Raw genomic sequence first — 272,659 nt, 5'->3', positions numbered from 1 at the left:
GGCCAATCCCCAACAGGAGGCTTGGCAAAGGGCTAGGGTAACCCTTAAAACTAAGTGAGCCTGCTCAGTTACAGGAGAGTTCTGGTGGAAGACAGAGAGGAAGATGTAAGACTGAAGGCAGGAGCCCAGGAGGGGGCCCAGATGGAGAAAGGGGCTCATCTACAGGCAGTAGAGCTGGAAAGGAAGAAAGCTAAGAGATTCACTGGCCCCCCAGAGTAAAGACCACCTGTACAGCAGGGAATGAGCATCCCAGCTAAAAGGCCTGGTAGCAGCCACCAACCCATCAGTAGTACAGGAGAGGATCTGAGTGAGTACCCTTGCACCCCCTGGGTGGATAGGGGAAGGAGCACTCTGGTGGGAAACCAGATTTTCCACCTACCTGGGACTGTCCATTTCTTAAAGCGACAGGAACCAAATCCCCTGTTCAGGGATACCTTCAGATTACTGGATGAAGGAAGAGGAGTTAATCTAGGGTCTGGGGTCGTACATTAGGGGATGCTGGCTAGCTCACCAACAGAGACTGTGTTGCAGTGAAGGCTTGTTCCAGGAATTGTTCATCAGTTCCCTTGGGCATCCTATACATCCCTAATCCTATCCCAGTTCAAATCCCCTAAAAAAAACAAAACAAAACCAAAGCTCAAGGACTGATCTCTGACTCTGGATGCAAGTCAATGTAGGAATGCTTGTTGCCTGGCTGTGTAGGACTATAGGAGGAACCAAAATCTCTCTGCAACTCCTAAGGGGGTAGTGCTACACAAGCAAATATTATGGTAACTAAAACAGTTCCTATCAACACATTTTGTTATATTTAGCTTTTCGGCCAAACCTGCCTTTGAGTGGAAGGAGCAAAAAGGAGCACATGTGCTGCACATTCTGTATACAAACTAACCTCTTCGAAACTCCTTGCACAGCAATCTGTCTTACTCTTCACGCTTTTCCTTGTGTCCTTTTGTGCTACTTTAAATCTCATGCTTAGGTCCATTGCTAATGGTCACATAAAGGTCACTTAAATGATGAAGAGCTTTTTAAATACAATTCATTTGCTTGCAAAATGAATACTCAATCAATCAGTCCAACCAGAGAGCAGCAGCCAGTTTAACCCAGCTGGCAACAGACAGAAGAAGGAGAAAGGTTATTTTAGCAATAGAAAGCGAAAGGTGATTATATGTATGTGGTAGAGGCCCCTATAGGCTCAACATATTAGCACGTCTGAGCAAGCACTGAAAGAGTGCATTACTGAAGTCAATTAGGCATCACTATGTCACAAATGTTTTACTTACACAAAAGCCAACCATGTTCGGTTGTAAACGCATCTCTGGAGGACCATTCTCTGTTCTTCTGTTAATGATTCATAAATCGCCGTTATCTCCTGCAGAGCTGAGTTAGATAGGAACAGTAGTAGATATAAAGGACATTATTATAATTACATCATTTAAACATTTCCACAAGCAGAGACATAGTGGGAATGAATACATTGCTCAAAACGGTAAAATGAGAGGATATTGAAAGTGGTCTTGTCATATCTAAAATAGCCATGTTTGTTGTAAACTCAAATGCGAAAGGCCTTCTTTCTCATTTAATTTATTTAACTTCTATTGTGATCCTTTTTCATTTGTATACTCAACAGAAACGATAAATCACTACCATGTTCGCACTATATAAATATTCAATACTGATAAAAAATATATTAGTTTTGTTAATATTAATATTATTGTTAATATTATTATTATTGTTTCATAGGTTATAAGGCTGAGAAAAGACCCAGGTCCATCCTGGTAAACCAATGTGTGTATGTGTTTGTGATTTTTATTCTATAACAATTCCGTAACCCTGTATATATCCTGCTTCCAAAAAAGACATCGAACAGGTTTTTGAAGCTGTCAACCTTTTCAACTAGTACCACTTCCTGGGGAAGGAAGATATACATTATTACTGCTCTAACAGTAAAGAATCATTTCTGCAATCCAAGGTTAAAGATAAAGCAAATATTGTTTAACCACTTGCCCTCCAGATTTACTCCCCTTCCTTAACAGGCCATTTTTTGCGATATGGTGCTGCAGTACTGTAACTGACAATTGCATGGTCATGCAAAGCTGTACATAAATTAAATTTATGTAATTTCTTTCCCACAAATAGAAATTTTTTTTGGTGGTATTTAATCACCTCTGCGGTTTTTATTTTTTTGCACTATAAACAAAAAAATACTGACAATTCTGAAAAAAAACAAAAATTTTTGACTTTTTGCTATAAAACATATCCAGTAAAAACATTTTAAAAATCAAATTCATCATAAATTTAGGCTAAATTTTATTCTGCTACATGTCTTTGCTAAAAAAAATTCCAATAATTGTATATCAATTGGTTTACATAAAAATTATAGCGTCTACAAATGGCGGTATATTTACTGGAAGTTTTATTTTTATTTGTACTGGCAGCGGTCAGGGACTGCAGCAGGCATTTTGACACTGGGTGAGAACTGGCTAACTGCCACTGACATCCCCAGTGACACTAATTCAGTGATCAGTGCTAATAAATAGCACTGACACTATAGTAATGAGACTGGGCAGGAAGGGGTTAACACCTGGGGTGATCAAAGGGTTAACTGTGTGCTGTGTGTGTTTTACATTGTGTGCTGTGTGTTGTTTTACATAGTTACATAGTTAGTCTGGCTGAAAAAAGACAAAAGTCCATCCAGTTCAACCATAAAAAAAAAAAAAAAAAGTTATAATCCTACACCCACAGTTGATCCAGAGGAAAAAATCCAGCAAAGCATGCTCCAATTTGCTCCTGCAGGGGAAAAAAATTCCTTCCTGATCCCCCGAGAGGCAATTGGTTATTCCCTGGATCAACTTTACTTACCTATAAATGTTAGTATCCAGTCATATTCTGTGTATCTAAGAAACAATCCACTGAGCTGGCCAGAACCAACTCTTGAGGGAGTCTATTCTACATTTTCACAGCTCTTACTGTAAAGAAACCTTTCCGTGTTTGGAGATTAAATTTCTTTTCCTCCAGATGTAAGGAGTGCCCCCTTGTCCTCTGTGATGACCTCAGGGTGAATAGCTCTACACCGAGTTCACTATATGAACCACTGATGTATTTATACATGTTGATCATATCCCCCCTTAATCTCCTCTTCTCAAGAGAGAATACATTCAGTTCCTCTAATCTTTCCTCATAGCTGATCTCCTCCATGCCTCTTATCAGTTTGGTTGCCATTCTCTGTGCTTTCTCCAGTTCCCCAATGTTCTTTGTGTGAATTGGTGCCCAAAACTGAACTGCATATTCCAGATGAGGTGTTACTAATGATTTGTACAGGGGTAATATGATCTCTCTCTCTCTGGAGTCTATACCTCTTTTAATACAAGAGAGGATTTTGCTCGCTTTAGAAACCGCAGCTTGGCATTGCATGCCATTATTAAGCTTGTGATCTACCAGAACTCCCAGATCCTTCTCCACCATTGATTCCCCCAGTTCAGGGGTAGGCAACCTGCGGCTCTCCAGCCGTTGCAGGACTACAAGTTCCATCATGCCTCTGCAAGTCATAGCTGTAACTGTCAGTTTTATAATGTTGGAATGCCTCATGGGAAATGTAGTTCCATAACAGCTAGAGAGCCGCAGGTTGCCAGTTGTACCCCCCTAGTATGTAAAATGCATGCATATTCTTAGCCCTCTAGTGCATAACCTTACATTTATCAACATTAAACCTCATTTACCACATAGTTGCGCAATTACAGTGCATTGAGTTTTACTTTGGAGACATGCTGTTTTGTATCTCTGCTGTGCAGAGAGATACAAAGCAGCATGTCCATGCTGACAGGAGGGAGACCTATTAGCTTTGCCAATGATCGCCAAATGTTGGTCAGGAATTGCCAGCTGGGACTCGGTTATTGACTTCCCCAGCCACCAATATCGGCGCGAGTAGGGTGGCGTGTGTGCATGTGCCCCCTACCTGAAAAATGCAAATCAGGTATATATACATGATTTTGCGTAGCCGTGCCGCCCTGTAGCAGTACTTCTACTATAGGTTGGAGGGCAACAAGAGACATTCTTTCTTAATCTTGTAACCTTGATGTACTGTGTGTATTTCTGTGTAGTAATCCAGCATGAAACTTTGTCTCTGTGAAGGAACTACCTGTTATAAAGACCAGTCACTGTGCTCTCTCTATTTCTGCAGGGTGACTGGTCTTGTCTCCGCCCCCTGCTGTAGTTTTCTGCAGACAGCCTGTAGTGGGTGGGGCCTGCTGGGTCCCTACCACTGCTCTGCTCTCTCTATGTACAGCACAATGATGATATCGCAACTACTTTTTCAGGGGTTTTATCTGGGTTTTTAAAAGCATTTGGGTGCACACAAAGTGGATTTATATCCTTTGTGACTGGATTCAGCCTTACTGATACATAATAATGTAGCACTACCTCCTAAGGAGCCGCTGGATTTTGGGTCTCCCTATTTCCTGCACGGCCAGGCAACATGCATTTTTGGCAAACATATAAGTCAAGAATCCAGTCAATGGACTTCTTTTTGATGTATTGTTTAGGGGGAAAACAACTTGGATAGGGTTTAGCGGTTATGGGATGCCCAACATGATTGGAAGAACAGAGAACAAACCTCCTGCATTTATGTACAAAAAAATGGATCCTGGATATTACTCCAGCTGGAGTGGTATCAGTCACTTTAAGGATCAATAGTAATATGACTTCAATAGCAATATGACTTTAAGGAACCCTAGGTCTCCTTGGTGAATTCTCACAAAGTCCCAATAGTTGGTGAAGAAATGCCATCCTAACTGGCTGCTTTGCAAGTGTCCCAGAGCAAGGGATTATGTTAGCTGTGATACGGTCCCCATGAAAGCATGCTGGACATGGCATCTGGCAACCTTCTCCCTTATAGGCCCTGGGGGTATAGATGTACTCACTCTGTCCCTTGTATCCTGCAGATTGGCATAAGACTGCTTGTCTAGGCCTTTTAGCTGTGCTAGTTTTCCATGCTGAACTGGGTATCCTCTGAATAGGACTTATAGTGCAGTTCCCTCTAAACTTCCTCTCCTTTGGTCAGAATATGCAGGTCTCCACCAGGGGTGGACTGACAACTCATGGGGCCCCCAGGCTATAGGGGATCATGGGGCCCTTGTGTCTTCACCCACACTCAAACCGTACCCAAAAAAGCCTATGAAAGGTACCATGGATATCTCATGGGGCCCCCTACTGACCCCGGACCCTCGGGCAGTGCCCAAGTTCCCCAATGGTCAGTCCGCCCCTGGTCTCCACCCCTCCGCCCACTAGCTTCTAGAATCTTCTGGAAGATTCCAGAACCAGGGGTAGGTGCCAGAGACCTGACCTGTAGAGCCCTCCAGCTTAACTAAAGTAACCCAAAGAGACATACTCACTTTACTACTGGGGTTCTACAAGAATAATAATAATAATGCATAAAATAAAGCAGAGTAATAATAATTAGAGTACTCTTTAAAATCCTCTGCTGTCCTTCAGTGAAATGAACAGGTTGAGTGGAATTGCACTGAAAAAATAAAACAGACACGCAAGCATTTTACCTAGAACATCTCATTAAAACATATAAAATGAACAATGGTGTTAAAAGAGAGATGAGGACTCTTGTCTGACGCTCCATTGACGCCTAGGTCACTGTCTCTACTCCACACTAGGTACAGAAGGATGAGGCTAGTATGTTGGCTGGGGATGTTGAAAATATTGTCAAGCTTCCCCTTCATTCACTTTTGGGAAGCTCTTTTTCTGACTTTCCAGGGGTTCACTTTTCATTACATGAAAGACTGTTTAATCACCATGTGAACTCTTACATTTAAGTGCTTGTTCACACTTTTGACGACACTTGCGTTTTTTCTATGCACATTGTTAAAGTGGTATTAAACTCCACTATACATGTTTTAATGCCCCCCCCCCCCCCCCCCCGGGAGGTTTAGGCATAATGTGCTAGTATGCACTAGAATTTCACAGTTGAAATTGAAGAACAAATGAGAGCAGTATCTCAGGATTGCTTAACTGGACAATGAAGAGGGTAAATGGTAAGACATGCTGTGGGTATATTAAAAACCTTTATTGCAAGTAAGGCAGTAATTTAGCTTAGCCAGGAAAGGTCAGCTATTTAGGACACAGTGGGTCTATGCACCCTTAGGATTTGTTCTATTATACATGTTGCATATTCTTCAGTATTTAACTGTGCCTTTCAACTTACACATTAGGAAAGTAAATAGCCACACAGAGCTTACATTAAGTTTCTGAATAGCACAATTTTACATGTTTGTTATAATCCCCCACCCCCAGATACTAATAGAAATGTTTATCCCTCTAGCCAATTTTGTTTTTTTATTGGATGGGGGAATCCATTCTTTTTTTCTCGATCAGCCAGCTGGCTCATTGAAAAAAACTGACCCATGCGTGCCCAGATTTAGAAGTTGATGCAACATCAGGGAGCAAGAAAGCAGAATTATATGAAGAGGGGATGCTAGAGACAATGAGGGATGGGAGGATGGGTATTGAATTAGCCTGCTCTGCTCAATATCCCTGATAGGGATGAGTATGTTTATTGTTTTGATTGGTCCTAGTAGTCCCACGTTATTCACAGGGCTGCTGAATGTGACTATTCACTTTAGTAGTCTGTCTTTCTAGCTCTCGAAGGCATGAGATTTTGAGAGACGTTGTCTAAATTTATATATATATATATATATATATATATATTTTATACAGTGCCTTGAAAAAGTATTCATACCCCTTTGAAATTTCAAAGGGGTCTCTCCATTCAATCTGACAGGGCTAGAGCTATTTTACAAAGAAGAATGGGCAAAAATTTCGCAAAAATGTTGCTCTCTAGATGTGCAAAGCTGGTAGAGACATAAGCAAAAAAACAGCTGTAATTGCAGTGAAAGGTGGATATACAAAGTATTGACTCGGGGGGGGGGGGCTGAATACAAATCCACACCACTCTTTTCAGATATTCATTTGTTAAAAATTTTGAAAACTTTTTATCATTTTCCTTCCACTTCACAATTATGTGCCACTTTATGTTGGCCTATCACATAAAATCCCAATAAAATACATTTACGTTTTGCTTGTAACATAACACAATCTGGAAAATTTCAAGGGGTATGATTACTTTTTCAAGGCATGATATATATATATTCCCACATCTGTGGCTTTTTTAATTGCAATTAGTTGCTGTATAGAAATAGTCATTGAGTTTGTTAGCTCTCACGTGGATGTACTGAACAGGCTAGTCTTGGGAAGCAGAAAAGAACTGTCAAAAGACCTGCGTAACAAGGAAATAGAACTTTATAAAGATAGAAATGTATATAAGATATTCAAAGCCTTAAATATGGCAATCACTACTGTAGAATAACTGATTAAGAAGGGTAAAATTCAGGGATCTCTTTACCAAGCCAAGGTCAGGTAGACCAAGAAAGATTGCAGCCACAACTGCCAGAATAATTGTTTGGGATACAAACAAAAACAAACAAGTAACTTCAGGAGGAATACAGGCTGCTCTGGAAAAAGACAGCATGGTTGTTTCATGGAGCAGAATATGACGATACTTGAACAAAAATGAGCTGCATGGTCAAGTTGCCAGAAAGAAGCCTTTACTGCATCAATGTCACAAAAAAGTACAGTTACAATCTGCCTGAAACACCTTGACATGCCTCATATCCTCTGTCACATTGTAATCTGGAGTTATGAGACCAAAATAGAGCTTTATGGTCACAACTATAAGCACTGTTTGGAGAGGGGTCAACAAGATCTATAGCAACAAGAATACCATCCCCACTGTGAGGCATGGTGGCGGCTCACTTATATTTTGGTTGGTGTGAGCTCTAAAAGCACAGGGAATCTTGTGAAAATTGATGGCAAGATGAAAGCAGCATGTTATCAGAAAATACTGCCAGACAATTTGCATTCTTATGCACAAACGCTGCGAATGGGATGCTCTTGGACTTTCCAGCATGATAATGCCCCTAAGCACAAGGCCAAGTTCACCCTCCAGTGGCTACAGCAGAAAAAGGTGAAGATTCTGGAGTGACCATTACAGTCTCCTGACCTTAAAGCGGAGCTCCACCCAAAAGGGGAAGTTCTGCTTTAATGCTTTGTCCCCCCACTCCCCATTAACATACAAAGCCATCCACAACACTGCCTCTAGCTACATCGCCAACCTCATCCACAGATACCGCCAAAATCGCCCACTCCGCTCCTCCCATGATATCCTCCTCTCTAGCTCCCTCATCACCTCCTCCCACGCTCGCCTTCAGGACTTCTCCAGAGCCTCTCCCATTCTCTGGAACTCCCTACCACAGCATGTCCGGTCAGCCCCCACCCTGTCTGCCTTTAGGCGATCTTTGAAAACTCACTTCTTCAGGGAAGCCTACCCCACCTCCACCTAAGAACTGTACTTGAATCACCTCCACCAGATCATCCCCCGCAGCTATCACCTTTTGTATCACCTCCCCCTTCCTTTAGATTGTAAACTCCACGAGCCGGGCCCTCATTCCTTCTGTACTGAAATGTATTGTAATTGTACTGTCTCCCTTATATTGTAAAGCGCTGCGCAAACTGTTGGCGCGATATAAATCCTGTATATCAAATAATAATTAAGAATTGGCACCTTTGGGGAGCGGGGGGGACCCAAAATTGACAGGTACCCGCTCCCACTGCGATCGCCTAGGCGATCAGAAGAGGAAGTTGTCCTCCCCCCCCTCCCTCCCCGTAGTCTTCTGGGACACATGACAGGTCCCAGAAGACTACAGGGCCATTCACAAAGCGCAGCGCTTCTTGCGTATGTGCAGTGGACACCCAGCTGTGAAGCCACAAGCTGTCACAGCTGGGTGTCCACACTAAAGATGCCAGCACCAGGAAGAAAAGACAGCCGGTGAAACCAGCAGTGGTGAGGACACCGCTTTACCGAGGAACAAGTAAGTGGATGTATTTACAGTTTTTGTATCTGCTGACTTTTATATTTTTTTTCCAGCTGGAACTCTGCTTTAATATCATCAAGCTGCTCTGGGGAGATCTCAAACGTGAGGTTCATGCAAGACAACCAAGACTTTGCATGACCTGGAGGCATTTTGTCAAGAAGAATGGGCAACTATACCACCCAAGAATTCAGGGCCTCATAGACAACTATTACAAAAGACTGCACGCTGTCATCAATGTTAAAGGTGGAAATACACAGTATTAAGAACTATGGGTATGCAGACTGTTGAACAGGGGTCAGTTCATTTGTTTACTTGTTGCCAGGTTTTTTATGATTGTGCCATTCTGTTATGACCTACAGTTGAATATGAATCCTATAAGAAATAAAAAAAATGTGCTTTGCCTGCTCACTCATGGTTTTCTTACTTTGTAAGCAGCTTTAGAAAAATGTAAACATTTCCTGATTTGCTTCTATAACTGCACTTAGAGCCAATAAATGTATCTTCTAATGGTATAATTTGAAAAATGACAGCACTTATTTAGAGCTTAGTTACTTCAATGTTAAAGAAATACATACTCCCAATGTGTGCTTAATGTATAATTATTGGAAAATAAAATAACAACACATGGTTTACAGTATAATAAAATCTGATAAAAGAAAAATTTGGAAAGAACAAAACATCCTCAGCTGTCACATTATATTCCCTTGTCTAACTCTGAACTCACCATCATATGGACATGAACTAATAGAGAAAGCTTCAGAAGCTCCTATGTGTCCTTCGTATTTTAATTACAGTTTCTTTGGCATATTTTAGTGTCTTTGTACAAAGAAGTGAATACTTTTTATTGTCAATGGCACATTTTATGTTGTAAAATTCATAACTGCCAATGAGCAGCCTCCATTGTTCGTGGGTATATACTGTATGCATAAATTATTTTGTTTGAGCATTATACAATACAAATATGCATGAAAAGAGGTCATGGATTTGAAAGCTCACTCCAGAGAAATTTCAATAATCAGCAATGAATATTCTAAGTGAATAGGTATTCACCTGTGCTTGAATTTTTTTTTTCTGTGGAATATACTGTTTGGCAGGAAAAATAGATCTTCTATCTTAGTTTTTGACCTGTACCTGTTCCAAAAGCCTTTTAGTGTCATCCATTATCATCAAGTATGCAAAATTACCCCAAGAGTACCAGAAATGGATGTGCTACTATACACATTGTGCCACTTTCAGCTGTCATGTTAAGAGTTGACCAGATCTCTCTCACCTGCCACATATTCTTCCATAGTGAAAAGGTGCGCTAAGGAGCAGGCTAGCATTCTCATCTGTACTTTAATAAACATGAGGCCTGATTTACAAAAACAAGTTCACACTGCTGTAGTAGTTAGTGTATCCACAAGAAAATGGATGGATACTTGCTCTCTGCACATTTATTTGAGTTATTATGACTGTACTGGAATGTAACAGACTATTTAACAAAATATTAAATCAATGCTGAACTCCGTGCAGGCATTAAATTAATGCAGCTCTGCAATCATTCATAAATCAACAATATGCTTTAAATGCAAGTAGTCTAAAAACCTGATAGTGGCCTAGTATCTTTATTCATAGAAGCTATAGTACAACTCCAATGAATGGAGGAGATGGGTGAAAAGAGCGGGCATAGTTGGGCACTCTTGATGAATGCCTGCTACAGCTCTGTTGGCTCCATTAATCACCACTGCATTGGAAGATTACAGCATTGAAGATTTCTACAAAAGGAGGAGACAACAGCACAAGGGACACAAAATCTATTGTAAGTAAAGGCTCTTGTGCTGATTTTATTTTTTGGGTTTTTTTTAGTAAATTTGGGCTCAAAGGGGTATATTCTCTGTAAGGCGTTCATGGTTGTCTGTGTTTCATGGCAGTCTATGTTCTTGCTGGTAGGGATTTTTCTCACTTCCTGTCCCAGTGATAATGGTCACTAGGAGTAACGACTGTCCATTAGGAAACATACAGCAATAAAAACTCTTTTTTTTAGTAGAGTGAGGAAGAGTTAGAATGCTATCTGAATTCTCGTTGGCAAGATATCCTTCATCTTATGTTCCAATGACATGGAGCACTGTAGTGGTAATTATTATTATTATTATTATACAGTATTTATATAGCGCCAGAAAGTAACAAAACAGTATACGAGGAGTTCGAGCTTACAATCTAGGAGGGAGGGGATAGTGGCACAGGAGGAAGTGGCTGTGGGGGATGGAGTGGTAGGAGGAGTGGAGGAGATCAGCTGTTAGGTGAGGGTGGGGTAGGCTTCCCTGAAGAGATGGGTTTTCAGGGTGTGCCTAAAGGTGAGAAGGGTAGGTGACAGTCTGATGGATTGGGGTAGTGAGTTCCAGAGGATGGGGGAAGTCCTGGAGAAGTCCTGCAGTCGGGTGTGGAAGGAGGAGACCAGGGAGCTAGCAAGTAGGAGGTCTTGAAAGGAGCGAAGAGTGCGGGTTGGGTGGTATTTGGGTATCAGGTCGGTGAGGTAATTCGGAGCAGTGTTATGAAAGGCTTTGTACGTCAGTGTTAGTAGTTTGAATTTAATGCGTTGGCCAATCGGAAGCCAGTGGAGGGAATGACAGAGGGGGGTGGCAGATGCGGAGCAGTTGGTAAGGTGGATGAGTCTGGCCACTGAGTTCAGGATAGACTGAAGCGGGCATAGCCTGTGTTAGGGTAGGCCAGTGAGGAGGGAGTTGCAATAGTCGAGTCGTGAGATAATAAAGGAGTGTATGAGTTTTTTTGTTAGTGTCTGGGGTTAGGAACGAGCGTATTTTGGAGATGTTGCGGAGGTGGAGCCTGCATGAATTTGCCAGCGATTGGACATGGGGTTGGAAGGACAGGTTTGAGTCTAGAGTGACACCTAGGACTTTGGCTTGTGGGGTGGGACTGATGGTGGCGTTCTTGGTCGTGATGGAGAGGGTGGGGGTGGGGACGTGGGCTGGGGGGAAAATTAGAAGCTCGGTTTTGGAAAGGTTTAATTTGAGGAAGTGGAGCGACATCCAGTCTGAAATGTCGTTCAGTAGGTGGGTGATACGGGCGGAGACTGAGGGGGTGAGGCGAGGGGTGGAGAGGTAGATTTGTGTGTCATTGGCGTAGAGGTGGTAGTTGAAGCCGTGGGAGTGTATGAGTTGGCCAAGGGAGGAGGTGTAGATGGAGAAGAGAAGGGGCCCGAGGACAGAGCCTTGGGAAACCCAACAGAGAGGAGGAGAGAGGGGGAGGTGGTAGCGTTATAGGTAACGCTGAAGGAACGTTGAGATAGATAGGAAGAGAGCCAGGAGAGAGCGGAGTCTCTGATGACAAGGGAGTATAGTTTATTAAGGAGGAGGGGGTGGTCAACTGTGTCGAAGGCCGCTGAGAGGTTGAGGAGTAAGGGGACTGAGTAGTGGCCATTAGCTTTGGCGGTTAGCAGGTCATTAGTGATTTTGAGTAGGGCGGTTTCGGTGGAGTGTAGGGAACGGAAGCCAGACTGTAGTGGATCGAGGAGGTTGTTGTCATTGAGGTGGGAGCTTAGGCGATTGTAGACCAAGCACTCAAGGAGCTTGGATGTAAATGGCAGCAGGGAGATGGGTCTAAGGTTGCTCAGGTCGGATGGGTCCAGGGAGGGTTTTTTGAGTATGGGGGTAATGTGCGCGTGCTTTAGGGGGGAGGGGCATGCGCCAGTAGAGAGGGAGAGATTACAGATGTGGGTGAGGGAGCGTAGGATGGAGGAGGAGGGTGACCGGAGGAGTTGTGTGGGGACAGGGTCAAGGGGGCAAGTGGTGAGGCGGGCTTCTGTGAAGACCTTAGTGACCTCTTCGGTGGTAGCAGGGCTGAAGGAGTGGAGTGTTGGGGAGGCTTTAGTGTGCGGGATGTTAGGTGTGGTGGGGGTCAGGGCGATTGCAAGGTCAGAGGAGGGGAGAGTTGCGGGGGTTATATTGGGAGGGAGGCTAGGTGGGGAGGTAGATTGAGCATTGGCGATGTCCTTTACGAATTGCGTCGATCTTGTTTTGGAAATGGTTGGCAATCTCGTGGGCGGTGAGTGAGGTACAGGGTGGAAGTGGGGGGGAGAAATTAGGGAGTTGAAGGTGGAGAAGAGCCAGGGAGGACAGGTGGAGAGGGAATTGATGAGGGTTAAGAAGTAGGCTTGTTTGGCGGCGTGGAGGGAGAAGGTGTAGGTGAGGAAGGCGCATTTGTAAAGGGTGTACGCTTGAGGGGATCTGGTTTTACGCCATATTCGCTCCAGCGCGCGACTGTGTTGTTTAAGATTTTTGGTGCAGTCGTTCTGCCAGGGTTGAAGCGGTTGGGGTCTGATGCTGCGTGTGGTTAGGGGTGCTAGGGAGTCTAAGGTAGCTGACAGCGAGTCGTTGTACGCAGTAGAGGCCAGATCGGGGCAGGACAGTGGAAGGATACTGTCGTACAGACGGTCAGCTCCGGAGTGGAGAGGGACCGGGTGGAAAATCTCCACAAAAGTGGTGTAGGAAACAATACAAACCTGACAGACAATGAAACCCTTCCCCTTTTGTAAAAAAAAAAATATTGTCCAGGGCTACACCTAAAAATTTTTGCTTGTTGGCTTTCTGCACTATCAATTTCAATGAAATAGCCCTTCCAAACTGCTTGTGTGTGCTTTCCCGTTTGATGTGGTTATTGTACACCATATTTTTGAGACTCATCAAAATGTGAATGTCATCGGATTGAAAAAAAAATTCATGTCAGCACTGACCAATGAGCGAGTGTTGGGAGGGAACATGTTATACAGAGAAGAATGAGCAGAACTATACCATGGATTGTATGACATTAAAGTCTATCTAAACCCAAACATCTAATGTATTGCAGATCAATCCTTAACAGTGGTGGCTACTTTAGCTTTATTTCTAGGCTTGCTTTCCTTTATTTTAACCTGGTAATCCAGCCAGTAAGTCTGTTATTTTTTTGCCTTCCTTTAACAGACCAAGCTGTCCTGCAAAGGTGACCCTTAGAGGGTTGAGACAAACCATTTACCACTGACGGGTGCTTACAATCATCAGCTTTTATTAATTTATGTAAAACCTTTATTCCAAACGTTAACTGCTGCATCTGCTTAATAGGTTTCCCAGAGTTCAGCTTTGAATTGTTAGTTGGGTCCATCTAAAAATACTTGTCAAGCATTGCCCTCTCTCCAGATTGACAGTCATGCTGTCCAAAAGTGTCTGTTTCTCTTTCAATGAAGTGAAGACACCTCAAGACAGGAAATGTGTTACTGCCTGGATCATCAGGTGAAAATAAAGAAAAAAGCCTTAAAAAAAAAAACACACCAAAAATGCCCTGAGGGCACATTGTTTGGTGCATTTTTTTAGGTTAAAGGAGCCCTTTACAACCAGTGAATAACTCCCTAGCCAGTGTCTGGCACTGATTTTCCTGACCCTCTCTTCTACCATCACATTCACAGAGCCACCTGAGCTGAGAGAGTTCCCAGTTGTCCTGTCTGGTCTTCCTGGTTCCTCCACCCTCTGCAGTGTCCAGTGTGATGTCCGATGGGTGAACGGTGGCAGGTTCCACTCTGTGTATGCTCTGCCTGGGCACTCTGCACTGCTGGATTGATTCCTCCACATGAAGAGAGTGAACAGAGAGGAGCTGGGGGTGACCACTATGGAGGTATGAGGGGGCATTGCATGTGTAGTTATCCACTGGTTTTTGAAGACAACAGTGCATGCCAGCTTGTAACAACCAGTCACTAGCAGCAAAACTGCATGCCGATACGCATGTAAACTGCATATGCATTGCATTACATTAAAATGCTTGGTGTCAGGGATCCGTGCATTACCAGAGATGTGTGGACTGACACCAGGAAACGCAGGCTTCAGGAGTGATGTATAAGAATATAATTTATTAGGAACTACACAAGTATACAGCACACAGTACAACAAAACCAAACCTCCAACTAATGTCAGTATGTTCAGGAACACAGACAGGCGTAGTCAGGCTGGAGTGGTAGAGTGGTCAAGCAGGCCGGGTCAGGAACAATCGGCAGACAAGGTACAAAAGGAGCAGACAGGAGAAAGGTCAGGAATAGCTGAGGTCAGTGCAGGCAGAGTACGGTCAGAGTCAAGCAGGGGAAGCAGGCAGACAGGCAGATGACAGGGGCTCATGGGAAACAAACACCAAGGCACTGACTGCAGGCCTGGCCATTGATTAATACACCTCCTGCAATCAGCCTCAGGTGATGGCTTGATTACAGGAGTGAGATTTTGGCTGCTGAGAGCACCCACTGGCCAGCACTGGTACTGCAGCCCACAAGGCAGGTGAGCCCCAGCACCACCTGTGCTGAGCCCATTCCTGACACTTGGCTACCCTTCTGGTGCTTTATAGTCAGCGTGGGTATGAGAAAAGGGAATACTGGCTGGTGTTCTGAAGAGCTTGTCCAAGCATTGCTACTGTGAGGGACTTTGCTCAATCCTACACTACTTGTTACTAAAACTTAAAGAGAAGTCTTCTATATGCCTTCAGCAAGGACTTTAACAATACGTAACTCAGAGATCAGTTAGATGTCCTCGTTGTAAATAGTTGTAGTTTTGGAGTATCGTACCAAAATCCCCAATCCCTATCATTAAAATAAAACTCCAAAAACAACATCCCCTAGACTGGTCATTGGAAACAATGAGAGGAAGTGTGTGTGCACCTAGCTGTGGAAAATGATTTGTGCCTGGCTGCGGGGCAAAACAAAGAAGAGACCTAGGCAAAAAAATACAAGCGGCTCCTCTGGGGGTAGAGCTATATATAAAATACAATAAGTTTATGTATATGAAAGGCATCAACCAACTTGACAAAATCCAGTTAAAAGTATGTATTTCTGATTAGGTACACCAATGCTACATAAGGGTAAAGCAGATGTAAAACCCTAAATGGATGACTTTAAATGATCTCTCTAGCCTTTTTAGCCACTTCCTGTCCACATGCACTCGCACCAGCAGCTACACATCTTTTCTCTGGACTGGCTTCTTGATAATGACAAGAGTGGTCAATGCCTGCTAAAGGTGTGTTGGCATGGCCACCTATAATCTCCATCAGTAGCATATGTGATGGGAAGACAATGCAGGAGCCCAACTAAGAGACAGAGAAAGAGCATTGTCACCCTATAGCAAAAAGTGTCTGCATAAGGACCTTCAAAGTAGGATCACCAGGTATTACTTTACTGAAAACTGAAGTTTCGAAAAGATTGAAAATAATTTTTCAAAACAAATTAACCCCCTGTGACCACTGTTATTGGTTGTCACAGTGGTTACATGATTGGGAGCTTGTCCCGCCAGCTACCAATCATTAGTGGGGATCAAGAGCTGTCTTTGACAGCTTGGTCCCTGTGCTGGGTGCACACAGTCAGCATGCTCTCAACACAGAAGCACTGGCTGCCCAGTGACACATACAGTATGTGCGCTGTGTGGGCATTAAAGTCCACCCTTTTGTCACTGCACATATGAGATACATGGGCGGCAACAGGTTAACTTTTATATATTTTTTTGGTGATTTGCTTTTATATTATTATTTAGAATTTATATAATGCCAACATTTTGGGCAGCACTTTACAAAATAAAGGGTGACAGTTACAGAACAGTTTAAGACAAGAGGGTTAGGAGGGCCCTACTCATGAGCTCATTGCTCAGTCTGTTTTAACTGATCCTGATCTGCCTGAACCTTAAGAATATATACAATAGATCCCCTTGACATTTACCATTACATCAAGAGTATACAGATATAAATCCTTTAAAAAAAGAATAGTAGCCTTCTTTTTACTGGTTAGAATGAGATATAAAGACCCTCATCAACCTAACCTTCACAGCCCATTAAATGCATTTCCTGAAATCATAAAACACTAGCTACAATCTCTGGCATGACTTCAACTGTATTTTCAAAGAAGAATGTATTCTTTCTGCAGTCCAAGAAAGTAATTTACAGGACATACCAAAAAATAAAACAAGCTGGAGATATCACCCAGAACCACGTTTTTTACACTTTATCAATATTTTTTTAATTGCTTGTGATTTTCTTCAGTGCTTAAGAAACTATTTAGCTATGAAACATGAAAAATTGTGGACCTTGATCAGTTATCGAGCTATACCTTCTAGATTACCACATAAATATATACAGTATGTAGGTATATGTAAATGTAATACAATGTATACATTTACCACAAAATGGAATATCTCAAAAGATTATTTAAATATAAAGGACAACTTTTGATATAAAAGGTCTTAACATTTCCATTTAGCCTTAGCCTTAAAAATTCAGCTTAAGTAGATGGTGGACCAATAAATATCTCTAACTTGGGGTTTCCTTTAAAGTAGAAATCCATGCTAAACTAATATTAAAATTTCTCCCTCCCCTTCCTTACACCTATGCTGATTAACCTGTGTAAGAAAAGATCTGTATATGTACCTCTTCTCTGGCATTTCTGGTCCAGTCACTTGATCTCCCCTATGTCAGCGCAGACTATGGTGAAGAGGAGATTGTGCTTAAGAATGACTGGCAATGCCTGGGAGTGATCACATCACCCATAGGCATACTAGGGCCCATTTGTGGTCAGAGCTCCCTCCTCTCCCTGGAGCTGCTGCTTTAATCTTGAAATAATTGTAATGGTCAGGTACTTTCTGGTCTCCACTTAATGAATTAATTTAATGATGAATTACATTTTATGAACCACCTGTTTAATAATAGGGCCAGCCAGCTTCTCAATAACTTTTTAAGTTTTAATTAAAGAAAATATTATATATATAAATATATGTAAAATTAAAGTGGAACTAGCGTGGAATAATTTTAATGCTCAATGCATAAATGCTAAGTAATGTGTTAGCGTAACACTTCCAAACATGTATTACCCTTTACAGAGATGAAAATGCTGTCCCAAACAATGCCTTCTAATTTTCTCTCCAGAAAGACATCACCATCTTTGTTCAGGCATCACCTATGTTTCAGAGATAAATCGCTGTGTCTGTGCAATTCATGTCTGTGCTGACAAATGTCTCACACAGATCAGCCCCTGCTGCATCCTCTCACCTTGTGACTTGCTAAAACGCTACAAGTTTGTCAGTCTGATAAGTGATGAATGTTTCCTCCTATCTGCTGAAGAATGATGACACTGAATACACTTCAGCCTAGGCAAAATCGAAGGACTTGAGCTTAGGGATTCCTTTTTAAAGGTGGAGTTTTTTTTCTGAAAGATGATATGATTGCTGTGTATGGTGATATATCACAAATTTATTCACATAGAACTGTAGTTACTGAAAGATCTTATTCAAAGAGAAAATATAATTCCTAAAAAGTGAATATGCTTAAAAGTGCTGTTAGATCCAAATATTCAAGTAATTCAAAATTAAATTATGATCAATCCAAGAAAGTCCAAAAATCTTTGAATGAGTAGATCAATTAACATGGTAAAAACCCAGCTCCTGTGCAGTTTCTTTGACCAGCACACTAATGTGGCCTTTTGCTGCCATAGCATCCAACTACCAATAATGCACTTCATGACCTTTGAACTGTGGTCAGGTGGCTTGGAAAGTACTATAATGGGGGGTTACTTATGTATCAGGCCCCTCCCTATAAAAGGTAATGTTCCCAGCAGCCTTTAGTCAGCGTAAGTTGGAGTAGATAGGGAGAGCTAACAGTCTTTGCAGGGAGAGATATTTCTGCTATACAGTACTCTGTGCAATGCTATGCGCAGTACTGTATTGTGCTATATTACTGTGAATTGCAATCCCTTGTATTCAGGATGTCAGACAGCCCTGAATGGAGAGCCAGAGGTTCTGCACATGGTGGTAGTAGTGGCAAGTAGGTCCTGCAGGAAAAAGGAGTGGTTGGGCTGTACCATCAAGGGGTAGGGCATACCTGCTTTTTCTTTCAGAGTGGTGAGATCATGTGGAGGAGGTAGTTGTGTGATTCTCCATCTTCCTCCTCCCAGGCACAAAGCATTCAGTTTTCCACAACAGCTGTAAATGCATAATTTTTCTTATCCACCTCTACTACTTCTCTCGCTGTACAACCCCACAAAATGGCATGGAGGAGTCAGCTGAATTATTTTAGCACACCATCAGTAACTTGCTGAGGGGCGTTATGCCTGGAAACATCTGGACAATTAATTTAGTCAGCTAAAGGTACCTCCAAATATACCAATAATTTATAAAAAATTATTTAACTTACTTAATTAATAATTCTGAGTTAACTTTTAGTCAAACAAAATCCTTTAAGAACATAAACAAGATCTATGTGAAGATGGGCTAGATTATGAAATAAATTAATATTTATTTACCTAAGTCACTTACAACACATAATGTAATAGACGACTGTGATGCACACAGACACCAAAATAGTTTGCATAAACATTACAAAATTTGTCCATAGCAATAGATTCTGTATATATATATATATATATATATATATATATATATAAAAAAATATATATATATATATATATATATAATGAATACATTCAATAATTCATTTCTTCCCATAGACAAAATAACCAATAATAACTAATATCAGACAATAGTTCCCCTGCAGAAAGAATAAGCATCAAACTACGCAAAACAGTATGCCAATATGGCCCTATAATAAAAAAATAATAATAATAATATTAACGCTAAAAGTAAAATATAAAAATTTGGGTGGTTATGTTATTGTGAGAGAACAATTAGATTACAAGAAGAAAAATGACAATAAGCTTATTGATCTAGTCAAGCAGAATCACCACAATATAGATTATCAGTATCAGGTAACTCCATAGATGGCTACCGATTGATGGGTGGAGTTAAGCTTCCACAAAATGGCATCTAGACAGGCTGGAATTGTGTGTCCTGAGTATAATCAGATGTGCAGTCTCTTGGATGGGCAGATGGTTTTTTGTGTGAGTGCAATGTGCCTGATGATTAGAAGGTTGGCTGTGATCTGATCAGATGGATAGCTACGATTGGATCTATCCTTTCTACCTGACTTTCTATTTATCTATTGGCACACAATACATTAAAAAAATAACTGGCCCAGAAGGTAGTACCTTCTTTTTGGTGAATTTGTCTAATTCATCCAATGTTTGTTTTTGTATTACCACCCTTTTGCCACTGAGTGTCACTCTCAGATAAGTCCTGACTATTTTGAGTTTCCTGAAGTAACTAATTTGTTATAGGGGAAGGTCAATATTTCACTATAACAAATTGGAGCTTGTGATTACTATTCTTAATTTCTAGTATACATTTATATGTATATTTTAAATGTAAAAACCTTTATTTTTACACGATAGATAGATAGATAGATAGATAGATAGATAGATAGATAGAAATATACAGTAAAGGGGCATTCTTAATTACCTTTCTGAATGTTCATAAAACAGGAGGTGGGGAGCTGAAATTACACTCTCTAGAGTTCAGTGAGGAGAGCCATGGTAGCTGAACAGAGGGAAGGGACACACACCCCCTTCACGCAGCTCACAGGAACATAGCTGAGGTTGTCAATCACAAGCTGTGTGCTGACGCTGTCACCATTTTTCTCTTAAAGCAATTCATGCTGATAGCAGAGAAATGAAGCAGCAGACAGAATTGCACTTTCTGCTCTTACTTGAGAAGTACATGCTTTGTTCATATTCCATGTCTGACGTTTACAACCACTTTAAAACTGTCCACTTACTTTTTGATTATGCTACTATGTCATGAGATCATTTTTCCCAGGGGTTCCTGGAGACCCTAAAAAGTTTTTCAAAAGTTCTCCTGAATAAAAGGTTGATTTAGACAGCAATAGCATTTATCAAATTATATTAGATTACAATCATTCTACCATTTTTACAGACCTACAAAAAGAGATGCAGTTGCTTCGAAGGGCAAAAACATACTGTAGTTTTATTAATATTTCAAAATGACAAAATGTCTCTAAAACTTTATGATGAAGACGGGGTAATGAGGGGGTCTAAAGTTATTTCTCTAAGTAAGCCCAATGTGTAGCTATGCCCATCTCAACAGTCACATTTTTCCTTCTTTTCCAATGCTAAAGCACAGAGAAAGAAGAAAGGTTGAAAGACAATATAGGGAGCTACCCTACCCTATACCTGTACAGCAAAAGCCTTCACCTTTGTAACTATATGCAGTGGCCAGCAATCTATGTATATCAGTATGACAGCTGCAATTTAGACTTGTTTAACGGCTCTCAAAAAAAGGATGATGTTGTTATTCTGTCGTTAGCAGGAATTAATCTTTTAAACTGCAGATCTCTCCGTAACCTAGAAAAAGGACAACGCTGGCAAAAAAACAGAAAATTGTTTGATGTAGAAGGGATGTAGCAGGATGAAGAAGATGCCAATAGGGGCCTGCATGGTCATTATGGGATGAAGAAGGGAAACTTCTGCTTTGAGCTGACCACCCTGGAGAGTAAACAGATATTGGAAACCCTTGTTAGAAAGATGTTTGTAGCTGTAGCTACAGGTGCTGTGTTGGTTGCGGCACACCGAGCGAGAAGCGCTTGGCTCTGTGACCCTAAGTATCTGCAGCCAGCAGTTCACATAGAACAGCTGGAGAGCAAAGCTGATTACAGGCTAACAGACAGGAGCTTTTATTGGAATGGATCCCTTCACCAGCCTCCGTGCTAGAGCTGTTCACAGCACAAGCTGCTTGTCATGTGGAGAGTCTAAGTATATTCTATCTGCCAGGTGCTGGGAGAGCATTCAAAACAGCAAAGTCTGTGCTTCTCTAACTGTAACAGGCATTCTGAGGTCTGTAGTTCCATAAGTATGCAGTTGCTAACTATATTAACCCACATGGAAGAAAAATATATTTGAAATATATTTTGAAAATATTCTTCCCAAATATATTGGCATACATTTGAAATGCTACAATTTTGGCCATATTCAATAGTTAAATAAATAAATAAATTATATATATATATATATATATATATATATATATATATATATATAATTTTTTTTTTTTTTTAACTATTGAATATGGCCAAAATTGTAGCATTTCAAATGTATGCCAATATATTTGGGAAGAATATGTTGAATGCATTTTCATTACAAAATATATTAAAAATATTTTTAAAAATACATTTCTAATATACTGTATGTCTTTAAAAATACAAATCTACATTTTTGGAATGCATTTACAAATATATGTAAAAATATATGTTACAATTACTTTTTTATATGTTAAAAAAATCTGAAGAATATATTTAAAAAATATATATTTTTAAAAATATATTTTTTAAAATATAGTCTTCAGATTTTTTTAATATATAAAAAAGTAATTTTAACATATATTTTTACATATATTTGTAAATGCATTCCAAAAATGTAAATTTGTATTTTTAAAGACATACAGTATATTTGAAATGCATTTCAAAAAATATTTTTCATATATTTTGTAATAAAAACGCATTTCAACATGCAGTATATATATATATATATATATATATTGAAATATATTTTGAAATATATTGAATAATATGGCCAAATTTGTAGCATTTCAAATATATGTCAATATATTTGTAAAGAATATTTTTGACATATATTTTAAACATATTTTTCTTCCGTATGGGAAGCCAGCGCAATGTTCATCCAAAAGTCCATGTGCAATAAAAGATCTCCTTATGCTCTCACCAGGTTCATCAAGAAATAAAGCCTTGTATACAAATATTATTATTATTTTTATTACACAGTATTTATATAGCGCCAACAGTTTGCTCAGCGCTGCACATTACAATGGGAGACAGTACACGAGACAGTACAGTAACAACACAATTCAATACACGAGGGGTTTGAGGGCCCTGCTCCTTGGAGCATACAGTCTAGGAGGGAGGGGACAGTGGTACAGGAGGAAATAGCTGTGGGGGATGGAGTGGTAGGAAGAGTGGAGGAGATCGGCAATTAGCTGAGGGCGGGGTAGGCTTCCCTGAAGTTATGGGTTTTCAGGGTGCGCCTAAAGGTGAGGAGAGTAGGTGATAGTCTGATGGATTGGGGTAGGGAGTTCCAGAGGATGGGGGAGGCCCTGGAGAAGTCCTGGAGATGGGCATGGGAGGAGGAGATCAGGGGACTAGAGAGTAGGAGGTCTTGTGAGGAGCGGAGAGTACGTTTTGGGTGGTATTTGGATATCAGATCGGTGATGTAGTTTGGGGCAGTGTTATGAACAGCTTTGTACGTCAATGTTAGCATTTTGAATTTTATCCGTTGGGCAATCGGAAGCCAGTGGAGGGATTGGCAGAGGGGGGTGGCGGATACGGAGCGGTTAGTAAAGTGGATGAGTCTAGCCGCAGTACTCAGGATAGACTGAAGCGGAGATAGCCTGTGGTGAGGTAAGCCGGTGAGGAGGGAGTTAACAGTAGTCAAGTCGTGATATAATAAGAGAGTGAATGAGTTGGTTAGTAGTTTCCGGGGTTAGGAACGGACGTATTTTGGAGATGTTGCGGAGGTGGAGTCTACATGAGTTTGTCAGCGATTGGACCTGGGGCTGGAAAGAAAGATTGGAGTCTAGGATGACACCTAGTACTCTGGCTTACGGGGTGGGACTGATGGTGGCGTTGTTGGTCGTGATGCAGAAGTCGGGGGGGGGGGGGGCGCGGGCTGGGGGGAAAACTAGGAGCTCGGTTTTGGAAAGGTTTAATTTGAGGAAGTGGAGTGACATCCAATCCTAGATGTCGTTCAGTAGGCTCGTGATTCGGGCGGAGAATGAAGGGGTGAGGCGAGGGGTAGAAAGATAGATTTGCGTGTCATCGGCATAGAGATGGTAGTTGAAGCCATGACAGTGTATCAGTTGGCCAAGGGAGGAGGTGTAGATGGAGAAGAGAAGGGGCCCGAGGACAGTTGCGGAGGTGGAGTCTACATGAGTTTGTCAGCGATTGGACCTGGGGCTGGAAAGAAAGAGGGTGGAGGTGGGGGCAGAGAGAATAGATAGTTAAAAGTAGAGAAGAGCCGCCGAGGACTGGAGGAGCGGGTATTGATAAGGATCACAAAGTAGGCTTGCTTGGCAGCGTGGAGGGAGGAAGTGTAGGTGAGGAAGGCAGATTTATATTGGGTGTACGCTTGTTGGGATCTGGTTTTGCGCCACAGTCGCTCCTGCGCACGACTGCGTCGTTTGAGATTTAAATAAATCCTCCTTTCCATCCACTCCACTGCATATACTCCAAAAAAATTAAAAAAAAAACAAAAATAGTGTAGTGTGTTCTAATTAATTAATACAATACATAATGTGCTCACTTTTCAAATGACATAGTGTTCTCCAAAAATTTTACTAATCACCGTTCGATCATTACCAATCACCGTTCTCAGTATTTACTCTTACCCTCCAACAAAAATACCATGCATTTAGTCTATATATGTATCTTCTCTACAAATCCTCCTCAGAATCCTCTCAGTGTATCAAGTGCACCATCCACCTCAAATGTTCACACCACCACTAGCGTTCCTCACTTCCCCTCCAGGTCCTGCACCTTACCCTAAATTGAAGATATGCCTCTTTAAAACTCCCTGTTAGATCTCCATATTCTCCATATTCCATGTCACATCCTCCCGACCTTTCCCCAGCTGCAGCTTTTTAAAACATTTTTTGGGAGTAAGTGCAGCAGAGTGGATGGAAGAGAAGAGGGGAAAAGACATGTTACACCACAGAGCAGAAAACAACTAGGTCCATAGTGAAGCAAAGCCTTGCTACTCATCAATCCAGGCAGCTGATGCATAGACAGGTGGAGGTGACAAAGTGTATTAAAAGACCAGATGGCCCAAGACGCACTTCAGATGTAGCAGCAGCAGAAAAATGTTTCCTCAAGGCTAATTGGCAGGATAAGGAATGCAGAGTGCACACAACACTTCAGTGCTCAGTTCTCTCAACCATAACCATTATCACTGTAGAATGGCAGTGTCAGAAACCTTTTTAAAAGGGGTCCTATGGTACCAACTGTGAAGTAGCTACCAGCGCCTGGCTGGCTTTATCCAACATTTGAGTCCTCAAAGACTGGGTCAAACCAGAGGCTGTGCCATGGTTCTGGACCTGAGAACCACCCTAGCTATCCAACCTAGCGCACACAGATCTAGAAAGCACCACATTATGGTGGTCACTAGAGATGAGCGAAGAAATGAAAAATTCGATTCGACTGATTCGGCGAATTCGTGGACAATATTCGATTCGAGTCGAATAAATTCGCTGTGAATTTAACTTAAAAAAGGGTGTTTCTAGGCTTCAGAGAGACTTAATATTAGTGCAGAACACTGTACCTTTAATTTAAATGCCCTTGGAGTCTGCTGGGGAAGAGAAATAATACTGTCAGTCAGTATGACATGCAGATGAGTGCCGTCGATCTTAGAATCACCGCACACTTCACTCATTTGGGCAGTCACGGGGCCAAAACCAGAGTGTGGAGCCACAGTGTGGCGGTGGAGGCAGCAGCAATGGGAGGCCATACAGCACCCTATGACAAAAATGGAAACCACCAGCAGTGTGAGGAGACCTGAAAGTGGCACATGGCAGAGTGTGGCGATAGAGACAGCAGCAATGGGAGGCCGTACAGGGACCCATGACACACTCTGGACCTGGCAGCAGCATGAGGAGGCGGTACAGGGGCCCATGACAGATTACGGGCCTGGCAGCAGCATGAGGAGTCGGTACAGGGGCCCATGGCAGATTACGGGCCTGGCAGCAGCAATGGGAGGCCGTACAGGGACCCATGACACACTCTGGACCTGGCAGCAGCATGGGGAGGCGGTACAGGGGCCCATGACAGATTACGGGCCTGGCAGCAGCATGAGGAGTCGGTACGGGGGCCCATGACACACTCTGGACCTGGCAGCAGCATGAGGAGGCGGTACAGGGGCGCATGACAGATTACGAGCCTGGCAGCAGCAACTTGGACAGGAGGACGTTCAGCTTCTGCACCGTCGGGTGCGTGCTCGCAAACTGTTGTCTCTTGGAAACGGATTCCAAGAAAGACTGCTGACGGAATCCGTGAAGAGGAGTAGCAGGAGAAGGAGCATCTGAACGAGCGGAATATGCCAACAAGCGACAACAGGGGCCCATGACAGATTACGGGCCTGGCAGCAGCATGAGGAGTCGGTACGGGGGCCCATGGCAGATTACGGGCCTGGCAGCAGCTATGGGAGGCCCGTAATCTGCCAGCACCCTATGACAAAAAATGGAACCCACCAGCAGTGTGAGGAGACCTGAAAGTGGCACATGGCAGAGTGTGGCGATGGAGACAGCAGCAATGGGAGGCCGTACAGGGACCCATGAGAGACTCTGGACCTGGCAGCAGCATGAGGAGGCGGTATAGGGGCCCATGGCAGATTAGGGGCCTGGCAGCAGCTATGGGAGGCCCGTAATCTGCCAGCACCCTATGACAAAAAATGGAACACACCAGCAGTGTGAGGAGACCTGAAAGTGGCACATGGCAGAGTGTGGCGATGGAGGCAGCAGCAATGGGAGGCCGTACAGGGACCCATGAGAGACTCTGGACTTGGCAGCAGCATGAGGAGGCGGTATAGGGGCCCATGGCAGATTAGGGGCCTGGCAGCAGCTATGGGAGGCCCGTAATCTGCCAGCACCCTATGACAAAAAATGGAACACACCAGCAGTGTGAGGAGACCTGAAAGTGGCACATGTTTGGGGCATGATTCATGGCGGATTTAGTCAGTTGTGTCAGGAACTGGTGGTTTGAAATCCAGACTAATCCACGCCTGATTCATTTTCACAAACGTGAGTCTCTCCACACTTTGGGTGGACAGTCGTGTCCTCCGCGGAGTTGCAATACCTCCTGCCGCACTAAACACGCGCTCCGATGCCACGCTACTGGCCGGGCATGACAGCCTTTCAAGGGCAAATTCAGCTAGTTGGGGCCAAAGGTCAAGTTTCGTTGCCCAGTAGTCAAGGGGATTGTCTACCTCGGTTGGCAGGGTGCTGTCCAAGTAGGCCTAAGCCTGTTGTTTGAGGTCCTGCTCCAGGTCCACCTGATGCTGCTGCTGCTGCTGCGGCTGGTTAGTAGTTTCCTCACTGCGCTGGTGAAGAAAGCTACTCATCATCGACTGCAGACTGAGGCAGCCGCTGCTGGTGGAGCTGCCACTGCTCCTACCACCCCACCCCTCCCCTGCTGCCATGGCAGCGGAACACGAGCGCACAGGGCCCACAGTGTCTGAGGATGGACGTTGGCGCAGACAGGCAGAGACCAGCTGACTACATAGGTGTTTTTTATAGTACGTTATTTTGGCCTCCCTCTCAGCAGGTGTGAAAAAGGCCACCATTTTTGAACGGTAGCGAGGGTCCAACAAGGTGGACAGCCAAAAGTCATCCCTCTGTCTGATGGTTATTATTCGGCTGTCGCTACGCAAGCAACCGAGCATGCTATGGGCCATTTGTGCCAAGGAATGCGAGGGACTCCCTGCCTCCATCTCCACAGCATACTGCCACGGTGCGTCTAGGTCCTCTGTCTCCTCTTCCTCCTCCTCTACCAGATGCTCCTGCTCCTCCACTCCTGTCCGCTGAGTGGAAAAACCACCCATTTCACTCAATAATTCCTGAGCACCAATGTCCTCCTCTACCTCCTCCTCTTCTTCCAGTCCTGCCCCCACAGGGGCCATGTGGCGTTGAGATCTGTGCGCCACGTCTACCGCACCCTGACCAGCCATTGTTAACAGCATTTGTTCCAGGACGTGCAACAGAGGAATGACGTCGTTCATCCCATAGTCCTGCCGACTCACGAATAGCGTGGCCTCCTCAAAGGGCCTGAGCAAGCGCAGGTGTCACGCATGAGCTGCCAATGGCTGACATCTAAGTTACACAGGGAGTACCTTTATCTGCTTTTAACATCAGGAAATCTGTGATGGCCTTTTGCTGTTCGTAAAGGCGGTCTAACATATGTAGGGTTGAATTCCACCTTGTTGCAACGTCACAGCATGAGGAGTCGGTATAGGGGCCCATGGCAGATTAGGGGCCTGGCAGCAGTTATGGGAGGCCCATAATCTGCCAGCACCCTATGACAAAAAATGGAACACACCAGCAGTGTGAGGAGACCTGAAAGTGGCACATGGCAGAGTGTGGCGATGGAGACAGCAGCAATGGGAGGCCGTACAGGGACCCATGAGAGACTCTGGACCTGGCAGCAGCATGAGGAGGCGGTATATAGGGGCCTACGGCAGATTAGGGGCCTGGCAGCAGCTATAGGAGGCCCGTAATCTGCCAGCACCCTATGTCAAAAAATTCAACACACCAGCAGTGTGTGAGGAGACCTGAAAGTGGCACATGGCAGAGTGTGGCGATGGAGACAGCAGCAATGGGAGGCCGTACAGGGACCCATGACAGACTCTGGACTTGGCAGCAGCATGAGGAGGCGGTATATAGGGGCTTATGGCAGATTAGGGGCCTGGCAGCAGCTATAGGAGGCCCGTAATCTGCCAGCACCCTATGTCAAAAAATTCAACACACCAGCAGTGTGAGGAGACCTGAAAGTGGCACATGGCAGAGTGTGGCGATGGAGACAGCAGCAATGGGAGGCCGTACAGGGACCCATGACAGACTCTGAACTTGGCAGCAGCATGAGGAGGCGGTATATAGGGGCCCATGGCAGATTAGGGGCCTGGCAGCAGCTATAGGAGGCCCGTAATCTGCCAGCACCCTATGTCAAAAAATTCAACACACCAGCAGTGTGTGAGGAGAAATGAAAGTGGCACATGGCAGAGTGTGGCGATGGAGACAGCAGCAATGGGAGGCCGTACAGGGACCCATGACAGACTCTGGACTTGGCAGCAGCATGAGGAGGCGGTATATAGGGGCCCATGGCAGATTAGGGGCCTGGCAGCAGCTATAGGAGGCCCGTAATCTGCCAGCACCCTATGTCAAAAAATTCAACACACCAGCAGTGTGAGGAGACCTGAAAGTGGCACATGGCAGAGTGTGGCGATGGAGACAGCAGCAATGGGAGGCCGTACAGGGACCCATGACAGACTCTGGACTTGGCAGCAGCATGAGGAGGCGGTATATAGGGGCCCATGGCAGATTAGGGGCCTGGCAGCAGCTATGGGAGGCCCGTAATCTGCCAGCACCCTATGTCAAAAAATTCTACACACCAGCAGTGTGTGAGGAGACCTGAAAGTGGCACATGGCAGAGTGTGGCGATGGAGACAGCAGCAATGGGAGGCCGTACAGGGACCCATGACAGACTCTGGACTTGGCAGCAGCATGAGGAGGCGGTATATAGGGGCCCATGGCAGATTAGGGGCCTGGCAGCAGCTATGGGAGGCCCGTAATCTGCCAGCACCCTATGTCAAAAAATTCAACACACCAGCAGTGTGTGAGGAGACCTGAAAGTGGCACATGGCAGAGTGTGGCGATGGAGAAAGCAGCAATGGGAGGCCGTACAGGGACCCATGAGAGACTCTGGACCTGGCAGCAGCATGAGGAGGCGGTATATAGGGGCCTATGGCAGATTAGGGGCCTGGCAGCAGCTATAGGAGGCCCGTAATCTGCCAGCACCCTATGTCAAAAAATTGAACACACCAGCAGTGTGTGAGGAGACCTGAAAGTGGCACATGGCAGAGTGTGGCGAAGGAGACAGCAGCAATGGGAGGCCGTACAGGGACCCATGAGAGACTCTGGACCTGGCAGCAGCATGAGGAGGCGGTATATAGGGGCCTATGGCAGATTAGGGGCCTGGCAGCAGCTATGGGAGGCCCGTAATCTGCCAGCACCCTATGTCAAAAAATTCAACACACCAGCAGTGTGTGAGGAGACCTGAAAGTGGCACATGGCAGAGTGTGGCGATGGAGACAGCAGCAATGGGAGGCCGTACAGGGACCCATGAGAGACTCTGGACCTGGCAGCAGCATGAGGAGGCGGTATATAGGGGCCTATGGCAGATTAGGGGCCTGGCAGCAGCTATAGGAGGCCCGTAATCTGCCAGCACCCTATGTCAAAAAATTCAACACACCAGCAGTGTGTGAGGAGAAATGAAAGTGGCACATGGCAGAGTGTGGCGATGGAGACAGCAGCAATGGGAGGCCGTACAGGGACCCATGACAGACTCTGGACTTGGCAGCAGCATGAGGAGGCGGTATATAGGGGCCCATGGCAGATTAGGGGCCTGGCAGCAGCTATAGGAGGCCCGTAATCTGCCAGCACCCTATGTCAAAAAATTCAACACACCAGCAGTGTGAGGAGACCTGAAAGTGGCACATGGCAGAGTGTGGCGATGGAGACAGCAGCAATGGGAGGCCGTACAGGGACCCATGACAGACTCTGGACTTGGCAGCAGCATGAGGAGGCGGTATATAGGGGCCCATGGCAGATTAGGGGCCTGGCAGCAGCTATGGGAGGCCCGTAATCTGCCAGCACCCTATGTCAAAAAATTCTACACACCAGCAGTGTGTGAGGAGACCTGAAAGTGGCACATGGCAGAGTGTGGCGATGGAGACAGCAGCAATGGGAGGCCGTACAGGGACCCATGACAGACTCTGGACTTGGCAGCAGCATGAGGAGGCGGTATATAGGGGCCCATGGCAGATTAGGGGCCTGGCAGCAGCTATGGGAGGCCCGTAATCTGCCAGCACCCTATGTCAAAAAATTCAACACACCAGCAGTGTGTGAGGAGACCTGAAAGTGGCACATGGCAGAGTGTGGCGATGGAGAAAGCAGCAATGGGAGGCCGTACAGGGACCCATGAGAGACTCTGGACCTGGCAGCAGCATGAGGAGGCGGTATATAGGGGCCTATGGCAGATTAGGGGCCTGGCAGCAGCTATAGGAGGCCCGTAATCTGCCAGCACCCTATGTCAAAAAATTGAACACACCAGCAGTGTGTGAGGAGACCTGAAAGTGGCACATGGCAGAGTGTGGCGAAGGAGACAGCAGCAATGGGAGGCCGTACAGGGACCCATGAGAGACTCTGGACCTGGCAGCAGCATGAGGAGGCGGTATATAGGGGCCTATGGCAGATTAGGGGCCTGGCAGCAGCTATGGGAGGCCCGTAATCTGCCAGCACCCTATGTCAAAAAATTCAACACACCAGCAGTGTGTGAGGAGACCTGAAAGTGGCACATGGCAGAGTGTGGCGATGGAGACAGCAGCTATGGGAGGCCGTACAGGGACCCATGAGAGACTCTGGACCTGGCAGCAGCATGAGGAGGCGGTATATAGGGGCCTATGGCAGATTAGGGGCCTGGCAGCAGCTATAGGAGGCCCGTAATCTGCCAGCACCCTATGTCAAAAAATTCAACACACCAGCAGTGTGAGGAGACCTGAAAGTGGCACATGGCAGAGTGTGGCGATGGAGACAGCAGCAATGGGAGGCCGTACAGGCACCCATGAGAGACTCTGGACCTGGCAGCAGCATGAGGAGGCGGTATATAGGGGCCTATGGCAGATTAGGGGCCTGGCAGCAGCTATGTGAGGCCCGTAATCTGCCTGCACCCTATGTCAAAAAATTTAACACACCAGCAGTGTGAAGAGACCTGAAAGTGGCACATGGCAGCAGAGTGTGGCGATGGAGACAGCAGCAATGGGAGGCCGTACAGGGACCATGACAGACTCTGGACTTGGCAGCAGCATGAGGAGGCGGTATATAGGGGCCCATGGCAGATTAGGGGCCTGGCAGCAGCTATGTGAGGCCCGTAATCTGCCTGCACCCTATGTCAAAAAATTTAACACACCAGCAGTGTGAAGAGACCTGAAAGTGGCACATGGCAGCAGAGTGTGGCGATGGAGACAGCAGCAATGGGAGGCCGTACAGGGACCATGACAGACTCTGGACTTGGCAGCAGCATGAGGAGGCGGTATATAGGGGCCCATGGCAGATTAGGGGCCTGCCAGCAGCTATGTGAGGCCCGTAATCTGCCTGCACCCTATGTCAAAAAATTTAACACACCAGCAGTGTGAAGAGACCTGAAAGTGGCACATGGCAGAGTGTGGCGATGGAGACAGCAGCAATGGGAGGCCGTACAGGGACCCATGAGAGACTCTAGACTTGGCAGCAGCATGAGGAGGCGGTATATAGGGGCCCATGGCAGATTAGGGGCCTGGCAGCAGCTATGTGAGGCCCGTAATCTGCCTGCACCCTATGTCAAAAAATTAAACACACCAGCAGTGTGAAGAGACCTGAAAGTGGCACATGGCAGAGTGTGGCGATGGAGACAGCAGCAATGGGAGGCCGTACAGGGACCATGACAGACTCTGGACTTGGCAGCAGCATGAGGAGGCGGTATATAGGGGCCCATGGCAGATTAGGGGCCTGGCAGCAGCTATGTGAGGCCCGTAATCTGCCTGCACCCTATGTCAAAAAATTTAACACACCAGCAGTGTGAAGAGACCTGAAAGTGGCACATGGCAGCAGAGTGTGGCGATGGAGACAGCAGCAATGGGAGGCCGTACAGGGACCCATGACAGACTCTGGACTTGGCAGCAGCATGAGGAGGCGGTATATAGGGGCCCATGGCAGATTAGGGGCCTGGCAGCAGCTATAGGAGGCCCGTAATCTGCCTGCACCCTATGTCAAAAAATTTAACACACCAGCAGTGTGAGGAGACCTGAAAGTGGCACATGTTTGAGGCATGATTCATGGCGGATTTAGTCAGTTGTGTCAGGAACTGGTGGTTTGAAATCCAGACTAATCCACGCCTGATTCATTTTCACAAACGTGAGTCTCTCCACACTTTGGGTGGACAGTCGTGTCCTCCGCGGAGTTACAATACCTCCTGCCGCACTAAACACGCGCTCCGATGCCACGCTACTGGCCGGGCATGACAGCCTTTCAAGGGCAAATTCAGCTAGTTGGGGCCAAAGGTCAAGTTTCGTTGCCCAGTAGTCAAGGGGATTGTCTACCTCGGTTGGCAGGGTGCTGTCCAAGTAGGCCCAAGCCTGTTGTTTGAGCTCCTGCTCCAGGTCCACCTGATGCTGCTGCTGCTGCTGCGGCTGGTTAGTAGTTTCCTCACTGCGCTGGTGAAGAAAGCTACTCATCATCGACTGCAGACTGAGGCAGCCGCTGCTGGTGGAGCTGCCACTGCTCCTACCACCCCACCCCTCCCCTGCTGCCATGCCAGCGGAACGCGAGCGCACAGGGCCCACAGTGTCTGAGGATGGACGTTGGCGCACAAAGGCAGAGACCAACTGACTACATAGGTGGTTTTTATAGTACGTAATTTTGGCCTCCCTCTCAGCAGGTGTGAAAAAGGCCACCATTTTGGACCGGTAGCGAGGGTCCAACAAGGTGGACAGCCAAAAGTCATCCCTCTGTCTGATGGTTATTATTCGGCTGTCGCTACGCAAGCAACCGAGCATGCTATGGGCCATTTGTGCCAAGGAATGCGAGGGACTCCCTGCCTCCATCTCCACAGCATACTGCCACGGTGCGTCTAGGTCCTCTGTCTCCTCTTCCTCCTCCTCTACCAGATGCTCCTGCTCCTCCACTCCTGTCCGCTGAGTGGAAAAACCACCCATTTCACTCAATAATTCCTGAGCACCAATGTCCTCCTCTACCTCCTCCTCTTCTTCCAGTCCTGCCCCCACAGGGGCCATGTGGCGTTGAGATCTGTGCGCCACGTCTACCGCACCCTGACCAGCCATTGTTAACAGCATTTGTTCCAGGACGTGCAACAGAGGAATGACGTCGTTCATCCCATAGTCCTGCCGACTCACGAATAGCGTGGCCTCCTCAAAGGGCCTGAGCAAGCGCAGGTGTCACGCATGAGCTGCCAATGGCTGACATCTAAGTTACACAGGGAGTACCTTTATCTGCTTTTAACATCAGGAAATCTGTGATGGCCTTTTGCTGTTCGTAAAGGCGGTCTAACATATGTAGGGTTGAATTCCACCTTGTTGCAACGTCACAGCATGAGGAGTCGGTATAGGGGCCCATGGCAGATTAGGGGCCTGGCAGCAGTTATGGGAGGCCCATAATCTGCCAGCACCCTATGACAAAAAATGGAACACACCAGCAGTGTGAGGAGACCTGAAAGTGGCACATGGCAGAGTGTGGCGATGGAGACAGCAGCAATGGGAGGCCGTACAGGGACCCATGAGAGACTCTGGACCTGGCAGCAGCATGAGGAGGCGGTATATAGGGGCCTACGGCAGATTAGGGGCCTGGCAGCAGCTATAGGAGGCCCGTAATCTGCCAGCACCCTATGTCAAAAAATTCAACACACCAGCAGTGTGTGAGGAGACCTGAAAGTGGCACATGGCAGAGTGTGGCGATGGAGACAGCAGCAATGGGAGGCCGTACAGGGACCCATGACAGACTCTGGACTTGGCAGCAGCATGAGGAGGCGGTATATAGGGGCTTATGGCAGATTAGGGGCCTGGCAGCAGCTATAGGAGGCCCGTAATCTGCCAGCACCCTATGTCAAAAAATTCAACACACCAGCAGTGTGAGGAGACCTGAAAGTGGCACATGGCAGAGTGTGGCGATGGAGACAGCAGCAATGGGAGGCCGTACAGGGACCCATGACAGACTCTGAACTTGGCAGCAGCATGAGGAGGCGGTATATAGGGGCCCATGGCAGATTAGGGGCCTGGCAGCAGCTATAGGAGGCCCGTAATCTGCCAGCACCCTATGTCAAAAAATTCAACACACCAGCAGTGTGTGAGGAGAAATGAAAGTGGCACATGGCAGAGTGTGGCGATGGAGACAGCAGCAATGGGAGGCCGTACAGGGACCCATGACAGACTCTGGACTTGGCAGCAGCATGAGGAGGCGGTATATAGGGGCCCATGGCAGATTAGGGGCCTGGCAGCAGCTATAGGAGGCCCGTAATCTGCCAGCACCCTATGTCAAAAAATTCAACACACCAGCAGTGTGAGGAGACCTGAAAGTGGCACATGGCAGAGTGTGGCGATGGAGACAGCAGCAATGGGAGGCCGTACAGGGACCCATGACAGACTCTGGACTTGGCAGCAGCATGAGGAGGCGGTATATAGGGGCCCATGGCAGATTAGGGGCCTGGCAGCAGCTATGGGAGGCCCGTAATCTGCCAGCACCCTATGTCAAAAAATTCTACACACCAGCAGTGTGTGAGGAGACCTGAAAGTGGCACATGGCAGAGTGTGGCGATGGAGACAGCAGCAATGGGAGGCCGTACAGGGACCCATGACAGACTCTGGACTTGGCAGCAGCATGAGGAGGCGGTATATAGGGGCCCATGGCAGATTAGGGGCCTGGCAGCAGCTATGGGAGGCCCGTAATCTGCCAGCACCCTATGTCAAAAAATTCAACACACCAGCAGTGTGTGAGGAGACCTGAAAGTGGCACATGGCAGAGTGTGGCGATGGAGAAAGCAGCAATGGGAGGCCGTACAGGGACCCATGAGAGACTCTGGACCTGGCAGCAGCATGAGGAGGCGGTATATAGGGGCCTATGGCAGATTAGGGGCCTGGCAGCAGCTATAGGAGGCCCGTAATCTGCCAGCACCCTATGTCAAAAAATTGAACACACCAGCAGTGTGTGAGGAGACCTGAAAGTGGCACATGGCAGAGTGTGGCGAAGGAGACAGCAGCAATGGGAGGCCGTACAGGGACCCATGAGAGACTCTGGACCTGGCAGCAGCATGAGGAGGCGGTATATAGGGGCCTATGGCAGATTAGGGGCCTGGCAGCAGCTATGGGAGGCCCGTAATCTGCCAGCACCCTATGTCAAAAAATTCAACACACCAGCAGTGTGTGAGGAGACCTGAAAGTGGCACATGGCAGAGTGTGGCGATGGAGACAGCAGCAATGGGAGGCCGTACAGGGACCCATGAGAGACTCTGGACCTGGCAGCAGCATGAGGAGGCGGTATATAGGGGCCTATGGCAGATTAGGGGCCTGGCAGCAGCTATAGGAGGCCCGTAATCTGCCAGCACCCTATGTCAAAAAATTCAACACACCAGCAGTGTGTGAGGAGAAATGAAAGTGGCACATGGCAGAGTGTGGCGATGGAGACAGCAGCAATGGGAGGCCGTACAGGGACCCATGACAGACTCTGGACTTGGCAGCAGCATGAGGAGGCGGTATATAGGGGCCCATGGCAGATTAGGGGCCTGGCAGCAGCTATAGGAGGCCCGTAATCTGCCAGCACCCTATGTCAAAAAATTCAACACACCAGCAGTGTGAGGAGACCTGAAAGTGGCACATGGCAGAGTGTGGCGATGGAGACAGCAGCAATGGGAGGCCGTACAGGGACCCATGACAGACTCTGGACTTGGCAGCAGCATGAGGAGGCGGTATATAGGGGCCCATGGCAGATTAGGGGCCTGGCAGCAGCTATGGGAGGCCCGTAATCTGCCAGCACCCTATGTCAAAAAATTCTACACACCAGCAGTGTGTGAGGAGACCTGAAAGTGGCACATGGCAGAGTGTGGCGATGGAGACAGCAGCAATGGGAGGCCGTACAGGGACCCATGACAGACTCTGGACTTGGCAGCAGCATGAGGAGGCGGTATATAGGGGCCCATGGCAGATTAGGGGCCTGGCAGCAGCTATGGGAGGCCCGTAATCTGCCAGCACCCTATGTCAAAAAATTCAACACACCAGCAGTGTGTGAGGAGACCTGAAAGTGGCACATGGCAGAGTGTGGCGATGGAGAAAGCAGCAATGGGAGGCCGTACAGGGACCCATGAGAGACTCTGGACCTGGCAGCAGCATGAGGAGGCGGTATATAGGGGCCTATGGCAGATTAGGGGCCTGGCAGCAGCTATAGGAGGCCCGTAATCTGCCAGCACCCTATGTCAAAAAATTGAACACACCAGCAGTGTGTGAGGAGACCTGAAAGTGGCACATGGCAGAGTGTGGCGAAGGAGACAGCAGCAATGGGAGGCCGTACAGGGACCCATGAGAGACTCTGGACCTGGCAGCAGCATGAGGAGGCGGTATATAGGGGCCTATGGCAGATTAGGGGCCTGGCAGCAGCTATGGGAGGCCCGTAATCTGCCAGCACCCTATGTCAAAAAATTCAACACACCAGCAGTGTGTGAGGAGACCTGAAAGTGGCACATGGCAGAGTGTGGCGATGGAGACAGCAGCAATGGGAGGCCGTACAGGGACCCATGAGAGACTCTGGACCTGGCAGCAGCATGAGGAGGCGGTATATAGGGGCCTATGGCAGATTAGGGGCCTGGCAGCAGCTATAGGAGGCCCGTAATCTGCCAGCACCCTATGTCAAAAAATTCAACACACCAGCAGTGTGAGGAGACCTGAAAGTGGCACATGGCAGAGTGTGGCGATGGAGACAGCAGCAATGGGAGGCCGTACAGGCACCCATGAGAGACTCTGGACCTGGCAGCAGCATGAGGAGGCGGTATATAGGGGCCTATGGCAGATTAGGGGCCTGGCAGCAGCTATGTGAGGCCCGTAATCTGCCTGCACCCTATGTCAAAAAATTTAACACACCAGCAGTGTGAAGAGACCTGAAAGTGGCACATGGCAGCAGAGTGTGGCGATGGAGACAGCAGCAATGGGAGGCCGTACAGGGACCATGACAGACTCTGGACTTGGCAGCAGCATGAGGAGGCGGTATATAGGGGCCCATGGCAGATTAGGGGCCTGGCAGCAGCTATGTGAGGCCCGTAATCTGCCTGCACCCTATGTCAAAAAATTTAACACACCAGCAGTGTGAAGAGACCTGAAAGTGGCACATGGCAGCAGAGTGTGGCGATGGAGACAGCAGCAATGGGAGGCCGTACAGGGACCATGACAGACTCTGGACTTGGCAGCAGCATGAGGAGGCGGTATATAGGGGCCCATGGCAGATTAGGGGCCTGCCAGCAGCTATGTGAGGCCCGTAATCTGCCTGCACCCTATGTCAAAAAATTTAACACACCAGCAGTGTGAAGAGACCTGAAAGTGGCACATGGCAGAGTGTGGCGATGGAGACAGCAGCAATGGGAGGCCGTACAGGGACCCATGAGAGACTCTAGACTTGGCAGCAGCATGAGGAGGCGGTATATAGGGGCCCATGGCAGATTAGGGGCCTGGCAGCAGCTATGTGAGGCCCGTAATCTGCCTGCACCCTATGTCAAAAAATTAAACACACCAGCAGTGTGAAGAGACCTGAAAGTGGCACATGGCAGAGTGTGGCGATGGAGACAGCAGCAATGGGAGGCCGTACAGGGACCATGACAGACTCTGGACTTGGCAGCAGCATGAGGAGGCGGTATATAGGGGCCCATGGCAGATTAGGGGCCTGGCAGCAGCTATGTGAGGCCCGTAATCTGCCTGCACCCTATGTCAAAAAATTTAACACACCAGCAGTGTGAAGAGACCTGAAAGTGGCACATGGCAGCAGAGTGTGGCGATGGAGACAGCAGCAATGGGAGGCCGTACAGGGACCCATGACAGACTCTGGACTTGGCAGCAGCATGAGGAGGCGGTATATAGGGGCCCATGGCAGATTAGGGGCCTGGCAGCAGCTATAGGAGGCCCGTAATCTGCCTGCACCCTATGTCAAAAAATTTAACACACCAGCAGTGTGAGGAGACCTGAAAGTGGCACATGTTTGAGGCATGATTCATGGCGGATTTAGTCAGTTGTGTCAGGAACTGGTGGTTTGAAATCCAGACTAATCCACGCCTGATTCATTTTCACAAACGTGAGTCTCTCCACACTTTGGGTGGACAGTCGTGTCCTCCGCGGAGTTACAATACCTCCTGCCGCACTAAACACGCGCTCCGATGCCACGCTACTGGCCGGGCATGACAGCCTTTCAAGGGCAAATTCAGCTAGTTGGGGCCAAAGGTCAAGTTTCGTTGCCCAGTAGTCAAGGGGATTGTCTACCTCGGTTGGCAGGGTGCTGTCCAAGTAGGCCCAAGCCTGTTGTTTGAGCTCCTGCTCCAGGTCCACCTGATGCTGCTGCTGCTGCTGCGGCTGGTTAGTAGTTTCCTCACTGCGCTGGTGAAGAAAGCTACTCATCATCGACTGCAGACTGAGGCAGCCGCTGCTGGTGGAGCTGCCACTGCTCCTACCACCCCACCCCTCCCCTGCTGCCATGCCAGCGGAACGCGAGCGCACAGGGCCCACAGTGTCTGAGGATGGACGTTGGCGCACAAAGGCAGAGACCAACTGACTACATAGGTGGTTTTTATAGTACGTAATTTTGGCCTCCCTCTCAGCAGGTGTGAAAAAGGCCACCATTTTGGACCGGTAGCGAGGGTCCAACAAGGTGGACAGCCAAAAGTCATCCCTCTGTCTGATGGTTATTATTCGGCTGTCGCTACGCAAGCAACCGAGCATGCTATGGGCCATTTGTGCCAAGGAATGCGAGGGACTCCCTGCCTCCATCTCCACAGCATACTGCCACGGTGCGTCTGGGTCCTCTGTCTCCTCCTCCTCCTCCTCTACCAGATGCTCCTGCTCCTCCACTCCTGTCCGCTGAGTGGAAAAACCACCCATTTCACTCAATAATTCCTGAGCACAAATGTCCTCCTCTACCTCCTCCTCTTCTTCCTGTCCTGCCCCCACAGGGGTCATGTGGCGTTGAGATCTGTGCGCCACGTCTACCGCACCCTGACCAGCCATTGTTAACAGCATTTGTTCCAGGACGTGCAACAGAGGAATGACGTCGTTCATCCCATAGTCCTGCCGACTCACGAATAGCGTGGCCTCCTCAAAGGGCCTGAGCAAGCGGCAGGTGTCACGCATGAGCTGCCAATGGCTGACATCTAAGTTACACAGGGGAGTACCTTTATCCGCTTGTAACATCAGGAAATCGGTGATGGCCTTTCGCTGCTCGTAAAGGCGGTCTAACATGTGTAGGGTTGAATTCCACCTTGTTGCAACGTCGCAGATCAGGCGATGCTGTGGAATTCCGTTCTGCCGCTGCAGCTCAATGAGGGTGTTCTTTGCGGTGTAGGAATGGCTGAAATGCATGCACAGTTTACGTGACATTTTAAGGATGTCTTGCAGTGGGATGGTGGATTTTAGGAACCGCTTGACAACCAGATTGAACACGTGAGCCATGCATGGCGCATGGCACAACCTTCCTTGACGCAGAGCAGACACCATGTTCTTTCCGTTGTCAGTCAACATGGTTCCGATTTTTAGTTTGCGCGGAGACAGCCATCTGTCGATTTCTCTGTTCATTACACTCAGCAGTTCCTCCCCTGTGTGACTACGTTCGCCAAGGCATACCAGGTGCAGCACAGCGTGACACCGTTGCGCCCTGCACATGTGATATGCCGGTCGGGTAATGGGACTTGGCACGGGGGTGGCGGCTGAGGACACGGCGGAAAAAGAGGTGGTAGAGGCGGACATGCTTGCTGGACCAAGGACGTGCAAACGTGGAGGCAAAAGCGTCGTGACCTGTCCAAGTTGCTGGTGCGGCTGTGCCGGCACCACGTTCACCCAGTGGGCCGTAAATGACATGTACTGTCCCTGACCGTAGTTACAGCTCCACACGTCGGCGCTGCCGTGCACTTTGGCAGAGACCGACATGCTCAAAGACTGGCCCACCATCTCTTCTACATGTGAATGCAGGGCTGGCACTGCCTTTTGGGCAAAGAAATGACGGCTTGGCACTCTCCACCGCGGCGCGGCACAAGCCATCATTTCTCGGAAAGGTGCTGAGTCCACCAGTTGGAAAGGGAGGGACTGCAGCACCAGCAACTTGGACAGGAGGACGTTCAGCTTTTGCACCGTCGGGTGCGTGCTCGCAAACTGTTGTCTCTTGGATACGGATTCCAAGAAAGACTGTTGACGGAATCCGAGAAGAGGAGTAGCAGGAGAAGGAGCATCTGAACGAGCGGAAGATGCCAATGAGCGACAACTCCCCTCAGCAGAGGTGTTGGAGCCTTGACTGGCTGATAGAGGGCGATTGACGACGTCGGGTGACGGAGCAAGTAACGGAGCGGGTGATGGAGCGGGGGCTGGGGCAGGCAGAACCGCCGTATGTTTATCACGGTTTTCCCAGGCCACCGAATGGTGACGCTGCATATGCTGACGCAACGCTGTAGTCCCAACATGGGCCCCCTGGCCACGCTTGCATTTCTGGCCACATAGTCGACATACGGCTACGTTTACTTCCTCGGGCGGCTTGAGGAAAAATTGCCACACCACCGAGTAGGAAACTTTGCCCCCGCTACTCTTCACTGGCTGACTGCTACTTCCTCCGTGCGCACCGGCACCACTACTGGCCGTGGTGGTAGGCTGCAGTGGAGCTGGTGCTCTACTCCGTGGACGTTTGGCTCCACTGACACTGATGCGACCCTGCTGCTGTCTCCTGGGCAACCCACCGACTGTTTTGCTCGCTGCCAAGCTGCCACCCTCTTCTCCTGATGATGCGGAAGAAATTGCCTGATGACGACGAGGCTGCCAAGTGCGATCAACCTCCTCATCATCAAGTAGGGTCTCCGCCTCACTACTAGCCCCCTCGGCTGCGTCTGGGTCAGGAGACAGACCTGTCTCTAGACCGGCTACCGAGCCACTCTCCTCGCCAGTACTTGTTCGCTTGGCTGCTGAAAAGGCCGATGTCTCCCCCCGTTCCTGACCGCCCTCTGTTAGCTCTTCCTCACTGTACAGTGGGGCTGAGCCCACAGCATGCGATACTTCGCTTGGTGAGGGAACAGCAAAGGACAGGGGCAGGTAGAGGACACGTGATTTCAGTGGGCTTGGTCCCGGGCCATGCCAACTAACGGTTGTGTCTGACGTACCCACCGACCGTTGGCTGTAGGTGTCAGAGGTGACCTGGGAAGAGGAAGACGACCGAGCCAACCAATCAATGACGGCAGGGTTGTCGGTGGAGACACGACCGCTGGATGACACCGGGAGCACTGGCCTCTGGCTGCGAATACTGCTGCCTCGACCCCTTCCTCTGCTGCCACGTCTGCTCGCTCCTAAAACATTGCCTCCTCTGCCACTCCTCTGCATGTTGTCTGACATACTATTTAATTCAACGATTAGGTGTCCCTGAGTAACAATTCTCTGGCACTCAGTAACAATTCTGTCTGTCCCTGAGTATGAATTCTGTGGCCCTGAGTAACAATTCTGTGTCTGTGCGAGTAACAATTCTGTGTCTGTGCGAGTAACAATTCTGTGTCTGTGCAAGTAACAATTTTGTGTCTGTGCGAGTAACAATTCTCTGGCACTCAGTAACAATTCTGTCTGTCCCTGAGTAACAATTCTCTGGCACTCAGTAACAATTCTGTCTGTCCCTGAGTAACAATTCTCTGGCACTCAGTAACAATTCTGTCTGTCCCTGAGTATGAATTCTGTGGCCCTGAGTAACAATTCTGTGTCTGTGCGAGTAACAATTCTGTGTCTGTGCAAGTAACAATTTTGTGTCTGTGCGAGTAACAATTCTCTGGCACTCAGTAACAATTCTGTCTGTCCCTGAGTAACAATTCTCTGGCACTCAGTAACAATTCTGTCTGTCCCTGAGTAACAATTCTCTGGCACTCAGTAACAATTCTGTCTATCCCTGAGTATGAATTCTGTGGCCCTGAGTAACAATTCTGTGTCTGTGCGAGTAACAATTCTGTGTCTGTGCAAGTAACAATTTTGTGTCTGTGCGAGTAACAATTCTCTGGCACTCAGTAACAATTCTGTCTGTCCCTGAGTAACAATTCTCTGGCACTCAGTAACAATTCTGTCTGTCCCTGAGTAACAATTCTCTGGCACTCAGTAACAATTCTGTCTGTCCCTGAGTATGAATTCTGTGGCCCTGAGTAACAATTCTGTGTCTGTGCGAGTAACAATTCTGTGTCTGTGCAAGTAACAATTTTGTGTCTGTGCGAGTAACAATTCTCTGGCACTCAGTAACAATTCTGTCTGTCCCTGAGTAACAATTCTCTGGCACTCAGTAACAATTCTGTCTGTCCCTGAGTAACAATTCTCTGGCACTCAGTAACAATTCTGTCTGTCCCTGAGTAACAATTCTCTGGCACTCAGTAACAATTCTGTCTGTCCCTGAGTAACAATTCTCTGGCACTCAGTAACAATTCTGTCTGTCCCTGAGTATGAATTCTGTGGCCCTGAGTAACAATTCTGTGTCTGTGCGAGTAACAATTCTGTGTCTGTGCAAGTAACAATTTTGTGTCTGTGCGAGTAACAATTCTCTGGCACTCAGTAACAATTCTGTCTGTCCCTGAGTAACAATTCTCTGGCACTCAGTAACAATTCTGTCTGTCCCTGAGTAACAATTCTCTGGCACTCAGTAACAATTCTGTCTGTCCCTGAGTATGAATTCTGTGGCCCTGAGTAACAATTCTGTGTCTGTGCGAGTAACAATTCTGTGTCTGTGCAAGTAACAATTTTGTGTCTGTGCGAGTAACAATTCTCTGGCACTCAGTAACAATTCTGTCTGTCCCTGAGTAACAATTCTCTGGCACTCAGTAACAATTCTGTCTGTCCCTGAGTAACAATTCTCTGGCACTCAGTAACAATTCTGTCTGTCCCTGAGTAACAATTCTCTGGCACTCAGTAACAATTCTGTCTGTCCCTGAGTAACAATTCTCTGGCACTCAGTAACAATTCTGTCTGTCCCTGAGTAACAATTCTCTGGCACTCAGTAACAATTCTGTCTGTCCCTGAGTATGATTTCTGTGGCCCTGAGTAACAATTCTGTGTCTGCGCGAGTAACAATTCTGTGTCTGTGCAAGTAACAATTTTGTGTCTGTGCGAGTAACAATTCTCTGGCACTCAGTAACAATTCTGTCTGTCCCTGAGTAACAATTCTCTGGCACTCAGTAACAATTCTGTCTGTCCCTGAGTAACAATTCTCTGGCACTCAGTAACAATTCTGTCTGTCCCTGAGTATGAATTCTGTGGCCCTGAGTAACAATTCTGTGTCTGTGCGAGTAACAATTCTGTGTCTGTGCAAGTAACAATTTTGTGTCTGTGCGAGTAACAATTCTCTGGCACTCAGTAACAATTCTGTCTGTCCCTGAGTAACAATTCTCTGGCACTCAGTAACAATTCTGTCTGTCCCTGAGTATGAATTCTGTGGCCCTGAGTAACAATTCTGTGTCTGTGCGAGTAACAATTCTGTGTCTGTGCAAGTAACAATTTTGTGTCTGTGCGAGTAACAATTCTCTGGCACTCAGTAACAATTCTGTCTGTCCCTGAGTAACAATTCTCTGGCACTCAGTAACAATTCTGTCTGTCCCTGAGTAACAATTCTCTGGCACTCAGTAACAATTCTGTCTGTCCCTGAGTATGAATTCTGTGGCCCTGAGTAACAATTCTGTGTCTGTGCGAGTAACAATTCTGTGTCTGTGCAAGTAACAATTTTGTGTCTGTGCGAGTAACAATTCTCTGGCACTCAGTAACAATTCTGTCTGTCCCTGAGTAACAATTCTCTGGCACTCAGTAACAATTCTGTCTGTCCCTGAGTAACAATTCTCTGGCACTCAGTAACAATTCTGTCTGTCCCTGAGTAACAATTCTCTGGCACTCAGTAACAATTCTGTCTGTCCCTGAGTAACAATTCTCTGGCACTCAGTAACAATTCTGTCTGTCCCTGAGTAACAATTCTCTGGCACTCAGTAACAATTCTGTCTGTCCCTGAGTATGAATTCTGTGGCCCTGAGTAACAATTCTGTGTCTGCGCGAGTAACAATTCTGTGTCTGTGCAAGTAACAATTTTGTGTCTGTGCGAGTAACAATTCTCTGGCACTCAGTAACAATTCTGTCTGTCCCTGAGTAACAATTCTCTGGCACTCAGTAACAATTCTGTCTGTCCCTGAGTAACAATTCTCTGGCACTCAGTAACAATTCTGTCTGTCCCTGAGTATGAATTCTGTGGCCCTGAGTAACAATTCTGTGTCTGTGCGAGTAACAATTCTGTGTCTGTGCAAGTAACAATTTTGTGTCTGTGCGAGTAACAATTCTCTGGCACTCAGTAACAATTCTGTCTGTCCCTGAGTAACAATTCTCTGGCACTCAGTAACAATTCTGTCTGTCCCTGAGTAACAATTCTCTGGCACTCAGTAACAATTCTGTCTGTCCCTGAGTATGAATTCTGTGGCCCTGAGTAACAATTCTGTGTCTGTGCGAGTAACAATTCTGTGTCTGTGCAAGTAACAATTTTGTGTCTGTGCGAGTAACAATTCTCTGGCACTCAGTAACAATTCTGTCTGTCCCTGAGTAACAATTCTCTGGCACTCAGTAACAATTCTGTCTGTCCCTGAGTAACAATTCTCTGGCACTCAGTAACAATTCTGTCTGTCCCTGAGTATGAATTCTGTGGCCCTGAGTAACAATTCTGTGTCTGTGCGAGTAACAATTCTGTGTCTGTGCAAGTAACAATTTTGTGTCTGTGCGAGTAACAATTCTCTGGCACTCAGTAACAATTCTGTCTGTCCCTGAGTAACAATTCTCTGGCACTCAGTAACAATTCTGTCTGTCCCTGAGTAACAATTCTCTGGCACTCAGTAACAATTCTGTCTGTCCCTGAGTAACAATTCTCTGGCACTCAGTAACAATTCTGTCTGTCCCTGAGTAACAATTCTCTGGCGCTCAGTAACAATTCTGTCTGTCCCTGAGTATGAATTCTGTGGCCCTGAGTAACAATTCTGTGTCTGTGCGAGTAACAATTCTGTGTCTGTGCAAGTAACAATTTTGTGTCTGTGCGAGTAACAATTCTCTGGCACTCAGTAACAATTCTGTCTGTCCCTGAGTAACAATTCTCTGGCACTCAGTAACAATTCTGTCTGTCCCTGAGTAACAATTCTCTGGCACTCAGTAACAATTCTGTCTGTCCCTGAGTATGAATTCTGTGGCCCTGAGTAACAATTCTGTGTCTGCGCGAGTAACAATTCTGTGTCTGTGCAAGTAACAATTTTGTGTCTGTGCGAGTAACAATTCTCTGGCACTCAGTAACAATTCTGTCTGTCCCTGAGTAACAATTCTCTGGCACTCAGTAACAATTCTGTCTGTCCCTGAGTAACAATTCTCTGGCACTCAGTAACAATTCTGTCTGTCCCTGAGTAACAATTCTCTGGCACTCAGTAACAATTCTGTCTGTCCCTGAGTAACAATTCTCTGGCACTCAGTAACAATTCTGTCTGTCCCTGAGTAACAATTCTCTGGCACTCAGTAACAATTCTGTCTGTCCCTGAGTAACAATTCTCTGGCACTCAGTAACAATTCTGTCTGTCCCTGAGTAACAATTCTCTGGCACTCAGTAACAATTCTGTCTGTCCCTGAGTAACAATTCTGTCTGTCCCTGAGAATGAATTCTGTGGCCCTGAGTAAGAATTCTCTGGCACTCAGTAACAATTCTGTCTGTCCCTGAGTAACAATTCTCTGGCACTCAGTAACAATTCTGTCTGTCCCTGAGTAAAAATTCTGTGGCCCTAATAACGTTTCTGTGGCCCTAAGTAACAATTCTCTGGCACTGAGTAACAATTCTGTCTGTCCCTGAGTATGAATTCTGTGGCCCTAACTAGCGTTTCTTTGTCCCTAAATAACGATTCTGTGGCCCTCATTAACAAGTCTGTGTCCCTGAGTAATGGTTCTCTGTCCCTAAGTAACTTCTCTCTGTCCCCAATTCTCGTTTCTGTGGCCCTAACTCTGTCCCTGTCCCTAGTACAGAGCGGTCTGCCTCTGTTCAATGACTGCAGGCAAATGAAGATTTCCAAAATGGCCGCTATATATACCTCGACCATTACACAGTGCTGGCTGGCTGGCTGCTGATTGGCTGATGCGATCACATGTCGTTGAGGAATGCATTATGGGGCAGCGCGCCTTGTCTGCGCGCCTTCCCCGACATCCCCGCTCCGTCGCCGCACATGTCAGCCGCCATTTTCGGAAAAATTTCGATTCGCGCGTCCGAATTAGGCTGTTTTTCGGATTCGGCACGAATCGAAATTTTTCCGATATTCGACTCGAATTCCACTTCGGATACTTCGATTCGCTCATCTCTAGTGGTCACATTACAGGCTAGCACCAACATTTTTGGTCCATCAGGGTCCGGGTATGGTCTCCAAATTTGTTGCTGGGGAAACACTGATCTGGATACCTGCTGTGTAGAGACTAGCTCAAGCAGCGTTTCTTGAAGATTTTCACCAAATAAAACATTTATGGCAAGTTTAAAACTAAGGAATAAAGAGAAGGAATAATAGAAAATACTAATTAAAATTACAGGTACAGTTTTTATGCATCAAACCTCTTAGGAAACTAGCAAAACACTGAAACATGATGGTTGGAGGTGGGGTTATATGGCTGATGGCTTTATTTTTTTTTTGTTTTGTGGTTTCCAAATCATGTGAAGGTGGCCACATAATCCACATATCTAAGAGTTCTTAGTTCTTCTACCTTCCTATGTCCCACCATGAACATTAAAAAAACACTTTTGTTTTCAATACAGGGTCACTTAAAGTGGAACCTTACGTAAATAATAAAAGTGGGCAAACAGGTGATATTTTTAAAGCAGAAGAAACATTAAATGTACCTACCTGCCTGTCTGCCTGTACAGTGAGCTGCACACCTCTCATAAGAGAAACAATGAGGCAGCCATTGCTAACCCCTCATTCTGAAAATGCTGGTTGCTGACATGGAAACCATCTTGCTTTGAGTCACTGACTTGGCACTAGTATGCATATAAGGACTTCTAAGTTTTCTAGGACTCTTCTGATCTGCATATGTATTTTAGTTTAGTGATTAGGACCATTCTGAAGCTAGAGATACATCAACTACGCAAAATAGGAGTCAAACAAGTACAAAATAGCAGTTGAAATAATAAAAGTGGAAAGGGAGATTAGCTTTTAGTACACTGTGCTTTGTGATTTGAAATGATTCCAATCAAATCTGGTATACATCAATATTCATAGATAATAGAACATTCATAGGTAATCAGTGACATTACTGACATACCTTTACAATACAAAAATTCAGACATGCTCTTTTCTATTCAAAATGATTATAGATTTTAGTGGAGAAATGTGCCATTATTTCCTGACTAATGTTAAAGGCTGAGTAGAAGAGATGGCTGCAAATTACTGTCAGCCTTTTATTTGTATATTTTGATCTATGTATATTTTAATGGCGAAGTAGACAACCTTGACGTGCTAAATTCTGTTGCTTTTATATGCATATAGTTGCAATGCTATGAAAGCCCTCCCGACTTTATTAAACATAACAAAGAATTATACTTGGATTGAAATTTCAAACTCACAATGTACCAAATGACCCAACTTCTGCTTGAAATCTGTGAAGCAGTAAGTCACTATTTAATACATTTTAGTATAGACAACTAGAACCATACCTTTCTACATTTTAATAAACATGACAAAGAATTGTACACAGACTGAAACACATACTGCACTGCACCCAAGAAGTGTTACAATTTACTGAATACCCAAAATAGGGTTTTATATGCATAAAGGAACTATATCAACACAAAAATGTTCATTTTCCAACCACATTTATCACATCTCGCAAAACAGAATATCATTATTCTCTGTTGTTTGAGTTAAAGTTGAACTCCAAGATCACGGTTTTCATTTTTTTATTCTATAGTGTTTACGCCTACAGTCAGAAATCCAATGTTTAAAAAGAAATGATAAACAAAGTACTATATTGCAGCTCACCAATTCTTAGATGTGATAGCTGCATTCATTTCCTTTTTTAGACTTTTTTCTTTTATTTTCACCTGGTGATCCTGCCAGTAAGTCTGTTATTTCCCTGCTTTAACAGACCAAGTGGCAGTTAGAGGGTTGAAACAAAACATTTACCACTGACAGGGGAGCTTACCTACTAATGAACAGCTTTTATTGATTTATGTAACACCTTAATCACAAAAGGAAAATTTGTTAGTTAACCCCCTGGTCACATCAAGCCTGACTTTGAAATCATGCGACTTACAGTGAAGTCAGGTGAGATGCCGATTTCAGGTGTGATTTACAAGACATCTGACACAGATTTCTATGCAAATTGCACCAAAAAGTAGTACATGTACTACTTTAGAAATCGGTGCATCTCCAACCAAATTTAACCGCTTTATTTGCGGACAGTAGGGTGCAACTTGGCATATGATTTGCAAGTCGCATAGCATGCAAATCGCATGCCAAGTCACACCCGATGTGACCAGGGTGTGTGTCCTTAAATCTGCTACTCTAATATTAACCTCCCCAAGCTTGATAATGCTGTTGTCCATAGGTGTCTACTTTACTATTTCATCCATAATGTAGACACCCCAGCAGAGTGCTAGGCTGGATTTCCAGATGAAATAAAAGGAACAAAATGACAGAAAACTAAGGACTCACAAATTAGTAAGCTGATATATAATTCATTTTTGGTTTTGGGTTTAAATACCACTTTAACTTTTAATAAAAAGGTATTGAAACAGAATTTTAAAGTTCCACTGTGTAATTTCAAGTAGAAGTAAAGCTTTTGACTAAAATATTATACACAAGTCATTGAAAGTTTTAAATCTACAAGTTTCATAAAAATTATACCTGTGTATTCCTGTTATATGGTCAAAATATTCTGTATCTGGCTCTCAATCACCTTCTGCGTTACTACCCTGTCACATGCACTTAAAGTAAAGAATGTAAACAATTGCGCTGACACCTGTTGGCGCACACGCAGTACAAAATTATATTTTCTAACAGAAAAAAATTCCATGATGCATGGGGCTTTAACAAATTAAATGTCATCCATACTTTCCATTTATAGCCATAAAATGTACATTGTTTACAAAAAGTAAGACAAGCCAACAATTGTATCCAATCATTGTACAATTTATCACACATTTAGATTTAACAAAGGATATGTTAAATGGATATAAGTTATTCAGAGATAAAAGCCAATAAAAGAAAAACGTTTGTTTCCTAATGCTGCGGTCTCCAAACTGCGGCCCTGGGGCCGGATGTGGCCTTTTGCTTGCCTTTATCTGGCCACTGGGGCACTATTCCTTACACTGATAAGACACACTATTCTGCCAACTGAAACCAACAAAATAGATCACCATTTCTCCCACTGACACCAATAATGGGGCAGTATTCCTCCCAATGGTAGGGCACTAAATCTACCCCTTAATTTTTATTTATTTCAGGTACTTATATAGCGCCATCAATTTATGCAGCACTTTACATATATATTGTACATTCACATCAGTCCCTAACCCTCAAGGGGTGTACAGTCAAAGGTCCCTAACTTACATTCATACATACACATACTAGGGCCAATTTAGACAGGAGCCAATTAACCTACCTGCATGTCTTTGACATGTGAGAGGAAACTGGAGTACCCGGAGAAAACCCATGCAGGCACAGGAAGAACATACAAACTCCAAGCAGGGGGTGCCATGGTTGGGATTTGAACCAACAACCGTAGTACTGCCAGGTGGATGTGCTAACCATTTAGCCACTGTGCTGCCCATACTGAATGTGGCAATGTTTATTCCCTCTGATGCCAGTAAAATATCCACTCCTGGTGGCCACAGTCCGGCACCCTTAAAGTCTGAAGGACAATAAAGTGGTCCTTTGTTTAGAAAGTTTGGAGACCCTTGTCCTAATGTATTGTAGAAGTTTGAATGCAGTACAAAATCGTCATCATCTATCAACAAAATTGATAGAATGAGCGAGAAGGGGAAACTCTCTTAACTTCAAATATGGCAGTTGGCGATGTGGTGTTCACCCCATGCCCAACCCTTCAGGTACCATTTTTGTCTGTACGTCATCACCAAAGAAGATCCCAAATTAGCTGGCCTATTGATATCTTTATTATTTATTACAGGTACTTATATAGCGCCATCAATTTACGCAACGCTTTACACATAATTACATAGTTACATAGTCTGGCTGAAAAAAGATCCAGAGGAAGGCAAAAAAAACCTTTCTGATCCCCCCCAGAGGCAGTTGGATTTTCCCTGGATCAACTTTACCTATAAAGGTTAGTATCCAGTTATATTCTGTGTATCCAAGAAAGAATCCAGGCCTTTTTAAAGCAATCCACTGAGCTGGCCAGAACCAACTCTTGAGGGAGTTTATTCCACATTTTCACAGCCCTCACTGTGAAGAAACCTTTCCGTGTTTGGAGCTTACATTTCTTTTCCTCCAGACATAAAGAGTGCCCCCTTGTCCTCTGTGATGACCTCAGGGTGAATAGATCTACACCGAGTTCACTATATGAATCACTGATGTATTTATACATGGTAATCTCCTCTCAAGAGAGAATAAATTCAGTTCCTCTAATATTTCCTCATAGCTGAGCTTATATATTATTACCAATGGTATAGCTCTTGGCTCATTTGATGACTGAGTAAGAATAGCCTTTTGGCTTGGTAGAGGAATATTTGACTCTGCGGATGGTTTTCTCCCTGGTTTTCTACCAATAGCTCCATGTCTACCCAGCACCTTATCAATTTCATATTTGAATAATCAAACTGATAGTTATCCTATTGCCAGTATAATTCTGAGGGTCATCTGACCGCACGGTAGGCATGCTTTTTTGTGTCTGGATCCTCTTTATCTTCAATTTAACATTTTAGTTAAAAATCATCATGAAAAAAAAATGGTGCAGGCAAAATAATACAAGGTAGGGTGGCAGATAATGAGACAGATACATAAAGTAGAACTATAGGCAAAACTTTTTGTTTTCATTTTGGATTATAATTCCTGTAAGATTTTTTTTTTTTGCCATCTTTGTCCCATTGCAGAGATTTCTCTTCATTCCCTGTCCTATAACCAAACAGCCAGTGAGAAGACATCCCTGTAAATTAAGGGAATTCTGTGGGGACCCCCAGGTTTCCAGAACCAGTGTCCCCATTGGAAGATCTCCCCTCTATTACTTTTCTGGGGACAACCCAAAATTTGGGATTTTCTTTTACTTCAATTTAACATTTTAGTTAAAAATCATCATGAAAAAAAATGGTGCAGGCAAAATAATACTCGGTAGGGTGGCAGATAATGAGACAGATACATAAAGTAGAACTATAGGCAAAACTTTTTGTTTTAATTTTGGATTATAATTCCTGTAAGATTTTTTCTTTTTGCCATCTGTGTCCCATTGCAGAGATTTCTCTTCATTCCCTGTCCTATAACCAGACAGCCAGTGAGAAGACATCCCTGTAAATTAAGGGAATTCTGTGTGGACCCCCAGGTTTCCAGAACTAGTGTCCCCATTGGAAGATCTCCCCTCTATTACTTTTCTGGGGACAACCCAAAATTTGGGATTTTCTTCTACTTTCACTTTCAATGATAATGGTAAACAGGACATATAGAGAGGGTGAGTCTCCCTAACAGGGACATAGACAGCAATAAAAACTGACAAGTGTTCCAATCCCTCTACTCTCTATACAAAAAAAAAAAAGTTTTGCCATTAGTTATACTTTAACCCAAACTCAATCAAATCTTTCACAGTCAGCAAAATAAGCATGCTGTTTAGCGACATGGAAAAAGTAAAACATTTGCCATACATTTACTGTTATTTGTAACATTCTGGGCCCATACACCCCATCTTACTGCGAAAATGCATGTTAATGCTTGTGCTACTGCAATACTGGTAATACGCTTTGTCGCATTGCATTGCCATTCATTCTAAATGTTGCCCCATTGCACCTTCTCAACAAACTTTTGTCACCATACAGCATATTTCACATAATGCAACACAATCATTTTATTGTTCAGCACAAGCATGGACACTCCACCGGGGATCCTCTCTCTAATGCGTTTTTAATCTTCTACTTCAGTGCATATACAGTAACAATTGTGTGTTGCTGTGTGCTGCCATTAGGCTAGGTTCACATATGTGCAGGTGGTGCCGCAGTGGATCCACACATAAATCCATGTAGCAACACCACCGGCACAGAAGAATGTGGACCCGCGGGCGGGTGCCATTAGTTCTAATGGCACACCGGCCGCACTGGAAAACGCAACCATACTGGGAACCGAGGTTCCCGTGCAGGCTGCGTTTTCAGAAGAGGTGCAGGGACTTCTTTCCTGCATGTCACGGGAGTCCATTCCAATGAATGGGCTGTCATGCCCGCGCAAAACGTGGCTGCACGGCCACATATATGTGAACCAGGGGCTAATGTTGTATGCACCTATTTTGGTGAGTTTTGGCGTTTTAGGCAGCCCATTCAAATGAATGGGCTGCCTCAACACAACGGCATAATGTACATTAACATACATGAGCTAAAGGGCCCTTAGAGATATCCCAGTCATGTCCTGTATAGTCCTGGAGAGGACACAAGAGTAAATCTTCCCAATGAAAGAAAAGCAGGAATAAAATCACTTTTAGTGTGGAGTGTGTTTCTCGTTGTCTTTCCTTGTCAGGAAGCGAGGGGGATTCTTGCCACTGTTGACATATACAGTAATAAAACTTTTTGTAGGTAAGGAAAAGTTTAAACCTCTGTCATGTTTTTATTACCTACTTTTTCTCTCCGCTTCCTGCGTGGTCATCAAGAGAAGAGATGAGCAGACATCTCCTCTATGCATATATGGCACTAAAAACAGTGACTCTAACTCTTAGCAACCCTACAGAGAAGCATGACTAAAACAAAAGCATAACCTAATATATAAGTTCTTCTGTGGCCTATAATGATGATTTGCATTTGCAATATTTCCAGTTATTGATACTACTTTAAAGAACATGCACACAGATTCCACCTCCAAACCTATATTTCTGTACAATTCCAGCAACACCGAAACTGTACTTTGTGCTAATTAGTTCATTTTCAGGAGTGTGCTTCCATTTTTTAATTAAAACTTGCAGAAGTAGAACACCTTGTTTTATCGCCTACATACTGTACACTGCACGCTAAGAAAAGTGTGTCCAATTCTGAGCAAAGGGTTTTGGATAAATGGAAAAATAGTTACACACATCTATCATAGATACAACTTTATGCATTTTTTAGCATTAAAAATAAATTGAAAATTGTAATTTACTACACTTCAGAGGCATGTACACTGACAGCTGAATATCACTCTGCCGCCTACTGTCAGGGATGCTGTGGACAGGACTATAAAGGCAGTATTGGAAAATTCCTGCCTGCTTACTCCACGGCCAGTGACCCCAGTCCTTACAGGAGTTAGTTACAAATCTTCAAGTCCCACTTTCAGATCTGTCAGGACTTTGTTTATGGTGATTCATGCAGGAACTCCATTTCGGCACCTCTGCTCTACAGCCATTCAATTTATATATAGAGATAGTACTGCAGTATACTTAGGAGCCTTGACGAGGCACTGCGGCTTCCACATAGATTTACAAATGCGTGAAACTAAACCCTCTGTTTTTAACGTGAATTATTAAACAGGGTAATTTTTTTCCTTTGCAGGCTAGCTGGTAGGTTTGCTGAGAATGTTTTGTTTGTTTGTTTGTGATGTGCAAAGTCCTTTCAGTGCACCTTACTGCAAAGGCTAGTTATAAATTGGGGTAGCTGCCATCTTTTGTATAGTTTATGGCACTGGTCTCGCCAACAATAAAAAAAAAAAAATGCTCTAAAAATGGCTATTCAGTTTAATCATATGAAGAAATGGAAATATGTTGATGGTATGTTAAGTTTTTTATACCATCAGCGCATGTTCATATTCACAGAAATGTTTAAAAAAAGTTTTAAAACTCCGTAGACTTGCTTGTAAAAGACAATTCAGGTTTCAACTTTTCTCCAAGCCTAAATCCCAAAGCAAGACAGAGGCGCTTCTTATAAAAATAAACTGCAAAGAGGAAAGGGAACTAATGAAGTTGTAGTCCCTAGTGACTGGTTTCTTTCTTTATTCTATGGGAAAATGAAATTGGTTGTTATAGCCATTGACTGTGTTTTTGTTTCTGTTCACTTTTCTTGAATTTTTAATAAACAGCCCCATAAAGTAAACTTTTTAGACACTGGAATAAGATGAGAACTTAAATCCAATTCTAAAAACTAGCAATTACAGAGTAGCATTAAAGACAAAGCAAATCAGTAGAAATGGAACATGCAGCTTTTGAACTGTGTATACAATTCCCTGGGAAATAAAGTCTAGATACTTTGTAAAACTGTTTGATCTCCGTGCACAGCTCAACAGTCTCTCTGTAAGAGCTTCCATGCACATGAGTTACTTGACCATATTCATGAATGCACAGGAATATCTATACAGTATCAGCAACAAAAACAATTGTGACATTAATGTAAATTGGTGTTCACTGGTGCAGCATATGTAAATTATTAAGGCCATTATGGTGCCCCCTAGGTGACATGGGCTTGCCCAAGGCATGGAGTCTAAGTACCAGCTGGTCTTCACCAGAACTCATAATGGTGATGGGCTGGAAACTCTAGTGGCTCTTGCTTTTCTTTGCTGCAAATTGGTACCAGCTTGCGGCCCCCAGGATTGCCCCACTGACGAGTGATGGAACAAAAGGGCTAATGTGCAGAGACTGTTCATGAGGAGGTAGATTAAGTGTATAGTTGTGGCAGGCCGTAACAAGAGAATAGTCAGGTACAGGCAAAGTTCTTGGTGGGTAACAAACAAGAGATTAGTCAGGTCTATCCAGCTGAACAACAAACACAACAAGCAGACAAGTATTATAGTGCTCTTGCTGTTAGATAGCTGGCGATAAAGCACAGCACCAGCCACTTCAAAGGCTGCTGATTAAATGCCCTTCTGGTCAGAGTAGAGACCCAGCATCATTACCAGTGTCCCTGAAAGTCCTGGAGGTAGTAGAGGTCCTAAGAAATCTGGAAATCTTAGCAAGGGTCCTCTAAGGAATACTGGGAGACCCAGAAGGGATCCTGTAAGGAACTCTGGAAGACTCAGCAGGAATCCTGTGAATACTGAAATAGGGCAAAATGCAACCTAATGTACCCAATAAACATGGCCTAATTTCCTGTGGAAAATTTTCTATAATCCCTACTATAAAAGAGAACTCATATACATGGCTAAAAAAAATTAAAGGAACACTTTGAAAACACATCAGATCTCAATTGAGAAAAATATCATGCTGGATATCTATACTGATATGGACTGGGCAATGTGTCAGGAACATAAGGATGCCCCATTGTTTGATGGAAATGAAAATGATCAACCTACAGAGTACTGAATTCAAAGACATCCCGAAAATCAAAGTGAAAAAATGAGGCAGCAGGCTAGTCCATTTTGATGAAATTTCATTGCAGCAACTCACAATAGTTGGTATGGCACCCACGTGCTTATATGCATGCCTGACAACATCGGGGCATGCTCCTAATGAGACTACGGATGGTGTTCTGGGGTATTTCCTCCCAAATCTGGACCAGGGCTTCACCGCGCTTCTGGACAGTCTGAGGTGCAACCTGGAGCCGTCAGATGGTCTGAAATATGATATCCCAGAGGTGTTCTATTGGGTTTAGGTCTGGTGAGCAAGGGGGCCATTCAATGGTATCAATTCCTACATCTTCCAGGAACTGCTTGCATACTCTCACCACATGAGGCCAGGCATTGTCGTGCACCAGGAGAAACCCAGGACCCACTGCACCAGCGTAGGGTTTGACAATTGGTCCAAGGACTTCATCCCAATACCTAATTGCAGCCAGGCTGCCATTATCTAGCCTGTAGAGGTCTGTGTGTCCCTCCATGGATATGCCACCCCATACCATCACTGATCCACCACCAGAACGGCCATGCTGAATGATGTTTCAGGAAACATAACATTCTCCATGGCTTCTCCAGACCCTTTCACATCTGTCACATGTGCTCAGGGTGAACCCTCTCTCATCTGTGAAAAGCACAGGGCGCCAGTAGCAGACCTGCCAATTCTGTTGTTCAATGGCAAATGCCAATTGAGCTGTATGGTGTTAGGCAGTGAGCTAGAGGACGTTGGGCCCTCAGGCCACCCTCATGAAGTCTGTTTATGTTTGTTTGGTCAGAGACATTTTCACCAGTGGCCTGCTGGAGGTCATTTTGTAGGGCTCTGGCAGTGCTCATCTTGTTCCTCCTTGCACAAAGGAGCAGATATTGGTCCTGCTGATGATGGGTTAAGGACCTTCTATGGCCCTGTCCAGCTCTTCTTGAGTAACTGCCTGTCTCCTGGAATCTCCTCCATGCTGTTGAGACTGTGCTATGAGACACGGAAAACCACAGGAGTTGGACTGCCTGTGCAACCTCTGTAGAGTCCAGGTATCGCCTCATGCTACTAGTAGTGATACTGACCCTAGCCAAATGCAAAACTAGTGAAAAACACTCAGAAAAGATGAGTAGGGAAAAAAATGTCAGTGGTCTCCACTTGTAAAACCATTCCTGTTTTGGTCGTAGTCAGGCTGTTTTTTAGATCCAAGATACATTACAGAATAGCTGGCAACTCATATCCTTATCATATATGCTTTACTGGCACACAGTAGAAGACATAGAGTTCATAAACTGATGCTTTTCGGCCACAGCCTTTGCCAAAGCTTACCAAAGGCGGTGGCAAAAACACGTCAGCCAGCTATTCTGTAACGTATTCCCGTTTTGGGGTTTTGGCCGAAACGTGTCTGCCGGCTATTCGGTAAAGTATTCCTGTTTTGGGGTTCGTCTCGTTGCTGTGCACTAGCTAGTGCACCTGTTGTTAATTTTGTTAACACTAAAGCAGCTGAAACTGATTAACAACCCCCTCTGCTACTTAACTGATCATATCAATATCCCAGGAGTTTAATTGACTTGATGCTATATTATCTGATTAAAAAGTGTTCCTTTACTTTTTTTGAGCAGTGTATTTTAAAATTCATGCCTGGCTTGTACCCATGAACCATCCAATAAGAGGACATGACATCCTAACAATGTTACAGTTGCAACCAGCTAAAGAGGTTATTGTCAGGCATTGTGGCTCCCAGACATATAGGGCATAGCTCTGGTGTCCACCAGTGGGCGTCTCTCAGCAGCCAGCAGCTCGCACTAATTAGTCATCACCTGATGCTGATTGCTGGGAGGGTATTTAGCTCTGCCTGCAATACTCCCCCTTGCCTTGGTGTTTTGCCCATTTGCCTCTGATCTTTGTACCATGCATCCTGCTCCTTATCCTGATTCCTCACCGACTCGCAGTGTTCACGTGTTTTAGGTAACATTCAGAAAAAAAGGAATGGTATCCCCATGCACATCAGGAGTAGAAGCATTTATTTAGAGTTGTTTTTTGATGGTCATGATAATTGCAGTATATATACAGTTAAAGTTAAAACAATTATATATTTTTACTTTTTGGGGCCAGTTTTCCTTTAAAACTTGGTTCATGTATTAAAACCATAGTGCACTGTAAGAGTAAGTTTCATGTTACACTCATTTAGGGGATAACATGAGACAAGGTCGCCTTGCCCAACCACCCACTCTCAAACCACCTTGATCCCTTTATTGCAGGGTGCTTCTTTCTGAAGAATTGGGTTCTCTTTTGAATTCACACAGCAGTGTCACACATGGAAAGACTACAAGTTCTATCTGTCACCGCAGCAAAGGGACTTACATAGCTCAAGACGGCACATCAGGAGTAGGAGAATTTATTTAGATTTTTTTATCGTTGATGGTCATAATAAAGGCAATAAATATAGAGCTAAAGTTAAAAAATATATATTTTTGATTATTTTGGGCACAAAAGTGACATCACCACACTTGTAGTCCATCGTTTATTGATTCCATAACAGAACCATGTCCATACCTCTAAGTCTACAGGATTCTGATCGCAATTGCAATGCTCGTTTATACCTAGGTACCTTGGGTAACATAAACTTTTACTGTTGCCTTGTTTCTGCAAGCTCCTTCCATGCTGTAAGATCAGCTGCCACAGCTCTTTTCCAAGGTGCTTGGGAGGTGAGTGCCAGCTGCCAGGGAGCGAGGATTAGGTAAAATAAATCCTTGTTACTGCTACTCTAGGATGAAACAAGCATTTAACCCTTACAGTGTGGGGAGAGCTTTACTGCAAATTCATTTTTTGTTCTCTTTGGAGATCAGCTTTAATAAATGCAAATTTTTATTTTATTATTATGGATACATTAATTACATTTTTACAAACAGTTGACTATGTCTTTAATATACCTTTGCTATTAAGGGAATAATATCAAAACAGGTTTGGGGTGGTCTGGAGAATTGCTTGTCCTCCCTATGCTGTCTGATTATTGGCAGATGGTAATTCACATTAACCCAATGTTTCAGATAGTCATTCTGCTCAGAAAAACTGATATTGTAATTTCATATATTTTATATTTATTCTTTCTCTCCTAAAATTAAATTAGCATGCAGCTGGCAAATATTTCTTATGATATAATAATCCCCCTGTGCTAATAGGAATATAAATATACCTATAAAGTAAGCAGCTGACACCCTATCCAATACCTATATGTGGACAAATGCAAATAAATAAAAGAATGGTGTAGTGCTATATGACTAAATGTGCAAATATCACAAAATATAAATAATACTAATAATAAAACATAAATAATCAATATTACATATATAAGTGATAGATCCTCAAAAGGGTCGAAAAATAAGTGTCTTTCAGTAGTGATAATATAATGGTATAAAGTGCATATGATTCACAGGTCCCAAACAAGGGCCTTCATAAAGTGAAAAAAAACAATCCCAATTGGGAAATAATACCCCAAACAATGAGTGACAAGAACTGTGAGTCCCAAATGTGGGATATATTCAATAAAGTGACATGTGTAAAATGCAAACCCATAAATAATCATAAATATCACAGAAAAAACATCAAACAAATAAATATAAATAAGTGTCCAATCAAAGTGAAAATAATGCAGAAAGGTGCTTCAATCTTCACACGGGTGCTTCAGTGCCAGTGCAAATGATAAATAGATATCTTTAGATGGCAGGCTTGTCCCCTCACCTCTTGAATGGTCTTGAACACACCTTATGGATCACCCCGGATTCTATGCAGAAAATCTCTCCAGACCACACAGGCTCCTCTGGTTCCACAGACCCTCACTGGTAGCTTGCTTACAGCATGGATCGCTCTTCCACAAACTTTTGATAAGTGCCTGTTACAGGTGTAGTTGCTGTTTTTTAAAGTATATATATATATATATATATATATATAAAGCCCTTAAAGTATAAAGTGTGTAAACCCTCACCTTGCAAACCATTCAGTTTAACCCCTGCACGCCTAAGGGTAAAACAAATCTTAACGCCTAAGCACAATTTTGCACCTTGTATGTGTTGTTGTGTTACATATCATCACAACTACTTTGTACATCCAGGTGAAATATACCATGTGTTTTTCAGGACAAATTGGCCTTTCATTTGGGGATAATTGGTAATGGATATCTCCCAATTTTCTTTTATTATCAAAGGAAAACTGGCCCAAAATAGTAAAAAAAAGTTTTTTTTTTAATTTAGCTGTGTGTTTACCATAACATACCATCAAAGAACAACTCAAAATAAATTTTCCAGCTCTTCATAATCACAGCGATACCATATATGTGTATATTATTTGTTGTTTGTACCCACAGTACAGCCCAGAAACAATAGTGCAAATTTAGTTTTTTTTTTTTTTTTTTACCTAAAACACACTGACACTAACTGACACCAACTGACACCAATTCTTTTTTTTTTTTTTAATCCTGACCTTTGACTCTGAACTTGACCTTTGGCCTTGACCCAAACACTAACCCTGAACTAGATCAAACCTTGACCTAGGTATTTTTTATTTTTATATTTTATTTTTAAATATTTATTTATCTTTTTAATTTTTTTTTTTTTTTTTCAAACAGTTGTTTTTTTTTCTATATGCAAGGAGAGAGAGAGATACAATGTGACTGATCACTGTGATAGCCAATCAGACAGCGATCATGTGACCCGGAATTGGGAGTCCTGGGCCCCGATCGTTAGTCTCATTGACACCTCGGTCTTTGTGCTGGGAGTGCTGTGATGTCAGCATGACGGGGATAGAATATAAATAAAGAAAAAACATTTGTCTACAGATATTAAAAAAGACATAAATACCATCCCCCCCCCCCCTTTTTTTTTTTTTTTTTTTTTTTTTAGAAATGATCACATACCCTCTGCTCTCAGCAGCATAGAGAGGCGGGGGAGGCGACCTGAGAAGAAGAGGGTCAGGGCAGCTCTGTAAAAAATCATTACATAGAGCAAGTAAGTATATGTTTATATACAAATGACAACAAATCAAGACGTAATCAAATTATTAAGAATAAAGTACATATCAGTTACGGGGTTTTTTAAATGAAAATTACTGCTGTAGCGGTATCGTTGGCCACAGGATTGATGATTTCTACTATAAACAGCAGCCACCAGTGCACAAGTCACACTTCATTGTGGACTGACTGACCAATCGGGCATTCGACCATTGCCCGAGGGCCTGTGGTCAGTAGAGGGCCCGATGAGATGCTCACTGGGCACAATTCACTAAGCGGTAGCTTACCGCATCCGAGTATACGAGCATCCGGCATAGCATTTTTAAAAAAAAAATGTTATAATGCACAAAAAACACTACTAAAATACCGCATGAGTTATCTTATCAAGTCATGCGATATTTTAGTAGTGAAAACCATGCATTAATGTTTCAGCTGTCAGAGGGGTTCCCGGCTGACAGCTGAATGAAAAAGAGAGAATTGCCAGTCATTAAAAAAATAATTTAAAAAATGGTATGGGGTCTCCCCTCCATTCATACCATACTTCGGATCTGGTATGGATATTGAGGGGAACCCCCTTGCCATTAAAAAAATGGTGTGGGGGTTCCCCTCAAAACCCATACTAGACCTGAAGGGCTTGGTATGAATGGAGGGAGGACCCCACAATGTTGTTTTAATTATTTTTAAAATTATTTTTAATGCCTTTTCTATGCAGCTGAGCGGCAATATGTAAGTGGGGTGTTTTTTAGGTTTGGCTTTGGCTTGAGTGTAGGCAGAGACACAGGGGGCTCCAATATCTCTTATTGCCAAGGGGCCCCATGAGTTGTCTGTCCACCCCTGGTTGGAACTGTCCTGTTATACCTGCCAGAGATCACCGCACCTGGGGGACCGCAGAGTGTGCACATAGGAATGTTTCCTGAAGGAGAGGGACCCAGTGAGCTGCAGGAGAGGACATCTACACTCAGAATATCTGGAGCTTCACCCAGAAATGCTGAAACCGCATTTAGAACTGCCACTTCCTCTGAAGCAGGCAGCTTGATCATGCGCCCAGTGTTCTGGACACCCAAGAGAGGGAGAAGACTTCATGGCCATTGGCTACCATCTTTGTTATTCTTCATTTAGAGAGACTGTACCAACTCAATTTGGGACCTCCAAGTATTTGATTTGAGGATTACTCTCTGTTCCATTTATATTGCAGAAATTCTGTTTAAGAGCATTTTAACACAGTTTGGGCCTCAACACCAGCCACCAACAGGTTTACCACTGCCCAGAGGGAGTAAATGAGGAAGGCCTGAGAAATTTAGCCCTTGAGTGTATACAGTCATGGCCAAAAATATTGGAACTTTGTCCAGATATTTGATGAAGTTACAAATGTTTAGGCATTCTCATGTTTATTTTGTTTGTATTGGTATGACACAAAAAAACATGGGAGAAACAAGAAGCCAAATCTGAAACATTCCACACAAAACCCCACAAATGGACTGGACAAAATTATTGGCACCTTCTCATAATTGTAAGAAATAATTGCATTCCAAGTTTGTGATGCTCCTGTAATTTGTAATTAAACTCACCTGTATCAATTAACAAATCTTAATGTTTCTGTGTCTACTGTGCGCAACATTGTCAAGAAGTTTACAGCGCATGGAACTGTAGCTAATCTCCATGGACATGGACAAAAGAGAAAAATTGATCAAAGATTGCAACAAAGGATTGTTCGAATGGTGTAAAAAGAACTTCAATCAACTTCCAGACAAATTCAAGCTGACCGTCAGGCACAGGGTACAACTGTGTCAGCTTGCACTATACGTTGCCATCTGAATGAAAAGGGACGCTATGGTACGAGACCCAGGAGGACCCCATTGCTGAGACAGAAAAATAAAAAAGCCAGATTGGAGTTTGCCAAAACTTACCGGAGGAAGCCAAAATCCTTTAGGGAGAATGTGCTGTGGACAGAGGAAACAAAATTACAGCTTTTTGGTAAAGCCCATCATTCTACTGTTTTCAGAAAAAGAAATGAGGCCTTTAAAGAAAAGAGTACAATCCCTACAGTCAAACATGGTGGAGGTTCACTGATGTTTTGGGGTTGCTTTGCTGCTTCAGGCAGTCGATGTCTTGACTATGTACATGGCATTATGAAATCTGAAGACTACCAAAGAATTCTGAGGTGCAGTGTAGGGCCCAGTGTCAGAAAGTTCGATCTCCATAAGAGGTCATGGGTCTTACAGCAGGACAATGACCTAAAACACACATCAAAAAGCACCCAAAGTGCTGGAGAATACTGAACTGACCAGTAAGGAGTCAAGACCTCAATCCCATAGAGCACCTCTATGGAGTGGAGAGATCTCAAAACAGCAGTTGGGAAAAGGAACCCCACAATTTTCTGGGCGAAGTTGTGCATTGTCTGACAGGAATGCAGGGATGGCCACAACTGTATGTCCTGTAGTTAGGGTTCCCCCATAAGTCAGGTCCTGGAAGGTGCAGATTTTAACCCCCTTGAGCCAGGTTTCAGGTACCCTTTGAAATGAGGTTTGATTGCCATTTGTAAATTGTTACTGTTGCAGCTGCTCTTTGCCATTGTTTGCATTTAATGTCACAGTTATTTGCTCTGCTGGGCATTCTGCCCAAGTAAACATCTTTTCCTCTAGCCTTGGTGTATCAGAGGGTTCATTACTGGCAGAGGGTTGCTATCGCTAGGAGCCAGGGAGCCCCAAAACTGAGTATGCAGTAAAGAGTGAAAACTTTAATTGTATATTTCAGCAAGAAAAATAAAGAGTGATAAAATAAGAACAGATACATTAATGTTTACTCCTATAACGCTGGGCTTTGTATATTGGCCCATAAAGTGATTGATTGTAGAGGCAGTTTTTTTTTTTTTAAATAACAAACATGGCACACCTACCTGCTCTGTGCAATGTTTTTGCATAGAGCAGCCTCGATCCTTCTCTTCTCGGGCCCCCCGCTGGAGCTTCTGGCTCCTCCCTCCTGCCAAGTGCCCCCACAGCAAGCTGCTTGCTATTGGGCCACCTGAGCAAGCTCACCCCTGAACCACTGCTCTGTGTTCATTCACATACAGACCCAGCTTGGACCCACCTTCCCCAACACTCTCTCTTCATTGGCCCACTGGATCCCACTGCTGACTCAGCCAATGAGGAGGGAGAGACCCGGGTTAGCCAAGGCTCTCGTGCACATCGTTGGATCGAGATGAGGCTCAGGTAGGTATTGGGGGGCTGCTGTTTTTTTTCCTTCATGCATAGAACTATTTAAAGTGGTATTAAACACAAAAGCAAACATTTATTATTATTATTGCAGCTTACTATTTCTTTGATGTACTGGCTGCATTCATTTTCTGTAAGTCTGTTGTTTTTCAAAAGAAAGCTGTTCTGCAGAATGTATTAGTTACAGAGATGAAACAAACCATTTAACACTGCCAGAGGTGCTTACAATAATCAGCTTTTATTTTATGTAACACACCTCCCCCCAGACTAACAAAGCTGCTGCCCAAAGGTGCCCCCTGTGCTCATTCACCCAGAGTGGGGCACTCTAATACAGGAGATGTGTTACTGGATGGATCATCAGGTGAAAAGAGAGGGGAAAAAAGCCTAAACAAAACTAATGCAGCCAACTCATCTGATTGGTAAGCTGCAATATATGACATATTTAATTTTAGATTATAATACCGCTTTAAGTGCTTTTGACCTCCTTAAACTAGCTACCTACCTTCCTCCTATGTAATGTTAATGTAGCAATAAACCCTCAGCCTGTTTAGTTTAACACATTGAACACAATAAAAATAAACATTCTCTGGTAAAGATTGTTAGTATTAAAATTCTTACCCCAGCAAATGCATTTTACAACATTAAATGCTGCTGGGTCCTGCTCTCTCAGTGCTGCTTCCCTGAACGTCTGGCCTTCACAGGAAATAGTTAACAGTGGACAGTGCAGTCTTGAGCACGTCTGTTAGCTTGTAGAAGGAAGGGAGAAGGAGGATGGATGAGCAGGGAAGTGCCTTGCCATCGTAGGCTATGTGGCTGTGTGTTTCTATTGAGGCACACAGTGTAGGGAGACACAACTCCAGTCCTTACATGAATAGTGACTCTACAGGATGCTGCAAGAGAAAGGAGGCGCTCTGAAATGGGAAACCTGAGGCAGGGATTACACTGGAACATACTGTAGACAAGAATTAAAAGATAAAGAAGCTGCATACTGCATATTAAAGTGTTGCTAAACCCAGGACCACTATATGCATTGACTATATCTGGTCTCCCACAGTGCACACAACATGGAAATACAATTATTTTAATAAATATAAACTGCTAAATACCTTTTTTCATCAGCAGTATATAGCAGTCTTGTGACCTCTATCAGTGTCCAGCAGAGCACTGGTTAAAGCTTGTAGAAGGAGTTTTCATTCTGCCCTGACTGTCCTATGAGGCTGCATAACCCTGACCCTCTGTCTGGACAGTGCTGATTGGTCCTGTGCTGAACACATGCACTCTCCCAAGAAACAAAACTCTTACATTACTCACTAAACTGCATAAGCATGTGCAGAGGGACTCCCAGAGCTCTGTACTATCAGCAGATGGATTGCAGACAGTAGGAGGGGAGGCAGAGAAGACAGGATCAAACAGCCTTTTTACACAATGCAGAGTATTAAAACCCTTTAGGTTCCACAGTGAGTATAACAAGCATGTTTTACTGCATATACAGACTGATTTTACTGTTGTGGGTTTAGTAATACTTTAAGTGATTAAATCAGCTGCTGAAAGTGCATAAAAACTGAATGTTTAATATCAATTTAAGGAAGAGGCTGTGAAGTAAATGTTTACCATAATTAATCCTGTCTGTACTGTGCTAGCAGATCTCATTATTAGTTGCAAACTACACTCCAACACTGTCCTAACAAAGGGTTAAAACTGGGTATACACTAGTAGAATTTTGAACAAAATAAATATGTGCAAAAATTCTCAGAATATACAAATATTGTTTCAAAGTAGTTCAAAATTTCATTTGCTTTTAAAATTTGATTTTGGAATGAAAGGTAAACTACATATACCGTTAGATATTTGTACAATCAAGAACAATTTTCCATCCTGCACCTTCGACTTTTCTCACCGCTGCAGTTGAAAATGAATGTCGATTTGTTCCCACTAGCGATTAGAAAAACAAATGAACATTCCTACAGTGTTTTTACACAAAAAATGTTGAATGAAATTCAACTAGTGTGTTCCCAGCTCAAAGAGTATTTAAACCCAACATTTCAGATTCCTGATATGTGCCCGCTGTACCATGTACTTGTATGAAAAAGTATCCTGTTCTTTTTGTATTGCTATCTTTGCACAAAACCCTGTCCCTGCCAGTCCCTCTGCTTTCCTAAAAACTGACCACGCTAGACAGGGGAGCACAGCGTGGTCAGTTTTCTGGCTGGGAATCCAATGATAACACTTGTCCTGACACCCCCCCCCCCCAATCCTGTGCAGCCATTCACTGGGAAGATTAGTGTACTGCTGTTTTTACTCCTCCAGCTCCGTATACAGCTGAGAATAGAGAGTATGTGATCAATTCTAAAAAAAGGAAAAAAGGTATTTATAATGTTTTTTTATATCTGTACACAAATATTGTCTTTTATTTATATTTTAAACTGAATAGGTTGTTTTACAAGGTGAGGCTTTCCATATACTTTAATTCTGCATTGTATGGTAATGAAGGGAGACCGACTCTGCCCCCACTTTGTCTGAAATTGCTCAGGATAGCTTTCAGACCTGTGTGTAAGCCTGCTCTGAAGAAATAAGTAGAAAGGTAAGAAATAGATTTTTAACTATATAATTTTTTAAAAATAGAAATGCCTTATTTTTAGGTATGCTGTGTGAATGGGAAGATATAATAAACATATAGTGGGGATTTCTCAAATTTGACTGCAAAAGTGGACATACGCTTTAAGATAAGGCAGCTCCATCCCCGCTGTGTGTGTAATCATGGGGAATAAGTGACAGTGCAAACCTGCTTCAATTCCTCTTTGCTGGAGAATCCTCATGTGCAAAGACCTAATTTGCTGTATGGAAAAGGATTAATGGTGAGGATGCTCGCTATATCCGAGTGACACAGCTAAGACTCCCTCCCCCCCCCAGTCGTCACTACGCGCGTAAGCCAGCCCTGTTCCTGAGTGTCACCCCCCACCACCACCCCAGAAAGGTGCACGCCGCACCCCCCTTTAAATCCAGCACACATAAAAAGGCAGGCTGCCGGCTGACAAATGGCCACACGATGGAGCCTCGCAGGCACTGCTTCTTCGCACACTGCTGCCATTAACCCTTTCCACTTCGCACGTGCTACCGAGCCATCACAGACAGCAAACAAAAAAAAAAGAAAAAAGTGCATGAGAAGCAGCTGCTTGCATTATTCTGCAGGCTCCCATCATGGCTTTCCCAAGTTTCAGTCCCAGCTGTAGTGACAGCAGCAGCGTCACCTGCAGAAGCAGCAGCCACCAGTATGGGACGGAGCCAGGAAACTTATCACCGACAGGCCACCTGCTGGTAGCTGTGTTTCTGGGAATCATTGGAAGTTTGGGCTTCTTCAACAACTTGCTGGTACTTGTCCTTTACTGCCAGTACAAGGTGCTGCGTTCCCCCATTAACATGTTGCTGATGAACATCTCTCTGAGTGACCTGATGGTGTGTATCCTAGGCACCCCATTCAGCTTTGCCGCCAGCACCCAGGGACGCTGGCTCATCGGAGAAGCCGGATGCGTCTGGTACGGATTCATCAACACGCTTTTTGGTGAGTCTCCCAGGTATTCCTTCCACCGCTGTGCTGTGATCATCATTCATTGTCGAGCCATTTACTCATCCCGAACGAACAATCTTCTGTCTCATGTCACCTCTAATTAGGCTGGACTGGTGGGAGTGACGATGTGCGATGCAATGTGCTCAATTTCCGAAAGAAGTAGAGCATGTTCACTTTGCCAGGGAATTTCCACTTAAAGTGACACTAAACTCTGGTTTAAAAGAAAATATATATACATTCTTAAGTCAAAAAAGTAGCTTCAGCCTCCACCAAATCTCCAATTTCCTTTTTTTCTGCGATCTGATTTTCTGTTAGTGGGTGGCTACATTCGTTCTCCATGGTCCCACTGCATGTAGGAACCCTCTCTTGCTTGCCCCCGAGATGGACTATGGGATTTGTAGTGTGTATAGAGCAGCACACATAACCACGGCTGAAATGGACTTCTCATCTCAACAAAGAGAAGTGACGGGGGGAGGAGAGGTTAGGGATAAGAAAGCACAAAAACACAATAGAAACAATTCCATTCAAAAAAGATTAAAAGACTATTAAGTAATGGGTGCATATGCAGAATAAGAACTAAAGGCATCTTTTTGAGTTTTGGATCGAGTGGAGCTAAAGTAGAACATTTGTCAGGTTTTTATTGCTGTCTGTGCCCCTCTTAGAGAGATTTACCTTTTCTGTGTGTCCTGTTCACCATGATCATCAAAAGTGAAAATGAAAGAAAATCCCAAATGTTGGGTTGTTATTAGAACGGGGACAGTGACAACCAGGGATTCCCTTACTTTGGAGGGATTTCCTCTCACTTCCAAAATGACTAAAAATGTTTTGCCTTTAGCTCTACTTTGACAATGAACGTGGTAAGAATTCACTTGCAATGGATACTCAATCACATTCAAGAAAAAAAAAAAAAGTGGGGGGTCCTTTTTTTTTTTTTGGATGACGGAAGTCAGCATAGGTTCACTTCTGTAAGCTAAGTGAAAGTTCCTTTGCACAGTGAAAATTCACTTTGCTTCGTAAACAGCTTAAGCCTCTTAAGTGAATTAACCCTATTGTGTGGAGGAGATCAGGAAAATTGAAGTGTTGCTGCACTCACCAAGTGCTTACTCTCCCTTTTTTTACCTTTTCATGCCTGCTTTGTAAACATTTAGAAGTTAATGTTTTTGTAAAAGTATAATTAAAGGTACACCTTTTTTTTTGTTTTGAATAGGATGGTTAGAACCACAGTTAGGTTCTTGTTATCTGTGTCCCCATTTGAGAGCTTGAGCCTGGGTGAACACCCATGCGATCCAATTCTGGTGCAGACAAAAAATGGTCTTGCACTTTTTTGGTGCGGATGTGGTGCGATTTGAGCCATACGAAATGCATGGCTTAAATTACACAGTATAGAAATCGCATGTGATTTGCACAGGAATGCGGTGCGGTTCTTGTGTGAATCACATGCGATGTGCCGCACAGCATCAGTGTGAACCTGGGCTCAGTCTTTGTAATTGTGTTGATCATCAGGTTCACTGGAAATGAAAGTGAGGATCAATCCAAAAGTTTGAGTTGTCACCAGAACAGGAATAGAGGGGAAATCTTCCAATGGGGACACTTGTTTCATGACAACTGTCTAAGAAGGAATTACCCTCACAGTGGGAAGATACCCTCTATCTTCTTGTGGAGTACTTCGGATAGGAAGTGAAGGGAATTCTCCTTAATAAAACTCATATGACAAAGAAAAAACAGCGACTGTACCCTCCCCGCCTGCTACCACCGCCCCCCTCCCAAAAAAAAGTGTCAAAGTGGGGGAGAAAGTGAAAAATAGTAATATAAACTCAAGAACACAAACAGAATATATTGCAGCCTACCAGTCTGCAGACATGGTGGATGCAATATTATTACTTTATGTTCACCTGGTGATCTAGCTGGTAACACACATCCCATTGTAGGGTTACACCTCTCACACATTCATTGTACTGGGGAAGCAGTGTTGTCACCTGTGGACCCAGGAACTACAGAACACCTTCACCTCATAGAATGGAGATGGTTCTGTGGTTCTGATCGATAGCTGGAAAAATGTAACTGATAAAAGTCAGTACAAGGAGAGAGCAAAGGAATGCATCATCTTACAAGGTTTCTGGCAGGATCAACAGATATGTATTGTCCTTATCAAGAAGATATAAGAAAACATCATATATTTAACTGACCAATGGGAGCAGACAAGAGAAGTTCATTGTTAGGCTTTATTGACACTATAACTGCTTGCTGTGACATGCACCTTTTCATCTCCCCTTTTTATAGCAAAGAATACAGGAAGACATCTAAAACGTTCATTATTTTTTAGATAAAGTAGTTGCTGTTTGTTTCTGATCTGCAGATTTCCCTTCACTTAATGTCCTAAGCTGGCCATACAATATACAATCCCATTGTACAATCTCCTTTATCAGAACAACTCATTCAGTTAGTGTCAAATGGGATAGGAACTTGTATTACATTGTTGATGTTAGAGATTGTACAATCAGATTGTAGAGTGTATGGTCAGCCCTGGACATACAGCAAGAAGTAAGAGAAGAGAGAATAGTAATTGAAAACCCATTCGGTTGTTATGACACACATATTGGGAAGAGGATTTTGATCAGTATTTAAAGCAGAGCTCCAGTCAAACCTAGAAAAAGTAGGAAAAGAAAAGGAGGATTACAATTTTAGCCCCCCTCTTCCTATGGGACTGTGGCAGGAGCAAGTTTCAAGTCTCCCCTCTCTCTCTCTCTCTCTCTCTCTCTCTCTCTCTCTCTCTCTCTCGAAAGACTTCTAGAAGGTCAGCAGGTTTTAGGTCCCCCCTTTTGCCTAAGACTAAAGTGGAAACTTCTAGAAGTTCGTTAATGGCTGGTCCACATTAATGGGGTTCAGGGCACCACATGTAATTTGCACAGAAATCACACTGCATTCCTGTACGGATTACATGCAGTGTCTGTGCAGTGCAATTTGCAGAGCCATATATTTTGTACAGCTCAAATCACATCACATCTGCACCAAAAAGATGCAGGAACCTTTTTTGTATCCGCACCTGAATCGCATCACATGGGTGAGGACACAGATTTTTCTGCCAATCACATCGCGTTTTGTGATCTTGTTTCGGGGTGTCATTGATTTATCATTGACAACCGCACCAGATCGCATGAACGTCATGTGATTGCAATGGGGTGTGGGAAATGTACGGGATTCGCAGTGTTTCCTGCACCACATTAGTGTGAACCCGGACTAAACGTTTCACGCCCCCCCCACTAGCCCTTGATAAATGGGGAAGCTTCAAGAAATTAGGCATTCTAAGCCCCCCGCTGCATCTAGGGCTTGTGGGGTAACACCTGAAAGGCAACTGACCAATCAGAGGGAGACCAGGAGAGTTTAGGAGGACTGAAAAAGGGGGTTCCAATCCTCTAGGATCAGCCGCCTGGAAGGCATCTCTGTGGTGCTCCCCTCCCACCTGCCCCTTTTTTGTCACAGCCATATATTATTGGTGATTGCAACTTTAATTGAAGGGGGATGAGTAAGTAAGTCCATCAGATGGAGTAAGATTGTCAAAGTATATAAGGATGGTTAATACGTTATACAGTTTGAGTCGTAATGACTAAGCTGTGGTATGTAGTAATAAGTTAAGTAAAATGTTTAATATATTCATACTGATTTACTGTATACAAATAAATATTTATTGAAAGCTAAGTATACCAATAACAAACGTCCGCGGCCAGGTTATCATCCAAAATAAAAGTTGTTATGTCTTTTATTAGTAAAATAAGCATACTGCCTATAGTCCCAAAAACTGTAGCTGCAGACTTTTAAAAAACATCCACTCACCTGTCCCACAATCCAGCAATGTCCTCATTGCAGCCCCTTTCACTGGCTGTCCTCGTTCCCCGGCATCTTCACTGTGGGCACCTGGCTGTGACAGCTTGCGGCTTCACAGCCTGGTGCCCACTGCGCATGCGTGAGTAGCGCTGCGCCTTGTGAATGGTCCTGTAGTCTTATGGGATCTGTCACGTGTCCCAGAAATCTACAGGAAGGGAGGGTGGAAGGACATCGCCTAGGCAATGCAGCGGAAGTGGGAGCGGGTACCTGTCAATAAAAGTATCCACTCGCCCCCTACTCCCCAAAGGTGCCATTTACTCACGGGGAGCGGGGGACCAGTACTTACATAGTTACACAGTTAGTCTGGCTGAAAAAAGACAAAAGTCCATCCAGTTCAACCATTAAAAAATAAAAAGTTATAATCCTATACCCACAGTTGATCCAGAGAAAAGCATGATCCAATTTGCTTCTGCAGGGGAAAAAATTCCTTCCTGATTCCCTGAGAGGCAATCGGATATTCCCTGGATCAACTTTACCTATAAATGTTAGTATCCAGTTATATTCTGTGTATCCAAGAAATAATCCAGGCCTTTTTTGAAGCAATCCACTGAGCTGGCCAGAACCAACTCTTGAGGGAGTCTATTCCACATTTTCACAGCTCTCACTGTGAAGAAACCTTTCCGTGTTTGGAAATTAAATTTCTTATCCTCCAGACATAAAGAGTGCCCCCTTGTCCTCTGTGATGACCTCAGGGTGAATAGCTCTACACCGAGTTCACTATATAAACCACTGATGTATTCATACATGTTGATCATATCCCCCCTTAATTCAGTTCCTCTAATCTTTCCTCATAGCTGAGCTCCTCCATGCCTCTTATCAGTTTGGTTGCCCTTCTCTGTACTTTCTCCAGTTCCCCAATTTAAAGTGGAACTTTCCCTTTTGGGTGGAGCTCTGTTTTAAGATACAACTGTAAATTATGATTGTAAGGTGTTGATAGAATCTCTGTTTCCACCATGTAATCTCATAATCTGATTGATTGAAATACGATAGTATTTAGGATCAAAGGTATATGTAGACCGATGCAAAGCAATTGATCATTTTTTGCCCTGGACGATCAACTCAGCTGGATTGAATCCAATCTAAATTGAGTCTAAATTAATCGGAAAGGAAGTTATGGCTATTTGATTGTTTGTGGATTCAATTGTTTTCATGAAATCGCACATCAATGTGAGTTAAGCCCCCGGGTCACACTGGGTGCGATTTGGCATGCGATTTGCATGCCAGGCAACTTGCAAATCGTATGCCAAGTCGCACTTTATTGTCCACAATTACAGCGATCAAATGGTCATGGTCGGAGCCTCACCGATTTCTAAAGTAGTGCATGCACTACTTTTCATGCAATTTGCATAGACATCTGTGTCACTTGAAATCGGCATGTCCCTCGACTTTGAAATCGTGCGACTTCACTGCAAGTCGCACAATTTCAAAGTTGGGCTTGATGTGAACGGGGGCTAAAAAACGAAGCATGGCCACCATTAGACCAGAAGACAATGTGACTGGATGAATAGAGAGGGTGTTTCTCCCCCGTGGGGACACAGACAGCAATAAATACTTAACAGAGGTTCCAACCCTTCTCCAAAGTGTCTAAAACAAAAGTTCCCAGTTAGTTTAGAAGTTTCTCTGGAAGCTGAATTCCGAGGAAAGTAAAAATCCTCCTTTGCAGTGCAGCCACCCTTGCACTGCAAGGGTCAAATGCTTGTTTAGCTCTAGGGGACTGGGAAGAGCACGTTTAGTGCTAAGTTTAGACGTGGCTGGGGGGTGGTAAAAATGTGCCTTTGAGCAGCATATTTACCACCTTCCAACCGCTCCCCTTTAAGCTACAATGGACAGCAGACTGGGTGCTTATATGCACATGCACTGCAAGGGTTAATTGATCTTTTGACTAGGGGAGAGAAGAAACAGGTTCACTTACCTGATCCTCAGCTCTCGCTGGCACACAGAGCTCTCCCACAATCTGTGTCCCTCATTGCCCTCGCATCCAATGCAGAGCTTTGAGTGCTGCTCTGGTCTTGATGACATCAGGACCATAGACTGGCAAAGCGTGGGGGTACAGATGCTGTGGGGACCAGTCCAGCTGCAGGTAAGTAAATCTTTTTTTTTTTTTTCCGCTAGCCTAGACAAAACCAATCAATTAACCCTTGAAATGCAGACATGGCCCAACTGCTATTGATTTTTTTATTTGCCCGGAGTTGGCCATTACCAGTGGTGAGAGGACAGTGTTTTACCCTTGGAATAGGCACCTCAGTGTGCCAGCTACATGTCTGTATTAGTTTACATTCAGGTTTATTTGGAGAGAACCATGGAAGCTCCCTCTGCTGATTTTTTTCTGCAAAATACTAGTTGCCTGGCTGCCATATTAACCTTTTTGCATCAATCCTTTTTATTATTTACCTGGAACAAGTATGCAAATACAGGCTCCTGACCTCACTCTGACTGTGCTGCCATGCATACTTCTTTCAGATCAGTGCCTCAAACATGATTGAACCCATTTGGGGAAAATGACTAAAACTGGAGCAATCAGAACTGGTACAGCTGTGCCTGGTAGCAAACCAGCTTCTAACTTCAGCTTGTTCAGTTAAGCTTTGACAATAAATCCTGGAAGCTGATTGGTTTCTATGCAGCGCAGCATCAGATTTTGCACTCTCCAGTTTTAGTGAATCAACCTAGTGATTCAAAGTAGCAGCCAGGGAATCAGCGATCTGTGGTGGATTAAATGGCTGATAAGAGATAGGTTGCCTTCTTACTCCTTGTTTGATCCACCATGGATCGCTTTTCAGAGAGGAATCAAGGGATGCTGCTAATGGAAACGATCCCATTGTGATTTAAGCCCCCCGGTCACATCAAGCCCGATTTTGCAATTGTGCGACTTACAGTGAAGTCGCACGATTTCAAAGTTGGGTGACTTGCCGATTTCATGTGTGATTTGCAAGACATCTGACACAGGTGTCTTTGCCAATCACTCCAAAAGTAGTGCATGCACTACTGTAGAAATATATGACCGCTCTAATAGTGGACAATAGGGTGCGACTTGGTATACGATTGGCAAGTCGCACCCGATGTGACCTGGCTGTTAAGGAAATTGCATTGCTTGCAGGTGCAAGGCGGTCACAGCGTGGTCCAGGGGCGGACTGACCATTTGAAAACTCGGGCACTGCCCGAAGGCCCCGGGGTCAGTAGGGGGCCCCATGAGATGCCCCTGGTACCTTTTTCATAGGTTTTTTTGAGTTTGGGCAAGGGCACAGGGGCCCCATGATCCCCTATTGCCCGGGGCCCCATGAGTTGTCAGTCTGCCCCTGGCATGGTCCCATTCACTGGAGTGAGTCGCATTTGGCAATAGCACTGCTTGCCACATGCAATAGGGGGTATTATTTTATTGCTGCAGGTGCAAAGCAAAGAATCACGTCCACAACATGTGTACAATCCCCTCTGGCTACTGTTAGGTTATTGGGGGCAGTTGGAAGGTGTTAACTGCAGCTCAACCTTCCCCAAGTCCCATATGTGGGAACGAGAGTTAAGATGCCATTTGCACGAGTGTTTCACCACACTGTGAATCCCAGCCTGTCATTGCACTATACAGGCTCGGTGACCAATGTTATCTGCATGCAGCTGTCAATGCCAGCAGCAAGAATCAGTAGATCCCTGCCGCTGAGATCTGCAGTATGGCAAATGCCTGTGTGAATGGTGCCTTATAAACACTAGACCATCACAACACAAAAGCACCTAAAATTATGATAGTTATAGTATGCCTGCAATTAGAGTTGGCTTAGGGCACTGATAAGAGGCGGTGCACCCTTACCATAGGCTATACACCAGTAGTCTCCAAACTGCAGCCAGATGTGGCCCTTTGCTTGCTTTTATCTGGCTCTTGGAGCACTATTTCATCCACTGATACCAATAATGGAGCATAATTAGCCCCCCACTGATACCAATGATGAGGCACGATTCCTCCCACTGACAGCAATGATGGGGCACTATTCCTCCCACTGACATCAACAATAAGGCACTATTTCCCCACTGACACCAACAATGGGGCACTATTCCTTCCACTGCCACCAATGACAGGGCACTATTCATCCCACTGACACCAACGGTGGGGCACTATTCTTCCTACTGACATCAATATTGCAGCACTATTCCTCCCACAGACACCAGTGATGGGGCACTATGCCTCCCACTGATGCCAATGATGAGGCACTATTCCTCCCACTGAAACCAACGATGGGGAACTATTGCTCCCACTGACAGCAACAATGGGGCATTGTTTTTTCCCACTGACTTTAGGACCTTTTTTACTCCCAATGGATACTGTCTGGCCCCCCAAAAGTCCATAGGACAGTAAACTGGCCCTTTGTTTAGAACGTTTGGAGACCCCTGCTATATACTATATAGTAATATGCTATATGCAGAGCTATATGTGTAGCCTATTTCCTGGCTCCCCTGATGTCGATAATGCCAGCATGCAACTCAGGTTTCCAGAAATACTATTGCACAACTTCATACAATTACAGTAGAGACTTTTCAGAAAATCAGTGTGTAGGAATGCTCTTTCATCCCACAATGCATTGTGACATACCTCTTTGAATAGAAATGGTGAAAGGTTCTGCTCTGACTTAATATATATTAATAAAAATGCATTTGTGTAAATAAACTGAATGTATTTTAAGTGTAAACAACATCCATTTTAACCAACAGGAATTCATAGGGCAAACTAGAGTCCACCTTCAATGAGTTTAAATGTTATACAACTTTTTATGCAGCATTCATGTATTTTCTTGCTTGCTGTTTTATATTTCATTAGTGAATTCAATTTACATACCGGTAGTTGTATGTATACCAGAGAGTGAGGTCAGCAATCTAAATAGCTGCTGGAATAAACATGAAGCCTGTTTTTTTCCAGTCAGTCTGAGCAGACATACTTGCACTGAGAGAGGAACAGTAAAGTAAAATCACTTGTCAGTATTATCAGAGAGCCTACCTATGTGTACACACTGCTCAAAAAAATTAAAGAAACACTTTTTTATCATAGTATAGCATCATGTCAATATAAACTCCTGGCATATTGATCTGGCCTGTTAAGTAGCAGAGGGGGTTGCTAATCAGTTTCAGCTGCTTTGGTGTTAATGAAATTAACAAGAGGCGCTCTAGATGGGCAACAATGAGACGACCCCCAAAACAGGAATGGTTTTACAGGTGGAGGCCACTGACATTTTTCCCTACTCATCTTTTCTGACTATTTTTCACTAGCTTGGCATCTGGCTAGGGTCAGTGTCACTACTGGTAGCATGAGGAGATACCGGGACCCTTTAGAGGTTGCACAGACAGTCCAACTCCTCCAATAAGGCACATCAATACGTGTCATTGCCAGAAGGTTTGCTGTGTATCCCAGCACAATCTCAAGAGCATGGAGGAGATTCCAGCAGACGGGTAGTTACTTTAGGAGAGCTGAACAGGGCCGTAGAAGGTCCTTGACCCATTAGCAGGACCAGTATCTGCTCCTATGTGCAAGGAAGAACAGGATGAGCACTGCCAGAGCACTACAAAATGACCTCCACAAGGCCACTGGTGTGAATATCTCTGATCAAACAATCAGAAACAGACTGCATGAGGGTGGCCTTAGGGCCCAACATCCTCTTGTGGGCCCTGTGCTCACAGCCCAGCACCATAGAGCTCTATTGGCATTTGCCATTAAACACCAGAATAGTCAGGTCTGCCACTGGCACCCTGTGCTTTTCACAGATGAGAGCAGGTTCACCCTGAGCACATGTGACAGATGTGAAAGGGTCTGGAGAAGCTGTGGAGAATGTTATCCTGCCTGTAACATCGTTCTGCATGACTGTTTTGGTGGTGGGTCAGGGGAGGTATAGCCATGATGCACAGACCTCTACAGGCTAGATAATTAGCTATCACGTTGAAATCCTTGGACCTATTGTCTGTCCCTACGCTGGTGCAGTGGGTCCTGGGTACCTCCTGGTGCGCGACAATGCACGGCTATGCAGGCAATTTCTGGAGGATGAAGGAATTGGTACCATTGAATGGCCCCCACACTTGCCAGACCTAAATCCAATAGAACACCTCTGGAATATCATGTTTCAGTCCATCTGACGCCACCAGGTTGCACCTCAGACTGTCCAGGAGCTCAGTGATACCCTGGCCCAGATCTGGGAGGAAATACCCCAGGACACCATCCTTCGTCTCATTAGGAGCATGCCCCGACGTTGTCAGTCATGCATACAAGCACATGTGGGCCATACAAACTACTGAGTACCATTTTGAGTTGCTGCAATGAAATTTCAGCAAAATGGATTAGCCTGCTGCATCAATTGTTCACTTTTCGGGGTGTCTTTGAAATCAGTCCTCTGTAGGTTGATAATTTTTGATTACATCAAACAATGGGATATCCTTATGTTCCTAACATATCACCCAGTCCATATCAGTATAGATATCCAGCATGAGATTTTTCCCCATTGAGATCTGATGTGTTTTCAAAGTGTTCCTTTAATTATTTTGAGCAGTGTATTATGAAAGGCTATAAGCGCTCATGCACATGGCTGATTAGGGTTGATCCTTGTATTTCTGCGGCAGGTAAGGCAAGGCATATCAGATTGGCCGCAGACATGAAGCCTGTATAAATCATTGATGGGCTAACACTGGCTGAATGTAATCGCACATGGAATGTTTACCTGCATTTAGGGACAGATGTACACCCCAGGATGGTCCAGGGGGGCACATCCATAATAGTTCCCTGTGTGATTACATGCAGACATCCATGGACCATATCAATTATTATTAATTTCTGCAGGCTTCCTCTCCATGGCTGATCAGAAACCCCTGCTGCAGAAATTCGCCGATCTGGATGATGTACTTCCCTAATCCTCCGCATCCATGAGTCCTAAACATACGTTTTTTTATACAGCAAGCTAATCGCATTCACTCACATATCTCAAAATATGGAAAACCTTTTCATTGACTTTAACAATTCAGACAGGATTGCATTGGCTGGATGTTTGTCATGCACCAAGTAGCAGGATGCTGGGTGATAGTGAGAAAGTGTCACTTGCAATCAGGAATGAGGGTGTGAACTGACAGTGCCAGGAGATGAGATATTCAATTACTTATCTTTATTATCCTGCACAACTGCTGATTCCTGCTGTAAGAGATTGGTGACAGGTGACAGGTGATCTGATCATACCACAAACTTTTCTCCAAGTTTTATAAACTTTTCTGGTTCATATCTCTTTATTAGAAAAAAATAAAGAATATGTTGTATAGGAGACACACAGACAGCTAGGAGCCCCCATTGTCTTTCTCTTAATTATGTTTTCTATTCTCTTGAGATTACCTTTTATTTTGTTCCCTGGATCCCTAATCAGGTAGACTATAATTCTTATTAAAATAACATGCTGAGCACATTGTTGTCATTTGCATTGTTCAGCCTTATAATTCCTTCTGCCTTTAAGAATGAGGATGGGTGGACACAGAGCACCTGTCAATAAACTGAAAGACTGTTAAAGAATTCAAATGGCAATTCAGTGGTCACCATACTTGCTGACAATGGTACAATTAGTTGCCTTCAGAGCTAGTCCTTTTTAAAGGAAGTGTGCATGTTTTTACAAAATATACCCTGGTTCCTGATTCCAGGTTCTGCTCCCATGATTCCAGGTTTAAAGGATAAGTTAACCTTTTGACCAAAAATAATAAATGCACGTCTTTTTGCAGGTAAAAAAAATGTGAATTTATTATTTTTGGTTGCAGGAGCCAGTAAACCATTGCACTAGCAATCAGCAGATCGCTGGTGCCATGCAGGTCTCCAGATCTGGCAGTATATCTGCTTGCCCATGCAGGATGTACAGGCAAGCAGATATTCAGACAGGAAGAATCAATGAACTACCACAGCGCTTCACAGTGCCATGGTAGTTCATTGAGAACTACAAGCTGACAGACGCTAAGGCTGCCAGGACTTGTAGTTCATTCACAGAACTCTTGGAATGAATGACGTGGCCGTGTTTCTGTGCTTATAGCATGCTTACTGTATACTCCCAGCGTAGACTCCCGAGCTGTCAAGGACAGCTCTTGGTCCTGTTAATGATCATTAGCCAGCAGGACCAGTTCCCAGTTATGTGACCCTTGTGACAGCCAATCACAGCGGTCCCGTGATCTGCTTATCTTTACTGTCCCTGGTGTTTATAACTTTTTAATGGGCTGTCAAGGCTGGCAGGAAATTGTTAAATGATTGTAAAGCTTTACATTTTTTGTTAAAATAATAAACATGTTTTACTTACAATAGCTTTGCACAGAGCAGCCCTGATCCTCCCCTTCTGGGTTACCCCGCTGAGTGCCCCATAGGAAGCCTAGCATAGCCTGTTAAGACACATAGCCCAGTGCGGTCTCTCCCCCAGCTCTCTGCTCACAGGTTGTGACTGACAGCAGCAGGAGCCAATGGCTCCCGCTACTCTCAGCAAAGCCTGTAAGACAGTGGAGAGGGGAGAGCAGCTGCTACAGAAGTGCACAGTGCTGGATCAAGATCAGGCTCAGGTGAGTATTCGGGGGCTGCACGGGAGCGACTATTAAAACATTTTTTTTTACCTTAACGCAGAGAATGCATCGGTGAAAAACTGTTAACTTTACCACTTAATGAAGAATTCCAGGTATAGATATTTTAAACGCTGTTGCATTGGTCCTGTTTAGACCATTGTGACAATGTACACTGCTCATGTGTAAGGAACGTAAGGATGCCCCATCGTTTGATGGAAATGAAAATGATCAACCTACAGAGGACTGAATTCAAAGACACCTCAAATATCAAAGTGAAAAAATGATGCAGCAGGCTAGTCCATTTTGCTGAAATTTCATTGCAGCAACTCAGAATGGTACTCGGTAGTTTGTATGACTCCCACGTGCTTGTATGCATTCTGACAACTCTGAGGCATGCTCCTAATGATAAGACAGATGGTGTCCTGGGGCACTTCCTCCCAGTTCTGGACCAGGGCATCACAGAGGTCCTGGACAGTCTGAGGTGCAACCTGGTGGCGTCAGATGGACCGAAACATGATATCCCAGAGGTGTTCTATTGGATTTAGGTCTGGCGAGTGTGGGGGCCATTCAGTGGTATCAATTCCTTCATTCCCCAGGAACTGCCTGCATACTCTCATCACATGAGGCCAGGCATTGTCAAAAACAAAATCGAAAACAAATTAGTAAACAAAATTGAAAACAAAATTTGAATTCTAAAACAACCTCAAACAAACAAAAACAAATTTAAAGCAGAGCTCCACCCAAAAGGGAATTTTCGCTTTAAGGACTGGTCCCCGATACCACCTCTGGGGAGTGTGTGTGGGGGGGGGGTACCTGAATTTGATAGGTACCCGTTCCCACTTCCTCTGCGATCACCTAGGTGATCGGAAGCGGAAGCTGTCCTCCCTCCCTCCCTTTTTGTTGCATGGCAGGATCTAGGGGGGTGCTGAGGTGGGCTGTGCCCCCCAAGATTTCTGCTGTGTCCCCCCTAGTCGGCTGAGCTTCTTCCCCATTCCAACACTGGAATTTGCAGTGAACTGTGATTAGTAAAGCTCAACAGCGGCAGCAGTAGACAGGAGAAAGGCTGTGCTGTGTCCTCCCCCTCCTGTCAGTGCAGTGCTCCTCCACACACACAGGATTGCTAGTTCGGATGGCACACAGTTTAGTTACCCACCCAATACATTTCCTCCTGCCGGGACATGGCCAGTCCTTGGAGGAGGTAGAGTGCTGGAAATTACACTGTGTGCAGCCCAAACTAACGATCCTGTGTGTGGAGGGGGAAGACACAGCACAGCCTCTCTCCTGTCTACTGTGGGGGTGGGGGGACTTACAGGTGGGGAACATAATGTGAGAGGTTGGGGGTGTAACTTGTGCTCCTAATTTGTGCTTGGAATGAGAGGTAAAGGGATTGGCAACTACTTGTACTAGGAAAGGTAGTTGGGGATGGGGGAGATATTTGCTAAAAGGGGGGATTGGGGTGGAAGGATATGTGCTATTAGGAGGAATGAGGGGGATATGTGATAAGTAGGGGGATTGTGGGGGGGGGATATGCTATAACTAGGAGGGGGGATTGGGGGAGATGTGTTTGGAGGCGGGGATTGGGAGAGATATGTGTTAGGAGGGGCAAGAATGTATTAGGAGGGGGGATTGGGGGATATGTGCTAGGTGGGGGGATTTGGGAGAGGGAATATCCTAGAACTAGGAGGCGGCATTGGGGGAGATATGTGTTTGGAGAGGGGATTGGGGGACATATGTGTTTGGAGAGGGGATTGGGGGACATATGTGTTTGGAGGGGGGATTGGGGGACATATGTGTTAGGAGGGGGGATTGGTGGGGTATGTGCTAGGTGGAGGGATTGGGGGGGGGGGAATATGTTAGGACTAAGAGGGTGGATTGGGGTCAGATATGTGTTTGGAGGGGAAATTGGGGGAGATATGTGTAAGGAAAGGGGGAATGTATTAGGAGGGGGGATTGGGGGGAATATGTGCTAGGTGGGGGGATTGGGGAGGGGGAATATGTTAAGAGTAGGAGGGGTGATTGGGGGAGATATGTATTTGCATGTTGATAAGTGGGCAGGGGGGGGGGGGGGCGCAGTTTGTCACCTTTACCTTGAGTGCTAGATGAGCTTGTTCCGGCATTGCCCGCACTGCACACAAGGCACTCAACAGTTCCTAACCTGTTTTTTTTCCTTCTTGGACTGAATGAGGTGAGAAATAGAGTCCAAAGAGTTATTACACTATTTAGTAAATCAAATCTGAGTAAAATTTGTACTTAAGCTGGCCATTCACTGAAATGTGGCCAGTTTAGCAGGGACCAGCCAAATTTTGATCCATTTGTGGCCATCCCTGCTGAATAAAAGTTGGTCAAAAAGTACTATACAGTACCTGAATATGGAGATCTAATTGTGCCGGTGTGTAGTTTGCAATCTAGAATCCGTGCATTATATCTAATCCAGGGCATACAGTGTGCAGTGTAGCAACAGTGGCTGAGAGAATGGCAGATGGAATCTATTTGGGTCAATTTTTTCTTCTTCAAAATCAACCCTAAACCTGCGGTATATCGGTGCGGTATATCGCATGTGATTCGCATAGGAACTGCAGCGCATTCCTGTGCAAATCACATGCGATTTGTCTGTGGTGCGATTGAAATCATACATCTTGTATGGCTGTGATCACACCACACCCACACCAAAAATGGGCAGAACCCTTTTTTTGGTCAGCACTAGAATCGGATCTCATGGGTATTCACACCTATGCAATCCAATTCTGCACATCGCATCACATTTTGCGGACCACTTTAGGGGTGTTGTTAACTTAACATACACACCCGCAGCGGTTCGCGTGTGGACTTTCAACCCAAAGTACCATCAAGGTTCCATGTCAATCAGCAACTGTGGGAGCATCTGACTTTAAGCCAATCAAACACAGCATAGTATCCATTATTAAGGACTCATAATTTGACTAAGTCTCATTCCTCTGAGTCCAGGTATCCATCATATTGTCTTACCAATACTTTACAAGCAACAGAAAGTCAAGTGACACAGTTTTTCAGACCTGCCCTGTAACTGAGACCACTAAGAAAATCTAGCAATTCTAAATGGAATCTTACAGTTGTTCTTTGCTGCTTAGCAGAACCACCATTCAAGCCTTTGAAATCCTTCAACATCGAAAATCCTGCACTGATGGCAGCATTTCTATTTGAAATTACCTTTGCAAGCTGGGTTGTAGTGATTAGCTTTGGGGAAAGGTGAGTCCTTTTTCAAGTTTCCACCCAACAGAGTGAATTGCTTTCCAAGGCTGGACTTTCAACCCAAAGTACCATCCAGGTTCCATGTCAATCAGCAATTAGTCTTATGGACCTTTACCACAACATAAGGCAGTGAGGTGCACCCGCATGAAGTAGGCAGAATTGCAAACGTTTATTTCCTAGAAACTGAGTTAAGAAAATCAGATCAACTAACTGTTCATGGTTTTATAAAAGAGAAACATAGGCAGAAAGGCTTCGCTGAGGACACTGTGCCACTGGCGGGATCATAGATGGTGTTCATCGAGATGATCTGCAAGGTAGCAACACTGTCATTGCCAAAAATGACCCGTCTCACTAGTGTTTCGATTTTGACGCCCTCACTATTGTTGAATTTGGGCAAAAAGTATTGTCTGCTGTTTCTAAGAAAGATTACAAATTATTGTATCCCACCAAGTCTGTGGTAACTATTTCCCATGTGTCAAGAAAATGGAAAATTGATTACCAATACTATTCATAATTGTCCTTAATTTACCTTTCACATTGGCATCATTTGAGCTCATACGAAGTTGGAGTATCTAGTTATGGAATGCTGTTGATAGTACAAGACTCAAATGTTTTGAAAAAATGTCTACACGGGTTGAGCAGGGCATGGAGTCAACCCATGGGTGATACTACGGGGACAGAAAGTGAAAGTTTTGGTAAGTATTGGTAATCAGTTTTCCTTTTTATTGTCTGTGGCCGCATTGGAGAAGTTTCCCATAATGTACTGTCCTGACAGGAAGTGTGGGAACTATCTTTGCAGTAGGGAAAAAGACCACAATAAAAACCTGACAGAAGGTCTAACCTTCCCTTCTCTATCAAAATAAAAAATAAAAACTGGTTGTTGTTTGACTTCTAAATGCCTGACAGGTTTCCTTATCCTTTAATCAGAATCATGAAAAATACTGTATTTATAGAGCTTCACTTGAGAGTATACTAACAGATTATATTTTCAATTTGCAGTGCATGCTTTTTTGTTCCCCCATTATTTATAGGATTTCTTTGAATTTATAGTACAGGAGGGTTTCAGCAGTTCGGATATAGTTTTATGAATCTTGCCACCACATCTATATCTTCCTCAATATCACAAAATAATATACACCCACTTAGCTTTTAGTTGTCTTTTTAATCTGCCATAACTCCTATAGCTATAATATGTGAGACGTGTTTTCATTCACTTCTTTATTGATCATGGCAATATAGAAGTATATAAAAACTTCTGTAGGTATTGTTCTTCTGGGTCTTGAAAAATCTATCCTTATCTTTGACATTTTCATTGTCAAATAGCAGCCCTTACATTTGCAATTCTTTTTTGTGCATATGATGCCTTCAGTGACTTATCCGTACTGCTGTGAGTGACTGTTCCTTTAGTGATGGCACCTTTCATTTTGTTTTACCTCCCCAAATGCTTTATATGAATGTCTGAGTATTATTATCGCTATACTATGTTCTTGCTCAAAAAATATGTTTTATAAAATGTCTTGATATACATATAAAATGCAATCTTATGGCTGTTACTATGAATTATGGCATCTGTGTTTAAAACAGATAAGCTGTTTTTCTGTAATTTTTCTGTGATTACATAAAGATTTATTAATATTAATTTTTTAATTTTCAAGTTTTAAATAGTAAATTCTTTGTTTAAGTTGTATTGCCTGACCTGCTGAAATCTCTACAGCTTTTAATTTAATTCTGTTGCCTGGTTAGGCTTAGACATTTACTGAGACAAGTAAGGCTTGCCATACATTATACAATTCTCTTGTACAATTTTCCTTTAGATTTACCAAAACCATAAGATATGAGGTCAAACTTAAAAACATTCAATTTGTAGGCAGTCAGGCAGGCTTTTGCACTACATACGAAAAGAGAGGGGTGTAGCAAGCACTTGGAGACTAGACAGCTGCTAGCATTGTAAGGTGACCAACCCAATACTAAATAAATAACTAACACACTGTGCTGCACTACAAACCACTGAAATAAAAATAACAATTTATATACAATTTATGTTCCAAAAATATATGTAAATAATCCAGTGAAATGAACATACTCATAGACAACATTATAAAGCCATCAGGCATTAGGTGCTTAATATCTTGCATGTATAACATGCATATATAAATGAACACCAAATCAAGTGAAAAGTGCTAAGTGCCAAATAAACAAGTGAACAGTTCATGTAAAAGAAAAAAGTCCAATATCTTTTATTGACGTATGAACCATTGACATAAATCTGATTGTGACAACTCTTCCGTAAAATTCTTCATGCAGGCTGCTGTACGCTACGTGCTGAATGGCTGACTAGCTTGGGAGAAAGGAGGGATTTCCAGTTGACAGTGTCCTGCTCTTCCTGGGGGTTCTGTCCCCTGCGCTACCGCTGAGACACAGCTATTCTTATTTAGGTGTGTCCTGGTTGCCTCTGATCAGATCCATCAAGAGGAATGAGTGAAGGGAGCTGTCACAGATTGGAGTAATACTGCAGGCTTGTTTTTACCAAGTGAGTGCATAGAGGTGAAGGATTTCACGGAAGAGGTGTCACAATTGGATTTATGTCACTGGTTCATATGTCAATAAAAGATATTGGACTTTTTTCTTTTACACAAACTGTTTACTTGTTTATTCGGCACTTAGCACTTTTCACTTGATTTGGTGTTCATTTATATATGCATGTTATATATGCAAGATATCAAGCACCTAATGCCTGATGGCTTTAAATTGTTGTATATGAGTATGTTAATTTCACTGGATTATTTACATGAATTTTTGAAACATAATTTTATAGAAATTGTTATTTTTATTTCAGTGGTTTATAGCCTTGCACTACATAGTTGAAGGTAAATTGAAAAGGAAATTGAATAAGACAATTGTATAATGTATGGCCATCCATAGTCTTGTGCCTTGATTGTATTATTCCCTGTAGTATTATTTATCATACACAGTAAAGTGGAGGTTTTCAAAATATTAACCAATATTGTCAATGTATCACTTCCCCTATACATAAAAAATATGTTTAACCCCTTCCCATCGAGCATTCCCAAATATGCCGCCCCACTGAACTAGGCTTATTTCCATGGGGCTGCATATATGCGTATTTGTCTTTGTGCTGACAAAGTCTTTTTCCTAACACAGAGCCCAGGGCCTTTTACTAATGATCAGGACTTGGAACTTCAAATTCCTCTGATTGGCTATCACAATGATCAGTCACTGTGAAGCCCACCCTCCATGTTTTCTCTCTCTGAAAGGAGGAGAGGGATACATTGTATCTCTTTCACTCTCCTTTCAGAGAGAAAAAACAAGTGTGTAAAAAAAAAAAAAAATAATAATAATTAAAAAAAATAAATACACTTTAAAATTTTAAAAAATAACTAGATCAAGGTTTGATCTAGGTCAGTGCCAGGGTTAGTGTTTGAGTCAAGGAGCACACTGGTTAATAGTTTTAGAAAAGCACACACAATATACAGTGTGTATGTGTGTATATATATATATATATATATATATATATACAGTTGCAAGAAAAAGTATGTGAACCCCTTGGGATTACGTGGAGTTTTGCATGAATTGGGCATAAAATGTGCTCTGAACGTCATCTAAGTCACAACAATAGAAGAACACAGTCTGCTGAACATAATACTACACAAACATTAGATGTTGCCATGGTTTAATTGCACATAACATGTAAACATTCACAGTGCAGGGAGGAAAACGTATGTGAACCTTTGGACTTAATAACTGGTTGACCCTCCTTTGGCAGCAATAACCTCAACCAAACGTTTCCTGTAGTTGCAGATCAGACCTGCACAACAATCTGGAGTCATTTTGGACCACTCCTCTTCACAAAACTGTTTCAGTGTAGCAATATTCTTGGGATGTGTGGTGTGAATCGCTCTCTTAAGGTCATGCCACAGCATTTCAATAGGGTTGAGGTCAGGACTCTGACTGGGCCTCTCCAGAAGGCGTATTCTGTGCTGTTGCAGCCATTGTTTTGTTGAATTACTTGTATGCTTTGGGTCATTGTCCTGTTGCATCACCCATCCTCTGCGGAGCTTCAGTTGGCGGACAGATGGTCATACGTTTTCCTGCAAAATGTCTTGATAAACTCTGGAATTCATTTTCCCATCAATGACAACAATCCATCCAGGCCCTGAGGCAGCAAAGCAGCCCCAAACCATGATGTTCCCTCCGCCATGTTTCACAGTGGGGATGAGGTTTTGATGTTGGTGTGCTGTGCCTTTTTTTCTCCACACATAGTGTTGTGTGTTCTTCCCAAACAACTCAATCTTGGTTTCATCTGTCCACAGTATATTTTGCCAGTAGTGCTGTGGAACATCCAGGTGCTCTTTTGCAAACTTCAAACGTGCTGCAATATTCTTTTTGGACAGCAATGGCTTCCTCCGTGGTGTCCTCCCATGTACTCCATTCTTGTTTAATGTTTTCCTTATTGTAGATGTGTCAACAAAAATGTTAGCATATGCCAGAGATTTCTGTAGGTCTTTAGCTGACACTCTGGGATTCTTCTTTACCTCATGCAGCATTCTGCGCTGTGCTCTTGCAGTCATTTTTACAGGACGACCACGCCTAGGGAGAGTAGCAACAGTGCTAAACTTTCTCCATTTGTAGACAGTCTGTCTTACCATGGACACATGAACATCAAGGCTTTTGGAGATACTTTTGTAACCCTTTCCAGCTTCATGCAAGTCAACAATTCTTGATCGTAGGTCTTCTGAGAGCTCTTTTCTGCGAGGCATGGTTCACATCAGACAGGGCTTCTTGAAACCAGTAAACCCAAAACAGGTGTGTGTTTTTTAAGGGCAGGACAGCTGTCAGCAACACATCCAATATCATCACACTGATTGGAGTCAAGGTTGGCTCACTCCTGGCTCCAATTAGCTCTGGGAGAAGTCATTAAGCTAGGGCCTCACATACTTTTTCCTCCCTGCACTGTGAATGTTTACATGTTATGTGCAATTAAACCATGGCAACATCTAATGTTTGTGTAGTATTATGTTCAGCAGACTGTGTTCTTCTATTGTTGTGACTTAGATGACGTTCAGAGCACATTTTATGCCCAATTCATGCAAAACTCCACGTAATCCCAAGGGGTTCACATACTTTTTCTTGCAACTGTATATATATATATATATATATATATATATATATATATATATATATATATATATATATTTGTGATACTTTTTCAATTTGCACCAAAATCCACATTTTCAGGACAAGCTTTCGGGTGTACCTCCTTCTTCAAGGTCCAAGCAGTGCTTTTTATTTGTTAATACAGCTACAATAACCTCAAGCTTATATATATATATATATATATATATATATATATATATATAAATATGAAATAAAAAACAAAAAGTGATGCATACCTTTAATATGATGGTTTACCCCACTTTTATTTTATAGGTACAGTATCTCTGGTTTCTCTGGCTGTATTGTCTTATGAGCGTTACTGCACCATGCTCAGGAGCACAGAAGCAGACGTGACAAACTATAGGAACGCTTGGTTGGGAATTTTAGTTTCTTGGGTATACTCCCTTTTTTGGACTCTACCGCCACTTTTCGGGTGGAGCAACTATGGCCCAGAAGGACCGGGTACCACATGCTCAGTGAACTGGCACTCCCGTGATGCCACAAACACATCTTATATTGTGTGTTTATTCATATTCTGCTTGGCGTTGCCTTTCATCATCATTGTATACTGCTATGGAAGACTGTTGCTTGCCATCAAACAGGTAAGGAAAACTTTGTATTGTCAGTGTTGTGGAAAAAAGCAGTGTCATATTTGAACCAAGATCCAGTCCAAGGACATAAAATTTAGGACCTTATTTATTTATATTATCCCTCTACACAACACTAAGTTAGTAGGTCTTCCAACATGTTAGTAAGTCTTCCCTTCCTAAACTGGTGTCCCCATTGGAAGATTTCCCCTACTACTTGCTTTGGGGACAGTGCTAAGATTTTGGATTTCCACTCCCTTTTTTTCTTAGTGACAATGACAGCACCAACAGAGTGGTGAATTGCCCCAATGGAGACACAGTGGGTCTAACTCTTCCTCACTCTATCCGAAAAATGTTTTTTCTAGAAAAAGACTTTATGCAAAAATTTGTCTAAATTTGACAGCGGGTCTAACTCTTCCTCACTCTATCCCCAAAATTTTTTTTCTAGAAAAACAGTGTATGCAAAAAATAAAAAAAATTGTATTTTTAGGTATGCAAGTTTAATATCAGATCACCTTTACTGTCATACACCTAGCTACTGGCATGATCACTACATGGTAAAGCCAATCATCTTTCTAGGTGGATGGATAAAGTTTAAGATATTGCAGATCCCAGTAGAGGAATGTCAGGCCGCTCGTACACTATACCCATTCTTTAAGAGTTTTCTTATGTTATACACCCACAGACCCAGGAAACAAGTGCAAAGGTTCCCAGTGCTTGAAAGAAACAGAAGCACTGTGGGTGCAATGTATTCATATCTTGGAATTGATGATTATGTTGTCCTCACACTGGAGTTGCAGAAAGATCATGAAATGATATGAATCCTTTTACTTTCAGTTCTTTATTGCTATTCTTATAAAAGATTTCTAAAATGCATCATAAAAAGTCAATTTGCAACCATATCCGCGTGCTTTTTCCATGAGGAAACTGTAGTGCTATTGATGTGCATTCCATATCATTTTTAACTCTCATGCTACTTCATACTGAATCTTATACAGTCCTGTTATACCTAAAATATACCATTATTGGTTGACCATGAGTTTTGTAGGAACAAGCAGCTTATAACTCTCATATTGATATGTGTGATCAAATAAAGGCATGTCATTCACTGTCAGGTTGGCCAGTAAATCTTACCAGCAAATGTTTTTTTCAACAGTCTACTACTGTTTTCTTTCTGCATGATAGAGCTCAGACCCCTGAGGCAGCCTAGTACAATAAATCAGTTCCATGATGGTGAATATGTATCTGTACCATTTTGTTTTCTTTCAGAAATATGTTGTTGAGCTTTAATCTCATTTAGGCCTGTGGAAATTTAGGCTTCCTCTGTCTCACTCTATTGCGCAAGATCAAAAGATAAGAACACATTGTATATTGTTCACAAAATAAGTCAGTGCATTTTATAAATATTCTTGGCTTTGCTGTTAGTGAATATGTAATTCACTTCATGGTCTTCTTTCCCTTTGCTCATACTAGAACTAAATTGCTTCTTTTTATGCAATCTGTTGACCACACGCTTTAAGTATTACTAAACGAAGGACCCTGCATTCACTATATCTGGTCTCCCACAGTACCCAGAACATGGAAATGCAACTATTTTAGTAAATATAAACTGCTAAATACCTTTTCTCATCAGCCGTTAGAGCAGTCTTGTGACTTCTATCAGTGTCCAGCAAGACCACTGGTTAAAGTTTGTAGGAGGAGTTTTCATTTTGCTCTAGGAGGATGCAGAACCCCTGACCTCTGTCTGGACAGTGCTGATTGGCCCTGTGCTGATCACATGCACTCTCCCAAGAAAAAAAAAACTCTCTAGTAATACACACCAAACTAAGCATGTGCAGAGTGACTCCACACAATACGTCTTATTAGGAGATAAGAGGAGGACACTGGAAGAAGGGGAGGATCAGAGAAGTCAGGAGCAAACAGCGTTTTTATACAATGTGGAGGATTAACCCCTTAGGTTCCATAGTGAGTATACCAAGCATGCTTTACTACATATATAGACTGATTTTACTGTTGTGGGTTCAGTAACACTTTCATCTTCAAGGTTGCTCAGTGGCTACATTGTTACATTGTTCTTCAATTGCTGTTTTTGAGTGTAAACAGCTTTATTTTAGATAGAATTTGTAACTTACTGTATTTTGAATGTGGGCCTTGTACTTAATCTAATGACTCACTTACGCAATATCCAATGGTCCAACGGTCCAATGGTTTTGCACAGAGCAGCACCAATCCTCTTTCTCTCGGGTCCCCCTCCAGCACTCCTGCCTCCTCCTCTTCTTGGTGTGCCACCAGAGAATGCCACTTCCTATTCATTAATTTGTTATTTGAACTTTCAGAATATAAGACCACCCATACTTAGAAATGTGGCAGATTCAACCATCCAATCGCTTCTTACAATTTTCTGGACTCCCTCTGGATATCCTAGTTCTACCCCCATCCAGAATTAGCTGAATGACACCCACAATCTCAGTGTAGTCTGTGCTTTGTATAAATGTTAGATAGAGCACTGGTGCCCATTGAAGGGTGCCAAGTGGTTATGTTGGACATATTTCAAGAGCTGCTGTGCAGATGCTTAAATAATAAGAGTTTGTAGGATACAATTGGGACATACTGACAATCACTGTCAATTTGTTAAAAACTAAAAATGAATGTATGTGTATATATATATATATATATATATATATATATATATATATAAATTGGTATATATGATTTTACTAACTAAATGTTACCGAAGCTTTTTTCAGAACATAACCTGCCGCAAAGAACCAATAATGTTTTTCTTTGTCAAAGAAATGTAATAACTGCCCTTGATGCTGCTAAGTTTTTTTCATAGAATACATAAAATGACCAGTTAATTTTTAATATCATACTATCCTCTGTCTCACCGCATTAAAGGTATATTCCAGTTAAAAACGATGAAACTTTTATATGGGACTGTAGGCAGTATTCTTTATTCTATAACAATAACAAACCACAACTCTTTTTGTTTGGTGCTAACTTGGCCACGGCCGTTTTATTATTGGTGTAAATATCATTCTATATAATAACTCTTTATTTTTACATATTAGCTTACTAATAATGGTAAAACATTTTTATTTAAATTAATATTACTCAAAAACCCCAACTCAGTCACTACGACTCAAGCTGTACTTATTAACACGACACTTATCAACCGTATTTATTAACCATACAGCTTTTTGCAAATAACATACTTACGTAATCTACCATAATTTAATATGATACTTACCAATAATAATTGGCAGCAACGAAAAAAGGGGCGGGTGGGAGGGGAGCACCACAGAGATGCCTCCCAGGTTTCATTTTTTTCCGTTAACGGACCCCCCTTTTATAGCCCTCTCCTCTCTCCAATTATTCTCCCTATTGGTCACTTTTTCTTCCAGGAATGTCCATGTGTAGTGGAGGGCTAAACTCCCATTTTCTAGAATCTTCCCCATTATATTAGTATACCATGGGGGGCTTAAAACTGTCCAGGTGTAGTGGGGGGCTAAAAAACCCTATTTTCTAGAAGCTTCCCCAATATATTAGTACACCATGGGGGAACTTGAAACTTTAATGTTTTTTCCTCCTCCTCACACCAATGGGGGGGGGGGGCTAAAAAACCCTACTGACCTTCTAGAATATTCCCCCACTGTATAAATACGGTGGGGGGACTTGAAACTTTATTTCCCCTGCCACAGTCCCATAAGAAAAGGGTGGCCCCTATTAAATCCCCCTTTTCTTTTCCTATTCCAGAAATTCATCTAATATGGGCTACTTCCTGAACAGCTGTATAAGTCCCCTGGCATTCAGTCCTTAGCAGATAGTTACCCCCATCACTAAACCATTATGGTTGTTTTTATCCTTCCTGAATGACCCTGAATCGAAGCCTGCATTTTGCAGATTCAAATTGTTCTCAGGTTTCCAAAACATCTCTCTGTAGTTTTCAGAGAAAAGGAGATTGCACAGCATGAAATAATGTTGGCAAACCTGACAAGATACTCTGAATATTCTGCTGAATCTGGCCATGACGTATAATTATGATATTATAAAATCAGGCTAAAAGTAAATAGAGCGGACTTTATGTCTGTGGCACAGTTGCCATGTTCCCTGGATAGCATTATTTGTTTGATAATTTTACGTTTTGGCTGATGTTGGCCTTTAAACGCGAGCAGAACATATCAATTTAATTTTGCTAGGTATAACTGAGACTTTTTTTGTGCTAGTGTTTTTCAATAGATATCTGTTATTTACAGCAAAGCGTGAAAAGACTGCAATAGCAAATAGAAAAATATTAAACATTCCAAATACTACCTAAATATATACTGTACATATGTTCATCAGTAATATCATTCTAACTAGAACCTTTCTAAAGTAATTCCACACAATACTTCAGTTTGTTTACAACCAATATACAGTCACATGGTAGGATTTTCCTGTTCTGTACACCTCTTGCTCTCATTTTCTAGTAATAAGCCCAATTGTTATTACTGTGCTTCTAACAACAGTTTAAATGGATTGTATATCATTTCTGTACATAGTTTCTTTATATTGTATGATGTACAGGGCCAAAAAATTTAATTACAAAAATGTTTTTTACTGGGTGTTGTCTCTCCAATCTAAGCATTGATAGTGTGATCTCTCTAACTTACAGTTGGAATGAGATAGCGATAACTTCAACCTCAGTTGGATACTACAGTCAGTGACTCAATCAATAAGACATCTTGTAGATCTTGTGAAGTTTATTCCATAAACTGAGAGAATCTTACAACAATGAACATTCGATAGGTCAAAAGATCATAATGTTTCCTGCTCCATGCCATGAGGCTAGAGCTGCAATGCATCTCTGGGAAAGGGGGAGGGCTATCTATACAGCATTAACTAAACCAAAGGAAAGAGAGGAGCAGAAACAAAATATAGAAACACTTAAAGGCATATGACAGTCAATATGACAGTCATACACAAACTAAAAAAATCCCAGCGCCAATCAAAGAAAGTATACAATTATGCAGCTGCGCACCAGTGAAAACCACCAATAATAAATAACACAAAAAACAGCGCAAAAATTAAATAAATAAAAATAATCACAAATAAATAAATGTCCGTGCAAAAATATATATATAATATTTCAAACATAAGTCCTTATTTTCCCAAAAGGATTTTCAAGACAATGTTCCAAAATGTGCTTCCACCTAATCACCACGTGAAAAATAATATTGACCGGACTCACCAGATGGAGGTGAGTAGTAAGCCTCATAGGATATAAGGGATCCTATAGCCCCTCAGGAGGAACTCAAATCGCCTTCACCCTGCTTAGATACAGCAATCGACTCCACTCTACTTCTCCATGGAATCCTCGTGCAAGGAAAGAAAGGCTACATAGTGTAATACTGCCACTCAATACCATATAAATCCATAGAATAAGGACACTCACATGTATCAATAAAATAACAGGCCTTGTTTAATAGCCTCAAAGGCTTCAAAGGAACAAGTTTCCAAATTGTAAATATAGGGATCTCACGCTTTAAGGATCACTGTAGAGGATGACCAGCTTTCCACCTCAAAAATGGCTGCTTGAACCGCAAAAGTCGGCGTGCGTTCCAAATACCGGAAGTGACGTAGGCCAAGATGACGGCAGACCGGAAGTGCGTCAACGCGTTTCGCCCCCACCCACAGGGCGTTCTCAAGACCATTTTATTTAATTTTTTCGCTGTTTTTTGTGTTAAATATGACAGTCATGTTAAACATGACACTGGGTAAAGTTGCAATACCGTACTTTGCATATGAATATTTTATTAACACTTTTAGGCATCAAGTCATGCAGCTGAAGTATTATTTTTTTCTACAAAGGCGTGGACAGCCAAAAATTTTCCTATTCAGCTACATTCTAAACACACTTAGCTGAATGATCAGCGGGACATTTCCCTTGCCCCGACTATACCGCATACAAAGCCATGTGGATTCTTATAAAACAATGTATTGTAAAACAATAGAAACAATAAAAAATATATACAGGATCACTTTATTAACAATAAATAATTGCCACAACTAATATAATTTCTCGTTAGCTGTCAGTTAGTTCTTGGAGGAAAACTGTCTTATTACAGGAGAGGTTTAGTGATACAAACTAGGTTAGCATACAGCACATTAAACACACCAGCCTTTGCCGTCTCTCACCATAAATAGAAGTGGTCTATAGTGTTTTTGTATGTTACAATTTATTATGTTCAATACTGAGGGCTTTTTTTTCTCAGAGAATAGGTGTAGACCCCCCTCCCCACCCAGAGGGAGAGCTTGCCGCATTAAAGGGTGGTTGTGGCAAAACTGCAGTGGGAGGGTTTTAAAAAGGCATTGTTAAATACCAAGAGTGAAATACACTGGGTTAAGGTGTGCACTGCATACAGAGTGCAGAAATCAGGAGTGCGCTGTGTACAGAGCGCAGAGGTGAGGAGTGCATTACATACAGATTTCAGAATTCAGGAGTTTGCTATATCATATCAGGGGCACATTACGTACAGGGTGCAGAGTTCAGGAGTACACTGCTAAGAGTGCAGAGTTCAGGAGTGCATTCTGTACAGAGTTCAGAATTCAGGAGTGCGCCACCTACAGAATGCAGAGTTCAAGAGTGCATTACGTACAAGATGCAGAGCTCAGGAGTGCGCTAGCTACTGTATAGTCTGTACAGCAGAGTTCAGAGAGGGGGAGGGAGAAGCAGTACAAAGAGCCTGTCAGTTGAGTTCCATTACAAGAAGCATGCTGGTAGGAGGAGAGAGTAGGGTGACAGAGAGATGAGCTCATCACTGTGCTGCTTCTGCTTTCTCTATCCAATTACAGGATGGAGTTAAGGAGGTGACCTGTGACTTAAGATGAAACTACCGTAAAAGTCCACGTCCCCTCCCCTCTTGTGCTGTGTAAATCTCATGCCTGGATAGAAAAAATTATAAATCCTTTGGCAGGGAAGACAGCCCTTTTATTTATTTTTCTATGTTTTTAGATATATGCTTTTAGTGTAGCTTTAAATGTAGGGTATTATATCAGAAGTTGAAGTCATTGGTTGCCAGTGTTATAGCAACCAATGGGGTCACGTGTGTGCCCCGCCCACTGCAGCATGCTTCTCCTCTCAGCTCCTGTACCTGCCTGCCTGGTTGTAATGAACTCTTCTGATCTATAGTGAAACTCTGATGGGGGAATCTGATGTATGGGGCACTCAGATAGGGATACATCATGTAAGGGGGCACTTTGATGGGGACACATGACATTTTAGGGTATTTTTATTGGGTCTATTGTTTTATGGGGTTACCCTGATGTGTAGGGGCATTCTGATGGAGACTTTTTATGTAAGGGGTACCCTGATGGAAACCCCTTATGTAAGGGGTACTGTGATGGGGACATATTAGGTAAGGGGCACCTTTATGGGGACATCTGATGTAAGGGCGTACCCTGGTGGGGACACATTGTGCATGGGAGCACTCTTATAGGGAAACCTTATGAATGGGGGCACTCTGATGGGAACACCTGATGTAAGGGGGTACTCTGATGGGGGGAACTGATCTAAGAGGTACTCTAATGGGGACACCTTATGTAAAGTAAGGTTGTTCTGTTTTCTTTTACTTGAAATGTGGATGTAATTGGTCTACTTTTATGTTTTATTAAAGAGAGATTTGGACTTTGGCTGGAAGAAAGTTGTAGCGACCGGACCTCCTTGAATTTTAGTTCATTACCTCTGCTATTTGAGGTTGTGTGAACTTGGATCCTTTTTGTTTTTTTTCCTAGTTGTGTGCTCTAAAATTTGTGAAAATCTCCCAAAGTGGGGGAATTCCCCTCAGTTGTCCCCAAAATAAATGCCCCCTTTAAAAAATCCCTCTCATCTTTCTTCAGCTGGGGACAACTCTAAATTTTTGATTTACCGTCACTTTCCTGGTTACTAGTAGAAATTGAGGGGTGAAACTTATACCCATTGGGAACACAGGACAAGATTTAAAAAAAAAAAAAAAAAACTTGACAGAGGGTCTAACCCTTCCAAGTTTATTCAAAAACTAATAAAAAGCTTTTGTCTACATATTTATGTTAAGAGAAAGCAAGTGAAGTTAAGTGTGAAATTAATATTAGTAGCAGTCACTGAAGAATTGTATATTGTATGATAAAACATAACATTTCCAGTAAAAGATATGGTTTCTGTTCGAAATTGAACATTTTCACTATAATTAAAACCTAAAGAAAACATTATTTAACACATTGTAAACAAGGACTGGAACAATGTCAAATTAACTAACTGAATGTAACTTCTTTTTTTAATACTCCTTTGAATAGTGATTAATGAGAATATACACTTGGAACTTGGCTTTATGACTCCACATGCATAATTTATACTGCCTTCTATTATGTTAAGATAATATTTGTTTAGTCTTTACTTGATTGTATAACTTGTAACATTGATTAATGTGTCTATGCAAAGTCATTGTAGGGAATTATAATGTGAAATGTTACAATACAAACAGTAGTTAGAGGTCTTCTGGGGCATTTAGAAGGGACCATACTGTACTTACTGCAGCACCCCAGAGTCAAGTGTAAGACAAAGATAAACTGAGATGTAATCATCAGCTATTTTTTGGACTGTGCCCCTCCATGCACAGGTTCTGCTCCTGATAGGACAGGATATGCTGATTTCTTCAATATAGGATGAACAGGATTTTAACCTACTGATACAAATGCCTGACACCCTGAACAGGATAAACCCTACTATCCCAGATACATGCTGGAGATGTTAAATATCACCTGGATCAACGTCATATACAGTTGTGTTCAAAATAATAGCAGTCAGGCATCACTAACCTGATCAATCACTGTTTTTGGTAGAAATGATATTTCTACATGGCAAATAATTTACTAGCAGGTGTAGTAGAGTAATAGAAATCCAACAGACCCAACAGTCATAACATGCATGCTACTGATTCTGTGTAATTGAATCACTAATTGAAAGGGGCATGTTCAAAATAATAGCAGTGTGGAGTTCTATTAGTGAGGTCATTTATTCTTTGAAAAACAGGTGGCAATTTTTGCCCTTATTTAAGGAAGGAAGGCAGCAAATGTTGTACATGCTGGTTACAGTGCATTTCTCTCTGAAATTCTGAGGAAAATTGGTCGTTCCAGACATTGTTAAGAAGAACAGCGTACCTTGATTAAAAAGTTGATTGGAGAGGGGAAAACATATAAAGAAGTGCAGAAAATGATAGCCTGCTCAGCTAAAATGATGGCAAATGCTTTAAAATGGCAACCAAAACATGAAAAACGTGGAAGAAAGAGGAAAACTACCATTCGAATGGATAGAAGAATAGCCAAAATAACAAGGACCCAGCCAACAATCAGCTCCTGGAAGATCAAAGAAGGTCTAAAGTTACCTGTGAGTACTGTTACAATTAGAAGACGCCTATGTGAAGCCAAGCTATCTGCAAGAAGCCCCCGCAAAGTTCCACTGTTGAAAAAAAGACGTGCTGAAGAGGTTACAATTTGCCAAAGAGCACATTGACTGGCCTAAAGAGAAATGGCGCAACATTTTGTGGACTGATGAAAGTAAAATTGTTCTTTTTGGGTCTAGTGGCCGGAGACAGTTTGTCAGACGACCCCCAAACACTGAATTCAAGCCACAGTACACTGTGAAGACAATGAAGCATGGTTGCGCAAGCATCATGATATGGGGATGTTTCTCATACTACGGTGTTGGGCCTATTTATCGCATACCAGGGATCATGGATCAGTTTGAATACATCAGAATACTTGAAGAGGTCATGCTGCCTTATGCTGAAGAGGAAATGCCCTTGAAATGGGTGTTCCAACAAGACAACGACCCCAAACACACCAGTAAACATGCAACATCTTGGTTCCAGACCAACAAGATTGACGTTATGGAGTGGCCAGCCCAATCCCCGGATCTTAATCCACTAGAAAACTTGTTGGGTGACATCAAAAATGCAGTTTCTGAGGCAAAACCAAGGAATAGAGAAGAACTGTGGAAAGTAGTCCAATCATCCTGGGCTGGAATACCTGTTCACAGGTGCCAGAAGTTGGTTGACTCCATGCAACACAGATGTACAGCAGTTCTCAGAAACAGTGCTTATACAACTAAATATTAATTAGATGATTCAAAGGAAAGCAAAATCTTCAAACATTTTTCAGTTTATATAGTGAATGTTTGAGTTTGTAAAGAAGAATACAAACACTGCTAATTTTTTGAACAGTCTAATATTCACTTTTCTTCAACTTTTTTTTAGAGGAACAACACAAATTTGATATATTTTTCTTCATGTTTTGATTTGGAATAGAATGTGTAGTGTTCCCAATGCATTTATGTGTATGGAAATAAAAGCTATTAGCAGTGTGTTGAAAAAAGTGAATAAAGCTCAAAATCCATCTATTATTTTGAACACAACTGTATATGGAGCCTATGCCCATCCATTACCTCTTTTTGGGAGAAGATCCTACCTATAAAACATAAACTTACAGGTGTTAAAATTCTCAATAAACCCCTAATCACTACTCTCTTTATAATCCCGGCTGCTTGCAAGCAAGGTAAATGGGGGTAACATGGTCCACATGGATTTATTTCAGACACTCGGCAGATATCACCTTATGTATATGTCAAGCTAAGTAGAGATGCTCACATTAACTGGACACCTTTGGGATGGTCTGGAATGGGGAGTGGCACCCAGAAACCAACATACAACCATCTCCCACCTTTTTCCCCCATCCATCTCTATTTTCTTGCCCTATGTTAATTTACTATCCCTGTATAACCCATTCTCTTTCAGATACTCAGTGTGCTTTTAGGATTGGTTTAAAACATTCTGATATTCTATTGTCCTTGTCACTACTGAAATTAACCTTGGTACATAGCAGTTATCATTCTGTATATATGAAAACAATAAAGATGTACTCACCAGTCCTTGAAATATTATTTAGTTATGAACTTTAATATATTGAATCTCTATATGCAACTATACCCATTGACAGAAATCATCTACAGTTAGGATGTTGATGTATTGGTCTACCAGACTCTGTACATTTGTCATTGTATCCTAATACATTTCCATGCACTTCATATTTTTATGACAATTTTATACAATTTCTATACTACTTTGAGTGCAACTCCCTATGAAAAACTTAAAATGGAAACTTTACCCAAAACAAATTGCTAAAAACATAATATTCTTTAGCAAGAAACATACACCCCACACTAGTAATTATGCTACCAAAATTAGTGTGTGCTATAAATTGCCTCCAGTATTACTCTTGTTTCTTCTTGCTGGAGGATGCCAATTTGCTAAAGCTCAGAGCCCCTGAAGTAAATCTTTGGGCTGTCAACAGATTAGCGTCTACACATTCAGCACAATGCCAAAAAATATAGAGCAACTTAGTATGTGCAGAGCAGGGTGAGACAAGAGGGTTAATTTGCTAAAGACAAAAGAAATGTGGCCTTTGCAAGGTGCAGTTGCACTCTGCAAAAGCAGTTGCTCCAGAGCTTAGCAAATGAGCAGAAGTTCTGCGGACTTCCATCATCTTTACCTCATTCACTAAGCTCTGGAGCAACTGCTCTTGCAGAGTGCAACTGCACTTTGCAGAATGCACAGTCTATTTGCCTTTAGTAACTCAACCCTAATGTATTACTGGATTTTAAACGGTATAGGCACATATTTTTAATGCTTTACATAGCCATACTTGCAAAGGGGGTCAGCCTGAAGTGATCTAGCAGGACTTAATTTACTAGAGTGTCAGCACTGCCTGAAGTGATCTAGCAGGACTTACTTTACTAGAGTGTCAGCACTGCAAACTACAGACCTAATTATGGTGTGGTTTTGTTTATCATTTTAATTTTCCCCTTAAAAAAATACCCAAAAATAGGTAAAATTATGAAATGCGCAACTAATGCAAGCCAAGAAACTAAGTCATTATGGTAATGACGGAACACTTGCACATCCCCATGAGGGTAAACGGGACTCTGCATGGGCATAAGGTATTGTATGTCCAGAGTGAACAAGGCTTAACTCTCCCTTCCTTTGTTTCTTCAATCAAATGCAAGCTTTTTTCTGCTATTCTTAGACTTCCTATTCTAGGGTGGCTACATTCGTTCTCCATGCACCCCTGTGTATGTGAACATAGCCACCCACTCCTGTTTACCGCCAAGATAGACTACACATTTACAAGCAGACACATTCAGCTCTATGGGATTTGTAGTACGTATAAAGTGAACCTTGTGTCAGAAATAATGGCACTGCTTGCTCTACAGCCTGACTTGCTCTACAGTCTGAAAACAATGTTAAGAGACTTTTGTAAACTAAAAGACATAGTATACTTGATAGTTTAGAACAATTGATGTAAAAAATTAAGTTTAGTATTACTTTAAAACGGTAGACTTCAGCTTTAAGGCAGCAGTAGTAGTAACAAACTAGAACAGAGTTCTTTTAGGCAGGAGATTAAGTGGACAGAGCTCTTTAGATCACCAGCCGGTACCCCCTTTAGCTAGACCCTCTGCTGACTCCCTAGCACCAGAGGGATTTTAGTAGCACATAGTCTCTAAGATCCTTTAGAGGTGTCTGTATGCACAAAGCCCTAGAGCAGATGGTTGCCTTCCTCCGTGATACCAGACCAGATCTTCAGTAGATGGCCCCTCAGTCAGCCCTAACAGAACCTGGGTCTCAGCATTCAGTCCCTCAGGACGCCCACCTGAGGCCTACGGCAGTAGATCCAGTAGCATTGCCTGGGATGGCAACATGCCCTCTCCAGGCTGGAACAATCCTATACAGGAAAGACCCAAAACTCAGTGTGCTTACTGAATATATACAGCTACCCAGCATGTCTTCAGAGCCAGTCTCTCTAGGATAAGCTGGAGCTGTATCAATATTCATGCTGCCATCTGCATAGCTCCATACCTATTATCCAGAAACTTCTCAAGTTTTCTGAATACAGAGGGAGCTATCAGCCTGGCTGCAGCTGAGCAAACTGAGCAGACCTAACTAGCAGAACACAGCAACACTTATTACATGTGCAGTCTATGCTTTTACCTAACAACAATTACATCCACACTGTCTACAGTGTGATAACTACATTTCCTATCAAAATACAAACTAAATCTAACTTTCTACACCTAGTACCTATCTAGGAGGGTGCTACACATGCATTAGTAAGTACTCAAAAAGTATCATAATTTCAACCTGTTCAAATTTCAATAAGTTTGATCAAGAATAACTAAAAAATATCCACACTGAGACAAGTCAATTTATCTTCACAGTCTTGGCCTTGATATCCCCTTTGAAAAATAACTTTGCTATTGAATTCTTATGAACATAGCTGGGTATTTCATTCTGAGAAAGAAAGGCTTCCCATTAACATGTAAATGCATACCCTGTATACGTCTATATATCCTTTGGAAGTAAACTCTGTCACAGATCAATTTACAGAGTATACAAGGGCAAAGGAGGCTGGATTATGCACAAGATACTGCTGTACAACGTGCTTTCTTTGAAATTCATCGGCCACCACCGCCAAATTATTACAAGAACCCCAAATTTCTCAATCCAGACAATCTGCATGCAATCAGATTGACCATCTGATTCTATGTTAGCCAACACTGCAATTACAGAGAATACAAGGGATCAACTACGCAATTGCAATCTTTAAGCACTAGCAGGTACTGGTAATACACAGGTAGCACAACTATTTCTCTAAGAATTGTGAATTATTTACTTGTTACGCAGAAAGTCATCGTATTCATTTTATTTTTAATATTCGTGGAGACCATTGTGCAGAGATATGTATAAAAGTAATAATTATGAAAAACAAGAAAGAAAATGACATACAGACATACAGTACTGGCAATTTGATAAAACAGGAGAAAAACATAAGTAACCATTTGGACAGTATTGTTTTATCCTGTTGTTGGGAGCACACAAAGAAAAGCTAGTAACAGCCTTACTTAGAACAAGCTCCAGATGAATTACACAGTTCAGTTTAATTCTATGTAGCGCTACTCCCTTAAGGGCCGCTGAGTATATTTTAAGGTTCCCTGTCTGTCCCTAGCCTGCCTTGGAAGCCCAACACCTGCTGACACCACCTTAAACCTTTGACCAGGAGGACCCCCTGGCTTGAAACCATAAAAATAGACTCACTCACAGTTTAGAGTGAACTGATGTTCTGGTTACATAGAAATCAGAATGTAAAGAGTGCAAGCACAACAAATTACATTGGTATACAGTATGTGTGTAGGATAAAAGTTAAACACTCTAAAAGATTCAACCAAGTGTTGCAACACAGTACGACTTTGATCCATTTTTAAATGTCCTGAAAATCAGAATTTAAAGAGCAGTCCCAGCTCTGAGATATTTCTACCCAAGTGAGCCTGAAGGAACTATCCACTGTCAGACTCACACTTGGGTTCTCAGTCACTGGTGACTGGGTTTACTGCTGCAAATGGATTCTTTGGTTAGATGCATCAATGTTAAATGTTTTGTTTGTTGTGCTTACTTAACACCAAGGTGTCCAATCTTCTGCGTGCTTGATGGGGGCCCTAGTTGGTGCACGTAAAGGTTCAGATCTTTCCTGGTGTAAAAGCAAGATTATCTCGAGATAGTGTAGACATGGGGAAAAAGGAACGTCTCTGTTAAGTGATGTTGGATTGTGATGATAGTTCTACTTTGATTTTAGATGAGTAGAGATGTAGGATGGATGCTTCCCCCTTGTCTGATCACCTTTAGGGGTGGTACTACACTTGGTGTGAGGAAAGTTCTAGCCTCTGAAGTGGCTGTTGGTTATGTGGACCAAGGCTGGGTTCTGATGGCTGGGTGAGAGTTAGGATTTCCACAACCAGTGCATCATTCATTGTCCAAACACAACCTGAATGCTACAGGCATGGTCCATATAATGGTTTAGTCAATCCCTAGTTGGTTGTATTAGGCCAGGACATGCCATTTTATAGCTGCATGCAGCTCATAATTAATTCTATCACAAGGAATAATTCTCATCTTTTCATGACTAATATTTCATATCTTTTGGGGGGATAAAACATATTCCTTCTGATCTCCGGGAACGAGTGATGATCTCAGACTGTTTGGTGCCCCAAGGTTGGCTGACTATTCCCTCTTTTCTAATTTGCAGTTGCAGTCTGGGAAGATTTTTTATGGCTTGTGAGGTAACAGTTGATTACTTTCATCTATAGCAACAAGCTTACAGGATCCTATCAAAGACTCATTAGCACCACGGCATTAATATCTCAGATCTACAGGTCTGATAGATGCCAATTCTGATTCTGCTACATGCAAATCTGACACCACACTTGTCTGTACAATGAACATATCATCCTAATTTCTGTATCTAATGTTACAAACTCCATACTGATATTCTGGACTGTTGTTAGCCAGTTTTTATGAGGTTATAGAAATGCTAATCTTTTTCTAAAAGAATTTACAGACATAAGACATGTTTATTCCATTTTAAGACAATGACCTCCCACCCTCCCCTTCCTCATACTGCCTGTCTTATGTCAGGGAAACAGTAGTGATCACCTAGAAAAATCTATCTCCAGCAACCTATCCTTCCAATAAAGTCTTTTGGTCCAGTGCTGTCTTCACAAGTTAAAGCGGAACTAAACCCATTGATGTAACGGTTTTAAAAAAAATAACAGTTAAATTCCCAGCCAGGAATATAATGGTCACAGTTGCTTGTGCTCTTAACAAATTGTCAAACTATCAAATGGCTGATGTCACAGAAGTTGCAAATCAAACTGAGGCAATGATGGCGGCTTCCTTGGCTGAAAAGGATAGGAGGTTTTGCATCTTTTAGATCAATAAATCCACAGTAATTTCTCAATCTAACCATTGTCGGGTAACCATCATTTTATATCTAAATAAAAAAAACTTTCAGCGGACATCCCTTTCCCACCTAAGGTCCTAGGAATTTGAAGGAGTATACTTCCAGAAGATTGTCTTTCCAGTGGCCCAACCCATGATTCTTCAGTTAATCTTCTGTTGGCTGTTGGTCAAATTTTCTAAGTATTTCCTAAATGCAGCTATGAAACTTTTTTTAGCGAATTCTTAGAGATTGTCTGAATGCGTTCTTCTCTGGAATTTATTTCCAGATATCCGAGTAGGAGATTAAGCCAGAGTTTGGACACAGAGGAGGTAAATGTAATCCATTTATAACAAGGATGCAATTCTAAATTGAACCACAAGGTGTCACCTGTAAACAACTGTCCTATGGTTCTATGCAAGTCTTTTTGTGAACACACCTGAATCACTAGGAATGGAAATCTAATTGCTATAAAGCAAAAAATTCAACAAAAATGGAAAATTTGCAAACAGGCAAGGTTTTGCTGAAGAGAATTACTATGTCTCTACTGCAATACAGAATTCCTACCTGCCTGTTCACAATTTTCTTGAAAATGTACATTGAGGTGAACATTAATATTATACAGGATTTTTATAGCACCAACAGTTTGCGCAGCGCTTTACAATACAATGGAGAAAGTACAATTACAATACATTTCAGTACAGAAGGAATATGAGGGCTCTGCTCATGAAGCTTACACATGTGCAGTATTTACCTAATCCCCACTCAGCCAATCAGGATGGCCAAAGATCCCGAACCTGAAAGAAGACCAGCTGAAGATGATTGTGCTGCGAGGAAACTCGCAGACGTTGCATCACTGCAGGGGAGGTTCCGTTTTAAAGTTTCGCTTTAAAGTACAAGATGCAAAGGAAAAATACATGTGACAGTGCATCCACCTCTTTTGTTGTATTTAGGCTACAACTATTGTATTGCTTTGTGAGAAAAAGCAATGTATTTAAATTAGAAATTGTTTGATGTACAGATAAATACCTAACATTTTTGAAACCAGAAGTAGATTATTTTTTGAAACCAACTATATACAGTGGATATAAAAAGTCTACACACCCCTGTTAAAATGTCCGGTTTCTGTAATTTAAAAAAATGAGACAAAGATAAATCATTTCAGAACTTTTTCCACCTTTAATGTAAGCTATAAACTGTACAACTCAGTTGAACAACAGACTGAAATCTTTTAGATGGAGGGAAGTAAAAATAAAAAACTAAAATAATATGGTTGCATAAGTGTGCACACCCTTAAATTAATACTTTGTTGAAGCACCTTTTGATTTTATTCCAGCACTCTGTCTTTTTGGGTATGAGTCTATCAGCATGGCACATCTTGACATGGCAATATTTGTCCACTCTTCCTCCCAAAAACACTTAAAATCTGTCAGATTGTGAGGGCATCTCCTGTGTACAGCTCTCTTCAGATCACCCCACAGATTTCCGATTGGATTCAGGTCTGGGCTCTGGCTGGGCCATTCCAAAACTTTAACCCCTTCACGCTGGCACCTCCTGGCCCTTTAAGGGGTTTCTGTTCGCCGGGAGGGAGGGCGGGGTTTAGGGTCATGTGACCGCTGCAATTGGCTGTCATATGATTGGAAAGGTCCCGAACGCAAGGAGAGATTGGGATCTTTCTGTGGGATGCTGACATGTGCTGGGATAGTGCAGGGCGCGCGCTCTCAGCAAGTTTGTTTACAAATGGTACGCAAATATGCGGCCACTCGGTGTCAAGGCCCAGCTGCTGAGAGGCCACATATTTGCATACTGTCCATGTAAAGAGGTTAATCTTCCTCTGCTGAAGCCATTCCTTTGTTGATTTGGATGTATGCTTTGGGTCATTTTCATGCTGAAACATGACGTTCCTCTTCATGTACAGCTTTGTAGCGGAAGCCTGAAGGTTTTGTGCCAATATTGACTGGTATTTGGAACTGTTCAGAATTCCCTCTACCTTGACTAAGGCCCCAGTTCCAGCTGAAGAAGAACAGCCCCAAAGCATGATGCTGCCACCACCATGCTTCACTGTGGGTATGGTGTTCTTATGGTGATGTGCAGTGTTGTTTTTGCGCCAAACATATCTTTTGGAATTATGGCCAAAAAGTTTAATCTTGGTTTCATCAGACCATAACACATTTTCCCACGCTTTTGGGAGACTTCAGATGTGTTTTTGCAAATTTTAGCAGGGCTTGGGTGTTTTTCTTCATGAGAAAAGACTTCCGTCTTGCCACTCTACCCCATAGCCCAGATTGTAGATTGTAAGCTCGAAAGAGCAGGGCCCTCGAAGCCCTCGTGTATTGTTTTGTTACTGTCTTGTCTCATGTTCTGTCCCCCTTGCTACTGTACAGCACTGAGCATACCCTTTGGTGCTATATAAATACTGTATAATAATAATAATAGCCCAGACATAAGAAGAATACGGGAGATTGTTGTCACATGTACCACACAGCCAGTACTTGCCAGATATTCCTTCAGCTCCTTTAATGTTGCTGTAGGCCTTTTGGCAGCCTCCCAGACCAGATTTCTTCTCATCTTTTCATCAATTTTGGAGGGACATCCAGTTCTTGGTAATGTCACTGTTGCACCATATTTTCTCCACTTGATGGTGACTGTCTTCACTGTTGTCCATTGTATATCTAAGGTATATCCTTGGAAATTCTTTTGTACCCTTCTCTTGACTGATACCTTTTAACAATGAGATTACTCTGATGCTTTAGAAGCTCTCTGCAAACCATGGCTTTTGCTGTAGGATGTGACTAAGAAAATGTCAGGAAAGACCTACCAGAACAGCTGAGCTTTTTTTGGGGTTAATCAGAGGCACTTTAAATGATAGCAGGTGTGTACTGACTCCTATTAAACATGATTTTGAATGTGATTGCTTAATTCTGAACACAGCTACATCCCCAGTTATAAGAGGGTGTGCACACTTATGCAAAGGGCATGCAGAGTAATACAAAACAGATTATGAAAGCTGCACAAACATGGACCATAGTTGCCGACATTTCAATAAGTTTCCAGAGACACCTGTTTTTGCTATGTGTTCAGCAAGCTATGGGTGTAGGCAGAGAATGTATTTAATTAGGGGTGGGGCATTGATCTATAATGGGTGTGGTTCTACAAGAAGCATATTGTTTACCTATTAAGTTATTTATTACAGGCAATTTATGTAGTGCTTTACATACTGTGTGTAACTATTTGTTTTTAAAATAACCACATTTGTAGGAAGATTGCTGGTAATAAGGACAGAAACACAGCCAAGAATGTCTTGTTTAGGGAGGCACCAAAGCATAGTACAGGGGGGGTCAGGAGGGCAAAGTACAGGGGGCAGCATGGTAAAGTACTGGAGTGGGGGTCAGGACGGCAAAAGGCGGGGGAAAAATACATATACAGCTGGGTACAAGGGCACAGTACTGGGGGGTCAGAAGGGCAAATTACGAAGGGAGGCAGAAGGGCACAGTACTTGGGGTCAGGAGGATAAGGTACAGGAGGGCAGCAGGGCACAGCACGGGGGGGGGGAAGGTCAGGATGGAAAATTTACAGGGGGGCAACAGGATACAGTACTGGGGAGGGGGTCAGGAAGGCAAAATGCCGGGGGGCCATATGGCACAGTACTGGGGGGGTCAGGACACAATACTGGGGGGTCAGAGGGCTTAATACAAGGGGCACCAGGGCACAGTAATGGGGGGGTCATAAGGGCAAATTACAGGGGGGTAGTAGGGCAGAGTACTGCAGCTAACTCGAGAGAGGGGGAGAGGAGACTGGCCAGCAACATTCCAGTATAGAAAGGGGGTATTTAGAACAATGGTGGGGGCTGCTATTTACTGAGTTTGATCCTCCTGTGGCTCCCTTGCAACAGCTGAACCTGGCAAGGAGGAGAATTCGTCATCAGGGGAGCCACAGGGGAATCAGTGTTGTGGGGGGATTCAGACCTGGGGGGGAGTTAAGAGAGTGGTGGGGTGCAGAAGAGTGGAGGAGGGTTGTTAGAGAGGGTACAAGGAGAAGCAGAGCAGTGGGGGATGGTGCAGCATCTGGAAAAGAGGAAAGACTGAGTTGCTTCTGTGCTTGAGGCTCTGATTTCTGGGATGCAGCCAGGACAAAGCCATTGCGGGGCAGCTTACACAAAAGTGTGACTAACCAAGCAAATCCATGACAGTTGGCAAGTATGCATGGACCCTTCACAGCACTGCCTCTGTGGCTCAATCAGGGTAACACCTGACTGTATAGCATATATTCTATAGCAACAAAGTCTAGCTGCGAATCATCACTTCAGTAAAATAGTTCAGAACACAAACACATAGTTGCGATTATCCTCATTAACAGTATGCCCCAGGTCTGGTAGCACAGACAAACAATGATCCATAGCCCAAGGAGAAGGGTCACCTCAATGGAACTGCAATACTCCAGATGAAATCAAGGAGGGGCTTCCCAAAGTAGATGAGTCTTCCAGGGACACTGCAGGCTATTAGCTCCTGCCCAGTTTTCACACTGGTTCTGACAGTGGAGGGTCTCTCATCAGGGCTGTATATAAATTTTTTTTCTGGGGGGGTTCAGCTCGCAGCTGAGCTGCATTTTTATAGCTCCCCCCCATCAACTTCTCCCCCTTGAAGGAAGGAAGGGAAAGGTGGGTGGAAGGTAGGAAGGGAAGGAAGGGAGGAGTGGTTGGAAAGAAGGGAGGGGTGGGTGGAAGGAAGGGGTGGATGGAAGAAAGGGGTGGGTGGAAGGAAGGAACAGGTGGATAGAAGGAAGGAAGGGGTGGTTGTAGAGAAGAGGTGGGTGGCAGGAAGGAAGGTGTGGGTGCAAGGATGGATATGGAAGGAAGGAAAGGGTGGGTGGAAGGAAGGAAGAGAGGGGTGGGTGGAAGGAAGGGGTGGGTAGAAGTAAGGAAGGGGTGGATGGAAGGAAGGGGTGGGTGGAGAGAAGAGGTGGGTGGAAGGAAGGTAGATTGGACTCACATGCTCATATTCATCAGAGCTGTCGGCTGCTGTGTTCAATTTACCGCCCACACCTCCTCTGAAGCTGCATGGACTGGAGTGTGGGCGGGCACAGGAGGAGGCAGAGCAGATCCAGCCTCTCTCCTATCATCTCCAATTGGTGTGGAGGATGGAGGGAGGGTCTGGGCAGTGAGCAGAACACAGCGGCAGTGGGGGGGGGGGGGGTCAGGCCCAAAGTTGCACAGGTCGCCTGTAGGAGTGCTGGTTGGTGGTCCACTCAGAAGCACAGCTGGTGCACGGCGATAGGTAGTCGGTTCAAGTCAAGGTCAAGTACCATATGAGAATCAGAGCAGACGTAGTCAGATGAGATAGCCGAGGTCATACACAGGGGAGCAAGAGAGAGAGAGTATCCGTAAGCCAGGCCCAGGTCAGATCAGGGGTAAGGCAGAGTAGACAGGTCCAGGAGCAAGCCGAATTGGTAAAAGGAAATCACGGGTCAAGGTCACAGGAAACAGGAAGAGGGCACGGGGAGCTAGAGATCATCCAGCATCTTGAGGAAGTGATGAGCCTCCTTATAAAGGCCATCTGGCACCAAGCTGAGGCTGATGTGTCCTTCTGCGGTTATGCAGAGTACTGGCAGAAATGCCAGATCTTCCAGAACTTCTGCCGTGGACAGGACCCTGACAGGAAATCACTTCTCCTCCTCTCCTTCCTGCAGCTTCCATCTGCTTCATTGAAAGCCATACAGAAGATCGCTGCTTGTCACCACACCCACCGTTGCAACTCCCACACACCCCTAGTCCCAGCACTGCTCGCTTCCCCCACCTTATTTCCACTCACGGGCAAGTGGAAATTTCGAGGGCTGCAGGGATGGTTGGCAACTTTAATCTGAAAGGGGGGTTCAGACCCCCCTGAGTCCCCCCTTATCTACGCCCCTGCCTCTCATCTGGCTGCAGATCACTTGCCCAGCTACCTCTACCTCATCAGGTTGATTGGTCTTTTGCCAAATTACAGATGTCTGGGTAATTTCATGATTAATTCAGTAATTGCGAGACCATTACTACAGCCAAACAGACTATCCTAGAGAGCCCTACAATACAGTAAGCCCAATGTGAATATAAAAATTATGAATATCACCACAATGTAGCAACACATGTAATGTGCATTACCACAATGCAACAGTACCAGGATGTGCAGCGCACAAAGGTATATGAATGCCTTGGGTGTGCTGGACCAAGTAATGGTCCCCTGTGAGCCAATAATGGTGTCCATAAAGGAAAGACTCTCAAACATTTGGACTTTATTCCTGTATCAATATCATGGGATCCTTTACACACTTGGCACATTATTTAAAGAGAAGTATGGCAGAATACATCATATCCACTCCTCTCTCTCTGTAGTAAAAGGAAACTACAGTTGCCATCAAGCATAAGAATTGGCAGTGAATGTGAGTGGGTACACTAGGCCTGTACATGCTGAAAGTGTCTGAGAGTCTCAGGTCACCCATCACTGCAAGTTGGGCTGAACTACATCACTGCTTCCTACAGAAAGAACAACAGAAGGGATGTGCCAAGACCAGTGGCTAAGGGAACAGGGGGCATAGCAGCCACTAGTGTTACAAACAGGAAAGTAAAGAGAATTAACAGTTTGATTTGAAAATGAGTAGGCTATTTCAGAGCAACTAGTGAACCAGAAGATGGATGACATATTCAGTGAATGTAGGAAACTGGCAACATGGACTTGTAAGGAGGTTTGTTTTCCTGGAGCTCTGCTTTAAATAATGTTGTTAAATATGATACAGTTGAACGCTCTTAATGCTCCGTAGAATATTTTCTTTCTTGTAGTATAGCCCCGTGATTGTCATTATGCATTATAAGACTCGGGTCTTATCCTGTTTTTTTTTCTTTACACGGGTTGTTTGCTGAATGGCTACATTATTTACCTTCAAACCAATTCTTTTTTTTAATTGCTTTTAAAATCAACCATATGATCATGATATATATTAAATTTGTTAGAATAATTGCATTGTTATATACAGTATATTTATATTTTTGTGTTCTTATCTTTTTCTTGCAAAAAATGTTTTTTTTGGCAAATGCAATATAGTTTTTTTTTTTTGCTTTATCTGGATATCATTAAAAAATTATACTTTTATACTGTATATTGCAATTTATGGATTTTCTCATAAAAAATATTCAGTCATACACTGGACTTTTAAATCTGGTTTAACTGGTGACTCCTGCATACACTGCATGAGATTATGATTGATAGAACCCACTGCTTAGTCCTAAATCCAGTCCTGCTGTACTCGATGATAATAATCAGCCACTGTGCATGTAGCTGAGTTTTTCTAAGTGTTCAGTAATTTAGCATTCAATCCAATTTTATACTTTAAAACAAACAGTTTTCACTCTATGCTGATGGGAACAAAATACAATAAAAGCTGAAAATGCTGCTGTCCTCTGTTTGTTTTCATTGTTTAACAAAGTTTATTTGTGCCCTTTACAGTAGAAGACCAACATGCTGTGCTCTGTATGAGATGAGATGGTGGTAGAGCAACTAGAGATAAAATAAAAAGTCACATATTTGTAGTTTGCAGTGACTGAATACTGATCAATAAATGCTGAAGAAATATTCAGAGAAGAATGCTTCAGTTCAGTCATACAAATTAAATGTATCCTGTGTGTGTGTGTATATATATATATATATATATATATATATACGAGGGGTCTTCAAAAAGTTTCCGCACTTTTATATTTTCGTTGGAAAAGGTGAGGGTGGGAGAAGTAGTATTTGGTCATGTCTGAGAGTGTCATGTGACTAGTCTGTCTGGCAAGCCGGCTGACCTTGCAGTTTAGTATAAGAGTTGTCAAGTTGTTTTTGAAAATCTTAATAAACAGAGTAAAAGGATAAGTTCACCTTTTCCTAAAAAATAACAAATGCACATTTTTTGCAGGTAAAAAAATGTGCATTTATTATTTTTGGTTGCAGGAGTCTGTAAAGCATTGCACCAGTGAACAGCAGATTGCTGGTGCCATGCAGATCTGGTGGTATCTGTTTACCCGTACGGGATGTACAGGCAAGCAGATATACTGAAAGGAAGACTCAATGAACTACCACGGCGCTCCACAGCACCATGGCAGTGCATTGCGAATTACAAGCCGACAGCCGCTAAGGAACACTGTGAATGAATGACGCAGCCATAAGGTAATTTTGACATTGATGGCAGCAACACATCTTACAAAAGCTGGGACAGGGCAATAGAAATTTGTAAACTAAGGGGTACTAACAAGGAAGAGCTGGATGAATATTTCCCAACTAATTAGGTTAATTGGCAACAAGTCACTAACATGATTACGTATAAAAAGTGCATTTTAGAGAGTCAGAGTGTCACAAAAGTAAAGATGGGCAGAGGTTCACCAGTCTGTGAAAAGCTGTGTCTAAAAATTGTCAATTTCAGAATAATATCCTCAGTGCAAAATTGCTAAAATTTTAAATATATCACCATCTACAGCAGGGCTTGACATATCCCTGGTGTCCGGTCGCCATGGCTAGTAGAAATTGTGTCCTGGCGCTTGGGCTTTTGTCAGCTGACACCAGGCATTGGCATAGAGTCAGGGGTTGCGGGGGTTGCACTTGCGACCCTGCCCATGCTCCAGGGACTCGGCCAGCCAGTGCAGGTCAAGTACAGTGATTCTGCACTGAGCCTGCAGCCTCTCTGTGTAACATAGTCAGATCTCTACCGTTTCGACTGCTCCAGGTAAACAGACTTCTTCCCGGGAAGCCTCCAATCAGCACTTTCTATTAGTGCTCTGTAGCCAATCAGAGCTTCTGGTTGGACTAGCCATCCTTGCTGTGTACTCCAGGGAGTTGGAGAGGTCAGCAGGTTAGTTGGAGATCTCAGGAATGTGAGCAGAGAGAGCCAAACTCAAAGCTTCCTTTTAAGAATGCAAGGATCTCCGTTGTGCAGCAGAGTGGAGACAGCATAAGCTTTAACCATTGCCAGGCTGAGGAGTAATTAATGCAACATCTCAGCAAAAGATGTCTCATACTTTTGGGGACAGTGTGCAAGAAGACAAGGTGTAGGGTAATGGGGATAGGGGTCAATGTGTTCATGGAGGGGGCAATGTGTGTAGGGGGTAATGTGTACAGGGAGGGAGGTAAATATGGGCAAGAGGTGGCATTGTGTACAGGGAGGGGGATAAATTTGGACAATAAGGGCCTTTGTATACAGGGAGGGGGATAAATGTGGGCAAGCAGAGGCATTGTGTACAGGGAGTTGGTAATATGTACAGTGAGGGGGTAATATGTACAGGAAAGGGCATTTTTTACAGGGAGGGGGGTAAAATAAACATAGAGGGGGTAATATGTACAGGGAGGGGATAATATGTACAGGAGGAGGCATTGCGTACAGGGAGGGGGTGATATGTACAGTGAGGTGGTAATACGTACAGGGAGGAGGGTAATATGTACAGGAGGGAGCATTGTGTATAGTGCTGCGGTAATTTGTAAAGGGCGGGGAAAATATTCCCCAAGGAGGAGCTAATATGTACAGGGGGGGAATTGTGTACAAGGAGGGGGGTAACATGTACAGGGAGGGGGTAATATATACAGGGAGGGGGAATTGTGTACCAGGAAGGGGGGTATCATGTACAGAAGGGGGCATTGTGTACAAAGTGGGGGTAATATGTATGTGTCATACTTCATTATTCTTAGATCTGTCAGATCCAGTACTAGTATCTTCTGCATCTCCTGTCAGCTTGTGTCCCCACCCATCCGGCCTGCTAACTTCAGTATCCTTAGATCTGCTGGGTCTTGTCCCGCATTTCATGCATCCACTGTTGGCTTCTGTCCCTGCCTCTCTGCCTGCCCACCACCTGTAGCATGGTAATTATGCCCCTGTCCCAAATACTTGGAACTGGGATTGTACTTTACCAGCTTTTTGTTGCCCTGTCCAAACTTTGAGATGCGTTGCTGTGATCAGTTTCAGAATTACCTTATATTTTTATTAAAATAGTATATATACAGGATTATATACTATATAGGTTATATAATATATACAGTGTCTCCAAGAAGTGAGTACACCCCTCACATTTTTGTAAATATTTTATTATATCTCTTCATGTGACAACACTGATGAAATGACACTTTGCTACAATGTAAAGAAGTAAGTGTACAGCTTGTATAACAGTGTAAATATGCTGTCCCCTCAAAATAACTCAACACACAGCCATTCATTTCTAAACCGCTGGCAACAAAAGTGAGTACAGCCCTAAGTAAAAATGTCCGAATTGGGCCCAATTAGCCATTTTCCTTCCCCGATGTCATGTGAGTCATTAGTGTTACAAGGTCTCAGGTGTGTATGGGGAGCAGGTGTGTTAAATTTTGTGTTATCGCTTTCACTCTCTCATACTGGTCACTGGAAGTTCAACATGACACCTCATGGCAAAGAACTCTCTGAGAGTCTGAAAAAAAGAATTGCTGCTCTACATAAAGATGGCCTAGGCTATAAGAAGATTGCCAAGACCCTGAAACTGAGCTGCAGCATGGTGGCCAAGACCATATAGTGGTTTAATAGGACAGGTTCCACTCAGAACAGTCCTCGCCATGGTCAACCAAAGAAGTTGAGTGCACATGCTCAGAGTCATATCCAGAGGTTGTCTTTGGGAAATAGACATATGAGTGCTGCCAGCATTGCTGCAGAGGTTGAAGGGGTGGGGGGTCAGCCTGTCAGTGCTCAGACCATATGCCACACACTGCATCAATCGGTTTGCATGGCTGTCGTCCCAGAGGGAAGCCTCTTCTAAAGATGATGCACAAGAATGCCCACAAACAGTTTGCTGAAGACAAGCAGACTAAGGACATGGATTACTGGAACCATATCCTGTGGTCTGATGAGGCCGAGATAAACTTATTTGGTTCAGATGGTGTCAAGCTTGTGTGGTGGCAATCAGTTGAGGAGTACAAAGACAAGTGTGTGTTGCCTACAGTCAAGCATGGTGGTGGGAGTGTCATGGTCTGGGGCTGCATGAGTGCTGCCGGCACTGGGGAGCTACAGTTCATTGAGGGAAACATGAATGCCAACATGTACTGTGACATACTGACGCAAAGCATGATCCCCTCCCTTTGGAGACTGGGCTGTAAGGCAGTATTCAAACATGATAACGACCCCATACACACCTCCAAGACAACCACTGCCTTGTTAAAGAAGCTGAGGGTAAAGGTGATTGACTGGCCAAGCATGTCTCCAGACCTAAACCCTATTGAGCATCTGTGGGGTATCCTCAAATGGAAGATGGAGGAGCACAAGGTCTCTAACATCCACCAGCTCTGTGATGTTATCATGGAGGAGTGGAAGAGGACTCTAATGGCAACCTGTGAAGCTCTGGTGAATTCCATGCCCAAGAGAGTTAAGGCAGTGCTGGAAAATAATGTTGACCACACCAAATATTGGCACTTTGGGCCCCATTTGGACATTTTCACTTAGGAGTGTACTCACTTTTGTTGCCAGCGGTTTAGACATTAATGGCTGTGTTTTGAGTTATTTTGAGGGGACAGCAAATTTACACTGTTATACAAGCTGTACACGCACTACATTACATTGTAGCAAAAAATGTGAGGGGTGTTCTCACTTCTGTGAAATACTGTATATATATATTATATATATGTTTTATATATAATAAAACATGGACATTAAAATAACATCAGCATTTTCTAGTGAAGGGGAGATCTCTTGATGGGAAAACTGAATAATGTCTGTTGTTTACAGACAAAAGCAATTTGCTGGAAGAATCCAGCTCTGTCCTGGTAATGCTAATAAAACTATTGTTTGGAGATATTTGCCATGGTCAAGTAGGATCTATGAACTAAATATCTGGATTGGGCAGAAATACCCTGTCTAGTGGCTTCCCAAGAGAGGATAAGACAAAAATAAACCTTAGGGCCTTCAGATTACCAGATGCAGAAACGGGGTAAGGTTTTAGTGGTTGATTATTATGGACAGGATTGGATTTTCCATTAGGCACATGTGGGCACTGTGCTTGTGGCCCATAAAAATGTCCAAAAGGAAGGATAAATAGGTACCTCACCTTTATTTAATGGTCAGCTTTGTATTTCTACTGTATACCAGCAGACATACTTTCAGAGAAAAAGATTTAACAGTGTTTTGAGACAAATGCTCTCAGTCACTTTCAGTCTATTTTTTTTAGTGTTGGATAGAGTGGAGAGGGATTAGAACACCTAGCAGTTTTTAATTTCTGTACATGCCCCGTTAGGGAGATTCACCTATTTTTTTGTTCCTGGCATTTCAATCCACCTAAAGGGCCAGGAAGTGGCCGTGGGAAGGGGTTAAAAAACAGCCATAGCATCCATCCACCTTAAAGATTAACTAATGGTAAAACTTTTTATTTTAGTTTGGATAGAGTGGATAGGGATTAGAAAACCTGTCAGGTTTTTACTGATGCCTATGCCCCCATTAGGACATTCGCCCTCTCTATTTGTCCTGTTTACCATTGAAAGTGAAAGCAAAAAAAACTCCCAAATTTTGGGTTGACACAAGAACTGTAATAGAGGTGAAATCTTCCAATGAGGACACTAGTTCTGGTGACAACCAGGGATTCTCTTACTTTGGAGTGATTTCCTCTCACTTCCTCTTTGTTTTTCATATTATAACCCTCCATTATTTTATTCAAAATGAAAAAAAAAGCTTTTTCCATTAATTCCTCTCTAACTACAATCAGAAGCCAAAGAAAACATGTTAATAAACATCAGAGTAACATTGTATCTCTCATGTATTATTATACAGGATTTCTGCTTTGAAGGTTAGGATTAAAATGATTCTACCATATGGATTAGTATGAAGTGAATTATTGTGATAAGTATTTTTATCAATAGGCAACTGCTATTGTTAGTAATGCTCATGTCATACAAACCGGACTTTGCATACATGCCCTCTAGTACTACTGTATCTTAAAGCATCTAATCCAAGTATATATATGGAGAATTATGCGAATCCCCAAACTCCTCAGCAAATCACTAGTATTCAAGTTTTGACCTATATAATACCTGCTATGGAATGCCAAGTCCAAGAAAACTTGTGTTGAGGAAGATGCGTGGAGAACTGCATTGACAAATATAAACTGAAAAAGACAGTGAAGTGTCAAAGTTTGACATAAGCTTTTATAACTCTGGTGAAGTTTAAAATGGTTAAGGGAAACTTGAGGGGTGTTATTAGTCTTTATTTAAAATACTGAGATGTGCAGAAATTAGGGAGAAATGTTCCCACTCACTCAGTTAGTTTGGTAAAGGCTATGGTAAAGTAAACAGCTTTGGAGCAGTCAAGTCAATAGCTTTGGAATAGAGAAAGGTACAAATCATTATTTCTTTATGCAAGATTCACATTAAAGTGTATGTAAACCCTAACATTTAACTTTTGATGCCTTCTCCCTTTTGGTCTTTTAAATATTCAATTCATAGCATTTTGTTGTATCTTTTTATAAGTGAAAAAAAAACCTGTTAATCTTGTCAGAAATTCAGAGCTGTCTTATGTCCTGTGCCCTCTGCCTATGTTATCTCAAAGAAACTACATATCTTTCTCAGTTCTTATCTGGGACTACAGATCAATTAGTCCCCATGTTGTACATTAGTGGATATTGGGAGTGATAAGGGAAGGACTGTCAGCACATAATGGGAAAGAAGGAGCTAAGTGCATTTCTAGGAGATCTACAATAAAGCCGGCCATAGACTGTTTGAATCTCAGCTGGTTCAGCAGGAACCCAACGAGATTCAAAACATGTATGGGCAGCCTGAATGTACCCAAGTTGATCAATTGCCGGGGCAATTTCCTTTCCTGCAGCCAGTGGTTCACTCAAATAATCGCTCCATTTATGGCTGGCTTTATTGTTGGTACTTGCAGGGTCTTTAAAGGCATAAAACATGAGCAAATGTTTATGTATTGCAGAGAAATACTTCATATGCCTTTTTTTTCTTCTGTTCATTGATAGACATACTGTACAGTAGCTCTCTTTGTTACAATCCAGCTATACTGCTACCTGCAGGAGTAGGACAGTAGATACAAAGCAAAACAAAAAGCTCAGACTAGGGTTGGCCCTTCTAGTGTAAATTAATTAGGAAATATTTTTTCCTGCTTGATTTTAATTGTTTTTTAAGTTATTCTTGGAAGAAACTTTATTTATTCATCTCTACCACTGCTGACTGTGGGGTCATCCTCCTTCACTGATCTCTTTCAGGTTAACAAAGCAATTTCCCTCACTTTGTGAGGGAGACACATGGACTCAAAGTTTCCTTTTTCACTGCCTTAGGCAGCAACAATCGTAGGCATTTTGATGAAAATTTCCATACCACTGTTCCCCTTGGTGGTATCTGGAGGAACGTTTCAACAATCTTTCTTATGGAGGATTGCTCCTTGTTCAGCAATTCAATATATAGGAAGGCAGAGCCATGATCCATGTAGGTTTCCTGATGTGTTCTGTCTTGGTCTCTCATTGTTACACAGACCTAACCAGATAGGCCAAACTCTTATTGGTTTAGGCAACCAAACCTAGTATATCTCATGTTTTGTTGGCCTTGCTGGAACAACTGATTCAGGCTCTGGCATATGTATATGTTTTGCCCCCTCTTTAATATTGAGACTCTTAGTCTGTGGCACATATCTACCTAAGGTTCAGATGTTTCTCTACAGGATACTCCCCTAATGAGGTGTTGCCTGACCTATTTTGCTGGAGTCACTTGCTCATAGTATCGCTGGATAGGATTATTAAGGATATCATAGGGTACAGACTGGGTGAGGCTCCTGCCTCAATCCAAAAAGACTGAGACTCCGTGTACAAAGTCAGGTCCTTTCTTCTCTGCTCACAGGTGACGTTTTAGTTAACAAAGAAGCCAAGGCCTCCAGGTCCTTCACTCACTTGTAGGATATGTATATTGTATGTGTAATATACAGTGTGTATATATATATATATATATATATATATATATATATTATGACGTGGTGGATGTTTAGCTCTGTGGTAGATGCAGTTTCAAGTGAGTTCACGCCAGACAGGAACTATATTTCAGGGCTTGGTAGCCCACTTTCATTAAAAGGAAAGGCAAAAACAAAAGTCCAGCATAAGAACATATACAGACTCCAAATGATAATACTAGCCCACCTGGCTACTCTTCAGCAGCACTGCTGCTATAGATACTGGTCCTTCTGACCACCAGCTCTTCCAGGCACACAGCTTTGAGCTCCTTAACGCACACAGCCTTGAGCTCCTTAACGCACACAGCCTTCAGCTCCTTAATGCGCTCAGCCCCAAGCTTCTAGGATGCACACAGCTCCTCTGGCCAAGTCCTCAGGCCATTAATCATCTCTTGCAGACATTCATACTCAGGCTGCCACCTGCAACCTCTCTGACTTCTGTAGGAGACCTTCTGTCTCTCTTGGGTGGAGCCCTGAGGTATTCCTAAACCTCCATTATAAGGTCTGTGTGCACCTGGGCACATACCCTGCTGTTCCTCCACAAAACCCGGACACTGGGTTGGAGATTCCGTCCCGCCCAAGGCACTATGGAATCATCAAACTAGGGAGCCCCATCCAGGACTACCAAAACCTGGAGAAAGCTGCAAAATCAGTTTTCTCCATCCTATGCACCGTAGTTATGCACTCAGCAAACCCCCATGATGTACAGTATGGCATAAGCTTCTAATAATATATATATATATTACATGAAAGTGACCATGATTAGCTGTGAAAGTCAGAAGCCTCTCATTGCTTTCAATGAGACTGCTTGCGTGTATGTACCCAGTAGGGCTTGTATGTGTGAATACAACCTAAAAGGAAGATCTTAAGGACTGGTAGAATATAATTCAGACTCTTTCTATGCTATTTCTGTTCAAATGAATAATTGTTAATTGTTTACTCTCATAAGAAACAAGGGTTGTAAACACTACAGTTAGCCTTAACCAGTTCAGCTCTGCCATATAGCAGTTTTACTGGCACAAGGCGTACTCCCTGTGCAAAATCATGTATATTTACGTGGTCCGAGCGCGCCCTCTGTCCTGGCGGTGCTGTGATTGGGTACAGCACCGATCACTCATCAGATCCAGGCCAGTTATGTTTGGCCTGGACCTGCTGATCAGTTGTACCCAATCAGAGGTCTTTCTGTGCCTGTGTTTACATTACACAGAAACAGGAAATGATGCAATCTTCTCTCCCTCGAGCCCATTCTGTTCCAGAGAAAGAAGAGAGCAGAACTACTGTAAGTATAAGCACTACACTGACACTAAAACACATAGTTAGGCACATTTTATTCCCCTGATCGCCCCCAGTTAACCCTTTCACTGCACTATCACCAGTGTCATTAGTACGGTGTACAGATTTTTTTACGGATCAATGCATTAGTGTTACAGGCGACTTCAGATAGGGTTAGCGTTAGTTAGCATCCCTCCCAAATAGCATCAGATTGCCCACAACTACATCATTTATCACATTTAACCCTTTGATTGACAGGAACACGCTCACATACACAATAAACCTGCATTGCTAGAATAGTGTCTGAATGGATCAATAGCTTTGATCATATAAACACTATACCAGCATTCACAATAGTGTAGTTTCCCCAAAAATGCAGCGTTAGCAGGATCAGCCGCAACACCTGCCCCTTAACCCCCCCCCAGCAAGTGCAATGTCAGTAGATCACTGTCACTTTATACATTGCACACAAAACTGTAGGGTTAACAAGATCAAGCCTGATCTCTGCTAGCACTAATCGGTATGTAAACAGGTGTTGCACTATGCATGTGAGGTGTCGCCTCAGATCTCAGATCAAGGGCAGTAATTCAAGCACTAGACTTCCAGTGTAAATATAAAGTGGTAGCCTGTAAAGGCTTTTAAAGCTTTGCCTATGGATATTAAAAATGTGTGCAGTTTGGCACCGTTGCATGGGGTTTTCATGTTTGGTATCTGTTTACTCGACATACCATCATCTTTTTTATTTTAACAAACAGTTGGCCAATATATTGTGTTTTTGTGCATTGAAATACAAAAAAGGATAGTTTTTTAAAAAAAATTGCGTTTGAAAAATCGTTGCGCAAATACTGTGTGACTAAAAAAAATTGCAACACCCACCGTTTTATTCTTTAGGGTCTCTGCTTTTAAAAAAATATATAATGTTTGGGGGGGGGTTCAAAGTAATTTTCTAGCAAAAAATACAAATTTTTTCATGTGAACAAAAAACTGTCAGAAAAGGCTTGGTCTTCAGGTGGTTGCCACATGTGATGTATGGCATAAGCTTCTAATGCTGGGCATAAAATGCCAAGATAACAACCCCCACCCCAAATGACCCCTTTTTGGAAAGTAGACAGCCCAAGCTATCTGTTCAGAAGCATGTTGAGTCCATAGAGGAATTTGTTTTTTACCACAAGTTTTTGAAAAATGACAAACAAAATCTATTTTTTTACACAAAGTTGTCATTTAAATGATATATTTCTCACTCATGCCATGGGTCTATGTGGAATTATTTACCAAAATACATTCTGCTACTTCTCCCGAGTATGGGGATACCACATGTGAGGGATTTTTTGGCAGTCTGGCCACGTACAGGACCCCAAAATCCGATAAGCACCTTCAGGTTTTTAAAGGGCTTTATTTCCTCATTACACTTCCTGACTACCTTTCACAGTTTTGGAGGCCCTGAACTGCCAGAATAGTATAAAACTACCCCAAATGACCACTTTTTGCAAATTAGCAGCTAAGCCAAGTAAGTTTGCATGCACTCCTAGCTGTCCAAGTAAGGTGAAATCACCATTGAAGTCTGCGCTATCTGCTTCACCATTTTCTCCAGCAGCTTAGCAGCTGCAGTGTCCAGTAGAAATGGTTTATTCACAGACCAATGCAAGAGATTTGCTACCTGCAGCATTTTCCCCCACTGCCAGCATTGTGAATATAGGTGTCACGTACCTGATGGGAGACTGAAATGACTAGGTCGGCCTCACTTGTGTAACTAGCCCTGACCCACTGGAGTTGGAACAGAGGGAGTCTAGGACCCAGGGGAACAAGAGTGCCAGTAGTTGTTGTTTGCAGCTCTTGCAGATAATGACCTTGGAAGGCTGATGATCCTCTGATTTTGGCCCAGTAGTAGTAGGCAGAGCAGGTTTTGTAGATTGCCAGGCGTGCACCAGAGCAAGGCAGGTAGTGAGGACAAGAGACAGGAGCAGTGTCATGGGAATAGCCAGGGTCATCAACAGTTGGGCAGCACGGTACAGAATCAGAAGGAAAAGCCAAGGTCAGGAGCAGAGCCGAAGCCAGGAACCAGTATCAATCAGGAGAGCAATCACAGTCAGGTGAGGAACAAGCCGGGTCAGCAACAAAGGAATCACGCAGAAAGAAGCAGGCACGGGGGAGCCGAAGACCAGTTAGCACTGAACATGAGCAGAGACACTCCTTAAATAGGCCGTCTGGCGCCAATCTTCGCCGTGGGTGTGCGCATGCGTGTGCGCGATCGCGCATTTCTGCGCGCATGCGCACAACTGGCAATTCACCTGCGGGAATTCCTATGCGCATGCGCATTTCCGATCGCGATTCGTCTTGCCGAAAATCCCTTACAATAGGACAGCAGTCCCTGTTTAATATGGGACTTAAATATAGTTTAATAGAGAGACTGATGCCTCTAAGCCAACATTAAAGGAATATATGGTGCGTCTTTATCACAACTAACTGCCGAAGTGAGAGGCATGAAAGAAGAGATCCTGCACATTTGTCAGGATATGCGTAAAGTGAGGGAGAGTGTCACAGCACTGGAAGAAAAAGTAAACAGCCTGGAGGACAATTTGGCTCCATTAACCTCCTTGGCGGTATTCCCGAGTGTAGCTCGGGGTAAGGTTTCAGTACCACAAGCGGTAACCCCGAGCTACACTCGGGCTTACCATGCGGCGCTGCTCCACGATCCCTGTATCACTTACCTTGTCCTGCGCTCCCACGATGTCCCTCATGCAGTGTTCCCGACAATGTAATCCGGCGGATGCCGGCATCTGTCATCTGGGTTCCGTCCCCTGTGAGCGTCGGGACGTACGGGGGACGGAACGGCGGGAAATTCAAAAATGACAAAAAGTGACATTCACTAAAATCACTAAAATCACATAGTATTCCATTACTGTATCAAACCATTTCACATACATTTTGTCCTGAGTGCTTTGTCCTGTGTCCTGCCTGCATTTTTACTGTTCTTATTGCCTGGAAACTGAGAAATGTCCATGGTGTCCAAAAAGCGTCACTTTAGGTCAAAAGCGGTTTTAGACCAGCTAGAGAACAGCGATAGTAAATCAGAACCACTTGCAGAATTGAGTGATAATGATTTGTGGGGAAATTCGTCATCAAACAGTGAAAACGATTTTGCGACTTTGCTCAGTGATGTGCGAACTTGGCGCTATATTTCAAATTTAAGTGTTTTTGGTTTGATTATATTATTACATTACATTTATTATTAATATATTATTATTTTTATGATTATTTATTAAATTATAATTTATGATTTAGTGTTTCAAATTTTATCATACCCGGGATGTTTACTAGACTCTTGTTCGGACAGATTTCAGTGAGTTATTCCTAAAAATTACAGCCCTACAATTAAAAAAAAAACATATTTCCATGCAAAATAATGGTACCGCTTTCAGCACCAAAAATCTGAAATAATCATACAGCCAGGGAGGTTAAAACAAGACACACAAGATATGTTTGCAAAATCCTCTGATATTATGGCATGTATAGAGGACATGGAGAACCATGTGAGATGGAATAAACTCCAAATAAGTGGACATACTAGAAAAGGCGGAGGGGAAAACCCCTACAGAATTCATTGAGCCTGGGTTCAAATATATGCAGTGCGGTATAGCGGTATATCGCATGTGATTCGTACAGGAACTGCACCGCATTCCTGTGTAAATCACATGCGATTTGTGTTCGGTGCCATTGGAGCCATACATTTTATATGTCTCTAATCGCACTGCACCCGCATCAAAAACGTGCAGGAACCTTTTTTTGGTCCGCACTAGAATTGGATCGCATGGGTATGTGATCCGATTCTGCACATTGCACTGCGTTTTGCGGACTGCTTTTGGGGGGTTGTATACTTAACATACACACCCGCAGGGGTTTGCATGAACGGGGTGCGATTCTGATGCGGTGTGGAATTCGCACAGAAAATGCTGCAAATTCCACACCACATCAGTGTGAACCAGGGCTAAATATTGTTTTTTTCTTGTATTTGGTATGGAAAATTTTTCTCCATTCTTTAGAGACTCATCGAATGCCATTCTGTGCTCCAACACCAGGAGGCCCACCAAGGACATTCCTGATTAAAGTATTGCATTTTAAAGATAAAGATACTATTTTACAGCTGGCAAGACAGAGAACCGACTTAGAAATATAGGGGGCTAAAGTATTAATGTTCCTAGACTTTTTAGCAGAAATACAATGCAGATAGGCTAAATATTTGAAAGTTAAATGGCATTTAAGAGTTCTAAACTTGCCCTATGCGTTGTTATAACCAGCAAAATTATGGGTAGTGGTGGATGAAACTATTCATTTTTTTTAAATCTCCAGCTGCAGTAGTCGCTTGGCCAGATCATAATGAACAGAGACTGTGACAAATCCCTGAGCAATAGCTTGTTGAAATTATGTTAGTCTCTGCAATAGGGTTATTTAATTTATTTGTACAGGTTTACAGAGGGTGGATGGGAAATTCTTCCTCTAGAGAGTTGCAGTCTATATGGTTGGGCACCATGGCAAATGAGTGCGAGCCACCATTATTCTTACCCCAACTAGCCTGTGGGGAAATGAATGATGTGAATTGGTTTATTCTTTGTTTTGTTTTGGGTTTTTTTTAATTATTATTTGAGGGTTGTATGTGCAGAATGTATGTAGTTTCTCCAGTTTTTCTTATTTAACCAATGTCTATTGTAGCTTAAGACTCCGTTGATGGCGTAAAGGACGTTATATGGGCCACGTCATTGAGCCCTATCATCCATTCTGGGATGTTGGATGGGTCAACATCGCGGCCCTTGCAAGTATTATATGTGATAAGCTTTTTATAATTAGCAAAATATAGTAGGGTTTATTATGAGTTTACATAAGAGTACAGTATTATCCTGAAATGTAAGAGGCCTTCATAATGCTAATAGGCATAGTGCTATGTTTACTACCTTAAAGAATTATAACCGCACTATTGTTTGTCTACAAGCAACCCATTTAACAAAGGAGACCATACATTTGCTGAAACAGACTGGGTATACTGTGGTATATCACTCCGTTCACACTAATTATTCTAGGGGTGTAAGTATATTAATTGCAACTGGGACTCCCCTTATAGTGATGCAATCAGACATTATACCAGCAGCTAATTGCGAATGCTGTGAAACCTTTCTTTTAACAGAAACTAACAAATCAAAGTGACTAATTTGTAAGTTTACACTTTCATGTTTTTAGCTGTTGTCCTGTGCAGCCACTTTTCAGTCACTCTCAGACTACCTGCAAATGAATCATTATTGGTCAGAAAACTCTAGAAATAATAACTCCCAGGACCTCATCTGATAGGAAACACATGTTTATTATTTTCATTTTGACAATAAAATAATAGCATTAAGAGTGTTATGCCCACACTTCATCTGCTCAGGGCTCATTTACACTTGTACGATGTGTCAATGGGCACTAAAGCGCACACATTAATGTGCATCTGCTCTATGTGCAGTGTGTTGTAGTGTCACTAGAAGTGACGTGGCAGAAGTATGCAGGACAGGTGGCGAGGGCATAGGCTCAGCGGTGCCCCTCCTATATGCAACATACAACAAGTAAGGTGTGTAGTGACATTGGACAGAATACTTCACAAAGGAAGTCTGGAGGTCATACAGCTACACACCATGTACATCTTATCTCTAAGCCGAGGTACTGCCATAATGTTGACTTTCATATGAATATGACCCCACCTGGTTCCTGGTATTGATGAACATGTGCACATAAAATAGATACCCACATGTGCAGGGCGTGTAGGTCCCGTCCACAAATTCAGGTCTTACTGGTAGTGTGCGTACAGGGAAATAAGTTGTTTGTACTGGAGGGAATGTCTATCAGGTGTTTTCTTTTGCAAATAACTTCCTGTGTATGCAGTGAATTGCTGACTTTTATGAAAGCCCAGTTCTGGCCCTAAACCAATGATATACTGTAACAATAAAATACAATTTTTTGTAAAATCGGTGCTTGGTAAACAATTTTTTGTACATGGGCACTGCATATATTTGTTTTATTTCTGTATCCACGTTTTTTTGTTGTTAGGTTCTTTTAAATTCAGGTTATATAAACAGGAATAGTGGAATGAAACCTTATCACTGATCTTAGCCAAAATGTGACCCAACTAGAAACATTATAATTACTATTACATTAGGTTTTCAGTTCTTTTTCAATAATCCTCAAACAGTATGCATGTGTGCTTGTCTTTATTTTACCCAGCAAGGAACATATTGCTTTTTGAATGTCTTTTATTATAATATAATATCTCTTTGCCTTAGTGGCTGAAATAGAAGCACATGCATGTCAATGTGACTACTAGGAACAGTAAATTAGCATAAAAATATTCAATGATAAATGAAATGTTGCTTACAATGGAGTGCCTACCGGAAGTTAGAATGTATTATTTGTAACCACAGGTAGCAGGACACTTCTGTTCACTTAACCTTCATGTGCATGATGTCTAAACAATGGAATATTTCAGTAACAACTCAGTATAAATATTGATATGGTTTAGAAACATCATATAAAACCGTCTGTTTGCTTAGCCATACCTAATGCAGATTTTTACAATAAAGGTGCCTCACCAGTGGGTTTTTTAAAAAATGGTAATTTGGGGGTCATGTGCACATTAACTGCCTACATCAATACTTGAAAACCTCAATGGGAATAAAACCGAGGTGGAGGAATCATAGATCCAAAGAATTAATTTCATAGGAACAATGAGATTGCTTGGGCACAGAAGATTGGGTACAGCTTCTTCTCTGTCCCCAAAAAATGGCCAAAAGTTGAGAGTTAACTTGCCTCTTTTTTTTACTTTTCTTTTGGACAGGGAGGGCATCCTATATTAAGGGTCAATGGGGAGATATTAAAGCTAGCATGATAGTATGATAAAGGCCAGCTTTTGACTGTGTCAGGAAGCATCACAGTTTGCACTTTAGAGGCCTTCATACCTGGTCTCCTACAAAGGAGGTTTAAAGCTGAACTCCGGGATAAGCAAATATTGTCGAAATACAAGAGGCATGTATGTGTATTCTTTCCTGAATCTTGATGAGTTTTTTGGTTTTCTTTCAGATCTTTGCATTATTCCAGCACGAAACTTTGCCTCTTTGTAGGAGCTTCCTATAATGAAGACCAGTCACTGCTGCTCTACCTTCTTGTACAGGGTGACTGGTCTTGTATTCCCCCCTCCTGCAGTTTTCTGCATGCAGCCTACTGGGTTACTTGCATACCTCTGCTTGCTGCATAGGTCATGTGCAGCACAGTGATGATGTCACTGCTATTTGTACAAGGCAATACCTGGCTTGGTTAGGGTATTTGGTAAAAACAATGTGGATTTATATCCTTTGTGGCTGTTGAGGAATATTGGGCCCAGTAGTTCAGCTTTAACCACTTCCCGCCCTTCCACAGTAGTTGCGTACACTGTCGCATGACCACGCAATTGCCAGTTAAACTTCCGCAGGGCTGAATAGCAAAAAATTATCTGGTCACAAGGGGGGTAAAACATTTCGGAGCTCAAGCAGTTAAAGATATGTGCATTTTTTTTAATTTCATATTTTTAATGTAGCCAGTTTACCCTAGGATAGGAAATGATGTGTACTGCTCTGAAAGGCAATATGTTGGCTTGCGCGTATTAAAAAATAAACAGTTAACTCTGGAAATGTTAGAATTTTTACATACAAGTTATAAAGCTTTTAAGTTTTCTTGCTGGCAAATGTTACAAGGGTACAAAAAAATCCATTCTCACTTTAAACCAGTTGTTGATCAATTCCAAACCTTCCCTCCAAATAGCTAATACAATGGTTAGTACAAATACAGAAGATCACAAACAGGCAATTCATGCAGCTAGATGGGTAAGTGACAATCTACCAATGAACTCCAGTTCTCAGCATTCCCAGGATAAAAGCCTGTTATGGTACACAAAATTACTTATTGTTTATCGTAACTTTTTTAATGTTTTTTTTCCCCACAAACAGCTGACCTTCTTTGGCTTTAACCTCTTCCCACAGACCACACACACATATGCGGCCTCTCGGCGAGTGGGCTTTAACACTGAGCGGCTGCATATATGCGTCTATATGTAAACAATTTACTGTGATGAGAGGACATTTTCTTCTTTTTTTTATTACTTTTTAACATCCTGTTGTTAGAGTATCTCAATTTGTAGTGACATTGTACTACATTGGGGGGGATCAGGAATTTGATTTTACACTGCTATCACAGTGATGATCATTGTAAAAGCAATAGTTTTACTTGTCATGAATGTGTTTCTCATTTATGAACAGCTTGCTTATGGTTGTGATCTGTGATTGGCTACAGATAATCACATGGTACAGCTAGCCAGGTACCATGTGATTGCTGTGGGTCAATCACAGATCACAACAGTAAGCAAGCTGTTCATGAATGTAAAGCCATTCGTGACAGGTTGTTTACAACCTGTTACCGGTTACAGTGCTCTGCTGTGTCCGGTGGGCCAGCGGTCACAGGAGGGGAGTGCTGTGCGCTCCTAAACTGGAGCAGGCGCAATCACAGATTTAAGTGACTGAGACTGCACATGCCACCCTGCTGCAATAAGTGTGCTGTGGCAGGGCAGTAAGTGGTTAAAGAGGTCCTCTCATTGTTTGTGATGTTGTATGAAATTGTTATCTGTCATTCCCCAGTGCTATTGCCATTCTATATTCTACTCTTTGTGGAGTATTTTTCAAAAGAAATCCTCCTTCTTTAACCTTGTTTTGTCAGCGGATGTGGCATTGCCAAAAGGGTTGTTGTCTTCCAGAATTAGGGACCTAAACATCAACGACTCCTTCTGGAGTAAGCACTACAAGTGCCTTACTGTCAAAGAAAGACTCATCTGAAGCCATCTTGCTAGACTTGTGTGAGCACATGGCAGGTATCGCAGTGAGGTGCAAGCTGCCATGTGCTTACCCACAACACATTGGAAATGCATATAAATATAGATATGTCTCAGTATTATAAATGCTTCATTCACGGACCGATTATCATCAGTCTCAGGGCTGGTTCACACTATAGAAATGCAGTCCATATGCGTCCCAGGTGCATTTTTTACACATTTTTGGTGTGTTTCATTTTGTTTTTGATGTGTTCCAATGTGTTTTTTAAGCATTCCAGTTCTTTCCCCCCCCCTCTCTTTTTCTTCAATTTAAAGGGGGACATGTGTGTTCCAGTGCGTTTTTGGTGCATTTTGGTGCACTCCGGGGCATTTTTTGATGTGTTTTGCAGTGTTCCGGTACGGTTCTGTGCAGAGAGGATGCAGATTGTGCACTGCAAGCACTGATGTGAACTATGACATTGACAACCATATAACCTACTTTCTGTGCGTTTTGGTTGCAGAAAAAAGCAACTGAAACGCATGTAGTGTGAACTGGCCCTCAATCTGCCTCCTTTCTGTTCTTTTGTCTCCACAGCTCATCTCCGCAACCCTGCCCACTCATTGGCTTGTGTGGAGTCATGTTTTTCCATGACACCGGTGACCTGCCTTCGCTTCGTCCTGCCCGTTGCTGCCGTCATGGGTTTCCATGGTAACGGCAGACCTTGCAGCGCATGCGCGAGTAGTAAACTCGCATGGTGCATGCGCAGATGACATGTGTTGCTATGACAACTGTCGGCCGCTGCACCACTGTAGGTGTTTCCTCATGGCAGCTCACTTGACAATAGGAGATACACCCCCACATCTCTAGGCAACAGCTTTTAGCTTCTGTCAGGGACATATATACTGCTGATTGTTGTTTCCATAATACAGCGCTGCTTTCAGATGATACTTTATTACAATGCAGGGAGTACTATGATACACATGTGACCACAATGTTTATATCCCCGGGAATGCAGTTTATGCACATCTGATTATTGTTTTATGGTTTGTTCATTTTCGCAGTTTATAATGTTTCTGTTTTGATTTGAATGCATTTTTGGAGGGAACATGACATCATGGGTCAGGGCAGGGCTCATTTTATTTCATTCTGATTGGTGGATAGTTTTCTTAAATAGTTTTCCAGTTTCTGTCACAATTTGTCACATGCCTGATGAAGGGGTCCTGCGAGACTCCGAAACGTTGCCTTGCTGTAACTATGTGATTGTTCATTAAAACGTTTGGACCCATATTGGTGATCCTCTGTGTGCTGGCGACATTCTCTCTTCCTTCATTTTTATAGATAAATCACAACACAGTGCAAAGATGTGAACGGCTCTTTGGTTTCAATGTATTTTTATTACACATGAATTTTTGTGCATTCCAAAGCACTCTTAAAAATGCCAAAGTGTGAACCAAGCCACTCACCTGGGCTATTGTCTGTTATGTTGTGATTGCCCAGGAAAATCTATGGGTGTATTTATCAAAATTGAACCAGAATTTTACCCACAATTCTCCTAGGTTTCAAACAAATTTTGATAGTGAATATCTACCCCTGTATCAAGGCAAATGAGTGAAATGTCACCCAAGATTTATCCAGTAAAAAATACATTCCCTGACATTTAACATCACCTGTTTTTCAATATTTCATAAGATTCTGTAACCAATTTGTATCTATATTCATCTTGCTTAAGGTACCAAATCATTACATTTTCTACTGAAAGTGGATTGATTATCTATGGATATTGCTGAACCTGTGCCTAAAATATAGACTAAGGGCTCCCATTGTTATTTTTTATTTTACGTTCAATAAAAAAACAGAATAGCCACCCTCCTATTAGATATCCTTGTATCATGCTGCAAGGATACAGTTCCCCTGCTTTACTGATATCAGTCTGTGTTCCCTTCAGCATTGGGTGGCTGCTTTAAAAGGGCCCCCTAAAATAACAGGGGGCCCCTCCGAAACTACTGGTGCCTGGTGCTGATGGGCACAGGACATTTTGGCACCTCAGGATGATGGCAAGGACTTATGTAGCACCTATCTGCCAAGGGCTATGAGGAGGCCACCAATTGACTGACGCTGTGCACATGAAAAATGGCCCTGCACCTTCAGGGAAAATCGTCAAGGCTGGAAAATTTCTGCTTCCAGCCTGAGCTCGGATAGTGTTAAATTTCAGTTACACTATATAATTTTTAGCTTCACTTCTGGGTCTCCAATTACAGACAAAATAGTGAGATGCTCTTTTGAAAACCAAAAATCATGGTTATTTGGGTACACTGTAGTGTGCATGTTATCAGAAAAATTTAGATAAAGCACTGCAGATGGATCTCCCAATATCTGTCGATGATAAATCCAGCTAGACAACACTTAATTTTATTAGACTTCTAATTTTTTACAAAGTTTGTTTTTAAAATATACAGCATGCTTTTGTTATTGAACAACTATAGGAGGACTGTTTATGTGCATGCATTTTATCTGATTAGTGAAATTAGACTACCAATGTTAGTACATTGTATTCCACATTCTCATATAAATTATATACCCCAAGAGCAGATAAACATTACCTACAATTATATGCATTATATCACCCAGTATTTTAAAGTATATCCACAAGCACAGTATAGGATAAAACCCAGCTGTTGCTCTAGGTTTAGAAAAATTATGTAAAATACAAGGGCTAAGCACTGAGATTGACACTTGCTGGCAGCTAGTCTGCATGGATAATAACAAGTGGTGTGGGATTCCTGCCACGACAGTTGTGATATCCAACAGAATATGAGTTACAAAAGCTCTAGCTAAATTGTAATAGATGCATACATCCAGCAAGAATCATTTTAGTTGCTGTCAGCATTATCTATTTAATTGTCTATGCAGAGCAAGGAAAACTATACACTATATTGCCAAAAGTATTGGGATGCCTGCCTTTTTATCACACATGAACTTTAAAGGCATCCAAGTCTTAGCCCATAGGGTTCCATATTGAGTTGTCCCACCCTTTGCAGCTATAACAGCTTCAACTCTTCTGGGAAGGCTGTCTGCAAGGTACAGGAGTGTGTCTATGGGAATGTTTGATCAAAAGGGTTGCAAGGGCTGGGACAGTGGTAATAATGGGGGATTTTAACTACCCGGAAATTGACTGGAGTAATGGTACTGCAGGAACAGTTAAAGGGCATTTTTTTTTAAACCTACTACAAGACAATTTTATGGAACAGTTCATAGAGGTCCCAACTAGGAATGATGCTCTGCTGGACCTGGTAATCTCACACTATGCAGAGCTTATTACGAATGTCCATATAAAATAACATTTGGGTAGCCGTGACCATGACATGATTTTATTTATTGTTAGCTGTAAACAGCAAGCACATATGGGAAAAATAAAAATGCTCAATTTCAAGAGAGCTAATTTTCCAAGGCTGAGAGCTACTCTCCAAGACTTAGACTGGGAGGGAATATTGGCATCAATGAACACAACACAGAAATGGGAGTTCTTCAAAAAGACTGTATGTGAACACACTGCAAAATATATTCCCATGGGCAACAAGCTTAAAAGGCTAAAAATCAAACCTATGTGGCTTACGGCCAAAGTTAAAAAAAGCTATAGATAATAAGAAAAGACCTTTTATTAAACCCTCTTTGGCATGGAGCTCACCAAAGAATCACTGGTTGCCACTGGAGTCCTCTTCCACTCCTCCATAATGACATGGAGCTGGTGGATGTTTGAGGCTTTGCGCTCCTCCACCTTCCATTGAGGATGCCCCACAGATGCTCAATAGGGTTTAGGTCTGGGGACATGCTTGGCCCGTCCATCACCTTTACCCTCAGCTTCTTTAGCAAGGCAGTGGTCATCTTGGAGATGTCTTTGGGGTCATTTATCATGTTGGAATACTGCCCTGCAGCCCACTCTCCGAAGGGAGGGGATCATGTTTTGCTTCAGTATGTCACAGTACATGTTGGCATTCACGGTTCCCTCAGTGAACTGTAGCTCCCCAGTGCTGGCAGCACTCATGCAGCCCCAGACCACAACACTCCTACCATCATGCTTGACTGTAGGCAAGACACACGTGTCTTTGTACTCCTCACCTGGTTACCGCCACACATGCTTAACACCATCTGAACCAAATAAGTTTATCTTGGTCTCATCAGACCACAGGAGACGGTCCCAGTTATCCATATCCTTAGTCTGCTTGTGTTCACCAAACTGTTTGCGGGCTTTCTTGTGCATCATCTTTAGAAGAGGCTTCCTTCTGGGATGACAGCCATGCAGACCAATTTCTTGTCTTGCGGGTTTGGTGCACTCCACAATGCAGGAGTTTTAGTGCGCTTTCAGAAAGTGCGCTAAACCCTCAGGATATATTAGAAGTCTATGGCAAAGTGCAGCAAACCCAGGAAGTTCGCTGATGCACTATGGCACAGGTAAACTGCAGCACATAAGTGTGAAAGCAGCCTTATGGGTAGCTCAGAACAGTAAGGGTTCATTTACATTTGCAGTTTGCGGGGGTGGTAAAACCTCATAGTTAGGATGCTTTTTTACCACCACACCCCCTTTAGGTGCAGGAGCCAGGGGTGTACCCATGTCGCAGCTGCAGCAGAAGTAATACGCCCTTACATGGTTGGGGTGTGTAGCATCTGCCAAGCATGACCCATTCAGGTGAATGATTCCACTCTGCAAGTGCCCTGCAACCTTGTTCAGCAGAGCAAACAAGGGGTTAAAGCAGGCAGCGTTGTGTTGCTTTCTCACCACCTGGTTCTGCATGCAATTGTGGGGCACTTGCAGATTGGCCTCATTTACTTGTATGGATCAAAATTGGCAGGTGGTAGCACCAACCAAAAGCAACAAGGGGTTTCATTCTTGCTGTGGCATGTGTACTCCTTTGGCTGCTGCATCAGCAGCTAAAAGAGGTAGGGATTGGGGCGGTAAAACTGTGACTCAGCTTTACATATGAATGAATCCTATGGGTGTCCCTGCCGAATGCAACTAAGGGCTCATTCACACGTGCAGCAGGCACTGCTGCTCCTCTGAAAAGCAATCAGAATGTGGTGGACATGTGGTGAGGAGGCAATATGTTGCGACACAGTACTATGGCAATTAGAGTTTTAAATCAGGTGTGAGGAGTCGACACTGTGCCCGGTGATCTTTGTCTCCTCCTATGTTGTTCAGGTAGATCTCCACCTCTCCAAGGTTGACTACCCCTGCTCTAAAGTATTCTAAACCAAACAACATCATTTTTGGCAGCAGCAACCTTTGTTTTTATTACCTTCTTGTGGTAGCATTCTTTTTTTCATTTGCATGAATAATTTGCATTTTGCATGTTGGGCATAAGACTTTTGGCTTTTGCTTTTTTCAGTCTTTTAAGCTTCTGTCTTTTATACAGTGGGGCAAAAAAGTATTTAGTCAACCACCAATTGTGCAAGTTCTCCCACTTAAAAAGATGAGAGAGGCCTGTAATTGGCATCATAGGTAGACCTCAACTATGAGAGACAAAATTAGAAAAAAAATCCAGACAATCACATTGGCTGATTTGGAAAGAATTTATTTGCAAATTATGGTGGAAAACAAGTATTTGGTCAATATCAAAAGTTCATCTCAATACTTTGTTATATATCCTTTTTTGGCAATGACAGAGGTCAAACGTTTCCTGTAAGTCTTCACAAGGTTGGCACACACTGTTGCTGGTATGTTGGCCCATTCCTCCATGCACATCTCCTCTAGAGCAGTGATGTTTTGGGGCTGTCGCTGGGCAACACAGACTTTCAACTCCCTCCAAAGGTTTTCTATGGGGTTGAGATCTGGAGACTGGCTAGGCCACTCCAGGACCTTGAAATGCTTCTTACGAAGCCACTCCTTCGTTGCCCGGGCAATATGTTTGGGATCATTGTCATGTTGGAAGACCCAGCCATGTTTCATCTTCAATGCCCTTGCTGATGGAAGGAGGTTTGCACGCAAAATCTCACGATACATGGCCCCATTCATTCTGTCCTGTACATGGATCAGTCGTCCTAGTCCCTTTGTGGAGAAACAGCCCCAAAGCATGATGTTGCCACCCCCATGCTTCACAGTAGGTATGGTGTTCTTTGGATGCAACTCAGCATTCTCTCTCCTCCAAACACGACGAGTTGTGTTTCTACCAAGCAGTTCTATTTTGGTTTCATCTGACCATATGACATTCTCCCAATCCTCTTCTGGATCATCCAAATGCTCTCTAGCAAACTTCAGACGGGCCTGGACATGTACTGGCTTAAGCAGGGGGACACATCTGGCACTGCAGGATCTGAGTCACTGGCGGCGTAGTGTGTTACTGATGGTAGCCTTTGTTACGTTGGTCCCAGCTCTCTGCAGGTCATTCACTAGGTCCCCCCGTGTGGTCCTGGGATTTTTGCTCACTGTTCTTGTGATCATTTTGACCCCACGGGGTGAGATCTTGCGTGGAGCCCCAGATCGAGGGAGATTATCAGTGGTCTTGTATGTCTTCCATTTTCTAATTATTGCTTCCACAGTTGATTTGTTCACACCAAGCTGCTTGCCTATTGCAGATTCAATCTTCCCAGCCTGGTGCAGGTCTACAATTTTGTTTCTGGTGTCCTTCGACAGCTCTTTGATCTTCACCATAGTGGAGTTTGGAGTGTGACTGTTTGAGGTTGTGGACGGGTGTCTTTTATACTGATAACAAGTTCAAACAGGTGCCATTGATACAGGTAATAAGTGCAGGACAGAGGAGCCTCTTAAAGAAGAAGGTACAGGTCTGTGAGAGCCAGAAATCTTGCTTGTTTGTAGGTGCCCAAATACTTATTTTCCACCATAATTTGCAAATAAATTCTTTCCAAATCAGCCAATGTGATTGTCTGGATTTGTTTTCCTCATTTTGTCTCTCATAGTTGAGGTCTACCTATGATGCCAATTACAGGCCTCTCTCATATTTTTAGGTGGGAGAACATGCACAATTGGTGGCTGACTAAATACTTTTTGCCCCACTGTAAGTACAGGTATATAGGTTGATAATAAGTTTTTGTACCCAATAGTGGAAGTGGAGCTCACAGCTGGTACAATGCTATCAGGAATAAACTGAGAAATTAGAAGCCAGGTGCACACAGGTGTTGGTTCTGCATGTAATCAGTGATCCTGGTTGTATCTATACTGTCCTTTTATTAAAATGATTGTTATTAATTAATGATAAAGCCAGCCGTAGTGCACTGTATTACAACTATTGCTATATATTAGATATACTGCTTCCAAAGACTTGCATTTGGTTAAAATTACTTTTTCATTACACAGCATAATTGTAGCCATGATTAGATCTTAGTGACCTTTTCTAGAGAAAAAAAATGACTTTGCGCACAGTCTGTTGTTGACAATCACTTCCAAGTACTTCTTCAATGAGTTCCATTTATTGTGCAAAGAACACAACCTTACACTTATCTATGCTGCATACAAATGGTCATTATCTTTTTCTATTCAAATTTATGTCAGCTACAGAAAGTCAACCATGACAAGCTTTGTCTAAAATAGTGGAATTTTAATCCATAATGTCAAAATCATCTAGACAGCTAAGGGAAAGCAGTGATGATTGCAATAGACATCAGATGTTAGAAAAATGTCACTCTCTAGTGATGATGGAATGAGGAAACACCCACCCAGAGCCACTAATCAAATTTAGTTTTTTACTCATAAGAATTGGGGATCAATGTCTACTAAATAAGAATGTAATGACAGATGTCTCCAAGCCCACCAACTGAACTACAGTCCCTTAAAGTAATGAAGTGGCCATGGATCAATGTTATCAAATTTTTTACGTTTTTAAGTTTTTATGCTGATATTTAACATCTCTTTTATTCATATGTATATACCTTATTTTATATTTACTTAATATTCTGGCAAATGACAAGGCATATTTGCTGTAATCATCTTCATATACTACACAACACTCTTAGATAATCTGAATCCTCTGAACTTTTCTTTGCACACATGGGGAGTCAAGTAATTGTCTTAAACAGTTGTGATTAAACATATCTGAAGATCATTACTGCTGATATGGAAATAAGTAAACACTGGAGCTGTGTGTAGGAAGCCACAAGACCCTCTGGAGCTCAGAAACTATGTTCATAAAATTTGTAACACTTGAGATCTAAATTCTAACTAGTATTCCCTTTCAAGCAATAATTTATGTTGGGCTTTGAGTTTCCTTTAAAACAGTGGTTCTTAACCTTGTTGGAGGTACTGAACCCCACCAGTTTCATATGCGCATTTACCGAACCCTTCTTAATTGGAAAAATAAAATATGATTTTTAAAATTCAAAACATAGGTATATATTTAGGTATATATTTATACATAGGTGCGCAAAATGAACAAAACCGTTAAGAACAAAGAACAAAACCATTAAAACATGATTTTCACACAAAAACAAAAACATAATAATGAATATTTACTGCACGAATCATATGAGTCGGGTGTGGGTCTTCACCTCCGCCGAACCCGTGAGACTGACTCACCGAACCCCTGGGGTTCGATCGAACCCAGGTTAAGAACCACTGCTTTAAAACATTGAAAGTAAAATAAAATTGAAATGTAAAATTTGAGCCAGGCAGGGGGTACTCAATGCAACATTAAAGTACATTTATTTATATTTTAGTGATTGATTGATTGATAGTCTGTTGCAATTACAGTTTTAATTTCATTAGTTTGTTTTCTTTTACATTGCTACAGACTGAGCATTTAATGCCTTCAATATAATTTGGACTGTTTTTAAAAGCCAACCTCATTTTAATGATGATGTGAATTAGTGGTTACTCCTTTCCTTCTCATTGTATCCCATATAGCAAAATACTTACTCCGAGCTCTGAGAACCTCAGTGTGTGGCCATTCATGGTGCCACATAGCCTTTGTACACAATAAAGTCTCAGCTACATCTTGTTTCTCCTTCCACCATAAAGCTGTGCACGAGCTATAAGAAAATGAGTTCCATTTATTGTGCAAAGAACACAACCTTAAATTATCTAAGCTACATACAAATGGTCATTATCTTTTTCTATTCAAATTTATTTCAGCTACAGAAAGTCAACCATTACAAGCTTTGCCTAATATAGTGGAATTTTAATCCATAATGTCAAAATCATCTAGACAGCTAAGGGAAAGCAGTGATGATTGCAATAGACATCAGATGTTAGAAAAATGTCACTCTCTAGTGATGATGGAATGAGGAAACACCCACCCAGAGCCACTAATCAAATTTTGTGTTTTATTCATAAGGATTGGGGAACAATGTCTACCAAATAAGAATGTAATGACAGATGTCTCCAAGCCCACCAACTGAACTACAGTCCCTAAAGTAATGAAGTGGCTCTGGATCAATGTTATTTAATGTTTTTAAGTATTTAAGTTTTTATGTTGATATTTAACATTTCTTTTATTCATATTTATATGCCTTATTTTATATTTACTTAATATTCTGGCAAATGACCAGGCGTATTTGCTGTAATAATTTAATATACTACATAACACTCTTCGATAATCTGCATCCTCTGAACTTTTCTTTGCACACATGGGGAGTCAAGTAATTGTCTGAAACATTTGTGATTAAGCATATCTGAAGATCTTTCCTGCTGATATGGGAATAAGTAAACACTGGAGCTGTGTGTAGGAAGCCACAAGACCCTCTGGAGCTCAGAAACTATGTTCATAAACTTTGTAACACTTGACATCTAAATTCTAACTAGGATGCCCTTTCAAGCAATAATTTATTATGGGCTTTGAGTTTCTTTTAAAACACTGAAAGTAAAAAAAATTGAAATGTAAAATTTGAGCCAGGCAGGGGGTGCGCAATGCAACATTAAATTACATTTACTTATACTTTAGTGATTGATTGATAGTCTGTTGCAATTACAGTTTTAATTTCATTAGTTTTTTTTCTTTTATATTGCTACAGACTGAGCATTTAATGTCTTCAGTATAATTTGGACTGTTTTTAGAAATCAACCTCACTTTCAGTGAAATTGTGATTTAATGGTTTCTCCTTTCCTTCTCATTGTAACCCATATATCAAAATACTTACTCTGAGCCCTGCTCTAGAGAACCTCAATGTGTGGCCATTCCTGGTGCCACACAGCCTTTGTACACAATAAAGTCTCAGCTACATCTTGTTTCTCCTGCCACGATAAAGCTGTGTACAAGCTATAAGAAAATTGGGTGAATGATCGTAAAACACAAGGGTGGTACTAATTGTACGAACATTCTCCAACGACAAAGATTTTTTTTTTTGTTTGACGTAGAAACTTTGTCGCGTAGGTTATTGTTTTGTATTGTTTCTGAATATGTGCAGTCTTTCGTATCCAATTTTTCTCATACGAAAACAGTATAGATTATCAGTTCTGTTCATGTACGAGAAAAAGTTTGGAGTTCGTCCATTCAGAAATTTTCATTTGAAAAGTCAATCGGATGTCAAAAGTTGTGCACACACTATACGAAAATTGAACGATCGTTCCTCGTATGGAATTTTTCTTCTGATTTCCTCATTGTGTGTACCCCACTTTAGACCTAGAGAGTTTTGAAGCTTTTTTTTTATAGTTTTGGATAGAATGGTTAAGGGTTAGAAAAGGTTCCTGATGCTCTCTGCATCCCCTTGGGGAAATTTATACTTTCTGTCCCAACATTAGGGAGTCAGAGGGATACTTGTCAGGGGAAATACTTTTTATTTCTTAATGTACTGTTAGTGACACAAATCTAATGTCTTCTCTTGGTGTCACAGAGATAAAAAGAGATGGGAAATCTCCCCGGAGAAATTACAGCTCTAGATATTCTCCACTCCTCAAAAATGACTGGAGTTAGGCTATAAGTAATGTAAATAAGCAAACTAAATGTGATTATACAGTATAGGTCTAAGGAAATGGAAATCATCATTTTCAGTGTATGGTGTATTATTAAATAAATGTACAGTCACTAATCAATCTGCCAAGTTATCTTAAATAATGAAACTTCAGGTCCAGAGGTTCCTTGATGAGTCTGCAATCAATATCAAGTTCTATGTTTTGCAATGTTGTTGTTTTATTTATTTATACATAGTATATGCTTGTTTAATAAATCAGGTGCTGTTATTTCTTAAAGCTTTAGTAGATATCCCTAAATCCATGAGGTATTTTAAATTCAGGACAAAAGGACATAACTTATTAATGATCTACAGTCTCCATATCAGGGAAATCTTTGGATCTTTCCAACAGACATGAATAACTTTTTAATAATGACCACAGGTTCTCTGCTTGTACCCCTGTGATTTGATGCAGCTACAACTCTATACTTTGCCTTGTGTTCTTTTAAGGAGTTCAGTCTTCTGGATATAGAACTTTACTTTTGTTAGATTTGTGTCTCTTACTGTTACTAGTGTGTATTAAGTTAGGTGAGTTAAAGCATTATTAAACCCCCCAACAATTAATTATATTACAGTTTACCAATTCTTAGATGTGGTGGTTGCAGTAGTTTTCTTTCTAAGTTTTTTTTCATTATTTTCATCTAGCGATCCTTGTTTTAACAAACCAAGTAAACTTCTTTCAACAGGCCAAGCTGTCCAGCACAAAAAAAAAAAAAGGAAATTAGAGGGTTTAGACAAGCCACTTATCACTGACAGGAGGGGTTAAAATGGTCAGCTGTTTAAAACCTTTATCCCAAAAGAAAAAAAATGTTGCCTTAGCTGCTTGAAATGTGTTAGCTGGTTCTGCTTGAATTTGTTAGTCAAATCTAAATCCGCTAGTGCATTTAACATGACCCTCTCCCATGACTGACAATACTGCTGTCCAAAGCTGTTTTCATTGCTCCTTCATCTAGAGTGGAGACACCCTAAGGCAGGAAGTGTGTTACTTGTCAGATTACCAGATGAAAATACAGGGGAAAAAAACCTAATAAATTTAAAATTATTGCAACCACCATTTGTAAGGGTTGGTGAGCTGCAACATATTATTTTTTTGTTTTTGGGTTCATTAACACTTTAACTCTTGTGCTACTATTTTTTTAATTTAAATTACTCAAGCTTCCAGGGCTGTTTTTATTATTATAAAGGGGCAGACAGAGTACTGTATTTTTTGCTCCATAAGATGCACCTTTTTCCTCCAAAAAATGGGGGGAAATGTTTGTGCATCTTATGGAGCGAATATTGACCAGGACTCCCCCCCACCCCCCCACACTCCCCACCAGAAGAGCCGCTGGGCTCTTCTGTGGCAGAAGAGTGGAGGAGTCCAAGTCAGCAGTGCAGCAGTGCCAGGCAAAGCCCAAAGCAGCTGCCCCTTAAATTGGAGTTCCAGCTGAAAAAGAAAATCAGCAGCTACAAAAACTGTAGCTGCTGACTTTTAAACTTCAGCCACTTACCTGTTCCTTGGTCCAGCGGTGTCCTCACCACCGCTGGTTTCACTGGCCGTCTTCTCTCCCTGGCCCCGGCATCTTTAGTGTGGGCACCCGGCTGTGACAGCTTGTGGCTTCACAGCTGGGAGCCAACTGCGCATGCACGAATAGTGCTGCATTTTGTGAATGGCCCTGTAGTCTTCTGGGACCTGTCATGTGTCCCAGAAGACTACAGGGAGAGACGGAGGGGGAGAAAAACTTCCTCCCGCTCCCCAAAGGTCTGCAGACTCTGGTCATCTCCTGTACTATGTCTACAGTCTCTGGTCATCTCCTTTAGTACATCCACAGTCTCCGGTCACTTCCTGTACTGTGTCCGCAGTCTCTGGTCATCTCCTGTACTATGTCTGCAGTCTCTGGTCATCTCCTAGTACATCCGCATGCTCTGGTCATCTCCTGTACTATTTCTGCAGTCTCTGGTCATCTTCTGTACTATGTCCGCAATCTCTGGTCATCTCCTGTACTATGTCTGCAGTTTCTGGTCATCTCCTGTACTATGTCTGCAATCTCTGGTCATCTCCTTTACTATGTCTGCAATCTCTGGTCATCTCCTGTACTATGTCTGCAGTCTCTGGTCATCTCCTGTACTATGTCTGCAGTCTCTGGTCATCTCCTAGTACATCCGCAGTCTCTGGTCATCTCCTAGTACATCCGCAGTCTCTGGTCATTTCCTGTACTATGTCTGCAGTCTCTGGTCATTTCCTGTACTATGTCTGCAGTCTCTTGTCATCTCCTGTAGTACATCCGCAGTCTCTGGTTATTTCCTGTACTATGTCTGTAGTCCATTAGTTCAGAATATTTTTTTTCTTGTTTTCCTCCTCTAAAACCTAGGTGCGTCTTATGGTCAGGTGCGTCTTATGGAGTGAAAAATTTGGTATTTGCCTTATATTTTTCTGACATACAAAAGTTGAGATATTTGTACGAAACTTTGACATTTTAGTTAAATGCATTGAAGTCAACAAGGAGGTAAATTCAAGATGTTTTTAAGGGGGGAATAGTTTTAAATTATAGAAACTCTTTGCAACTATTTTGGACCTGTATTTTTTTTCCAAAAAAAAGCTCCTTTTTAATATCATCATTAGTTTATATTTTTATACAGAAAGAGAAAAACAGACAGTGAACTAACTAGTGAAATAAATGGAAAGATTATACAAGTAATCAAAAACACAAAGATAGAAAACACATATGAATAATAAAGTAAACTACCAAAACTCCTCAAAAAACTCTAAATAAAGAAAAAAGAGTAGACAATAATCAATAATCTACAGTAATCTGTTTTGATGAAAACTCCTGCTCAGAGGTCCTTTTTTAAAATCCTTTACTTATGGTTTCCAAACATACAGAAGGTGTGGAAAAGCATAACACTATGCATGTAATATGTAAATATAAAAATATACATAAACAGAATGCATCTTGAATCAACAGAAAATAAGGGCAGCTTGCGTCTCTCAGATAGGAAAAGGCAACCTGTAAGCTAGAATAATACAGAACGACTAACCTCAGCCCCCACCCAGTACATTCCAATGGAGGGGCCCCTCTGGTAGCCCCTTAGCCCACCTGAATCTGCTCAGAGGTCATGAGAATAATGGAGCTTTAAAGAGACATGAAACTGACCCTATATTTGTCTCTTGCTTCTAAGATTAATTAAAAAAAAAATGTGTTAAACCTAATGGCTATTGTCCATTTTTGAAAACAAACTATTTTATGCCAAAGTTCTCAAAACAAACACTTGTAAAATTACATACCTCAAAATAGTATATAAAAACTTTAAAAGAATTTCTGGAGTATAAGTATAATCCTATTATAAATACAATTTGAACTTTAGTTTTTGTTTTGTGTGTTCACTTATGTTGTAAAATGAATTTGTCACAAGAGTGGCAAAGGGAAAATGAACAATTATTTTCAAATTCTTCTGTCTTTGCCAAGTAGTGGCAAATCACCAGTTTAGAGACTTTTATTTAAACCCCCATCACTTTGGTAGATTGTTGCATAGACGCTGCATAAAATAATATACTGTATTAGTAGTACATATTAGTATATGGGATTTTAAGTAAGGTGTATAAAAATCTGTAATTTTCTTAAACTCTGCTGCTAAAGAATTCTCAGACAAAGCTGTAAAACATATTTAGTCCTAATTGAAAGATGATCTTTAACCCCAAGTTTTAAAAAAGGAACATTTATTGTTTATTTACATATATTAGAATACTCTTTTAATGAGATTATTTTGAGAACCTTTATAGAAATGACTTCTATGACATACATGTCTTCTGGCTTCATAAAGAAAGCCTAATTATTTTAATGTCACCCTGAAATTAATTGTATATTGTAGGGAATACAGCCAATGGGATTTTTCTTTCAAGAGTCATCATGTAGGTCAATTACTGAATTCCAGTCCCTTAAATGAAAAGCATAGCGATTCTGGGTGGATTTCATTAAAACATTTTTAAAGTAAGTTTCTATGCTGAAAACTGTGGTATGATAGCCACCGAGTGATAGATGAGTCAGCCCAGCAGTCCCATCAGTTTACCAAGTTAAGTGGAAAATTTGATTGACCTGGGTACGACCAGCCTATTGGATTTTTTACATACGATTACTGCCCGCTGCTGTAGCTGCTAGATGTGTTCTGCAGGTCAGAAAGGCTGTCCGCGCCACCCTGCCAACAGAACACAATAGCACTGCAGGAGTGATTCCCCCATCAATACTCACTCTGTTGATGAGGGAACCTTGCAATTTTCTTTCCTTCCACCCATGGTTTAAGAGTCATCTATGGATTGCCTTAGTTTTAGTTAAAGCCTCATTGTGACACTCCTCCCTTTCCATGTATTAGCATTACAATGCATGCACTTTGTCCTCTGTGGTACAGAAGCAAAAAAAAAAAAAATTTCCAGTATCATCAAATGCAGCATGCATCCTTCAGTTTTCCAGGTCAACTCACTAACCAGGAGGTTACATAGTTAGTGTGGCTGAAAAAAGACAAAGGTCCATCGAGTTCAACCAAAAAAAAAAATGTATAATCCTATACCCACAGTTGATCCAGAGGAAGGCAAAAAAAAACCCGGCAAAGCATGATCCAATTTGCTCCTGCAGGGGAAAAAAATTCCTTCCTGATCCCCCGAGAGGCAATCGGATATTCCGTGGATCAACTTTCCTAGAAATGTTAGTATCCAGTTATATTCTGTGTATCCAAGAAAGAATCCAGGCCTTTTTTAAAGCAATTCACTGAGCTGGCCAGAACCAACTCTTGAGGGAGTCTATTCCACATTTTCACAGCTCTCACTGTGAAAAAACCTTTCCATGTTTGGAGATTAAATTTCTTTTCCTCCAGACATAAAGAGTGCCCCCTTGTCCTCTGTGATGACCTCAGTGTGAATAGCTCTACACCGAGTTCACTATATGAACAACTGATGTATTTATACATGTTGATCATATCCCCCGCTTAATCTGCTCTTCTCAAGTCCACTTTCACCCTGCGGGACCAGAAAACCAGGTCACCTAAAAGCTTCAAGCAATGGTCTTTGGTTCCTTCTGATCGACTTACTAATCAGGAGAAATAGAGCTCACATTGTGGGCATTGCACCTAAACTCTGCCTGATATTTGAAGATTTCACTTATGGCTGTCAGAGGAGAAAGGCATCTCAAGAGCTTTGATTCTGGCCAAATACAAAAACATGTTTCTGGTTGGTTTCAAAGTGGGGACCTTTCACGTTTGTGGCAAATGTGTAGACCACAACATTATTATTATTGGTGCTTTCCCTTGGCATCCACACTAAAAGTCTGAGCTAAAGTAATCTTAAAGAAAAGGGATGTAGAAAGCAGCATTGAAAAAAAACACACTTTTTTGCCTGGCTTCAGAGTTGGAGACCTTTTGTGTGTGAGGTGAACTTGATGATCACTACACTACCTATTTTCAGTGCTTTAATTTGGCATAAAAAAATACCCTTACAGTGCCCCCCTGCCCTACCCACTCAACACACTGCAAGGGTTAAATGTTTGGTAAGTCTCGGGGTAGAGGAATTAGCTACTTACCTTATTGTTTGGTCCAGGTTGTGGGCAAACCCTTGCTGCATTCACATACAATGTAGGACTCCAGCATTGTAGGTGATGACATCAGAATATATCTGCCATTAAGAGTGCTGGAGAAAAGAGGCCTACAGGGACTGAACGCACAGCAAGTGGGGCTTTAGTAACTGCACATGCGCCCAGTGTGGATCCAGGATGCATGTGCATATCACATACTCACATTGCAATATGCTCTCTTTCTGCAAATATGAGTTAGATTTTCCTGGAGGACCATCCAACAGCCTGTTGAGTGAATTTGTGATGTTAATAAATCAGGAATGTATTGTATATTATCAAGGCAATGAAGCAGAATGCATTCAAGTATCTTTTTCCTGCCAATGTTCTTACAGTTTATATGCTCTAGTTAAGTCACAAAGTATTTCAGAAAAATCTTGCAAAATAAAAATTGTTGCTTGTAGGCAAAATATTAAATAAACATTTTTTGAATTATGAAACAGGTATTAAACGCATGAACAATTCCTTTATAACCAAATATATACATTTCTGTTTTTGTTTACTTCTTGTGTCTTATTCTTCCAATTTGAATCATGATGTGTTACTTACTATAACGGCCTTTGTGACATTACTGCGCCTTTATTCTTTCGCTCATGATCTTGTCTTTCTAAAAAGCTTGACTTTCTCTATCTATAACTCTGACCCTCAAGTGGTACAATATCGTCATTTAAATTTAGAACAAAGTTTCACTTCATGAACTGGACTGATTCTCCCTTCTGGCAATTTTAAGAAATTTTATTTTTTAAATAAAACCATCAGTGCCCTAGGCTGTGCAGCTTATATTAAAATTATATTTAATTTGTTAGCTATAATATTTATTTCAGTTCATTTGCAGACAGATGAATGGACTCATGTAGACAATATCATATTCTAGTTTTTCTGCAGACACACAGGGGGAGGTATACTAAAACTGGAGCATGCAAAATTTGGTGCAGCTCTGTAGAAACCAATCAGATTCCAGGGTTTATTATCAATGCTTAATTTAAAAAGCTGAAGTTATGAGCTGATTGGCTACCATGCACAGCTTCACCAAATTCTGAGTGCTCCAGTTTTAGTAAATCCACCACAATTTCCAATACAACTAGGCCAGTGTGATAAAGTTTAACCACTTGCCGACCATAGATAGCCAAATGATGGCTTCACAGAGGCAGTTCTGGGAGGGTGTCACATGATGTCCTCCCAGAACGCACCCTCCCATGCGCCCCTGGCGATTTCCATGATCGCTGTGTCCTACAGACACAGCTGATCACGTAAAGTGGTAAAAGGCCAATCACAGCAGCCCTTCACCATGTGATCAGCCGTGTCCAATGACACAGTAGATCACTGGTAAATGCAGTTGCCGGTTATCGGCTGCACTTTCCTCACGCTGTCACAGCAATTGTCAGAGGACGGATTGAAACCGATTATCAGAGCACTGATGATTAGTGCCCTGATGATCAGGGCCCAGCAGTGCCATCCACCAGTTCTGCCCATCTGTGCCCAGCAGTGCCACCCACCTGTGCCCATCAGTGCCCAGCAGTGCTGCCTTTCAGTGCAGCCTCATCAATGCACATCAGTGAAGGAGAAAAATTACCTGTTTGCAAAATTTTATAATAGGAACAAAGAAAAACTTTTTTTTCCAAATGTTTGTTTTCTTTTGTTTGCAGAGAAAAATATAAAACACCCAGCAGCCAGAACATACCACCAAAAGAAAGCTCTATTTGTGTGAAAAAAATGATACAAATTTCATATGGGTGCAGTGTTGCATGGCCGCGCAATTGTCACTCAAAGTGTGACATCGCTGAAAGCTGAAAATTGGCCTGGGCACGAAGGGGGTATAAGTGCTTGGTAGGCAAGTGGTTAATTACAGCTTTAATAGGTGTGACACCACTTGTACTTTATTTTTTACTTTCCTATTCACAAAAATTTTAAAAATAAAACTTGCTACTTATGTTTTTACTTGGTCTTTTCTGAAAATTCAAAAACGGAAGTCTCCTACTGCTATGTAATGTTAGGGAGGAGTCTGGGAGTTATGTTTTGTGCTGGAAGACCTCATTATCAGTTGTAAACTAGATTTAACTGCTGTCTACCATAATATAAGGTATAAGCTGAACTCCAGGGCATGGAAAATACCCCCCTTGCAGAAGACTGTAATGGTTAAAGTGGTTGTAAACCTCAGACATGAAAGGCAAACAAAACATATCCGTCCATAGTGTGTCTGAATTAAGAGTACCAACGTGATGTTTGTGTCTGCTTCTTCTTTTCTCTGCTATCAGCATGAATCATTTCAGACAAGTTTTCCTGACACCAAGAGAAAAAAAGTATTGGGGAGGGATCTCCAGCTCACAACTTGGGATTTACAGCCTCAGCTCTGTACCTGTGTGCTGTGTGAAGGGAGTGTGTCCCTTCCGACTACTCAGCTCTTAGAGCTCTCCTCACTGAGCTCTTCAGAGTGTAATTTCAGTGTAATTTCAGCTCTTCACCCCATGATTTCTGAAATCTCAGACAAGCTTTATAAATTCTGGACTTTGAACAGATGTAGAGAGGAGAAAACTGCAGATACACAGGTGCAACTTATGTAGGAAGATTTGTTTAATCTCTGTGTATCACCTGAGGCCAGTCACTTCACTGGGTATGTGTAATGGTTTAAAACTACTTTAAGTGCATGTTTAAATGCTCCCTCTATGCTGTAAGACCAGTGTCCATAGCTTTTTTCCCCAAAGGCCTAGTGTGCACAGGTTGTTTGACATCATCAAGATCAATGCAGCGCCCATAGCCCTGCATTGGACATGGGGCAGTCCACTGCTGGACTGTAAGGGAGCAGAGAATAGTGCTGGAGGAGTGCAGGATTGGGTAAGTAAAACTTAGCTTTTTGCCCCCATGGACCTAAAGGAGTATTTAAAACATGCAGTGTGGGGGCAGCCTCAATGAAAGGGAGGAATTTTCCAGGAGTTGGACTTTCAAGATCTTAATACTTGAACTTGAATGTTAAGGAGATGAATATTCAATCTGTCACCCTTCATCACTCCAATCACAGCTGATCACATGTAAACAGATTTGTCGGTTACCGGCAGTTTTCTCACACGCTGTGTGAGGAAGAGACAGCCGATACCTGACAAAGCTATCAAAACTTTGTTTACAATGATAATCAGGGCACTTATCATCAGTCAGTGCCCTGATTATCAGTGCAGCACCATCAGTGCCCATCAGTGCAGCTTATCAGTGCCAATCAGTTCTCATCAGTGCTGTGATGGATTTGGTAAAATGCCTATTTTGTTTCCTATTGAATATATATATATATATATACGCTATTTCTATAAGTTTTATAAATATTTACTTTTATACTTTAATACATATGTTGTGTGAATATTTTCTGCCTGCTGGGCTTTGTGGTACTATAATAAATCTTTGCTTAAGAAATGTCTGCTCACACACACTGCCCCCCTCCCACCGTGCCAACTTGAAACAAAGGAATGTAGTTTTCCTATAAGATAAGGCCTGGAAGAAGATCGCACCTATACCATGACGGAGATTGTTTTCGTGTGGAAATGACCAATCAAAGACTAATATAATGCTTATGCTGTTCTCACATGACTCATCATTTTGCATATATAAGCTCACTTTCTCATTATAATAAACTAGAAGTATTCATAGACTGAACTTGTGTGTCAGCGTGAGTCTCTTCCAGTGTGCGCACATTCCAAAGCTAGCGTCATAAATTAGGACAGGAACAGATAAGCACTGGACGATTCAGTCCTTGACTAAATCAGTGCCACCTATCAGTGCCACCTATCTTTGCCCATCAGTGCAGCCTATCAATGCCCATGAGTGCCACCTCCTCAGTGCAGCATCATCATAGTGCCTCCTCATCAATGCTCATCAGTGCCCATCAGTGCAGCTTATCAGTGCTGCCTCATCAGATCCCATCAATGCCACCTCATCAGTGCAGCCATATCAGTGCACATCAGTGCAGCATCATTAGTGCCAGGCAGTGCAGCCTCATCAAAGTAGCTTATCAGTGCCCATCAGTGTAGCCTCATTTGCAAACATCAGTGGAGAAGAAAAATACTTATTTGCAAAATGTTATAAAAGAAACAAAGAAAACTTTTTTCATTTCTTTAGCAAAAAATAAAAAAACAGTGGTAGTGGGGGTTAAATACCAACAAAAGAAAGCTCTATGTGTCTCAAACAAATGATAAACATTTCATATGGGTACAGTGTTGCATGATGGTGTAATTGTCATTCAAAGTGCAACAGTGCTGATAGCTGAAATGTGGCCTGGGCAGGAAGGGGGTGAAAGTACCCGGTAATGAAGTGGTTAACTGCAGTACAACATGTAACCCCATAAAGCATTGTGTTCTAGTATAAATACTACTACAGAATGCTGTGCAAGGTCAACCACAAATGATACATGATCACAGGACAACTGCAGTAATATATAACACTTCAGCCATTTCAAGGAAGGTAGAGGAACACACTTTTGGGAGATTGATTGCAGAAGTTAACAATCAACCGCAATTTTGGATGGAATGTTTAAGTAAATGAAAATTGCCTACCTGTGATATTTTTAGATAAAGAGTACTACAGGTATATAAGAAAGACAGCTTCACTTTAAATTAGTACAACTGATGTACAGTGAAGGAAATAAGTATTTGATCCCCTGCTGATTTTGAATGTTTTCCCACTCACAAAGAAATGATCAGTCTAAAAATTGAATGGTAGGTGTATTGTAACACTGAGAGACAGAATAGCAACAAAAAATTCAAAAGAAATGAATGTCTAACAAATTATGCACTGATTTGCATGTTCATGAGGGAAATAAGTATTTGATCCCCTTCACAAAACATGACACACACAATCACAGAGATGTTTCCTGTAGTTGGCTGCCAGGTTTGCACACATCTCAGGAGGGATTTTGGCCCACTCCTCTTGGCAGATCCTCTCCCAGTCATTAGGGTTTGGTGGCTGACGTTTGGCAACTTGAACTTTCAGTTCCCTCCACAGATATCCAATCGGATTAAGGTCTGGAGACTGGCTAGGCCACTCCAGGACCTTAATGTGCTTCTTCTTGAGCCACTCCTTTGTTGCCTTGGCTGTGTGTTTTGGGTCATTGTCATGTTGGAACACTCATCCACGACCCAATTTTAATGCCCTGGCTGAGGGAAGGTGGTTCTCATCCAAGATTTGATGGTCCATTGCCCCTTTGATGCAGTGCAGTTGTCCTGTCCCCTTAGCAGAACAATACCCCCAAAGCAGAATGTTTGACAGTTGGGATGGTGTTCTTAGGGTCATTCCTCCTCCTCCAAACACGGCGAGTTGAGTTGATGCCAAAGAGCTCGATTTTGGTCTCATCTGACCACAACACTTTCAACCAGTCCTGTTCTGCATCATTCAGATGTTCAGTGGCAAACTACAGACGGGCCTGGACATGTACTTTTTTGAGCAGAGGGACCTTGCGGGCACTGCAGGATTTCAGTCCTTGCTGGCGTAGTGTGTTACCAATTGTTTTCTTGGTGACTGTGGTCCCAGCTGCCTGGAGATCATTGACAAGGTCCTCACGTGTAGTTCTGGGATGAGTCCTCACTGTTCTCATGATCATTGACACTCCACAAGGTGAGATCTTGCATGGTGCACCAGACCTAGGGAGACTGACAGTTGTTTTGTGTTTCTTCCATTTGCGAATGATTGCACCAACTGTTGTCACCTTCTCACCAAGCTGCTTGGTAATAGTTTGGTAGCCCAGTCCTGTCTTGTGTAGGTCTACAATCTTGTCCCTGACATCCTTGGATAGCTCTTTGGTCTTTGCCATGGTGGAGAGCTTGGAATTTGATTGTTTGATTGCTCCTGTGGAAATGTCTTTTATACAGGTAACAAAATGAGATTAGCAGCACTCCCTTTAAGAGACTGCTTCTAATATGAGCTTGTTACCTGTATGAAAGACACCTGATAGCCAGAAATCCTGCTGAATGATAGGGGATCAAATACTTATTTCCGTCATGAACATGCAACTCAGTGCATAATTTGTTATACATGCATTTCTTTAGAATTTTTGTTGCTATTCTGTCTCTCAGTGTTACAATACACCTACCTTTCGATTTTTAGACTGATCATTTCCTTGTGAGTGGGCAAACATTCAAAATCAGCAGGGGATCAAATACTTATTTCCTTCACTGTATGTCTCTTATCCTACAGTACACCTTAATATATAAATTATTATATTACACCTGTTTTGAGCTGAACATCCAATTTACCTTGATTGGGTTGCTAAAAATCAGACCTGATTTTAACCTTGTAGTCATCTACAACATTATCTTATTGCTTGTAATCATAGGTGTCAACTTTTCAATACAATTTCAAGGGACATGTAGCTTCAGGTTATTTGTATATGAACACGTCACAAGTGGTGCTGTCTATCCAAACAAGGATGTAATGAAAAGCCCATTATGACATGAACAAGGAGTATGGCTCTAATGTATTTTAACATCCTTGGACTACTAAGTGATCATTAAAGTTGAAATCATGCCAGATATAAATGACATAAATTATCACAGTTCTGTGTTTGTTAACTAATTATTAAATATTTATATTTTTTAAAAATAGCCATTATAAGTACCTGAATTTGACTTGGTGTCATCCTCTTGAAATTTTCTATACAGTAGCACTCAGTCTGGGAGAGGGAGAGGCATGAATGTATGTCAATCAGGTATTATGTATGCAATAGTGCTGACAAGGAGCACATTTGCTTGCACATATCTGCTGTAGCAGATTTTACTGTTCAATCAGCTCGCTGATTGTGAAAAGAGGAAATCACAGTATAACTACCGTAAATATAAGTGGTGTTTTCCACCTGGCTCTGCTGTATCACAGGACTGTGCAAATCTCAGGATGGATGATCAGAAGTACATATCTTCTGGCTGGTAAAAAGCTCTCATTTATGTATTATTTCATCTGTGTGTTTAGCTGTTTGCCTGGAGTTTAGCCTGAATACAAACTCTATTAGATGTGACAGATAAAAGCACAGTTTAAAAACTACATGTAATACAAGCTTTTGAAGGCTGTATAATCTCTGAAAGTTGTTTAGCCTTCTTTTTTTTTCTTGGGGGGGGGGGGGGTATAAGAAATGGCCTCTGTGAGTAGAGGGGATTCACTTCCTGCATAATTTACCAATAACCTAATGAAAGTAATTGGGAGCAAAAAACAACATACTGAAACCAGCATACTGTATATCATTAAAGTGATTGCAAAGGTTCTGATGAAAAAAAAAAAAATAATAACAAACATGTCATACTTACCTGCTCTGTGCAATAAATAAATAGTACCTCAGAACGCCTTACTCTTAGGTGAATACCCACTCTAATAAACCCTATCAGAAAAGTGACACTTTCACCCTTGAAAGTAAAATTATTATAACCAACCTTTTCTATCACCTATCAAACTCATATAAATCAAACCCTAATAGAAATCACTTCTATTCCAACCCCAACACAAATAAATAAATAAGAAATAAATCAAATAAATAAATTAAATAAATAAATGAATGTCCAAAATATATGTCCAAAATATACGTCCAATCAATAGTCCAAAAGAAACTTTCTTAATCCAGTGTTGAGCTTCCAATTCTCCTATTGCTCTTCGTGAGCCTCAAAAAACTAAAACTATACTAGTGTATTACCTTCTATAAATAAATAATTAAACGTGAAAATACAATATCTGTGCAAATAATAAGTGCACCAAAATACATTAATTCAGCTGTAAAAAAACAAGTGTATAATGCAAACAGCATATCGTGTACACTCTAATAACAAGTGAAATACACAGCACACAAAAAAAAAAAATATATATATATATATAAACTATAAATTAATCAATAAGTCAAAAATATATAAAAATTATACACCCAATCAGTATTAATGAACACTCCAATTCATACGGTGAGCAATCCGTGATCACCTCCAACTAGTGCAATTAAATAATTACCCTCAGGAAGTAATTATAAACTTATCAGGATATCCTTGGTCAGTTAGTAACCACTTCCCAGCTTTCAATCACTCCTGTGGCGAATCCTCCATAATCCTTATGAGGGTAAAATAGACTTCAAAAAGGTATGTATATAAAAGTATAAAGACATTTATTAGAATTCTTACATTAAGGTTTGTTTAAAACAACCATTCAGATCAGTAGAAATCCACTCCTATAACACAGAGCAGCCTCAGTGTTTTCCTGGTTCAGGAAAACACATATTCCAATTTTCAAAATGGCCACGATGACACTTCCGGTTTCAGCATGAGTGCGTCAGACGTCCATTAAGTAATATGGCGGTTCGAGCTTCCTGTCAATTGTGTGAGACAGGATAAGAAGAGCTGCCTTTCAGGCGTCTTGATCCTTTGTGAAAAAGTCCAGGAAGTGACGAAACGCGCCGGGACACGTAACGTGTCACGCACTCACGCTGAAACGAGAAGTGTCGTCATGACCATTTTGAAAATTGGAAATGTGTTTTCCTAAACCAGGAAAACACTGAATCTGCTCTGTGCTATAGGAGTGGATTTCTACTGATCTGAATGGCTGTTTAACAAAACTTAATGTAAGAATTTTAATAAATGTCTTTATAAGTTTATATACATAATTTGAAGTCTCCTATTTTTACCCTTATGAGGATTATGGAGGATTGGCCACAGGAGTGATTGGAAGCTGGGAAGTGGTTACTAACTGACCAAGGAAATCCTGATGAGCTTATCATTACTTCCTGAGGGTAATTATTTAATTGCACTAGTTGGAGGTGATCACGGATTGCTCACCGTAAGAATTGGAGTGTTCACGAATACTGGTTGGGTGTATAATTTTTACATATTTTTGACTTATTGATTAATTTATATTATATATATATATATATATATATATATATATATATATATATATTTTTTTTTTTGTGTGTGCTGTGTTTTTCACTTGTTATTAGAGTGTACACGATATGCTGTTTGCATGATACACTTGTTTTTTCACAGCTGAATTAATGTATTTTGGTGCACTTATTATTTGCACGGATATTGTATTTTCACGTTTCATTATTTATTTATAGAAGGTAATGCACTATTATAGTTTTATTTTTTTGAGGTTCACCTAAGAGTGATAGGAGAATTGGAAGCTCAACACTGGATTAAGAAAGAGTTTCTTTTGGACTATTGATTGGATGTATATTTTGGACATATATTTTGGACATTCATTTATTTATTTATTTGATTTATTTCTTATTTATTTATTTGTGTTGGGGTTGGAATAGGAGTGATTTCTATTAGGGTTTGAATTATATGAGTTTGACAATCAGGTGATAGAAAAGGTTGGTTATAAAAATGCTCTGTGCAATAGTTTTGCACAGAGCAGCCCCAGTCCTAATTTTCTTGGTTCCCCCACCAGCACTTCAGGCCTCTCCCCCCTAATGAGTGCCACCAGAGCAAGCTGCTTGCTCTGGGGGCACTCATGCATGCTTACACCCAAGACACCTCTGTGTTTCTATGAGACACATAGAGCACAGCTTTGCCCCACTCCCCGATCCCTTCTCACTGGCTGTGATTGATAGCAGCGGGAGCCAATGGCTCCCGCTGCTGTATCTCAGTCAATGAGGAGGCAGAGACTTGGGAGAGCTTCTGCTCTTGTGCACAGCACTAGATCAGGTTCAGGTAAATATAGGGGGTGGTGTCTGTGGGAGGAGCAGCACACTGAAGGTTTTTTTACCTTCATGCATTCAATGCATGAAGGTAAAAAACCTTCAGGATTTAGAACCACTTTAACCATAAGTATATATACACATACCAGTATAGAAATAATATAGGCAAAGAAGAGATTAATAATAGTATATACCAATGTACAAACAAGGGCCTGATAGGATTTCTTGTGGAATTGTGCACATGTACCCAGGGTATATAGAGTTATTAACAGAGATACCTCCAGATAAATATTTCAGCAAAGGTCAGTTGCAGGGATCCCTGAGATTGATGTAGCATCTGTCTCTCTGTCAGAGACCTGAGGACAAGATCAATGGTCATGGGGGGATCTTCCAACTGTTGTCCAACCAGCATAGAATGGAGCTTCTGACCAGCAGGAACTGTGGTGTGACTGGAACTATGACACTGAAACTCAAAATCAGCCTATCTACTCTGTGCTTTAGTTCCTTCCTAATAGTTTCTAATCTGACATGCAACCGGACCTCTAAGCCTATGATCCCAACGTGGCCACTGGACACCTAATCTGGCTCTTGCCTATGCTGGTTATTGATCGCTAAGCTAAAACTTGCTATAGAATCCAAGACCAGAAAGGACAGGGTTAACTAGAATAACAGGAGCTGTATAAAACTAAAATAACAGGATCTGCATATAAACTATATTGCAATAAACAGGTTCACCAACTATTATACTGGAAGGTGAGCACTGCACATAGAGTAGCATGGACCTAGCTATCTGGCGCTGTTCATATGAAATAACAAGGACAGGGCAGAGATACACTGTCTGTCACAAGGATTTAGATATATCCTCAGCAGATACAGTTAAACTATTAGATCATAGCAATACTTGTGTAATAGTTCCTTCTGGCTCAGGGTTTAGCAACATGGACAGGACATGTGGCTAAGACTTTCTTTCTCTCTCTCTGCACTTCCTCCTTCTGGGGTTTTAAAGCCAACAAGCCAGGGACAGGAATCGCATACATATTTACAGGCATTTACAAATTCAGACAGTAGAGGACGGCAGATCCCTATGGTTTTCTCTGTATTAAATAATGATCTCTGAAGTAGCCAAATATATTTTCTATTGCAAGTTTGTTTATATTCATTTGACAAAAATTACTATAATACCATAATATTGTATTGAATATTAATGCAAAAGGATCGATTCAGAAAACATAAAGACAGACTGTTTTCTTTTTTTTTTAAACTGAATGAAGAATAGCTCGATATTTGTGATGTGTAGAGAAAAAAAATGTTATTTATAAATTACATAATACACACATGTTCCATAAGTAAGATGAAAGAAGTTTGGGTAACCCCTCAATTCCTCCTGATTATGTCTTAATACACACCATGTTAAATTCCTACTTACACCATTTACAGACTGTTTACACAGTGATGTTTCAAATATATTGACTTTACAATAATGACGATGGTGACAGACTCTGTAATTTCAACTTCTTCAGGTTGGCAACCCATCTGAGATATAACAAAATGAGTAAAATATATTTGTCATTGAATTCATTTAACACATATGAAATCTATTTAAAGAAATTATTGTCGAGAAATTTAATTACTAAAAAACAATCAATTTAAACCAGTACACAACCGGCCCTTGCTGCCAGTATATTCAGGACCAACAGAGAGGCCACTCGCAGGGAACAAGGAATATAAAATATATTTATTATACATTATAACATTATATTTTTACCATACACAGTATAGATATCACTCGGCTCTCTGTCTATCAATGTGTCTTTTGTACATGAGTACTGCATCACAATTGACTTGTTTTGAAAAATGTGTTACAAAATATACTTAATTATGAATTAATAAATACAGAGCTGCATCACTTCATGTCATGTACTGTATATCAGCTTTAAGTTTGTCTTTACATTTATGTCTTTCTTTGGTAATTCTTTATAGCACCCAAACCTCTTTATGAGCTATTTTGTAATTCAAGGAAAGGAGGGATTTGGAATACTGCTGGATAATATGTTGTCTTGTGTCTTCTTCAGATCAGTGGTGTCACCAAAGTCACAGCCCGAACTCGGGAGCAGAGAGTCCTCATTATGGTCATTGTGATGGTCATCTGCTTTCTTCTCTGCTGGCTGCCATACGGAATAATGGCCCTGATTGCTACTTTTGGGAGACCCGGCCTGATTACCCCTTCTGCTAGTATTATACCTTCTGTCCTGGCAAAAAGCAGCACTGTTTACAACCCTATCATCTACATCTTTCTGAACAAGCAGGTAGGTAAATGCATTTCATACTGTAAATTCATGTATAAAGGACAAGTATAGGTAGCACAGGAGGAAGGGTCTGGTGGCATAAAGAAATACGTATCAGAAAAACATTCAGAAGACATATACAGTATAAATGTACCCTTTTCTGACCATAATTTATATAGTTCTGAAGGATATTTACAACTAGCTGGAAAAAAATAAATCTTCAACTATAAACTGTAAAAAAAAATGATAGTGTCAATAACACGAAAATACAAAAATTGATGCACAAAATATATCCAAATGGAAACTAACATCACATCCTTTTATACTTTTATACAAAGATGTGCAGAAGATGTGCACTTTTGGTAAATGCTTAATAAATAACAACAGTACTGTGCTGCCTGGGAAACTCACATTTATACACTATATTGCCAAAAGTATTGGGACAACCCTCCAAATTAATGGATTCAGGTGTCCCAATCACTTTTATGGCCACAGGTGTATAAAATCAAACACCTAGGCATGCAGACTGCTTCTACAAACATTTGTGAAAGAATGGGTCGCTCTCAGGAGCTCAGTGAATTCAAGTGTGGTACTGTGATAGGTTGTCACCTGTACAATAAGTCCATCCGTGAAATTTCCTTGCTACTAAATATTCCAAGGTCAACTGTTAGTGGTATTGTAACAAAGTGGAAACAACTGGGAACAACAGCAACTCAGCCACAAAGTGCATGAGCGGGGTCAGAGCATGCTGAAGCGCACAGTGCACAGAAGTCGCCAACTGTCTGCAGAGTCAGTAGCTAAAGACCTCCAACCTTCATGTGGCCTTCAGATTACCTCAACAACAGTGCATTGGGAGCTTAATAGAATGGGTTTCCATGGTCGAGTAGCTGTATCCAAGCGTTACATCACCAAGTGCAATGAAAAGAGTCAGATGCAGTGGTGTAAAGCATGCTGCCACTGGACTCTAGAGCAGTGGAGACATGTTCTCTGGAGTGACAAATCATGCTTCTCTGTTTGGAAATCCAATGGATGTGTCTGGGTTTGGTGGTTACCAGGAGAATGGTACTTGACTGACTGTATTGTGCCAAGTGTAAAGTTTGGTGGAGAGGGGATTATGGTGTAGGGTTGTTTTTCAGGGGTTGGGCTTGGCCCCTTAGTTCCAGTGAAGGGAACTCTTAAGGCGTCAGCATACCTAGAAATGTTTAACAATCTCATGTTCCCAACTTTGTAGGAACAGTTTGGAGATGGCCCCTTCTTGTTCCAACATGACTGCACACCAGTGTACAAAGCAAGGTCCATAAAGACATGGATGAGCGAGTTTAGGGTAGAGGAACTTTACTGGCCTGCACTGACCTCAACCTAGTAGAATACCTTTGGGATGATTGAAAGTGGAGACTGAGAGCCAGGCCTTCTCGTCTGACATCAGTGCCTGACCTCACAAATGCACCTCTGGAAGAATGGTCAGCCTTTCCCATAGACACACTCCTAAACCTTGTGGAGAGCCTTCCCAGAAGAGTTGAAGCTGTTATAGCTGCAAAGCATGGACCAACTCAATATTGAACCCTACAGACTAAGACTAGGATACCATTAAAGTTCATCTGCATGTAAAGGCAGGCGTCCCAATACTTCTGACAATATAATGTGTATTAAAACACTATGATGACAGTGGACACCCATAGAAGTCGGTTCGTATAACATTACTAACGTTACTTGTATATGGGGCCAGCTTACCCTTTACATTTAGATTTTAAACTATTTTGCTTTCACGCCTCATATATTTTCACTTATTAGGTTATCTCATACAGTGGTATTTGCATTTTTTTTTTAGATCACTTTGTGTATTTAGGTTTTGGGGTCTGGTTTTGTAACTCTCTATCTGGATAGTAATATTTAGTCTTTTGTGCACCGTGCCTGCCTGTACATGTTTTTTTTATTTACACTTCATATACAGTATGAGACTCCTGAAGTACTATACTATTTAAAGTGGAACTACACTGCATCTGAGCACCACAAATCAAAAACACTATTTAATCCATTTTTATTCAAAGCAATCTCCCCCATCCATCCATGTCTCCTTGCTTTATTTTGCTGCAAAAGCTCTTAGAAATCGCCCCTAACATTTCTGGCCGTGACCATCTTGAGTAAGGGCAGATGATTCATGTAGCATTTACTTCCTGGGATTCATCTGGAATGTGCTTAGCTGAGAAAACTCCTCTTCTTCTGAAGACTCCTGGGATGCATGACATTATTTGCCTAGGCCTGAAAACCTTCACTTATAACAGCCTCATTTTGTACTTTTGGTTGTAATAATTCATTATGCGTGGAACTGCACATGGGGGTGCGTACTACAAAGGTATTCATTGGAGTTTATTATGGGCCTCCCAGTGTTAATGAGGAGGTGAAGACTCAGCTCCTTGCACAGACTGAAAGGGCTGGGACAGTACTAATAATGGGGCATTTTAAACTACCCGGAAATTGACTGGGGCAATGGTACTGCAGGGACAGTTAAAGGCAAAAATTTATAAACCTACTACGGTACAATTTTTGGTACAGTTCATAGAGGCCCCAACTAGGAATGATGCTCTGCTGGACCTGGTAATCTCAAACCATGCAGAGCTTATTAAGAACGTCCATATAAAAGAACATCTGGGTAGCAGTGACCATATCATGATTTCATTTATTGTTAGCTGTAAACATCAAGCACATACAGGAAAAATAAAAATGCTCAACTGTAAGAGAGCTAATTTTCCAGGGCTAAGAGCTGCTCTCCAAGACTTAGACTGGATGGGAATATTGGCATTGATGAACACAACACAGAAATAAGAGTTCTTCAAAAAGACTGTATGTGAACACACTGCAACATATATTCCCATGGGCAACAAGTTTAAAAGGCTAAAAATCAAACCTATGTGGCTTACAGCCAAAGCTACAAAAGCTATAGATAATAATAAAAGAGCTTTTATTAAATATAAAAATGAAGGAACACTATCATCGTTTAAACATTACAATAGAATATGCAAAAAGGAAATAAAGGCCGCAAAAATTAAAAACAAACGACAGATTGCAAAAGCTAGCAGGAGCAACCCAAAAAATTCTTCAAATATATTAATATTAAAAAAGTCAGGTCCAAGTATGTAGGCCCTTTACAAAATAATCTAGAGTGGGTGACTGGGGACAAAGAGAAGGCAAATTTATTAAATACCTTCTTCAGCTCTCTGTATACAAAGGAGCATTGGGAGCTCTTGTCCATAATGGGCATGGTATTGACACAACTACAGATGATCCACATTGGCTCACAATTGATATTATCCAGAAATATTTAGAAAGAATAAAGGTAAATAAAGCACCTGGACCAGATGGCATACACCCATGGGTCCTTTAAGAATTGAGCTCTGTCATTTCAAAGCCATTGTTTCTAATTTTTAGGGACTCTTTAATGACTGGCATAGTACCACTGGATTGGTGTAAGGCAAATGTGGTGCCAATATTTAAAAAGGGGTCAAAATCTTTACCAAGTAATTATAGACCTGTTAGCTTAACTTCTATAGCTGGGAAGATACTGGAGAGTTTAATAAAAGACCACATAGATCAGTTATTGCTGGAAGAAAATATTTTAAGCAACAGACAGCATGGATTCATGAAAGACAGACGTTTTCAAACAAATCTGATTTTTTTTTATGAGGAGGTGAGCAAAACCTTGGACAGAGGGGTGGTGGTGGACGTGGTATACTTGGATTTTGCAAAAGCATTTGGCACAGTTCCTCACACATGGCTAATGTGTAAGGTAAAGTCTACAGGCTTGGAAAAATGTAAATGGATAGGAAACTGGCTAAAAGATCATATTCAGAGAGTAGTGGTTAATGATTCATGCTCTGAATGGTCTAGGGTTGTCAGTGGTGTACCCCAAGGTTCAGTGTTGGGACCCTTACTTTTTAATATATTTATAAACGATATAGGGTCTGAGATTAAAAATCCCATTTCAGTCTTTGCAGATGACACCAAGCTGTGCAGTGGAATAACGTCCTTACAGGATGTCTCCAACCTACAAGCCAACCTCAATGCACTGTTTAATTGGGCAACTGTGGAAAATGAGGTTTAATGTTGATAAATGTAAGGTTCTGCACTTGGGGGCTAAGAATATGCATGCATCATACATACTAGGGGGAGTACAATTGGGGGAATCAATGGTGGAGAAGGATCTGGAAGTTCTGGTAGATCACAAGCTTAATAATGGCATGCAATGCCAAGCTGTGTTTTCTAAAGCAAGCAAAATCCTCTCTTGTATTTTAAGAGGTATAGACTCCAGAAAGAGAGATACCATTTTACCCCTGTACAAATCATTAGTAACACCTCATCTGGAATATGCAGTTCAATTTTGGGCACCAATTCACTAAAAGAACATTGGGGAACTGGAGAAAATACAGAGAAGGGCAACCAAACTGATAAGAGGCATGGAGGAGCTCAGCTATGAGGAAAGATTAGAGGAACTGAATTTATTCTCTCAAGAAGAGATTAAGGGAGGATATGTTCAACATGTATAAATACATCAGTGGTTCATATAGTGAACTTAGTGTAGAGTTATTCACCTTTAGGTCATCACAGAGGACAAGGGAGCACTTATATCTGGAGGAAAAGAAATTTAATCTCCAAACATGGAAAGGTTTCTTCGCAGTAAGAGCTGTAAAAATGTGGAACAGATTCCCTCAAGAGTTGGTTCTGGTCAGCTCAGTGGATTGCTTTAAAAAGGTCAGGATTCTTTCTTGGATACACAGAATATAACTGGCTACTAACATTTATAGGTAAAGTTGATCCAGGGAATATCCGATTGCCTCTTGGGGGATCAGGAAGGAATGTTTTCCCCTGCAGGAGCAAATTGGATCATGCTTTGCTGGGGTTTTTGCCTTCCTCTGGAACAACTGTGGGTGTAGAATTATAACTACTTTTTTTTTATGGTTGAACTGGATGGACTTTGTCTTTTTTCAGCCAGACTAACTATGTAACTATGTAACTATAATGTCATTGGTTTTTGGCTGCAACCTCTTTGTACTCTTAAAAACTTGTAATACATTTTTTGTGAAACAATTCTGAAAACCTGTTGAGAGCAAACTTGCCACTTTTCTAGGAAAACTGCTAGCCTTATTATTGCTTCCCTATTAATAATAAAGGAATCTGTAAACGTTGCTCATAGTGTTTTTATACTTTTTATGATCTACAGAGAGAGTGGTTAAGCTGCAGCCAGCCTTGATGTTCCCTTGATTCTAGAAAGTTTCTAAGCCAATTCGCACCAGTGCGTTGAACTTCGTTTTAGTGCAGCTATAAATTGCAGATCAACAGAAGGACATCTGAAAAACATTTCCATTTCCAATGTGTCCTATTCACACCATAATGTTGTGTTGACCTGTGTTCAGCTAAAATTCAACATGTATGCATTTTAGTGCAACGCAACGGATGTAAGCAGATGTCAACGCAATGCACAGGATATCCTGTGAAAATGCAGTATGCTTTAAAGCACGCCATAATGCATGTCAACTGATGTCAAAATTTATGTAAACGGATATCCAAATGTCTGTCAACAGACGTCAATGGAAGTGATTGCGTAATTAAAACAGATGGAAATGTACATCCATTTTCCATACATTTTAGCACAAGTCAGTGTGAATTGGCCCTGAGTTGTAAACTCCTCTACCTGCTTCTGTTGAGCATGTTTCAGCAGTCTTGAGTTACAAGAGTCAAGTTCTGAGTTATAAAAAAAATCTCTCCTGGGAGGCTAATGAAAGATACTGGCATACTGAAAGAAAAGAACTACTTGTAAGGAATCACCTGCAGCTGCTCCCACTTACAAAAAAAGTTTTTAGTTGCTAGAAGAAGTTTACAGAACTTTCTCAGCTATCTTACTTTAGGATCTGAGACCAGGATAGCACTGGAAGTTTGACCCCTAAAAAACAACAATCTATTAGCTACTATAAGCCAGACTAGACTATGGGTACAGAAAGAAAGAATATGCTTTTGAAAAGGAGTAAAACTCAGCCTGGTGTCTGAGACCTATTGCATTTGGGGTATCTGGGTATCCTGATTTTATTCTCACCTTCCTCCACAATTCTGCATCCTGAAAAATAATTGTTACAGTCAGATTATCTTACAATGGGACTAAGGCCCATCTTTTATTTAACAACCCAGGAAGAAGGATGTGTCTAGTGCATTCCAGGTATGCAAGTGAACTGGGGCATCAACAATGTGACTTTTTTTTATTTTACACTGGGTAAAAAGCATTACAACAATAATGGCAAAAAAGTTCCATTGTGGTAAAATACCAGTCAAGTTACATACCTAGTTGACAGCTATTGCATTTGTCAGCTGAAGGTGGACCATGCAGCCAAACCTTGGGAATCTAAGCAAAACAGTGATTGCTACCCAAGAATGGCAAAGGAATTTATAACAGCTGAAAGCAACTACTTTGATAAAAAAATTGTTGACATTTTGCATTACTATTATTTTAACAGAAAATTTCTATAAAGGTTTTAGATTTATTCACCATTTTATAGCTACTGGTTTTAGAAAAACAAAGTCACTAATACCTTTTAATTTTAGCCTAATTATTGAAGAGGAAATATCGGACAGGTTGACATTGATGGTAATTACCTTTACAATACTGGCTGGATAGTCACAGGTGAATTTCTGATTTATGCCAGGCATTGCTCTAGATATGTCTCACTTTAAAGAGTTTTACACTCTTCTTCCTATAAGGAAAATGTCTTCATTAAGTCTGTATTGCTATTTAGAGGGCATCCTGGAGGGAAGAATCTATATTCTCCACTGTATTATTTAATTAGCACTCCATTTATATAACATAAACACTACCCCAAAATGTTTATCAGGACAAGATGTCTTAGATTTGTGTAAATATTTTAGAAGGAAAAGATAGTTTTGTTTTAATTGTATAATTACTGGTAGGCGAAACAGATTATTCCTAAAAAGATTATTAGAAATAATCGGTTTTGCTGTATAAGCATTGTGAGCTTTATTCATTTATTTCTGGCAATTAATAGGTCTTCCAGTTGTGCAAGATGTGCATTTGAAACAAATTACTGAAATCATTTGCTCCAGTTTTCACCCTAGAGACCTCTGTTGTGATTAGTAAAGGATTGTGGGGTTGATGCTTCAAACTGGTAGAAAAGATCTGTAGAAAAGTTAACTTAAATTTTATGGAAGAAATATTTTGATTGTTTGTTATAGCTAACAACTCATATTGTGTATTAATTTTTTTCACCAGTTTTAGGTTCAGTTCACACTAGCTTTGTCAGTAGGCGTCAAACAGGCGTCGCGGTAAAACGGACGCCTCATGTCCAGTCAGGAGGATTTGAAGCCTTCCATTCAAGTCTATGGTGCCGCTCCGCAAACGCCTGGCAGGCAGTTGCGAGGCGGTTTCGGAGCGTTAATACCATTTAACTTCATTATAGGCATTTATGGTGCGCTTTTAACCCTTAGCAAACGCCTATCAACTGCCTCAAAATCACGCATGGGGCTTTTGGGGTGCATTTGAGGAGCATTAAAAATGCTTCCCAAACTCCTGTCTAACACCTGTCAAAGGATATAGGGGCGTTTGCCAAGAGTTAGAAATAAAGTCAAGTGTGAACGAACCCTTAGTATATGGGCTCCTTTATGCCTAGTGGTTGTAAACCTCAGACATGAAACGTGAACAACACACCTGAGTCTTCCCAATTCTCACTTTAGGGCAATGCTCATGCTGGTGTAACTGGGTAGGATATCCCACATGTAACTTTTTTCATGCTACTGCAGTCTGTAATAGCACAAATAATTAGTTCTGCTATGTGTGGGTATCCATGCCAAATAACATCAGATAACCCATCCAGGGGACTTGGATTTGTGAGTTGACCTCATAGGACTAAAATTACGGTAGCAGAACTACTATGGGTAGGGTTGAATGAACTGTTATATAATCGAGTTTGTGGTATCATTATAAGCTGTCTGTATGTAGGGGAGCACATATTACAGTCAAAGAAACAGTAACATGTGCAGATGTATGATTTATAATAAAACTATGCCACCAGACAATGACTAAGACACTTGTGCTAGAGCAAAAAAACTTTTAAACTATTCCATTAATCTCATAGTTATGACATCAAAATGAATTGAAATTATTTTAGTTTATTCTTACAGAGAAGCAGACCATTAACCACAGGCAAAATCCCCAAGAAAGAATAATAGAGATATGAATACAATATTAGTTTTATTAGATAATCTTAGAAAACAGCAGGAGTTTAATCATCTCTGTGCATGGCAAGAAGGTATGTGACACAAAAGGCATGTAACATTCCCAATTGTGCTACAAGCATGAAAGTTTGAGAAAAAGAATGAGATTTCAAATTGTCTTAATCTCTTAAAGTGTTTAGAATAAAAATTAAATGCATTTAAAGATAGATTTTTGGGGGATTAACTTTAAGACACCTACTTCAGATGCTAGGAAGATAAGATGACAAGCTGGACTTTGTAGCTATTGTTTAAAAAAGGACAGTTTGGCTTTTGGGTCTTTTAACCATTTAAAGTGTTACTAAACCCAGGACCCTGCATTCACTATATCTGGTCTGCCACAGTACACAGAACATGGAAATGCAATTATTTTAATAAATATGAACTGATAAATACTTTTTCTAATCAGCAGTTAGAGCTGTCTTGTGACTTCAGCTGAGCACTGGGTAAAGCGGAGGTCCACTCAAAAGCAGAAGCTTCACCTATTTGTCTCCTCTCTCCACTGCCATATTTTCCCTGGTATTGACAGGTACCCGCTCCCATTTCCGGCTCAGTTCGCCACGGCAAACTGAGCCAGAAGTTCAGCCCCCTCCTCCCTCCCACAGTCTCCTGGGAACTTTCACAGGTCCCAAAAGACTGCCGGACCAATTAGGAGATGCAGAGTGACTCACGCATGCACAGTGGGTACAGGCCGTGAAGTCGCAAGCTGTCACATCTTGGTGCCCACAGTTGAGATGCCGGCGCCATGGAGGAAAGAAGGGTGAGAACATCGCTGGACTCTGGGACAGGTAAGTGTGTGTTTATTATAAGTCAGCAGCTACAGTTTTTGTAAAGTCATCCATTGTGCACTATCAACCAATTTGCATTCAAAGCAGGTGCATATTACATAGGTAGGTCAAACTTTAATTAATATTAAACTGTGATACCTTCATAAATAACACTCTCATGCGATTACATCAACTCTAGCTGAGAATGAACAACACCCAATTAGTTCACATTAAAGCACAGCTGGTGAGTATTTCACTTGCAAATAGAACAGCTTTTTGTTCTTATGTCTTTATGCAGGTACTTTTATACATTTGAAAAATAGTTCAGGCTAGTAATTAGAGATGAGCGAAGTATTCAAAAATTCGATTCGACTGATTCGGCGAATTCGTAGAAAAATTTTGATTCGAGTCGAATATATTCGCTGTGAATTTAACTTAAAAAAGGGTGTTTCTAGGCTTCAGAGAGACTTAATATTAGTGCTGAACACTGTACCTTTAATTTAAATGCCCTTGGAGTCTGCTGGGGAAGAGAAATAATACTGTCAGGCAGTATGACATGCAGATGAGTGCCGTCGATCTTAGAATCACCGCACACTTCACTCATTTGGCCAGTCACGGGGCCAAAACCAGAGTGTGGAGCCACAGTGTGGCGGTGGAGGCAGCAGCAATGGGAGGCCATGCAGCACCCTATGACAAAAATGGAAACCACCAGCAGTGTGAGGAGACCTGAAAGTGGCACATGGCAGAGTGTGGCGATAGAGACAGCAGCAATGGGAGGCCGTACAGGGACCCATGACACACTCTGGACCTGGCAGCAGCATGAGGAGGCAGTACAGGGGCCCATGGCAGATTACGGGCCTGGCAGCAGCATGAGGAGTCGGTAGGGGGGCCCATGGCAGATTACAGGCCTGGCAGCAGCAATGGGAGGCCGTACAGGGACCCATGACACAATCTGGACCTGGCAGCAGCATGGGGAGGCGGTACAGGGGCCCATGACAGATTACGGGCCTGGCAGCAGCATTTGGAGTCGGTACGGGGGCCCATGACACACTCTGGACCTGGCAGCAGCATGAGGAGGCGGTACAGGGGCGCATGACAGATTACGAGCCTGGCAGCAGCAACTTGGACAGGAGGACGTTCAGTTTCTGCACCGTCTGGTGCGTGCTCGCAAACTGTTGTCTCTTGGAAACGGATTCCAAGAAAGACTGCTGACGGAATCCGTGAAGAGGAGTAGCAGGAGAAGGAGCATCTGAACGAGCGGAATATGCCAACAAGCGACAACAGGGGCCCATGACAGATTACGGGCCTGGCAGCAGCATGAGGAGTCGGTACGGGGGCCCATGGCAGATTAGGGGCCTGGCAGCAGCTATGGGAGGCCCGTAATCTGCCAGCACCCTATGACAAAAAATGGAACCCACCAGCAGTGTGAGGAGACCTGAAAGTGGCACATGGCAGAGTGTGGCGATGGAGACAGCAGCAATGGGAGGCCGTACAGGGACCCATGAGAGACTCTGGACCTGGCAGCAGCATGAGGAGGCGGTATAGGGGCCCATGGCAGATTAGGGGCCTGGCAGCAGCTATGGGAGGCCCGTAATCTGCCAGCACCCTATGACAAAAAATGGAATACACCAGCAGTGTGAGGAGACCTGAAAGTGGCACATGGCAGAGTGTGGCGATGGAGACAGCAGCAATGGGAGGCCGTACAGGGACCCATGAGAGACTCTGGACTTGGCAGCAGCATGAGGAGGCGGTATAGGGGCCCATGGCAGATTAGGGGCCTGGCAGCAGCTATGGGAGGCACGTAATCTGCCAGCACCCTATGACAAAAAATGGAACACACCAGCAGTGTGAGGAGACCTGAAAGTGGCACATGTTTGGGGCATGATTCATGGCGGATTTAGTCAGTTGTGTCAGGAACTGGTGGTTTGAAATCCAGACTAATCCACGCCTGATTCATTTTCACAAACGTCAGTCTCTCCACACTTTGGGTGGACAGTCGTGTCCTCCGCGGAGTTGCAATACCTCCTGCCGCACTAAACACGCGCTCCGATGCCACGCTACTGGCCGGGCATGACAGCCTTTCAAGGGCAAATTCAGCTAGTTGGGGCCAAAGGTCAAGTTTCGTTGCCCAGTAGTCAAGGGGATTGTCTACCTCGGTTGGCAGGGTGCTGTCCAAGTAGGCCTAAGCCTGTTGTTTGAGGTCCTGCTCCAGGTCCACCTGATGCTGCTGCTGCTGCTGCTGCTGCGGCTGGTTAGTAGTTTCCTCACTGCGCTGGTGAAGAAAGCTACTCATCATCGACTGCAGACTGAGGCAGCCGCTGCTGGTGGAGCTGCCACTGCTCCTACCACCCAACCCCTCCCCTGCTGCCATGGCAGCGGAACGCGAGCGCACAGGGCCCACAGTGTCTGAGGATGGACGTTGGCGCAGACAGGCAGAGACCAGCTGACTACATAGGTGGTTTTTATAGTACGTTATTTTGGCCTCCCTCTCAGCAGGTGTGAAAAAGGCCACCATTTTGGAACGGTAGCGAGGGTCCAACAAGGTGGACAGCCAAAAGTCATCCCTCTGTCTGATGGTTATTATTCGGCTGTCGCTACGCAAGCAACCGAGCATGCTATGGGCCATTTGTGCCAAGGAATGCGAGGGACTCCCTGCCTCCATCTCCACAGCATACTGCCACGGTGCGTCTGGGTCCTCTGTCTCCTCCTCCTCCTCCTCCTCTACCAGATGCTCCTGCTCCTCCACTCCTGTCCGCTGAGTGGAAAAACCACCCATTTCACTCAATAATTCCTGAGCACCAATGTCCTCCTCTACCTCCTCCTCTTCTTCCTGTCCTGCCCCCACAGGGGTCATGTGGCGTTGAGATCTGTGCGCCACGTCTACCGCACCCTGACCAGCCATTGTTAACAGCATTTGTTCCAGGACGTGCAACAGAGGAATGACGTCGTTCATCCCATAGTCCTGCCGACTCACGAATAGCGTGGCCTCCTCAAAGGGCCTGAGCAAGCGCAGGTGTCACGCATGAGCTGCCAATGGCTGACATCTAAGTTACACAGGGAATACCTTTATCCGCTTTTAACATCAGGAAATCTGTGATGGCCTTTTGCTGTTCGTAAAGGCGGTCTAACATATGTAGGGTTGAATTCCACCTTGTTGCAACGTCACAGCATGAGGAGTCGGTATAGGGGCCCATGGCAGATTAGGGGCCTGGCAGCAGCTATGGGAGGCCCGTAATCTGCCAGCACCCTATGTCAAAAAATTCTACACACCAGCAGTGTGTGAGGAGACCTGAAAGTGGCACATGGCAGAGTGTGGCGATGGAGACAGCAGCAATGGGAGGCCGTACAGGGACCCATGACAGACTCTGGACCTGGCAGCAGCATGAGGAGGCGGTATATAGGGGCCTATGGCAGATTAGGGGCCTGGCAGCAGCTATGGGAGGCCCGTAATCTGCCAGCACCCTATGTCAAAAAATTCTACACACCAGCAATGTGTGAGGAGACCTGAAAGTGGCACATGGCAGAGTGTGGCGATGGAGACAGCAGCAATGGGAGGCCGTACAGGGACCCATGACAGACTCTGGACCTGGCAGCAGCATGAGGAGGCGGTATATAGGGGCCTATGGCAGATTAGGGGCCTGGCAGCAGCTATGGGAGGCCCTTAATCTGCCAGCACCCTATGTCAAAAAATTCTACACACCAGCAGTGTGTGAGGAGACCTGAAAGTTGCACATGGCAGAGTGTGGCGATGGAGACAGCAGCAATGGGAGGCCGTACAGGGACCCATGACAGACTCTGGACCTGGCAGCAGCATGAGGAGGCGGTATATAGGGGCCTATGGCAGATTAGGGGCCTGGCAGCAGCTATGGGAGGCCCATAATCTGCCAGCACCCTATGTCAAAAAATTCAACACACCAGCAGTGTGAGGAGACCTGAAAGTGGCACATGGCATGAGAGACTCTGGACCTGGCAGCAGCATGAGGAAGCGGTATATAGGGGCCTATGGCAGATTTGGGGCCTGGCAGCAGCTATAGGAGGCCCATAATCTGCCAGCACCCTATGTCAAAAAATTCTACACACCAGCAGTGTGAGGAGACCTGAAAGTGGCACATGGCAGAGTGTGGCGATGGAGACAGCAGCAATGGGAGGCCGTACAGGGACCCATGACAGACTCTGGACCTGGCAGCAGCATGAGGAGGCGGTATATAGGGGCCTATGGCAGATTAGGGGCCTGGCAGCAGCTATGGGAGGCCCTTAATCTGCCAGCACCCTATGTCAAAAAATTCTACACACCAGCAGTGTGAGGAGACCTGAAAGTGGCACATGGCATGAGAGACTCTGGACCTGGCAGCAGCATGAGGAAGCGGTATATAGGGGCCTATGGCAGATTAGGGGCCTGGCAGCAGCAATGGGAGGCCCATAATCTGCCAGCACCCTATGTCAAAAAATTCTACACACCAGCAGTGTGTGAGGAGACCTGAAAGTGGCACATGGCAGAGTGTGGCGATGGAGACAGCAGCAATGGGAGGCCGTACAGGGACCCATGACAGACTCTGGACCTGGCAGCAGCATGAGGAGGCGGTATATAGGGGCCTATGGCAGATTAGGGGCCTGGCAGCAGCTATGGGAGGCCCGTAATCTGCCAGCACCCTATGTCAAAAAATTCTACACACCAGCAGTGTGTGAGGAGACCTGAAAGTGGCACATGGCAGAGTGTGGCGATGGAGACAGCAGCAATGGGAGGCCGTACAGGGACCCATGACAGACTCTGGACCTGGCAGCAGCATGAGGAGGCGGTATATAGGGGCCTATGGCAGATTAGGGGCCTGGCAGCAGCTATGGGAGGCCCTTAATCTGCCAGCACCCTATGTCAAAAAATTCTACACACCAGCAGTGTGTGAGGAGACCTGAAAGTGGCACATGGCAGAGTGTGGCGATGGAGACAGCAGCAATGGGAGGCCGTACAGGGACCCATGACAGACTCTGGACCTGGCAGCAGCATGAGGAGGCGGTATATAGGGGCCCATGGCAGATTAGGGGCCTGGCAGCAGCTATGGGAGGCCCTTAATCTGCCAGCACCCTATGTCAAAAAAATTCTACACACCAGCAGTGTGAGGAGACCTGAAAGTGGCACATGGCATGAGAGACTCTGGACCTGGCAGCAGCATGAGGAAGCGGTATATAGGGGCCTATGGCAGATTAGGGGCCTGGCAGCAGCTATAGGAGGCCCATAATCTGCCAGCACCCTATGTCAAAAAATTCAACACACCAGCAGTGTGAGGAGACCTGAAAGTGGCACATGGCAGAGTGTGGCGATGGAGACAGCAGCAATGGGAGGCCGTACAGGGACCCATGACAGACTCTGGACCTGGCAGCAGCATGAGGAGGCGGTATATAGGGGCCTATGGCAGATTAGGGGCCTGGCAGCAGCTATGGGAGGCCCGTAATCTGCCAGCACCCTATGTCAAAAAATTCTACACACCAGCAGTGTGTGAGGAGACCTGAAAGTGGCACATGGCAGAGTGTGGCGATGGAGACAGCAGCAATGGGAGGCCGTACAGGGACCCATGACAGACTCTGGACCTGGCAGCAGCATGAGGAGGCGGTATATAGGGGCCCATGGCAGATTAGGGGCCTGGCAGCAGCTATGGGAGGCCCTTAATCTGCCAGCACCCTATGTCAAAAAATTCTACACACCAGCAGTGTGTGAGGAGACCTGAAAGTGGCACATGGCAGAGTGTGGCGATGGAGACAGCAGCAATGGGAGGCCGTACAGGGACCCATGACAGACTCTGGACCTGGCAGCAGCATGAGGAGGCGGTATATAGGGGCCTATGGCAGATTAGGGGCCTAGCAGCAGCTATGGGAGGCCCGTAATCTGCCAGCACCCTATGTCAAAAAATTCTACACACCAGCAGTGTGTGAGGAGACCTGAAAGTGGCACATGGCAGAGTGTGGCGATGGAGACAGCAGCAATGGGAGGCCGTACAGGGACCCATGACAGACTCTGGACCTGGCAGCAGCATGAGGAGGCGGTATATAGGGGCCTATGGCAGATTAGGGGCCTGGCAGCAGCTATGGGAGGCCCTTAATCTGCCAGCACCCTATGTCAAAAAATTCTACACACCAGCAGTGTGAGGAGACCTGAAAGTGGCACATGGCATGAGAGACTCTGGACCTGGCAGCAGCATGAGGAAGCGGTATATAGGGGCCCATGGCAGATTAGGGGCCTGGCAGCAGCTATGGGAGGCCCTTAATCTGCCAGCACCCTATGTCAAAAAATTCTACACACCAGCAGTGTGTGAGGAGACCTGAAAGTGGCACATGGCAGAGTGTGGCGATGGAGACAGCAGCAATGGGAGGCCGTACAGGGACCCATGACAGACTCTGGACCTGGCAGCAGCATGAGGAGGCGGTATATAGGGGCCCATGGCAGATTAGGGGCCTGGCAGCAGCTATGGGAGGCCCTTAATCTGCCAGCACCCTATGTCAAAAAAATTCTACACACCAGCAGTGTGAGGAGACCTGAAAGTGGCACATGGCATGAGAGACTCTGGACCTTGCAGCAGCATGAGGAAGCGGTATATAGGGGCCTATGGCAGATTAGGGGCCTGGCGGCAGCTATAGGAGGCCCATAATCTGCCAGCACCCTATGTCAAAAAATTCAACACACCAGCAGTGTGAGGAGACCTGAAAGTGGCACATGGCAGAGTGTGGCGATGGAGACAGCAGCAATGGGAGGCCGTACAGGGACCCATGACAGACTCTGGACCTGGCAGCAGCATGAGGAGGCGGTATATAGGGGCCTATGGCAGATTAGGGGCCTGGCAGCAGCTATGGGAGGCCCGTAATCTGCCAGCACCCTATGTCAAAAAATTCTACACACCAGCAGTGTGTGAGGAGACCTGAAAGTGGCACATGGCAGAGTGTGGCGATGGAGACAGCAGCAATGGGAGGCCGTACAGGGACCCATGACAGACTCTGGACCTGGCAGCAGCATGAGGAGGCGGTATATAGGGGCCCATGGCAGATTAGGGGCCTGGCAGCAGCTATGGGAGGCCCTTAATCTGCCAGCACCCTATGTCAAAAAAATTCTACACACCAGCAGTGTGAGGAGACCTGAAAGTGGCACATGGCATGAGAGACTCTGGACCTGGCAGCAGCATGAGGAAGCGGTATATAGGGGCCTATGGCAGATTAGGGGCCTGGCAGCAGCTATAGGAGGCCCATAATCTGCCAGCACCCTATGTCAAAAAATTCAACACACCAGCAGTGTGAGGAGACCTGAAAGTGGCACATGGCAGAGTGTGGCGATGGAGACAGCAGCAATGGGAGGCCGTACAGGGACCCATGACAGACTCTGGACCTGGCAGCAGCATGAGGAGGCGGTATATAGGGGCCTATGGCAGATTAGGGGCCTGGCAGCAGCTATGGGAGGCCCGTAATCTGCCAGCACCCTATGTCAAAAAATTCTACACACCAGCAGTGTGTGAGGAGACCTGAAAGTGGCACATGGCAGAGTGTGGCGATGGAGACAGCAGCAATGGGAGGCCGTACAGGGACCCATGACAGACTCTGGACCTGGCAGCAGCATGAGGAGGCGGTATATAGGGGCCCATGGCAGATTAGGGGCCTGGCAGCAGCTATGGGAGGCCCTTAATCTGCCAGCACCCTATGTCAAAAAATTCTACACACCAGCAGTGTGAGGAGACCTGAAAGTGGCACATGGCATGAGAGACTCTGGACCTGGCAGCAGCATGAGGAAGCGGTATATAGGGGCCTATGGCAGATTAGGGGCCTGGCAGCAGCAATGGGAGGCCCATAATCTGCCAGCACCCTATGTCAAAAAATTCTACACACCAGCAGTGTGTGAGGAGACCTGAAAGTGGCACATGGCAGAGTGTGGCGATGGAGACAGCAGCAATGGGAGGCCGTACAGGGACCCATGACAGACTCTGGACCTGGCAGCAGCATGAGGAGGCGGTATATAGGGGCCTAAGGCAGATTAGGGGCCTGGCAGCAGCTATGGGAGGCCCGTAATCTGCCAGCACCCTATGTCAAAAAATTCTACACACCAGCAGTGTGTGAGGAGACCTGAAAGTGGCACATGGCAGAGTGTGGCGATGGAGACAGCAGCAATGGGAGGCCGTACAGGGACCCATGACAGACTCTGGACCTGGCAGCAGCATGAGGAGGCGGTATATAGGGGCCTATGGCAGATTAGGGGCCTGGCAGCAGCTATGGGAGGCCCTTAATCTGCCAGCACCCTATGTCAAAAAATTCTACACACCAGCAGTGTGAGGAGACCTGAAAGTGGCACATGGCATGAGAGACTCTGGACCTGGCAGCAGCATGAGGAAGCGGTATATAGGGGCCTATGGCAGATTAGGGGCCTGGCAGCAGCAATGGGAGGCCCATAATCTGCCAGCACCCTATGTAAAAAAATTCTACACACCAGCAGTGTGTGAGGAGACCTGAAAGTGGCACATGGCAGAGTGTGGCGATGGAGACAGCAGCAATGGGAGGCCGTACAGGGACCCATGAGAGACTCTGGACCTGGCAGCAGCATGAGGAGGCGGTATATAGGGGCCTATGGCAGATTAGGGGCCTGGCAGCAGCTATGGGAGGCCCGTAATCTGCCAGCACCCTATGTCAAAAAATTCAACACACCAGCAGTGTGAGGAGACCTGAAAGTGGCACATGGCATGAGACACTGTGGACCTGGCAGCAGCATGAGGAGGCGGTATATAGGGGCCCATGGCAGATTAGGGGCCTGGCAGCAGCTATGGGAGGCCCATAATCTGCCAGCACCCTATGTCAAAAAATTCTACACACCAGCAGTGTGTGAGGAGACCTGAAAGTGGCACATGGCAGAGTGTGGCGATGGAGACAGCAGCAATGGGAGGCCGTACAGGGACCCATGAGAGACTCTGGACCTGGCAGCAGCATGAGGAAGCGGTATATAGGGGCCTATGGCAGATTAGGGGCCTGGCAGCAGCTATAGGAGGCCCATAATCTGCCAGCACCCTATGTCAAAAAATTCTACACACCAGCAGTGTGAGGAGACCTGAAAGTGGCACATGGCATGAGACACTGTGGACCTGGCAGCAGCATGAGGAGGCGGTATATAGGGGCCCATGGCAGATTAGGGGCCTGGCAGCAGCTATGGGAGGCCCATAATCTGCCAGCACCCTATGTCAAAAAATTCAACACACCAGCAGTGTGAGGAGACCTGAAAGTGGCACATGGCATGAGAGACTCTGGACCTGGCAGCAGCATGAGGAAGCGGTATATAGGGGCCTATGGCAGATTAGGGGCCTGGCAGCAGCTATAGGAGGCCCATAATCTGCCAGCACCCTATGTCAAAAAATTCTACACACCAGCAGTGTGTGAGGAGACCTCAAAGTGGCACATGTTTGAGGCATGATTCATGGCGGATTTAGTCAGTTGTGTCAGGAACTGGTGGTTTGAAATCCAGACTAATCCACGCCTGATTCATTTTCACAAACGTGAGTCTCTCCACACTTTGGGTGGACAGTCGTGTCCTCCGCGGAGTTACAATACCTCCTGCCGCACTAAACACGCGCTCCGATGCCACGCTACTGGCCGGGCATGACAGCCTTTCAAGGGCAAATTCAGCTAGTTGGGGCCAAAGGTCAAGTTTCGTTGCCCAGTAGTCAAGGGGATTGTCTACCTCGGTTGGCAGGGTGCTGTCCAAGTAGGCCCAAGCCTGTTGTTTGAGGACCTGCTCCAGGTCCACCTGATGCTGCTGCTGCTGCTGCGGCTGGTTAGTAGTTTCCTCACTGCGCTGGTGAAGAAAGCTACTCATCATCGACTGCAGACTGAGACAGCTGCTGCTGGTGGAGCTGCCACTGCTCCTACCACCCCACCCCTCCCCTGCTGCCATGGCAGCGGAACGCGAGCGCACAGGGCCCACAGTGTCTGAGGATGGACGTTGGCGCACAAAGGCAGAGACCAACTGACTACATAGGTGGTTTTTATAGTACGTTATTTTGGCCTCCCTCTCAGCAGGTGTGAAAAAGGCCACCATTTTGGAACGGTAGCGAGGGTCCAACAAGGTGGACAGCCAAAAGTCATCCCTCTGTCTGATGGTTATTATTCGGCTGTCGCTACGCAAGCAACCGAGCATGCTATGGGCCATTTGTGCCAAGGAATGCGAGGGACTCCCTGCCTCCATCTCCACAGCATACTGCCACGGTGCGTCTGGGTCCTCTGTCTCCTCCTCCTCCTCCTCTACCAGATGCTCCTGCTCCTCCACTCCTGTCCGCTGAGTGGAAAAACCACCCATTTCACTCAATAATTCCTGAGCACAAATGTCCTCCTCTACCTCCTCCTCTTCTTCCTGTCCTGCCCCCACAGGGGTCATGTGGCGTTGAGATCTGTGCGCCACGTCTACCGCACCCTGACCAGCCATTGTTAACAGCATTTGTTCAAGGACGTGCAACAGAGGAATGACGTCGTTCATCCCATAGTCCTGCCGACTCACGAATAGCGTGGCCTCCTCAAAGGGCCTGAGCAAGCGGCAGGTGTCACGCATGAGCTGCCAATGGCTGACATCGAAGTTACACAGGGGAGTACCTTTATCCGCTTGTAACATCAGGAAATCGGTGATGGCCTTTCGCTGTTCGTAAAGGCGGTCTAACATGTGTAGGGTTGAATTCCACCTTGTTGCAACGTCGCAGATCAGGCGATGCTGTGGAATTCCGTTCTGCCGCTGCAGCTCAAGGAGGGTGTGCTTTGCGGTGTAGGAATGGCTGAAATGCATGCAAAGTTTACGTGACATTTTAAGGATGTCTTGCAGTGGGATGGTGGATTTTAAGAACCGCTTGACAACCAGATTGAACACGTGAGCCATGCATGGCGCATGGCACAACCTTCCTTGACGCAGAGCAGACACCATGTTCTTTCCGTTGTCGGTCAACATGGTTCCGATTTTCAGTTTGCGCGGAGACAGCCATCTGTCGATTTCTCTGTTCATTACACTCAGAAGTTCCTCCCCTGTGTGACTACGTTCGCCAAGGCATACCAGGTGCAGAACAGCGTGACACCGTTGCGCCCTGCACATGTGATATGCCGGTCGGGTAATGGGACTTGGCACGGGGGTGGCGGCTGAGGACACGGCGGAAGAAGAGGTGGTAGAGGCGGACATCTTTGCCGGACCAAGGACGTGCAAACGTGGAGGCAAAAGCGGCGTGACCTGTCCAAGTTGCTGGTGCGGCTGTGACGGCACCACGTTCACCCAGTGGGCCGTAAATGACATGTACTGTCCCTGACCGTAGTTACAGCTCCACACGTCGGCGCTGCCGTGCACTTTGGCAGAGACCGACATGCTCAAAGACTGGCCCACCATGTCTTCTACATGTGAATGCAGGGCTGGCACTGCCTTTTTGGCGAAGAAATGACGGCTTGGCACTCTCCACCGCGGCGCGGCACAAGCCATCATTTCTCTGAAAGGTGCTGAGTCCACCACTTGGAAAGGGAGGGACTGCAGCACCAGCAACTTGGACAGGAGGACGTTCAGCTTTTGCACCGTCGGGTGCGTGCTCGCAAACTGTTGTCTCTTGGAAACGGATTCCAAGAAAGACTGCTGACGGAATCCGTGAAGAGGAGTAGCAGGAGAAGGAGCATCTGAACGAGCGGAAGATGCCAACGAGCGACAACTCCCCTCAGCAGAGGTGTTGGAGCCTTGACTGGCTGATGGAGGGCGATTGACGTCGGGTGACGGAGCAAGTAACGGAGCGGGTGATGGAGCGGGGGCTGGGGCGGGCAGAACCGCCGTATCTTTATCACGGTTTTCCCAGGCCACCAAATGGCGACGCTGCATATGCTGCCGCAACGCTGTAGTCCCAACATGGGCCCCCTGGCCACGCTTGACTTTCTGGCCACATAGTCGACATACGGCTACGTTTACTTCCTCGGGCGGCTTGACGAAAAATTGCCACACCGCCGAGTAGGAAACTTTGCCCCCGATACTCCTCACTGGCTGACTGCTGCTTCCTCCGTGCACACCGGCACCACTACTGGCCGTGGTGGTAGGCTGCAGTGGAGCTGGTGCTCTACTCCGTGGACGTTTGGCTCCACTGACACTGCTGCGACCCTGCTGCTGTCTCCTGGGCAACCCACCGACTGTTTTGCTCGCTGCCAAGCTGCCACCCTCTTCTCCTGATGATGCGGAAGAAATTGCCTGATGACGACGAGGCTGCCAAGTGCGATCAACCTCCTCATCATCAAGTAGGGTCTCCGCCTCACTACTAGCCCCCTCGGCTGCGTCTGGGTCAGGAGACAGACCTGTCTCTAGACCGGCTACCGAGCCACTCTCCTCGCCACTACTTCTTCGCCTGGCTGCTGAAAAGGCGGATGTCTCCCCCCGTTCCTGACCGCCCTCTGTTAGCTCTTCCTCACTGTACAGTGGGGCTGAGCCCACAGCATGCGATACTTCGCTTGGTGAGGGAACACCAAAGGACAGGGGCAGGTAGAGGACACGTGATTTCAGTGGGCTTGGTCCCGGGCCATGCCAACTAACGGTTGTGTCTGACGTACCCACCGACCGTTGGCTGTAGGTGTCAGAGGTGACCTGGGAAGAGGAAGACGACCGAGCCAACCAATCGACGACGGCAGGGTTGTCGGTGGAGACACGACCGCTGGATGACACCGGGAGCACTGGCCTCTGGCTGCGAATAGTGCTGCCTCGACCCCTTCCTCTGCTGCCACGTCTGCTCGCTCCTAAAACATTGCCTCCTCTGCCACTCCTCTGCATGTTGTCTGACATACTCTTTAATTAAACGATTATGTGTCCCTGAGTAACAATTCTGTGTCCCTGAGTAACAATTCTGTGTCTGTGCGAGTAACAATTCTGTGGCCCTAAGTAACAGTTCTGTGGCCCTCAGTAACAATTCTGTGTCCCTGATTAACGTTTCTGTGGCCCCAAGTAACAGTTCTGTGGCCCTCAGTAACAATTCTGTGTCTGTGCGAGTAACAATTCTGTGTCTGTGCGAGTAACAATTCTGTGGCCCTAAGTAAAGTTTCTGTGGCCCTAAGTAACAATTCTCTGGCACTCAGTAACAATTCTGTCTGTCCCTGAGTAACAATTCTCTGGCACTCAGTAACAATTCTGTCTGTCCCTGAGTAAAAATTCTGTGGCCCTAAGTAAAGTTTCTGGGGCCCTGAGTAACAATTATCTGGCACTCCGTAACAATTCTGTCTGTCCCTGAGTAACAATTCTCTGGCACTCAGTAACAATTCTGTCTGTCCCTGAGTAAAAATTCTCTGGCCCTAAGTAATGTTTCTGTGGCCCTGAGTAACAATTCTCTGGCACTCCGTAACAATTCTGTCTGTCCCTGAGTAACAATTCTCTGGCACTCAGTAACAATTCTGTCTGTCCCTGAGTAAAAATTCTGTGGCCCTAATTAAAGTTTCTGTGGCCCTAAGTAACAATTCTCTGGCACTCAGTAACAATTCTGTCTGTCCCTGAGTAACAATTCTCTGGCACTCCGTAACAATTCTGTCTGTCCCTGAGTAACAATTCTCTGGCACTCAGTAACAATTCTGTCTGTCCCTGAGTAAAAATTCTGTGGCCCTAATTAAAGTTTCTGTGGCCCTAAGTAACAATTCTCTGGCACTCAGTAACAATTCTGTCTGTCCCTGAGTAACAATTCTCTGGCACTCCGTAACAATTCTGTCTGTCCCTGAGTAACAATTCTCTGGCACTCAGTAACAATTCTGTCTGTCCCTGAGTAAAAATTCTGTGGCCCTAAGTAAAGTTTCTGTGGCCCTGAGTAACAATTCTCTGGCACTCAGTAACAATTCTGTCTGTCCCTGAGTAACAATTCTCTGGCACTCAGTAACAATTCTGTCTGTCCCTGAGTAAAAATTCTGTGGCCCTAATTAAAGTTTCTGTGGCCCTAAGTAACAATTCTCTGGCACTCAGTAACAATTCTGTCTGTCCCTGAGTAACAATTCTCTGGCACTCGGTAACAATTCTGTCTGTCCCTGAGTAACAATTCTCTGGCACTCAGTAACAATTCTGTCTGTCCCTGAGTAAAAATTCTGTGGCCCTAATTAAAGTTTCTGTGGCCCTAAGTAACAATTCTCTGGCACTCAGTAACAATTCTGTCTGTCCCTGAGTAACAATTCTCTGGCACTCCGTAACAATTCTGTCTGTCCCTGAGTAACAATTCTCTGGCACTCAGTAACAATTCTGTCTGTCCCTGAGTAAAAATTCTGTGGCCCTAATTAAAGTTTCTGTGGCCCTAAGTAACAATTCTCTGGCACTCAGTAACAATTCTGTCTGTCCCTGAGTAACAATTCTCTGGCACTCAGTAACAATTCTGTCTGTCCCTGAGTAAAAATTCTGTGGCCCTAATTAAAGTTTCTGTGGCCCTAAGTAACAATTCTCTGGCACTCAGTAACAATTCTGTCTGTCCCTGAGTAACAATTCTCTGGCACTCGGTAACAATTCTGTCTGTCCCTGAGTAACAATTCTCTGGCACTCAGTAACAATTCTGTCTGTCCCTGAGTAAAAATTCTGTGGCCCTAATTAAAGTTTCTGTGGCCCTAAGTAACAATTCTCTGGCACTCAGTAACAATTCTGTCTGTCCCTGAGTAACAATTCTCTGGCACTCCGTAACAATTCTGTCTGTCCCTGAGTAACAATTCTCTGGCACTCAGTAACAATTCTGTCTGTCCCTGAGTAAAAATTCTGTGGCCCTAAGTAAAGTTTCTGGGGCCCTGAGTAACAATTATCTGGCACTCAGTAACAATTCTGTCTGTCCCTGAGTAACAATTCTCTGGCACTCAGTAACAATTCTGTCTGTCCCTGAGTAACAATTCTCTGGCACTCAGTAACAATTCTGTCTGTCCCTGAGTAAAAATTCTGTGGCCCTAAGTAAAGTTTCTGGGGCCCTGAGTAACAATTATCTGGCACTCAGTAACAATTCTGTCTGTCCCTGAGTAACAATTCTCTGGCACTCAGTAACAATTCTGTCTGTCCCTGAGTAAAAATTCTGTGGCCCTAATTAAAGTTTCTGTGGCCCTAAGTAACAATTCTCTGGCACTCAGTAACAATTCTGTCTGTCCCTGAGTAACAATTCTCTGGCACTCGGTAACAATTCTGTCTGTCCCTGAGTAACAATTCTCTGGCACTCAGTAACAATTCTGTCTGTCCCTGAGTAAAAATTCTGTGGCCCTAATTAAAGTTTCTGTGGCCCTAAGTAACAATTCTCTGGCACTCAGTAACAATTCTGTCTGTCCCTGAGTAACAATTCTCTGGCACTCAGTAACAATTCTGTCTGTCCCTGAGTAAAAATTCTGTGGCCCTAATTAAAGTTTCTGTGGCCCTAAGTAACAATTCTCTGGCACTCAGTAACAATTCTGTCTGTCCCTGAGTAACAATTCTCTGGCACTCGGTAACAATTCTGTCTGTCCCTGAGTAACAATTCTCTGGCACTCAGTAACAATTCTGTCTGTCCCTGAGTAAAAATTCTGTGGCCCTAATTAAAGTTTCTGTGGCCCTAAGTAACAATTCTCTGGCACTCAGTAACAATTCTGTCTGTCCCTGAGTAACAATTCTCTGGCACTCGGTAACAATTCTGTCTGTCCCTGAGTAACAATTCTCTGGCACTCAGTAACAATTCTGTCTGTCCCTGAGTAAAAATTCTGTGGCCCTAATTAAAGTTTCTGTGGCCCTAAGTAACAATTCTCTGGCACTCAGTAACAATTCTGTCTGTCCCTGAGTAACAATTCTCTGGCACTCCGTAACAATTCTGTCTGTCCCTGAGTAACAATTCTCTGGCACTCCGTAACAATTCTGTCTGTCCCTGAGTATGAATTCTGTGGCCCTAACTAGCGTTTCTTTGTCCCTAAGTAACAGTTCTGTGGCCCTCAGTAACAGTTCTGTGTCTGTGCGAGTAACAATTCTGTGTCTGTGCGAGTAACAATTCTGTGGCCCTAAGTAACAGTTCTGTGGCCTTCAGTAACAATTCTGTGTCTGTGCGAGTAACAATTCTGTGTCTGTGCGAGTAACAATTCTGTGGCCCTAAGTAAAGTTTCTGTGGCCCTAAGTAACAATTCTCTGGCACTCAGTAACAATTCTGTCTGTCCCTGAGTAACAATTCTCTGGCACTCAGTAACAATTCTGTCTGTCCCTGAGTAAAAATTCTGTGGCCCTAAGTAAAGTTTCTGTGGCCCTGAGTAACAATTCTCTGGCACTCAGTAACAATTCTGTCTGTCCCTGAGTAACAATTCTCTGGCACTCAGTAACAATTCTGTCTGTCCCTGAGTAAAAATTCTGTGGCCCTAATTAAAGTTTCTGTGGCCCTAAGTAACAATTCTCTGGCACTCAGTAACAATTCTGTCTGTCCCTGAGTAACAATTCTCTGGCACTCAGTAACAATTCTGTCTGTCCCTGAGTAACAATTCTGTGGCCCTAATAACGTTTCTGTGGCCCTAAGTAACAATTCTCTGGCACTGAGTAACAATTCTGTCTGTCCCTGATTATGAATTCTGTGGCCCTAACTAGCGTTTCTTTGTCCCTAAATAACGATTCTGTGGCCCTCATTAACAAGTCTGTGTCCCTGAGTAATGGTTCTCTGTCCCTAAGTAACTTTTCTCTGTCCCCAATTATCGTTTCTGTGGCCCTAACTCTGTCCCTGTCCCTAGTACAGAGCGGTCTGCCTCTGTTCAATAACTGCAGGCAAATGAAGAATTCCAAAATGGCCGCTATTTATAGCTCGACCATTACACAGTGCTGGCTGGCTGGCTGCTGATAGGCTGATGCGATCACATGTAGTTGAGGAATGCATTATGGGTCAGCGCGCCTTGTCTGCGCGCCTTCCCAGACATCCCCGCTCCGTCGCCGCACATGTCAGCCGCCATTTTCTGAAAAATTTCGATTCGCGCGTCCGAATTAGGCTATTTTTCGGATTCGGCACGAATCGAAATTTTTCCGATATTCGACTCGAATTCCACTTCGGATACTTCGATTCGCTCATCTCTACTAGTAATAGAAAGACTCATCTTACTATGGTATTTCTGGTTTGACTTGAGGAATGAACACTGCAATGTAATTAAAGGGGTATTAAGTCTACTATGTTGTTTTTCCAAACAATTTAAACTACTACTTTGTAACCTCTACAGTTTGAATTTGTAATTTAGATACTCTGGATAAATATATCTGCCCCTGGCTATTATCATTCTAGAGTGCAGAGGAGCAGTAAAAAACTTGCTCTGCTGACCAGGCACAAAATGCTGAACCAAATCTCTTTTTGCGTGCCCTTCATTATTATGACATTAGTGATGTATGAAAATAAGGGGGAAGTGTGCCTTTCTTAATAGGATATGGTGACAAGATGAGACAATGACATTGACTAGATAACATAGCAGTTACAGGAATGGGTAGTGATGTTGGAGGTTATGTGTAATGTGTCACAGAATATGGTCTATTCACAACGTTTTCACTAGGTGTTTGCTGTACAGCAAATTCCTTTGGAGCAGAACTCACTTTAAAGATGTAATTTATCTACAAGCATTGTGAAGACATTAATTTTCAAAGTTCACATCACAAGTGTAGCTCTCACCCCCTATAAAGCCTCTGGATTGTCTCAGCCCTCCTGCCCTGCTCCAGTGATGGCCCATCTTGTACCTGGACCCAAGTGACCCCTGACTCAATACAGATTAAGTATCATAGTACACAATCCTACCAGAATACACTGGGCTAAAGCAAAGAAATGACATTTTCCCAGCTATAACCATAATATTAATCTTGACGCTTTGAAGTGACAATAGAATAAAGTAACAAAGACAGCACCCATAAAAACTTTGATAGTGCAGTCTAACTATGATAAATTCACCTTGCCTAACCACTAGTCAGTGGGACAATAACTCTCTCCTCAAGAGCTCTCTACCCAAACAGGAGGTTTGTAATCCACTGCATAAGGAAAAGCACAGTCCTGTCTTTGCAGAACTCCTTGCAGATATAAATAATGACAACAGTAACACACCTCTTAACAAACAATGACTGTCAAACACCTCTTGGTTGCTGTCCAATCCTGGGTCACTCTCTCATTTAGGAGGCTTTGGAGTAGAGCAAATTGCAGCCCCAGAGAGGCATAAGGTGCAAAAATGATCTTCTTTGAGTAGCTAAGCCCTATGTTGTTCTGCCACCAAGAACCTTAACAAACTCCATCTCATATGACAACAGGGCATTGGAACAGCAGAACACTGGAATGGCAGAAGACTAGTGCAACATCTCTGGAACAGCAGACAATAACAGCAGCCATCTGGTCCTGGGCTCTCAGCAGCAGTGGACAGTCTCTAACATCATACACAGAAGCCTGTAGTTACCACACAGCATGTGGTCCTGGCAGGCTTTCATCAACCAATAGCAAAAGCTCTGTGCATCATCACTCCTCAGCTCCTGTTCACACAGCATCCTGGGCACTCTTTTATCTCAGTCTTGAGCCCTATCCTCAGGTTTACAACAGGAGCAGCAACAATGACAACAGCAGAACCCCGTGCACAGGTTATTGGGCACACAGCACCAACGTACCACCTCCTCTGGTGCAATGACAGCCAATTTATGTTCTCCTTTGCTCCCCTCTCCCTGGACTGTCCATCAAGGCCAGGGAGTGCAACACTGTGCAGTGGGGGAATGTCCTGACTAGCATCCTAAAGGAGATGTGGGCAACTACTACACGGGCAATATGTTTTTTTTATGAGAACAAAATCTTGGCAGGCTGCCAATCCTTTACAATAAACACAGGGTCATTTTTGTTTCTTTTTTTGTTTTTTGATAAGTCTTTGTTGTGATGCCTGAGGATCTTTGACAAGGAATAACTGAAACGTAGCTGAGAGGTTGAGTTAGCTGCTGGTCCAGGCTTTCATGGCCTGGACCGGCTCTGTGACTCGGCTCTCTAAAGCCTGCTGTCAGCTGAAAATGGGTCACAGGAGTGCAGACCTAACTGCACTCCTGTGATCCATAGAAGAATAGCCAGAAAAAAGCATTGGCTGTACTTCTCCATTAAAGCATCTGTGTGTTTTAAAGCTCTTTTTCTGTTTTTAAAGAATACAGTGTGTAAAATGTTAATGTCCATACAAAAAGAAACTAGTAATATGGTCTCAGACAACAATCCAGTATAGAGCTAATGGCTTCAAATTTCTATAAAGAGTAAGCTTTGTGTGCAAGCATACCAAAGTATTTACACTGAGTTTGTGAATACAAAGGCACTCTGGTGGCTTAGTAGTCTAAGTGGGATATGATATTGGGAATGGTAACAAAAACAGAGAAAACAAACTGGTACTCTGGTCTCAGTAGTTCAACATGACCAGCTTCAAAATCCAACAGAGGATACATTTTTGTGCTTTTATATATATATATATATATACACACATACACTGTATATACTGTATATGTTGTCCTATGACAATGCAGGTATAAATTTAAAAAACAACCTGCCGCATTTTTTTCAAATTTATTAAGACGTGTTTTTATTTTCTGCAACATCTTTGACCTGTTCAGGGACACATTTTTAACTGCTGCAGAGAAAGTTTGAATATTATGACTACCTGGCTAGTTTAAAAAAGAAGCTGCCAGCTATTTATATCCTTTGTCACAAACATTTTACTTTACTTGTAAGTACTGCATTGGTGAAATGTGCACTTGGCTTGTACTGTATTATTATATTTTGTTTATCTTTTTTTAAGGCACTACTTTGTTATTAATTGTTTATTTAAAACTTCCCATGTAAATTTTTCAAGTTTTACAGTACTACATTCTCTCTACTGCTGAGTTTGCCATCTACCCACCCCACCGTTTGCCTTGGTATGAGTCCATGCAATTTCAAAATAACAATTTTATAACCTGATTGAATATTTCTACAAACGGAGCTGCCTTTAACTGCTGAATGATTCTGACATGCAATTTTCTGTAGTGTGACTGTGGACTCTAACTCTTTTCGTAGCAAGTGGAGCATATAATCTTGTAGTATTCCCATGACAGATCTTCCAACTGGTCACCCAGGAACTATCTGCCAACATGCAGATAATGCAAGCAACCCATTACATTATCAGCCATATTATTGTATATGATAAATATGCCTATGATACCTATTCCTCTGTTACCAAACCAATATGTGAGGGGAAATCTCTAGACAGCAATAAAAGCCTGATATACTATGTTTATACAGTTTATATACTGTATATTAGTGTGTATATGTGAGGATAGATAGATAGATAGATCGATCGATCGATCGATCGATCTAGATAGATAGATCTAGATAGATAGATAGATCTAGATAGATAGATAGATAGATAGATAGATCTAGATAGATAGATAGATAGATAGATACAGTTGCAAGAAAAAGTATGTGAACCCCTTGGGATTACGTGGAGTTTTGCATGAATTGGGCATAAAATGTGCTCTGAACGTCATCTAAGTCACAACAATAGAAGAACACAGTCTGCTGAACATAATACTACACAAACATTAGACTTTGCCATGGTGTAATTGCACATAACATGTAAACATTCACAGTGCAGGGAGGAAAAAGTATGTGAAGCCCTAGCTTAATGACTTCTCCCAGAGCTAATTGGAGCCAGGAGTGAGCCAACCTTGACTCCAATCAGTGTGATGATATTGGATGTGTTGCTGACAGCTGTCCTGCCCTTAAAAGACACACACCTGTTTTGGGTTTACTGGTTTCGAGAAGCACTGTCTGATGTGAACCATGCCTCGCAGAAAAGAGCTCTCAGAAGACCTACGATCAAGAATTGTTGACTTGCATGAAGCTGGAAAGGGTTACAAAAGTATCTCCAAAAGCCTTGATGTTCATGTGTCCACGGTAAGACAGACTGTCTACAAATGGAGAAAGTTTAGCATTGTTGCTACTCTCCCTAGGCGTGGTCGTCCTGTAAAAATGACTGCAAGAGCACAGCGCAGAATGCTGCATGAGGTAAAGAAGAATCCCAGAGTGTCAGCTAAAGACCTATAGAAATCTCTGGCACATGCTAACATTTTTGTTGACACATCTACAATAAGGAAAACATTAAACAAGAATGGAGTACATTAGAGGACACCACGGAGGAAGCCATTGCTGTCCAAAAAGAATTTTGCAGCACGTTTGAAGTTTGCAAAAGAGCACCTGGATGTTCCACAGCACTACTGGCAAAATATACTGTGGACAGATGAAACCAAGATTGAGTTGTTTGGGAAGAACACACAACACTATGTGTGGAGAAAAAAAGACACAGCACACCAACATCAAAACCTCATCCCCACTGTAAAACATGGCGGAGGGAGCATCATGGTTTGGAGCTGCTTTGCTGCCTCAGGGCCTGGACAGATTGTTGTCATTGATGGGAAAATGAATTCCAGAGTTTATCAAGACATTTTGCAGGAAAACGTACGACCATCTGTCCGCCAACTGAAGCTCCGCAGAGGATGGGTGATGCAACAGGACGATGACCCAAAGCATACAATTAATTCAACAAAACAATGGCTGCAACAGCACAGAATACGCCTTCTGGAGTGGCCCAGTCAGAGTCCTGACCTCAACCCGATTGAAATGCTGTGGCATGACCTTAAGAGAGCGATTCACACCAGACATCCCAAGAATATTGCTACACTGAAACAGTTTTGTGAAGAGGAGTGGTCCAAAATTACTCCAGATCGTTGTGCAGGTCTGATCTGCAACTACAGGAAACGTTTGGTTGAGGTTATTGCTGCCAAAGGAGGGTCAACCAGTTATTAAGTCCAAAGGTTCACATACTTTTTCCTCCCTGCACTGTGAATGTTTACATGTTATGTGCAATTAAACCATGGCAACATCTAATGTTTGTGTGGTATTATGTTCAGCAGACTGTGTTCTTCTATTATTGTGACTTAGATGACATTCAGAGCACATTTTATGCCCAATTCATGCAAAACTCCACGTAATCCCAAGGGGTTCACATACTTTTTCTTGCAACTGTAGATAGATAGATAGATAGATCTAGATAGATAGATAGATAGATAGATAGATAGATAGATAGATAGATAGATAGGTAGATAGATAGATCTAGATAGATAGATAGATAGATCTAGATAGATAGATAGATAGATCTAGATAGATAGATAGATCTAGATAGATCTAGATAGATAGATCTAGATAGATCTAGATAGATAGATCTAGATAGAGATAGATAGATAGATCTAGATAGAGATAGATCGAGATAGATAGATATATCTCACACATTTAGGAGCTAAGGCTTAATTTTTTTTTTTTGATGGACCAACTTTTTTGGAAAAGGAATTATAAGTACTCCTAGAGCCTAAGCTAAGTTTTTGTAAATTCAGTTTGCACAATGATGAGAGTTTTAACATGCCTAAAAAAGAGCAACAATTATTTAAAAACACAACTTGCTGGACACAAAGGCCCTGATTCACTAAGATGTGAGTCTACCAGCAGAGTCTGACCATTCAGGCAGACTCAGGTCAATCAATCAGTCGTCTGAGCAGCGTCTAGCAAGCCCATTAACCCATTAACAAGCGTCTACTTTGCCATTAGTGAATGTGGTATCCCGTCTGGCACATTTTTAGGTGCAATACCGGATATATTCGCTAGATGGCGCACAAGCACAGGCTTTATTAACATTGGCGTTTTTTCTGATCGCAAAAGAGAATCTTTAGAATGTAATAAATAGTACAGCTGTATTAGAATTTTCTATTTTTTTTTTTTTCTTTGCTGTTTCTCCAAAATGATCAGGAAAGTAATGCATTTACTAATGAATGTCATACATTCTATTTTCAAATGTTAAACATTTTCACACTTATATCTCAAATAATTTATATACTTCTTATTTCCCAATATAATTATATATCTTCATTCTCTTTAACTACCTGCCGACCGCAGATAGCCGAATGACGGCTTCACTGCGGCCGGCCAGTTCTGAGTGGACGTCATATGACGTCCCCCCAGAACGCGCTCTCCTGCACGCCCCAGGGGGCGCGCACCTGGCGATCTCCGTGATCGCTGTGTCCTACGGACACAGCTGATCACGTGTTGTGGTAAAAGGCCAATCACAGCGGCCTTTTACCACCTGATCAGCGGTGTCCAATGACACGCTGATCAGAGGGAAATGCAAATGCCGGTTCTCGGCTGCACTTTCCTCACGCTGTCAGATCGTGAGGAAAGTACTGCCGAGAACCGGCAGTTGTCAGAGCGGGGATCGGCACCGATCATCAGGGCACTGATGATCAGTGCCCTGATGATCGGTGCCCAGCAGTGCCACCCGCAAGTTCCGCCCACCTGTGCCCAGCAGTGCACCCACTAGCTCCGCCCACCTGTGCCCAGCAGATCACCCACCTGTGCCCAGCAGTGCACCCACCTGTGCCCAGCAGTGCCCCCACCTGTGCCACTCTGCAGTGCCACACACCTGTGCCCAGAAGTGCCACCCACCTGTGCCCAGCAGTGCCACCCACCTGTGCCCACCCACCTGTGCCCACCTGTGCCACCCACCTGTGCCCACCCACCAGTGCTGCCCACCAGTGCCACCCACCAGTGCAGCCCAGCAGTGCTGCCAGTCAGTGCCACCAGTGCCCAGGGGTTGTGCCAGTCAGTGCCGCCAGTCAGTGCCCAGCAGTGATGCCAGTCAGTGCCATCTATCAGTACCCATCATCAGTGTCACCTATCAGTGCCGCCTATCAGTGCTGCATATTAGTGCCGCCTATCCGTGACACCTCATTAGTGCTGTCTATCAGTGCCGCCTATCCGTGCCACCTCATTAGTACTGCCTATCAGTGCCCTTTAGTGCTGCCTATCAGTGCCGCCTATCAGTGCCCATCAGTGCTGCCTCATCAACGCACATCAGTGAAGGAGAAAAAATGCCTGTTTGAAAAATTTTATAATAGAAACAAAGAAACTTTTTTTTTTTTTTAATTTTTTGCACTTTTTTATTTATAGCGCAAAAAGTAAAGTGCCCAGCAGCGATTAAAATGCATGTGATCAATAATGAACGCATGTAAAAACCAAAAAGTGCAAAGAATTGCAATAATGATGTAAACTGGTAAATCGTGCTAAAATAAGTTCATATAATCATTCCTGAATAATGGAATGTCCTTCGTGTGAGAGTACCAACTCAGAGAGTGCCTATGAATGGCACGTGTGGTCTCTCCGTGACGGACAGTAGTGCATGAACTCGTGAAAGGTAAACCACCCTTGGGACTGGTCTACACTCACCAGAACAAAAGTATTAATGTGCATGGGTTATACACATCGCACATCTGGGGGTGCAGCGGTATGCTGGCAGCTATGGGTTAGTCATCCAGCTCCATCCATCCATCCATCCATCCATCCATCAGGGTGGGTGCCCAAATGGTCCTGGGGAGGAATTAGCTCAGCAACAGGAGCCAGAAAGGTGCTTAATAGTGTAGTACACTGTCACAGGGGTGGATGACCTTTCACGAGTTCATGCACTACTGTTCGTGGTTATATTTATCTTGTGTAATACCATTTTACTAGTCTATATCATTTGACCAGCGCTCGCTTTATCATTTTTAAACAATGTAACTATTCTACATTATAGCTCAAACTGTGTCTCCCACAGTGGTTTAGTGGTTAGAGCTCAGAACTTACAGCACTTGGGTCATGGGTTCTAATCCCAGTCTTGGCAACATCCCAAAAAAATGGAGATCAATTTTCTGGGTTGTGGCAGGAATACTGATCAATCAATTATGATTTTGCCTAATGACTAGAAAGTGGATGAATGTTACTTGCGTACTGTTCTTCTGCCAATTAGGAAATGTGCAAGTTTCATGCCGTGTATATTTCATTGTAACTTTTTTCTCTTTTAAATCTGTCTCCTTATACAACTTGACCCCCTCCCCCACCCCATCATCACCTGTCCCATATGCAAATCTATGGATCACCGCCCCACTCTTTAACTATCTATTTACTGATCAAGTGAATGTGTCTCATTTTCTATCAGCTACAGCTCAGATCTCACATTATTATACAATTGCTGATTGTATCTCACCACTAGTCTGATTGAATTCACAATTCCTGGTCAGTCCCGTTCCCTGACCTCTAATAACCTTTAGGGCCAGTTCACACTACATGTGTTTCAGTTGCTTTTTCGGCATCACAAACGCACAGAAAGAAGGTTATATGGTTGTCAATGTCATAGTTCACATCAGCGCTTGCATTTTCAATGCATTGCAGGTGCTGTAAACAAAGTTGACCACGCTGCATTGTTTCTGCACAGAACTGTACTGGAACACATTGAAACATCCTTGAATGTACTAAAGCGCACATGTCCCTAACTACATTGAATACAAAGAAAATAGAAAAAAAATAAGTGGAAGGGATACAAAAATGCAATGTCAACGTGTCCAAAACGCATCCAAAATGTACTGGAACACACTAAACATGCATGCCAAAAGGGCATGAAAAAACCCATCAGGAACACATCTAGAGTGTTTCTATAGTGTGAACTGGCCCTTAGGACTTGTTCACACCATTGGTGGTGCAGAAACACATGCAAGAACACACATTTTCCAGCACAGCAAAGAAATGCAATGCCCTCTGTAGATGTGTGCAGGTACCATGATCAAACGTTATTGCACCTACACACGTCTATTAAAAACCGCCCCATTCACAGCCACAAAAACGCATGGCACCACACTACTGTGCGGCTAGGTGAAACACACTTGGAAAATAACATGCCTGCAGTATTGTGGCATGTTTCCACATGTTAAGCAGCCCATTGAATTCAATGGGCTTTGGGAAAAAATAAATATAACAAACACAAAATGCCACATTCACACAGGTCCTCTGACCTGTACAGCATGAATGAGTGGGTTGTTTATGTGGCTAGAGCCACCTGTTACACTATGGGGACACAGCAGCTGTATGAACACAGGTTTTAATCTGACAAGTGTGAAGGCGTGGGGAAGTGGCCCTGAATGCTCACTGTGTGTTCAGGGCTGTACAATTGCAACCATATGCTTGTGAAATTAGGATCTGCAGTATTCACATAGTGTAACATAGGTTGCATGCTAATGGCGACAGCCACGAAAACCAAACACTGATTCACACTCTACAGGCCACAGCACCCATGTGAATGAGCCCTCAATTACACAATGTTTGATTTATTAACTCAGTACAGTTTTATCATTTGGATTGAACAGGAATTTGTTTGTGATTGTGTCCATGAAGAAAATGTTGTGTATTTTTACCATATATATAATTTGGATATTTTCTCTGGTGGTGGGGGCCTGTCAGGTATGCTGTATGGGGCCCCGTGATATCTAACAGTGGCCCTGGGTGTATGCTTGTGTCTGTGCCACCTGTATAGTTAGGAAGAACAATAAGTTCTTCTATGGAGTATCTTGAACCTCTGCTATGTACCTCAATGCATCTAGGGATTGGACACGTTTTCCTATGAAAAATAACAAAATTCATTGTAATGTTTCCCCTGAAGCAAGCGTGCACTAACCCCTTCATATGATAAAGCAGACCGAATTGGCATTTTCCACAATTATGCATAGGCCAGATCTGTGTGCCCAGATAGGACCTCCCAGTGGCTATTCTATGGACAAGGTACACTTTTCTGTATGCCTGATCTTTATTGAGCTGCAATAGTCAATACGCTGCAATGGGCAGAAATATTTGGAAACAAACCACGAGCTCAAGTATCCAAACATTAACGTTCCTTCATAGCAAGCCTCCATGATGTACTGTATGGTCCTGGCCCACTCCAAATGAATGCATTGTTCTGGTAGGTCCTCCTATTACAGACTTTAGCTACTAGTGGAGGACATTGCACTGACTTTTCCTCAGATTGCATGTTATCTGGCCATCTGAAGTCTCGGGAATACAATCAAGAGGATCTGACACTTTTTTAAGGTAACAAAAAATAGTCTTTAATTGACTCAACATAAAAATAAGCCAACATGGCTAAAACATATCTTGAAAATATGGGGACTCTGATATCCGGCGACAGTCCGTTCAGGAACGAGAAGCAATTCTGCACCCCTAAAACCAACATAGAGGAAAGGGATGGTCAAATTGCTGTGCTGCTTCCAAACCACCTCTGGCATGCCAGGGTCTTTATGAAGGTCCTCGATGCCAGTTCTTGCCTGGGGCCACAAAATATCCACTGGCCACAAGTGAAGGTGAGTGGAGGACGGGAAGGTGGATTTCTACCAGCTTCAACCGCAAGCAGTACCACTCCTGAAAAATGAGAGCAAATAATCATTGACACGTCATCATGACAGTCAATTCTCAGTGCAGGCTATCTAGAGTGTCTTTCCTTTTTAACCATTTCAAGAGTTCAAGGAAACATTCTTGGAGCATCTACTGTGTTTGGAAAGGCCCAAGGTCCCCCCCTCCCCCAGGCACACTAATGCTTACTTGAAGTGGAGCCCCATCCTGATTTCATGATGTGCTTGAAAAGCTTGCCTCTCTGGTCTACGTGGCTCATGAAGGAGTGTTCTTGGGCTCACACCAAAACAAGGTGCTTGTTCGGGGAGCAATGGACAGAAGAGAGGGGCCAAGGAGTGCTGGCATGGGAGCAGCTAAATGAATGATTTTGGCTGCTCTGTGGTAAGCGGCTGCTTTTTAAAAGTCAGCAGCTACCGTTTTTGTAGCTGATGACTGTTATTTTTTGATAGGTGGAGTGTAAATCCGCTTTAAATGTACAGCATTTCTGACAAACGCGGCTTAAGATATGGTGTGACCCTAGGGTCAATGTGTGTTTAGAATACTTCCAAATTGCACATACAAAAACACTACATCCAAATGCATGTTGCATTTCTATAGCATGTTAAACATAAGAAAAATGCACTTACATAATGTTAACATGCGCAAGTAAAAGTAGACAAAATACACATCCTTTTATTCTGGCTTCACATACATGCATTGTGGTCTAACACCGCACTCCTGGGCAAATCACATGCAATTTGTGTGCGTTGCAATTAGAGACAAACATTTTGCACACCTCAAATTGCACCGCATCCGGGCCAAAAATGTGCAGGACCCTTTTTCAGGGTATGCACATGGGTGTGAATAGGCATGCAATCCAATTTGGCAAATCGCAATACGCTTTGTGTACCAATTTTGGTGTGTTGTTAACTTCACCTAGAAAGCTGCAGCAGGTGGCATGAAGGGGTTGCGGTTGTGATGCGGTGCAGCGCTTGCACAGAAAACACTGCAAATTTCACATCGCATCTATGTGACACCAGAATGTGCCAATATGTGGCTTGACAAAGCACAGTGGTCAGTGCAGATTATTTTCAATCCATGTTTTTTGACACTTTTCATTCACTGGTTTAACTCAGGTGATCGTTAATCACAATTATCTCCGGAGATCACATGCAGCCCCTCAACCATCTACACAGATCTCTGGAAATCTATACAGATCTCCTTGAAAAAATGTCTCCTCTCTTCTTCGGAAAACAATTGTCCTCCACCTCATAAACAGGGGGACAGAGAAGACTTCTCCTTGATAACTAAAATCAGATTAATTATCTGTGCTTAATAAACATACACCAATACTGCAAATGCATTGTACTGTTGAAGGCATTGCACACTAACGCATTGCACACTAGAAATGTCAAAGGCGTTAGTGTGTACAGTGCATGAGTGTAAAATGCTTTAGTGTGTACAGTGCATGAGTGTAAAATGCTTTAGTGCACACTGCAGTGTACAACGCATTGCACACTGTAATACACTGTACAATGTAATACCATGTACACCCACACATTGTAGACTGTAATGTACTGTACACTGTCATGCAGGCTGGAGCTACGCATTGCACACTGTGATACCGTGTACACCCACACATTGTAGACTGTAATGCACTGTACACTATCATGCAGGCTGGAGCTACGCATTGCACACTGTGATACCGTGTACACCAACACATTGTAGACTAATGCACTGTACACTGTCATGCAGGATAGAGCTACGCATTGCACATTGTGATACCGTGTACACCCACACATTGTAGACTGTAATGCACTGTACACTATCATGCAGGATAGAGCTACGCATTGCACATTGTGATACCGTGTACACCCACACATTGTAGACTAATGCACTGTATACTGTCATGCAGGATGGAGCAACACATTGCACACTGTGATACCGTGTACACCAACACATTGTAGACTGTAATGCACTGTACACTGTCATGCAGGATGGAGCTACGCATTGCACACTGTGATACCGTGTACACCAACACATTGTAGACTAATGCACTGTACACTGTCATGCAGGATAGAGCTACGCATTGCACATTGTGATACCGTGTACACCAACACATTGTAGACTGTAATGCACTGTACACTGTCATGCAGGATGGAGCTACGCATTGCACACTGTGATACCGTGTACACCCACACATTGTAGACTGTCATGCATTATACGCAGTATACATGTCTAGATATTCAAAGATTAGCCATGAAGGCCTAGCTGGTTACCTATTTGGCGACCGCAGATAGCCGAATAACGCTACATTACATCCAGGCAGCTCTGGGAGGGCGTCATATGACATCCTGGCAGAACGCGCTCTCCGTGATTGCTGTGTCCTAAGGACACAGCTGATCACATGATGTGGTAAAAGGCCAATCACAGCGGCTTTTTACCATGTGATCAGCCATGTCCAATGACACGTTGATCACCGGGAAATGCATTTGCCGGGTCTTGGCTGCACTTTCATCACGCTGTCAGAATGTGTGGAAAGTACTGCCAAGAACCAGCAGTTATCAGAGCAGGGGTCAGCACCGATGATCAGTGCCCACCAGTGCCACCCAACAGTTCCACCCACCTGTAGCCAGCAGTGCCACCCACCAGTGCTGCCTCATCAACGCACATCAGTGTTGCTAAATTACCAGTTTACCAAATGTTATAATATAAACAGACTGTTATTCATTATGAGCTATTTTGTTGTTAATGGAGCAAAAATTAAAAACACACAGCAGCAAGTCAATACCACCCAAAGAAAGCTCTATTTGTCTGAAAAAACTGATCTAAATTTAAGATGGGTACAATGTGGCATGACCGCACAATTGTCATTCAAAGGGTAACAGTGCAGAAAGATGAAAATTGGCCAGGACAGGAAGGGGGTATGAGTACCCAGTAGGCAAGTGGTTAATATCATTGACCCATCAATACCCAGAATCTAATGTACAGATAAGTAGCATGTGCACCAAGTGAGATTCTGCTAGGCCCCACCCACAAAATTGCAATTACCTGTCCCTCAGATGTTATAAACATATTTGCAATGGCCACACTTACTTTACATATAAGGATCATCTCCTCTGTTGAGAACTGTGCTCTCGCCATGTCCAAATGCCAATAAAGTTATCAAAATTTTCAACCAACACAAAACCTCCAACCACTTCTCATCCACTTACACTCCCCACAACCAGTTCCGGGTGCGCGCGCACGTGATGACGGACTTCCAGGAGGATAGCCGTTCATGCGCCATGTGGACACCTGTTTGGCGCTTATTTGTGTGCGATCGCGCATTTTTATGCGCGGCTATGATAGCTTTAGCGAATATGTGTTTCTTATTGATTTGTTTTTTTAACCTTGGCTAATATATATTTGTTGCCAAAGGCCAAAAATCAACAAAGTGTGGACTATTTTATTACTGTAAATCGAATTGTAGAAAACCTGGAGCTGGCTGCACAGTGAATGTGACGTATTCATTAGTACATAACAATATTGTGGTGCAAGCGGGTTTTTTTTTTGGTTTTGAAAAAGCCAGTTTGCACCCACTTGCATATTCACGCTCTTACAAGCTACATTTGAGCAGATTATATAAGTATACAAAGTAACTATTAAGGTTGTTCATATATTGAACATAAAATAACCACAAAAACATCGGTCAAACATTTATTGATCAAATATATCTTCATTTATTTGGTCAGCAGGAACAAGTAGGTACAGTCAATATCTTGGTGAGTCACAAAAATAGGATTGATGTGGCAAAAATAAAACACTCCTGCTCATAAGAGCTTACAATCTAAAGATACTTCTAATGAACTGTGTGTGCTCAGGTTATAGCAGGAAACAAAGGGGAAGATGAATCAAGTAACATTTTTGTGCACATAAGATTTACTTACACAATCATTTAGTATAAAGATCCATTCACAAAAAAAGTCTACAGATCAAAATATCAAGAAAACAAAGCATGTGAAAAAAAACCCCTCCCACCTCTACAAATCCCCTACACATACATTTGTCAGCAGGTTTGTCAGAAAAATGCATTGGAGTCTAAATAAGCAAGCAAAATTAAAACAAGAGCAGATTTTAAACAAAACGATTGACATGTGTGAGGCTTTCAATGCAAAGAGAAAAAACACAATCATTGTGCAATAACACACAAACACTTTACAAGGCCAAAAATATGCAAACATTTCCAGCCCACTTCCAAACACAGCCTGAGTGGTGTCTGGGGCAATTCAGCACAAAATCTCTTCCTCCCCCAAACCACTACAAGCAAGGACTTAGTCACAAACCACCCGGCCTAGTAACAGGCCAAATCACTCCCTACTGCACATCTTTATATAAGCTAGGTTGTATTTGGAGCGCGCCAAACAAGGCCCCACACCCAATGAAGCCACACCCACCACTGACCTTAGTTTGGTCAGTGAAAGTGTTTTCACCTGATGAATCCGCTTCCTACCTGCATTAACCCTTGGTATACAGGCCCCACAAATCAGAAAGATATATACAGTGAAATGTACGTGTGCAGCATACAACAGAACATTGAGCAGGGATGTAAAAGGGAACCCCAATTGGAACCTTTATTGCTACTATGGTCACAATTCCCTCCAGATTCTCACATGAGTTAAGACAGTCACATGACCACATCTTGTATGCAATACTGAAAATGACAAATCGATTTGACTAGTATGGTGAATTTCCCATCAATTGGTAAAACACTCCAGAAATCAAACATCACCAAACATTACACTCTGGGCAAAGCTGATTTACAAATCATGCGACTTACAGTAAAATTGACCATTTCAATGCAATTTTCAAGACATCTGACACAGATCTCTATGCAAATTGCCACTAAAGTAGTACATGTACTACTTAAGAAATCAATGTTTGAAACACACCCATGTGGTCGCTCTAATAGCAGACAATAGGGTGCGACTTTGCAGACGATTTACAACTTGCATGTTGTGCAAATCACATGCCAAGTCCCACTCAATGTGCACGCTATTGGAGCGTTCATATTGTTGTGGTTCAAACTTGGTAGGAGCCGCAAGTAATAATAGAGTAATGAATACACTACTTTTCATGCAATTTGCTGAGAGATCGGTGTCGATTGTCTTGCAAATTGCAATTGAAATCACCATGTACCCCGACTTTGAAATCATGCAACTTCTATGCAAGTCACATGATGTGACTGTGGTGTCAATAACACCACTTAGAAATCTGCTTTAATGTGACCGGGTGGCCCCCAGTAACATTGTTTGCGATTGCCATGCAATTGGCATGACAGGCGACTTGCAAATCGTAGACCAAGTCGCACCCTATTGGCCACTGTAGACTCTGTTCACATCCAATTGGATTGTGAACTCGTGCAACTTCACTGTAAGTTGGGCAATTGCCGCATCGGATTAGATGTGACAGTGGTGTTAGCCCTGAGTAACATTGGGTGCAATTTGCCACGCAAAGGGCAAGCTGCTGGCCATGCCAATCGCATGACAAGTCGCATCCAGGGTGTGCAATTTCAGGTGCGATTTGTGAATTGACATCGTACCTGATATTGGATATAATGAATGTGAATGTGAGTGTATTAACGTACGCCATTTGTTGCAGCGAGAGTTCAAAGGTTTTTGAAAATTTTGGCCATTTATTAGCAATTTAACATCTAGACTCAAATAGAAATCGCAATGCTACACACAATTGAAAACACAACTAGTTAGTAATTCTCTAGAAAACACAGTAAAATTGGCAACTTTAAGAGTAATTTTCAATTGCATATAGTGTGAGCGAAGCAGGAAAATCAACAAAGGAAATAAATCTTTGAAGGAGTGCGGTACCTGCCTGCTGGGATAAGGATCTGCTACGCATTTGGGGGAAAAATCCATACCAGTATTTGTGACAAGTTTGATATGTGGATTCACCAACCAAGTCTTTTCTCTCTCGCTCACTCTTCTGTATGTCTCTCTTTATCACTCTTCAGTATGTATCTCTCGCTCACTCTTCTTCGTCTCACTGGCTCGCTCTTCTCTCTCTCTGTCAGCTCTTTGCTTGCCAAATCCTTCACAAAAGTGGGTGGAGTGTAAACCATCATTATCAAATCTATTAGTGCTCCAAGCCCTTACCTTATCCCATTGTATTACATTCACATAAGGTGCAGCTTTGAAGGTGTTTCAACAGACAAGGCCTCATTCTAATTCACATTTTAGGGATCATTTAGACAGAAATCAAAGATGTTGCCAGAACATGTATGTGAAGACAGCCACACACGAAGATCATGCTACTTCCTTGCCGTGGTTGAGATTCAAACCAACAACCCTAGAGTTGTGAGGCAGTAGTGCTAACCACTAATCCACAGAGCTACATTGCTAACCCAGCCTGTATTTCTGTGTTGTGAATCAATCCTAGGTCCCTGGGCAAGGTCAGTGTAACTAACCAGATATCTCCAATGTGACACAAATGTTGTGCTATGTTGCCAATTCAGATGTATGTTGGTTCTATGTATCCCAATACAAAGGATTGCAATACTAATACATGCGTACCTCGGTTTACCAACGCCTCAGGGAACGTCATATTTGGGGTACAAATGTCAAACCATTTCAGTTAATTGGTCTGTTTACAAATGTTTGAATAATTTGGTATGGGCGTGTGGCCTGGTATGGTTCAGGAGGGGGGGAGGCGCTCGCTCGTCCCCCCCCCCCTTTCCTGACCTGCTGGGCTGCATGCTCGGATAAGTATCTGTTATGGATTTTGGGGGGTACCCCATGCTGTTTTTTATTTAATTTCAGCGTGGAGTTACCCCTTAACATCCATACGAGACCTGAAGGGCTTAGTATGGATGGGAGGGGGGACCCCACGCCAGGTTTTTTACAAATTGTTTATAATTCCCTGCAGTACTTTTACATCAACTGTCAGTGGGGAACTCCGCCGACAGCTGAAACATGAGCGCTGCACTGGTTTTCGCTACTAAAATGCTGCATGAGTTGATAACATAACTCATGCAGGATTGTAGGAGCGACAGCCATGTGTTAATGTTTCAACTGTCAGCGGGGTTCCCCACTGACAGCTGAATGTAAAAAAAAAAAAAGCGTGGGGTCCCCCCTCCCATCCGTACCAAGTCCTTCGGATCTGGTATGGATATTAAGGGGGAACTCCACACTGAAATTAAAAAAACAGCTTGGGGATCCCCCCAAAATCCATACCAGACCCTTATCTGAGCATGCATCCCAGCAGGTTAGGAAACCAAAGCACCTTGTCCCCATGTTGATGAGGACAAGGGCCTCTTCCCCACAACCCTGGCCGGTGGTTGTGGGGGTCTGCGGGTGGGGGGCTTATCAGAATCTGGAAGCCCCCTTTAACAAGGGGGCCCCCAGATCCCGGCCCCCCCCCCTACGTGAATGATTCTGCAGTACACGGTCCGCAGACTCATTCACAAAAAAACTAAGTGTGGTGTAAAAAAAAACACAGTACAGGGTCTTTGACAAGTCCTTTATTAAAACAATGTCCCCCGAAGTAGATCCAACGTCAATCGCGGCAGCAGGGACCCGAAAAAAAAAAAAAAGGTTCCGCTCCCGTCCGAAGCTTCCAGCCTTGTGAAGAAAAGCCTAGCTGACATTTCTTATATAGGTATGGGGCGGGGCCAGCCGGGAACAGCAAGCATGTGACATGGGGCGGGTCACTGGGATGATGTCCCCGGCTGGCCCCGCCCCATACTGCACCTCTTGTACAGCTGACTAAAGGATAGATATCAGAGTGTCTTTTTAAATGGAGACAGCCACCAGTGGTTTTCCACAAGGCTCTGTAATAGATCATGTTATATTTAATCTAAAAACAATCCCATGACAGAGTACAATATTGTGGTTACAGTGTTAGACAGAACAACAGAGGACAAAGATTTGAGGGTGCTTGTGTCAGATGATTACAAAATTAGAAAACAGTGTGGACTGGCTGTGGGGAAATTGTATAGAATTCTGGGGTGCATCACTTCTTAGATTGTAAGCTCCAAGGAGCAGGGCCCTCCTAACTCTGAGCAAACTGTTGGCGCTATACAAATCCTGTATAATAATAATAACTAGATGGACCAACAGCAGGAAGAAGACAGTTATAAGAATGCATTAAGGTAAAAAATGTTCAGGCTTTAGAACCACTTTAAGTGGTATCAGATGCCAGAAGGGGTTTGTGATTAGCTGTCACAGCAGCCACATGATTAGAAAAGTGTACCCAAAGAAAAATGAACTGCGCTTCCGGCACAATTACCATCGGCTAACGGAAAGCTCCCGATCGCTAATGCAAGTGGTTGCAGGTTGGGATCAAGCAGAAGAGCAGTCTAGGAACAAGCCAACGTCAATAGTAGTGGAGATAGGTACAGCTGCAGGTACACAAAGGAGAAAGATATTGGTTGGACAGAGCACAATAATCTGGCAACAGGAGACATTGCTTAAATTGGGAAGATCAAGGGAGGAGCAAAGAGTTCAGGGTTTATCAGAAACAAGAGACAAGGCAAGATTGTCCTAAGAGATCAGACAGGGAACTGTCCAGCATCTCAGGTTGCACAACGAGAATGGCCATAGCCAGACATCACAGAGTTTGCAGATTCAGATCAGGACCCTGACAATAGGTAGTGAGTCACTCAACAGTAAGTAAGTGGGGCAAACGTAGATCTGTACTTACTTCTGACCTCTGAATCACCAACTAATGACCTTTACATCACCTACTACTGATCTGTGCATCACTCTAACCTCTGCGTCATTTATCATTGACCTCTGTGTCACTACTGACCTCTGCATTACTTACTACTGACCTCTGAACTCTGCGTCACTTACTAGAGTTCATAGGTCAGTAGTAAATTATGCAGATTAGAGAAGTCTGTAGCAAGTGATGCAGAGTTCATGGATCAGTAGTAAGAGTTCAGGGGTCAGTAGTCAGTGACCCAGTGTTCATTGAATGCCAGCTTGGCACATTGCTGCAGATAGTCTAGCAAACATGGGCATGGATGTTCCATATCTTTTACAATGCACTGGTTCATTTTCTGGCAGCTGGGAAGGATAAAGGTGGTGATACCCAATGTCCAGCACCTTGGTGATAGTGACAACTCAGTCACCTCTACCCCTTCCTCCTCAATGGCCTCATCTGATGACTCATCAGAAACAGCAGTCCCCTTGAGGTACCAAAACCCTTTGCAACAGCTCAAGAAAAATTCTGACACACTATTTTGCAGCTGGTATGCTTGGGCAGGAGTCACCCTGGTTTGTAGATTCTGTCAGCTCTTCAAAGGCAGGCTAAGAGGTGTTTCTTGCCTGATATACATCCTCAATGTGGTGGTACAGTAGTTCCTAGATAAGTACCTTGCCTTCCAGGATGTTCTGTGGCAGGCTAGAAATGTGCCCAAAAAACAATAGCAACACAAGCTGCCTACCAACCGCCTAACATGTGATATACCCACAAACTGGAAATTTCTTTGGCTATGCTCCAGCAGCTGTACCTGTTGCAGATGGCCATCAACAAATATGTATGCGAGTATGGGGTGAGTATAGGCTCTGGGGATCTGTTGTACATTGTGCATGTACCATCTTTTCACCATTCGAAGATGGGACCAAAACTGTAAGCTGAGATGAGGCACAGATCAGTGACACAGTCCCTTTAGTGACAGTGTTGGATAACACACTGTGCTACCAATCAGGCACTGTAGGCACAGAAACAGAAGGAAGAGCATGACTTCCTAGTGTCTATTGGCCTGCAGGAGCCTTTCGCAACTGACTTTATCCCTGTGAGGCAGCAACAGGTAGCAGAAGAGTACTTGGAGCAGGGTTGGGGGTTACAATATTCTTCCTGTTTTCCATGAAATGCACTTAAATCGTCGATGATGGCTTCTTCTCTCCTCCAGCTGTCTCTGTCTCCTCACCAGCCTTAACAGAATCAGTAGCATAGCCTCATCAGCTTTCTGCATTACAGGATGCAATGGATGCAGCAAGGAAAAGAAATATGAACAACACAGTGCTCTTTCTGCTCTAGTGCTCTCTCTGCTCTGTAAATAACGACTAAACAACTACATAATGATTATTCAGAGATGCATTGTGGGAAAGTGAGTTAAAAATAGCAGAGGTGTTATCTAGCTAAAAAAATGCTAATGAAAAAAGCGGGAAAATGCTGCAAAATTTGCAGTTTTAACGCGGCAATGCTAATCGTGTTTTTATAATGTCCAGTGTGCATGAAGCCATAAGATCACACAATGTATACAGTGTTTTTTTCTCAAAATTGCCAGTCTTTTTTGTCTATAGCGCAAAAATAAAAACCGAACAGGCCAAAAATACCACCAGCTCTATTTGTGGGAAAAAAGGACGTAAATTTCATTTGAGTGCAGTGTTGCATGACCACACAATTGTCAGTTAAAGTAATGCAGCGCCATAATGTAAAAAATGGCCTGGTCAGGAAGGGGGGTAAATCCTCTAGAGGGCAAGTGTTTAATAGCATGGAAAACAAGCAAATGGTTACAGCTTGAATGGTCCATTAGTGTTGACATTACATATAGTTAGATACTTATAGGGTTCATACAGTTATATTTACATATAACATTATAAGATGACTAGTACAACCACAGTGATCATCTTGACATCCATTGTATATATATATATATATATATATAACTGTGTGTTTCTTTGAGGGTCTGACAGTGCTGTTTATGTACTTTATTGTCTGAATGTAGAAAGGCATCATTTTGTTAGGTTTCTAGGTCTATTGTAGTCATGTTCATCAGGTCCTCTAATTGTGGTAACTGCTATTCTCCCTTACATTTTACATTTGAAATTGGAAATGGTGGGAGGAGAAGGAGGCTGTAGTGTGACAGTGAGAGCTGTGTAAGCGTAATGATAGGAAGATGAGAGAGAGAAAGAAAACAAAAAAGAGAAGGAAAAATAAATGGGGGGGGGGGCACTTTAGAGGTGGGAAGAAGGGAAGTAGGGGAACTCCGTGGGGTATCTTTCCAAATTAGCGATATTAGGATAAGGAATCCTTGTAAAGGAAGCACAGCATCCAAATTTTACATTTTGGATTTGTTGTAATTCAGAGGTGAGTTGTCCCTTTTGTTGTATTTCATTAATTCTGGCAAGCCATTGTGCTGCGTTAGGTGGATCTGTTTTGTTTTACACATAGCAGATATACAGGCTTTAGAGAGGGGTTTGAGACAGGACTTTTTGTAGCATTTGATTAAAAGTGGAGTATCATGAAGTACTTACACTGCTGGTTTATCTGCAAGAGAAATTTAACAGAAGTTTTAACTGCAGACCAGAAGTGCTGTAATCTAGGGCAGTCTCAAAATAAATGTAGGAGTGTGCCTTCAGTCTAATGATACTGCCAACATAAAGGATGTACCTGAGGACAGGGGATTATTTACCACAAGGCAAACAAAGCATTTGCCTAGTGGTGCATTTTTCAGGGGGGCAACAGAAGGGATAAAGGAAGGGACACATGTGGCATGGGAACCAGGTGAGATCCGAGAGAGGTTGCAGGCTGCTTGATGGTGTATGGAGAGCCTGACTCTCGTTCCGGGGGAAGGCCAGAGCTGTGAAGGTGAGTGTCTTTCTCTTTCTCACCATGGGGAGGGGTGTTAGTGGAATGCTTTCTCAGGGGGGTGGGCAGGGGTGTTGTTGGTCAATGTCAGGCTCTCTCCGTAGGAGTGTGCCCGATTTTTGTGTTGCCTAGGGCAGCACAAAACCTAAAAACGCCACTGCCTGAGGATATATGTAATACTGGGAGGTTTTGTACCATGTTCAAATCTTATAACCATTCTTCTGATATATACAGTATTAGCTAAGAAACAAAGAGGATACCCAGTCTTTCTAAACATGGGAGAATGTGGTGTGCAGGTAATTTTCCTTTTTTCCCTTTCTGATAGGAAATTAGGTGCCTGGGTATATTCCATGTTTAATAATCCTATAGCTGCTATACACGTGTCAGTTTTATCTTTCAGTCAGCGAGTTGATCTAAAAAAAAACAAACCCAATTCCCAATCCACACTCTTGATGTGGGATTGTGGATGCAAGAATCCTCTCGGCTTTGTCGTATTCTGACAGCAGGGAGACTACCACCCTTGTCAGAATACACAGATCTGTGCTGCACTCTATAGCCTGCAGTGCAGATTAATTACAGCGAAGCTCCTTGTGAAAAAACAGCACATACAGTATCTGTAAGAAGCTTTCCTGCTTCCTCCACTGTGGAGGAGCTTTAATCATTCTCTAATACACCCTGCAGGCACTAATAATACTTCTAACTAAACATCCTTTTAAAAGCCTTAACTTGCTGTTCACATTTTTAATAACACAAGAAAAGATTGTTTTTTTTTTTATCAATGTTTTTATGTTCTCCGTAACTTGGTGTAAAATGTTTTTAATTATTTTCACTGTTTCTGAGGTCTTCTTAAAGGTATCAAAATCATTTCTAGTCCTGTCTTCAACTTCCCTGCCCCCTCTGGGCATCTGGTCAACATGCAATTTTTTCATGAGAAAAACCTCAGACCATCTGTAGATGTACCTCCATCCCAGCTGCATTTGGAATTTCATAAGCCCATTGGCAGAAAGAATTTGCATGCACTTATCACATTTCAGTGACCTGTGTCTTTACTCAGGGGTTGCATGTCTCATTAGGTGTTGTGGCATCCTAGCTGGTGGGTGAGAGCTGAGGTGTTTTGTGTGTAGCAAGGGGTGGATTATTTAATCAGGTTACTCCTATTGCTGTAAGGACACTAGTAACAACAGCATCATTATGTCACCCCTGTAGTCCGGATAACTTTAGGGGTTGGTTTTTCATGACAGCCGGGCCGGAGCAGAAGAGAAAACGTGCCAAAGAAAACCATTTATAGAAGTAGTTGCCAGTATAGAAGTAATGACAGATTTCAAGCTCATTGTGAAAAAATGTTTACATCCCCTTTGAAAGCATGGGCAGTGACAGCTACTCTTTTCTGAGAGATCAGCGGTCTATTAGACCCCACATTTCTCCTCTGCTCTCAAAAGTATCTGATCAAACCGAGATTGGTTTAGTCAGATGCTTTACAAACAGGCTTGTAAACAAAAAACCGGAAGTGAAAACATCTTTGTCGCTTCCGGTTCCATACATCATAGAGAAGATCAGGGAATGGAAGTTCCTCCTTCATCTCTACAGTGTGCTGCCCTGGCCAACCATTTCAGTCCCCAGCTCCCTGGTCGAATGGGCGAGCCCAGGAAGGCAGCTGAATGTGTGTGTGAGGGGGAATACCAACTTCTGCCACATGTAAAAGTGATCCAGCAGATGGATAGCTGCTCGGATCACTTTCACATTGTAATGCATTGCTTGCTCTGGAAAAACATACCAGCATCATGGCTGCAGCTGGCAGAACCACTGAAACCTGAGGATGTATGGGTATGTCCATTTGCAGGAACAGAGTAAGAAAAGTTTACCCATTTTTACTAAGCATTTTCTATTTTTTAGAGAATATTCTAAATTGGCATAACCTCAGCAATAATTTTGGAGGCCATACCCAGATTGAAGAATACAGGGCCTGCCTGAAATGTGACATACAAACACTGGGCTCCATTCACAGATCCAGATCGCATGCAGTAAGCAGGTGTCCGGACACATTTTCCCTAAATACGGCATGCGATCCTGTAACTGTCAAATCACTATACCGTTTTGTGGTATTTACCGCAAAACGTTCAGTAGATACCACATGTAAAGACGTTAAACTAAATAGATGGAAATAATTAAATAAATGCCTACGCTAATTAAGTAGTGATCTAGGTATGTGATAATGATGGAACTGATGACTTCGGTCATCACACCTGAATTGGCAAGGCATGACAGTGACAAAATGCGTAGGGCGTGAGCTGAGGCAGACGCAGACCAGAAGTAATGTCTTGCCAAAGTAAAGTCTGGAATATTATGTTCAGATACATTTTTTAAAGTGTAAGTGCATTTCCTTTTTAATAAATATTTACATTACTAACTTACTACACCATAAGAGGCTTGTTGGTATCTTTCCCTCACATGGGCAAGACTAAAATGACAGTATGGTTAAACAAGAACCTTTAAAGGTACCACACTTCTCTTAAAATCGAAGCTCTCAGGAGGTACATGTGGAGAGTCCCTGGTGGTCTGGAGGTGTAAGAAGATTTGGATACTGTTGGAAATCTGGGAGGGTTATCATATACAGGCTATATGACATCAATCTGGAGGTGAGAGTTCTGTAAGCACAAAGTTGGCACACATTGTGTGAAGTCTAGAGGCACAGAAGTGGCACACATTGTGTGAAGTCTAGAGGCACAGCGGTTATAATGTTGGGTGTTGAACTATCACAGATCAAGATTCCCAACACCACTATTGTGTTGATATTATATTTTGGACTTTATGGACTTTCACCTTTGATAATTTGTTTCACATCTCATAGAAGTGAGTACACCCCTTACATTTTTGTAAATATTTTATTATATCTTTTCATGTGACAACACTGAAGAAATGACACTTTCCTACAATGTAAAGTAGTGAGTGTACAGCTTGTATAACAGTTTAAATTTGCTGTCCCCTCAAAATTATTAAACATACAGCCATTAATGTCTAAACCACTGGCAACAAAAGTGAGTATACCCCTAAGTGAAAATGTCCAAATTGGGCCCAATTAGCCATTTTCCCTTCCCTGTGTCCTGTGACTCGTTAGTGTTACAAGGTCTCAGGTGTGAATGAGGAGCAGGTGTGTTAAATTTGGTTTTATCGCACTCACTCTCATACTGATCACTGGAAGTTCAACATGGCACCTCATGGCAAAGAACTCTCTGAGGATCTGAAAAAAAGAATTATTGCTCTACATGAAGATGGTCTAGGCTATAAGAAGATTGCCAAGACCCTGAAACTGAGCTGCAGCACGGTGGCCAAGACCATACAGCAGTTTAACAGGACAGGTTCCACTCAAAACAGGCCTCTCCATGGTCGACCAAAGAAGCTGCATGCCCGTGCTCAGTGGCATATCCAGAGGTTGTCTTTGGGAAATAGACGTATGAGTGCTGCCAGCATTGCTGCAGAGGTTGAAGGGGTGGGTGGTCAGCCTGTCAGTGTTCAGACCATACGCTGCACACTGCATCAAATTGGTCTGCATGGCTATTGTCCCAGAAGGAAGCCTCTTGTAAAGATGATGCACAAGAAAGCCCGCAAACAGTTTGCTGAAGACAAGCAGACTGAGGACATGGATTACTGGAACCATGTCCTATGGTCTGATGAGACCAAGATAAACTTATTTGGTTCAGATGGTGTCAAGCATGTGTGGCAGTAACCAGACGAGGAGTACAAAGGCAAGTGTGTCTTGCGTACAGTCAAGCATGGTGGTGGGAGTGTCATGCTTTGGGGCTGCATGAGTGCTGCCAGCACTGGGGAGCTACAGTCCATTGAGGGAACCATGAATGCCAACACGTACTGTGACATACTGAAGCAGAGCATGATCCCCTCCCTTCAGAGACTGGGCCACAGAGCAGTATTCCAACATGATAACGACCACAAACACACCTCTAAGACAACCACTGTCTTGCTAAAGAAGCTGAGTGTAAAAGTGATGGACTGGTCAAGCATGTCTCCAGACCAAAACCCAATTGAGCATCTGTGGGGCATCCTCAAATGGAAAGTGGAGGAGCGCAAGGTCTCTAACATCCACCAGCTCTGTGGTGTCATCATGGAGGAGTGGAAGAGGACTCCAGTGGCAATCTGTGAAGCTCTGGTGAACTCCATGCCCAAGAGGGTTAAGGCATTGCTGGAAAATAATGGTGGCCACACAAAATATTGACACTTTGGGCCCAATTTAGACATTTCACTTAGGGGTGTACTCACTTTTGTTGCCAGCAGTTTAGACATTAATGGCTGTGTGTTGAGTTATTTTGAGGGAACATCAAGTTTACACTGTTATACAAGCTCTACACTAACTACTTTACATTGTAGCAAAGTGTCATTTCTTCAGTGTTGTCACATGAAAAGATATAATAAAATATTTACAAAAATGTGAGGGGTGTTCTCACTTCTGTGAGATACTGTATAACAGAGTTTAGCAGTGCACCGTCATAAAGGATGTCACTGGGCTTAAATGTACTCTTTTTGTTTTCTGGAGCAAAAACGCCTAAACCACAAACTGAAAAGCCTTGTTCTTTTTTGAGCCAAGAAGACTTCCTTTTGTTTTATTTAGGCCTTAACCTTCATGGTTAACCCAAGCCAAGAGCCCAGCTCCATCACCAAAAGGCTTGAAGAGACTTCAAAGGTGTGTGGTGAGAGGTCTTTTGGTTTTTGTAGACACTAGGTCAGAAAGCATCTTGGATGCCTGGTTAATAAAAATGGTTTCCAGGGGCTACAAGCTGGAGTTCCACTCTATGCTTCCACCTTGTTTCATGCTATCCAACCAGCTTGTGTCTCTCCACAGACTAGCAGACCTCCATGCTGCTTTTGTAGATCTCTTGAGCCAAACATTTATTGCTATTGTTCCAAAGACAGACTGGTTTCACGGGTTTCACTGTCCAAGACCAAAAGTGGGCATTGCCCCATCATGGATCTGATGGCTTTAAATATCTTCATCTGAGTCTAAAGATGTTGCCTGCACTAGATCTATAATAACTTCCCAGTCCACTTGATCAGTCATAGCTTCTAGACTTACATGCCTCCATTTAAGTATTGCATCAATGTATCTTGATTTTACTATGGGAGCTTAACACTACCAATTTGTTTTCTGTAAATTTCAAGAAACTGATACAAAAAAAAAAGTTTTATATTTCGTGTTGCCCAGGACATGCCTGAGGTGAATGCTGTGATGTTTAAGAAAAAACGATGATAAGGCTTGAAGGGAGAAAGATGAGAGACAGATCACCCACAGTTCCATTTTTGTATAAAAGAAGACATCCTTGGCATCTTGTTTCTTGCTCATCACTGCAGGAATTTGCCCCATCATTGATCTAATGGCATTAAATGTCTCTGTGTCAAAGATGTTACATGTACTAGACCTATAATAACTTCCCTATCCACTAGTTCTTTGATAGCTTCCAGACTTGCATATCCCCATTTAAATAGTGCGTCAATGCTATGTTGCTTTAATGTGGGAGCCTAACACTACCAAATTGTTGTTACTAACATTTGGTCTGTCTTCTACATCCATAGTGTTTACCAAAGGATTGCCACTCTTGCTAGCTCTCATGTGCTCCCAGATAATTCCCATTGTTTGATACCTAGAAAATTTTATATTACAGGAACTGCTGGCACAAATACTAACCTTCAATGTAATGCAGACAGTCCAGTCCTAAAAAAGGCTTGGTTGGATCCTGAACTTTCAACAGTATGATAACACCACATCAGTGACGTACATCAATCACAAGGGGGAAACAGATATCTTGCCATGTCTCACCAATCACATTCCAGGTGTGGACAGTTGTCAGATGGACTACCTCAGCCAGCAACTCCTGGACCCTGGAGAATGGTCCCTACACTAATGTTTCAGGACCTGTGTCACGGGAAAGAAGGGGACACCACATGTGGACCTCCTGGCTTCTACATTCAACAACAAACTGGAGAGATCCTCTGATGGAAGCAGTAGATGCTTTGGTGAATGGAATCAGTACAACCTGATCAACGTCTTTCCTCCTGTGAGACCCCTTCCACGTATACTTCTCAGGATCAAGATAGAGGGCATTCCAGTGATCCTTATAGCCTCAAACTGGCTCAGGCGCATGCTGTATTCTGACCTGATTAATGTTCTACCAGACAGTCCATGCCCTCTTTCAGATTGATTGAATCTCCCATCTCAAAGAACGGTTTACCACTCTGCTTCATGATCCCTGGCTTTAACTGTATGACTGTTTAAGCCCAGGTCTTGAAAGACTTGGTCTCTCTGATTGTATAGTTCCCACACTACGAAAAGCTAGGGAGTTTGCGTCCAGTAAAGTCCAACATCACACATGGAAAGTTTACTTCACTTGGTGCAAGGAACCCCCTCCCCTCTGTAGGAAGAATACCAATTTTTCTTCAATCAGGTCAGGCCATGAGTACCATCATAGGGCAAATATTGTGCCTCTGTAAAATTCAGTGGTTTAGCTCCTTGGGACCACATGCAAAGCCATCTGTCTTAAATATAAGGGAGTTTATTTATCTTTCAAAGCAAACAAAACCATATGTTCAGCAGCAACACAGAGTTGACTAAATTCCATATAAGGCCAGTTTAGCACAAACATAACAACAGAAACATAAAATTCATATACAAGATTTTACCCCAAGGTTAACACAGTCCAACTCTGGTTGTTTGGCAGCCTCTATCACATATGTAGCACTCAGACAAGTCTCTCTCTCAAACTCCTACTCTCTACACCTTACCAGTGGGAACTTCCTGCCTTATGTGCTGCTTCCTGGAGGTTGCTTAACCCTGTAGGGCTTGGAGTACCCATAGCCAGGAGTGGAGGTCCATTTCCCACCCGAATGGTACTCTGGACCTCCAAAATTCTAGGTCTGTGGGTGATAGACGGATGTCCACATCTGTTTAATCTGAAACAGTATGCACAGGTCCGCCACCTTGAACATGAAAGAAGTACCCTGGTCCATCAGTATCTCTTTCTCTGGTTCTGGAAAACATTTGAAACAATTCACGGGCAATGGCCTTAGAGGAAGTTTTCCTTAAAGGGATAACTTCTGGATACCTAGTTGCGTAATCTAGGATGATTAATATATATTGGTGCCCTGGTGCTGATTTTACCAAGCGATCCATTCAACTGGAACCTCAATTATTGGCAAGGGTACCAAGGGCAGTTAACTGGCAAATGGGACAGGATGCACATTACCTTTTGACCTCGGTCTTCACCCCTTTCCAGTAAAAATCAGTCAGTTATTCTGGTCTCTGTTTTTTTCAGCCCTCAGGTGTCCTCCCAGTACGTCTTTGTGGGCTAGATCGAGGACCATCTGCCTATATGGCTAGGGAACAGGCAAATTCTCCACAGTCTCCCTTGGATTTATGCCACTTGATACAGTAAGTTCTCACTCTGTGCAAAATGAGGGATGCAATTGAGGGACAAGATTAATAATGAAAACCTGCTCTCTACCGTTAACTAAAGCAGGGTCCTGTATACCAAATGAATCCCTGGACATCCCCAACTCCAGGTGCACTAGTCCAGAGGAAGTTCCCCCTTCATCCTCCTCAACTGGGATCTGCAATGGAGAACGTTCCTCTTCATCCTCCCCCAACATGACCTCTAATGAAGAGATCCCCCCCCAGAGGTCAACTCAGTCTTGAGACCTGAAGCATGAACATTATCAACAACATTAACATTTTCTGCAATGTCATTATCAACAATAAGTACCTCAACATTAGGGGTGCTTGTGGGGAGTTCTGGACCGGACTCCTCAAAATTTGGCCCTTCAAGGTCCAGTGTCCCCAGTCCTTTTGGCTGTCCAGGAAGTCCACTCTGTACCTAATTCCATAATGTAAGAAACAGCGTACAGTCCCACCTCACTATGATATCGTGTATCAAACCACCCCAACCTCTTGTGTCACAGCAATATGCAATGGACACCGGTTGCCAGGGGCAAAGGTCACTTGGTTCTGCCCTTGAGAAAAATGCTGCACTTCCTCCTTCAAGGTAGCCACTTGCGCTTGTGTTGTTTTCTGCTGGGCTGTACATTGGGTGGCAAGCAACCAAGTATTTTCTTTTTGCCCAGCTACTGCATGTGCTAGGGCCTGCTGCTGAGCCATCACCTCCTAATGGCGATGATTCCTCTTCATGAAGGCTTACTGCTCAGTAATGGTGGCAGCAGCAACACAGAGTTGACTAAGAGTTCATTCACACTTGTGCAACTTGCCATGCAACTTCAATTCGCAGCAACTTGAAAGTAGTTCCTGCATTCAAGAAAACATAATATAATGTCCACTTACCTTCAGCACAAGCATAACAACAGAAACATAAAGTTCATATACAGGATTTTACCTGAAAGTTAGCACAGCCCAACTCTGGTTGTTTGGCAGCGTCCAGCACATGTGTAGCACTCAGATAGGACTCTCTCTAAAACTCCTACTCCCTACACCTTAGCACTGGGAACTTCCTGCCTTATGTTCTGCTTCCTGGAGGCTGCTTAACCCCGTAGGGCTCAGAGTCCCCGTAGTCAGCAGTGGAGGTTCTTTTCCCACCCAAATGTCACTCCGGACCTCCAAAATTCCAGGTCCCAAATAAGCTAATTGCGTCCTCTCCTTTGTACAAAAGACCTCTGAGCACATCCACCTATCCCCCTTAAAGGGACCATAACCTCATATGTTGTCATATAGCAACAATCCAGGACCCACCCTTAGCATCCCATACACCTCCCATGTCTGGCATATTCCCCTTTCCACGTTCATTCACGAGGTTGAGTTCCTTGTTACCCTCATAACTGCGAGGCATATGTCTGAGCTTGCAGCCTTGCACTGTAAACACTATTTGGTTCTGATGGTGGGGGCTCTTGACATCCGATGGGGGAGGGGGGTTCTTTGGACATCTGCTTATAATTATTATGAGAATAATACAATTATATACTAGTTGCAGATGATGCAAGCCTGAAAAGGAAGGTTGCATGCCAATGTTATCATCCACAAGAAACATTATTGGAGACTGCTTAGACTGAACACCATGGCAAAACCATGTTCTGTCTCAGCAGTCTCCAATAAAGTAGATGATAACAGCAGTGTTTGACCCTCCTTTTCAGACCTGCATCATCTGCTACAGGAATTTGATCTGTCTCCATAGTGGCCGGCAACTGCCCTTCACAGCTTGAGTTTTAAGTTAAAACTAAAACCAGTAACGATTGAATGCAGAGGCAATTATTTAGTATGATATAAAGTAGATACATGTATTTAGTGTTACAGATACAACTGGCCCCTTGGGGGCAACCATAATGCTGATGCGGTCCATAATGAAATTGAATTTGACACTCCGCATTGAAAAGACTTTCCTTTTTTAATTCCTGATGGGTCCTGGTACAGGGGCCAAGCTTCTTGTTCAATCATTTCACAGTGTCGTAAACTGATTATACTTCAAGTTTATGGTCTTAAGGACAAGGTTCCACCATTTCCTGTCAAAGTGCACTCTGTTAGATCTGTGAGTGCTTATTGCATGTTTCGGCATCAGGCAACTGTTTCCTAGATATGCAAGGCTGCCACCTGGTCTTCTGTTCACACATGCTCTAAGTTTGACAAGATAGATTTTGCAGCCTAATCTGGTGCCAGCTTCAGGTACAGATCCTTCAGGCACCACTTTGAGCTGCAGCCTGCCCCCAGGTATTACTGTTTTGTTATATGGGCTTGTTAGTGTTTTGTTATCTGTTACCACCCCTTAGTTGGACTGCTTTTGGAAGTCCCAATTGTCTCAGAAATATTAAATCCTGTGGTCCAATAATTAACAAAAAAAAGCAGGATTTTTGTACTTTAAAACATTTTTCTTGGTGTTCATTAAAGGACATGGCTCCCACTCCTCTGTGTTTGTGACCAATTCCTAGTATTAATTTTCTGCAAAACAAAAGCCTGATGAGAGTGGGAGAGGTTAAGCCTAGTTAGCCAATGATTTTTTTTGTTGTAGTATCCAATTCCTTGTGAAGGAACAGAATAACCCAATTGTCTCAGAATAATTTAATCCTGTGTCCCTTAAAGTGGAATTAAACCCGTCAATGTAACTATTTCCCAAAACTGTTACATTTAAGACATGCTCTGAATGATAATGGATTCACCTGTGTTCTCAGCCAAATGGTTAAGCTATCAAATGGCTGGTGTCATAAACGATCACATGTGCAACACCACGGCAACTGCAGATGAAATAGAGGCTAAGGTGAAAGCTTCTGTGTTTGTAAAGGATAGAAGGGTTTAGTCCCCTTTTAGTGAATTTCAAGAAACTGAATTTATGGTAAGAAATAAAATCATGTTTTACATTTGTATGACCCAGGACATGCCTGAGGTGAATACTGCGATGTTTAAGTAGAAACCAAGATAAGACTTGAAGGGAGGAAGACGAGAGACAGATCTCCCACAGTTTCATCATTATATAGAAGAAGCCATCCTTGGCATCTTGTTCTTGCTCATTGCTGCAGGTAAAAAGCATCATAGCTGCCAGCATGACAGAGTTTATAAGAGAAATCACATGATCTAAAGATTTGTCACTAGAATTTATAATTTTAGCAAAATATTTTATATTTATATTGTTACAAAAAATCTATACATAGCAGTCTGTGAATAATCACAGAAAGGAATTGTGAATGCAAGTAGCAAAAGGGTAGTGATCTGCTGTGCATTGCCATCTCACATGCAGGATGACAGTTGATATGTGACTTCTGTAGTCCTATGACAGATATTTTGTTTTTAAATGTTTGGTGCATTGGGATACTTTTAAAAAGATTTGTGTTATATACTGTATGTTATCTTTTTAATATGGTAATTGATATAATCTCTATTAGTCACAAAGGGAGACCCTTTTATGTTTTCTTAATTTGACTTTGGAATGAACGTAGAGGAAATCTCAAAAACAATGGTTTGATGCTGCGGAAACTCTTGGACACAATAGCCACTTTGGAGTCTGGCCAACACTATTGCTCCCACTAAAATTTGGTACTCAGTATGGAAACACCATAATTGGCAACAAAACCTCTTCTTGTGCCTCTACTTGCAAATCCTCAATTTTTGTGGAGTCTACCTTTCCAACACTGCCTTACAGAGGGCCTGCTGCAACCACATTATGTTACCAAAGGTGGCAAGACAATTGATCTAACAGAAATAGATGGGGGAATACACACCTAGACATTTGGAGGTGGTTTCAGCTCTGTAAATTTTGTAAAGACCCTGCCAACAGCACTACAGCATTTAGTATCCCTTCATCCAGTAGAAAAAGTATTCATGCCCACATCAGGACCTTCCCATGCTGCTCTCCTAGCAGCAGCACATCTAAGCCCTCCAGCATACCTGATACACTTGGAGCAGGAATTATCCTTCCTCTATATATACCAATATATCAGTGAGCAACATTAAACTGGTAATTTCAGAGGTACAGAAACTCATTGTATTTAAGTTGACTGGAACTAAAAGTTTCTCCAATATGCTGGAGATGTGGACTGGCATGACCATACTGGATTGCAGTGCCCAGTCATGGAATCTTCTTGGAAACAGATCACTATCTTCACAGCAAAAATTACCACAATGACCCTTCCAAAGGATCCCTGGGCCCCATTTTGTCCTTACATATAAAATAACACTGATACCACCACCACATGACCAAGAACCTGATATCTAATTACTGGAAAAACTAAAAAACTCCATCTGTTTTTAGATTGTAAGCTCTAATAAGCAGGGCCCTTTGAATCCTCCTGTGTTAATTTGTATTGTAATTGAACTGTCTGTTCTTATGTTGTAAAGCACTGCATAAACTGTTGGCACTATGTAAATCCTGTATAATAATAATAATATTAATCTGTTGCTAAATGGATATTACACGTCATTAAGATACATTTAATGAGATTTAAAGAGATCACCATTCTTAAAAGGGCTGACTATGAGACATACAGTACTATAAAAATGGGTGAGCTGGCAAAATTTTAAATATCCAACCACTACAAATCTTTTCTAGAGAGAATCCCAGATCTTTTCTACAGCAGAACATATAAACAGGAGAAGACTAGTTGTACCACAAGAGGTGACTTATCTTGTTGTACAGGGTTTCAGCCCCTCTTTAATTCCTATTATCATGCGATTTTATATGCATTTTTTGAAAAATGTTATTATGCAAGAATTCTCATGGAAACTACCCCACTGTATTATTCTGTTTGGAAAATGCTTGTAAGAGTTATATTGCTTGTTGATTGCAGTGCATTATATTGGTATACCATATGTTCAGAATATACCTCTGTACAACACTATCAAATAAATATTCATGATCTAGTGGTTAGTCCTTCCCAGACTGATTACTGGAACCTCCATCAACAAGCTGCAGCAGTCAACTCACCGTGTTTAGGGTAAACCTTCTGAACCCTGGAAAGGTACATAACAGCTCAGGCTGGTTACAGCCCAGCCACAATACACATAAGCCACTCAACTGCATAGGGCAGGGTCACTACACATATAAAAGGACTGCTAGCTCCCATTAACGAAATAAAATATGCACTGCAGAACTTATGTATAAGTGCACCTGTGGTTAAATGTTTCTCTTTGCCCCCTACAAAGTACCATAAACACCTAATGAACCTGCCAGTATTGTCCAACTATTACTGCTTCCTGCAATGGGGTGGCAACAATGATGCACTGTTCTGGATGAAGCTGCTGTAGCTGTGCTTTCACATAAGAGAAGCTTTCGAAGTGTGGAAACAATGCATTACATAAATTGAGTGGATTTTCTGACTTCATATACCTGAGCACCAAAAGGAACAGCAAAGCCCGTTAAGTTTGGTCTGAGATTTCCATATGTGGTGCAAGGATTTATATTAATGCCCAACTCCATGCTGACTTCCCCCAGAGAACCGCCTGAAGTAGTGGGCATTCCTGGATGAAGCATTGTGAATGTAGGGCACCATGCTCAGGAGGCAGGCCACAACACCCTGCACTTGGTCTTTTCTTAGTCCTCTTGGTTGCGTTATGCTGGGCATAATTAAGCCCAGAAAACTGAAGGCATTTTTGAGAAAGAAGAGGTACTGTAGGGGACAGCTCTGGATTGAAGGTGAGTTTTTTTCTCACTAAACCTCTGGGGGACAGTAATAAAAATAGCCTGGAATATGGCTCAGAGAGCTGATTCACACATATGCTGTCCGGATTGAAGTCCAAGTTTCACAGCTATCTGACACAGTAGTTGTTCAGCAGTTCATGTCAGGCTTACATAAGGTTCAGGACAGGATTAGATAGGATCTTATCCTGCTCATCCATGTGCGATTTAGAAATGGTTCCTATAGAAGTCAATAGCCTGTAATCCGCACCTGAACTTGATGGCACTGCTCAGAAATTGTACATGACTCTTTTTCAAACCGCACTGAATCCACACCGCCAGTGCACCAACATATGTGAATAGGCACCATAAAAAACAATGTTATTTCACATGTTCGCCACGGTGATCTCCGGATCCTCCTCCTTCCCTCCGCAGCCTTCTGGGACACATCATAAATAAAAAAAAACTGCTGGACCAATCACAAAGCGCAGCGGCACTCGCATATGTGCAGTAGGAAATCAGCTGTGAAGCCAGAAGGCTTCACTGCCGATTTCCCTTAGTTAAGATGCCGGTGCCTGCACCCTAGGCTGATTAAGGAAATTGGCTTGGGTATGGACATTGTTGGAGAACTGGACATGTAAGAGTCCTTATACTAATAAACAGCAGCTAAAACATTTGCAGCTGCTGAATTTTAATTTTTTTTTGAGACTCTGCTTTAAAGTAAACAGAAATATCGGCAATTTGCTGCCTTTTATATAAATTACTAGTGCCTTGGCTCTCTCCCAGTGTATTACTTTGCTACTTGGTGAGTCCGTGACCTGGAACAAGTATTCAGGTCATGACTTCTGACTGCATAGCCTGCATGCTTATTCTAGATCAGTGACTGAGTAGTGAAGCCACAGGATACGTGTAATAGCCATATAACCAGCAACTTAAAAAAGAAACAGCAATGGCAGTGTTTGTACAGTAATTCTGTCATTCAAGTTTTACTTTAAGTGCTTGAGTAATTTCTCATTTTATAAAATTATTCCCGGCAAAGTGAAAACGCTTATACAGTTTGTCAGCTAAAAGCTCTCTCCAATCTATGTGACTGCTTTCACCTGCACAGCCCCAACACAAAATCCGAGACACCAAAGTAGATTAAGTTCGGACATTGTGAATGTCACCGCAGCTATGTGTTGGGGCAGCTCAGGTCATAGAGGTTTTTCACAGAAACATTATTCAGCTGTAGACTTCTAAAGCCCAGAATAAAATCATCGGACGTTCAGTCTCAGTACTGAGATTTCACTCCAAGTAGCAGCATTTACATTGTGAGGTGATACAATTTTCTATGACATCTAATTCTTTCTTATAGATTCATTCCTCATGTCCTATTTATTTTAAATTACTCCAGTTAATGACAGCTAGGCTACAATATAAGGCGGGGGCCTAGTGAGGTGGGAGATACAGGAGGGCAGACATAAAAAATGAAAGACTTTTCTAAGGCTTGTCATTCACTCGCCTCTTCTATACAAATCTCATTTCATTAGCACTGGCAACTATTCATGGAGGAGGTACAATCAATACATCATATACTATTATTGTAATGCTGTATGTATGTTGAATCTCAGTGGGAGAAAAATGTGTTATTGTCATTAAACGTAATCTCAGAGAACAATAACTGAAATGTCTTCAGCGCAGCCTATTACTCTGATATGGTATACAAATAAATTGATTAAACCAAAAAAGTACATTTCCATCCCATACCTAGATGTCTATATTGTTTTATAATGAGCAAGTAGCATTAAAGATAATCAGTACTGAAAGAAATATGACCGTTGCCGCCGGTAAATTCTCATTGTGAGAATGTTAGTTGCCTAGCTAACATGTTGGTCTAGCCGCTTTAATCCTCTCTGAGGCACTGACCTGGAATAAGTATGCAGATAATAAGTGCAGTCATTAGGTGGACTTTCTAATCTCCGCACTTGTCCCTAGTCTGTGACTCAAAAAGCATTGAAGCCACTTACATCAGCAGAATGTTTCGAAAAAAGGTCAACAATGGCCCCACGATTATCTCTGTAAAGTTTCCTGTAAAGTATGGGCGCCCAACCTATTGAAGAGTCACAATGAAATGAAATGGTTCAGAATTTAATTTTTTTTTATCGTGAATAGCATAATGAGCATTTTCCTCCTGCAACCGCTGAATGCCGACAGGAGGGAGAGGAGAAGTCTGCTTTCAGTGGTTGCAGGAGAAAAATGGAGAAGATCAGTTCCTGTATATAAAAAAAACTATATATATGCACTAACACATAGCAAACTCCCCACCCAATATCAAAATAAATATAATAAATAATAGATAAATAAACCAATTATAAACTCAAGAATTAAATCAATGAAGAGATAATTAAAAAAATTAATAAAAATGGAAGGGATAATAATAAACACCGGCTGCCCTCCTAGGTGAAAATAAAAAAATGTCATATATATGTGAAACCATAATAGAAATATATCACAAAAAAATAGTGATCATCCAAAAAGGTGTATAAAAATGGAGGGTATATTAATAAACACACAGCAGCCCTCCTAAATGCGCCTTTTTGGATGGTCACTATTATTAACCTTTCCATTTTTATTCATTTTTTGAATTATCACTCCATTGGTTTCATTCTTGAAGTTATCGTTGGTTTACTGATCTATTTATTATTGCCCTGTGATTGCTGTGTGCACGGCTCAGCTGGGTGTTTATTTTATTTTATATTTATTTTGATATTAGGTGGGGAGTTTGCTTTGCATCTTTTATATATATATCTTTATATATAGTTTTTTATATGGGTGCGGGAACACCTGTTGGTGTGTGCAGCTCACACAGTTGAAGCTAAAGGGATCCATTCATTTTGCTTGGCAGCGCATTATATTTATCTTTTTATTTACAGTTCCTGTATATGCCACTCCTGCCACCCCTCCTGTCCAAGTGTAAAACAGAATGTGACAGGGAGGCCGCACAGGCACCTTGGAGCATTGGACAGGGTCACCATTGCAACTCCTGACGCTACATTAGTGGTTGGGGTGGGGTGGAAAAAAAATGTCTCAACTATGGAGTTTAGCTGAATCCCAAACCACAAACGTAAAGGAGTCCTTACTGTCCTGAACCCCTATAAGGCTATTTTCACACTGATGCGCTGCGGTTTACCTGAGCAGTGGGTGCAGCGTGGTGCACCCGTGGCTTTCCTGAGGCTCTTTGCCATAGACCTCTATTATATCTTATAGATATGGGGCACTTTCTGAAAGCATACCAAAACTGCTCGGTTTGAGTTATAGGGCCACATCAGAGGGCTCTGAGGGTCACAGGTTGAGCACCCCTGCTGTAAAGCATAATTTCAGCTTGGGCCACATACAAAAAAAAAGTATCCCTCATCAGCTCTGACTGCTGTTCTTATCTTGTCTCTGGTGCTATCAGGGGCGGACTGACAACTCATGGGGCCCCCGGGCAATAGGGGATCATGGGGCCCCTGTGTCCTTGCCCAAACTCAAAAAAGCCTATGAAAAAGGTACCAGGGGCATCTCACGGGGCCCCCTACTGACCCCGGGCCCTCGGGCAGTGCCCGAGTTTCCAAATGGTCAGTGCGTCCCTGGGTGCTATTGCTATCTCCAGAAAACTCACCCACTCACCTATCCAGTGCTGTTCCTAAGTGCTTCTAAAGTTGGCCATACTCTAGTCATTTTTTTAGTTCAACCAGCAGATTGAACAAAATAAAATTACTTGATTCCCCATCCACCTCCTGCTGAATTATTGTATTCTAACATCAGGGAGATTTCCCTGCCATTAGAGCATTTCCAGCAGCGCTGAGAGAGAGAGAGAGAGAGAGAGAGAGAAACTTTGCCAGCAGGTTTATTCTACAAAAGTTTATCGATAGATCGACTTGTGTTTAACCAGCCTGCTCATACATGGACCAAAATTCAGCCTCTCTGCTGAACCTGCTTAATTTCGATCCATGTATGGCTGACTTATGTTGAATGAGCATCATTCAAGGCACTTTCTGTGAGCGCATAAGAATAAGAGGGTGAAGAGGACCTTGAACATTACTAGACCAAAACAATTATATCTGGAAAAAAGTGATGTGTACCATCACTTCAGTGATCATGAACCTATAGCCAAACTGTTCAGCAGACTCTGCTGAACAAACCAATAGCTGTGATCAATGGCTGAAAATCCACTGATTGCAGATATTTACCTAAAATATGACCCCCCTCCCCCCCAACACTGCTGCTGTTGCTCTTCCCTGTGTCTCACATGCAGCTTCTCCTCTCTTCTCCTCTCCCTCCGGCAGGGGAGCCTCAGGGGACATAAAATGGGGGGTGGCTGGGGGTGAGTATACATATCATGTTTACCAACCCCTTCGTGAATGAACACCGTGAGCGTTTGGTACCGATCACTCCTATGTTCATTCATCACTGAATCATAGTAAACGTCTAGTTTTAGTTTAGTGTAAAATGATTTTAGTGAATTTTTACTGAAAATGGTGGTTTGATGAACATTTACGCATATATTGCGGAGTCTAAAAAATCTGTAGCAGATTTTTTTTTATTTTACGGGTCATTTCAGAAAATGTATGGTTTGAGGGTCTTTTACAAAATCAACTGTAAATGAAAAATTATAACCTCCAGATTTTTTTAATAAATGGCTTATTTACAATTTTGAGTATCTTTGATTTTCACCATTTCTCAAAAAAGGCATAATTTAAGATTTACAGATATGCATTTATTAACTCAATACAGTTTTTTGATTGTATATTTAGTAGGGATTTAGGCAGAATTGTGTTTTTTATGCTGTGTTTGTGTACACTAATAATTATTTTAGTGCATTTTTAGTAAAAGTACTGTTTACACAAATAGCATGGGGCCTAAAAAATCAGTTGCACCTTTTACTGGTCCCATGCTTTCAGAAAATATATGGTTTGGGGGGGGGGGTGTTTAACAAACCCTGAAAGCTGTAAGTGAAAAATTTAAAAACAGTGGCAAAACTGCAAACACATGTCTGGCCACCTGAGTTTTAAAGTGGAGCACAGTGCCTGGCAGCAAAAGGGATAAAGGGTATAGGGATGTATAGGGATAAATGGGGTGGGGGGGATTCCAAACCTGGAGTTGAGCTTTGAGATCTTGCTGTTATTGTTGTGTCCATCATGTATATTTCTGTTACATACTTTAGATTTAGGTGATGTCACATTTAAAATATGTAGTATTCTTGTTTTTTCAAATGGTATATTAATGTATTGAATGTGTTTGATTTATTAAAATGTCACTACGTTTTAAGCTTTTTGGGTTTGGGGGTAATAGAAAACATATTTTTTTTGGGCAGTTTTAGTATTTTAAAATACATAAATACGTAACATGCAGTGTAACCCATAGCACTAACCTGTTTGCATTCCTTAAAAAAATGGATAATGCTTCTTGAGCCAAAAGGCCACATAGGTTGACCTACGGAGTGAAAAAAGTGTTCATCTTGAGATCCTGAAAAAAACTTTTCTCACCAATATATCCAAACATTTTAAGAAGCCAGTGAATGATTAAATCTACCTGCAACTGCCAAAACTGAGATATCAATCAGGCAGCCAATCTGCGAATCTCAGCAATTGATAGATATCTTTAATGTCACATTGTTCTTAAACATTAGCAGTGACTTTCAAACTTGCTCAAAGGATTCTGCATAAGTAGAAAGTTAAGAAGCATTTAAGAAAATGAAAGCTGCTTTCATAAAGGTTCACATTCTGAGGACAAGAAGTAGATTAATGGACTGGAATAATGCAATATACTATAGCTTATGCCTTAAGAACTCACACAGTCGGGATATACAATTGTTCAGGTTTATTAAAGCAGTTATTGCTTTTTAAGTAATTTTCAGAAGCTCAGACTGGTCTGCAGTTATAAACGGCAATTTCAATTGTAATTTCTGAATATATTCAACACATTTATCTCATATGAAAATTACAGAGCGTTTAAAATAAATGATTTCTTTTTTATTTCATTTTACTTATTTTATTCCATTATCAAAGCTTTTGTTCATTATACCTCAGTAGAAGTCACAGAAATATTGTAGGTATGCAGTCAGATGGACTTTGTACTAACAACCTCCATTTTCATAGCGTTACTTCCACTCTGTTGTTATAGCAGCTGCTGGTCAGACTGTAACTCAGCTCTGCAAACATAGGACACTGCAGGAAAAAGGCTGGAAGCAATGTTTTCAATGAGATAAAAATATATTTTAATGCATAATACATTCAATAAGATAAAACAGCATGAGACTTGGTTTCAAACTTCAGAAAATAAAAATTACCAAAGTACATTCTCCTATAAAGTATACTTGCCTCAATCCAAAGTACTGAGTGTCATTTCTCTCTGCTATCTCCTTTCTCATTTATCTGCATGATTCACTTCTAATAAGACATGTTGACACCAATCTCAGGAGACAGCCCCACCCTACCCTCCAAAACACAGCAGATGATTGATAGCCTCAGCTGTCCATGTTTTCCTATAAGTGTGTGAAGCGGGTGTGTCCATTCCCTCCACTTAGGTCTCAGAATACACTGAGCTCTCCTCTCTATTCTGTGCAGTGTGTGACATCAGATACACTCCTCCTGCCTTCTGAAGCTGAGAAAAAGCCTTTGATCTGTGATTTAGAAGGCTGTAGAGAAGAGCGAGCTGCAGGTAAACAGGTACAATTTATGTAGGATTTTTTTCATCTGTGTCACAAGAGGCCAGTCACTTCACTGGATATATCTAAAGGGTTTACAACCAATTCAACTAAGCTTTAACAAAAACATTAAGAAAAATGTATTTTATTTGTTTTTTTCTGCTTCTTTGTCCTGGCCTTAACTCTAAGTACAACTATACAATGAAACCAGTAATGAATCTAGGTTTTTCTTTAATCATTGGGTAGAAAAAATGTGAAAAGGGAGAATCAATGTCACCAACCCATTCTTGTCCTCTTCAAATACTGCATTCAGCCATCATATGATGGGTAACTCATGGGTCAGTGAACAGCAGCATCAAAGACAAGATTTAGTAGCAAAACTAAAAGTGGAGAGCAGCAACACAGCAGTACACAGAAGTGGTGGAGAAAATCACAGTGCCTGCCCCCTGCATCATTCAAACCTAATTTTTTTTGTCACTGCTGCAATCTCTGCTCCAGTGCAGCTTGGCAGAACCACTGGAATATTTACAGATAATACTTTCTCATTATTACCAGGTTCTGCAAAACTGTCAAACCTTTTTTGTAGCTCTGTAAGATTTTCCCTTTGGGAAAACATTAGGTTTCCATAGTACAATCTGCTGAAACTGCAGACACTCACATAGAGTGATAGAAATTGTAAAATAGTAAAAGTGTATGGGAACCCTTACCTTGTAAACATTCAGTTAGAAATAGAAATGAAAGGCAAACATTGGTATACATACAGCACGTAAAAGAAAAAAAAGCTTTTGAATTTTTTTTTTTTTTTTATAAGTGATAACATAATCTCTGTTCTTAGGGGTACAAGATGCACAGAGAGGTGGGGGGTGGAGATCATCCCAGTGAAAATCTGTGTAGGGGGGCATGTGAGCACCGTTGAAGGATAGGCAGGCTGCTCCCCTACACAGCCATACACATGGGAGCAAGGCCCAGTGTGGTGTGCGGTGGAGAGAACACATAGAAGTGAAGTGCGCTGAACTGAATATTTTGAAAACATTCCAACAGAGTACAATCGGGTCTGGCGGGTGAACACAGCCATCCAGTGCCACTTACAAGACTCACAGCAAGTATACTGTGGCTTGAGTGATGCTGACAGCGCCTGCAGAGAGGTGTGGAAGTGTGGCCAACCCATTAGGAGTGCTGCTTTGAAAAAGTAGACTCAGTCCTTGCACTTTCCTTACTCCTCTGGAACCTTTCCCTAGCACTAAGCACTCTCCTAGACAGAACCTGTCCCTACTCCTACTCCCTACTACTACTGACACTTCACAAATGAATGCCAAATCAGGAGGGCAGAAGTTTAAATAAGCTCTGCCCACTGATCATGTGACTCAAATCACAACAGCACTCAAACCTGGGTGCTCCCCACAATTCCACAGCATGTGCCACTTGTTCGGGTGCAGCCTTTCACAGTTTGGGGAATCTTCAAGCAACAATAAAAACACACAAGAGGGCGCACACTCCTTGTGCGTTACCGTAAATCAACAATTTATTAAATTTGATAGCAAATGCATACTCACAAAAGGACCATAAAAACAGGCATACAACAGAATGCTTCAGTCTCAAACAATGGGTCCCTGTCCCAGAACTTCCTGATTGAAGAAGCTAATGTGTTTCCGGAGCTGCACTCCCTTCCTCAGAGCTGAAATCATTTCAGCTCTGGAAGGGAGTGCAGCTCCTGAAAAGCATCAGCTTCTTCAACCAGGGGGTTCCAGGACAGGACCCCATTGTTTGAGAATGAAGCTCTGCCCTCACCCAAGTTGGCTGTGGAGGTCATGAGGGGTCCAGCATTCAATCAGACAGCTGCTCCAAGGTAACCATGGAAATCACAGAGGAACTAAGTTCCTCCTTCTGTATTCCTGCTTTCGTTAAGTGCCACCTACAGTGGAGTGTACAGACTGCACCTGCCTACAAACTGACCACACTGGGATGGATGTGCTTCTACGCTTATCATTGTCAGTATGACATAGGAGAGCAGGGGGACTGTCAGGAACACCAGGTTTTTCACACAAAGAGAACAGGATACTTTTCAACACAGGGACATTGTATAACAGACATATATCAGGAATATGAAATGTAGGGATAACATTTTATTTAAGATTGCATAATGGTTCCAGAATAGGGGTTACATTTTGCCTTTAGATTGATATGATTGTTGAACCATGTTTAATAAAAACACATAAAATACTGTGGTCACCATATCAGTTACTTGTTTATAATGAGGGTTTTCAAAGTCAGTCCCATAAACTTTTAAGTGTACTTGAAAATTTCTGTGCATTCCATTAAGCAAAACAATGCTTAAAAGAAAAATTGTTAGAGTTAGGGTCAGTGCCAAGCTTGCGCTGAAATCCATTAATGGCATGAGAAGTAGTACAACATACCTTTGCACACATAAACAAAGTTTGCTCAAAGGAAGAATAATGTTTATTATATTTATGTTTATTATATGCATGCATCATACATACTAGGGGGAGTACAACTGGGTGAATCTATGGTGGAGAAGGATCTGGGAGTTCTGGTAGATCACAAGCTTCATAATGGCATGCAATGCCAAGCTGCGGTTTCTAAAGCGAGCAAAATACTCTCTTGTATTAAAAGAGGTATAGACTCCAGAATGAGAGATATCATTTTACCCCTGTACACATCATTAATAAGAACCTCATCTGCAATATGCAGTTCAGTTTTGGGCACCAATTCACAAAAAGAACATTGGGGAATTAGAGAAAGTACAGAGATGGGCAAACAAACTGATAAGAGGCATGGAGGAGTTCAGCTATGAGGAAAGATTAGAGGAACTGAATTTATTCTCTCTTGAGAAGAGGAGATTAATGGGGGATATGATCAACATGTATAAATACATCAGTGATTCATATAGTGAACTCAGTGTAGAGTTATTCACCCTGAGGTCATCACAGAAGACAAGGGGGCACTCTTTACGTCTGGAGGAAAAGAAATGTAATCTCCAAACACGGAAAGGTTTCTTCACAGTGAAAATGTGGAATAAACTCCCTCAAGAGTTGGTTCTGGCCAGCTCAGTGGATTGCTTTAAAAAAAGGCCTAGATTCTTTCTTGGATACCCAGAATATAACTGGTTACTATTTATAGGTAAAGTTGATCCAGGGAATATCCAAATGCTTCTCGGAGGATCAAGAAGGAATTTTTTCTCCTGCAGGGGCAAATTGGATCATGCTTTGCTGGTTTCTATGCCTTCCTCTAGATCAACTGTGGGTGTAGGATTATAACCTTTTTTTTTTTAGTGGTTGAACTGGATGGACTTTTGTCTTTTTTCAGCCAGACTAACTATGTAACTAACTAGGTTTATATACTGACTGGCATCATTATCATCTCATTACAGTTTTGGCTGACAACGTAGAATGCTGTGGCTTGAATTTTGATGTGAAGTTTGAACAATGCAGATTGAGGAAAGGCAGTCCTGTCATCAATGCACAGGCACTCTCAGAGTCATCAGTAAGGCCTGGTTGAGATTTAAATTTGGGATCCAGCATAGGTAACAAAGCAGCTGATGCTGGAGCTCCTATTAAATGTATGCGTATTGCAAGATCTTGCCCTGCATGATCAGTCATAAAATATACAGTCATTTACAGTACATACAGTACTCATTTTAGTATGCCTACATGCATACACTCACACACACAGCCCTAAGTTAAATGGATAATTCCATTCTTCATTTTTCTTACTGCCACAAATAGAAGCCATATTGGTGATCTCGAGCACGGCAATGAATTTACATATTTTGCAAACAGTTAATTGTTGCTGATGCATATGAAATGAAAGTGAGAGTGTTCTCTGGCTAGTGTGTCCTCTACACCCATTCCCCATCTTGTCTGCAGCTCCTCACAATAATTTCATTTGTAAGCAGCTGCTTACAAAATTGAAAGCCCGACACATGAATGATGCAACCTTGCACCTGCACACACTGGGTCACAGTGCACCCTGGGCATGTGCATACCTATGCAGTAGCTATTTGTTGGCTGATTACATCACTTCAACCCTCGAGATCCAGTCTTTAACCTCTAACTGATATCAGGAAAAAGAATTGTGCTATGCATATATAGTAGAAAGAGGGGCAGATATGATATAACTAAGTACAGCTACATAGTTAACTATAATTATAGTTTTTCTGAGTCACATTATTGTGGCTACTTGATAAATATGTCCTCTAATATCCATATTTTTAAAACTTTTTTGTACTACAAATCCCTTATGCTTTAGAAGAACTTTGAGCAAAGAAAAGTTTTTCTACACAAAGCAGTACATTTCGGGTCAAATCTGCTGTACAGAATAGCTAAGATGTACATGTAACATTAGAAAATAGTTTCAGTAATTCATTATGAAATATTAAAAATAGAGTTTCTTTTACTTTTTTTATCTTTGCTGAAATGATATAAATAATAATTTTGTTCTCTTGCAGTCAGTGAGCCAATGAATAATAGAAAGGTATCATGACTTGTTCTTATACAAAAGGTGAAAATGAATGATTAGATATTATCTGTGCTTCTCTGATAATTTCCAGTTTGAATATAAACCAGCTATAAAGTCAATAGTCCTACAGGCTTTGTAGGTCAGTTTGCAAACATCTTTGCTGCCTTGAAAGTCACAGGCAAACAAAAACTGTTCTTAGAGCAAACATTTCAAACATTAATGTATTGAAGCTATGAAGTTTAAAGTTGTCTACCTAACAATGATTTTTCAATTTTGGGTGAATGCTGGTGAATTGAATCACCCATTGGATTTGAGGACAATTTGGCATATTGTCCCTGATAGGAAGTTACATTTGAACAGAAGGAAGGTCCATTTAGGGCTTTCCTCACCCTGTTTCCAATGGGTCTTTTTTATGATAATAAAATGAAAAAGACAAATTGATCTGAGCAGACATCCTATCATTGTGTATGGTGTTATGATGTGAAGTAAGAGTAATGTTCTTTATTAGGGGTGTGTGCACCTATACAGAGTCTGTTGCTGGCAAGTTCTTGATAGCTGTGTCTAATGACCCTCAGTGAACAATACTGACTGTTGAGGATTTCAATCCTTGCTTGGTCTTTATGAAGAGTAACGGACTGTATTTTGGACACCATGTGCACCATTAAGTCTCTATAGTGAATGGAAGAACCTTATGAAATATCTAATAGACTGTGCCAGGTTTGTTCTGACGGAACCTGAATTTGTGGCTCTTGTAAAGTGAGTTTTTTGTCTCGTTTTATTTTGTGGTTGATTTGAGATTAGAGGTCACTTCTAGCTGCTGTCCCATTCATTGCAAACTTGTTTTTTTTTATTTGCTGTTTAGCTTCCCCTAAAAAAATAGGATTTAAATATCTGTTGGGACTTTTTTTGTGTCATGTTGTTTGAAAATTAATAAGGTGGCCTTTGTTTCATTGGATGGTATTTTGAATTTTCCTTTACCTTGGGCGGGTTGTTCTTAATGATGGGATCTTTTTCAGGTTAGACTGTTTTTCTTCTAGGTTTCACCTTAAAAATTGGGGGGTCAGGGATGGTATTTTCTTTTCTGTTTTTTTTTCTTTTTTCATTTATATTTAAGTGAGGAACCACCACTGCAGTGCAATATTTTCATTCAGAATCACTGTTTGGCTGCCATAAAAGAGTGTTGCTTCTTGAACGCTTGCCAGACTCTTTAACAAGTGATGGTGAGTTGATCACTTTCAGAAGGGCAGCAAAGGTTTTCAACCATATGAATGAACCGTAAGTATGCTGGGACTGAACTGAGGGCTGGCTTGTGAGTGTTTGTATGTGCAGGCATTTTATGTGTATGTTCATGTTGTATATAATGCAGTGTTGTGTTTGGTCGTAATGTGCAGATTGGTTGTATGTTTTTGTGTAATGAGCACATTGTGTGTATGTTTGGGTGTAATGTGCACATGGTATGTTTACTTGTATGTAATGTGCAAAGTGTGTGTATGTTTATGTGTAATATAGCAGATTCCGTGTAATATGCAAATTATTTGTATGATTGTGTGCAATGTGCACATTGTGTGTTTGTTTGCATGTAATGTGCAGACTTTGTATATTTGTAATTGTAATCTCTATAATAAAGTTCCTCTTTCCTGTTTTCATTGAAGCCAGCAGATACACATATGTGGACTGTGCACTGTCTGTTATGTAGGGCTATATACAGAATCTCTAACAGTAATGTACATATTGTGTGTATGTATAATGTGCACACTGTCTGTGATTGTATGTAATGTGCAGATTGTGTTTACTTTTATGTGTATTATGTAGGTTGTGTATATGTTTATGTGTAGCATGCAGATAGGGTGTAATGTGCAAATTATGCTCTTTGATTATCCCTGTTTCACTGTATATCACTCCCTTTTCCGACACTTCAGGTTTTTTCTCCATTTCTTCTTTCTTTGTATTTCAAAAAATAAATTCTCTCATGGTGTAGCATTCCAAAATGTATTACAATTTGAACTAAAACTCTTGAAAAAGTATGTTTCATTGTTAGGTGACTGAAATCAGAAAGGAAAAAAAGACAAAGGAGCAGAGTGTTCTTTATCCTATGAAATGGGTTGTGTCAGAGGGCCTCTAGTATTCCAACTAAGTCTTGGTTCACATCTGTGCTGGTGGTGCCGCTATGGAACCTGCACAAATACCTGCAGCCTCACCACCCACACAGAGGAACTCTGTGCCGCCCGCACTGGAAATCGCAACTGTACTGGGAACCTCGGTTCCCATGTGGGCTGTGGGAAGAAGTGCAGGGACTTCTTCCATGTGTGCTCCAGGACATGGGAGTCCATTCAAATGAATGGGCTCTCATACCCACGCAAATCGCGGCCTGCACGAACGCATATATGTTAACCTGACCTAAGAGGGCCCTGATTTCATTCTTGCCCAGGGCCCAAAATATCTAAAACTTGCCTAGCTGTGTGATTTTTTTTGTTGATATTGGCACATGTCTCCATGGTAGTGCCCAGCCTTTTATGCCTGTATACAGTAGTTTGTCTATTAGCCCTAAACATGGCTAGAATTTGACAACAATATTTATCCCCCTCTGAGCTTGGTTTCAATGAATTTCATACAGGATTCCCTGAACCCTTGTTTTCACAGCAACCATTGAAAGTAGTAAAAAAAGTTAAATAAATGTACCTTTGAACAGCATAGGATAAAAATTACAAAAAGCACATACCTGCAGATAATTGATGCACATACATATTTGAGTTATTCACTTATTAAAAGAGGTAGTGCCATTAATATATTTAAGGACAGAGGAAAGAAATCAGTCCTGTTGACCAAACATTTGATAGAGAATTGGAAGCAACTACTAGAACAAAGAAAATATTGCTTGTGCAGAATTTGCTGCTGGAGTGCAAGAGGACAAAAGTTCTTATCAGGGTTGTGTGTTTTTGTGGGTGGTTGGGGTGTAAGGATTCAACACAGAATAATGGGCATAGTGTAGAAATCAGGCCCTGATTACATAGCAGGCACTGTTCTTGTAGCACATTACCCTTTCCTGCCTCCAACGTCTATACTAATTTTAGGATATGTTTAAAACTGGCAACTGACATTTTGCACAGTGGCTCTCTTTCCCTCCCAACTAGTGATCAAGAACCAATCAGAGTGGTTCCCAATCATGTGGTCACCATGTAAATTATTATACGTTGTAATAAGCCTTCAGCTTGAAGGTAGCAGTGTGTGTATGTTTAAAACTGTGATGGTGTGGTGTGATTGACGGAGAAGATGGGAGTCAGACTATGTGGTGGGGGTGTGGACTTGACACAACTTCAACTTCCTGGTCTCTTCCAACAGTCCACCCATACACTATACAAACCTTTCCTGACAGACTCCATGGCAGCATACGTATGGGTTACTCCTGCCCTCTCTTCTCCTATAGGATCCCACTCCCATAAATCTTTGCTCCTCACCAGAGGCCATGTTCCTTTTTTGTCCTCCTCCTATGGACCTAGTGCAAGTCTTACCGGGTTCCCACATACAGATGATCCACGACCAAGGCCTGGAGAGCCTCTCCAGGAGATGCGTGGTGACGCACCGCTTGTCAGTTTCATGGGTTCCCAGCTAAAGGCAGGGTATTGGATGCAGCGGATGGATGCAGTGAGTGGAGGAGCAGGCATCCCCTCATCAAATTCCAGTGTTCCCCAGCTAAAAGCGGGGTGGAAATGGGCGAGTAGGAGTCAGTGCCTGAAAGAGCTGAGGTTTGGCAATGGCAGGCGAGCGGCACTTTGGCCAGATAGCCTGCTAATAGCGGGTGGCCATGTAGCGCCCCAATTGGAAGTGGAGTTCTCCAAGTCAGGCGGTCGTGGCTATTCGGGGTTGGTAAGCAATGCCCTTGCCTGTGTTCGAGTCTCATTTTGTGCTCCTTATTGTCTTTCTTTTTCTTTCCCTGGTGCTCTTTGGGAAATCCTGCGGGCTGAATGCACAGCTTCCCCCAGTGCTGTGGTCCACTGTGAAGGTCAGTTCCTGTCCCTTCTGCCCCCCCTGCTGGTCTGCTGGGATTTTTCATATCATTTTTTTTTTACAGCTTGGTTGCCTTCGCAGCTGACCCGGCATGGATGTGTCACCACCTCCTTGTGGCGAGCCCCTGCGCAGTAGGTATGGACAGAGGGCTTTAGCCCCTTGATCCCCAACTGGTGCTTTTCTGTGGCTTTTAACTATCCCTCTTTCTATGTCTTTTTTTGTTTTTCTCTCTCTCAGCCCTTCTAGGTCTGATTGCCACAATACAGCATGATGATGGAAGTGCGTCCAGGTCTCGACGCCATAATTTGCCTTCTAAATCCAGACGTCTCTGGTCTCCTTACAGCTCCAGGCATTATCGGAGAAGCTCTCGCTCCTCCTCCAGACATCACATTAAGGGACACTCCAACCACTCCAATAGGAAACTTGCTAGGGGTGCGATTCTCAGGTTCCTGATGACAGATCATTATGTGACCCCTGTTTTGGATGGGCGACTAGCGAGAGAGAAAACATCAACCGACAGGTAGAGGCTTTGGTCATACGGGTCGTTCAAGAGTTCCTGAAAGAAATTGGGACTAGTCGCACCCGAAGCCAATCGGTCGGGGTGTGCTCCCCTCCCAAAGATCCCCAATAGGGATTGGAACCTTCACAACCTTGCCACCTGTCAGCCGGAGTCTCAGACAGTGAGGCAGAGAGTGAAGATCCGTGTGTGGACTTCGATTTCGCCCTGGTATCGCCCCTAGTCAAAGATGCCCTAAAGTGGGAAAAAGCCATGGAGTCTCCCCTTAAACACAGGAAATTCTTTAAACATCTAAGGAAGGATAGTCCAAACTTTCCGTTCCTGGGGAAATTTTCACCAAGTGGAGCGATAAGAGGGCCTCCTTGCTGAATAAAGCAACCAAGCTTTATCTGTTCAAGTCAGAGGACGTCAAACATCTAGAATCGGCTCCTCTGATGGATGTGGCTTCAATGAGACTAGCCAAGCATGTTACCCTTCCTTTCGAAAATTTGGTGTCCTTCAAGGACAATCTGGAAAGGAGAATCGATTCCAATCTCAAGCGAATCTATACTACGTCTAGGATGGCTTGCAAGCCGGCGCTTGCCTTAGCGGCCTTGTCTAAAGCAATGGAAGTGTGGTTGGATAATGTGGATGCGGACCTCAGGTTCACCCCTATGGCCCTTCCATATTCTGAAGAAAGGAGGGAAATCCTGCTGTCCTATGTGGACTCTCTGCTGGCGCAGGGCGCTATTGTGCCAGTTCTGGAGGGCGAAGAAATTCAGGGAATGTACTTGCCCCTCTTTTTGGTCAAGAAAAGAAAAGGGGCCTGGAGGCCGGTCATAGATCACACCCATCTAAATTCATTTATCAGGGAGTTAAAGTTCAAGATGGAGACGCTTTTCACAATTCAACAAGCAATTCAGCCAGGCGACTGGCTCCTGTGTATAGATCTGAAGGATGCCTACTTTCATGTGCTCATTGCAAGAGGCTCTCTGCCAGTCAGAGATAGCTCAGGGCAGATGATGCTTTCCCTCCCACAGGTTGGGGTCGAATGTCCTGGAATTACAATCGGCACTCTGTGCTCTTCAGCACCCAAAACAGGGGAAATCAGTCCTCCTGAAGTTCGACAATATGACCGCAGTGTCCTTCATAAGGAGACAATGAGGGACCCACAGCCTGTCCCTCTTGCGAGAGGTAGAGCCAATCATGGCTTGGGCTCAGAGAAACCTGTGCAACATATCGCCAGTATACATCTCCAGAGTCCAGAATTCGCAAGCAGACTTACTTTCCAGGGTTCAATTGGACAACAAGTGGTCTCTCAACACAGAAGTTTTAAAGTGGATAATGACCCTCGGGATCAGCCCAGAAGTCGACCTGTTTGCCTCTCCATGCAACAGCAAGCTGGGGATATTCTACATCAGGATTCGCTGTCCGCAGGCCTTCGGGTTAGATGCTCTGATGGATCTGTGGGGATTTTGCATGGCCTATGCATTTCCCCTAGTCCCTGTCACCTTAGGTTTCTTCAGAAGCTCAGAGCACAAGCGGTGGAGGTAGTGGCTTTTATTCCATACTGGCCAAGCAGACCATGGTTTCCCTTACTGGTGCAGTTCAGTTCCTCTCCCTTTCTGGCCAGACCTGCTGTCACAGGGGGCCATTATTCACCCTTGCCCAGCCCGGCTTCATATAATGGTCTGGTTCTTGAGAGGGGGAGGATGGAGGCCTTAGGCTGTCCTGCTGAAGTCATCCCTACCCTGATGAATGCCAGAAGACCACGTACCAACAGGGTCTATGAAAGAGTCTGGTCTAAGTTTGTAGACTATATCTCGACTGTGGATGGATGCTTTAGTAATCTAAAAGTTCAGGATGTCCTGGGATTCCTGCAGTCAGGCCTGGACCTGCCCCTGTCTGTCAGCACCCTTAGGGTTCAAGTGTCAGCCATCTTGGCCTTCACTGGAGTATCATGGGGAACGACCACTCTCTGGTTCGGCAATTCTTCAAAGGGGCAGTAAGGTTGAGGCCCCAATGGAAACCGAGGTTCCCAAAATGGGACCTGCTGCTTGTCCTTGACTTCTTCTCTGGAGGCATGCCAGAATCAGCTGAGCCTCCCATAGTGTCAGAGCCTAGGTCCGAATCTGGGCCTTCTGTGGTGAGAGGCAATGTTTCTTCTTGCTGAGCCACCTGGAATGCTGGACAGCTCCCTTGACAATTATTTGGATGATCCTACCTTGACCTTATCTATCTTGAACCTTGAACCCCTTGCTCCTCCCATGAACTTCCTGATAAAAGCCATGTCTCTGCATTTCCTGTTTGCCATATTATTGTGCCTTCTCCAGCCAGTATCTCGCTTGTCTCTCCTGCTGTTGTCTATACCTTCACTACCTTTGGCTTGTTCCTGGACTACGATTCTGCCTCATCCCATCTTCTACTGCTTGTTACTGACCCTTGGCTTGTTGACTGACTCCGCTTCTGCTAGATCCCTACCTGCTCTATCTGCTATTGGATTCCAGCTTGTTCATTCCCTGGTGGGGTGATCCTGAGATCTGCGACCTGGTACTAACATGCAGCCAAATCTATCTCCACCATTAGCAGCTCTTGTGAAAACCGGTTAGTGCTTAGACCCCGAACCTCAGGTGAGCCTGCGTCATTTCCCAGTGTGACCTGCTGGTGTACCTATCCTACTGGTTTAAGGTAAGCCTTACACTGCTATTGCAACTGGTCTCTGAACCTGACCCCTGATCGCAACACATAGTGAGGGAGCTCTCCATCAAGGCGGCCTTTCTGATGGCAGTTACATCAGCAAAAAGAGTCTCCAAAATCGGGAACCTTGGCTGTAAAGAGCTGTTTTTGATATTCCTCCCGGATCGAGTTGTCCTCATCCCTATGCTAGGTTCTAATCCAAAAGTGACCTCGGCCTTCCACGAGAACCAAGAGATTGTCCTGCCAACAATTGGAACCTCAGGAGTCGATGACACTTACCCCCTAGACATAGGTGAGACCTTAAGGTTATACTTGCGGGTCACAGCATCCTTCCACAGGTTGGACCATCTATTCATCCTTTTCCATGTGAAGAGTAAAGGAGACTGGGCGTCTCCCAGGTCAATCGTGGCCTGGATCGTCCAGACCATCCAAATGGCCAACAGAGCTAAGGGCTTAGTGTCTCCAGAGGCAGTGACTGCACACTCAACCAGAAGTGTGGCTATGTCCTGGGAGGCTTCTTGGCATGTCGCCCCTGAGATGATCTGCAAAGTGGTCTCATGATCCTTACTCAACACTTTTATGGCTCATTACTGTGTAGAGCCTGCCTCCGTATCCTCTGTTAATTTGGGTTTGAAAGTCTTGTTAGTCGACGGGGCAAATTAAAGCGGAGTTCCACCCATTTTTACTAATTGCCTTATTAGATAGTCCCTGTGAAAAGAATCACAAGTTGGATATTTTTTTTTTTTATACATACCTTTTTATCCTCTGCACGCCTGCAGTTCCGGTCCTGACCGCCTAGGCGATGACGTAGATAGGCGATTTGCAAGGTCTCCTGGGATGTTGTTTCCTGTATCCCAGGAGTCCTTTGGTTTCCTGTGATCGCAAGCCTTCCTTGCAGTGCTGTACAGGTTGCCTGACGGAGGCAGGGGGGCGGGGACTTCATCCGCCCCCACCATTGCTATGGCAACCTGTACTGCACACGTCGCTCTGAGCATTGTCTGTACTGAGCATGCACGAGAACAAGTGTTGCATGCGGGGATAGCCAGCAGCACAAATTCAGGAAGTAAAGACCTTCGGGCTTCAGATACCCACAGCCATCATGGCGACTGCCTGCTTCACAGATCCTGGTAAATATGAACGATTTGCAAAGTGATTTTAATATTGCATTCTTCCAACTCTGAATGATATTTGTAATGTCCTCATGGATCTGCTTTTAAAAAAATTATTTAGGGGGGACTGGAACTCCACTTTAAAGTCTTTGTTTGAATAACTGCCCACCTGTGTGTGTATGGATAGTTATTTCCCATACACATGCTGCCATGGAGTCTGTCAAGAAAATGGAAAATTTCCTATCAAATACTTACCATCATTTTTCCTTTCCTGATGGACTCCATGGCAGCAGGAATACCCTCCCAATGCCATGAGTAAGCTAGTTATGGAACACAAATTTTGGCGAAGAGAAAAGATTTATGGGAGTGGGGTCCTATAGGAGAAGAGAGGGCAGGACTAACCCATATGTATGCTGCCATGGAGTCCATCAGGAAAGGAAAATTACGGTAAGTGATAGGAAATTTTCAGTTTTTCATACATGGAAATCAGCCATTTTCATGAAGCCTTAATTTATAATATTAAAATCTATTTATTTCAATCTATAAATATTATTCCTACATTTTAATGCTTTACTAATATTTACATATGACCAGCTAACTTGTTGAACCTGCTACATTAAAAAAATTATAGAGTAGTTCAATTAATTGATTCTACAACCTCTAGAAGGGCAGAAGTCCAAGAGAAGCAAATAGACCATTAGAGTAGAAGGCAGTTATGTTTTTAGCCAATTAAATGTATCTTACTATTAACCCCTTCCTGCATCGTGTGTTCTTTGCCTCTTGAACCTGCTATGTTGTACATTAGGGCATTGAACATACAGTACAATCTGTATAACAAATGGAAACTTAGAGGGAAACTTAAAGTGGTTGAAAAGCTTTGGGTTTTTTTTTTAAACACAGTATACTTACCTGCTCTGTGCAATGGTTTTGCACAGAGCGGCCCTGATCCTCCACTTCTTGGGTCCCCACCAGTTTCTCCTTCATGCATAGAATGCATGAAGTAAAAAAAAACCTAGCCTTTGGAACGTCTGTCTTACTTCCTAGATTCTTCTTTTGTAATAGTATAGTATTGTACAAGTATATATAGGGACACTTCTCTAAATCATTAAATTCAAGTGTTCCAATCACCTCCATGGCCACAGGTGTATAAAATCAAGCATCTAGGCATGCAGACTGATTCTACAAACATTTCTGAAAGCATGGTTTGCTCTCAAGAGCTCAAGGATTTTAAGCATGGTACCGCGATAGGTTGCCACCTGTGCAATAAGTCCATCCATGAAATTTCCTTCCTACTGAATATTCCACAGTCAACTGTTAGTGGTATTATAACAAAGTGGAAATAGCTGGGAACAACAGCAACTCAACCACAAAGTGGTAAGCCACGTACAATGACAGTCAATAGTGCGTAGAGAGCTCCATGGTATGGTTTTCCATGGCCAAGCAGCTGCATCCAAGCCTTACATCACAAAGTGCAATGCAAAGCGTTTGGATGCAGTGGTGTAAAGCACGCCACCACTGGACTCTAGAGCAGTGTAGACATGTTCTCTGGAGTGATGAATCATCCCAGTAAACAGTTGCCATCACCCCAGGTGGCTAAACGGGATCCCCAAAGGACAGTTTCTACGCATCCGTAGAAATTGCGACAAAATGGAGGATTACATAACACAAGCAAACACTCTTAAACTACAGTTTGTAGAGAAAGGCTACAATAGCAATAATTTAGAGAAAGAGATTCAGGAGGTGGGTAATCTTAATAGAGATAATCTCCTTGGCCCTCGGGTTAATCGTAAGAAGGAAAGATTCTGCCCTTTCATCACTAATTATTTGATTCATCACAAAAGAATATCAAGAATCATTAAGAGGAATTGGTCCATTCTTAAGAATGATCCTATATTGGGAGAAGTGTTACCCAGTCACCCAGAAATTACGTTCAGAAAAGCCCTCCCTTTGAGGAGCACCCTGGCACCGAACATTGAGAACCCACCAAGACAGCTCTCTTTTAATTGCAATCATAAAGGATTTTATCCCTGCAATCGCTGCTTGCTTTGCGTTCATAATGGGATTCACAAAAAATGGTTAAGAGTTTTCACTCTAATGTCACTGGGAAATCATACGACATACAAACAGCAATAACTTGTTACAGTACTCATGTCGTGTATTTACTTGAATGTACCTGTGGTAAACAGTATATTGGTAGAACCACGAGACAACTATGAGACAGGCTCAGAGAGCATTTGACTAACATCAAAAAAGGATATAAGGAGTATTCGGTCTCGATGCATTTCCGAGTTGCCCACAACAAAAACCCACACTGTCTTAAGTGCACTGGGATAGACATGATAACTAGTCATTGGAGAGGCCTTTTTAAGCACCAAGCGGTGTCGAGGCTTGAAACCAAGTGGATATACCTATTACAGACTTCAGCACCACTTGGCCTTAACATAGACTTAGATATAAACTGTTACATCGATACTAGTTAACTCTCTTGTTCTTAAATTTAATACTAGTTCATTAGGAACAAGGATTTTATCATACATTATAAGGTCTACGGTTGTTATTTTATGGAATTTTTATGGATAATTGCTCCATTAGGATATAGTTCTTTCAAGCTATTATATATTCAAATAGCATTAGTTGCACATTATATCAACCTAACGGCCAATAAAGGCGCTACACCTCCACAATTTTAGATGCATACGTCAGTTTAATTATGGCACTACTGACCAGTCTTTGGTACTGCTAGTTGTATTTCTCTGACCACGTATGCCACATTATGTTGCTGTAAATAGACAACAGGGGAATTATATAGTACCCAATATGAGATATTTTTATCCTACACGCACATTAATTACTTGTTTTATTATGATTGATAGATTTTTAGGTACAGATACATTGCTATAAATATAATTTTAATATCCATATATCTTCATATTTGTATTGGATTATGAATGTTTTTATGTTTTAACACCATAGTACTGTGAATGTTTTATCTACATATCATATTCATTTATCGATCTATTTATTTATTATATGTGTGGGTTTGCACATGCCATTTAGTTTTTTGACTTTCAGGCACTTGTAGTTCCACTGCTACATCAAGCAGCTCTACTGATATTGATTAATATTGCCAACCTTTCATAACTACTGCTTAACAGCACAATTAACTACTGGATCAGATATACATACTTTCTGGTCTTTCTCCCATGAAAATCGGGATGAATTAAGGTTTGATTAGTCTATAATATAAGAAATCCATGGGCAGGAAGTAGAGGGGCAGCTTTCCCACTCCTCCCTATGATTCACAATATCTTCAATAGAAGTCTATGGAAAGACTGGACTTCTAGAAAATGGCCGCCGTGTGAGCGATCTGCGCATGCGCGAACGGACGGCTGTCACAGCTTGTCAATGCACATGTGCCGCCCATAGTATATAAGAACTGTCACTGAGAGTGGCCAGCTTCCTTTGAAAACATGCCTTAGCACGAAACATGTCAGGAAGTTGCTCTCAGTGACCCTACCACGTGGATTCCATAGATGGCCAAGGGCCAACTGATATTTTAAGTGTAAGTATCATTCTTTCATTGTTTTCAACATAATAAAGCAATATTGCACTATGGCATTCTTTGTGCTTGGGCTCATTCTTTTTTGAGCCTACCTTTTAAAAGGAGATCGTCAGATGACACCTTAACTGCTGACTCCCTCTGGTGGATTTCCATTGTACTTCAAATCTTGATGCTTGGTTAAACACCGTATGATGACATCTTGGTTGCTGGCTCCCTCTGGTGATTTCTGATCGTAATATGGGTATTTGGAAGCTTGGCCGGTATGCTGTAATTCCTGCTGCTGTCTACTAGACGATCCGGATTCCAGATGTCCAACTGTAGATGACCAGTTTTTTCATTACTCATATGCGCTTAAATAGCTCTATCTGGTTAGTGCAATCTACACCTATATCTACCACCATTGTCACCATTGCCACCTTTGATCTTTTGAAAGACTGTCACTCTCAGGCCACACCTTGTCACCATTCTTGCAGTGTTGAATAACCAATTTTTCCTCTGGCTTAGAGATGCTATGTATATCCGTATATGATACGGTTTCTGTTGTTTTATATATTGTACATAGAAGGTTTGAGGTTATTACCTTTCATGCTAGCTGCTCTATCCACACAAATCTAGTGCTCGCTTTCCATTTATATGTTTTTACAAAGTGGTAAGCCACGTACAATGACAGAGTCAATAGCTAAAGACCTCCAAACCTCATGTGGCCTTCAGTTTAGCACAACAACAGTGCGTAGAGTGCTCCATGGAATGGATTTCCATGGCCGAGCAGCTGCATCCAAGCCTTACATCACCAAGTGCAATGCAAAGCATTTGGATGCAGTGGTGTAAAGCATGCCACCACTGGACTCTAGAGCAGTGGAGACATGTTCTCTGGAGTGATGAATCACGCTTCTCTGTCTGGCAATCTGATGGATGTTTCTGGGTTTGGCGGTTACCAGGAAAATGGTACTTGCCTGACTGCATTGGGCCAAGTGTAAAGTTTGGTGGAGGGGTGTATGGTGTGATGTTGTTTTTCAGGGGTTGGGCTTGGCCCCTTAGTTCCAGTAAAGGGAACGCTTCTTGTTCCAACATAACTGCGCACAAGTGGACAAAGCAAGGTCCATAAAGACATGGATGAGCTAGTTCGGGTGGAAGAACTTGATTGGCCTGCATAGAGTCCTAACCTCAACCGGATAGAACATCTTTGGGATGAATTAGAGCGGAGACTGCGAGCCAGGCCTTCTCATCTGACATCAGTGCCTGACCTCACAAATGTGCTTTTGGAAGAATGGTCAAACATTCCCATAGACACCCTCCTAAACCTTGTGGACAGCCTTCCCCGAAGAGTTGAAGCTGTGCACTAAGACTGGGATGCCATTAAAGTTCATGTGCATGTAGAGGCAGGTGCCTCAATACTTTTGGCAATATAGTCTATATATACTGTATATAATTAGATTGTTATTGATTTATTTGTTTATGTATTTATTTTTGCATTTGGCAGTTTCTGGCCAGCATCCCAACATCGTAGTCCAGTATGTAGATGCTGGTCCTGGATGATGTCTAATGGCTGCATCCTTCTGAAGAGAAAGGTAGAGGAAGGCATTATTAGGGATAGTACTATGTGTGTGAGATATAGTAAATACCTTCAAGTGTTTGACTTAGCTTGCATGGATCACACATCTTTATTCAAGCATCTATCAAAAACATATCTTATGCTAGGTACACTTTAATAAAATGTACAGAGAAAGGCCATCATACTTTATGATCCTGCTGTGCTTTATGCTATTTCCTTCTGTGTTGTTACCAGTGAATGTTAGTCAAGCTCCCCCATGGTCATTTTCTTGAAGGGCAAAGCTCATCTCCACTGGCAATATATAACTCATAGGAGACCCATTTTAAAGTTAAACTGCAGTGCTGTAGCTGGAAAAGTGTGACAACCATACAGGAGAGCGAAGATCAGTAATCTCCCATCCCATTTTGCTCCATGGAGAGCAACAACTAGAGGACTGGTGTTTGAAAAAAAGTTGATGTCTGTCTTTTGAAATATGTTTTCCTTACAAAGGTTGCTTATAAGCAAAGCTTGAATTTAGACTTCTTTGGAACTCTTCCTTCATTTTTTTCCTGTACATTCATGGGTAATTGAAATTCAGCGGATCAAAAACTGTGAAAGATGTGTATACCTTTTGTAAAGGAAATGATATAGAATGATGTTTGCAGCAAAGAAACCTCTATCAATACTGTGTATGCCATTATGACACAGTACATAGGACCTCTGCATCTTTTTGATGTTGATTGCTGAGGTTGCAAGCAGAATCTTTCAAGTCAAGCCACAAGGTCATTCTCAATTACTTTTTACATTATTACAAAGGAAGATGGACTTTCAAACATGCATGGGACAAAAATGATGGTGGGTATGACAAACACTGACAATAAGAAGAGGTGATTTGTTTCTGCAAAGCACAGTATGGGTCTAACACAAATTCAAGTGGTTATTCCCAGGTCACTAAAGAAGGAAGTTGTGGTACCTCTTCTAGATTTAACTGCCAAATATTAGTACTGTCAGTGAATGAAGTTACATTGATAAAGAAATTCTTAATGGTATGAATTTGATAATGGAGAAATTGGTAATAGGTAATTCTTTGACTGGCACATCTACTATTTTGTAAAACGGCACTCTGGTCACTTTGATAAAAAGACTGCTCTTTTATTGTTTTGAGCATCTGTATTTCTTTATGAAATCTATATACGGTGCCCATACCTATGATATATATCTTATAAGGTAATTATTTAATGTGCTGCGCTATGTGACTGAAATTCATATGTAATCTAATATAGTAGCCCATAAGTGTTGCTACACAGCATAACAATATAAATGTACAATCAAAATAAATAAATAATAACTCATAATAGTACAAGTGAGTAAGAAAAAAGTCCTTAATCAAATATCTTTCAGTGAAAAGAGTGCTCCGTAGTATAAAAGCTGCACCCACTATTAGAATGAAATAATAATAAATAGAGTGAAGTGACATCCCGAAGTGGAAATAAGACATCTGCATATGTATACCTTGGAGGATTTTTGCTACAAGTCTGTTTCACTTTACTTCTGATGAGTGCATAGTGGTGAAGGATTTCACAGATGTCTTATTTCCACTTGGGGATTTCACTTCACTCTATTTATGACTGCGGTTCATACTAATTGTGGGTGCAGCTTTTATACTACGGAGCACTCTTTGCACTAAATAATATTTGATTAAGGACTTTCTTCTTACCCACTTGGACTATTTTGAGTTATTATTTATTTTTTTATGATTGCACATTTATATTGTTTTGCTGTGTAGCAACATTTATGGGCTATTATATCAGATTACATATGAATAGAAGGTTTTTGAGATTCAGTCACATAACATAGCACTTTTATTATGTTTATTGTGATATGGAGTGGGTTCACCATTTGTGCTAGCTGCTTTTCTTTTTTTTTTCTCTTAGCGCTCACTTTATTTAGTTTTTTGTAATTATTTAATGTCTCCACTTAGAACCTTCTCAAATGTAACATCCAATTGATATATTACTATGTAATTGAACCTGAAATATTACATGCGTAGAACTACATACATATTGTTTTGAGTGACTACGGTCTGTATTTGTGGGAGTTTTTATGGTTTGAACTAGGGCACCATTGGTTGCTAAAAATCTACCTGATGTACAGTATGTATGGCATAATTATTCTTTATGCAGGGGCATATTTACCACAAGGCAAACAAGGCACTTGCCTAGGGAAGCATTTTTCAAGGGGGGCAGCACCTCCCCTCAGAAGAAGGGATGAAAGAAGGGACACGTGTGCCATGGGAATCAGGTGGGATTAAAGAGAGGCTGCGGGCTGCTTGATGGTGTATGTAGAGCCTGACTCCCGTTCCCAGGGATGTCTGGAGCTTTGAAAATGAGTGTCTTTCTCTCTATCGCCGGGAGGGGGGGGGGGAGTGGAAGGCTCTCCCGGGTGGGGAGCAGTGGTGTTGTTGGTCAATGTTAGACTCTTTCCACAGGAGGGGGAAGGGGGGGTGGTGTTGGTCCGTGTCTGTTGGCGAAGACGGTTTTTGTGTTGCCTAGGGCAGCACAAAACCTAAATACACCACTGTCTCTATGTATGCTTTTTCTTTCTACTTGTTACTTTTTTCTTTTCATGTGATCATTATAGACATCCTCCTGATGGATCAAATCCCATTATATCTTATATCTGAAACAAGACAAGTCATACCCATCCCACTGCATACTCTGCATTTTATTACAGAATATATAAATCAAGGAATATGTATTTAAAATGTTTTGGGTTTTTTTTATTAAATAAATAAATATATATACATATACACATACACTGCGCCAACTAGTATACTCAATACCAGGTGTATATACAAATAATAAATATACTCCGCGATTGGTGCCAATCATTTATTCATAAAAGAACCATGGAGAACTCCCTGTTCATTCATCTCCAATGCAACTGAGGATGCAGAGAAAGGGACTGAAGAATCTATGTCCTGTATACCACTTGGCCTCTTGCACATACATAGTTGGAAAAACAGGTGGTTGAGCCACATCTGAGGGGGTCTGTTCATATGCCATGGCTGTGATACTTTGCAGCCACTGTAATGCAGTGTGTTACAGGGCCGTAGATATTTTTTCTCCAGGGGGAGGGGCTCAACTCTCTCAAAAGTGAAGGCATTGTTTACACTTATCTTTGGGGTGGTAAAAACATGTGGCAGCGGAGTGGAGTCATGAGGCTTTGCATTGCAGCACAGCAAAAACTATCTCCCTGTTGTGTTCAGTGGGCAGTACCACCTGCTGAACGCAACCCATTCAGCTGAATAGGGGCACCCTGCAAGAACACAATGCACACGGTTGTGCCATGCTAGTGCAGGTGGTTTAAGGTGATTAGAACTGGTGGTGAAGAAGTAACACAGGCTCCCCACTGCAAGCCAAATGCTCTCTGAAGGGCAATCTGAATTCAGATCCTCTTCAGAGTGCAACACTAGTGAAAATTCGCTCTAAGTGTTTGTGTAGCTGAAAGCCTCAGGCTTTTAAAAGAGACCAGCTATATCCTTCCTGAATTAATTTTTCACTTGAATCCATACTATTTTTTTCCTTTAGCACTATAAGGACATAAAGTGGTTTTAAATATGAGGTCTAATTGGTTCTTACTGCATACAGTATTTTCACTGTGTAACAATATGCAGCAGGTACAGCAGAGAGACAAGACAATGGAAACACTACATGATTTGCAGGTGTGAAAGTGATGTCATGTTTCACCTTGAAAGCGGAAGTGATGTAACATTCTTTTGCTTCCCCTGTGTGATGAGACACCTAGTTAACAGGTGGGAAGCCTCACTTCGTCTTTCACTGCGTGTGCTTCTACTAATATGTCATGTCAGAACTTACTGAGTTTCAAAGAGAGCAAATTCTTGGTGCCTGCTAAGCTGGTGCCTGTGATTGAAGTTGCCAATTAATTTGTTTTGTCATGAGGAACAGTAGCAAAGGTAATGGCGGCATATACAGTTTCTGGGAAAACGTCGTCTGATAAGCATAAGCGGGGTCGACATGGTCAGCTGACAGAAAGACAAAAGGACATTGTGCAGGATTGTGCCCTTTGATAAGAAAACAACTTCTGTAAAAGTGACTGCAGAGCTAAATCTCAGTCCCGTGAAGATTGAGATTGAGCTCTGCAGTCACTTTTGCAGCACGTGTTTCCTTATTCCAGGTCACAATCCTGCATAATGTCCTTTTTCTCATTGAACAGTATGAACAGCTTGCTTTTGATTGTGATCTGTAATTGGCTAAGCAAATCACATGATACAGGTAGCAAGGTACCATGTGATTGCTTTGGCCCAATCACAGATCATAATAGTAAACAAGCTGTTCAGTAAAGGTAAGCCATTCATGACAGGGTGTTTACACTGTAATCATGTGATCACTTTTACTAATCATAGCGATCACATCATATCCGATTACTGGTAACAGTGATCCACTGTGTTTGGCTGGCTTCCAATAAAAAAACAACTTGCTTTTGTTATATACTCAGGTTATACCACTGTGTTGCAGTGGTGTGGGCTGCAAAGAAGAACTGCATGCACTTTTTTCAACATAGAGATTTGTGACACAAACTACCACATTCCCTGCTGCCATTTACTTCCAAGCTCCTTGAGCGCTTAGTCTACAATCGCCTAAGCGCCCACCTCACTGATAACAACCTCCTCGATCCACTACAGTCTGGCTTCCGTCCCTACTATGCCAGGCAGAAATTACTGGCCAATGTACCCCATTTCCTCCAGAAACCCCCTAAAAGCAAACATATGCCAATCCAAGCAAATCTCCCTTCTAAAGAAAGACAACCTTCCCTCAAGAATTCCACTGAAAGGAAAAATGTCTCCCTCTCCCTCCTAAGAACCCCCCCCCCCAAGCAAAGATCCCCAACTGCAAAACACCTTCTTTCATCAAATATCCACACAAAATTAAACCCTTTATCTCTAAGCAAAAAAAACCTCCCTCAGTCAGCAACCCCCCAGCAAAGATTCCTAACCCTGAAGAAAACCTCCCTTCATTCAAGCAAACTACTCTCGCAGTAGAAAACCGTTACCCACTCCCTTGTAAACTTCCCCACAATAAACTCACACCTTCCCTAAAAGTAAATCCACCTTGTTTCCTTCACCCCCCACCAAAAAACTTCCCCAGCCACTCTACCTACCAGACCTCAGATTCAGCGCGACACAGAGGCAGGAAAACGTCTGCTTCCCTGGTCTCCCTTCGGCTGTCTCATATGGCAGAACCGAGGAGGAGTCTGAGTTCCTTCAGCTGTGTACTGTCAGTTGCCTGTATCTGTGTGCATCTATCCTGAGCATGGGGACCTCGCAGGAGATGCGGGGTAAGTGCCTGGAGCTAGAGTTTCATGTCTCTTGTGTCCCCTGACACATTTTATCAGCAGCCCTGTAGCTGGGACATTGACTGGAAATTTTGGTAGGATGTTCTGTGGGGGGGGGGGGGTTGGACCCCCCTGAACCCCCCCCTTACTACATTCCTGGCATGCTGTGTTAACAGGTAGCACCTTTAAGTTAATGGCTCCATTGGAAAAAAAAAGGGCATCCAAGAGGTACTGGAACTTTGATGTGAGTTTATACAAAGTAGTGAGAGGGCAAAAAACATTTGAAGAGCCCAGTAGCTCAGGTTAGGCTGCTCACAACAGACAAGACTACCCTCCAGTGGGTATTTCAGCAGGTTACCAGAAAAAAAATGTGCATGCATGGAAGGAGTCGCAGACCAAAAGATAAAGGAGTCCAAAATCATTTATTGATATTGTGCCAAAAGACAGCCAATGCATTTTGTGGGCCAGAGGAACTCCCATTTCATCAGGGATTCAGTTAAAAATGAGAACCTTTAATGGAATTAATGATAGTTAGCTTTCCTGTTTGAATTTGTGCAGGGAAGCTGATTGCTGCATTAGAAGAATTCCAGGACAGCAGTATCTGCATGCATTATGGTGCATTAGTCCCCTAGAACATTGTCATGCAGCAAAAAAAGTTAAAATAAAAACAGGCATTCAGTAGGTGGCAGGATTGTCTCCTGAATGCCAGACTCTGAAAATCAGTCCACTGTGGATTGCTTATCAGAGAATGGGCAACTGTAAACGTAGCAGTTGTCAGTGGTATATGGGGTAATACATACGGAGGTTTAGGCAATGTAGGAACAGACATAATAATAATGTCATTATTATTCTATTCTTGTATATGTAAAATGAGAGGTTCATTCATTTGTGTGGTATCTTACAAGTCCAACCTTTCTTTGGTAAAAATTGTTTTACTTTATTGTGATCTGTTCAAGATTAATCAAAGGATACTAGAATTTACTCTTTTATAAATCCAGTGTTTTAAAAGTGAAAACGTCTGGGAAATGAGGGATATTTTGGAAATGTCTGTCTTATATGTTGCTTATAAAATATTGCAGACATATTCTATTTTTCAATAACTTCTTTTACAGTAAGTGGGGTTAGTGTGTAAAGTAAAGAGTAAAATGCTACCCCTTACAGTATATATTATACTATGGGGGTAATTAACTAAAACTGGAGGGTGCAAAATCATGTCCAACTCTGCATAGAAACCAATCAGCTTCCAGGTTTTATTGTCAAAGCTTAATTGAACAAGCTGAAGTTAGAAGTTGATTGATTACTATGCACAGCTGCACCAAACTCTGGGTGCACCAGCTTTAGTAAATCCCCCCCAGGGGCGGACTGACCATTCAAGCACTTGGGCACTGCCCGAGGGCCCGGGGTCAGCAGTGGGCCCCATGAAATACCCCTGGTACCTTTTTTTTTTTATAGGCTTTTTTGGGTGTGCTTTGAGTGTGGGCAAGGACACAGGGGCCCCATTATCCCCTATTGCCCGGGGGCCCCATGAGTTGTCAGTCCGCCCCTGATCCCCCCTATGCACATTTTTGCAGATGTTCATTCATCTTTGGTTTACCAGATAAACTCAACTCAAGCTTTATTTTCTCTGATCACTATTGCTAAAAATACTTACATGGGTTTGAATATTCTATGTAAAGCACTGCAGAATGTATTGACATTTTATTAAGGAATTGAGGTGGACCTGAGGATAAAATTCACATTACTAACCAGAGCACACAGCAGAATTACCAGTTTTATTGTAAAAGTACCTCTTTCGTGCCATGAATAATAATGTGCTGATTTAGAGCTACCTGGTTGGACCTAAAGTCTTGGCAAAATATCACATGATCTGTGGTTATGACAATGATTGTGTATGCTACTAAAAACTGCCAGAAGTCTGTTATTTTCATTCAGATCATTTCTTGTAGACTTGCAGTGAGATAAAAAGATTAGCGATGCACAGCACTGTATAGTACTACTACATAGGAAACAAATCCTGCACATGTAAAGAGTAAATATGGGGGGGAGACTTACTAAATCTGGACCACTCAGAATCTGGTGCAGCTGTGCATGGTAGCCAATCAGCTTCTAACTTTATCGTGTTCAATTACGTTTTGACAATAAAACCTGGAAGCTGATTGGTTCCTATGCAGAGTTGCACCAGAATTTGCACTCTCCAGGTTTAGAAAATAACCCCCATGGTCACTACACACACATATATACATTAAATTTCAAATACAAAGAGAAATACACCCTTCTGGTTAGTGTCATTATGCTGATTATACCATTTTTTATGATTATGCTATTTTTTTTTATGAATGTGTGAAGAACATTAAAAAAATTGCAGTTCTCCTGTCAATGAATTACTCGGGCAGTTTAGGCTATAGTAGGACACATAACAATGATGACTATATATTATGTCAAATTATGTCTAGTAGGCTATAGTAAGGCACATAATAATGATTATTGTATATTATGTCAAATTATGCATTTCTTCCATGTAAATCACAGGTGTATGAAATGAAAAATGTTCTGTGCCAAGAAAAAGAGGTCTAGGATACATAGTTTTCATTTCAAGGGAATGCCAGCTCAAACAGTAAAACAGTGCAATAACTGCACTACTGAAGATAAAAGTTCAATTGCACATGAGGGACCCATTTAACCTGGTAACCCATTTATTTCTTTTTTCAGTCTTGAATCTGTCCTCCTTTGTGTTGGCTACATGACAAGTCCTGAAGCTAAACTATGGCTCTGTTCTTTTACTCCCAAACAAGCCCTATCGCCTATCTTTTTTTTTCTCTTTATCACTTTCTCTTTTTTTTCTAGTTTTTCTTTTCTAGTTTCTTTTCTTTCTTTTTATTCTAAGCTATGGTATTTCAGCCCTAGTTCAATTCTGCCCATCTTTTTGAAGTTATACAGTTATCTATCTAATCTACTGAATTTCAATTATTGTGTGTAAATTCCTGTTGATGTGTTTGTAAACTCAAAAGCACACATTTAGAGCATTTCAGCTTAGCAGTTTTTAGATGTGGTGGTTACATTAGTTTAATTTTTGCCATGCCTTTCTACTTTTTAACCACTTGCCCTACAGAGGATTTACCCCCCTTCCTGACCAGGCCATTTTTTGTGGTACAGCACTGCTTTACTTTAACTGACAATGTACGGTCATGCAACACTGCGCCCAAATGACATTTATGTCGTTTTTTTCCCACAAATAGAGCTTTCTTTTGGTGGTATTTGATCGCCTGTGAGTTTCTTATTTTTTACACTATAAACAAAAAATTCTGTAAATTTTTAGAAAAAACAATATTTTTGACTTTTTGCTAATAAACATGTCCAGTAAAAAAATTTTAAAAAATCAAATTTTATCATAAATTTAGGTCAAAATTTATTCTGCTACATGTCTTTGACATCCTCAGTGACACCAATACAGTGATCAGTGCTAACAAAAAGCACCGGCTGTACTAATGGCACTGGGCAGAAATGGGTTAACATGTGAGGTGATCAAAGGATTAACTGTGTGCTGTGTCCTTTTTCACAGTATGCTGTGTGACTGCTTTCCACTGTAAGCACACTGCTTTGTATGGCTCTGCTATGCAGAGCTATACAAAGTAGTGTGCAGGAGCTGACAGGGGAGAGATCGGTGTTCTTTATACACAGGTCTCTTCCCCCGTCGGAGATACTCGGTGATCACCAGGTGCCAGTGAGTAATCACCAGCCAAGACCCGAATGGTGAATGGCCCCCTATTCGGAACTGCAAAATTTATATAACTGTGATCTTGCGCACCTCTGCCACTGTGTAGCAGTATTTCTGCTATAGTGTGGTGCGGAACTGGTTAACCTGATAATCCTATCATTAACACATTTCCTGTAATAAGGTGATAACTATACTGACCAGCATTGTCATTCTAGGACAGCGAGTGGGGAGGATGTTAGGACTACTTAACAATGTGCTATGACTACAGAACACCTCCCTCATTTCTCCATAACAGGGAATGGTGTATTTTAGCCCACAGAGAAAGCAGGCATTGAGTCTGATAAAGGTCCTGAGGCAGAGAATGCAGAAAGTTATCAGCTCACAAGATTTCTAGCTGGATGAGCAACTATTGTTTTTGCATTTTTCAAACTGATATAACAAAACACATTTAAAAGTATATTTAATAGACCAAAAGAGAGCAAAAGAGAAATTTCATGTTAGGGCTTACATACACTTTAATTACCTAGAAGTTTCTATAGCAGCAGCAGCCCATTGCAATGTCCTGCTAGCCTGTTTCTTCTTTTCACGGTCTCTGCATGTTCTGTAGAATCTCATAGATTTTATAGGGCAGTCTCCTATGTCAGGAGAAATCCACATCTGTGTGTGGCAGGGGCGGACTGACCATTTGGAAATTTGGGCACTGCCCGAGGGCCTGGGGTCAGTAGGGGGCCTCATGAGATGCCCCTGGTACCTTTTTTCATAGGCTTTTTTGAGTTTGGGCAAGGACACAGGGGCCCCATGATCCCCTATTGCCCGGGGGCCCCATGAGTTGTCAGTCTGCCCCTGGTCTGTGGGGTTCTACTGTACATGTGTGGACAGCAAGAAGATGCTCCAGGCCATCAACATGTACATACTGTGGTGGGTTACAAATGCAAGAAAAGTAAATATGTAGGTAGGGGTTGGGGGAGAAGGGTGTTAAAGCCATAGGTTGGAGAAAAAAAATTATAAGTATACTTTTGTGGAAGCATACTTACCCTTTAAGTTTATACATTTACCCATTTTGGGTACAATTGTTTGATGAAGCTCTTGCTTCTAAAATTAGCAGTTTGTTTACTTGATATGCCTCTCATAAATTCAAATAAAGACATATCAAACAAAAGGTTCCAAAGCTATAAAAAGTCCTAGTCAACATTTTGACATGTTGCTGGTGTGTAGAAGTTAACCTTTGAAACATTAAAGAGAAACTCCACTTTTCTTGAGAAAAAAACTATCCCCTCTGGGTGATCAATGCACATTGCTAAGATTTTAACAAACGTTGTTGCAGGTTCCTCCCTGAAGATAATAGCTGTTTGTTTGATGATTCTGTATGGTTGGGTCTGGTTCATTATAATCAGCAGGTGCACCCTCAGTGTTCTGATGAGTACAGTTGCAGTGTCTGAATCCCTTTCAAAATAATTACACCTTATGGAGTATCTCACCAAAATGAAATTTCTGTTGAAGAAGATGCCTAAATTCTAACGTATATTTGTTCAGTGAGCAAATCATGCAAGCAGGAAATTTCATTTTCGGAGGTGTTCTATACATCCCCAGGTTGCCACATTGCAATGGATTTTACAAAAAAATTACAGTGCTGCAGATTGAAATGGAATGTAAATTTGTAATTACTGTACATTAAATTATATTATCGCTTGTAAAGCTTGCCTAGCTATTTAAAATGCTACATTATTTTTTATTTGCTATATTTTTTCACTCAAAAGTGGAATTACCCTTTAAGGTAAGCTGCTAAGCTCTCTGAAATAAGTTTTGGGGAGAAACTGCCTGCCACCAACAACACACAGGAAAAACATATACACTGGGAAGATTGGGGTCAGTACGTGAAAACCTGAAAGCACCTTTTTCTTTTCAACCCACAGCACCTTTTTCTTTTCATTATTAAGATGTTCAAGAAGAAAAATGATAGGCCACAAGGAAAATAGATGTGTAATCTTGTGCCTTAAATAGTTAAGGCTTTGCAGAACTTGCATTTCTTGAAGGCTTAGAAAAGGTACGCTATATATGAAGGTTGGGAAAGGTAAAGATTTTCCTGATAACTAAGCAAACATTCCTAAAAATGTCAGCTTTTTACTGGTTTAGTGACAAATACTAGATAAAATGTTATATTACTTGCCTTTATCCTGATCAATTATCTGGGTATGATATATCTAAAATGATCCTGGAAGCATTATATTGTTTGGATCCATTTGTCTTCACTGTAAATGGTTATCTTATAACAGCTACTCGCTGCACGTTGGTGATAAAGTACTTGATTACTATGGGGTGTATCATTTGTAACAACATTATTTCCTGCTTCTGTGAATTATCCAACATAGATCAGGAGAGAAACTAGTGAAAGCCACCCTTCAATCTAACATATTACAGTATGAAAGAGATTTCAGTTAAAACAGAGCCCACACAATATCATCTTGCCCGGATTTCTATGTGTACATCTTCAAATATATCTAAATGGAAAATATACAATTTATTTTTGTAAATTTTGCTTATATTGTTCCTTTTATTGTCGTTAGCAAGTCCAATTCTCACCTGATAAACCCATAAAGGTTGTTTGTACCCCCACCTCTTCTTGCTACCAGGTGTCCACTATTGGTAACTTTGTTAGACTATGCTTTTTGCATTTCAATATACTTGTTTGGCATTACTAGCACAATAGGTTCTATGTGTCTTGCTATATTTAAATAGGCTCTGCTTAGCTGTGGGGTTTAACTCCATGCTGTCAAGCTTAGTTCCTCATGATACAGTGATGTTTGTACTTTGTTTGTACAACTGTGTATAATATATTTTTTGTGTGGTTTTATACCAACTTTTTATGTTGAAAATTACTCTTTCATTTTATATTTCAATATTGTTATTGAAAAACTGTAGAAAGTGTATACAGAAAAATAGGAAACATAGCCCACCTACATGGTGAGTTGTGTAAAATAAACAGATTCATAGAGTATATAGGCATATAAGAATACAGCAACCAATGATTTTGTAAACAAGAGAACACAACCCCAGTAAGGTAGAACATATTTCATCAGTCAGTAAACCTGGGCAGTTTCAGATAGTCATCTGACAAAATAAGGAGACCGAAAAAATTTAACAAAAAAATCAAAGAAGAGAGTAAAGAATACAACAGAGAAAAAAAAAACAAACGAGATGAAAGAAATTATCATTTATCATAATCCTATTAAGTTTCTGTTTGACCAAGTCTAGCGGAATGGATGCCTGTCTCCAACATCTAGCTATAGTAATTCATGCTGCCAACAGACGATAAAGGATTAATTTAACTGATTTCTTGGGAATATCAGTGGGCAACAAATGAAATAAGGCTACTTCCGGTGATTTATGAATATTAAATCCCATTACCAAATAAATGAAGTTAAAAATCCGGATCCAAAATCTATGAACTACCAGACACTCCCACCATATATGGAGCATAGTACCCTCTTGTCCGCAATGTCGAAAGCAATTAGGGGACACAGATGGGAACATTTTAGCAAGATGTGTAGGAACTAGGTACCAGCAAAGAAGCGTTTTATAATTGGATTCGATAAAAGTAGTATTAATTGAGATTTTAGATAGAGCATTGGCCGTAGTCCGCCAAGTGTCCAAATCTGAAGAAATGTTCAAACCCATTTCCCACTGAGTCATATAAGATAGCTTAGTAAGTGGATCGACAAGGAAAGCATAAATAGTGGACAATCAACCTTTCATCATCCCAATAGTCCCACAGGAGATCTCTAGGTGTGACTGTACAGGGTTCTACAAGTAATTTGAGTTTATATGCTTTCATTTTATAGACTGATACTGCTTTGGGGCCTTGTGTAAGTGTTATAATTACAGAATGCAGCAGGATTGGGTAGTAAGGTGGTACTTTCTCCATGTTTCTCTCCTCGTTGAGCACCAAGTGTGGGTCTCATAAGAGGACTACTCCCAGGGTGGGTTCATCTGGGCTACGCTAGGCACCTTGGACGGGGTCAGTCACCTTGCACATGGGGTATCTTTACTGTGCTGTGCTCATCAATGATCAACATATGAACCATCAATGACCCATCAACATACAAGGCTGGATCAGGCAGTGATAAGACTGAAGCCGCTTTCAGGGTTAACCTTAAGGCAGGCATCCAACTTAGAGATGTCAGTACACTGTGTACACTGAACAATAAACTGTACTCCAGTTAATTCTCTTGTCCCTGTGTCAATGCACACCTTCACTGTAACTTGTTGCAATTAGGAGGGACATGCTGAGCCTCTGCCCACTCCACCTGTCTAGCATATCTCTGTTACCTTACTCCCAGTAACAGAACAGGATCCCGCCCTGCACCTAGCTGGGATCTTGTCCGTGCACTTTATTAATTATTCCTCTTCCACACCTAGTGAGTATTCCTAGTGCCTCTGTGGTACTGATCTGCTCCCATTGCTATGGGAGATGGACTCCTCAGGGAGAGTGCCAACAGCGATCCCCTCACTGCTAGATGTCCATCCCACCTGCCCCAGGTACACGCAATATGCCAGGCTGTTTGTTCTAGCTTCCATTACCCCTGGTCACCACTTGCTTATACTCCACTCTGTGTTAAGCTTTTGAAAAACTGTCTTTATACCCCAATGTGCTTTACTCATGCCAGTTGTAGACTGTGTGGTGTGCCTGTTACTTTCATACACCCCTTCGAATAACTTCAGACCAGGCACTAAAATGTTTCAATGCTTTACTTAAAAAACTTCAACATTACAATCAATGAAAGGCAACAGTCTGTCCTTAACCTAGACCCTACCTTAGGCTTGGCTGCCCCAGCATACCTGCGCAAGTGAAGTCCATGACTATGGATCTCAGCAGTCCCCCTACATTTTGACACAGGCTCCAACTCTATGACCGGTGACTGCAGATGGGGCTCCAAGCCCTGAGACCTTCCAATCCCTCTGACCTCTGGGATCCTCACCCCTGTCCCTTTTATATACCACAGGATCAGAGGGCCAGACCCAAAAAGCCCACCAACAATTAACTACCTCCCAACCGGGGCAGCAAACTGGCTAAAACTAACCATAAGCAACCTGCCTACATGGACCCATTACCTTTCTTTCAGCTTCTCTTTTGCTTGTGCTTTTATGGATGTGTCCTATAAAGTATATTAAATGAGGTGTACCAAGATCCCTCTTCAATATTACTTTCCTAAAACAGGAAAAAGTGCTGTTTCATCCTAAAAAATAAGTTTGATAAAGCAACTGGCAAAAAATGAAATCCTACCTTGTGTGTGCTTAAAGTGTATGTAAACATTAACAGTAAACTTCTCTTATTTGGCCTTTTTTTGGCCTTAAACATAGCAAAAACTTCCAGAAATTCAACGAGTATGTACTCTTAGTTCAATTCTGTGGACCACAGAAAAAGCTCTTTTCTATGTTGGAGGTAGATGAGGAGAGGGAGAGGTGTTTTGTAGTCCTAACCCACTTCCTGTTCAAGGGTGACAACAGTGCTCTTCCTGTAAGGTAAGTGAGTGTTATCACTCTAGGACAAGAAGCATGTTATTGATATGATAAATGAATGAAATCATTGGAAAAAGAGTCTAAAAAGGAAAACTTATGCAGCCAATACATCTAGTGACTGGTAATCTGCAGTATATTACCTTTTTGATCTTCGGTTTACAGTGCCATGAAAACGTATTCATACACTTTGAACTTTTCCACATTTTGTCATGTTATGCCCTGTATTTGGCTCCATCCATTTTCCCATCAACTTTGACCAGCTTCCCTGTACCTCTGAAGAAAAGCATCTCCACAATGCTGCCATCACCATGTTTTACGGTGGGGATGGTGTGTTCAGGGTGATGTGCAGTGTTAGTTTTCTGCCACACATAGCATTTTGTTTAAGGCCAAAAAGTTTTTCTTTGTCTCATCTGATTAGAGCACCTTCTTCCACATGTTTGCTGTGTCCCCCACATGGCTTCTCGCATACTGCAAATGGAACTTCTTATGGCTTTCTTTCAATAATAGCTTTTTTCTTGCCACTTCCATAAAGACCACATTTGTGGAGTGCACGACTAATAGTTGTCCTGTGGACAGATTCTCCCACCTGAGCTGTGGATCTCTGAAGCTCCTCCAGAGTTTCCATGGGCCTCTTGGCTGCTTCTCTTATTAATGCTGTCCTTTCCCCCCTGTCAGTTTAAGTAGACGTCCATGTCTTGGTAGGTTTGCAGTTGTACCATACTCTTTCCATTTTCAGATAATGGATTGAACAGTGTTCCATGAGATGTTCAAAGTTTGGGATATTTTTGTATAACCTAACCATGTTTTAAACTTCTCCACAACTTTATTCGTGACCTGTCTGGTGTGTTCCTTGGTCTTCATGATGCTGTTTGTTCACTAATGTTCTCTAACAAACCTCTGAGGACTTCACAGGAACAGCTGTATTTATACTGGGATTAAATTACACACAGGTGGGCTTTATTTACTAATTAGGTGACTTCTGAAGGCAATTGGTTCCGCTAGATTTTAGTTAGGGGTATCAGAGAAAAGGGGGCTGAATACAAATGCATACCACACTTTTCAAATATTTATTTATAAAAAAAAATTGGAAACCATTTATAATTTTTCTTTCCACTTCACAATTATGTGCCACTTTGTGTTGGTCTATCACATAAAATCCCAATAAAATACATTTACATTTTTGGTTGTAACATGACAAAATGTGGAAAATTTCAAGAGGTATGAATACGTTTTCATGGCACTGTAGCTACATTTTACAGAATAAAATTCTGTAATAGATATCTTCTTTTCTTGAACTCATTTTTAACCTGGTTAATTCTAGGAGCCAGCCATCTAAAAGGTGGGAACACTGTTTTAGAAGTCTTAAAAGCTGGATCCAGGAAACAATTGACCAATAAGTTTGTCTCCTGTAGTGTGTAAATTATAAATGAAGATATACAAAAAATTACAGAGTGCAATGTATTCTATCAAGTTTACATCTAAATATTGGAAATGCTATTGTAGTGATAAGTTTGGATTTTTCAAAAACATTAAAAAAATGTTTACGAGCCTTTCTAATATTGAGCTGCTGGATGGAATACATTAATAAATGATGGAATACATTAATAAATACATGAAATAGGAATGCTGGAAATTTGATGTAGAATAATTAAAATAAAATTCTACTAAAGAAATATGGAGATTGCCAATGTCCATCTAAAAATACTATTTCCTTGGCTAAAGAGCAGTGCCTAATACCAAGCATGAGCTGCAAAAGCAAATAATTTGAGATGTATCAAAAGGAGAAACAAGGGAAACAAGTCAAGTATTTGCTTCCATATTCAACACCTGCATTCATACCTGAGTAGAGTATATTCCTTGTGATTTTAAAGTGTTTTTTTTCCAGGCATTTTCAAGCTTATTACAGGCTATTGTACATCAAGCTTCAGGAGTTGTTATTATGGACTAGAGAAAGGGAAGAGAGCAATTCAATAGGAGCATAATTCTTCAGGCATAAACGCATGCACAAAAATGCACATATTGTGCATTTACAGGCATTCTCATTAAAATCTATGAGATCCAAAGCTCCTGAATATGTTCAAAAAAAGCTCATGTCCTTTTTTGTGCATAGTGCATTGAGCGACTGAGTGTACAAGTGTGAACAGAGACAATTAGAAAGAATGAGAATCTGCTTAGTAAGGTGTACTAAAGAGTTGAGCTGAAAAACACTCAAGTGTGAATGGGTGGCTAAAAGTATACATGCTGAAATTACAATTTGTGGTAGAGCATCATAAGCAGGACATTGCAATTTGTAGAGGGATTAATGGCAGACAACTAAATAAATTAACCTCCCTAGCGGTCTGATTATGTCCATATTTCTGTGCTGAAAGTGGTAAATTTTTTTGCATGGAAATATGTTGTTTTTTTATTGTAGGCATGTAATGTTTAGGAATAACTCACTGAAATCTGTCTGAACAAGAGTCTAGTAAACATCCCGGGTAGGATAAAACTTGAAACATGAAATCATAAATTATAATTTAATAAATAATCATTAAAAAAAATATAATAATACCTTTAATTCAATAATATAATCAAACCAAAAACACTAAAATTTGAAATATAGCGCCAAGTTCGCACATCGCTGAGCTCAGTCGCAGAATCGTTTTCAGTGTCTAATGATGAATTTCCCCACAAATCATCACTCAATTCTGTAAGTGGTTCTGATTTACTATCGATGTTCTCTAGCTGGTCTAAACAGCTTTTGACCTAAAGGGATGCTTTTTGGACACCATGGACTTTTCTAAGTTTCCAGGCAGAAATAACGGTAAAAATGCAGGCAGGGCACAGGACAAAGCAGTAGGGACAAAATGTATGTGAAATGCTTTGAAACAGTAATGTTTTACTATCTGATTTTAGTTTATTAGAAAATGTCAGTTTTTAAAATTTTCAAATTTCCCGCCATCTCCGGCTCCCGTACGTCCCGAAACACGGAATACGGATGCCGGTATTGGCCGGAGGACGCTGCAGGGGACACATCACGGGAGCGCAGGACAAGGTAAGTGCTGCAGGGAATCCCTGAGCAACGCTGCATGGTATTCCCGAGTGTAGCTCGGGGTTACCACTTTTGGTACTGAAACTTTACCCCGGGCTACACTTGGGAATACCGCCAGGGAGGTTACAGGGAAGGGAATCTCCAAATGAAAATTTACTAAAATTGCTCGTGTTATGAATGTGGAAAAAGAAGACCTTTAAGTGATATACAGTACATAGCTAATATGCTTAAAATAAACTCATTATTCCAAAGATAATACAGAAAACTTTTGTTTTTTTCAACCAACACAGGTATTGATGGAAGGTTGAACTTAATGGAGATGTGTCTTTTTACAAAACCCAGCTTACTTTGTAACTAATTATTTTACTTTTGTAACTTTATGCAGTTCAGTTTTGGGCAACAATTCACAAAAAGAACATTGTGGAACTGGAGAAAGTACAGAGAAGGGCAACCAAACTGATAAGAGGCATGGAGGAGCTCAGCTATGAGGAAAGATTAGAGGAACTGAATTTATTCTCTCTTGAGAAGAGCAGATTAAGGGGGGATATGATCAACATGTATAAATACATCAGTGGTTCATATAGTGAACTCGGTGTAGAGCTATTCACTCTGAGGTCATCACAGAGAACAAGGGGGCACTCTTTACATCTGGAGGAAAAGAAATGTAATCTCCAAACACAGAAAGGTTTCTTCACAGTGAGAGCTGTGAAAATGTGGAATGGACTCCCTCAAGAGTTGATTCCGGCCAGCTCAGTGGATTGCTTTACAAAAGGCATGGATTCTTTATTGGATACACAGAATATAACTGGATACTAACCTTTATAGGTAAAGTTGATCCAGGGAATATCCAAATGCTTCTCGGGGGATCAGGAAGGCATTTTTTCTCTTGCAAGAGCAAATTGGATCATGCTTTTCTGGGTTTTTTGCCTACATCTGTATCAACTATGGGTATAGGATTATTATTATTATTATACAGGATTTATATAGCGCCAACGGTTTGCTCAGCACTTTACAATATAATGGGAGACAATACAGCAACAATACAGTTCAATACAAGAGGGATAGGTGGGCCCTGAACCTCGGAGCTAACAATCTAGGAGGGACTTTTTTTTTTCCCCTAATGGTGAAACTGGATGGACTTCTTTCAGCCAGACTAACTATGTAACTGTTAAAACAATATTCTGGTATTGTATCTTGCACATAGAAAAACTGTGTTTCAATTTATCTGAACACTGCACATTAACTTTTAGGAGAGCTAGATACACAGGTCTGTAAAGAATCCAAAAAGATAGGAATGGTAGATTAGGTGAATTATGTATGTAGTCTATTTTAATATGTTCATAGATACAGTATCTATCAGGTATAGTAATATTTTTTTCTTCTCAGTTCTATAGATGCTTCATTGCCCTACTTCACTGCAGCAGTGCTCCTCAGACCTCAAGTTATAAAGGCTCCTCCAAAACCACCAAAATCTGCTTGGCAACACGTAAACTCCCTGAAAACCCGACCTGCAATGCTGCTTCCTCAAAATTTCCTACCTCAGTAGAAGACAAAAACTCCAATGCTGATGCAGAGCCAGTCACCTATTGCCAACAGGAGACAAAAACATTGCATCTCCAACAAAAACCAACTGTTACATTGGTGGCTCATTATACACCATAATTGTTTTTTCAATTTGAAAGCTGGCAGAACACTGAAGCATAGAAAAAGACTCTTGCAGCATGGTTTCCCATCAGGAAAACCTAATATGTCATAAAAGATTGTTTACTATGTGTACACATGCAAATCCTTGCCTGGGTCCCCATGCTCAGTGTTTTTTGTTTTCAAAGGCTAATGAACTTGCGAGGATTATTTCATCTGCAAAGCTATTAAAATGTGTTCACTATGAATAGCAGATTCAGAATAAAACGAATGTGTTAATTGCTTGGGTGTGCCTATTCTGAGTTGTCCAGATGGATACACCAAAGCATATGCCAATGTGTCTGTATCATCCTTAAGCATTGCTGATGTTTCTGAGCTCCAGACCAGGAGGAGAGAAAAGAGACTGTAGTGTCAAATCCTTAGGTCTAATGATAAAAGTTATACAGTTATAATCAGGTACAGGGGTTCTCATTTTACTTTCATTCACCTTACACTGATTTGAAATACAGTGATAACTCGGTTTACAATTTATTGTGTTCTCCGGGACGTTTCGTATTGCGAAAAAGTTTTAAACCGAAACGTGGTTTCCCATAGGAATGCACTGAAAAACACCTCCACACTCAACGCCATGTGCTACCCACAGACTACCCACAGACTCCAGCATGCACTGCGGCGGCACTAGAAACCTCCCAGGTGCAATGTATTCTGGGGAAACTTGCTTCGTATTGCGAAAAAATTTGTTAACCGAGGCATTATTTTCAATGGATTTTCATTCGTAAACCGAAAATTACGTTAACCGAGGCGTTCGTAAACTGAGGTACCACTGTAACACCATACTAAAGATGCATGCAGGGAAACATGGTGACTGGGGTGGAATAAAGCTTTGTGCACTACCATTATAGCAGTTCTCATCATTCACTTTTGTAGGTTGTAAATAGTGTAATGCTGCGCAGTTCCAACCATTTTTAGTGGGGAAAAAATGTTTAAATGACACAGAATTTGTGCTGCACAAGTTGAAAATTGTGCAGCTTAAAAATTCTAATTTTCCAATATAAAGGACACATGTATATCTCTAGTTCTTAAAACTATAAATGTAGGTGCTGGCCCTTTAAATGAAAGTGATAGTACTTAAACCATGTATTACCTTAGACCAATTTTGAAAAGAATAAAACAAATCACCAAATCAAAACCAATAAATCTGGCATATACATATAACCCATGTGATTTAACATATACATATAATCAATATAAAGTCTGATGTATTCGTGATAATTCCCAATCGCCATATTCTTGAAAGTATAACTGCATGACAAAAAACTTTAGAGGCCAAAGTGTTCCACCACATGTAGATGAATTTCTCACCAGATCCCTGTGGCCAATAGAGCAGCCTGCAAGCTTTAGGTATTACAATCCAGGATGTGGGACTGTAGGATCCAGTCTATCCATAGATGCCACTATGCAATTCTCATTCACCAAGAAAGGCAAATCAAGAGCCCAGAGAGAAAACGCATAGTGCCATGAGCTTCCTGAAGAAACGTGGAGTATGGAATGCATTGAGGCTGAGCCACTGACATCACTTCAGAGCCAATCCCCAATGTCACTTCCAGCTTCCGTGGAATGCACGGCAGCTTTATGGATACAAGCAGCGGTGCAAGTAGGAAATCCTGTCAATTGAAGTGATTCTAAAGGCTTATTTTTTTTAAAGAAAACAATACCAAACATGACTATACTTATCTACTATACTACAGCGCTGAGCGAACTATTGGCGCTTTATAAATACTGTATAATAATAATAATAATAATCTGCTGTGTACAGTGTTTTTGCACAGAGCAGACTGGATTCTCCTCTTCTTGGTTCCCCCCGCAGGCTCTCCTTGCCCCTCCCCACTGTTGGGAGCCCCCACAGCAAGCAGCTTGCTATGGGGGGACACACTGCTCTGTGTGCCTTTTCACACACTGAGCCACGGCTCAGCCCTGCCCCCTCTCTCCTCTCATTGGCTCACCGGCTGTGATTGACAGCAGTAGGAGCCAATGGCTTCTACTGCTGTCTGAGGGAGTCCTGGGATAGCCGAGACTCCAGTGCACAAGAGAAGGCATAGGTGAATATTAGGGGGGACTGGTTGAGCTGCTTAACAGAGAAGGTTTTTTACCTTCATGTATTCTCATGCATTCATGCAAAACCTTGAGCCTTTAGAACCACTTTAAGCTGTCTGTGTTGGTGCACTGATCTGGCACCGTTTTAAGTGAGTGCAATATTTTACTTCTTATACATCGTGGTTTAAAATGTACAGCACTATGAGTTTTCTCTCTGGGCTCTTAATTTGTTGGTGAATGAGAATTGCATAGTGGCATCTATGGGTGGACTGAATCCAGCTGTCCCACATCCTGGAATGTGATACCTAACACTTGCAGGCTGCTCTGTTGGCCATAGGGATTTGGTGAGTGTGAAATTCATCTACACGTTGTGGAACATTTTGGCCTTTGAAGATTTTTTTTCACTCACTTATACCTTCAAGAACACGGTGATTGGGAATTACCGCAAATATGATGGACTTTATATTGATTATACATATGCTAAATCATATGGAATACTGTATATGTGTATGCCAAACTTATTGGTTTTGATTTGGTGATTTGTTTTATTCATTTCAATACTTGTCTATGGTCATACATGGTTAATCAGGCTCACTTTCATTTAAAGGACCAGAACCTATTTTATATTTTTATGCACATGGTAAAGGGTTTGATACAGCTAAATGTGCGTTTAGTTGTTTATACACTTTGTGGAGTGGCGCTCTATCATTTTTTTTTTTTTTTTTTAGGTCTGAATAAAAAAGTTTTGAGCCACCTTGCTCTTCAATCTACTACCCAAATTGCCCTTATTATAAACACCAATGTAAACTATAAGACGCAGAGGTGCCACTGATGAACTGATATTTTTGCCTACAAATTTTTGCTTTGTCAGATTTCTTAAGATTTTTTTTGATTGAAAAAAAAATAAGGGGCATTACTTACTTTACCATATGATAAATCTAAAATCAAAAAGTAGTTTCAAATACATAGGTATCCATTCATCCTATGCATTAATTACATGTATTAATGCAACTACCTTATAATGATAATTACAAAATATGCTCTACCAATACATTAGAGCTATGTAATTTAATTACCAAAAATAAAAAAAGAGTTTTCTTAACTGAGCCACATATCCATGTAATGTAGGAAACTGGAGTTGAGCTGAGTGTTTTAAAAAGTGTTTGGCTGTTGATGTGAGATTCACAATAGGGCTTTGCATTTTCACTGTTTTGTGTTCTTTTATCCATATGTCTTTGTATAGTATATGTTGTCCTATACTGCCTACTGTTTGCAGGCATTGAACTAAATGCCGATTATAGTTATATTTACAGTGTATGATGGTATCTGCAAAAGTGTGTTTGTATTTTCATGTCTGTTAAAAACCTGTCAGTGTTTATATGTGTATAAAGATGTATTTTTATGGTCATGTGAAATGCTGCTATCCAGAGAAGTTTGTATTTTCATGTTTATAGTGAATATTTAAAATATAGTTATCTATAATGAATCACTCTTTGAGGGTCTGTATAGATTAGAACAATAGTAAAAGTATCTTGCAGTGCATGTAACTTATTCCCACATGCTGGGAAAATATGGATATCTTCTTCAATTTCTAGGTTAAACACGGTACCTTTTTTAATATGTTATTTAAGTCCACCTTTTACATAAAATAGCCCTTGCAGACAAGGGGCCCTAGTAGTTTAAAACAGTGTATATTGTGCAGTTTGTAAAAATATTGTTTATTGCAAATTTCATACCTGTAAGCCTTTTCTGTCACCTATGAAGTTTGGACAAAATACTAGCAATTTTTAGATTTCTAGAACCTGTTTATTTTAAGGCAGTTATTGGGTACTCATCCCCAGCATCATAGGAGCAAGTATGCTTCCTGATTCAAAAGCTGCACTCCTATTGCAGCAAAGACTCTCCAGTCGCACATCCTTACCATGATTCTCATACTGCTATAGCCTCTTTCAGCATCATACACTGGGCTACAACTGAGCACCCTGCATTGAGGACAACTAATGAGATTATCACTTTAGTTGTCCTCAATGAAATAGGCCCAGCAGCCATTTTGATGTAGCCCATATTCTGAAAAAGAAAAAAAGGATGTAGGAATGTAAACATTGCACATATTCATTGCCAGACTTCATGGGTTTGCAAGGAACAATATTTTTACAAATTACATAGGGGTTAATTTTCTAAAACTGGAGAGTGCAAAATCTGGTGGAGCTGTGCATAGAAACCAATCAGCTTCCAGTTTTGTTTGTCAAATTTAATTGAACAAGCTGAAGTTAGAAGCTGATTGGCTACAATGCACAGCTGGACCAAATTATGCACTCTCCAATTTTAGTAAATCAACCCCATAGTGCCATTGATATTTCTGCTGCCCCTTGTCTTCATGGGCCAGTTTATATAAAAGGCAAATGTATCATTTAAGGGTAAATCCACCCAAGACAGATATTTCCATTTCAGGTAAATACTAGCACTTTCAGTCCCTCAACAGCTGCTTGTATCTCCAGTGGTGAATTTACCACATCTGAGCTCTCAGACTTACCTAGTTATTATAGAAATATCTGTGTTTGAATTGTTCTTGTATTTAATATGATGATAATGTAACAGGTATAGTGAGTAGACTCCAGTGAGAAAATTAGCTTCTTAAAAATAGCTTGTAAAGAATGTTCTACACAACTGCATAAATGGCTGCTAAAAAATCTTCATATAGGTTATATTGATAACAGTCTTAAGCAAAAGACAATAACATTTTAGATAGCCACATTTATGTTGAGCATATGGCTTTAATATGTTAAATGATGGTTGCTAACCATTATATGTAGCAACTGGCCGTACCTCGGCTATTGGCAATACTCACAACACAATGCTTTCTGCGGTTGCTGGTAAGCCCACATGGGATTTAGGAGGTGTTTATGAATGATACTGAACATACACTTGTCATATTTATCTGTCCTTCAGATTTCACAATTTCAATGAAACTAATGCTGTGACTTGACTATTCAAAAACATGGAATTCTTTTGTTTGAAAATGCTGCTGATGCCTGAACTTATTCTGAGTTTTAGATTATGACAGATGATCTGGTATTTCACAGCAGCAAGATACAGCTTGCAATTCATGATGCTGCAATAAATACAGCCTGAAACAGCAGAGAGGTCCCTGATCATAATACATTCTCCACCATGCTTTACATTCAAAGCTGAAGTTTAGGTATGGCAATTTTTACATATTACATTGGCTCAGCTTGAACCAATGTAATTAAGTATGTGCCATACCTCTGGGACTTGGTCCAAACTGGACCAATGTAGTTATGTAAAAATTGGCATACATAAACTTTAAGGTAAAGTTTGCTAGTATGCATTTTTTGATTCTTATATTACACTATTTGATTTGACAAACGGTGAACTTTGTCTTATCTATTAATGTAGTGCAACAGAACTGTTTTAGCAGTTATTTTGGTTTGATTATGTTTAATATTTACAGGTCAACAGTGTTGCTTTGGGTGTAAAATTTGCAATCTTTTTTGTGTCAATTGGGAAGGAAGAGTATATTAATAAAAAAAATCACCTGTGGAATTTTTATTTTGAAGGTGATATATGGATAGTGTTATATTTTGTGGGAATGGGCATAGTTTGAAGCTATTCTTGTAATACATGAATATTGATAATAAGGGGATCTGCTTTCACAATATAGTGCTAGTTTAATGGATTTTTAAATATTACTATTGCTATAGAGAACTGAAGGCTATTTTAAAGAAACAGATACAAATGGAGAATGTCCTACTTATTGCAGACCTCATACCAGTTGAATAACAAATATCCATAGAGATCAATTTATAGATTACATTGTGACTACATGTCAGAATTTTATAAACAATCAAAATTTATAAAGCAAAAATTTGTAGAAAAAGGTTATAAACAAGTTATTTTGGATGAAACTATTAAAAAAAAGGTCTCGTTTAGAAGGAAAATAGTTTATTGCTTCACAATACAATACTTTGGAGGATTTTTTGGAAGCAATGGCTGATTTTATTATAAGGTAGAACCTTAAGTTCTTTATTGTTCCAAAACCGACAAATAATCTTTAGGGTAACTCTATCTTTAAAAAATGAGTTGGTACTTTGTTTTATAGATCACTCACAGAAGAAATTATGTTTTTAAATTGTAAGAGTTTTATTTGCTAAAAAAAAAAAAGGTACCAATATGTGAGCTGAACAACAAGAAGATTAGGAAAAGATCTTAAGAAAAACATTAATATTAACAAGTAGGGTTAAAACTCACAATAGATCATATTTTCTTAAATGTTACAATATTCATTCTTAAGGTTTTTTATTGCACTGTATAGATCAGATTTTAAACATTGAAAGGGGTCAAGGGGTCAAGGTTCACCCGCCGAGAGGCATCATATATGCGTACTGTCAGTGTGAACAGGTTAATATCTGTTTAACCTTATGAAGAGATCAGGAAGAGTAAATGAAATGTAAAGTTCTGTGAAGTGAAATAACGTGATGGATATTCTTCAGCCTGTGCCTGAAAGTAGTCTGTGAAGATGAAACTTGTAGGGTAGGTTGTTGAAATGTCATCACTCTATATGAATGTTCTCTAAGTGGCCTTGGGAGAGAGATGTATGATCTCCAATCATAGTTTTGTAGGTTATTTGTAGGTTATTTACTCAATGGTGTTTTATGCATGCTTGATCGGTTAGTGCTGTGCATGCACTTAGCAAATGGGAGTTTGCTTTTAACCATACTGGTTTTAATAAACCATTATTCCTCTACAAATACTCAGTTTTTCTGTTTGAGCTGCCTTATATACTCTGCATGAAGAATGATTTACTTTTGAGATATAAGAGCAGATGATCTCAGGGAAATAAATACATTTTGGAAAAAATTCAAACCTGCATTGACCTACCTATAACTTGGAGGTCAATATCTGCAGGTGGTTCCTTTCATGTTTGTGGAGAGTACAGTACCACAAAGTTATTTTTGTTTTGCACTGATTGGAAGTGAATTAATAGGCTAGGGAAGAGGAATCACAATTTTTGCTGAGACTTTGTTGTATCAGCAATTGTATAATAAGTGTATGCATTGGTAGGGGAGCACCACCATTTTTGTGATATGTTATTTATTTTTTTAGAAGCGTTGTAAATGTTGGATGGGTCTTATCAAACAGTGTTTTTCTTTTCAAGAGTAGAGGTTTATAAGTTTGTTACATCAAAATGGCTACAATTTTTGCTAGAACAGAGCAGATTAAGATCAATTCCTTTTTTAGAGCCATTCATGCAGAAATTCAGAAGGCATTTCACATACAGTACAGATTATATTCAGTACTAGTAAAGTATAGTTTGAATGCAGTGATTTTCTACATGTAGAGATGTTAGAAGAATCATAGAAGAGTGGCAGCAGAAAAAGACCAAGTGGTTGATGAAAATGTGGTAGACACATAGCAGCCAGTAGGACTCTAGCTTTATGTTTGTTAAAAGTCTTTGAACTGATTGGTTATCTTTGACAACACTCTACCATTCTTCTCTTCACGTTTTTATGCAGGAGACCCACCGGAGTACGTTTACTGCATGGATATTGCTGAATGAGAATGTTGTTATGAACTCCTCATCTATGTTACAGTTTTCCCAAATTAAATTTTTATGAAAATTTCAATGAATAGACCTGTATTTATATATAAACACAATATGCAAAGGAGAAACTTGTTCAGTAATAAAAAAAAGCCATATTCACAGGACTGAAAATTGTGAAAGTTTTTTTTTAAAACATTAAAAATATATAAAATGTAAATTGAAAATGTATTTTTAATGTTGTCGACTTTGGCGTTTTACTGCATTTTTTATTTTTTGAATTAAGTGGACACAGGACTTTTATGAAGGTTATCATTTTTCAAATCTCATTACATAAATGTTATACTCTCAATGGTTATAGTTTATTCATGAATTTATTAGTGTAAAATGGCAGGAAGACACATTATATTAATGCACTTCTACCTGTATAAAAATTATTAGCACTTTTATAGAGATATTTATATTTGGTAATACAATTATTTTGACCCTTCCTCCTAAATACTGGAATTCTTTTAGATCACCTCCTTTCCCCTTATCCAGTAGATGAAACAAAAGCAGAATTGGTGCTATTGATGTGTAAAATCCTGTTTTTTTCTTCTGTCTTACTACACCAACTGCTGCTGGTGCTCCTGTCCTGTCCCTAAATTAATTAAGCTGCAGCTATACCTACCTGTAAAGCATCATAGGAAAGTTGTCCTAATCATGACGTTATATATAAAGAAAAATACATTTATTGAAACAAAACAGCAAGCAAGTGGTACGTAAGCAGTGTTACCAACCCTTCAAATTTTTATAGAGAATTTGTGAAAACAAGCTTATTGCACCCATCTGTAACTGACAGCACAAGCAGATATCTGTAAAAATACTCCGAGGCTGGCCAGGCAGGTAACCCCAAGCTGAGGTTGACTTTTACTATTTACTCACTGTAACTAGTAACTGTCAGTGTCTGTAAAAGTCAGTCAGGCCTTCAAAGTTTTAGGAAAGTGATGTGACAGTCACTTGTCACAGTACATAAAACTGGGTAGTTATCAGAAAACCAGTTACAGATTACCTGTGATGTGGTGGGACAGGTATGTGATCTACACACAAGAAGATTTTAGTGAAGACAACACGATTTTTTAGTAAACAAGCAAAATATTACATATACATATAATATATAAGTACCTGAAATAAATAAAATAAATAATATAACAATAATCAATTAATATAACACAAGTGAAACAAAAGACTAACTACACCAGTATGTACAAATACTTTCTTTGAACAGGAAAGGCGGAATAAGGCAAAGCAAGGTCAGGCAAAGGACTGAGGTGACAAAAGAAAACAGGTCAGAGCAGAGCAGGTCCAATATCGGAGATGCAGGTCAGATAGAACCAAGAACAGATGCTGGGAACTTTCTAATCCCAGAGGTGGAACTAAAACCTCCCAGAAACTAGCATCAGGTGGTGACTAACTGCAATATTTTGTTGGCTTCTGGTAGACCCCCAATGGTAGACATTACCCCATTCTAACCCACAGATCAAAGTACCACCAGCAGTTGTCCTGGCTGTTCTGCATGCCCTTGACAGTGCCCCCCTCATTTTGGGAGTTCCCCCAGAGTGTTCCAACCAGTCCTGACTAACAGAGTTCTTGTTAACTCCTTGTTACTGCATACCAAAAACATTACACCACAGAAAGTCCATAGAGCACATGCCAGATCTTCATTGCCGTCACCGGGATCTGGTGACAGGTTAAGAGTTCCACCACCAGAATCTGGAGACTAAATACATGGCTGCCAGGGTCAAACATTAAGCCATGTTCACTTCTGCCAGTGTTTGGAGACTGGCTAAATGCTCTGTTGCCAGGGACAGATAACAGGCCAAATGCCCCACTGCCAGGGTCAGAAAATAGTTTTTTTCTATCTGACCCTGCTGCCTGTCCCTTCCAAGTTTGCCAAAAATTAAC

The 272,659-nt window shown here is 42.3% G+C and overlaps 1 protein-coding gene across 1 annotated transcript; it reads left to right on the top strand.

Annotated features, from left to right (window-relative positions):
- The first annotated feature begins 67,090 nt into the window (after window positions 1–67,090).
- LOC149467031 (vertebrate ancient opsin-like) lies at window positions 67,091–264,174 on the top strand. The gene is made up of 4 exons (XM_089672387.1): window positions 67,091–67,609; window positions 88,706–89,034; window positions 158,126–158,359; window positions 262,807–264,174. The coding sequence occupies exons 1-4, from the start codon at window positions 67,249–67,251 to the stop codon at window positions 263,080–263,082; spliced, it is 1,200 nt and encodes a 399-aa protein (XP_089528513.1). The 5' UTR covers window positions 67,091–67,248; the 3' UTR covers window positions 263,083–264,174.
- Window positions 264,175–272,659: the final 8,485 nt, after the last annotated feature.

Source organism: Staurois parvus, unplaced genomic scaffold, assembly GCF_062004578.1.
Source record: "Staurois parvus isolate SC_StPar_1 unplaced genomic scaffold, SC_StPar_1.0 ptg000126l, whole genome shotgun sequence".
Lineage (NCBI taxonomy): Eukaryota > Metazoa > Chordata > Amphibia > Anura > Ranidae > Staurois > Staurois parvus.
This window is presented reverse-complemented; position numbering and strand designations above follow the sequence as displayed.

Excerpts from the sequence above, each read along its gene's own strand:
- LOC149467031 (XM_089672387.1), top strand. The coding sequence starts at position 67,249 with ATGGCTTTCCCAAGTTTCAGTCCCAGCTGTAGTGACAGCAGCAGCGTC. Across the intron at positions 67,610-88,705 it reads ATTCATCAACACGCTTTTTG|GTACAGTATCTCTGGTTTCT; the intron begins GTGAGTCTCCCA and ends TTTATTTTATAG. Across the intron at positions 89,035-158,125 it reads TGTTGCTTGCCATCAAACAG|ATCAGTGGTGTCACCAAAGT; the intron begins GTAAGGAAAACT and ends TGTCTTCTTCAG.